Source organism: Pleurodeles waltl, chromosome 4_2, assembly GCF_031143425.1.
Source record: "Pleurodeles waltl isolate 20211129_DDA chromosome 4_2, aPleWal1.hap1.20221129, whole genome shotgun sequence".
Classification (NCBI taxonomy): Eukaryota; Metazoa; Chordata; class Amphibia; order Caudata; family Salamandridae; genus Pleurodeles; species Pleurodeles waltl.
In genome coordinates, this window is record NC_090443.1 from 976,612,805 (window position 1) to 976,901,162 (window position 288,358).

Sequence of the window (288,358 nt, forward strand, 5' to 3'; positions counted from 1 at the left end):
AAAAATGTGATGTGTGCACGCTGCGTTTTGGGGCACTTCCTTTCGCGGGCGCTAGGCCTACCCACACACGTGAGGTATCATTTTTATCGGGAGACTTGGGGGAACACTGGGTGGAAGGAATTTGTGGCTCTTCTCTGAGTCCAGAACTTTCTGTCACCAAAATGTGAGGAACATGTGTTTTTTTAGCCAAATTTTGAGGTTTTCAAAGGATTCTGGGTAACAGAACCTGGTCAGAGCCCCACAAGTCACCCCATCTTGGATTCCCCTAGGTCTCTAGTTTTAAAAAATGCATAGGTTTGGTAGGTTTCCCTAGGGGCCGGCTGAGCTAGAGGCCAAAATCTACAGGTAGGCACTTTGCAAAAAACACCTCTGTTTTCTTTAAAAAAATGTGATGTGTGCACGTTGCGTTTTGGGGCACTTCCTTTCGCGGGCACTAGGCCTACCCACACAAGTGAGGTATCATTTTTATTGGGAGACTTGGGGAACGCTGGGTGGAAGGAAATTTGTGGCTCCTCTCTGATTCCAGAACTTTCTGTCACCAAAATGTGAGGAAAATGTGTTTTTTTAGCCACATTTTGAGGTTTGCAAAGGATTCTGGGTAACAAAACCTGGTCAGAGCCCCACAAGTCATCCCATCTTGGATTCCCCTAGGTCTCTAGTTTTCAGAAATGCCCAGGTTTGGTAGGTTTCCCTAGGTGCCACTTGAGCTAGAGGCCAAAAGCTACAGGTAGGCATTTTGCAAAAAACACCTCTGTTTTCTTTCAAAAAATGTGATGTGTGCACATTGCGTTTTGGGGCATTTCCTGTCGCGGGCGCTAGGGCTACCCACACAAGTGAGATATCATTTTTATCGGGAAACTTGGGGGAACGCTGGGTGGAAGGAAATTTGTGGCTCCGCTCTGATTCCAGAACTTTCTGTCACCAAAATGTAAGGAAAATGTGTTTTTTTAGCCAAATTTTGAGGTTTGCAAAGGATTCCTGGTAACAAAACCTGGTCAGAGCCCCACAAGTCACCCCATCTTGGATTCCCCTAGGTCTCTAGTTTTAAAAAATGCATAGGTTTGGTAGGTTTCCCTAGGTGCCGGCTGAGCTAGAGGCCAGAATCTACTGGTAGGCACTTTGCAAAAAACACCTGTTTTCTTTAAAAAAATTTGATGTGTCCACGTTGCGTTTTGGGGCATATCCTGTTGCGGGCGCTAGGCCTACCCACACAAGTGAGGTATCATTTTTATCAGGAGACTTGGGGAACGCTAGGTGGAAGGAAATTTGTGGCTCCTCTCTGATTCCAGAACTTTCTGTCACCAAAATGTGAGGAAAATGTGTTTTTTTAGCCGCATTTTGAGGTTTGCAAAGGATTCTGGGCAACAGAACCTGGTCAGAGCCCCACAAGTCACCCCATCCTGGATTCCCCTAGGTCGCTAGTTTTCAAAAATGCATAGGTTTGGTAGGTTTCCCTAGGTGCCGGCTGAGATAGAGGCCAAAATCTACAGGTAGGCACTTTGCAAAAAACACCTCTGTTTTCTTTAAAAAAATGTGATGTGTGCACGCTGCGTTTTGGGGCACTTCCTTTCGCGGGCGCTAGGCCTACCCACACACGTGAGGTATCATTTTTATCGGGAGACTTGGGGGAACACTGGGTGGAAGGAATTTGTGGCTCTTCTCTGAGTCCAGAACTTTCTGTCACCAAAATGTGAGGAACATGTGTTTTTTTAGCCAAATTTTGAGGTTTTCAAAGGATTCTGGGTAACAGAACCTGGTCAGAGCCCCACAAGTCACCCCATCTTGGATTCCCCTAGGTCTCTAGTTTTAAAAAATGCATAGGTTTGGTAGGTTTCCCTAGGTGCCGGCTGAGCTAGAGGCCAGAATCTACTGGTAGGCACTTTGCAAAAAACACCTGTTTTCTTTAAAAAAATTTGATGTGTCCACGTTGCGTTTTGGGGCATATCCTGTTGCGGGCGCTAGGCCTACCCACACAAGTGAGGTATCATTTTTATCAGGAGACTTGGGGAACGCTAGGTGGAAGGAAATTTGTGGCTCCTCTCTGATTCCAGAACTTTCTGTCACCAAAATGTGAGGAAAATGTGTTTTTTTAGCCGCATTTTGAGGTTTGCAAAGGATTCTGGGCAACAGAACCTGGTCAGAGCCCCACAAGTCACCCCATCCTGGATTCCCCTAGGTCGCTAGTTTTCAAAAATGCATAGGTTTGGTAGGTTTCCCTAGGTGCCGGCTGAGATAGAGGCCAAAATCTACAGGTAGGCACTTTGCAAAAAACACCTCTGTTTTCTTTAAAAAAATGTGATGTGTGCACGCTGCGTTTTGGGGCACTTCCTTTCGCGGGCGCTAGGCCTACCCACACACGTGAGGTATCATTTTTATCGGGAGACTTGGGGGAACACTGGGTGGAAGGAATTTGTGGCTCTTCTCTGAGTCCAGAACTTTCTGTCACCAAAATGTGAGGAACATGTGTTTTTTTAGCCAAATTTTGAGGTTTTCAAAGGATTCTGGGTAACAGAACCTGGTCAGAGCCCCACAAGTCACCCCATCTTGGATTCCCCTAGGTCTCTAGTTTTCAAACATGCACAGGTTTGGTAGATTTTCCTAGGTGCCGGCTGAGCTAGAGGCCAAAATCCACAGGTAGGCACTTTGCAAAAAACACCTCTGTTTTCTTTCAAAAAAATGTGATGTATCCACGTTGCGTTTTGGGGCATTTCCTGTCGCGGGCGCTATGCCTACCCACACAAGTGAGGTATCATTTTTATCGGGAGACTTGGGGAGCATAGACTAGCAAAACAAGTGTTACTGCCCCTTGTCTTTCTCTACATTTTTTCCTTCCAAATATAGGAGAGTGTGTAAAAAAGACATCTATTTGAGAAATGCCCTGTAATTCACATGCTAGAATGGTCACCCCGGAATTCAGAGATGTGCAAATAACCACTGCTCCTCAACACCTTATCTTGTGCCCTTTTTGGAAATACAAAGGTTTTCTGGATAGCTATTTTTCACTCTTTATATTTCAGCAAATGAATTGCTGTATACCCGGTATAGAATGAAAACGCACTGGAGGGTGCAGCTCATGTATTGGCTCTGGGTACCTAGGGTTCTTGATGAACCTACAATCCCTATATATCCCCGCAACCAGAGGAGTCCAGCAGACGTAACGATATATTGCTTTAAAAAATCTGACATTGCAGGAAAAAGTTACAGAGTAAAACGTAGAGAAAAATTTATGTTTTTTTCACCTCAATTTCAATATTTTTCTTTTTCAGTTGTTATTTTCTGTCGGAAACCTTGTAGGATCTACACAAATGACCCCTTGCTAAATTCAGAATTTTGTCTACTTTTCAGAAATGTTTAGGTTTCTGGGATCCAGCATTGGTTTCATGCCCATTTCTGTCACTGACTGGAAGGAGGCTGAAAGCACAACAAATTGTAAAAATGGGGTATGTCCCAGTAAAAGGCCAATTTTGTGTTGAAAAATTGGGTTTTCTGATTCAAGTCTGCCTGTTCCAGAAAGCTGGGAAGCTGGTGAGTTTAGCACCTTTGTTGATGCCATTTTCAGGGGGAAAACCACAAGCCTTCTTCTGCAGCCACTTTTTCCCATTTTTTTGAAAAAACGAAATTTTCCCTGTATTTTGGCTAATTTCTTGGCCTCCTTCAGGGGAACCCACAAAGTCTGGGTACCTCTAGAATCCCTAGGATGTTGGAAAAAAAGGACGCAAATTTGGCTTGGCTAGCTTATGTGGATCAAAAGTTATGGGGGCCTAAGCGCAAACTGACCCAAATAGGCAAAAAAAGGCCTGGCACTGGAGGGGGAAAAGGCCTGGCAGCGAAGGGGTTAAACTGAAAGTGTCTATCTGGGGTAGAAAATGCTGACCTCTCCTTGGCCCCCTCAGTTAAGGCAATCTGCCAGTACCCAGATGTTAAATCAAACGTACTGAGGTACTTGGCAGCTCCTAACCGGTCATTGAGCTCATCAGCTCTGGGGATAGGGTGTGCGTAAGTCTTGTTGACCGCATTGAGTCCCCGGTAGTCCACACAGAACCTGAGTTCTGGAGTGGCACCAGGTGCAGCAGCCTTTGGGACTAATACCGCTGGGCTGGCCCAAGGACTGCTGGAGTGCTCAATAACCCCTAGGTTTAGCATCTTAGATACCGCATCCTTAATGCATGCCCTGACCCTGTAAGTCACCCTGTAAACTTTTTGTTTAATAGGTGTACTGTCCCCAGTGTCCACATCATGTGTGCACAAGTGTGTGACTCCTGGGATCAGGGAAAACAGTGAGGCAAACTGTCCCAACACATGGCGACAGTCACCCTGCTGCTCCTCAGTCAGGGAGGGAGAGAGGATCACTCCCTCCACAGACCCATCTTTTTCTCCTGCAGACAGAAGGTCAGGAAGAAGCTCATTCTCCTCCTCCCCCCCATTATCTGTCGGAAGAAGCATGGACAGTTCAGTTTGTTCAAAGTGAGGTTTGAGGCGGTTGACATGCAGGACCCTTAAAGGGTTCCTTGGAGACTGCAGGTCCACAGGTAGGTGACTTCACTCTTACGCTTCACCACCTCAAATGTCCCAATCCACTTATCCTGGAGCGCCCTGGGCTCCACTGGTGCCATCACCCACACTTTTTGTCCAGGATGAAACTCAACCAGAGTGGCATTCTGGTCATACCAGCATTTCATGTCCTCCTGGCTTGCTTCTAGGTTCTCCTGGGCGAGACTCCTGAAGCGTGCAGTCTGGTTTCTCAACGCCAGCATGTAGCTAAATACATCCTGGGGGGGTTTACTGGGACCTTTCTCCAAAGCCTCCTTCACCAGACTCAAAGGTCCCCTGTACTTCTTAGTGTTCTCAGGCACAAGGGTTCTCTGGGCCATCTCACTGTCCCCTTGTGAGACAAGGGTCATCTCAGCTGGCTCCCACCCACCTGGAATGAACTCCTCCTCAAGCGCTACACTGGCCAAACCATGGGACGGCGCACCAGTGGGTGCCAGTGTACTTTTGGGGCATTTGGGGTCCCCCCTCACATGACCCACCTGGTCACATGCATAGCACTTACGTGGGTGACCACCTGCCACTGGCTTCCCTTTGGAGAACCATGGCTTCTTCTCACTGGGAGGTTGGGAATCCTTATCCTGGGAATCAGTTTGGGTCCCTTTAGAGAACTCCCCCTGTTTACCCTTACCCCACCTTTCTTCTGAGAGGGACCCTGCCTACCCTTTACGTGGTCTCCCTCGTACCTCTTTTGGACCCTGGTGCTCTCGCAGTGGTCCGCTTCCTGTGCAAGCTTCCTGAGATCAGTCAACTTGCTGTCAATCAGGTGCTGGCGCAGCTTTGGAAAACATAAACTGTACAAGTGCTCCCAAGCAATCAGATTGTAAAGCCCCTCATATGTAGTTACCTTACTACCCTTCACCCAACCATCCAGTGACCTGCAATAAGAATCAACACATTCCAACCATGTTTGGGATTCCTTCTTCTTGTAGGACCTAAACTTATCCTTATACTCCTCAGGGGTGAGACCATATCTTGTGAGTAGGGCATCTTTCATGATAGTGTAGGAGAGATTCTGAGCATCCCCTAAGGCTGTCAGTGTGCCCTCCCCTCTACCTCATAGTGCTTCCACAGACCCGCCCCCCAATGAGCTTCAGGGACCAGATTCATATGGAGAGCAGACTCATACCCCTTGAACCACAAGTATATGTCATCTTCCCTCTTATAATCCTTCACTAGGTCTTTTGGGATGTGTACCCTTCTTTCAGGCTGCACTGTACTGTTGCTGCCACCATCTCTATTGGACTCGCTCCTATGATCTAACACCTTTAAGCTAAGCTCATGAGCCAGTAGTATCTTCCTTTCCTCAATGGCCTTTCTCCTCTCTTCCATCTCTAGACTGAGCTTCTTCAGCTCCAATTGGTACTCTCTTTCTGCCTGTCTGTCCTGCAACTCTTCAGGTGTCAGACACTTGTTTGGCTGTCACCCAGGGCCTCAGCGCCTTTTACAGCTCCTCTTTCTTAGATGAGCTTTTAATGGGACAGGCAAAATCCTTGCAGAATTGCTTCAACTGAGCTATTGTATAGCTCTCCACTTTCTCTATGTCAAAGGCAACTCCAGCTGATGCATCTCCAGATTGAGACATGATGAAGATTTAGACAAGTGCAAAGTTCCAAAGGCAGAAAAACAAGTTCCCAAATGAAGTTTCAAACAAAAAAGTAAATCCAGGGATCAGCAAGAAGTAGAACAAAAAAAAGTCCCAAAGAGAAAAGCAAAAATCACAAGACAAGTAATATGTGGTCACGTAGTGGTCTGAACTCAAAACAGTAGTGTACACTTAATCACTATATTTCAAGTACAAATACAAGTCAAATCCCAACCGCTGATCACCAGTGCTAGAAATGGGGTCTTTGGTTGGCAGTCAGGTTGCCCCTGTCCAAGCAAGGACCCTCATTCTAATCAGGGTAAAAGAGAATCAACCTCAGCTAACCCCTGTTTAACCCCTTGGTAGCTTGGCTCAAGCAGTAGGCTTAACTTCAGAGTGCTAGGTGTAAAGTATTTGTACCAACACACACAGTAACTTAATGAAAACACTACAAAATGACACAACACAGGTTTAGAAAAATAGGAAGTATTGCGTGCGTCAAAAAAAAAGTGTGCATGGGCGAGTGTGCATCAGAAAGGGCTTGCAATGCGTCGATGTCACCTACGAGCGAGACCTTGCGTTGTCTCTCCTTTCGTCGGATTAGGGCGCATCGTTTCTTCTCTCCACAGGAGGGCGATGCGTCGATCCAGTCAGCACTCTTGGGTCCGGGCAGGCCTTGCGTTGTTTTTACACGCCCAGCGGTACTTGCGTCGGAAATCCAGCCGCACGATGTTCCGAAAACCACACAGCGTGGGTTGCGATCTCACCAGCCTCCGTCAGCGATGCTGCATGTCGTTTCTCCAGCCCCGGGTGTCGATCTTCTGTTCGCGTTGCAGGTGAGCGTCGATTTTCAGCCAGGGAGCCGGCAGCGTGTCGATTTTTCAGCCGCAGATTGGAGTTGCGTCAATCTTTTTCCCGCACGGCGTACTGTGTGTGGATTTCTTCCTCTTAGGCTGCCAGCTTCTCCTTTCAGGGTCCCAGGAACTGGATGTGCACCAATTGGCAGACTAGGAGTCTCTCCAGAGACTACAGGTGCTGGCAGAGACAAATCTTTGCTGTCCCTCAGACTTCAAACAACAGGAGGCAAGCTCTAAATCGAGCCCTTAGAGATCTTCACAAGATTGAAGGCACACAAAGTCCAGTCTTTGCCCTCTTACTCTGGCGGAAGCAGCAACTACAGGATAGCTCCACAAAGCACAGGCAGGGCAGCACTTCTTCCTCAGCTCTTCAGCTCTTCTCCAGGCACAGGTTCCTCTTGGTTTCCAGAAGTGTTCTAAAGTCTGTGGTTTTGGGTGACCTTCTTATACCCACTTTTTCCTCTGCAGTAGGCCTACTTCAAAGTAAAGTTTCCTTTGAATGTGAAGTCCTGCCTTGCCCAGGCCAGGCCCCAGACACTCACCAGGGGTTTGGAGACTGCATTGTGTGAGGGCAGGCACAGCCCCTGCAGGTGTGGGCGACTACTCCTCCCCTCCCTCCTAGCACAGATGGCTCATCAGGGAATGCAGACTACACCCCAGCTCCCTTTGGGTCACTGTCTAGTGTGAGGTGCAACCAGCCCAACTGTCAAACTGACCCAGACAGGGAATCCACAAACAGGCAGAGTCACAGAAATGGTATAAGCAAGAAAATGCTCACTTTCTAAAATTGGCATTTTCAAACACACAATCTCAAAATTAACTTTACTAAAAGATGTATTTTTAAATTGTGAGCTCAGAAACCCCAAACTTCACATGTCCATCCGCTCCCAAAGGGAATCTACACTTCAATCAGATTTAAGTTAGCCCCCATGTTAATCCTATGAGAGGGAAGGGCCTTGCAACAGTGAAAAACAAATTTAGCAATATTTTCCTGTCAGGACATATAAAACACATTACTATATGTCCTTCCTTAACCATACACTACACCCTGCCCTTGGAGCTACCTAGGGCCTACCTTTGTCGCGTAGGCTCTCATTATCCTAATGAGACTACTGGATTTTTGGGCGGCAAGATCGTTCGCAGTGTGGGGGACTAAGTCTAACCCACCGCGGAGGACCCTTGTCACCCCAAATCCGGGTTTAGCTCCGGCTAACTAGCAGTGCCTCATCTCTCCCAAAGGGAAGAGACAATTGGGCAGCTGAGCGCATGACATCTTAGTGCTTCCCAGGGAAGTCGTGGTCACTCAGATCCCAACCAGTTCTCTCATACACAGTGTGGTCTCATATATAAATGACAAAGGCATTTTGAGTTTTAAAGATTGGTTTAGTAAAACGACTGCATTTTAGATAACAAGGCGAGAGCCGCAATAACCAGAACCGTACATCACAGTAGGATTGAAATAGTAACGAGGAGAGTGAAATATAAGAATAAGGCTATCATAATGCTACTAGATTACGTTCTGTCTCCTAAGTTCTACTTTGAGCACAGCATGTTAAGCTCTAAGCCTGCCTTTCAGGTTCCCCCAGGAGGACATCGACCCTCATACCTGAGCAAAGGCCTGTGATCGGGATCAGCATCTGCAACAGGGCAGTCAGCGCCTAGATGTGGGTTCCTGGTCGGAATCTCCCTCTTACGTGTACTGGGACTAGAAAGTGTTTTTATACTATTGATGTGAACTAACACCCCGATGTTCTTGCGTAAGGATGTGTACCGTCTACGAACCACAAAGACTAAACTTCTACCGCGTCTATCAGCAATGTACCAGACTGTATCCTTGACTGAAGCACAGAGTGAGCAAGAATGTATTGTTTGCGAACTCAGTGCTGAAGTAAGCTAAACAGTGTGATAGAAGGAAATAAAACAAGACTGTGAAACTGGTTATAGTAGAATAACAGTGCGAGGCTAAATAAAATGCATCTAGGGCAAAGTGCACAGAGGCCTAACACGTTAAGCAAACGCGCATAAAGCTACATTAAAAATGGCTACACTACACCTTAGGGGTGCCTAACATGTAACAAAAGGGAAGGCTTGGGCCTGGCAAGTGGGTAGGTTTTTCAAGTCGAATTTACAGTTAAAACTGCACACACAGACACTGCAGTGGCAGGTCTGAGACATGATGACAGAGCTACTTCTGTGGGTGGCACAACCAGTGCTGCAGGCCCACTAGTAGCATTTGATTTACAGGCCCTGGACACCTCCAGTGCACTGTACTAGGGACTTACTAGTATATCAAATATGCAAATCATGGATAAATCAATTACATACACATTTTGTAAAGGAGCACTTGCGCTTTAGCACTGGTTAGCAGTGGTAAAGTGCCCAGAGTAAAAAAAACAGCAAAAACAGAGTCCAGCACCCAGCAACAACCTGGGAAACAGAGGCAAAAAGTTAAGGGAGACCACGCCAAGGATGAAAAGTCTAGCAAGAGGGGATCCACGCAGCCGGTCGTCATTGCAGTTGGTGCCTGGAGATGCTGGGGAGTGACTCCTTCACCCCAAGAGAGATTCCTTCTTCTTTTCTGTGCAGACTGAAGACAGACTGCCAATCTTTGATACGGCCCACACATGGTGGCGTTAGGGGGAGCTAGGGTGCACGAGAAAAGTGGCACTGCCCTGGGTACCTAGGTACCATACTAGGGAATTATAAGGGTGTTCCAGTGTGCCAATCAGAATTGGTAAAAGTAGTCACTAGCCTGCAGCGACAATTTTAAAAGCAGAGAGAGCATACACATTGAGGTTCTGATTAGCAGAGCCTCGGTGATACAGTTAGGCACCACACAGGGAACACATACAGGGCATACTTTATGAACACTGGGGTCCTCTCTAGCAGGATCCCAGTGACACGGGCAAAAACAAACATACATACAGTAAAAAATGGGGGTAACATGCCAGGCAAGATGGTACTTTTTTGCAGGTGCCTTACATGTAAGAAAAGGGAAGGTTTAGGCCTGGCAAGTGGGTAAACTTGCCAAGTCGAATTTACAGTTAAATCTGCACACACAGACAGATAGTGGCAGGTATGAGACATGATTACAGAGCTACTTATGTGGGTGGCACAACCAGTGCTGCAGGCCCACTAGCAGCATTTGATTTGTAGTCCTTGGGCACCTCTAGTGCACTGTACTAGGGACTTACTAATAAATCAAATATGCCAATCATGGATAAGCCAATTACATACACATTTTGTAAAGGAGCACTTGCACTTTAGCACTGGTTAGCAGTGGTAAAGTGCCCAGAGAAACAAAAACAGTAAAATCAGAGTCCAGCACTCATCAACAACCTGAGGAACAGAGGCAAAAAGTTAAGGGAGACCACGCCAAGGATGAAAAGTCTAACAGGCGGCAAGTCCAGAGGAGATAATGAGAAAAACAAGGAGGAGTCACCTACCAGTCAGGCCGCCCCTAAGGTGCTGTGAGCTGAGGTGACCCCTGCCTTTAGAAATCCTCCATCTTAGTTTTGGAGGATTCCCCCAATAGGATTAGGGATGTGCCCCTCTCCCCACAGGGAGGAGGCACAAAGAGGGTGTAGCCACCCTCCAGGACAGTAGCCATTGGCTACTGCCCTCCCAGACCTAAACACACCCCTAAATTTAGTATTTGGGGGCAACCCAGAACCCAGGAAATCAGATTCCTGCAACCTGAACTAAAGAAAAAGGACTGCTGACCTACAAGCCTGCAGAGACGACGGACGACGACAACTTCTTTGGCCCCAGCTCTAACGGCCAGTGTCCTGAGTCGAAAACCTGCAACCAGCGACGCATGCAACAGGGACTAGCGACCTCTGAAGCCTCAGAGGACTGCCCTGAACCCCAGGACCAAGAAACTTCTGTGAGCAGCAGCTCTGCTCAACAACCTGCAACAAACTTGCAACTTTTCTTCAACTTCCAAGACTTCACTCTTCCCGCCGGAAGCGGTAGACTTCACCCTCTGCACCCGACGCCCCCCGCTCAAGATCGAGAGAACCAACACCACAGGGAGAACTCCCCGGTGACTGCGACCCTGTGAGTGGACTGAGACGACCCCCCTGAACCTCCACAGCGACGCATGCAGAGTGAATCCAGAGGCTCCCCCTGAATGCGACTACCTGTAACAAGGGACCCGATGCCTGGACCAATCACGTCACCCGCAGTCCCCAGGACCTGAAGGAACCGAACTTCAGTACAGGAGCAACCCCCAGGCGACCCTCTGCCTAGCCCAAATGGTGGCTGGCCGGAGAAGCCCCCCTGTGCCCTGCCTGCACCGCCAGAGCAACCCCCGGGTCGCTCCATTGAAACCAATACAAAACCCAACGCCTGCTTTGCACACTGCACCCGGCCGCCTCTGTACCGCTGAGGGTGTGTTTTGTGTGCCTGCTTGTGTCCCCACTAGTGCTCTACAAAATGCCCCTGGTCTGCCCTCTGAGGACACGGGTACTTACCTGCCGGCAGACTGGAACTGGAGCACCACTGTTCTCCATAGGCGCCTATGTGTTTTGGGACCCTCTTTGACCCCTGCACCTGACCGGCCCTGAGCTGCTGGTGTGGAAACTTTGGGGTTTCCTTGACCCCCCAACGTGGGCTAGCTATGCCCAGGAACTTGGACTTGTAAGTGTCTTACTTACCTGACAAACTAACCATTACTCACCTCCCTCAGGAACTGTTGATTGTTGCACTGTGTCTACTTTTAAAATAGCTTATTGCCATTTTAACAAAATCTGTATATGTTATTAATCTAATTCAAAGTTCCTAACTTACCTGTGTGGAGTACCTTGCATTTTATGTATTTACTTCAAATCTTGAACTTGTGGTTCTAAAAATAAATTAAGAAAATATATTTTTCTATATAAAAACTATTGGCCTTGAGTTAAGTCTTTGAGTGTGTGTTCCTCATTTATTGTCTGTTTGTGTACAACAAATGCTTAACACTACCCTCTGATAAGCCTACTGCTCAACCACACTACCACAAAATAGAGCGTGAGAATTATCTAGTTTTTCCACTATCTTACCTCTAGGGGGAACCCTTGGACTCTGTCTACACTATCTCTTACTTTGAGATAGTATATGCAGAGCCAACTTCCTACACTATGTCAAAGGCAACTCCAGCTGATGCATCTCCAGATTGAGACATGATGAAGATTTAGACAAGTGCAAAGTTCCAAAGGCAGAAAAACAAGTTCCCAAATGAAGTTTCAAACAAAAAAGTAAATCCAGGGATCAGCAAGAAGTAGAACAAAAAGAAGTCCCAAAGAGAAAAGCAAAAATCACAAGATAAGTAATATGTGGTCACATAGTGGTCTGAACTCAAAACGTTAGTGTGCACTTAATCACTGCATGTCAAGTACAAATACAAGTCTAATCCCAACTGCTGATCACCAATGTTAGAAATGGGGTCTTTGGTTGGCAGTCAGGTTGCCCCCTGTCCAAGCAAGGACCCTCACTTTAGTCAGGGTAAAAGAGAATCACCCTCAGCTAACCCCTGCTTACCCCCTTGGTAGCTTGGCACAAGCAGTAGGCTTAACTTCAGAGTGCTAGGTGTAAATTATTTGTACCAACACACACAGTAACTTAATGAAAACACTACAAAATGACACAACACAGGTTTAGAAAAATAGGAAGTCTTTATTTAAACAAAACAAGACCAAAACGACAAAAATCCACAATACACAAGCCAAGTTATCAATTAAAAAGCAAAAAGAGTCGTCATGTAGTTTTAAACACACACTAACACTGCTAGCGTAAAAATGTACCTTGGGTGCATCAAAAATAACCCCGCACGAGCGAGTGTGCGTCAAAAAGGACTTGCGATGCTTTGATTTCACCCACGAGCGAGACCTTGCGTCGTCTCTCCTTTCGTCGGGTCGGGTGTGTTGTTTCTTCTCTCTGCAGGAGGGCGATGCATCGATCCGGTCAGCACTCTCCGGTCCGGGAGGCCTTGCGTTGTTTTTACATGGCCAGCGGTACTTGTGTGGGAAATCCAACCGCACGATGACATGAAAACCACGCAGCGTGGGTTGCGATCTCACCAGCCTCCGTCAACGATGCTGCGCGTTGTTTCTCCAGCCCCGGGTGTCATTCTTGGGTTTGGGTTGCAGGCGCGCGTCGCTTTTCAGCCACAAAGCCGGCAGCGCGTCGATTTTTTAGCTGCAGGTCGGAGTTGCGTCGATCTTTTCCCCGCATGGTGTTCTGTGCGTGGATTTCTTCCTCTTAGGCTGCCAGCTTCTCCTTTCAGGGTCCCAGAAACTGGATAGGCACCACTTGGCAGAGTAGGAGTCTCTCCAGAGACTCCAGGTGCTGGCAGAGAGAAGTCTTTGCTGTCCCTGAGACTTCAAACAACAGGAGGCAAGCTCTAAATCAAGCCCTTGGAGATCTTCAGAAGATGGAAGTCCAGTCTTTGCCCTCTCACTCTGGCAGAAGCAGCAACTGCAGGATAGCTTCACAAAGCACAGTCACAGGCAGGGCAGCTCTTCTTCCTCAGCTCTTTAGCTCTTCTCCAGGCAGAGGTTCCTCTTGGTTTCCAGAAGTGTTCTAAAGTCTGTGGTCTTGGGTGACCTTCGTATACCCACTTTCTTCTTTGAAGTAGGCCTACTTCAAAGTAAAGTCTCTTTTGAATGTGAAATCCTACCTTGCACAGGCCAGGCTCCAGACACTCACCAGGGGGTTGGAGACTGCATTGTGTGAGGGCAGGCACAGCCCCTTCAGGTGTGGGTGACCACTCCCCCCTCCCTCCTAGCACAGATGGCTCATCAGGAAAAGCAGGCTACACCCCAGCTCCCTTTGTGTAACTGTCTAGTGTGAGGTGCAACCAACCCAACTGTCAAACTGGCCCAGACAGGGAATCCACAAACGGGCAGAGTCACAGAAATGGTACAAGCAAGAAAATGCTCACTTTCTAAAAGTGGCATTTTCAAACACACAATCTCAAAATCAACTTTACTAAAAGATGTATTTTTTAATTGTGAGCTCGGAGACCCCAAACTCCACATGTCCATCCGCTCCCAAAGGGAATCGACACTTTAATCAGATCTAAAGGTAGCCCCCATGTTAATTCTATGAGAGTGACGGGCCTTGCAACAGCGAAAAACAAATTTAGCAATATTTCACTGTCAGGACATATAAAACACATTACTATGGGCCTGATTCAGACCCTGGCGGCCGGTGACCGCCAGGGTCACCGGCCACGGGAGCACCGCCGACAGACCGGCGGTGCTCCAAAGGGCATTCTGACCGCGGCGGTTCTGCCGCGGCCAGAAAGGGTAAACCGGCGGTCTCCTGCCGGTTTACCGCTGCCCTTGGAATCCCCCATGGCGGCGCAGCTTGCTGCGCCGCCATGGGGGATTCTGACACCCCCTACCGCCATCCTGTTCCTGCCGGTTCGGCCGCCAGGAACAGGATGGCGGTAGGGGGTGCCGCGGGGCCCCTGGGGGCCCCTGCCGTGCCCATGCCAATGGCATGGGCACAGCAGGGGCCCCCGTAAGAGGGCCCTACTGTGTATTTCAGTGTCTGCCTAGCAGACACTGAAATACGCGACGGGTGCAAACTGCACCCATCGCACATGCCCACTCCGCCGGCTCCATTCGGAGCCGGCTTCCTCGTGGGGAGGGGTTTCCCGCTGGGCTGGCGGGCGGCCTTCTGGCGGTCGCCCGCCAGCCCAGCGGGAAAGCCAGAATGGCCTCCGCAGTCTTTCGACCGCGGAGCGGCCATATGGCGGTTCCCTCCAGGCGGGCGGCGACCGCCGCCCGCCGGGGTCAAAATGACCCCCTATATGTCCTACCTTAACTATACACTGCACCCTCCCTTGGAGCTACCTAGGGCCTACCTTAGGGGTGCCTAACATGTAAGAAAAGGGAAGGTTTAGGCCTGGCAAGTGGGTAGACTTGCCAAGTCAAATTTACAGTTAAAACTGCACACACAGACACTTCAGTGGCAGGTCTGAGACATGATGACAGAGCTACTTCTGTGGGTGGCACAACCAGTGCTGCAGGCCCACTAGTAGCATTTGATTTACAGGCCCTGGACACCTCCAGTGCACTGTACTAGGGACCTACTAGTATATCAAATATGCCAGTCATGGATAAACCAATTACATACACATTTTGTAAAGGAGCACTTGCACTTTAGCACTGGTTAGCAGTGGTACAGTGCCCAGAGTAACAAAAACAGCAAAAACAGAGTTCAGCACCCAGCAACAACCTGGGAAACAGAGGCAAAAAGTTAAGGGAGACCACTGATGAAAAGTCTAACAAGAGGGGATCCACGCAACCGGTCGTCATTGCAGTTGGTGCCTGGAGATGCTGGGGAGTGACTCCTTCACCCCAAGAGAGATTCCTTCTTCTTTTCTGTGCAGACTGAAGATGGACTGCCAATCTTCGATACAGCCCACACATGGTGGCGTTAGGGGGAGCTAGGGTGCACAAGAAAAGTGGCACTTCCCTGGGTGCAGCTCCACTTTTCTTAAATTAGGCCAGTGGTTTCTTGTTTCCTTTTCAGTTAGGTACTTACAACAGCAGATTTTTATAGTGAGTTATTTTAGTTAGATGCTTTTCCAATTTATTTTTGCCTATCCTTTGTTTTTGCTTTTGCCCGCATGTCGTAGCCTGTGTCCTCTCATGGAAGTCCAAATTCGTGTTAGTGAAAGGAATGCCCCGGCTCTGAAATCTGAAATTGAATGTTAAATTGTATTTTGATGATTTTCTGATGTCACAATCATCTGCTTTGAATTCTAACAATAATGTTTATATTGTGTTGTTGCTTATCGCCATCATTCTTTTGGAGTGCCTAAAGTGTTGATGTTTAGTAGGCTAAATCTTGGTAGACGTTTCGGTCAGCCTATGGTTCTTATGTATGTTTGTAACTTAGGGCCAGATGTAACAAAAAAGGCGTTTGCGATTCGGAAATAGTGATTTTTAAGAAATCGCTATTTCTGATTCGCAAAATGCAATGTATCATACTGTATTTGCGATTCGGTAATAGCGATTTCTTAAAACTCGCAAATGCTATTACCGAATCGCAAATTGTGTTACTGGCCCCATTTGCACCTATGGGCCTGTAGTCCCATATTTGCGAATATTTTGCATTTCCCAAATTGTGAATTCTTAACTGGAATTCGCAAATTTGGGAAATGCAAACCCCAGGGTGCTGGGGGCCTAAGGCCCCCTCTGCTGCACCCCAAGAAGTTTTGTAAGGACATGTAAAGCGCACACATGCCAAAGGGGCATGTGTGTGTTACATGTCAATTTTAAAAATGCATTTTTAATGCATTTTTTAAATTTGCACATGGTTACCACCAAGTTCAACATGGTGGTAATAGCGATTCCTTAATGGCCAATTCACAGTAAGGAATTGCTTGTTACATGTGGTTTAGAAATCACAAATAAGGATTCCTTTTTTGCGATTTCTTATTTAGAGAATCGCAATTTGCGATTCCCTAAACAGGCTCGTAAATTTAAGGAATCGCTATTTTAGCGATTCCTTAAATTTGAATTGCGAATGCCTTTCATTAATACTGAAAGGCATTTTTGCATACCTAACAGGCATTTGCACCGTTTGCGAATGCAAAAATGTTTGATACATCTGGCCCTTAGTTTTGTGCACCATATATGTGACATTGATTTTGGGATTGTAATAAAGCTTTGAAACTTTATTCGATTTGGACTCTTATTGAGTGTGAAATTGTTCATGGTGTCTAGCATTCCTTATGGAATAATGTCACTGATTTGTGATTGAATGATTCTGACTACTACATTCTCCGCCAAGTCCAAATATTCAGTCCACCTCCAACGGTGAGAGAAGTGATGGTGCCTCACCCACGCGCTGTTGGTTGTTGAACCAGGAACCGGAGAGAAGAGAAAGCTGGGACCCCAGGCGCGCTCCAGCAGAATGCAAATATTTTCTTTTCTTGAACTTTTTACCCCTGCAATCATGTGCTCCTAACGCCATTGTGGTGGTGTTAACGCGTCCTTTTATGTTAATTTATTACACATTAGGACTCGTTTTAGGCCAATGAATCTTTTGACCCAGTTGAGAGACACCGTAGGACGAGATAGCTGATCAATATGTCAATCAATATATCAATAATGTCATCAATATTTATCACAACAATACTTCTCACTTTGGTCAAAGACATTAATCAAATTGATGATGCAACCATGACCTTTCAGCCATGAATGACAACACCAATTAACAGAATTTTATGAATTTTATTCCCTATTAGTTACAATCTAAGATTAAGTGCGTCAATCTTAAAGGCCAAGAAATACAACAGCATAGTTACGATATGGCAACTTTGGTAAGATTTCAATAAGGCAAGAATCATAAACATTAGAATATAACACGACGTAAACATAGATCAGAATATAGCACAGTATTGATATCACATCAGTTCAACAAAGCATTGTCAGTCGTTTGTCTATTTGCGTCAATTTGATGATCACCTGTCATAACCACTAATAAGCATTGGCATGTTGGGCTTCATGCAAAACAATTTAGAACACCAATTTGGAAAACATCTATCTATGGTCTCTGTCAAAAGCAAGCAGTTGGTACCTATAAAGGAAAAGCAAACAGACAAATTACAAATTGCATTGTCATAATTACCCTCCAAAGATTAGTTCAGCGCACAGGTTCAGTCTTCGTCCTCAGGACATCAGTCGAACGGCATCAGTCAAGGCTCAACTAAAAGGCATAGGGGCACTTCCCTCGTAAAGAGGAAAAGTGTAAATAGGGCAGTCGATGGGCGAGGATGGTTTAATAAGTCTCAAAGTCACCAAACAGAGTGACAGAGTTTCTGGATAAAATCAATAGCATTCCCTACCTAATTCTAATGATCCTTCTGTGACATGGGTTTTTATCCCTTTTTCGTAGTACATTCCCCCAAAATTCTATTGGACACTTACTATACCCCACTATCTTTAACCTATCAAATTTAGCATTTGGTAATCCCAATTGTTACCCCACATTATTTCACGGTTCTTTGATTGGTCTTCATAATTTACGTCTTCGGAGGTGGCACATCCGGCGTTACTTCACTCCTTGGCACGTCTTTTGGGTCAGCAGATTCATTGTCCATCGGTCTAAGTGACCTTGCACATTTCATTAATCTACATTTGTTTCAATTTATTCATAAATTTTAAACCAGGCACCGAATATGCGCTTGGGAACGGATTTAGGCCCATATTTATACTTTTTGACGCAAAACTGCGCTAACGCAGTTTTGCGTCAAAAAAATTAGCGCCGGCTAACGCCATTCTGAAGCACCATGCGGGTGCCGTATTTATTGAATGACGTTAGCCGGCGTTAGCCGCTGGCGCCGTCTGGTGTGCGTTAAAAAAAACGACATACACCAGGCAGCGCCGGCGTAGGGGGAAAATGGAGTATGGGCGTCCAAAAATGGTGCAAGTCAGGCTGAGGCAAAAAAATCGCCTCAACCCGATTTGCGCCATTGTTTTTTCACTCCCAACCCCCATTGAAATGACTCCTGTCTTAGCACAGACAGGAGTCATGCCCCCTTGCCCAATGGCCATGCCCAGGGGACTTCTGTCCCCTGGGCATGGTCATTGGGCATAGTGGCATGTAGGGGGGCACAAATCAGGCCCCCCTATGCCACAATTTTTTTTAAAAAAAAATACTTACCTGAACTTACCTTAATGTCCCTGGGGTGGGTCCCTCCATCCTTGGGTGTCCTCCTGGGGTGGGCAAGGGTGGCAGGGGGTGTCCCTGGGGGCAGGGGATGGCACCTCTGGGCTCATCCTGAGCCCACAGGTCCCTTAACGCCTGCCCTGACCCAGGCGTTAAAATCCGGCGCTAATGCGGGTTTTTTAGACCCGCCCACTCCCGGGCGTCATTTTTGCCCGGGAGTATAAATACGACGCATATGCATCGGAGTAATTTTTTAAGACGGGAACGCCTACCTTGCATATCATTAACGCAAGGAAGGTGTTCACGCAAAAAAATGACGCTAACTCCATGAACTTTGGCGCTAGACGCGTCTAACGCCAAAGTATAAATATGGAGTTAGTTTTGCGTAGAATTTGCGTCAAAAAAACGACGCAAATTCGACGCAAACGGAGTATAAATATGCCCCTCAGTATGGTTACATTCGTCTTCCAAGTTGAAGAAAAAGAACATTTGCAGGGTCATGGCCCTTTGCGAGTCAGCACACTGGAAAAACAGAAAAATATGCATTTAATATGAGAGCTGGGCAGCTAAAACCTGTAGCTCACGCTTACTTAAGGCCTATAAAGATTTTCAATACAGATTCAGCAGTATAAATGTTAATATAAGCTTAATTGAACATAACATAAACACTTTATTCATTATTATTAGTTTGTTTATACATTGGTGGCCATTCACCGTGGTCAAAATTCACGTGCACGTTTAAGCAATTCACTAATATTATAGTTTTCTATGCAGCATCATCACACATTGATATAAGCATTTCATCTTAATATAAGTTATGTAAGCTACACTCTCTCAGTGGCATTGCATTGTTGAAGCAGAATCCTGGCAACAATGACATATAAATAAAAAAGCCGTTTTAAATGTGTTCTACACCTGCATTAATGATCCTTGACTAATAATTAAAATAAACAAAAGAAAAGTAATTTTACAAATGAATGAAGATGATTTTGTTTGCAGTCCTATTAAGCATCCAGGCCTTTGTAGACTCTTAAAACAAAAAAGGAATGGCTGGTATTTTCTTATTGGAAAGGTGGCAACCCTACTTGTCTCATTAGCAAATAAAAAGAAAAAACCTCCCGCACATTTCTAAAAGACATTTTGCCCTTAGATTACGACGTAAAGCATGCCAGACAGTATTCTGAAATAGACGCATTTACAGGGCGATGTGCAAGGCAAATACTGTATGGTTTTCCATAAAACGTTCACAAAATATAGGGGCATATTTATACTCTATTTGTGCCACATTTTCATCATTTTTTTTATGCAAATGTGGCGCAAACTTAACTCTGTATTAATATTTCGATGCTAGACCCACCTAGCGTTAAAATATTGGAGTTTGCACCATTTTGTGGATGCGTGAACCCACCTTGCATCCATGAGGTGCAAGGTATGCGTTCCCATCCAAAAACATGACGCTATCCCCATAGCACCATATTTATCCTCCCGTGCTAAAATGATGCACGGGTGGGAGGCGGACCCAAATAATGACGTTAAGCTTGCTTAGCGCCATGTTTTAATGCCTGGGTCAGACCAGGCGTTAGAGGACCCAGCAACACCCTCACCCACACCAGAGGGACACCATAGGATGGGGGACCCTATCCTTGGTAAGTATAGGTAAGTACATTATGTCCCTCATCATGACATTGGCAGTAAATCCCGCTTATTGCCACGCTGACGGCTGTCAACATACCGCTGCGGTGTCGGATAACCCTTCAGCATATTACGACACACACACACCAAACCGACAGAATACAGCCACATACACAAATCCGCCAGCCCAAAGGTCAGTGATAAAGTTACAGTCCAATTCAAACAACACACACGTGACAGCCATACACACAACACACCCACCCACTCACACCACTATAAAACACACACCCACATTACCCACAACCTTCTTACGAATACAAATCATTGCCACCAGACAGACATCAAGTTCACTGCGACAAATATTCACATACCAATACATCCCTCACGCACTCCACTACGCTAACCCAATCACACCACCCAACACCCACACACTCACACACATCACACAACACCCATGGCCCCACAAAGGCACCCCCGTTTCACAGATGAGGAGTTGCGGGTCATGGTGGAGGAAATAGTCAGGGTAGAGCCACAGCTGTTTGGAGCACAGGTACAGCAGATATCCATGGCAAGGAAGATGGAGCTATAGCGGAGAATCGTGGACAGGGTGAACGCCGTGGGACAGCATCCAAGAACAAGGGACGACATCAGGAAGAGGTGGAATGACCTACGAGGAAAGGTACGTTCCGTGGCAGCAACGCACCAGCTCACCATACAAGGACTGGCGGTGGACCCACACCTCCACCCCCACAGCTCACAGCATGGGAGGAGCAAGTCTTGGCATTACTGCATCCTGAGGGACTCATTGGAGTAGATGGAGGACTGGACACTGGTAAATCAACATTTAACACTTATTACCCCCATACCTGCATGCCATCTCACACCTTCACCCTCACTCCCATCACTCCACTCCATCCCACACACTGCACCAACGCAGATTACTAACCCCAATGCCAAGCCCTGCATGCCATACTAATGCATGAACAGCCCTCCCAGCCCTGCATGGACACATATCACCAAAGCATGCACAGCATAGGGGAACTAACAATCCCACAATACATCACCATACACAATCAAAGGTGGCAGGGCAAAAGCAACCATAGAGGGAATGATAGGGTTGTACAACATGTCACAGGCATGAAGCATAATACATCACTTACATCCCACAGGTGCCACAGCCAATTTCAGTGGGGAGGAAAGGCCATGACTATCCAGTCCCCCAATAGAAGATGCCCACAGTGATGATAGTAACTCTGGACTCCAGGATCTGGATCAACAACCTGGCCCATCAGGGACCACTGGACAGTTTGTCACCCCAGCCCACTCTCAGTCCACCACAGGGCCTCCCTCATCAGTTACCAACATCAGAGCACCCACCCAGCGTACCCACACCTCTGTCCCCAGGAAACATCAATCAGCAGTGTGCCCACCTGTACAGGGACCCCAGTCTACACCTCATACCCAAGACAATCAGGGACCTGTGGTCAGTGGTAGTGGGAACACCGTTCAGGGGACGGGGCGCAGGACAACAGGGACATTGGGAGGACCGCCGTGTGGCGGGGAGGCCAGGCCCAGGGAACCGACTCTCCAGGAGGCACTCACCAATATCCTGGGTGCCTACCAACAATCCCAGGACACAATGGGCCAGATCCTGAACAACATGCAGAAGAACAAGCGCCTGCAGGAGGAACACCATCAGGAGATCAGGGAGGATTGCAGGCCCTCAACACCACCAGGATCTCCACTGCAGCGCTGCTGGCAGACATAGCCAACATCATGATGGAATGGACAGCACAGCAGCGGGCCCCTACCACTAGCCAGTCTGTTGACCAGCCCTCCTCTTCTTCTGCAGCCAGTGGACAGGAGGCCCTGCCACAGGACCCACAGGCCACCAGCACCCTCCCCCTGCAGAAGTTGAACCACCCCGCAAACGTTCCCGGCGAACCAGACAGAAGCCAGAGACACTTGCCAAGACCACCGCCAGGAAATGAGACTCTCCTGATTGTCCCCCTTGTGTCCCACCCTGTCACCTTGTTGACTTTGAACTGACATTGCTCCCCTTCCTATGGCCCCTTGGACACTGGACCTGTGCTACAAACTGACTAGAACAATACCTTGGACTTTCCTCCACCATCACTCCATTCCATTGCACTTTACCCTCAATTATATAGCACTACAATAAACACCCTTGAACACAATTTGAGTAACACTGTTTTATGTGTCTTAAATGTGCTTTTGTGGGAACAGTCACATCGAGTGTAAATGATCTGAACACTGTAATAGCTAACAAAGAATGACCTGGAACAGTCTGTAGTGATCACATCAGGACAATGTTGTCATATCACCAACATCTGGAAAATGAGAAGCCATAGGTGACAGTAAGTTGAGATGCAAAGGAAATGAATGCCATCATGCCACAGCCACACAGATAAATCAATAGTCAGAGTAAGGGTCAGTTCCACTGTCTCACCTGTTTGTCATTGTAAGTATTGTCGTATAACTGATGTTATGTTGTACTCATCCTCATCCTCTGCCTCCTCATCGTCACTGTTCACAGGATCCACTGCTGCCACAGGGTCGTCTCCAGTCCCCTGCTCCTGCAGAAAAGGCACATGTCGTCTGAGGGCCAGGTTGTGCAACGTGCAGCATGCCACTACTATCTGGCAGACCTTTCCGGGTGAGTAGCACAGGGATCCACCTGTCAGATGGAGGCACCTGAACCTGGCCTTCAGGAGGCTGAAGGTCTGCTCGATTATTCTTCTGGTTCGCCCATGTACCTCATTATAACGGTCCTCAGCCCCTGTCCTGGCATTTCTCACAGGGGTCAGCAGCCACAATAGGTTTGGGTAGCCAGAGTCACCTGCAAGAATTGAGGGACAACATTTAGCTTTGCACAATCCTATGGGGAGAACACCTGAAGGCATACACTGACATACAGTGGGGGATCTGGCTCACATATTAGCCACACCCTGTGCCTCTGTAGTTGGGCCATCACATTTGGGATGCTGCTATTACTCAGGACGAAGGTGTCATGCACCGACCCAGGATACTTGGCAGTGATGTGGGAGATGTACTGGTCCACCAGGCAAACCATTTGCACATTCAGTGAGTGGAATCTCTTACAATTCCTGAACACCTGTTTATTCTGGTGGGGGGACTAACACAATATATGTACCATCAATCGCACTAGTTATACTGGGGATATGGCCCATTCCATAGAATCCTGCTTTTACTTTGGCCAAATTTTCCACCTGGGGGAAAGCAATATAGCTGCACATGTGTTTCACTAGGGTAGACAAGACCCTTGCCAGCCCAATAGAAAACATTGGCTTTGACATTCCAGCTGCCAAGCCCACTGTCACTTGGAAAGAACCAGTTGCCAGGAAATTGAGCACTAATAACACTTGCACAAGAGGGGAGATCCCAGTGGGATGACGGATAGCTGATATCAAGTCAGGCTCCAGTTGGGCACACAGCTCTGTGATTGTGGCCCTGTCCAGTCTATAAGTCAGTATAATGTGCCTGTCCTCCAGTGTAGCCAAGTCCACAAGGGGTCTGTACATGGGGGTTCGTCTTCTCCTCCCATTCATCCGCAAATGTAGGTATCTAAGGGTCACAAGAGTGAGTAGGCTGTCACAATTTGAACAATGGAACCACAACCTCAGTGTACATGTTGCATTTATGTGATGAGACAGTGGGAATGACAGATATGTGCAAATCTAGGCAGTGACGCAGTAAAGGTTAATCTGATGGTTGTCCATCACCATGACATGGTGACCGCCTGTCCTGTATTTAAGGACAAGAGGAAATGAGGTAACTCCGCCAACGTTGGGTGTCGTGGTGGAAGGCAGTCTTGCACCGCCATGCAGTTCCTCTTAGGATAATATGGGGCTCTATGGAGTACAGTGGCCAATGGGGATCTGCGCCAGTAGTGATGGTGTACACCGCCGTGGATGTGACCGCCATTTTCTATCTCAATCCTCACTTGTTTCCTGACCTTCAACAGGAGGACACCTACACTGCGTGTGCTGCTGTGGCCTGTGTCTGGAACCTACCATGGCCACCGGTGGGACCGGGGAAAGGGCCCCTGCCTTCACTGCGGAGGAGCTGGAGCAATTGGTGGATGGGGTCCTACCCCAGTATGGACTGCTGTATGGGCCTCCAGACCAACAGGTGAGTACACCTTGGGCACGATGCATGTGGGAAGGATGCATTGAGATGTATGTGCAAGCATTGTGTTATGGGGGTGATTTAATGTGGTGGTGTACATGGGGGCATAGTTATACTCTGTTTGCGCCGGATTTGCGTCATTTTTTTTACGCAAATCTGATGCAAAGCTAACTCCATATTTATACTTAAAATCATGGAGTTAGAGTCATTTTTTTGCGTGGACACATACCTTGCGTTAATGAGATGCAGGGTAGACATTCCCGCGCAAAAAAGGACTCTAAGGCATTTGCGCCTTATTTAAACTTCAGTGCAAAAATGGGGCACGGAGGGGACGGACCTTAAAAAATGGAGCTAAGCCGGATTAGCGTCATTTTTTAACACCTGGGTCAGGGCAGGCGTTAAGGGACCTGTGGACTCATTTCCATGGTCTCTGACCACAGAAGCAGTCCACAGGTGCCCTTCCCTGCCCTAGGGACACCCCCTGCCACCCTCGCCCACCCCTGGAGGACACTCATGGATGGGGGGACCCATCCCAGGTAAGTAGAGGTAAGTATTTTTTTATTTTATTTTTAAGTGGCATAGTGGGCCTAACTTGGGCCCCCCTACATGCCACTGTGCCCAGTGACCATGCCCAGGGGACAGAAGTCCCCTGGGTATGGCCATTGGGCAGGGGGGCATGACTCCTGTCTTTGCTAAGACAGGAGTCATTTCAATGGGGGTTGTGCGTCAAAAAATGGTGCAAGTCCGGTTAGAACCATGATTTTTGACTCTAACCTGACTTGCACTATTTTTTGATGCACAACCCCCATTCTTCCCTACTCCTGCACTGCCCAGTTCGCATCATTTACTTTAACGCTAACCAGGCCGCAGCTCTAGCCTCATTCCATAAATATGACGCCCGGCTGGTGCGTTGGAATGGCGTTAGCCGGCGGTAAATTTGTTGATGCAAACTAGCGCTGGCGCTGGTTTGCGTCAAAAAGTATAAATATAGCCCTAGGTGTGCACCGGACGAAGTGTGTGCCAATGGTGAAGAAACTGGAATTGGTGGGCCATATGTGTTACAGGCTGAATTGTATGTGTAATGGGGTCCTCCCGTCTGTATCGCCGCTTCAGGTCAGCGTCCATCGAAGGAAGGGATTATGGCGTGCCATCGCCAAGGACGTGCAGACCCTGGGGGTCTATGGCAGGCAGAGCACCCACGGTCGGAAATGATGGGAGGACCTGAGATGTTGGGCACGGAAGACCGCGAGGCCTAACTGGGGATGGCCTACCAATGAGGAAGGGGTGCCCGTCGGAACCTGACCCCCCTGATGGCCCGCATACTGGCGGTGGCCTACCCAGAGCTGGATGTGCGCTTGAGGGCATCACAGCAGCCACAAGGGGGTTAGTACAGTGGGCATTACTCCAATAATTGGTAGCTGGCATGGGATCCAAGTGGTGGGTGTAAGTTAGAGGGTGCCCATTAAAGTCAGGCCAGACATTGCAGTGTGATCCAGCTCCAGGGTAATGGTTGAAAGGGAAAAGAAGGTAACCTAGCTAGGTTGCATTCAATGTCAGACAGGGCTTAGTGGGTCCCAGGAGGCGTGCAGTTGGCAGAGTTTGGCCCTCATCTTGCTGTGGCATCTAGCCAAATCAATGGCAGTGCAATGCATAGTGCTCAATCCTGATCCATATGTGTGACAGTGCTATGTATGCCAACAGTGGTGTTGGTGCAGTAATTGACCCTTTGTTCTCTTTCTCTCTCTCCCCTTTATCTTCTGTCATCCGGTCCATGTGTGCATTAGCATCATCTGGTGGAGGAGCAGGGGTACCGGCGACAGAGGGAGCTGCATCCCACAGGAACCAGGAGGCAGAGTCCACTGACGCCGAGGGAACCAGTGGGACGGAGGGTGAGGGGAGCACCATGGCAGAGACAGGAGGTGACACACAGACTCAGATACCTCCTCCGATGGAAGCTCCCTGGTGGTGGTGGACACCTCTGTGACCTCCCCAGCTGCAGGTACAGCCACCACCCCTCGTACCAGCACCGCCCTCCCAGTAGCCCTTCAGCAAGTTGCCTGTGCCCAGAAGGTGGGCATCTCCTTCACCCCAGGCACCTCAGGCCCTGCCCCAGTGAGCTCTGTTGCCCTGAGTGAGGAGACTATTGACCTTCTGAGATCCATCTCTGTAGGACAGTCAACCATTGTGAATACCATCCAGGGGCCTAGCATCCCAGATGCATCCCAGATGCAGCAATGCAATGCATTCCTGGAGGGCATCCACGGAGGATTGGCAGCCCAAAAGAGATCGATTAAGGCTCTGGCCTCTTCTCTGAGGGGAGCCATTGTCTCTGTCCCTACTGTCCCCCCTCCAACTACCACTTCCCAGTCTTCTCAACCCCAACTCATCCCATGCACACATACAGACGAGCATGCACACAAGAGTAGCACAGTCAACCACAGGCACCACACTTCAACACACAAGCACTCAAGCAAACACCAGACAGTTGCAGACACAACCACATCCACTGCCTCCACTGTCTCCCCCTCCTCCTCCTCCACTTCCCTCACAGTCACGTCCACACTCACACCTGCATGCACTGCTTCAACAGCCACCACCAGCATCACCACATCAAGCACCACACACACCTCACTAGCAGACACCGCCATACCATCCATGCGCGTGTCCCCTGTGTCCTCTCCAACCCTCTCTGTCCCCCTGTCCTAAAGGTCACAAACGCAAGCACTCAGACACCCATCAGCCATCCACCTCACATCAGCACACTCCCTATGCACTTGCACCCAAGTCCAGCATACATACTCCTCCAACAACCACTCCCTCAACCTCCACTCCCATCCCTCCTCCCTCTTCCCGCCCCACAGTCTCTAAAAAGCTTTTCCTTGACCAACTTGACCTCTTCCCTCCCCCATCCTGCCCGTAGGAGCAGAGTCCAAACGACCCAGCCCAGCACCTCAGCCAAACAGTCCACGCGGACAGGAGGCATCTTCACCTGCTGACATAGTGCAGCCCTCACCTCCAGATGAGACAGTGCAGCCCTCACCTCCAGCAGAGGCTACCCAGGAGACACTTTTACCTGCTGACATAGTGCAGCCCTCACCTCCAGCTGAGACAGTGCAGCCCTCACCTCCATCAGAGGGTACGTAGGCTACCCTCCTGTGACTGCTGTACAATGAGCCCTCTACAGAACCAGTGTGAAAGTCACCCACCTGAGAGACTGTGGCCTTGCATTCCCCAGCACAGAGAAATGGGTATGGAACCCCCTCCAGAACCAGTAGGCAAGTCATCCACTTGATAGACTGTGGCCTTGCACTCCCCAGCACTGAGAAATGGGCATGGAGCCCCCTTCAGAACCAGTGGGCAAGTCACCCACTTGAGAGACTGTGGCCTTGCACTCCCCAGCACAGAGAAATGGGCATGGAGCCCCATCCAGAACCAGTGGGCAAGTCACCCACCTGAAAGACTGTGGCCTTGCACTCCCCAGCATAGAGAAATGGGCATGGAGCCCCATCCGGAACCAGTGGGAAAGTTCCTGATTGCGGCTGAGGTGCCCCCAACCCCCATCCCCCTGAGGTGCCTGCCAACTTACTAAATGATGCCCCTGAAGAGTTCTGTGCAGTTGACGTCAGGAGACAAGTTGGGCCCTGGACTGTGCCCTGTGGCCATGTGGGCCCTTTGTACTTTGGACTGGGCATTGGCCCTTTGTGGACAATTGTACGTATCATGTTCATGTGGTGGCTTTTCCCTTGCTAATACATTTTCAGTACTTCCGAAATCTGGTCCATGTTTTATAGTGCAGTGTGTTGTGTGGGATTGGTTTACATGTGCAGCTAGTTCTGTATATGGTGTGTGTGTGTCTGGTGTGTGTTGTGCGCGTGTGTGTCATTCTCGTTTTCCTACCTGCCTCCCTTGTGTGCTAGGCGGCTGTACTCACTGTTGTCATCTTCATCGGCGTTGGTGTTCCAGGTGGAGCATGGCGTAGAAGAGCATCAGGAAGACTTGCAGTTCCGGTTCCATGGTGGCGGCGGAGTCCTCTGTGTACCTGTTGGTGAGTCTTTTGTTTTCTGTGTTGTTTCCAAAAGGCTTTTGATGGCGTTGGCACTGCCCCGGAAATCCTGGTGGTTTTCTGTGTCATAATATGGTGGGTGGTACTTTGTCTTCTGCCTGGCTGTTGATGGCGACCGCCATGGTGCGTGGTGTTAACGCCCTGGTGGATGGTGTGGTACATTGGCTATCTACGGGAGTTCTCACCGCCATGGTCATAATTTGGCGGTAATTACCACCGGCCTGTTGGCAGTATTTCCGCCACTTTATCACTCACCGCCATTGTCATAATGAGTGCCTATTTCATTTAAATTTATTGTACATTGTTAGTTTTATTCATTATTTTTCTTTTTATGTGCCATTGGGGGCCCCTTACATGGGGCCCCCTGGCACTGGGTCTTATGGCCTTGCCCAGGGGACACTGGTCCCCCATGCTGGCCAGTGTGGTGGTGGGCATGACTCCTGTCTATACTTAGGCAAGAGTCATGTTTGTGGCTGCTTGCGCGTCAGAAAATGATGCAAGGCTGGTTAGCGGCAAATTTTTTGCCACTACCAGCCTAACGTCATTTCAGACCCACTAGCACTATAATCCCTAACACCATCCATGACCGGCTAGCATCTTTTTTTGGGCGCTAACCATTCCTTAGTGCCCTCTTGCGTCATTCTATAAATATGGCGTTAAGATGGCTCTAAGGAATGGCGTTAGACGTTGTTAATAATTTTGACGCAAAACTGTGTTAGTGCAGTTTTGCGGCAAAATCCATAAATATGGGCCCCAGTGTCTTGGAGCGCTTGCATTTACGTCATCTGTGGGACACTTGCTTGAAAATCACCGGGGCTTAGGTAGCCCTTCATTTTTATTAGGTCTGCATCAATTGTACGCCTGTCACAATTAACACTTCGGCCATCTTGAAATGGTAACTTCCAACTGCATACAGAGGAGCTACCTCCCAGATGGCCATGGTGTGCGCCCACGCGCACTGCATTTTAATTTAAGATCGAGCACTTCCCACTTAGCGTGGCACCTGATTCACGATTGCCGCGCTCCAATGTAAAGGAGTATTTAAAAGGAGCGCTCTCTTGGGAGCCATGCAATACGTGTGAGCACCCCTAACGTCTAGTAAGCAAGGAGCCTTTAAAAATTCAGTGTATTGGAGCGCTTTCATTTATGTCACCTGTGGGACACGGGCTTGAAAACCAGCAGGGCTTACGCTGCCTTTCCTTTTCATTAGGCCGGCAGCAATCATGTAGTTCTGTCACAGTTAACACTTCGGCCATCTTAAAATGGTAACTTCCCACTGCATATGCAGGTGCTACTTCCCAGCTGGATATGGCACTCGCCCACGTGCACTGTGTGGTGAATGGAGCTGTGCCTGTCCTAAGAGATGTGTTCCTTTTCAGGGCTTCCTGTAGCGCATTAGTCAATATATCACTCCTTCACAGCGCTGTACATTCTGTGCAGAACAGCGAGTGGCCCTGACCAGAACACATTAAGCAATGTCTGGTGTGGGCAGAGTGTATTCTGACCAATGCTCCCTACCCCATGCCTGTCTGTTCCGAAGCAAGTAGCGTCCCCTCGGGAAACTGGTTTGTGCAGCCTTTCAGTTTCTTAGGGTTGATTAAAGGGGTAGAAAGAGTTGAGTGCCTGAACAAGATAAAGTACACAAAGGGGCATATTTATGAGCCCCTAGTGCCACTGGAGCGTCACCTTACGTAACACTCCAGTGTCGCCAACCTCTGCTCCATATTTACAAGGAGATGTAAAATCCACTTTTGTGGCATTACACCTCCTTGTAAATATGGGCACCTCCGATGCAGTTATCTGTGTCAGAGAGGAGTGCAATGGGTGTTGCTGTGGGTGTTCCACAGGACCAACCATTACATTTTGACGCTGCCTCAGATTTACAAGATTTCGTAAACCTGAGGCAACGCCAAAATCTAACGCCATCCCCAGGGGTGGCGTTAGCAAGGCACAACGCGGAGGAATATTTGTATTCCTCCTCGTTTTTTGCTTTTTCTATGCGTGCGCATTCTGCAGCACGCATAGAAAGAGCAAAATGTCAGAAATTATTGTTTATGTGGGGGAAGGTGTCCCTTTCTGCACATAAACAATCATTCTGCAGCACACACAGAAGTGCCAAGGCACCATTAGTGATTGTTTATGTGTGGGAAGAGACACCTTCCCGCACATAAACAATCACACCCCTCAACGCAGAAATCCTTGCACGATGGTGCAAGAATGCCTGCGTTGGTGCTAGCAGCTAAATTTAGTACCAGCGCATGGGACAACATACGGGTGTGCAATATTCACTTAAATACAGTGCATCCCTGCATTGTGAAAATGATGGAGCGGGGCGCTGCCAATTTTGGCGCAGCATCTCGCTCTGTCATTTTCCCATAAATATAGGCCATAGTTCTTCTTTGAGAGGGAGGCGGTGGTGAACACTATGGTGCATATTTATACTTTTTGATGCAAAACTGTGCTAACGCAGTTTTGCATCAAAAAGTTTAGCACCCACTTGTGTCATTCTACAGCGCCAGCCGGGTGCCATATTTAAGGAATGGCGCAAGCCGGCGCTAAGCTTGGGCTAGCGTTAAAAAAAAGACGCTAGCCGGGTGGGGGTGTGGGTGGCAGTATGGTAAAGGTGGTTGTGCCACATGATGCTAGCCTGGTTAGCGGCAAAAAAAATGACGCTAACCAGACTTGCGTCACTTCCATGGTGGTTGGCCATGGAAATGGGTTCACAAGTACCCTAACTCCTGGTCTGACCCAGGCTTTAAATATTGTTGCTAAGCAGGCTTAGCGCCATTATTTGGGTCCGCCTACTCTGTGCGCGTCGTTTCTGCGCTGGAGGATGAATGAGGTGCTAGGGTGTTAGCGTCATGTTGGTGGACGGGAACGCCTACCTTGCATCTCATTAGCGCAAGGTACTTTGCTGCAGCCACAACATGGCACTAAGGGGCAGATTTATGGAAAATGGCACTGCACCGAGTGCAGTGCTACTTTCTCTGCACCCCTTAGCGCCCCCCCTACCACCACCATGTGTGCACTCTTGAGCAGGCGTTAAAAGTGCTGTAAAAAATGGCGCAAGGAAATCTCATAGATTTCCTTACGCCATTTTTCCGGCTCTCCTAACAGGCGAACGCCCCCTTTACATACATTATGCCTGGCACAGGCTGCCCCTGGATGTTTAAAGGCTCCTTGCTCACTAGAAGTTAGGGGTGCTCAGAGGTATTACATAGCTTCTGCGAGAGCGCCCCTTTCAAATGCTTCTTTACATTGAAGCGTGGCGGCTGTGAATCGGGTGTCACGCTAAGTGGGAAGTGCTCGGTCTGAATGAGCAGTGTGCCCACCAGTGTAAAAAATATTGCCTGAAACTAACATACATGACCAGCCATTAAATGAGCCATGTAACAGGGTCAGTAGTGGTGGGAGAAAACAACACATCAATAGGAGGGATAAATGACTCTCGCAGACCAAGCACAGAAAACACCAATGGGCAGAAAGAGAGCGCTGCACTCAGTCACTTTCCTTGCCCTCCTTAGCGCCCCCTTACTGCCACCATGTGTGTGTCGTATTTAAGATATGTGCACTATGGCGCAGGGTAGGGCTCAATAGCGTCAATTCTACATAATGGTATGCCCCCTTTTAACACCTGCTCTGAGCAGGCATTAAAAGTGCCTAAAACAATGGAGCAAGGAAATCTCATGGATTTCCTTGCGCCATTTTTTCAGTCCCCCTAATAGGGGAACGCCCCCATTGCTACATTATGCCTGGTGCAGGCATAATGTAGCGCAAGGGTTTACAAAGTGGCGCAATGCATGCATTACACCACTTTGTAAATAAGGGCCCTGATTTATACTTTTTGATGCAAAACTGCCCTAACGCAGTTTTGCACCAAAAAGTTTAGCATCGGCTTGTACCATTTCTGAGCACCAGCCGGGCACCATATTTATGGAATGGTGCAAGCCGGTGCAAAGGGTAGGCGAGCGTAAAAAAAAGTGACATTAGCCCGGTGGGGCTGGCGGTATGGAAGAAGGGGGTTTCGCACCAAACAATTACGTTAGGCAGGTTAGAGTGAAAACAATGACAATAAGCAGCCTAGCATCATTTTCTGACACTGAACCATCCATACCAAGTCATGCCCGCCACCCCAATGGCCAACTCAGAGGACCAGGGTCCCCTGGGAATGGACATTGCACCCAGTGCCATGTAGGAGGGCCCATTTCAGGGCCCCCAATGGCACTTAAAAAAAAATGATATACTTACCTGTACTTACCTATACCTACCTGGGATGGGGTCTCCCATCCTCCGCTGTCCCTCTGGTGTTGGTGGGGGTGTCCCTGGGGCCTGGGAAGGGCACATGTGGGCTTATTCCATGGTGTTCCATAATGGAAGTAGGCCTACAGGTCCCCTAACACCTGCCTTGACCCAGGCGCAAAGTGGTGCAAAACTTGCTTATTATTTGACCCCTCCTCCCCTCTGTGCATGATTTTTGCACAGGAGGATAAATAAGGTGCTAGGGCCTTAGAGTCATTTTTTGCCCGGGAATGCCTACCTTGCATCTCTTTGACGCAAGGTAGTTTTCTGCAGGCAAAAAATGACTTTAACTCCAATATTTTGGTGCTAGACATGTCTAGTGCCAAAATATGAATATGGAGTTAAGTTTGCACCGGATTTGCTTAAAGAAAATACACAAACCGAGTATAAATATGACCACCTAGTATAAATATTACCCCTAGTGCGTGGGAAATGCCATCTCAATGCCACATTCGCAAATGTGACGCCATGGCGTTAGGAACTTATAAATATGAAGAAAAAAATTGTGCCAAGTAGTAGAACGTGAAAATACACCTTAGAGTAACAGTTGCCATAAAAAAAAAACGTAACTACAAAAGCATTTCTGTCTTCATTTCGTAGATTTATGTTTGCACAATACTAATTGGATTTTCTTAGGTACAGAAATCCTTCAAAAATTGAACGCCAACCATCTCTTTCACCGTCACACAAAGTACGGTAATACAAGACACGTTGCTGCGTTTTCATTCCAGATATTATATGGAGAAAAGGCTACCGTACAATGGAATCTTTTGACACTTCAATATTAGGGGCCCAGAACATTACAGTACATCTCCACAAATAAAATAAAAGATCAAAGGCTGAAAACCGTAATATTGTCATTTATCCTGCTGAAGAATGTATTTCTTACTGTGAGAATGAAACCTAAATTTGGTATGTTGCAAAGGATTATGGGGATGCAGATATTCCACAAATGACTGCAAGCCTGCCACGTCATTTCCTGCGTAGCCTCCTAGTATGACCCGATCTCTTCCTTCATCCCCTGCAGCTTCTTCTAATGTAGCTGCTGTATTTCCGTTTAGCAGGGGACCGAGCGGAGCTGTAGTCGGATTGCGTTCACTGTAGAGTCAAATGAAGGCCCCTGTTTGTTCTGGGGTGCCAGCGCGTCTATCGCATCAGCTCTGTATTTGAGTCTTTTCAGATGGTGCGACCTTAACCACATTAGTCAGCATTTAGAGAACTGCCGGATACAGTCGGGGTCATGGGAGGCTCCACTGCTGCAGGTATAATTATTAACAAAAATTGGCCTCGCACGCGCTTCAGTGCACCCCGCTCCTTTGGGTCGACCGCGCAAGCACTATGGCCTGTTGTACGCTATCTGTGCGCTTCTAGGCCCATATTTATACTTTTTGACGCAAAACTGCGCTAACGCAGTTTTGCGTCAAAAAAATTAGCGCCGGCTAACGCCATTCTGAAGCGCCATGCGGGCGCCGTATTTATTGAATGACATTAGCCGGCGTTAGCCGCCGTCGCCGTCTGGTGTGCGTTAAAAAAAACGACGTACACCAGGCAGCGCCGGCGTAGGGGGAAAATGGAGTATGGGCGTCCAAAAAGGGTGCAAGTCAGGCTGAGGCAAAAAAAATCGCCTCAACCCGATTTGCGCCATTTTTTTTCTCACTCCCAACCCCCATTGAAATGACTCCTGTCTTAGCAAAGACAGGAGTCATGCCCCCTTGCCCAATGGCCATGCCCAGGGGCCTTCTGTCCCCTGGGCATGGTCATTGGGCATAGTGGCATGTAGGGGGCACAAATCAAGCCCCCCTATGCCACAAAAAAAAAAAAAAAATACTTACCTGAACTTACCTTAATGTCCCTGGGGTGGGTCCCTCCATCCTTGGGTGTCCTCCTGGGGTGGGCAAGGGTGGCAGGGGGTGTCCCTGGGGGCAGGGGAGGGCACCTCTGGGCTCATCCTGAGCCCACAGATCCCTTAACGCCTGCCCTGACCCAGGTGTTAAAATCCGGCGCTAATGCGGGTTTTTTAGACCCGCCCACTCCCGGGCATCATTTTTGCCCGGGAGTATAAATACGACGCATATCCATCGGAGTCATTTTTTAAGACGGGAACGCCTACCTTGCATATCATTAACGCAAGGAAGGTGTTCACGCAAAAAAATGACGCTAACTCCATGAACTTTGGCGCTAGACGCGTCTAACGCCAAAGTATAAATATGGAGTTAGTTTTGCGTCGAATTTGCGTCGAAAAAAACGACGCAAATTCGGTGCAAACGGAGTATAAATATGCCCCCTAATCTCGCCCACCCCATGCCCATCACTATCACTCGTCTGTGGGCTTGCCTTTCAAAAATCCTTTGTTATTGTTAACGCGCCCCTTTATGATATTTTATTACACATCAGGACTCGTTTTAGGCCAATGAATCTTTTGACCCAGTTGAGAGACACCTTAGGACGAGATAGCTAATCAATATAGCAAACAATACATCAATAATGTCATCAATATTTATCGCGACAATGCATTTCACTTTAGTCAAAGTCATTAATCAATTCAAAAGTCATTAATCAATTCAAAAGATAGAACTGATAACGCGTGGTAGGACGAGATAGCTAATCAGTCTTACCCCTAATCTCGCCCACCCCATGCCCATCACTATCACTCGTCTGTGGGCTTGCCTTTCAAAAATCCTTTGTTATTGTTAACGCGCCCCTTTATGATATTTTATTACACATCAGGACTCGTTTTAGGCCAATGAATCTTTTGACCCAGTTGAGAGACACCTTAGGACGAGATAGCTAATCAATATAGCAAACAATACATCAATAATGTCATCAATATTTATCACGACAATGCATTTCACTTTAGTCAAAGACATTAATCAATTCAAATGATGATACCATGACCTTGCAGCCATGAATAACCACACCAGCTTAGTAGAATTTCATGAATTTTATTCCCTATTAATGTAGATTTTCCTAGTAATTTATGAAGGAAAGTCTTAGGCCCATATTTATACTTTTTGACGCTAAACTGCGCTAACGCAGTTTAGCGTCAAAAAGTTTTGCGCCGTCTAACGCCATTCTGAAGCGCCAAGCGGGCGCCGTATTTATGGAATGGCGTTAGACGGCGCAATCAGACCGGCGCTGCCTGGTTTGCGTGGGAAAAAACCACGTAGACCAGACAGCGCCGGCGTAGGGGGAAAATGGCGCATGGGCGTCTTAAAATGGGGCAAGTCAGGTTACGTCGAAAAAATCGTCTTAACCCGACTTGCGCCATTTTTTAACGACGCCCATCCCCCATCAACATGACTCCTATCATTGTAAAGATAGGAGTCATGCCCCCTTGCCCAATGGCCATGCCCAGGGGACTTCTGTCCCCTGGGCATGGTCATTGGGCATAGTGGCATGTAGGGGGGCACAAATAAGGCCCCCCTATGCCACCAAAAAAAAATATAAAAAATAAAAAATTATACTTACCTGAACTTACCTGAATGTCCCTGGGGTGGGTCCCTCCATCCTTGGGGGTCCTCCTGGGGTGGGCAAGGGTGGCAGGGGGGGTCCCTGGGGGCATGGGAGGGCACCTGTGGGCTCATTTTGAGCCCACAGGCCCCTTAACGCCTGCCCTGAGCAGGCGTTAAAAAGTGGCGCAAATGCGCCGTTTTTAGCCACGCCAACTCCCGGGCGTCTCTTTTGCCCGGGAGTATAAATACCACGTAAAGGCCTGGGAGTCATTTTTTAGACGGGAACGCCTCCCTTGCATATCATTAACGCAAGGAAGGGGTTCACGCTAAAAAATGACGCACATTCCGGGAACTTTGGCGCTATTCGCCTCTAACGCCATAGTATAAATATGGCGTTAGTTGGCGTTAGTTTTGCGTCGAAATTGCGTCAAAAAAAACGACGCAATTTCGGCGCAAACGGAGTATAAATATGGCCCTTAATTTTATTAAAGACACGGAGGCGAGTATTATGCAGTAGTCTTTTCTTTATTTTTAATAGCAGCTCCAGTCAAGATCAACTACAAGTCCCATAAGGCAAACAACAAGTAGCCAATGGGAGAACAAAAGTAGTTCATAATAATGCACCAATCACCACCGTATCCATGGAATAATACCCATCTTGACTGAAAACAGCCCTCTTTTCTTGTGCGAAACTCAATGAGAAGTAAACAATGGTATAATAACACAACAAATACAAAACGCCAAGCAGAGCGAGAAAACTTCTTGTAAATAGAACAAAAGTCTCTGTAGGAAAACCGGCAGGTTTTGACGATCCGTCTCTTGATAATCCTTGAAAGGCAACAACGGAGCAGACACCGTACATAAAGAATCTCCACTAAGAGGTTTGCTGTGTTGAAGTAGAAGCTAAAAAGGGAGGGTAACAAAATCACATAGTTAGAGTTCGTAGCGGCGGGATAATACTCGCCTCCGTGTCTTTAAGAAAATTAAGACTTTCCTTCATAAATTACTAGGAAAATCTACATTTTATGACAAGACCGGAGGCTCCTATTATGCAATTTTAAAGCGATTCAATCACATTTAAAGAGGCATGTTGAATTGGTTTACAATAAAATACTTTGAATACATTATCATTAGACCAGTCAGCCGACCTGAGAATATCCTCTAGACGAGAACCGGCCCAAAAAGCTTTGGACGCCATGGCTCCTCTAGCTGAATGCGCTCCAAAAGCAGAGGTATCAATACCAGCTAAAGACATAATCCCCCGGACCCAGCGGGCCAAAGTAGGTGAGGACACAGGATTGTAAGGTTTCCTAAAGGAGATTAACAATTGGGTAGAAGAGGAGTTTCTCAGATCGGCTGTCCGTTGTTCATAAACTTTTAAACATTGACCCACGCAGAGTTTGGGATGATCGGGAAAAAAGGGATAAAAAACTGAAGAGAGGTTAGTTTTGGTACGTCTCGTCACATTAAACAGGACTCCGGAGGGAGTAAAATAGCGAGCAGTAACATCGAGAGCTCTAACATCAGATAACCGTTTAAAAGATACCAAACATAAAAGCATAGCCAGCTTAGCAGACAACTGCTTTAAAGATAACAAAGGATTGTCAGGCCAAGAGACAAACAATTTTAGCACTGCATTGACATCCCATAAAAAACTGTATTTAGGTTTTGGCGGATTAGAACATTTTACTCCCTTTAACAGACGACATACCAACGGGTGTTCACCAATAGGCTTCCCTTGAAAGTAATCGTGAGCCGAAGAAATTGCAGACCTATATAAATTAATAGTACAAAAGGACTTACCTTTACTGGCTTCCAACGCCAGAAAATTGACCATCAGAGACACATCCGCTGTAATGGGATCAACTTGTCTTCCCAAACACCAGCAACACCAGAGAGACCAAGCTGATCTATAAGCCTTCTTTGTCCCAGGAGCTGTAGCCCGGTCAATGAAGGCTGCAGCTTCTGCCGAAATTGAAACGCTAGATCGGGATTCCCCGAAATTTTCCAAGCCGATAAGATCAGGGACTCTTGAAGTATTAGACTGTGCCGGAGGCCTTGATGATTGGTCAGGAGGTCTGGAAAGGAGGGTATCAGAATCGGAGATTCGATTGACAGTTCCAGGAGGGAAGGGAACCACACCTGGGAGTGCCAATAAGAGTCTATGAGGACTAAAGAAGCTCGTTGACGTCTGACTTGTGCCAGAACTCTGGGAATCAAGATAAAAGGAGGAAAGGCGTAATTGAGGGAAGACGACCAATCCTGAGTAAACGCATCGAAGGCTAGAGTTAGAGGGTCTGGAAGCCAGCTGAAAAATTGAGGAAGTTGAGCGTTTAGCCGTGAAGCAAAGAGATCTATATGGAAGGGTCCCCACTTGAGTACCAGGACGTTGAACACCTGTAGGTTGAGCATCCAATCGCTGGAATCCCGAAAGAAACGGGAGTACTAGTCCGCTACCAGATTGAGATTGCCTGGAAGATATTCGGCTTGAACAGAGATTTTGTTTTGAAGACAGAACTCCCAAAACCCTTTCGCTAATTCCGCTAAAGGTTTGGATTTTGTGCCCCCTAGCCGATTGATGTAACGCACCGCTGAAATGTTGTCCATTCTGAGCAGAACCGAACAAGAAATCCTGTCTCTTGCGAGGCTCCTGATTGCAAAGGAGCCTGCAAGCATCTCTAAACAGTTTATGTGCAATTTTGACTCCTCTAGAGACCATGAACCTCCAGTTGAGATTGCACCACACCGGGCTCCCCAACCCGACAGACTTGCATCTGACTCTAATACAAGATCTGGGGCTGTTGCAAAGATAGTTCTGCCGTTCCAGGCATCTAAATGGTCTATCCACCACTGGAGTTCTGCACGTGAATATTGGTCTAGAGCTATAACATCTGAATAAGCAAGACCTTTTAGATATGACGAATCTTTAGTCTTTGTAATGCCTGATAATGCAGAGGACCCGGAAAAATCGCTTGAATTGAGGACGAAAGCTGACCCACAATCCTTGCTAGAGATCTGAGGGACATATAAGAACTGCAAAGAATCAGAAGAATTTCGGACTTTATGGATTTGATCTTTGATGACGGTAGAAGGAGAGTAGCTGATACAGAATCCACTAAAAAGCCTAGAAACTCGATTTGTTGAACCGGATCTAAGGAAGATTTTTCGTAATTTACATTAAAGCCCAGATCCTCCAACAGAGCGCAAGCAAGACGAACTTGAGACAGTAGCAAGGTGCGACTCTGACTCATGATTAAAATGTCGTCCAAGTAAATCACCAGGCGGATGCCTCGAGCTCTGAGAAAAGCCGCCACTGGCTTCATTAATTTTGTGAAGCACCATGGGGCGGAGGAAAGGCCGAAGGGAAGAGAGGTGAAACGAAAGTACTGACCTGCCCATTGGAGTTGGAGAAACTTCTGCGAAGCGGGATGAATGGGGACCGACAGATAAGCATCCTGAAGATCCAATCTTACCAACCAATCGCCTCGAAGAAGAGTATCTCTGAGATGAAGAATGGTCTCCATCTTGAAATGCCGATAAAGAACAAACTGATTGAACTGTTTCAGATTGATGACTGGACGCATTTTCTTGTTCTTTTTCTGTACTAGGAAAACAGAACTGAGGAAACCTGAAGAATCTAGAGAACAAGGAATAATAGCCTGTTTTTGCAAAAGAGACTGAACTTCTAACGAGATTAAATCTGTCATTTGATTAGAAAATTGAGGAGGGGGAGGAAAAACCTCTTGAAAAGGTTCTGAAAAGAGTTCTATAACATAACCTCGTACTGTGTTTGAAACCCAAGGATCTTTTGTAAGATCCTCCCATTTTGACAGACATTGCGCAATGCGACCCCCCACCACAGGAGTAAAGGAAGTCTGACTTACCGAGTTGTGCTGCGTTTCTGGTGTTACGGCCTCCCTTAGCCCTGAAGCCCCTGCTTCTTTGGGGATAGAATTGAGGCCTGTAATCTTGAGAGGTTTTTCAGATAGGGACCGCAGGAACCTTGGTTGGCATAGGCTCGGCCGGCAAAGCGGTTCCTACCTCTGCCGGCCCTGGTGAAAACCCGAGAAGCAAACATCTTTTTTAATGATTGCTGTGCCTTGTCCAACGACGAAAAAGTAGTCACATACTTGCTTAGCTCCTTGATGAACGAATCACCAAACAGCAAGCCTTCTGCTTTTACACCCGGATCCGAACCGGCTAAGTTAACCAACTTTGGGTCCAACTTGAGTAGGAGTCCTTTCCTCCGTTCGTGAGTAATGGAGGAATTAGCATTCCCTAACAGGCATACAGCACGCTGTGCCCATAAAGAGAGTTCTTCTGGGTCAATGGCCACTTGTTCCAGCCGAGCTGATTCCGCCATATCAAATATGCGGGTCAAGGGACCCACAATGTCCAAAAGTTTATCTTGGCACGTGGACCAAGCTTTTTCTACCCCTTTACGGGGGTCTTTGCCGTATCTGGTAAAGAACGTCAGGAGTGAAGCGTCAATAGCTGGAGTCGCTGTTATTTTAGAAGACAAAGCCGGGCGAGGACCCTCCGATTTTAATTTCGCCCGGACCTGTTTATCCAGGGGGGTTCGGAGTCTGGCAGTGACGTAGTCCGCCACATGCTCTGAGGAGAGCCACTCTGTGGAATTTGGGTGTTGAATATCTCCAGGGTCAAACATAGGTACCCCTTCTGAATCCAGAATGGAGGAGGGAAGAACAACTCCCCAACGTCCTCATCGGAGCTATCCGCATCCGAATCAGGACTGTTCACTTCATCATCTGTGTCCAAAATTTTTGTTATTTTAATAGGGGATGATATGTGTTTAGTTTTCACCATGCATTTTCTCACAGACTTAGCTATTAACCCCTCCTTGTTAGGAGGCCCATGAGGATCCACGTCCTCCGCCATGTGTGAAACACTGTCACTTACAGTCAGCGTCGCTTTTAAATTTTTTGAAGAGATTTGACGCTTTCTGCTTTCCCCCGCAGAATGGGCCAGCATGGTCTTGGACACAATATTAACCACAGAGTTTTCTAAATTTTTTGAAAGTTTTTGCCAAGAGGCAACCATAGCCTGATCCACAGAAGATTGAATAAAATCATTTAAATGCTCCTTTAAACCTTTAAAACATCTTCCTCCTCCTCATGAGATAACTGTGACTGAGTACTGTCCATGGTGGTGTCTGGAAACAACCCCTTTCAACCGAAAGACAGGCAAGGGTTAAACCTCTCTCAAAGAGAGGAAAAGGAGGTATCCGGCTCCGCCCACGGGCGGGGTTAACTGCCAAGAAACTGAGCCGGGAGTTGACCGAGCCAACGAGAAGAAGACCGGCTTACAAAGACGAGCGCTAACCGAAGCGCAGCTGGACAGCGCCGAGGTAAGCGTGAGATTCCTTCAACGCGCGAAGGCTGAAATATGCCAACGCACGCTGAAGAGCCCCAAACTGTCACGGAGACCGTTAACAGCTGCGCGCGACGCGAAGATAAAACGAAAGCATGCGGCTGACAAGCCGACCTTAATACAAACAAATGAAAAGAATTTCAACTCTTAACGCGTACCGATAACGCGCTAACACATGTAAAGAAGAGAAAAACAAATAATACTTATCTTGACTGAGGAGCAGCAAGAAAAGAGGGCTGTTTTCAGTCAAGATGGGTATTATTCCATGGATACGGTGGTGATTGGTGCATTATTATGAACTACTTTTGTTCTCCCATTGGCTACTTGTTGTTTGCCTTATGGGACTTGTAGTTGATCTTGACTGGAGCTGCTATTAAAAATAAAGAAAAGACTACTGCATAATAGGAGCCTCCGGTCTTGTCATAAAATTACAATCTAGCAGTAAATGCGTTAATCTCAACACCAAGAAACATAATAGCATAGTCACGATATGGCAACTTTGATAGGATTTCATTAACGCGAGAATCACAAACATCAAAACATAACATGGCGTGAACATAGATCAAGTTTAGCAGAGTGTCAATATTGCGTCAGTTCAACAAAGCATAGTCTCGGTCGTTTGTCTATTTGTGTCAGTTTTAATGAACACCTGTCCTAACCACTGAGTAGCATTGGCATGTTGGGCTTCATGCAAACAATTTAGAACACTAATTTTGAAAACATCTAGCTAAGGTCTCTGTCAAATGCAAGCAGTTGGTACCTAGAAAGGAAAAGCAAACAGACAAATTACAAATGCATTGTCATAATTACCCTCCAAAGATTAGGTCAACGCACAGGTTCAGTCTTCGTCTTCAGGACATCAGTCAATACGCCATCAGTCAGATCTCAGCTCGGGGACAAAAAGGGCACTTCCCTCATAAGGAGGAAAAGTGTAAATTGGCAATCTAAGGGAAAGGATGGTTTAATAAAGTCTTAAGTCACCGAACAGAGTGACAGAGTTTCTGGATAAAATCAATAGCATTCCCTACCTAATTCTAAATGACTTCCTGTGACCTGGGTTTGTATCCCTTTTTCGTAGTGCATTCCCCCAAAATTCTTTTGGACATTTACTGTACCCCACTATCTTTAACCTATCGTATAATACGTTAGGTAATCCTAATCTTCACCCCATATTGGTTTACAAGTCTTTGATTGGTCTTCGTAATTGACGTCTTTAGAGGTGGCACATCCGGTGTTACTTCATCCCTTGGTAATTCTTTGTACATCTTTTGGTCAGCAGTTCCATTGTCTTCCCCGGTTTGAATGACCTTGTACATTACATTAATCTACACTGTTTCAATTCATTTATAACATTTAGTTTTCAAGACGATGAGAAGCAGTGGGAAACGGATCTACATGGTTGCATTCATCTTCCAGGTTCGAAGAAAAAGAACAAACAGGGTCATGGACCCTTGTGAGTCAGCACACTGAAAAATAGAAAAATGCATTTAATATGAGAGCGAAACAGCTAAGCTGCAGCTCATGCTAACTTAAGGCCTATGAGGCTTTCAATACAGATTTAGTAACGCAAATGTTAGTATAAGCTCATTTGAACGTAACATGAACATTTTGGTCATTATTATTAGTTTGCGTATACATTGGTGGCCACTCTCCGTGGTCATGATTCAAGTACATATCTAAGCAAATTACTATTATTATAGTTTTCTATGCGGCAGTATCACACCTTAATTCATAAACATTTCATGTTAATATAGATTATATAAGCTACGCTCTCTCAGTCCCTCCTCTGATGAAGTTTGTCATCACACAAACTTTTCCCTTTCACTTTAATTTTTCACCTTACGCATAATGCGCATTTCAACATCTTGCCCCTTGTGTGAACTTTCCCAAATTTCGTTGAACATTTTCTCCCTTTCACTTTTTTCATTCTTCCTGGATCTCTTTGGCCAATTTCTTTAAATTTTCTCATTAATTTTGCATGCTCCCCATAATCCTAATAGACAGGCCATAACAATTAATAGACCCCCTAATATTTTTGCAAGTACCCCATTCCAAATATTGCTAAACCAGCTTCCTACTCTGGCTATTCCCTTTCCAAATTTCTCCCACAATCCAGGTTCCTTCAAGTCTGCACTATCTCTAGTTAGGTTAGTAAGCATACCTGTAATCTTTTTACTATTGTCCGGTATAAATGAGCAACAATGACGCTCGTTGAGCATCTTGCAGACTCCGCCGCTCTTTGCTAAAAGAATGTCTAAAGCAAGCCGATTTTGAAGAGTCATAGCTCTTTCCGCAGCAAGTTCAGTATCCATCAGGAGTATAGCCCCTGTAAAATCTGTCAGCATGTTATCCACAATAGTAGATAACCTTTGAATCTTTATGGAGTTCAAGATAGCCCCTACTGAAGAGATTATGGTTCCAAATATGTCACCAATGACAGCAGCTGTTGTCTCTTGTTTTTGGCTAGCATGTTGTAATTCAGACGTTTTAGGTATTTGCTTTAAGTCATCAATTTGGTAAATCTTTGGGAAAACTATTCCCAAATAACATGTCCCATACCATCCCTTAGGAAGACGGTAATAAGCATTAAGTCCACAGATGTAATAGATTCCAGGAATCGCTGGATCCTGTCCATTTAACATGAATGTCCATTTACTCTGAAACAAAAACACATGCCTGCATTCACTCATTCCCACAAATAAAGTGTCATACTCATATGTTGGCCTGTATATACAAAGTCTCCCTACATGTAATGCATCTATAGCTAGTTTGCCTTGCGTCTTTATTGCGGTGTAAGCATAATCATTTGCATATGTGCGTTTCTCTAGCCCCTTTTCTAATCTTTCCTTCAATGCTTTGCGTCTGTCATCAGTATGATCTAAGAAGCTTATCTCTACAGGTGTCAATAGGCAGGTCAGATTGTTGCGGTGTGCATAAGCTGTCCCAAATGTAAGCGTCGGTTCAAAGAAGCCTCTAACTATTTTTATACTATGCTCCTTAGCTAACTTGTTCAGAAACTCAATCACAGGCACAAAAGAAAACACAACATCCAGATTTGAATAAAAGTATTGCACATGCTCTTGATTATAGAATCTTGTTAATAGCAAGCAACAGCTTATCCCATAAGTCAATGGAAGACTATGATAGGTGACCCCTTCTTGCACTGACGAAGGAATCTTTGTACAGACATAACAGTTTTTCGCATCCATGGTCTCAACATACTCATTCAGCAAGCGATAGAAGCAATTAGTAGAAAGTTCCCCCTTTGAATTAGTTCCCTCATGCAAGTGTCTTGCATCCTGCTCAAACTTTTCCACGGTGTTAATGTTGTAGTCTCAGGTTTTGAAGCAGTGTTAGTTGCTTTCTTATCCAACCACGGCATTACCACAATCACTCCCACAATTATTATTGCACACACAATACCTATTAAAAGACTCAAGCAACCACACACCTTACTCTTTTTGCTACTACCTCTTTTATAAGCCATGTCTGTAAAGAATCAGATAGCAGAATAACAATCAACTTGAGGACAATATAAAACTCTTTTCTTTTCTCTCTCCTTTTTTTTTTTTTTTTCTTCTTTTCTTTGATGCAAAAAGTCTCTTTTTCTCTGCATATATTTACAGTGTTTCACTCACTCCAGGACCCCTTTGTCAAATTAGGTTAGCAGCTTGTCATAATCAGGTTTATCAAAGTCAAATCAGGTTATCAGTGTCTCATCCGGTAATTCATAAGTCTCTTTTCTTTAGTTTTTCAGTTTTCTTTGTAACAAAGTCTCTTTCTTTGAATCACTTCAGGTACCGTAGTATTGGCCTGGTACTTCGCGGTCAAAACAGAACGCTAAGAATTCTTGTTGCCATTCAGACGTTGTTGCATACGCCCATTCAGGACCTGCGTACCTTCTATTTGCGGGTTCTCTTTCTTTTCAGTCTGCGTTCACCTTGCAATTCTCCTTCACTTAAATCTTCTATTCGGGATGTATCAGTCTCTTCTGTTATTGTTTCACCTGGTACGCTTCTTGCTTTTGCAGCCTGTTTCTCTGGCCAGTTATCTCCCTTATGCGTCTTCTTACGGTTTGTCTTTTCAGGACGCTGATCAGCACCCTCCTCTTGTAATATTGTGTTTTCTCTTGATGGACCTGCAACTGGCTCAGGGGATGCCGGAGTACTTTGGTCTCTTTCTATTATTTCCCCTTCTTCTTCTTCTTCTGGATCTGTAACGGGTTCAAGTTCTAACCCGTATTCGTCTATTTCTGGGAGAACCTCCCCTTGATTTAGTTCTCCTTCTGCCTCTACTGAGATAGGCACACTGTCACCTCTCTCGAACTCGTTCACTGTTTGAGGGACTAGGCTGTTCTCAGTGGGCTCTCCTGCAGTCTCAGTTCCCACTTGGCTGTTTTCTGGCCCTGAGACTTCCCTCTCTGGAACTGTTATGCCGGAAACTTCAAGTTCCTCATCAGTTGGACACGTTACCTTCTTTGTGTGACTGGCATGTATCCAGTTTGGAACGCCTGCGCATTTCACAGCAGTGGTTGTTGTCAAAATTATTTGATATGGCCCCTTCCAGCGTGGCTCCAAACACGACTTTCTCACGTGCTTCTTGACAACCACCCAGTCACCGGCTTGTAGGGTGTGACCTGGATCACCGATCAGTGGCAATATGCTAGCTTCCACCTGGTGAGAGAAAGAGCGAATCACATCAGCCAAGCCTTTGCAGTAGTCCAACACCATATCATCCGTGATATTCACTAGAGAATTTGCAGGTATTGCGGGTAACCTCATAGCTCTACCCATTAAGATCTTGTGTGGTGATAGTCCTGTCTTCTTTTCAGGGGTGTTCCTCATTGACATTAGTACTAAGGGTAATGCATCTGGCCATTTCATATTGGTAGCTGCGCACATCTTTGCCATTCTTGATTTCAAGGTACCATTAATTTGCTCTACTAATCCTGATGCTTCAGGGCGGTAGCTACAGTGCAGCTTCTGTTCAATGTCTAATGCGGCACACAAGAGCTTAATCACCTCATTGTCGAAGTGTCTGCCCCTATCTGATTCTATAGAGACCGGAAACCCGAACCTGGGTATTAGTTCCCTAAGCAGCAGCTTTGCAACTGTAAGACTGTCATTTCTACATTTGGGGTAAGCTTCAATCCAGTGACTGAAAACACACACAATCACCAACACGTACTTCAATCCTCCGCAAGCAGGCATTTCAATGAAATCCATTTGCATCTTGCTAAATGGACCACCAGTCCCTTTCCCGGCATTCATCTGTTGACAGATGATGCACCTGTGACAGGTAACCTCTGCAGCATGTCTGAACTTTGGGTTAAACCAATCGATGTTGAATGACCTGATCATCGCATCTCTCCCGAGGTGAGCCTGTCCATGGTAGAGCCTAGCAAATTGTGACAGAAGACTGTTTGGCAAAACTAATTTCCCCTCCTCTGAGACCCACAAGTCGTCAGCCCTCTGTACACATTACATTCTTTGCCAAGAGCGTTTTTCCTCTTTTCTAGAACGACCCTGTAGTGTTTTTAGCTCATCTAATGTATCGACCACTCTTAATGCAAGGTTCAAGCATGTGTCATTTTCAGTTTGCGGTAACAATTCCCACTGATCCTTAAACAATATACATTCAATGCGCAAAACCTTGCGACTTGATCTGCATAACCGTTTCCCATGGACACAAAGTCTTGTGACTTAACGTGAGCATTGCATTTCACCACGGCAATTTTAAGAGGTAACTGAATCGCATGTAGCAAATCCTTAATTTGTTCACCATTTTTCACAGGAGAACCAGAAGAGGTCATGAAATCTCTCTGCGACCACAGTTGGCCAAAATCATGTACAATTCCAAATCCGTATCTGCTATCAGTATAGATAGTGACTCTTAGGGCCATATTTATACTTTTTGCCGCAAAGCTGCGCCGGCGCAGCTTTGCGTAATTTTTTTTAACGCCGGCTAACGCCATTTCGATGCGCTGTGCGGGCGTCAAATTTATACCTTGACGCACGGCGGCGCAACCAACAGGTGGGAGTCATTTTTTTTTACGCACACAGCGGCTTCAAGTCGTAAAGGAAAACAACTTTAACGCAACGTAAATCACTGTGGGTCGATTTACAACAGCGCAACCTGGAAAGCGCAGTTTTTTTTACGCAATAGCGTCAAATTTACCCGCGAACACTGCCCTTTCAGCAGAGGAGAGCAAATGGATCCCAGATGCCACTACAGACCCCAGGAAGATGACAGCAGACCAGGAACCAGCCAGGATGATCCATACAGGAACCAGGACATATATAGAAAAAAAAGAAAGTGTCGCTTCAGTGCAGAGGAGCAGGAAATCCTGGTTAAAGAGGTGACGGAACACCAGCACCAACTGTTCATCACCTCTAAGTTGCCAATCAGCAGGAGAGAGGCCATATGGCAACAAATTGTTGACAAGATCAACAGTGTGGCAGAAGTACGCATGACATTCACTGAGTGTAAGAAACGCTGGCATGACTGCAAACGTAGGACACAAGAAAAAATGGCCAGGAACAGTAAGGCAGCACTGCAGACTGGAGGTGGGAGTCCAGCACACCAGGAGGCCCTGGACCACATGGAGGAGATGGTCGCAGCCGTCATCCCTGAGGAGATCGTCACAGGGATTAGAGGACAGGACAGCGCAGACTACCATGAGACAACGCACATGCAGGGTAAGTCGCATGGGGAATTATAATGCAATAATGTGGACTGTAAGCAGGGGGGGAATACCTACTACACGATGCATGGAAGTCAGCATATATAATGAGTGGCATGGGTAAAGGGGCACGGCAGGGGGGCATGCCCAGCACAGACAGAAGCTGGGGCACGACATAACACAGCACCAACAACAGTCCCATGGGGGCATGCTGTCATGACAACAATGGAGCTAAGGGAAAGCTGCGACAGGTGGGAAGGCCACTACGTCAAACTTACATCCTGGCACTCGTCAGTCAAAATATATCCTACATCAACTAAGTCCCTATCAGTAATCCAGTAGCCAAAACAACAACTGCAATGTAACTGCAACAACAGTTGACACTAACACCTCTGATCTCTGTGCAGCTATAGTGGCCAATGGCAGTAACCTCCCCATGGAACATACATACCTAAATTAGGGGGTGAGGATTACATCAGCAACTATTTCCAGAAATAAGAAAAAGGCACCAGTACACTCAAATGTCAATGCCCATAGTTGACACATACATCAGCCAAAGTAAACAGCAATAGGAGCCACACAGCACTAAGGACACACACATGCTGCATACGTCAGGGTCCCTCACGTGCCTGGCTAACAAGGCAACATCACTAATGTCATACTGCTCAGACAACAACATTGAGGAGGGGACACATGCAACTGGTCACTGAAACACACCTGCACAGTCTGAGGACCAAATAGGACATTGATACGATAAACAGGGCAATCCAATTAAACACACATTACCCAACATCAGCTGGAAACATTAACAATGTCAACATCCACATCACATCGTAACATTGCCGTGCATAGGATATGCCACATAACAATTACAATTAGGTCAATGTGAAAAAAAAGATTTTGGGGCAGGTCCTGAGAGGCAAGTGTGCTGCCAGGGCAATCACAACACCCACAGTCAGTGAAAGGTCTCACCATAAGAATAGTTATACACGGAGGATCGAGTAGGACAAAAAGATGGCTATTCCCTAATTGGTACAAAGTAACACCTCGAGGCGATTAAGCAGACAAGTCTGATAACTCAGTATCATACATGTGACACACATGTGGGCCATAGGCCTATAACAATGCCCATATGAAGGATAGCAGATACCAATAACAAACCAGAGCACAAAGTAAAGTCATCAAAAGGCTTGCATGTTATGGCAAAATTGTCACAACACAGACACACTAATTGTACCCTGTTTCATTGCAGAGGAACATGGATCTCCTGCTGATATGCCTGTCCCTGATTTCCCTGATGACATGGATGACGAGCCCATAAACATTCCCCAGGAGACCATCCAAAAGGTCCTTGAAACCCTCCAGACCCCACCTTCAGTCACAAGGAGGAACACAGAACAAGCAGCCATCACAGAAGAACAACCCACCACCCCAATTTTAAGACCTGCTAGCTCCAATACAGCTGAGGACTCTGACGACACTGGCACCAGCTTTGAAAGAACTGTAGTTGGTGTACAGCGGGAGCTGGCCAAGGAGGTACGGGTGGGGATGCAAACAATGGCAGTCAGCCTTGAGGGGGTGCGCTCGTGCATGACGTCATTTGCAGATCAGGCAGCTGCTATGCAAGCCCTAACATCTATCTTGCAGGAACTGCAGAAAACACAGTTGACCCAACACCTACAACTGCAATCCAGTCAACGCGTGCACGAATGCAACATTGAACCCCTCAGGGCCGACCTGGCTGCATACCATCGTGATGTGGCTGCTATTCTCAAAAACCAGCAGGCCCTCCTTGCAGCAGTACTGCCCTTAAGAACTTCACAGGGAGCAGCCCCCGGGATGTCTGACTCCATGTCTTCTAACACTGAGGTGTGTGTTGCCTCTTCACAACCAACAACAACAAGGACAAACCAGGCAACACACACATCAGAAGAAGAAGACATGAAACAGATCACATTCACAAGGAAGACTGCCCGGAAGCACTAGTCCCTGCACCATGGCCTACTTTGACCAAGGTCCTACGTTTTGTCAAATGCCAGTCTCACTACAACTACACTCAATGACTGTTCTGCTAACCACTGTATGACTTGTCAGCATTGCCAGTGAATGTCTCTCTCCTACTAATTGGCAAATCCTGTCCCTCTGCACTGTCTGTGACATCACCCCAGCATGTCAGGAGCATCATCCACACCCCTTCTGTAGGATCACCATGTAAGAATGCACCAGAACGGACTCAGCAAACATGGACAATGTACATTTTGCACTACAGCACCTATCAATAAATAGCACTTGCACACCTAATATGTCTCTGTGTTATTTGACACATAAACTGTGCAGTAGATAACTCTAAAGTGCCTGTGTGACAACCATGTAGCTTGTCAATACAACTGTCCTGACATCATGTAGTCTGATACATATGTGCAGTGGCCAGGATTGCATCATAGCCTGACCATCCTGAGGAGAATAACTGATGAAGGGACAAACCACACACAATCATGCTGTGTTGGACAGAATAATGCTCCATCTATAGGAATTCAAGTCAACTAATGGTGGCTGATAAATGTAAGCACCATGCAATACTAAAACATGAAATTATGCAGCATTATCTAAGCAAACACAAATAAACACTGCATCAATCTCCCTTTCTGAGTATACTTCCATGAAGGGAAGTCAAGCTGAATTTTTACACACTTGATCTATGTCAGCAATGAAGGCAACAAGACAAGAGTGTTAACAACACATCATCTACAAAGATCTCCCTGAACATCACACTGCAGTCCCACCTAATAAATTACCCACAATACCAAGTCTGGAAGCACACTTTGTGATGTAGAATACCTACTCATCAACACAAATCCTTGGTGATTGATGTAAACGACCAATGGTGGGTCTCCCAAATGGTGGATACTTACCAAGTTAGCACAGGGGAAGCTGCCATGTTAAACCTCCATGTTCTGTGGTGTGTAGCATAGGACACAAATGTCATAGAAAAACATTCACCTACACTGATGTCAAGGCCATGATCAAGTAGCAGTTAACGCATAATGCAAAGGGTTAACTATATCTTTATTCCTATGTATTCACACCAGAGGCAACTAAGGGAAAAGTCATACGTACACTAATCTAACCTGACTACTCCTAACCCACAACTGTCCCTAACTAACCTAAGCTAAACTTACTCTACTCATATAACGAATCGATCTAACCATCAACCCCCCACCCACCATTATGAGACAGGACACATGCAGGACAACACATACTAACCTACACACATACTATACTATCCTAAACAATCATATATTTTTTTGTATTTTTTTTTTAATACATTTTTGTTTTTTTGTTTTTTTATAAACAAACAGGAATCCCAACATTGCCCCCCACCCACACAAAAAAGAAAAAGAGAAAGAATAAGGACCCCCCACCCTCCTCCCTAACACTAACTAAGCTAACAACCTACACTAACCTAACACTAATCCCCAAAACCCAACTATCAGTGCAAAAAGGAAAGAGGAGAGAGGGAAGGGGTAAATGTAAAACATGCAAAAAGTCCTAGAGGTTGGCCCTCCGTAGGGTCCGCCTGATGGACCGAACCCTTTTCTTAGTATATGCCACATCCTGGATTAGCTTGTCCACCTTTGAAATAACTTTGTCCATTTTACGGCTTAATGCCAGGAATGCTGCTGGGTCTACAGGAGGGGCTGCTGCAGTCTGTGTGCTGGCCGAGGTGGACGGTGTGGCAGTAGTTGTATGCCCACTGGACTGTCCTGCGTGTTGGAAATGGCTGGGTCCAGGTCGTGCTGACGAGGCAGGGTCAACTGTCCCCGCCGTTGCTGGGGCCACTTGGGGAGACCTGGTGGATGTGGTGGTGGTGGCTGTTGTGGGCAATGTAGGGCCACCCTGTGGTGAGGCCCACCATGCCCCGGAGGCCCGATCGGCTTGGTATTTGCGGGCCATCCTCCTGAACCCCGACTGCACCTGCAGGATGTGCCGGTATCGCATTGCACGCCGTTTAAACTGGTGTCTCTCTGCGACACTCGTGTTTGCAGCTGTGAAGAGATATGGCAACTATTTACCATAGGAAATGCATTGGGGGGAATAGCACAATGGGTCAATTGCACATTACTTATACTGTATTTGTTACAGCGATTGTCACAACATAGTTCATTGAAAGTCTCAGAGGAAGTACATGTGAAGCCTGCATACAAAAGGGCATCTCACACCTAGCATATCCATGTCTCTACATGATGGGTGACATCTGCCTAAACTTCTCATCCAAATAATGGCTAATGCAGCTGACATTATGGCTGAACCTCTTCCGCATACTGACTTCACTACATATGTCACTCTATGTGATAATTATCACAACCCTCACTCAATGCCACTTGTAAATTGTTGCTTGCAAATATTGAACTCATGTGCCATAACCGAATGTATACACTAGGTTCTAAACAAAGTTGCAAAAGGTCACAAGTATGTGTAACATACTGGTTGCTACAGTCCTAGGTACCCTATTCCCAATCACATGGCAGTCTTTGAGGGTGGGGTGGGAAGAACAACCAACAATCCCAGACTCAATGCACACCCAAGAGTGTGTAGAAAGGTCAACAAGTATTTGCCTCCACACACAACACCAATGAAGGGCTAGAAACAATTTGGAGTCAGCCAAAAATTGTCCTATCCAAGGTCCACACATGTCAAAATGCACTGACTTAGACCAACATCACATACTACCAGTGAGGCATATATGTTAACACACACACAGAGGAGCAAGAACACCCATGATCATGAGTAGAATGAACACCTAGGCCATTGCACTCTAGTCCCACACACTTCTAGTTCAACTTGTGGAAGTACATGCCCCCGGAAGATCCAACCTACAGTGTAGTCAGTCCATCCTCAACTAGGGAAGCTGCATATTTAAGGCAAGCCTTTAGCAGAAGCTATCTGGGAGAATGTCAGTCTGAAATGCAGACTCAGTCCAAGCCAAGTCCCAGAGCAACTCTTACATTAACCAGTGTATTCCACATGACTCATCCCACTCCCCATAGTGGGGCCAACTAGAATGACCTACAGCCCCTAAATCTGAGAGATGGATAAGCATTGGTCTACTGAAACTGAAGAGATATTTGAAATCCCACTATTGCAACAATACCAATGAACAGGCAGCGCATCAAACCTTGAATTCTGTTGAACATACAGTAGTCCATCATGCATCACTAGCAAACAATAAAAATAGCACTCATGCCACACTCACTGTAGGTGTCGGGGTCCTCAAAATGAGCCACCTCTCCCACGGTGTACGGTGCAGGTCCACCTGTAAAGCATGGAAGGAAGAATATACTCAGACTCCGTGCACTGACAAACAATTGCAGTTACAATGACAATGTGAGAATATGACATGCGTAATGAAACACTTTGACACATGCTCATACTGCATGGAAGATTTCTTAATCAACATTTACATTGGATGAGTCTCCTGCTACAGCTACACACCCTACTACACACATGCAGTGGCCAGGACAGTCATGTGGTGTCAAAGACACACCTCCATTAGTATGCCCAAACAATATCGGGGTGCATTCATCTCATCATGTGCATCCCAGAGAGACATCCAAAAGCTGGTTACTTGAGGACTGCATGACCCCTCAAACTCAAACAGGCTATGTGGTCATTTTCAACACACACCAACCAGACACACATGTGACATATGTGTGGACAACATAGCTAACTTCAATTGACGTGAAGGCAATACTCATTTATAGCATCATAATGGTTTTACAAATTTCTGTCTAGCTATGGCGTCTACATATGTAGGTATGATGTTTCAACATCCATTTTTCACTGGCAATTATGACCTGTAGAGTTCAAATAGAGGCATTAACATGTCGCTTGTCTGACTCTAAGGCAACACTACATTACATACAGCTTCAGGCATCCGGTATGTGTTGAAAGCATGAGCTATCTGACTGCTAGCATTTGTCTTCCTACACATTGTGCAACAATTACCCAGTAGGTTTCCATAGCATTACACACAGTCAGCTACTTATCTAGCAGATTAGGTAACAATCATCACATGTCCCCACACAGCTTTCAATTATTCACATGTAATTGATTTGTACTCACCAACATGGCCACCAATCCTGATTCCCAGGTGGTCCAGCAGATCCTGCTCCCTGGATATCAGATCAGCCCAGCGGTGCTTGAGTTGATGGTCATTCCTCAGGCTACCGTAGACCCAGACCAAGTGATGGCGCACCTTCCCCCACTGGACTTTACGCGCCTCCGTGTGATACCCCTGTATCACACGGCCCCCAGCCTCCAGCATGAGTGGGAGGAAATGGCAAACAAGCCAAATAAATACCCCCAATTCCTCCTCACCCATCCTGGCAAGCCGTGGCCTACCTGACATCTTTACAATAACAAAGATGAAAAATTTGGAACAAAAAGGAAAAGGGGGAAATGGGGAAAGGTAGAGTAGTGAAGAAAAAAGAAAACTTAAGAAAAATAGCCCAACTAACCCCTAATTTAAACTACCCAGAACAGACTCCCACAGACAAAAAAAGAAACACTGGATTTGACAAAAGTATACAAAACAGACTCAGACAATATTAGACAACAAGACAATGATCACAAAAGCACAATAGAGAAGGTACACTGGACACAAAAGCACTAAAACACAGGACAACACTTTCCACACAGCCACACAGTCTAGAATAATCTGAGACTGCAAAGTGAAAGTGAAAGTAAACTCACAGTACAGATTCTGTAAACAGGATATCCTATTACATCACTTCCTGCATAAAATGGCCGCCGTTTTTATTTTTCCGTTATGCGTCATATTTTCACGCATACAGATTGTGCGTCATATTTTTTGACACATAACAGTGCACATAAAGCAGAGTCAAAAATTATTTCTACATTGTTCCCTTACATTTGTGTGAGGCTGATTTTACAGTTCTACAGTTGAAATGTAATTCGCTGACAAATATGAGAACCAAATATGAAAATTATTTTTGACTCTGCAGTCTGTGCACTCCTGTACGTCAAAAAATTATGACGCCCATGCTGTATGCGTGGAAATATGACGCGTCATAGAAAATATGGTGGCCATGTAATGCAGCTTATTAATCTATTATTTTTAATATAATATTTTTTGACTCTGCATTCTGTGCACTCCTGTACGTCACAAAATTATGACGCACATGCTGTATGCGTAGAAATATGACGCATCATAGAAAATATGGTGGCCATGTAATGCAGCTTATTAATCTATTATTTTTAATATAATATTTTTTGACTCTGCATTCTGTGCACTCCTGTACGTCACAAAATTATGACGCCCATGCTGTATGCGTGGAAATATGACGCATCATAGAAAACATGGTGGCCATGTAATGCAGCTTATTCATCTATTATTTTTAATATAATATTTTTTGACTCTGCATTCTGTGCACTCCTGTACGTCAAAAAATTATGTCGCCCATGCTGTATGCGTGAAAATATGACGCATCATAGAAAATATGGTGGCCGTGTAATGCAGCTTATTCATCTATTATTTTTAATATAATATTTTTTGACTCTGCATTCTGTGCACTCCTGTACGTCAAAAAAGTATGACGCCCATGCTGTATGCGTGGAAATATGACGCATCATAGAAAATATAGTGGCCGTGCAATGCAGCTTATTCATCTATTATTTTTAATATAATATTTTTTGACTCTGCATTCTGTGCACTCCTGTACGTCAAAAAATTATGACGCCCATGCTGTATGCGTGGAAATATGACGCATCATAGAAAATATGGTGGCCGTGTAATGCAGCTTATTAATCTATTATTTTTAATATAATATTTTTTGACTCTGCATTCCGTGCACTCCTGTACATCAAAAAATTATGACGCCCATGCTGTAGGTGTGGAAATATGACGCATCATAGAAAATATGGTGGCCATGTAATGCAGCTTATTAGTCTATTATTTTTAATATAATATTTTTTGACTCTACATTCTGTGCACTCCTGTACGTCAAAAAATTATGATGCCCATGCTGTATGCGTGGAAATATGACGCATTTTGAAAAATATGTCTTAATTTTGTCAAATTGTGAAAGGAATTTTGTCATGACCAAACGGTGCTAAGAGATACACATTTGGGGTTAGCTATGACACATGTCCCTTATTGGATGTATAGAAGGCATTCACAGTGTAAGAGTAATGATTGCTCAAAATGGTTATTACCCATATTTGTACACATATTTTGGGTAATTGCTGATGGCTAATTTCAAATGATGAATGGGATACCAGGATGTATTCCTTAGCAACAATGTGTCCACATTTATCACGGTAATCCAATTATCTATAGTCCAAACAGGTAGTGCAATTGTCACTTACACTTTTTATGGGGCTAACCATGTCCTAATAATGATTTTGTGTATCTTATATGTGTTTTACATTTGACATGTAGGCCACACATGCGCCTTATGCATCTGTGTACTTCACATGTACATAATTCTTGTATATTTGGGGGGCGGTAGAGGTGGACTTAGGCCCCCAGCACCCTAGTGTTTGCCCTTCCAGATTTGCTAATTTATCCACAGCTTTAATTTATTCTGTAATGCTAAACCTGCAGCAGCAGGCTCATGGAAGGCCATAGGGTATGATTCACTGTTAGCCATTCAATAATCCCATTTGCCCATTTGACGTTTGCCCTATTGATTATTTGGAGCAATCTGACATACCATTTTGCACTGAAATGTTTTGCTAAATCTCGGCGTTCCTCATGTGCTGATGACAAATAGGTTGTTGATGTATGTGGCCCTTTATGCATTACCTGGTTTAGTGGCATGTTTCATTCTTCCTGTTAGGTTCGAACTGGGACACTACTGTGATCGGCTGCTTGCAAATATTTGGGTGATTGGATGGCATATGTTTATATGTGAGTGAGTGAGTGAGAGAATGTCTCAGGTGTCTGGATCAGGCATGTGTCATTGCCACATTTGTACTCCTGTTGGCCTCTGTGGATGGTAATGTATCATGAAACATCATAGCCTCTGTGCAGACATTTGTGGTGTATATTTTTTTGTGTGATGAGTGTTATGTCATTATTGCTCAATGAGACGACATTCTTCTTCAGCAATTTCAAACTAAAGGTGGGCAGAAATGAATAGGCCAAACCATGATGTGGTGTTTGTTATCTGTGTTTATTTACAATTGTGCAATAAGTGGTGATATAAGAAATTGATTATTTGGCATATGTTTATATGTGTTGTCCAATGTAGATCCACTATCAACTGTTTGGATGTATGTTGTCACTGTAACTTCAAGGTCTCCTCATGAGTTAGTGGCAGCTAATCTTGTTCCAATTGGGCATTGTTTGTAGCAAAAATTGAGAGAAGCCATTGAGGACATGGTCATGTACACATGGATGGTCCCACCCTGTCACTGAACACGTGTAATGAGACTTTCAAATGAGCTACATTTTTGTGCTGAGTTGTTCCCCCTCCTGTTGCAGGCCAGCATCCTCCTCTTCGTCGTCTTCAGGCATGTCTGGGTCTGGTTCGAGGAGGGGAATGTTCCTTTTTACACAAATATTGTTCAATATGGCACAAGTGAGTATGATCCTACAGACCATCCCTGGGGAATATAGTAGGCTACCGCTAGTGATGTCAAGGCAGCGGAACCTTGACTTTAGGATCCCAAAGGTCTGCTCAACAATGCTGCGTGTCCTCTTATGGGTGTCGTTGTATGCCCGCTCTGCAGCAGTAGTCGGGTTCCCAAATGGTGTCATTAGCCAAGGCTGGATGCCATACCCCTGATCAGCTGAAGGAAAAACACAGAATGGGATCATGTAGATGTAGGAGGCACTCTTGTACAGACCTTTGATGGCAGTAGTTGTCTTGTGTTGTCTGTGACCCTTTTGTGTACTAATGTGACAACCTATACTTGTAGGCTAATACTTTTGCATTGAGTTTTTTCCTTGGCTGAGCAAGTGTTTGTTAGCTAAACGTTTGTCAGCAGTATCTTTTGGGATTTGCAGTACAGTGTGCATTGTGACTTGTGATACAGGTGTCCGTGTGTCTTCACTGGGGGTGAGATGATAGTTCATGCAGAGTTAAAAATGAAAGTGTAGTTAACACGTTCATATGAAAGTACCCTGGACATCCCATACCTTAAGACTTATTCAATGTATTAATGTACAGGTTATTGTGACACTTACAATTTGCAAGGTGACATTTAGGCAACCACACTCATTAATGTCTTCACATTAAGCTGTACAGTACATTCCAATGTATGACAGGTTCAATGGTGACTTAACAAACATGGCTAGTGATGTGAGGACCTCAGTGTGTTCCTGGCTAAGTGTTGCTATTGTGGTGTATGTGTTGTGTGTCCTAGAGGGTTGCTGTGCAGTGTGTATATAAGTTGGATTTTTGTACTTACCAACAAGTAGTCCATTGCCATACCGTCCATCCTGGAAGTGTTGGTTGATGGTGCTGTGACGGAAGATGAATGCGTCATGTACACTCCCAGGATATTTAGCCACAATGTTGCTGATCAATCCTTGGTGATCGACTATGGCCTGCACGTTGATTGAATGTGTGTGCTTCCTGTTGCGGTAGAGGTGTTCTGTTGCAGCAGGTGGCACAAGGCGTACGTGTGTGCAGTTGATTGCACCAAGGACGTGTGGGAAGCCACTGATGGCGTAGAACCCCTGTTTTGTTTCCTGCTGCTTCTGCAGTGTGTTAGGGAAGCAGATGTGGAGGGGTGTCAGGCGAATGATGGCATCCAGTACTTTTGGCAGAAATGCGGAGAATGATGGTTGTGATATTCCACCAACCAGGGCACCAGTTGTCTGAAACGAGCCACTTGCCAGCAGGTGAAGTACGGCAAGCACCTTTGTTTCTGTTGGGATGGTGCGGGGTGTCACTAAAGTTGGGGCCAACTGCTGTTCAATATTTCTCAGCAGCTGCTGAATGGCCTTCCAGTTCAACCGGTTCCGCTGTATGATGTCGTGTTCCCTGAGGCCATGCAGGGTTGTTCTTGGGCGGAATATCCTCTCCTGCCTTCTGCACTGCCTTTGGGGTCCCTGCTGTTGTTGTTGTAGCTGCTGTTGTTGCTGCAGGGCTCTGCGTCTACGTGCACGCTGGATAAAAATCACCTCCATGTCTCCCTGTTGCTGCTCTGTTGTTTGTTCTGTGTGTTCTGATTAAATACAGGTGTGTTTGCCCCATTTTAACGCCTGCCCTGACCCAGGCGTTAAATTTTGAGGCACATCGGGCTTTGCGTAATTGTTTTGCTCCGCCTCCCGGCCGGGAGTCATTTTGGCCCGGAAGCATAAATACGACGCGCGGCCGTGTGCGTCGTTTTTTGGTCGGGAACGCCTACCCTGCATATCATTAACGCAGGGCGGGTTGCCGCTTCCAGAAAATGACGCACACTGCAGATTTTTATCGTCCGCGGGCTCGGGCGTCAGGGTTTAAATATGGGGCAACGTTTGCGCTGATTGTGCGTCAAAATTTTTGACGCACATTCGGCGCAAACGGAGTATAAATATGCCCCTTAGATTTTCAGCTGCGTGGCATGCCTTAGTAAGGGCAATCAGCTCTGCCACTTGTGCGGAATATACTCTCTCGAGCCAGGAAGCTTCGATGATACCAGCTATGGTACATACAGCGTAACCGGCTCTCAACATTCCGACTGAGTCTCTCAAACAGGATCCATCAACAAACATAATACAGTCATTTTCGTTTAACTGTGTATCTTGAATATCAGGTTGTGGCTTGGTGCATAGTTCTGTTACCTCAAAACAAACATGCTCGACTTCCTCTTCATTTTTAACCTCAGTATTCTCAGCAGGAAGTAGAGTTGCCAGGTTCAACACAGTACATCGTTTCAGCGAAACATTAGGTGACCCCAGTATAATTGTCTCATATTTTGTAAGACGAGCATTTGTCATGTGCTGAATTTTGGTTTGAGTCAACAAAATTTCAACTGAATGCGGAACCATTACTGTTAGGGGATATCCCATTACTATGCCTTCACATTGCGTAAGGCTCTGACAAACTGCTGCAACTGCGCGCAAACAACCCGGTAAGGCTGCTGCAACGGGGTCCAAGGTAGCTGAAAAATATGCTACAGGGCGGTTTGCACCTCCATGGACCTGTGTCAAGACAGACAAAGAACAAGCATCACGTTCATGACAAAACAGTAGAAAAGCTGGTGCCCTGCACATGCACTCTCTCCATTCCATGAATGACTCAAGCTCTTCCTTGGATAAGGCTATGGTATACAACTCATCCTTGATCTCTTTACCTGTCAGCTTTATCAAAGGTTTTGAGATAATCGAGAAGTTGGGTACCCACTGGCGACAGTAGCCCACCATTCCCAAAAACATCCTGACATCTCTCTTTGTTGTTGGGGGGTTCATTTGCAAAATGGCTGTTTTCCTTTCTTTCTATATTCTCCTGGTCCCTCTTTCAATCAAGTGTCCTAAGTATTTCACTTCTTTCTGGCAGTACTGCAACTTCTTTGGTGACACTTTGGGGGTTATTCTAACTTTGGAGGAGGTGTTAATCCATCCCAAAAGTGACGGAAAAGTGACAGATTTACCACCAGCCGTATTACGAGTCCATTATATCCTATGGAACTCGTAATACGGCTGGTGGTTTATCCGTCACTTTACCGTCACTTTTGGGACGGATTAACACTCCTCCAAAGTTAGAATAACCTCCTTTATGTCCATTCTTTCCTAAATGATTCAATAAAGCAATTGTGTCATACCTACAGTTATCCCTTGTCTTGGATGCAATCAGCAAGTCATCAATGTACTGCACTAGAGTCGAGTTAAAAGGCAGCTCTAAGGATTCTAAGTCCTTTTTCAATATCTGATTGAAGATGGACCGTGACTCACCAAACCCTTGAGGAATTCTGCACCAACTGTACACCTTATCCAGGAATTTGAAGCTGAATAAAACCTGGCTATCCTCATGAAGAGGTATTGAAAAGAAGGCTTGTGACAGGTCTACAACGGTGAACCACTCAGCATCACACGGAACCTGAAACATGATCACTGCTGGATTGGGCACTATGGGGCAACATTTTACCACAATCTCGTTTATTTTTCTTAAGTTCTGCACAATTCGAACCTTCCCACAAGGCTTTTTCAGACCCATTATCGGTGAATTACATGGGCTGCTCAACACTTCCTTCAGGACTCCCTGTTTCACAAAGTCAGCAATTATTTGTGACACTTGAATAAGAACATCTTGTGCCATATGAAACTGCGGAACCTGGGGAAACACTGCATTTGGCTTCACTTGTACTTTAACTGGTTCTACTCCTTTTATCAGTCCCACTTCTTTTCCTGTCAAATCCCACACTTTCTCTGTCACCGTTCCCTGTAAATCTGCAGGTAGGTCAATCACTGTAAGCATCGGGAACAATGTAATCAAGGGGTAATCTTCATTCGCAGTTCCTGTCTCTAACTCTGGGAACTGACCATCATCCCCTTCATCATCACTGTTTGTCTTCACTTCAATTCCATCATTGGAACATGTAATCGAACATTTTGTCTTACACAGTAAGTCTCTTCCCAGTAGGGATACCGGACTCGAATCGCAGACAACAAACTTATGCAGTCCCTGGAAGTTGGCGATCTCAACGTGCACTGGATCTGTAATCGGATTTGTTAAGTACTGGTTTGCTACTCCGACCACCCTTATGGTACGCCCTGAAAGTGGTAATTTCGGGACCTCTGCACTCCATGACTGTAGAGCTTGTAGCTCCAGTATCAACCAAGAATGAAACTTTGTGAAACATGACCTTACCCTCTACATAGGGTCCCCTCTGATCTACCTCTAGGGACGCTGCAAGCCTGCACTCTTCACTATCTGAGCTGTCATCCGACCACTCCTCATTCATTCCATCCTCACCACGCAATGGGAATTGCTGTACTGTATTATTTTGACTCATCACTTGACCTGTGATCTGCTGAGGAAGCATCACCTGTTGCTGTCCCATCGGAGCCATTGGTAATTGCATTTGCTGTCTAGGTACCATGGGAACCTGCTGTTGTACTTGCTGCATTTTTGCTGGTTGAACGCACGGCATTTGCATTTGCTGCATGGGTTGTAACCCCTACATCTGTACCATGTTATTTTGGAAGTTCGGGTTTTGATTTCTCAATTTTGGGCCTCTCATATTTTTCAATGTACCGACATTAGTGCTTTGTTGAACGACACCATCCTGCACCACATTCGGGCATTCCAGCTTCCAATGCCCCACGCCCCTGTACGCGTGACATGGGGACATCCTTTTAATCCCTTGTGCGTCATTTTGAACCACAACAGTATTCAGGTCTGGACCGCGATTCACAAAACCTCGACCTCGACCTCTCGGTTGTGCCTGAAACGAACTGCTAACGCGTCCCTTTATGTTAATTTATTACACATTAGGACTCGTTTTAGGCCAATGAATCTTTTGACCCAGTTGAGAGACACCGTAGGACGAGATAGCTTATCAATATGTCAACCAGTACATCAATAATGTCATCAATATTTATCACAACAATACATTTCACCTTAGTCAAAGTCATTAATTAATTCAAGACGCTACCATGACCTTTCAGTCATGAATAACCACACCGATTTAATAGAATTTTATGAATTTATTCCCTATTAATTACAATCTAAGATTAAGTGCGTTAATCTTAAAACCAAGAAACATAACAGCATAGTCACAATGTGGCAACTTTAAAAGGCTTTCATTAAGGCAAGAATCACAAACATTAAAATATAGCACGGCATAAACATAGATCAAAGTATAGCAGAGTATTGATATCACGTCAGTTCAACAAAGCATGGTCTCAGTCGTTTGTCTATTTGCTTCAATTTGGTGAACACCTGTCCTAACCATTGATTAGCATTCGCATGTTGGGCTTCATGCAAAACAATTTAGAACACCAATTTGGAAAGCATCTAGCTATGGTCTCTGTCAAAACAAGCAGTTGGTACCTAGAAAGGAAAAGCAAACAGACAAATTACAATTGCATTGTCATAATTACCCTCCAAAGATTAGGTCAGCGCACAGGTTCAGTCTTCGTCTTCAGGACATCAGTCCAATCTCCATCGGTCAGGACTTAACTAAAGGGCAAAATGCACTTCCCTCATAAGGAGGAAAAGTGTAAATAGGGCAGTCTAAGGACAAGGATGGTTTTAATAAAGTCTCAAGTCACCAAACAGAGTGGCAGAGTTTCTGGATAAAATCAATAGTATTCCTTACTTAATGTTTTGACCTTTCTGTGACATGGGTTTTTATCCCCTTTTCGTAGTACATTCCCCAAAAATTCTATTGGACATTTACTATACCCCATTATCTTTAACCTATCCGAGAATACATTCGGTAATCCCAATTGTCACCCCACGTTATTTTACTGATCGTCAATTGGTCTTCATAATTGACGTCTTCAGAGGTGGCACATCCGGCGTTACTTCATATTTTGGCATCTCTTGGCACATCCGTTGGGTCAGCAGTTTCGTTGTTCACCGGTCTAAGTGACCTTGTACATAACATTAATCTACACTTGTTTCAATATTTTATAACATTCATTTCAGGGCACCGAAGATGTGCCTGAGAACAGATTTAATATGGTTACATTAGTCCTCCAAGTTCGACGAAAAGAACATTTGCAGGGTCATGGCCCCTTGTGAGTCAGCACACTGAAGAAGAGGAAAATGCATTTAATATGAGAGCCGAGCAGCTAAACTGCAGCTCACGCTAACTTAAGGCCTATGAAGAATTTCAATACAGTTTCAACAATACGAACGTTAATATAAGCTTAATTGAACATAACATAAACATTTTATTCATCATTATTAGTTACGTCTACATTGGTGGCCACTCATCGTGGTCACAATTCCAGCACACGTTTAAGCAAAATCGCTATTATTATAGTTTTCTATGCAGTATCATCACACATTAATATATAGATTTTTCATTCTAATATAGTTATATAAACTACGCTCTCTCAGTCCCTCCTCTGATGACGCTCGTCATCACACAAACCTCTCTCTTTCAACCTTCCATTTTAATTTTTCACTTTACGCATAATGCGCATTTCAACATCTTGTCCCGTGTGTGAGCTTCCCCAAATTTCATTGAACATTTTCTCTCTTTCACTTTCTTCATTTCTCCTGGTTTCTCCAATTTCTTTTGATTTTATCATTAATTTTACATGCTCCCCATAATCCTAATAGACAGGCCAGAACAATTAATAGACCCCCTAGTATTTTTGCAAGAACCCCATTCCAAATATTGGTAAACCAGCTTCCCACTCTAGCAACTCCTTTTCCAAATTTCTCCCACACTCCAAGTTCCTTCAAATCCCGCAAAATCTACACTATCCCTAGTTAGGTTAGTAAGCATACCTCTAATCTTCTTACTATTATCTGGAATGAATGAACAGCAATGACGCTCATTGAGCAGCTTGCAAACCCCTCCGCTCTTTGCTAAAAGAATGTCTAAAGCAAGCCGATTTTGAAGAGTCATAGCTCGTTCTGCAGCAAGTTCAGTATCCATCAGGAGTATAGCCCCTGTAAAGTTTGTCAGCATGTTATCCACAATAGTAGACAACTTTTGAATTTTCATGGAATTCAAGATAACCCCTACTGAAGGGCTTATGGCTCCAAATATATCACCAATGACAGCAGCCACTGATTCTCATTTTTGTCTAGCATGTTGTAATTCAAAAGTTTTAGGTATTTGTTTCAAGTCGTCAATCTGGTAAATTTTTGGGAAAACTATCCCCAAATAACATGTCCCATACCATCCCTTAGGGAGACTGTAATAAGCATTAAGCCCACAGATGTAATAGATCCCAGGGATCGCTGGATCCTGTCCATTTAACATAAATGTCCACTTACTCTGAAACAAAAACAATTGTCTACATTCACTCGTTCCCTCAAACAAATTGTCCTGCTCAGATTTCGGCCTATATATACAAAGCCTTCCTACATGCAATGCATCTATAGCTAATTTGCCTTGCGTTTTGATTGCCGTGTAAGCATAATCATTTGCATATGGGTGTTTTTCTAACCCTTTTTCTAATCTTTCCTTAAATGCTTTGCGTCTATCATCAGTGTGATCTAAAAAGCTTTTCTCTACAGGAGACAGTAAGCAGGTCAGATTGTTGCGATGTGCATAAGCAGTCCCAAATGTAAGCGTCGGTTCAAAGAAACCTCTGACTATTTTTATATCATGCTCTTTAGCTAGCTTGTTCAAGAATTCAATCACAGGCACAAAGGAAAACACAACATCCAAATTTGAATAAAAGTATTGCACATGCTCTTGATTATAGAATCTGGTTAGTAACAAGCTACAGCTAATCCCGTAGGTTAAAGGAAGGCTATGATAGGTAACCCCTTCTTGCACAGATGAAGGAATCTTAGTACACACATAACAGTTATTCACATCCATGGTCTCGACATACTCATTCAGCAAGCGATAGAAGACATTAGTAGAAAGTTACCCTTTTGAATTAGTCCCCTCATGCAAGTGTCTTGCATCCTGCTAGAACCTCTCCCATGGTGTTAGTGTGGTAGCTTCAGGTTTTGAAGTAGTGTTAATAGCTTTCTTATCTAACCACAGCATTCCCACAATCACTCCCACAATTATTACTGCGCACACAATACATATTATAGGACTTAACCAACCACACACCTTACTCTTCGTGTTACTACTTCTATCATTAGCCATGTCTGTATATAATCAAATAGCAGAATAACAATCAACTCGAGGGTGATATAAACTTTTCTTCTTTCTCTCTCTTTTGGGTGTATTTACAGCGTTTTCATTTACTCCAGGATCCCTTTGTCAAATCAGGTTAGCAGCTTGTCATAATCAGGTTTCTCAAAGTCAAATCAGGTTATCAGTGTCTCATCTGGTAATTTATAAGTCTTTTCCTTCAGTTTTCAATTTTAGATTTTAACAAAGGTCTTATCTTTGGATTAGTTCAGGTGCTGTAGTATTGGCCTGGTACTTCTCGATCAAAACAGAATGCTAGGAATTCCTGTTGTCATTCAGATGTTGTAGCATACGCCCATTCAGGACCTGTAAACCTTCTAATTGCGACTCTCTTTCTTTTCAATCTACGTTCACCTTGTAGTTCTCCTTCACTTAAATCTTCCACTCGGGATGTATCAATTTCTTCTGTTATTGTTTCATCGGGTATGCTTCTTATCCTTAGAACTGGTTTCTCTCGCCAATTATCACCCTTATGCGTCTTCTTCCGATTTGTCTTTTCAGGACGTTGGACAGCACCCTCCTCTTGTAATATGGTGTTTTCACTTGATGGACCTGCAACTGGCTCAGGGGATGCCGGAGTACTTTGATCTCTTTCTATTATTTCCCCCTCTTCTTCTTCTTCCTCTTGATCTGTGACGGGTTCAAGTTCTAACCCGTATTCGTCTACTTTTGGGAGAACCTCTCCTTGACTTAGTTCTCCTGCTGCCTCTACTGAGATTGGCACTCCGTCACCTCTCTCGAACTCACTCACTGTTTGAGGGACAAGGCTGTTCTCAGTGGGTTCTCCTGCAGTCTCAGTTCCCTCTTGGCTGTTTTCTAGCCCGAGACTTCTCTTTCTGGAACTGTTGTGCCGGAAGCTTCAAATTTCTCATCAGTTGGACACGTTACTTTCTTTGTGTGACTGGCATGTATCCAATTTGGAACACTTGCACATTTCACAGCAGTAGTTGTTGTCAAGATTACTTGATACGGCCCCTTCCAGCGCGGCTCCAAACACGACTTTCTCACGTGCTTCTTGACAACCACCCAGTCACCGGCTTGTAGGGTGTGACCTGGATCTCCAATTGGTGGCAATGTGTTAGCTTCTACCTGGTGAGAGAAAGAGCGAATCACATCAGCCAAGCCTTTGCAGTAGTCCAACACCATAACATCCGTGATATTCACTAGAGCATTTGCAGGTACTGCGGGTAACCTCATAGCTCTACCCATCAAGATCTCATGCGGCGATAATCCTGTCTTCTTATCAGGGGTGTTCCTCATGGACATCAGCAGTAAGGGCAATGCATCTGGCCATTTCATATTGGTAGCTGTGCACATCTTTGCCATTCTTGATTTCAAGGTACCATTCATTTGCTCTACTAATCCTGATGCTTCAGGATGGTAGCTACAGTGCAGCTTTTGTTCGATGTCTAGTGCCGCACACAGAAGTTTAATCACCTCATTGTCGAAGTGTCTGCCCCTATCTGACTCTATAGAGACCGGAAACCCAAACCTGGGTATTAGCTCCCTAAGTAGCAGCTTAGCAACTGTGAGACTGTCATTTCTACATGTGGGGTAGGCTTCAATCCAGTGACTGAAAACACACACAATCACCAACACGTACTTCAGTCCTCCACAAACAGGCATCTCAATGAAGTCCATTTGCATTTTGCTAAATGGACCACCAACTCTCCCTATGTGGCTCAACGTTACCACAGTCCCTTTCCCTGCAGTCATCTGTTGACAGATGATGCACCTGCGACAGGTAACCTCTGCGGCATGTCTGAACTTTGGGTTAAACCAATCTATTTTGAATGACCTGATCATTGCATCTCTCCCGAGATGAGCCTGTCCATGATATAATGTTGCGAATTGAGACAGAAGACTGTTTGGCAAAACTAATTTCCCCTCCTCTGATACCCACAAGTCGTCAGCCCTCTGTACACATTGCATTCTTTGCCAGGAGCGTTTTTCCTCTTTTCTAGCACGACCTTGTAGTGTCTTAAGTTCATCTAGCGTATCGACTACGCTTAATGCAAGGTTCAAGCATGTGTCATTTTCAGTTGTGGTAACAATTCCCACTGATAATTGAACGATATACAGTTCAATGCGCAAAATCTTGCGACTTGATCTGCATAGCCGTTTCCCATGGACACAAAGGGGGTCATTCTGACCTCGGCGGTAAAAGGCCCTTACCGCCGGTCAGAAGACCGCCATCATACCGCCGCGGCCGCGGTAAACCGCCACGGTCATTCTGACCTCCAACTGCCAAACTGCCGAAAACCCGACATCCACGGAAGGCCGCCTCATCAGCGGGCAGAAAAAAACTGGAGATTACCAAACCTCCACCGCCACGCCAACACAAACACGCCCATGCCATTACGACCCACGAATCCACACGGCGGTCTTTCAACCGCAGTATTCCATTGGCGGTACACACCGCCGCGCTCAAAATACACACACCTTAACAAAACACAGCCACATTGGACAATTTGAAATACACACACCTGATACACATACAAACAACACTCCCACACATCCAAGCAACTATAAAACACACACCCACATCACCCACAAACCCCCACTACTAGAAAATCGGAGAGAAGGCGAGAGATAGAGAGAGAGCACAGCTATCGAAAACCCCAACACACACAGGAACACAACATCATCAACCACACCACATCTACGCACACATCACCACACACCACCACTCACATCACCACAAACACCACCCCACACCTCATCCACACCACCCCATGGCACCCCAAAGACACCCCAGGTTTTCGGAACAAGAACTCAGGGTCATGGTGGAGGAAATAATAAGGGTAGAGCCCCAGCTCTTCGGCACACAGGTGCAACACACCACAATAGCCAGGAAGGCGGAGCTATGGCAAAGGATCGTCGACAGGGTCAACTCTGTGGGACAGCATCCCAGAAACCGGGAAGACATCCGAAAGCGCTGGAACGACCTACGGGGGAAGGTACGGTCGATGGTCTCAAGACACAACATCGCTGTGCAGAAGACTGGCGGTGGACCCCCACCCACTCCACCCGAATTCACAGCATGGGAGCAAGAGGTCTTGAACATCCTGCATCCTGCGGGCCTCGCTGGAGTAGGCGGAGGAATGGACTCTGGTAAGTCTAATCTCAACTACTCCCCCCCCCAACCACCAGCATGCCAACCCACACCCCCACCCTCACCCCCAACCCCCCAGCACACATCCTCCCTGCCAATGTCTCACCAGCACAACCCACCCAACCCAAAACCAAACCCTGAATGCCAACACAAACCATGGACACCCATCACCTATGCATGACCACTGCACATACCCCCCCCCCCACAAACCACCCTCACAACTCCTCCCACAAGGGAATGCCAGCACTGGGGGACAAGGGCACCCACAAATCGAACGCCATGGAACACACAGAAGCGATAACCATACTCTTTTACCCCTGCAGGGCCCGAACACCAACACACCGGCCAGGAGGGTCCAGATTTGTCCATCCCACCCCCAGAACAGGCCCCCAGTGAGGACAGCAGCTCTGTCGACCTAGAACCTGATGACCAGCCCGGACCATCGGGGACCTCTGGACAGTCGGTTCCCCACACACAGACACAGGCCACAGCAGAACCAACCCCCTCTGGGAATACCAGCACAGCTCCCATCCAGCGGGCCCATGCCTCTGTCTCCAGGACAGGTCAATCATCGGTGTGTCCGCCACTACAGGGCACCCAGGCTAACCCAACACCCCAACAACAACAGGGACCTGGGGGCAGTGGTAGTGGGCACACCGTCCAGGGGACAGAGGCCCGGGGAAACAGGGCAACTGGGAGGGCTGCTGTGCGACAGGGGGGGGAGGACAGGCCCTGGGAACCCACTCTCCAAGAGGCCCTCACCACCATCATGGGAGCATACCACCGCTCCCAGGAGACGATGGCGACGGTACTGGCCAGGTTCCAGGAGATCCAGGCACAGCAGGAGGAACGCTACATGGGGTAATGAGAGGAGCTCAGGAACATCGTCCTGGCCCTCAACCTAATAGTCACCACATTGCGGGACCATGTGGCACCCCAAAGGGCCCCTGCCACTAGCCTGGACCAGGAACAGCCTACCACCTCCGCCGGCGCTAGTGGACAGGAGGCCCCACACAACGACAGGCCACCAGAACCCCACCTCCTGCTGAAGATCAACCACCCCGCAAGAGGAACCTGAGATCACAAAGGAAGACAGAGTAGGATGCCAAGACCCCCGCCAGCATAAGATACCCCCTGATGTCATTCCACTGTCCCACATTGTCACCCTGTCCAACCTTGAACTGCCCCTGCTCCATCCTTCCACAGGCATATGGACAATGCACCTGTGCGACTGAGAACTGGACTCTGCCATGGACATTACTCCACCCCCACCCATCACCGTTTTACTATCATGGACCTATATGTAGCACTAAAAATAAATCACTAATTGCACTTAAAACACTCAGTAGTCTGCTTGTATTCTTAACAAATGTATTACACATAACGGTTCAATAATGTTCAGTTACATTGTGATGACAACATACCAATGTCAATGTGCTTTAGTCCATGGGCAAACAAAGCAGAAGTCACGCAGTGGGTCATACAGCTCTGAAAAGGCAAGGGAAAGTCACAATTCAGTTGAAAGGAACTGGGGGGAAACACAGAAAGTAGAGATGCAGGAGGCCTGAAGTAAATGTAAAATGGCGTGGGTGATTCTTACCTGTGTGCTACTGAAAATACTGTAGTATGACTGTGTCCCTGTTGTCCGTGTCGTCCCCGTCGTCTTCCTCCTCTTCACTCTCCACAGACTCCACAGCTGCTACAACACCACCATCTGGACCATCCTCCTGCAGGAAAGGCACCTGGCGTCGCAATGCAAGATTGTGAAGCATACAGCAGGCCACGATGATCTGGCACACCTTCTTTGGTGAGTACATTAGGGATCCCCCTGTCATATGCAGGCACCTAAACCTGGCCTTCAGGAGGCCGAAGGTTCTTTCTATAACCCTCCTTGTTCGCCCATGGGCCTCATTGTACTGTTCCTCTGCCCTGGTCCGGGGATTCCTCACTGGGGTCAGTAGCCACGGCAGGTTGGGGTAACCAGAGTCACCTATTAGCCACACACGTTGTCTCTGTAGCTGTTCCATCACATAGGGGATGCTGCTATTTTGCATAACATACGCGTCATGCACTGACCCAGGGAACTTGCCATTTACATGGGAGATGTACTAGTCAGCCAAACAGACCACCTGGACATTCATAGAATGGTAATTTTTCCTGTTTCTGTACACCTGCTCATCGTCTTTTGGGGGTACTAAGGCCACATGGGTCCCATCAATGGCACCAATGATGTTGGGGATATGTCCAAGGGCATAGAAGTCACCCTTCACAGTGGCCAAATCACCCTCCTCAGGGAAAACAATGTAGCTCCGCATGTATTTCGTCAGGGCAGACAACACTCTGGACAAAATCTTACAAAACATAGGCTGAGACATCCCTGATGACATTGCCACTGTTGTCTGAAAAGACCCACTTGCCAAAAAATGGAGTACTGACAGAACCTGCACCAGAGGGGGAATTCCTGTGGGTTGGCGGATGGGGGACATCAGTGCTGGCTCCAGCTGGGCACACAGTTCATGTATAGTGGCTCGGTCAAGTCGGTATCAAAGTATAATATGACGTTCCTCCATTGTCGACAGGTCCACCAGCGGTCGGTACACGGGAGGATTTCTCCTTCTCCTCGCAAGTCCCAGCGGACGGTGCGTAGGAAGGACAACATGGAGCAGAGAGTCAAGCAACCCACAGGTACGTTCACCCAGCTTGCACAGTACACTAATCGTTATGCATGGAATGGCTTGTATGAGTGGCAATGCAAGGCCTAGGCCTGTGTGACGCAGTAGAAATTAAGCCATGTGGGCCCTTGAAATGGCGCCTGCCTGACCTGAGAAGTGTGACAGTGGGATGTGAGGTCAATACGCTGGCGTGGCACACCGTGGCGGGAGGCGGTCGAAGGCCGCGGCGGCAAGCCGCATTGGTTAACATTGAAGCCTATGGGTTTCAGGAGCCAATGACGAGGTGCGCCGGCGGTCGCGGTACGCACCGCCGCGGTACGCACCGCCACGGGCGTGACCGCCATTTCCTATCTGATTAATCACTCAAGACCTGATCATCCACAGGAGAGGACCTATACTGCAAGTGCTGCTGTGAACTCGGTCTGGAAGAGACAATGGCTGCTGCGACTGGGGAAAGGGCCCCTGCCTTCACTACAGAAGAGTTGGAGAAACTTGTGGATGGGGTCCTGCCCCAGTATGCGCTACTCTACGGTCCTCCAGACCAACAGGTAAGTATACTGGGTGCACGTTGAATGGGCTATGCCTGTGTCGAGTGGGGTGCAGATTAGATGGTGGGGTGGGGAGAGAATGAGTAGTGCAAGGCACGACAGATGAGAGCATGTGCCACATGGCAAGGTTGGGTAGGGGGGGCAATCACATCTCTCATGCGGAAAATTGATGATATTTCCTATTCCACCTTGTACATGTCAAATAGGTCAGCGCCCATCAGAAGATCGACATTTGGCATGCCATCGCCAAGGAAGTCCGGACCCTGGGGGTCCACAACAGACGGGGCACCCACTGCCGCAAGAGGTGGGAGGACATCGGCCGCGGGACCAGGAAGACCGCCGAGTCACTGCTGGGCATGGCCTCCCAACCTAGGAGGGGTGCCAGTCGTACCCTGACCCCCCTGATGTCCCGGATCCTGGCGGTGGCCTACCCCGATTTGGATGGGCGCGTGAGGACATCACAGCAGACACAAGGGGGTGAGTACCAGCACATTCAGCTATGTTTAAGCGCAGTGGAGGTGTCTGGGTGGGGGAGGAGGGCTGTGGGTGACATTAGGTCAGGGCGCTTTCTGTAGTGTAGTCCACTCCTTTAGCCATGTCCCTGTGCCCCCGCCCCCCACCTCTGTAGGGTGACAAGTACAGCTATCCATGGTCCTGCATCACCCATGTGCGCGTTTGTTGTCCCTAGACCTGTTGGCCTAGTCACAAGTACTGAGTAGTGTACCCCGATTGCGCGGCTTAGTGCATGAGGCTCCTGTGTCTGTCCTCTCCGCCAACGGTGTTGACAATGCATTCACTAAACCTGTCTTTATTTCTCCCCCCACCCTTTTTCTTTATCTTCTTGTGCATGTGTGCATTAGCATCATCAGGCGGAGGAGAATTGGCACCGGAGCATGAGGGAGCTGCAACTCACAAGGCCCCGGTGGGCCATGGCACAGACACCGAGGCCACCAGTGATACGGAGGGCGAGGGGAGCTTCACAACGGGGACCCGTGGTGACACCAGCGACACCGACATGTCCTCGGATGGGAGCTCCCTAGCGGTGGCGGCAACATCCGTGCCTCCCGCCTCTACAGGTACAGCCGCCACCCAGCGCACCAGATCCGCCCTCCCAGCAGCCCCTCAGCCTTCGCTCCGTGCCCGCTCGCCCAAGAAGGCGGGCATCTCCTTCGCCCCAGGCACCTCAGCCCCTGCCCCTGTTACCCCTGCTGCCCTCAGTGAGGAGGTCATTGACCTCCTGAGGATGCTCATTGTTGGTCAGTCTACCCTTTTGAATGCCATCCAGAGGGTAGAGAGGGAGGTGCATCGTAGCAATGCATACCTGGAGGGCATTCATTCGGGTCAGGCTGCCCATCAACGATCGTTCAATTCTCTGGCCTCAGCACTGACGGCAGCCATTGTCCCTGTCTCCAGCCTCCCTCTTCTAACTGCCTCCATCCTGTCTCTGTCTCCTGTTCCTCAGCCTATCCCATCCACACCATCAGACCAGCCTGCACACACCTCAGCACCCAAGGGCAGCTCATCCAGACATAAGCACCACAGATCACACAAACATTCACCCAAGCAACACCCAGATGCAGACATGCCAACAGCCACTACCACCTCTGTGTCCCCTTCCTCCTCGTCTCCCTCCTCCCTCCCTGTGACGTCTCCACTCACACCTGCATGCACACCACCAACAGCCAGTACTTCCATCACCAGCACACCCTCCAGTACAGTCCGCACACGTGCAGTCACCACCCCCACTGCCATGTACACGTCCCCTGTGTCCTCTCCCACTGTGTCTGTCACCCCCTCTTCCAAGACACACAAACGCAGCCACCCACCCACCCAACAGCCAACCACCTCACGACAGCCTCCAGCCCATGTACCTTCACCCAAGGACAGCACACCTGACTCTCCTACAACCACCTCCTCTTCCTCCACTCCCATAACCACTACACCTACCCTTTACCTTGGTCCTAAAAAAGTTTACCTCTCCACTCTTGACCTCTTTCCCTCACCTGACCCACCCCCTCCATCTGCTAAGAGTCCCAAGAGCGCCTCAGCCACCACCAGCCCGGCTTCAAGGGTCACCGTTGTGCAGGGATTTTGGAGTCCCCCCTTTGCCAGCAGTGATACATCGGTCAGCAGCAAGGGGACAGCCAGCCCCCCCCCTGGAAAGAGGACCCGTAAAGTAAGGGGCCGCCGCAAGAAGACTGACACGGCTGCCCCCAAGGACCAAAGTTCTGCCACTTCACCTGCCACAACATCCAGGGGAGGCAAGGCCCAGAGAGCCACATCGAAGGAAGGCAAGGGCAGCAGGGCGGAGAAGTCAGCCAGCGGGAGCGCGGACCAGGAGGGCCCCACAAGCCCCATCCCGGGTGTGAGGGAGGACACCCAAGGGCTCAGGACACCGTCCCCGAAGGGTCCAGCAACTGCACGGTCGGAGGGCGACTGTGCAGGGAGTCCTGGCCAGGTCTGGCTCCCTTTACATACCGAACAAGCACCGCTGAACAGGGCCCGCCGTGCAGGAAGGCACCGCTGAACAGGGTCCCGCCGTCCAGAAAGGCACCGCTGAACAGGGCCCCGCTGTCCAGAAAGGCACCGCTGAACAGGGCCCCGCCGTGCAGGAAGGCACCGCTGAACAGGGCCCGCCGTCCAGAAAGGCACCGCTGAACAGGGCCCCGCCGTGCAGGAAGGCACCGCTGAACAGGGCCCCGCCGTCCAGAAAGGCACCGCTGAACAGGGCCCCGCCGTCCAGAAAGGCACCGCTGAACAGGGCCCTGCCGTGCAGGAAGGCACCGCTGAGCAGGGCCCCGCCGTCCAGAAAGGCACCGCTGAACAGGGCCCCGGCGTCCAGAAAGGCACCGCTGAACAGGGCCCCGGCGTCCAGAAAGGCACCGCTGAACAGGGCCCCGCCGTCCAGAAAGGCACCGCTGAACAGGGCCCCGCCGTCTCAAGCACCACTCTGCTTGGCCCTTCCTGTCAATTACCGCTCCGCTGGGCCCCGCCGTCTCAAGCACCGCTCCGCTGGGCCCTGCCGTCTCAAGCACCGCTCCGCTGGGCCCTTCCTGTCAAGCACCGCTCCGCTGGGCCCCGCCGTCTCAAGCACCGCTCCGCTGGGCCCCGCCGTCTCAAGCAGCGCTCCGCTGGGCCCTTCCTGTCAAGCACCGCTCCGCTGGGCCCTTCCTGTCAAGCACCGCTCCGCTGGGCCCTTCCTGTCAAGCACCGCTCCGCTGGGCCCTTCCTGTCAAGCACCGCTCCGCTGGGCCCCGCCGTCTCAAGCACTGCTCCGCTGGGCCCCGCCGTCTCAAGCACCGCTCCGCTGGGCCCTTCCTGTCAAGCACCGCTCTGCTGGGCCCCGCCGTCTCAAGCACCGCTCCGCTGGGCCCCGCCGTCTCAAGCACCGCTCCGCTGGGCCCTTCCTGTCAAGCACCGCTCCGCTGGGCCCTTCCTGTCAAGCACCGCTCCGCTGGGCCTTCCTGTCAAGCACCGCTCCGCTGGGCCCTTCCTGTCAAGCACCGCTCCGCTGGGCCCCGCCGTCTCAAGCACCGCTCCGCTGGGCCCTTCCTGTCAAGCACCGCTCCGCTGGGCCCCGCCGTCTCAAGCACCGCTCCACTGGGCCCCGCCGTCTCAAGCACCGCTCCGCTGGGCCCCGCCGTCTCAAGCACCGCTCCGCTGGGCCCCGCCGTCTCAAGCACCGCTCCGCTGGGCCCTTCCTGTCAAGCACCGCTCCGCTGGGCCCCGCCGTCTCAAGCACTGCTCCGCTGGGCACTTCCTGTCAAGCATCGCTCCGCTGGGCCCCGCCGTCTCAAGCACCGCTCCGCTGGGCCCTTCCTGTCAAACACCGCTCCGCTGGGCCCCGCCGTCTCAAGCACCGCTCCGCTGGGCCCGCCGTCTCAAGCACCGCTCCGCTGGGCCCTTCCTGTCAAGCACCGCTCCGCTGGGCCCCGCCGTCTCAAGCACCGCTCCGCTGGGCCCCGCCGTCTCAAGCACCGCTGGCCCAATGACAGTGCCGGTTCCGTGTCGAGCTACTGTTCACGCTGCACTCGGCCCACCCTGCCTCCTTCATTGCCTGTGGAGACTGTTATCCACTTGAGAGACTGTGGCTTTGCACTCCCCAGGATTGAAGAGTGGGCAAGCCACCCACTGTAGAGACTTGAGAGACTGTGGCTTTGCACTCCCCAGGATTGAAGAGTGGGCAAACCACCCACTGTAGAGACTTGAGAGACTGTGGCTTTGCACTCCCCAGGATGGTACAGTGGGCAAACCACCCACTGTATGGACTTGAGAGACTGTGGCTTTGCACTCCCCAGGATTGAACAGCGGGCATGGTGGCCCCTTCGTGGATCTGGCGTCGTGGACTCATGTGGCTGAGGTGCCCCCCCTTCCTTTCCCCCTGAGGTGCCTGTAGTTTTATCATCTGATGCCCCTGCAGTGTTCTCTCCAACGGACTCAGGTCTCCTGTGTGGGCTTTGCCCATGTGTTGATACACTTTGGCCCACGGACTGTTGCAATTTCAGTGACTGTGCTGGACTTATTGCCTCTATTTATCGGTTACGGAATGTTTAAACTTAAATTTTTAATTTAATTTTCCTATTTTACCATGACTTCAATGAACCTATTTTCAACATAAATTTAGTTTCTCACTTTAATTATATCTTTGCATTATTTCGGGGGGTTTGGGTGGTGTCACTTTGACTTGGTGCTCTGCATTGGTGTGTAGATAGTTGGGGGGTGGGTGTATTGCGTATGTGTGTGCCCGTAACCTTTCCTCCTCCCCCCTCCCCTGTGTTGTAGGTGCAGTACTCACCGTTGTCGTCTGCGCCGGAGTTCGTACTCGTGGTAGATGAGCAGCTAGACGAGAGCAGGTAGGATGTTCAATTCGGGATCCATGCTGTCCTCCGTCCTCGTGGAGTGCGTAGAGGTGAGCGTTTTCCCGTTCGTAGTCTGTTTCCGCCGTGTTTTTAACGGCGGTGCTCCCGCCCCGGAAAAGGTGGCGGATTGGTGAGTTGTGATAGGGTGGGCGGTACGTTGTCTGCCGCTTGCCTGTTGGCGGTGACCGCCGCGCTGTTTGTTTGTCCCGCCGTGGCGGTCGGAGTGTTAAAGTGGCGTGCTGTGTTGGCGGTTCCCGCCAGGGTCAGAATTCCTTTTTTTGACCGCCTGCCTGTTGGCGGGTTGGCCGTCGCTTTATCACCGACCGCCAGGGTTGGAATGACCCCCAAAGTCTTGTGACTTGACGTGAGCATTGCATTTCACCACGGCAATTTCAAGAGGTAACTGAATCGCATGTAACAAATCTTTAATTTGTTCACCATTTTTCACCGGAGAACCAGAAGAGGTCATGAAACCTCTCTGTGACCATAGTTGGCCAAAATCATGTACAATTCAAAATCCATATCTGCTGTCAGTATAGATAGTGACTCTCAGATTCACGGCTGCGTGGCATGCCTTGGTAAGGGCGATTAGTTCTGCCACTTGTGCCGAAAACACTTTTTCAAGCCAGGAAGCTTTGATAATACCAGCTATGGTACATACAGCATAACCAGCTCTCAGTGTTCCGACTGAATCTCTCAAACAAGACCCATCAACAAACATGATGCAGTCATTTTCTTTTAATTGTGTATCTTGAATATCAGGACGTAGCTTGGTACACAATTCCGTTACCTTAAGACAATCATGCTCAACTTCCTTTTCATTATTAACTTCAGTATTTTCAGCAGGAAGTAGAGTTCCCGGGTTCAATACAGTACATCGTTTCAGAGAAACATTCATTGACCCTAGTATAATTGTCTCATATTTGGTGAGTCGAGCATTTGTCATGTGCTGAGTTTTGGTTCGAGTTAACAAAATTTAAACTGAATGCGGAACCATTACTGTTAGGGTGTATCCCATCACTATGCCTTCACATTCCGTAAGGCTCTGACCAACTGCTGCAACTGCGCGAAAACAACCTGGTAAGGCTGCTGCAACGGGGTCCAAGGTAGCTGAAAAATATGCTACAGGGCGATTTGCACCTCCATGGACCTGTGTTAAGACAGACAAAGAACAAGCATCACGTTCATGACAAAACAGTAGAAAAGGCTTTGTGTGATCAGGCATACCCAAAGCTGGTGCCCTGCACATGCATTCTCTCAACTCCATGAATGACTTAAGCTCTTCTTTGGACAAGGCTATGGTATACGGCTCATCCTTGATTTCTTTTCCTGTCAGCTTTAGCAAAGGTTTTGAGATAATCGAGAAGTTGGGTATCCACTGGCGACAGTAACCCACCATTCCCAAAAACATTCTGACATCTCTCTTTGTCGTTGGGGGGTTCATTTGCAAAATGGCTGTTATTCTTTCCTTCTATATTCTTCGGGACCCTCTTTCAATCAAATGCCCTAAGTATTTCACCTCTTTTTGACAGTATTGCAACTTCTTGGATGACACCTTATGTCCGTTCTTTCCCAAATGATTCAATAAGGCAATAGTGTCATATTTTCAGTTATCCCTTGTTTTGGATGCAATCAGCAAGTCATCAATGTACTGCACTAGAGTCGAGTTAAAAGGCAGTACTAAGGATTCCAAATCCTTTTTCAATTTCTGATTGAAGATGGAAGGTGACTCAGAAAACCCTTGGGGAATTCTGCACCAACTGTACACCTTATCCAGGAATATGAAACTGAACAAAAATTGTCTGTCCTCGTGAAGAGGTTTCGAAAAGAAAGCTTGTGACAAGTCTATAACAGTGAACCATTCAGCATCACACGGAACCTGAAACCAGATCACTGCTGGGTTGGGCACTATGGGGCAACATTTTACCACAATCTCGTTTATTTTCCTCAAATCTTGCACAATTCGAACTTTCCCACAAGGCTTTTTCAGACCCATTATCGGTGAATTGCATGGGCTACTCAACCCCTCTTTCAGAACTCCCTGTTTCACAAAGTCTACAATTATTTGTGACACTTCAAGAAGAACATCTTGTGCCATATGATATTGTGGCACCTGGGGAAACACTGCATTCGGCTTCACTTGTACTTTAACTGGTTCTACACCTTTTATCAGACCCACTTCCTTTCCTGTCAAATCCCACACTTTCTCTGTCACTGTTCCTTGTAATTCGGCAGGTAGGTCAATCACTGTAAGCACCGGTAATAGTGCAATCAAAGGGTAATCCTCATTTGTAAGTCTTGTCTCTAATTCTAAGAACTGACCTTCGTCCCCTTCATCATCGCTGTTTGTTTGCACTTCGATTCCATCATTGGTACATGTGATCGAACATTTTGTTTTGCACAGCAAGTCCCTTCCCAGTAAGGATACCGGACTTGAATCACAGACTACAAACCTATGTAGTACCTGGAAGTTGCTGATCTCAACTTGCACTGGATCTGTAATCGGGTTTGTCAGATACTGATTCGCTACTCCGACCACTCTTATGGTACGCCCCGAAAGTGGTAGTTTTGGAACTTCTGCACTTCTGACTGTAGAGCATGTAGCTCCGGTATCGACTAGGAATGAAACTTTGTAACCCATAACCTTCCCTTCCACATAGGGACCCCTCTGGTCTACCTCTAGGGATGCTGCAAGCCTGCACTCTTCACTGTCTGAGCTGTCATCCGACCACTCCTCATTCATTCCATCTTCACCTCGCAATGGGAATTGCTGTACTGTGTTATTTTGACTCATTACCTGACCTGTGACCTGTTGAGGAAGCATCACCTGTTGCTGTCCCATCGGAGCCATTGGTAATTGCATTTGCTGGCTAGGTACCATGGGAACCTGCTGTTGTACTTGTTGCATTTGTACTGGCTGAACATGCGGCATTTGCATCTGCTGCATGGGCTGTACCCCTTGCATCTGTACCAGGTTATTTTGAAAATTCGAATTCTGATTTCTCAGTTTTGGACCTCTTACATTTTGTAACGTACCGACATTAGTGCTTTGTTGAATGACACCATCCTGTACCACATTCGGGCACTCCCGTTTCCAGTGCCTCACGCCCCTGCACGTGTGACATGGTGACATCTTTTTCACCCCTTGTGCATCATTTTGAACCACAACAGTATTCAAATCTGGACCGCGATTCACAAAACCTCGACCTCTCGGTTGCGGCTGAAACACACCATTCATTTGCGGCTGCTGCTGTATCATTTGTTGAACTCCATTCCCCTCAATTCCTGCCTGTGCAGCCCTTATCTGCATCACCATCACCTTTTCTTTCAACTTTTTCTGCTTTAGTTCAATTTTGTCGCTAAAATATTTCGCATACTGTAATACCACATCAATCGGCTTCGCTTGCCAACAAATCAAATGATTCTTAATCATCTGGCTGACCTCTGGTCTCAGCCCTTCAACAAATCTGAACACAAGATGGTTCATGTCTTTCGGCTCAATAGTTTCAGTACCACTGTAATGTTTGAATGCCTTTAACAACCTCTCATAGTAAGCATGTATAGACTCCTTAACCTCTTGCGAGGTCCGGTCGATTTTCTGCCAATCAGTCATCTTTGGCAACACTTTCTGCTTCAAAAACTCAATCACCTTATGATAATATTTCATCACCTCCTCAGAAGGTGCTCCAGTCACCTTATCTCTTGCCGGCTCCTTCTTCGGCCAGTCTACTCCTCTTTTGCACTCAAGCCACAAATCAGGCGGAACAATGATCTCAAACAGAGTATTCAGGTGTTCCCAAAGACATTTTGCAAGTTTCACAAACCTATCTGTTTGTTGGTACCACTCAATCGGTTTCTCCCTCAACCTAGGGTAGTCATTAGTAAATGATAGGATGTCTCCTCTGGACCATGGCACATGAACTAAAACACCACCAGCCGTCTCTCTCATAGGTAATATTTTTACCGATTCTATGTCGGGTGAGGCTTTGGTCTGACTCAACCCTGAACTGTCACCTTTTCCCTTATCTTTTTTCTTTGCCCACCTGCCTTCCCATTTTTCTAGCGCGCCCCAAATTTGTGCACTTTGCAATAGTTCTTTTAAATGCGCCTTCATTCCGGCAGACCTCATGTGCTCAAAGTCTTTTGAATCAAAATCTAGTCTGTAACTTCTCTTCAAATGTTTGGTGTTCTCAATATCAATATTGTATTTGTCTGCTAGATTCGCTAATCTCTGATGTACCTTACCCACTTCTTTAGTAATCTTAGGACACAGGTATCTCAATTCTGCTTCGGTGTATGACTCCAGTCTATTTACCCCCCATGGTCCCGTCCACTAATTCAGCATCTTCCACTCCAAGTCTCACAAAATTCAGGTAGTCATCTTGACATGTCTTTTCCAGTTCTATAGAAGTCACTGTAGTCTTTTGTGAAGCATAGGTTTTCTCCAGGCACTCGTTTTAACTGTTGTACTGTAAAACCTTGCAGCAAAATGTTTCCTGCGTGCATCATTGGTGACTGTGAAGCATTCGTACTTATTGTTTGCAGAGTTAAAACCCCTAGCCCTGCCTGACGCATTGCTTCCAAGGGTGCTTCTACTGGGCTAAGGTCTATTAAGGACCTCGGCTTTTCAACTGCTTGTTCTCCTGGGGCCATTATCTGGGGAGTTCTTATGGACCCTCCTCTTGTTGGATCTTGGGTCATTACTCCCTGATCACATATGCCAGATTTACCTTGTGCATATAATGGCACCGGTGGACCGACAGCAATTGGTAACGATATTGCAGCAGATGTCTGACCCGGTCCCAAACTTCGTGGAGCAGTAACCCCATAGGTCTGTTCCAAAGTACCCGGGACAGGTACTAACGGAGGACCAGCTACTGGGTTGTACCCTGGAATCAGTTGTGGTTGTGGCTGAGACAGTAATTTCGGAGTTGACTCAATCTGCACTAACCTTGATTTTGTATATATCGGGTCTGGCGGCACAATCAGATTTGTAGTAGTCTCAAGTCCTGGGACGTCTGGATAGATTCTCTGTATCTGTGGTGGAGGTTGCAACTGTATCTGCATGTCTGGCGCAGTGGGTACACTGACACCATTCTGTATCGAAGCCGTATCACTAGTCTGTACCGTATCAGTAACTCCCTTTTCCTGCATCTGGTTCCCAGGACCCACGCTAGTGCTTGGGACACTGTGTCTCACCACATAAGGTGGCGGGCGATCATGTAATAATCGGTACATTAATTCTTCATCGTCTGAATCATCTTCCTCTTCCCAAGGTCTCTTATTTTCTTTAGGCTTGCTAGAATCCTTGTATGTTTTACAGGAGGCTTTCTTTCCCTGCGTCTCGTCTCCCTGTGTTATTGCTGGGAACAATTTCAGTCTGTCATCAATTCCCCGTCTCCACATTTTGTTCTCATTATCCCACCTAGCTTCTGCATAAGACTTTTCTGCCCTTTTTAGTCTTCTCTGGAATCTTTCTTGTCTATGTTTCAGAGCCATCAAGTCCCAAATTGCTAAAGCCTCGCACTGAGCTGGCCTCGGAGGTGGTTTTTGTGTACTTAACATCCATCTTAAGTTCTCTAGCACCTTTGGATTGAACGTCCCATGTTCTGGAAACGCTAAACATCCCTCTTTCTCTGTTAATTTACGCCACTGTTTCATCCATAAACATCCGTTCTCGAGGACGCGCCCCAGGGTAGGTGCCGAACGGATCAGGGAACATACAGAATGGTTCCGTCTCTGGTCAGAGGTTTGAGCGTCCTCATGATGCCTTATCTCGAAATGGGATGGGCGACCCAATAGATGACTGACTGAGACTATTTAGTCCATACACTGTAAGTGACCTTCCAGCACTTATTGTTATCTGTTTTCAAGGAGAAGTTGTCTTTTTAAGGTCCTGAAGAAACGCCGCTGGATCTTTTTCAGACCATTCAGGCGTGAAACATGTCTACCTCCTAGTGTTAGGATCGAGTATTTCTCCTTCTTTCCTCACTTTATGTTAAGGAGTATAGGGCACATTACTCCCCTTTAGACTCCTTGATTTATTTTTAATCTTGGCCTGACTCCTACATACAGTATTAAAGACATATGGTGTTCAGAGCCAATTTTAATACACCTCTTACTCTCCTTTTTTCACCTTACATTATCACATTCTACTGATTCTACTTGATCAGTCACACCATTTTCAGTCAAAGAGCCTACCACCTTTTGAGTGGTGGCCCGTCGGATATTGCAGTGCCGGTCCGGCGAGGAGTCAGCCCGATGATGATGCCTAGCGTCGGAATTGATGCTTGAGGGTACTCCTAATGACATCACTCGCCCGTGATAACTAGCATAGGCAGACACTTTTGGAACAGTATACTTTTGTTATATAGATCATCCATAAACAAGACACAACACCTTTTTCCTCCATAACTATGTAAGCTGGAGTACCCTCAGGCGGTGTAGGCTCTCTATCAGTGGCCACAATGTAGGCGTTTCCGTTCAGAGTGCTCTTGAATGCTTTGACAAAATTAATTTCTACGTTTTCTGTTATTTGTATTTAATCAGAAGGTGACTTAGGGCTAGATGTAGGAAGGCTTTTGCACCTCGCAAACGGCGAAAAACGCCATTTGCGAGGCGCAAAAGCCCTTACGCGATGCAGGATCACATTTTGCGAGTCGGTTCCGACTCGCAAAATGTGATTCCGACTCGCAGATAGGAAGGGGTGTTGCCTTCCTATTTGCGACCGCATCACGATGTAGAGTTGATTTGTGACTGCGAAAGCAGTCGCAAATCAACTCGCAGTTACCATCCACTTGAAGTGGATGGTAACTCATTCCCAAAAGGGGAAGGACCCCTTCCCCTTTGTGAATGCTCACAAAAATATTTTTTCAGAGCAGGCAGAATCCTATGGACCACTGCCTACTCTGAAAAGAAACGAAACAAAAAGGTTTCAGTATTTTTTCTATTTGCAGCTCGTTTTCCTTTAAGGAAAACGGGCTGCAAAGAGAAATAAAAAACCTGCTTTATTTAAAAGCAGTCACGGACATGGTGGTCTGCTGTCTACAGCAGGCCACCATCCCCGTGAGTGCCTAGACTCGCAATGGGGTCGCAAACTGCGACCCACCTCATAAATATTTATGAGGTGGGTCTTTGCGACCCCATAGCGAGTCGCTGAAGGTGTCTGAGACACCTTCCTGCATTTCCTTTTGCGAGTTGCAAATTGCGAGTCGCTGGGACTCGCAATTTGCAACTCGCAAAAGGGAACCTTCCTACATCTGGCCCTTAGTTCCCAGGACTCTCTTCGCCCACCTTTCTCAACCTATTGCCTTTCACGGATGGCAACCAATCCGTGCGCGACCCCTCTCGACAACTGATCTATCTCAGCGCAGCACCACTGACGTCACAATCACACACTGCAGCTGACAAAGTCTTGCGGCTCATCCGCCCCTCACTGGATTCACACAAAACTAATGCAAAATTTACCACGAGCACCTTTACCAATAACACAAATCTGCCGGTTTACTACAGGAAGAGTAACACATTCGCTTCAGAATTTTACAGAGTTTTCACTTGAAGCCTTGGCCGCTACTCTCTCCTTCTCAATTCCCGCATACGCAAGCAGAATTCGACCCGCAAATCCTACTGTTGACTTGTCAATGGTTCGTCCTAGTGCACTTTAGAACTTGCCATATCTCCATCGAAGGTTTCACACATACGTTTCGACTCAAACTCGACTTGTAAACCATGCCCGATTGACCTATTAAACTGCACAGATTACAACGTAAACCCAAGTTTCTCCTACACTTGTCAATATACTCTGGAATCTTAGACCACGACGGGTCTGTACATAAACAACCAACCACGTGGATCATTTTTTAGCACAAAGCGCCACACTCATATGAAGTACGCCGACTTCCCTACTCTTATACTGCGGAGTACGCCCACTCCTATTAAAACAACATTTACCTGACCTAGATACACACAAACCTCATCAATTATCTGCAAAAAGGCTTAAGCTGAGCAAGCGCAAACCCTCTACCACACACATTATGACGCCAAGAACATTCCCAACTCACTTAGGCATGTTCCGAGATCCCGGGAAAGTCATGGTGAATTTAGAAACACATCGGCCCGTATTTATACTTTTTGACGCTAACGCAGTTTAGCGTCAAAAAAATTAGCGCCGTCTAACGCCATTCTGAAGCGCCATGCGGGTGCCGTATTTATAGAATGGCGTTAGCCGGCGTTAGCCGACCGGCGCTGCCTGGTGTGCGTGAAAAAAAACCACGTACACCAGGCAGCGCCGGCGTAGGGTAAAATGGCGTATGGGCGTCTCAAAATGGGGCAAGTCAGGTTGAGTCAAAAAAATCGCCTCAACCCGATTTGCGCCATTTTTTTACTACGCCCATCCCCCATTAACATGACTCCTGTCTTAGCAAAGACAGGAGTCATGCCCCCTTGGCCAATGGCCATGCCCAGGGGACTTCTGTCCCCTGGGCATGGTCAGTGGGCATAGTGGCATGTAGGGGGGCACAAATCAGGCCCCCCATGCCACAAAAAAAAATATAAAAAAATACCGGAACTTACCTTAATGTCCCTGGGGTGGGTCCCTCCATCCTTGGGTGTCCTCCTGGGGTGGGCAAGGGTGGCAGGGGGTGTCCCTGGGGGCAGGGGAGGGCACCTCTGGGCTCATTCTGAGCCCACAGGTCCCTTAACGCCTGCCCTGACCCAGGCGTTAAATTCAGGCGCAAATGTGGGTTTTTTTGCCCCGCCCACTCCCGGGCGTCATTTTTGCCCGGGAGTATAAATACCACGCACATGCCTGGGAGTCATTTTTTTAGACGGGAACGCCTACCTTGCATCTCATTAACGCAAGGAAGGTGTTCACGCCAAGAAATTACGCTAACTCCATGAACTTTGGCGCTAGACGCGTCTAACGCCAAAGTATAAATATGGAGTTAGTTTTGCGTCGAAAAAAACGACGCAAATTCGGCGCAAACGGAGTATAAATATGCCCCATCATACCTCTAATTTGCATTATTGCAGAAAAACAATTTAAACAGTGATTCTCCGTCCTAGGGCCCCAAAGGGCCAAACCATCCAATGCATTACACTTTAGTCAAAGTCATTAATCAATTCAAATGATGCTACCATGACCTTGCAGCCATGAATAACCACACAAGTTTTGTAGAATTTCATGAATTTTATTCCCTATTGTTGGACTTTTTGCCTTACGCAGGGTCATCCCTAGTCTTTTTGCCTCCTTCCTCCTAGTTTTTCTGACCTCTCGTTGTTGGCTCTAGGACTCTGTGCACTTTGTCACTGCTGACCAGTGCTAAAGTGCAGGTGCTCTCCCATCTAAAGTTGGTATGATTGGCTTATACCTAATTGGCATATTTAATTTACCTATAAGTCCCTTGTACAGTGGTATCTCTATACCCAGGGCCTGTAAATTAAATACTACTAGTGGGCCTGCAGCGCTGCTTGCGCCACCCACTGAAGTAGACTTTCAAACCTGTCTCAGGCCTGCTAGCGCAGGGCCTGTGTGCACAGTTTTCTGCCACAGGGACCTGGCTTCTAAATTTACTTGCCAGGCCCACAACTCCCCTTTTACTAAATGTAAGTCACCCTTAAGGTACGCTGTAGCTAGCCCTATGGGCAGGGTGCCATGTATGTAGAAAGGCAGGACATGTGCCATATTGCATGGCCTGTCCTAGTAGTGACAAACAGTCTAACTTGGTGTCTCACTGCTGTGAGTGCTGCCTTCTCGTAGGATTGCATTAGAAATTAGAAATGCCCTGCCTTATGTGTAAGGGGTATTGTCTGATTTATGAGGGGTAGCGTAGGCGTGTTTGGTATGATTGTGATGGTGATAATAAATGCTGCTTACTGGTGTGGGTGTATTTTTTATTACTATCACAGAAATGCCACTTCTAGAAAGTGCACATTTATCTGTGCTTATGACTCTGGTGTTTTGCAGCTTGACTCCAATCCACGTCTGGGCAGAGTGACAGTTAGGGCTTTGTGCATACTTTTCAGACAGCCTGTACACAGGGCGGGTGGAGGTGTCACAGAGGTGCATCTGCATACTGAATAGTCTTCCTGGGCTGAGAGAAGGAAGAGGCAGGGCACACCTGCATTTGTAAAGACTGTGCCCTGGCCTCACACAATAGGGTTGTTAACCCCCCACTGATGTTTGGAGCCTGTGCTGAAAGAAGAGAGGGGGCACTCCCAGAACCAGTTGTAACTGGCTGGAACCTCCTCTCCCTACCATTGTAAAACACTGTAAGAACTGACTATAAGTACAGGGGAATTTCCCCCACAATTTGGAGACTCTTGGAATTATCTTGGAACTGGACACCAAAGGCTGAAAGGACTCACCAGGAACCGCCCTGGACTGCTGCTGCTGTGCTGACCTGTGACCTGCCTGGTCACTGTGAAGGACTTGCCACTTGCTGCCTTTCCCTTGTGCTGGCCTGTAGCTGGGCCCTCCACCTGAGGACCTTGTCTTAAGATTCTGCTCCCCAGGGGAGGGTGCTGTGGCCCCTGACCCCTGCATCCATTTCTTCACGAGGGGTGCGTCTCCATGGTTTGCAACGTGCTTATGGAGCCTTGGGAGCTGGTAGGCTCCTGGCTGCATTGTGCCCCTTTAAATAAGATCACCGCAGCGGCCTGGGAAGCTGGAAGAACACTCGCGCAACGCATCGGGTGCAGGCGAGTGTCTGCTCGGGCCCCAGGAGGGGTCTGATCTTCTTGTGGCTTCACGGCAGGACAAGGGGAAGGCGCGGGGAGTGCCCCATTCCCCCTGGCCTCTGCGTTAGGAGCAGGACGCTCCTTTTCTGCTGTTAGGTAAAACGGGCATTATTGTGCCCCCCCCTTAGTGGAAGGGCCAGTGGAGGCCCGGGGGGGCCCCCAGAGATCGCGGGTCCCAGGAGGGGCCTGTCATTAAACCGGAGGGGGTGCGTGGTGCCCCCCTCCTGCCCTAAGTTGTTTTTGATGGCTTTGGCCACCCTCGTGAGGGCCAGTTGAGGCCCTGGGGGGCCCCCAGTAGCAAGGTCCCCGGAGGGGCCTGTCTATAAAAGAGAGGAGGTGCATGTCACCCTCCTCTGACTCCAGAGTATAAGGGAGGCCCCTGTTTTGCGCATAGGAGCGCCCGGGGCCCCATTGTTCGCCTTCTAGGCACTGGAGGTGCCTTCATCCAACCAGGTACTGTTTAAAGGTCCAATATAGTTGCAATCCAAAGTTCTTTCTACAGACTTTTTTTTTATTCATATATTACCTACCTGCGTTTGATGTTTTTACGTATGTGTATGCAAATGTTCCTTTTATGGACGTGCTTGCTAATAAGTTTTTCTAACTTGCCATATGTTTTCTAATGTTCCTACTATGGGCATTTTATGATATTCTTATGACAAGTGCTGTAATAACGTGTTTTCCTGACTACTGCTTATGTTGCAAAATACTGAGTAACCTGTGTGTTATGTGTGACTACTGCTAGGTTTGCAGAGTAACTAATGTGTAACGTTCTGACAACTGCTAAGGTAGCAGGATAGTACTGATATGTGATGTTTGGTCTGATAATTGCCTTGTGTACAATACAGTATATTTTCATATAATCTGGTGTTGTGTTTCCTTTGTGGTGGGGATATTGCGTCACATGTGTTGTGTGTGTTGTGCAAACGCTTTACACATTGCCTCCAGGTTAAGCTTGACTGCTCGTGCCAAGCTACCAAGGGTGTGAGCAGGGGTTATCTTGGACGTGTAACTCCCTTGCCCTGACAAGAGTGGGCAAGTTCTGCCTGGCTGAGGTGCATACCCTAGCCAACCAGAAACCCCATTTCTAACACCTATTAATTACAATCTAGCAGTAAATGCGTTAATCTCAACACCAAGAAACATAATATCATAGTTACGATATGGCAACTTTGATAGGATTTCATTAACGCGAGAATCACAAACATCAAAACATAACGCGGCGTGAACATAGATCAAGTTTAGCAGAGTGTCAATATTGCGTCAGTTCAACAGAGCATAGTCTCGGTCGTTTGTCTATTTGCGTCAGTTTTAATGAACACCTGTCCTAACCACTGATTAGCATTGGCATGTTGGGCTTCATTCAAACAATTTAGAACAATATTTTGGAAAACATCTAGCTAAGGTCTCTGTCAAAAGCAAGCAGTTGGTCAAACAGACAAATTACAAATGCATTGTCATAATTACCCTCCAAAGATTAGGTCAGCGCACAGGTTCAGTCTTCGTCTTCAGGACATCAGTCAATACGCCATCAGTCAGATCTCAGCTTGGGGACAAAAAGGGCACTTCCCTCATAAGGAGGAAAAGTGTAAATGGGCAATCTAAGGGCAAGGGTGGTTTAATAAAGTCTCAAGTCACCGAACAGAGTGATAGAGTTTCTGGATAAAATCTATAGCATTCCCTACCTAATTCTAAATGACTTCCTGTGACCTGGGTTTTTATTCCTTTTTCGTAGTACATTCCCCCAAAATTCTATTGGACATTTGCTGTACCCCACTATCTTTAACTTATCATATAACACATTAGGTAATCCTAATCTTCACCCCATATTGGTTTACAAGTCTTTGATTGGTCTTCGTAATTGACGTCTTCAGAGGTGGCACATCCGGTGTTACTTCATCCCTTGGTAATTCTTTGTACATCTTTTGGTCAGCAGTTCCATTGTCTTCCCCAGTTTGAATGACCTTGTACATTACATTAATCTACACTGTTTCAATTCATTTATAACATTTAGGGGGTCATTCCAACCGTCGGCGGGAGCACCGCCAACAGGCTGGCGGTGCCCCGCAGGGCATTCTGACCGCAGCGGTTTGGCCGCGGTCAGAACAGGAAAACCGGCGGTCTCCCGCCGGTTTTCCGCTGCCCTCAGGAATCCTCCATGGCGGCGCGGCTTGCTGCGCCGCCATGGGGATTCCGACACCCCATACTGCCATCCTGTTCCTGGCGGTTCGCCCGCCAGGAACAGGATGGCGGTATGGGGTGTGGTGGGTCCCTGGGGGCCCCTGCAGTGCCCATGCCAATGGCATGGGCACTGCAGGGGCCCCCGTAAGAGGGCCCCACAAAGAATTTCAGTGTCTGCAAAGCAGACACTGAAATTCGCGACGGGTGCAACTGCACCCGTCGCACCTTCCCACTCCGCCGGCTCCATTCGGAGCCGGCTTCCTCGTGAGAAGGGGTTTCCCGCTGGGCTGGCGGGCGGCCTTCTGGCGGTCGCCCGCCAGCCCAGCAGGAAAGCCAGAATGGCCTCCGCGGTCTTTCGACCGCAGAGCGGCCATATGGCGGTTCCCGTCAGGCGGGCGGCGACCGCCGCCCGCCGGCCTCGGAATGAGGCCCTTAGTTTTCAAGACGATGAGAAGCAGTGGGAAACGGATCTACATGGTTACATTCATCTTCCAAGTTCGAAGAAAAAGAACAAACAGGGTCATGGACCCTTGTGAGTCAGCACACTGAAAAATAGAAAAATGCATTTAATATGAGAGCGAAACAGCTAAGCTGCAGCTCATGCTTACTTAAGGCCTATGAGGTTTTCAATACAGATTTAGTAACGCAAATGTTACTATAAGCTCATTTCACACTTAGGCCCGTATTTATACTTTTTGACGCTAAACTGCGCTAACACAGTTTAGCGTCAAAAATTTTTTCACCGGCTAACGCCATTCTGAAGCGCCATGCGGGCGCCGTATTTATTGAATGGCGTTAGCCGGCGCAAGCAGACCGGCGCTGCCTGGTGTGCGCGGAAAAAAACCACGTACACCAGGCAGCGCCGGCGTTGGGAAAAATGGCGCTAGGGCGTCTTAAAAATGGTGCAAGTCAGGTTGACGCAAAAAATCGCCTCCACCCGATTTGCGCCATTTTTAACGACGCCCAGACGCCATTTACATGACTCCTGTCTTAGTAAAGACAGGAGTCATGCCCCCTTGCCCAATGGCCATGCCCAGGGGACTTATGTCCCCTGGGCATGGTCATTGGGCATTGAGGCATGTAGGGGGGCACAAATCAGGCCCCCCTATGCCAAAAAAAAATATAAAAAGAAAAAAAATTATACTTACCTGAACTTACCTGAATGTCCCTGAGGTGGGTCCCTCCAGCCTTGGGTGTCCTCCTGGGGTGGGCAAGGGTGGCAGGGGGGGTCCCTGGGGGCATGGGAGGGCAGCTGTGGGCTCATTTTGAGCCCACAGGTCCCTTAACGCCTGCCCTGACCCAGGCGCTAAAATCCGGCGCAAATGCGGGGTTTTTTGCCCCGCCCACTCCCGGGCGTCATTTTTGCCCGGGAGTATAAATACGACGCATTTGCGGCGCAGTCATTTTTTTAGACGGGAACGCCTACCTTGCATCTCATTAACGCAAGGAAGGCGTTCACGCAAAAAAATGACGCTCTTTCCTCATACTTTGGCGCTAGACGCGTCTAACGCCAAAGTATAAATATGGCGTTAGTTTCGCGCCGAATTTGCGTCGAAAAAAACGACGCTAATTCGGCGCAAACGGAGTATAAATATGCCCCTTAATTCATAAACATTTCATGTTAATATAGATTATATAAAATATGCTCTCTCACTACCATGACCTTGCAGCCATGAATAACCACACCAGTTTAGTAGAATTTTGGGCCATATTTATACTCCGTTTGCGCCGAAATTGCGTCGTTTTTTTTGACGCAATTTCGACGCAAAACTAACGCCAACTAACGCCATATTTATACTATGGCGTTAGAGGCGAATAGCGCCAAAGTTCCCGGAATGTGCGTCATTTTTTAGCGTGAACCCCTTCCTTGCGTTAATGATATGCAAGGGAGGCGTTCCCGTCTAAAAAATGACTCCCAGGCCTTTACGTGGTATTTATACTCCCGGGCAAAAGAGACGCCCGGGAGTTGGCGTGGCTAAAAACGGCGCATTTGCGCCACTTTTTAACGCCTGCTCAGGGCAGGCGTTAAGGGGCCTGTGGGCTCAAAATGAGCCCACAGGTGCCCTCCCATGCCCCCAGGGACCCCCCCTGCCACCCTTGCCCACCCCAGGAGGACCCCCAAGGATGGAGGGACCCACCCCAGGGACATTCAGGTAAGTTCAGGTAAGTATAATTTTTTATTTTTTATATTTTTTTTTGGTGGCATAGGGGGGCCTTATTTGTGCCCCCCTACATGCCACTATGCCCAATGACCATGCCCAGGGGACAGAAGTCCCCTGGGCATGGCCATTGGGCAAGGGGGCATGACTCCTATCTTTACAATGATAGGAGTCATGTTGATGGGGGATGGGCGTCGAAAATAAATGGCGCAAGTCGGGTTAAGACGATTTTTTCGACGTAACCTGACTTGCCCCATTTTAAGACGCCCATGCGCCATTTTCCCCCTACGCCGGCGCTGTCTGGTCTACGTGGTTTTTTCCCACGCAAACCAGGCAGCGCCGGTCTGATTGCGCCGTCTAACGCCATTCCATAAATACGGCGCCCGCATGGCGCTTCAGAATGGCGTTAGACGGCGCAAAACTTTTTGACGCTAAACTGCGTTAGCGCAGTTTAGCGTCAAAAAGTATAAATATGGGCCTTTATCCTTTGTTATCATTGGTAAGTGCTTTACGTGTGTCCCTCCATGGGCCAGTTTTGTTACCGCCTTGGCCGTGGACCCTGTTGCGATACGTTTGACTGCGAACGAAGTTGTTTTTCCTTTTGTGTCTCTCCTTCGCTCTCATGCTCATGGTGACTGTGAGCAACCTTCTTTTTAGGGCGAGCCTAGGCAGCGCGCATGTGCTGTCTGGAAGACCTGTTGTTCTGGATAAAGGGCTTTTGCTCCTGCCTGCTACTTACCATAGTTTATCTCAAGCATCACTCTTCCTTGCTGCCTTTTAACCCCTTCGCTGCCAGGCCCTTTCGCCTCCTATGCCAAGCCTTTTTTTGGCTATTTGGGGCAGTTTGCGCTTAGGCGCTTAACTTTTTCTCCACGTAACCTACCCACCCCAAATTGGCGTCCATTTTTTCCAACATCCTAGGGATTCTAGCGGTACCCAGTCTATGTGGGTTCCCCTGAAGGAGACCAAGAAATTAACCAAAAGACAGCAAAAATTTCGTTTTTTTCAAACAAATTGGAAAAGAGGGCTGCAGAAGAAGGCTTGTGGTTTTTTCCCTGAAAATGGCATCAACAAAGGGTTGCGGTGCTAAAATCACCATCTTCCCAGCTTTCAGGAACAGGCAGACTTGAATCACAAAACTAACTTTTTCAACACAATTTTGGCATTTTACTGGGACATACCCCATTTTTACTATTTTTTTGCTTTCAGCCTCCTTCCAGTTAGTGACCGAAATGGGTGTGAAACCAATGCAGGATCCCAGAAAGCTAAACATTTCTGAAACGTAGACAAAATTCTGAGTTCAGCAAGGGGTTAGTTGTGTAGATCCTACAAGGGTTTCCTACAGAAAATAACAGCTGAAATAAAAAAACATTGAAATTGAGGTGAAAAAAACAGCAATTTTTCTCCACGTTTTACTCTGTAACTTTTTCCTGCAATGTCAGATTGGTTAAAGCAATATACCGTTACGTCAGCTGGATTCTTCTGGATGCGGGGATATATAGGGCTTGTAGGTTCATCAAGAAACCCTAGGTACCCAGGGCCAATAAATGTGCTGCACCTTGCAATGGGTTTTCATTCTATACCGGGTATACAGCAATTTATTTGCTTAAATATAAAAAGTGAAAAATAGGTATCAAGAAAACCTTTGTATTTCCAAAATGGCCAGAAGATAAGGTGTTGAGATGTGGTGGTTATTTGCACATTTCTGAATTCTGGGGTCTCCATACTAGCATGTGAATTACAGGACATTTCTCAAATAGACGTCTTTTTTACACACTGTCTTACATTTGGAAGGAAAAAATGTAGAGAAAGACAAGGGGCAATAACATTTGTTTTGCTACCCTGTTTTCCCCCCAGTCTTGCGATAAAAATGGTACCTCACTTGCGTGGATAGGCCTAGCGCCCGGGACAGGAAACACAAAATGGACACATCACATTTTCGGAAAGAAAACAGAGCTGTTTTTTACAAAGTGCCTAGCTGTGGTTTTTGGCCTCTAGCTCACCTCTAGCTCACCTGGGGAAACCTAGCAAACCTGCACATTTTTCTAAACTAGACACCGAGGGGAATCCAAGATGGGGCGACTTGTGGGGCTCTGACCAGGTTCTGTTACCCAGAATTCTTTGCAAACCTAACAATTTGACCAAAAAAACAATTTTTCCAGTAATTTCCGTGAAAGAAAGTTCTGGAATCTGAGAGGAGCCACAAATTTCCTTCCACCCAGCGTTCCCCTAAGTCTCCCGTCAAAAATGGTACATCACTTGTGTGGGTAGGCCTAGCGCCCGGAACAGGAAATTCCCCAAAACACACGGTGGACACATCACATTTTCAGAAAGAAAACAGAGCTGTTTTTTACAAAGTGCCTAGCTGTGGATTTTGGCCTCTAGCTCAGCTGGCACATAGGGAAACCTAGCAAACCTGCACATTTATGAAAACTAGACACCTAGGGTAATCCAAGATGGGGTGACTTGTGGGGCTCTGACCAGGTTCTGTTACCCAGAGTCCTTTGCAAAGCTCACAATTTGGCCCAAAACATTTTTTTCCCTGTTATTTTGGTGACAAAAAGTTCTGAAATCTGAGAGGAGCCACAAATTTCCTTCCATGCAGCGTTCCCCCAAGTCTTCCGATAAAAATGGTACCTCACTTGTGTGGGTAGGCCTAGCGCCCAGGAGAGGAAATGCCCCAAAACACAACATGGACACATCACATTTTCAGAATGAAAACAGAGCTGTTTTTTACAAAGTGCCTAGATGGGATTTTGGCTTCTAGCTCAGTCGGCACCTGGGGAAACCTAGCAAACCTGTGCATGTTTGAAAACTAGCCACCTAGGGGAATCCAAGATGGGGTGACTTGTGGGGCTCCGACCAGGTTCTGTTACCCAGAATCCTTGCAAACCTCAAAATTTGGCCCCCCAAAAAATTTTTCCTGTCATTTCGGTGAAAGAAAGTTCTGGAATCTGAGAGGAGCCACAAATTGCCTTCCACATAGCGTTCCCCCAAGTCTCCCGATAAAAATGGTACCTCACTTGTGTGTGTAGGCATAGCACCCAGGACAGGAAATGCCCCAAAACACAACATGGACACATCACATTTTCAGAAAGAAACAGCTGTTTTTTACAAAGTGCCTAGCAGTGGATTTTGGCCTCTAGCTCAGCCGGCACCTCGGGAAACCTAGCAAACCTGCGTATTTCTGAAAACTAGACACCTAGGGGAATCCAGGATGGGGTGACTTGTGGGGCTCCGACCAGGTTCTGTTACCCAGAATCCTTGTAAACCTCAAAATTTGGCCCCAAAAACAATTTTTGCTGTCATTTCGGTGAAAGAAAGTTCTGGAATCTGAGAGGAGACATAAATTTCCTTCCACCCAGCGTTCCCCCAAGTCTCCCGATAAAAATGGTACCTCACTTGTGTGTGTAGGCGTAGCGCCCAGGACAGGAAATGCCCCAAAACACAACATGGACACATCACATTTTCAGAAAGAAACAGAGCTGTTTCTTACAAAGTGCCTAGCTGTGGATTTTGGCCTCTAGCTCAGCCGGTAACGGTGGAAACCTAGCAAACCTGCGCATTTTTTAAAAGTAGACACCTAGGGGAATCCAAGATGGGGTGACTTGTGGGGCTCTGACCAGGTTCTGTTACCCAGAATCCTTTGCAAACCTCAAAGTGTGGCCAAAAAAACACTTTTTCCTGTCATTTCGGTGTCAAAAAGTTCTGGAATCTGAGAGGATCCACAAATTTCCTTCCACCCAACGCTCCCCGAAGTCTCCCGATAAAAATGGTACCTCACTTGTGTTCGTAGGCCTAACGCCCGGGACAGGAAATGCCCCAAAACACAACGTGGACACATCACATTTTCACAAAGAAAACAGAGCTGTTTTTTTACAAAGTGCCTAGCTGTGGATTTTGGCCTCTAGCTCAGCCGGCACACCTGCGAAACCTAGCAACCCTGTGCATTTTTTAAATCTAGACACCTAGAGGAATCCAAGATGGGGTGACTTGTGGGGCTCTGACCAGTTTCTGTTACCGAGAATCCTTTGCAAACCTCAAAATCTGGCCAAAAAATCACTTTTTCCTGTAGTTTCGGTGACAGAAAGTTCTGGAATCTGAGAGGAGCCACAAATTTCCTTCCACCCAGCGTTCCCCCAAGACTCCCGATAAAAATGGTACCTCACTTGTGTGGTTAGGCCTAGCGCCCAGGACAGGAAATGCCCCAAAACACAACATGGACACATCACATTTTCAGAAAGAAAACAGAGCTGTTTTTTACAAAGTGCCTAGCTGTGGATTTTGGCCTCTAGCTCAGCCGGTACCTGTGGAAACCTGGCAAACCTGTGCATTTTTTTAAACTAGACACCTAGGGGAATCCAAGATGGGGTGACTTGTGGGGCTCTGACCAGGTTCTGTTACCCAGAATCCTTTGCAAACCTCAAAATGTGGCCAAAAAAACACTTTTTCCTGTCATTTCGGTGACAAAAAGTTCTGGAATCTGAGAGGTGCCACAAATTTCCTTCCACCCAGCGTTCCCCCAAGACTCCCGATAACAATGATACCTCACTTGTGTGGGTAGGCCTAGCGCCCGCGACAGGATATGCCCCAAAACACAATGTGGACACATCACATCCTCACAATGAAAACAGAGCTGTTTTTTACAAACTGCCTAGCTGTGGATTTTGGCCTGTAGCACAGCCAGCACCTGGGGAAACCTAGCAAACCTGTGCATTTTTTAAAACTAGACACCTAGGGGAATCCAAGATGGGGTGACTTGTGGGGCTCTAACCAGGTTCTGCTACCCAGAATCCTTTGCAAACCTCAATATTTGGCCAAAAAAACACTTTTTCCTGTTATTCTGTGACAAAAAGTTCTGGAATCTGAGAGGAGCCACAAATTTCCTTCCACCCAGTGCTCCCCCAAGTCTCCCGATAGAAATGGTACCTCACTTGTGTGGGTAGGCCTAGCACTGGTCCCCTGTGCTGGCCAGTGTGGTGGTGGGCATGACTCCTGTCTATACTTAGGCAAGAGTCATGTTTGTGGCTGCTTACGTGTTAGAAAATGACGCAAGGCTGGTTAGCGGCATATTTTTTGCCACTAAAAGCCTAACGTCATTTCAGCCCTACTAGCACCTATAATCCCTAACACCATCCCTGACCGGGTAGCATCTTTTTTTGGGCGCTAACCATTCATTAGTGACCTCTTGCGTCATTCCATAAATATGGCGTTAAGATGGCTCTAAGGAATGACGTTAGACGTTGTTAATAATTTTGACGCAAAACTGCGTTAGTGCAGTTTTGCAGCAAAATCCATAAATATGGGTCCCAGTGTATTGGAGCGCTTGCATTTATGTCATCTGTGGGACACTCGCTTGAAAAACACCGGGGCTTAGGTAGCCCTTCATCTTTATTAGGTCTGCATCAATCGTACGCCTGTCACAATTAACACTTCAGCCATCTTGAAATGTTAACTTCCCACTGCATACAGAGGAGCTACCTCCCAGATGGCCATGGTGTGCGCCCATGCGCACTGCATTTTAAGATCGAGCACTTCCCACTTAGCGTGGCACCTGATTCACGGCTGCCGCGCTCCAATGTAAAGGAGTATTTAAAAGGAGCGCTCTCTTGGGAGCCATGCAATACGTGTGAGCACCCCTAACATCTAGTAAGCAATGAGCCTTTAAAAATCCAGTGCATTGGAGCGCTTTCATTTATGTGATCTGTGGGACACGGGCTTGAAAACCAGCAGGGCTTACGTAGCCTTTTATTTTTATTAGGTCGGCAGCAATCATGTAGTTCTGTCACAGTTAACACTTCGGCCATCTTAAAATGGTAACTTCCCACCGCATATGTAGGTGCTACTTCCCAGCTGGATATGGCACTCGCCCACGTGCACTGTGTGCTGAATGGATGTGTTCCTTTTTAGGGCTTCCTGTAGCGCATTAATCAATATATCACTCCTTCACAGCGCTGTGCATTCTGTGCAGAACAGCGAGTGGCCCTGACCAGAACATTAAGCAATGTCTGGTGTGGGCAGAGTGTATTCTGACCAATGCTCCCTACCCCATGCCTGCCTGTTCCGAAGCAAGTAGCATCCCCTCGGGAAACTGGTTTGTGCAGCCTTTCAGTTTCTCAGGGTTGAAAGAGTTGAGTGCCTGAACAAGAAAAAGTACACAAAGGGGCATATTTAAGAGCCCCTAGCGCCACTGGAGTGTCACCTTACGTAACACTCCAGTGTTGCCAACCTCTGCTCCATATTTACAAGGAGATGTAACGCCACTTTTGTGGCATTACACCTCTTTGTAAATATGGGCCCCTCCGACGCAGTTATCTGTCAGAGGGGAGTGCAATGGGTGTTGCTGTCGGTGTTCCACAGTACCACCATTGCATTTTGACGCTGCCTCAGATTTACAAGATTTCGTAAACCTGAGGCAACGCCAAAATCTAACGCCATCCCCAGGGGTGGTGTTAGCAAGGCACAACGAGGAGGAATATTTTTATTCCTCCTCGTTTTTTGCTTTTTCTATGTAGCAGCACGCATAGAAAGAGCAAAATGCCAGAAATTATTGTTTATGTGCGGGAAGGTGTCCCTTTCTGCACATAAACAATCATTCTTCAGCACACACAGAAGTGCCAAAGCACCATTAGTGATTGTTTATGTGTGGGAAGAGACACCTTCCTGCACATAAACAATCACACCCCTCAACGCAGACATCCTTGCACGATGGTGCAAGGATGCCTAGGTTGGTGCTAGCAGCTAAATTTAGTACCAGCGCAGGGGACAACACAGGGGTGCACCATATTCACTTAAATACAGTGCATCCCTGCATTGTGAAAATGACAGAGCGCGGCGCTGCCAATTTTGGTGCAGCATCGTGCTCCGTCATTTTCCCTTAAATATGGGTCATAGTTCTTCTTTGAGAGGGAGGCGGTGGTGAACACTATGGTGCATATTTATACTTTTTGATGCAAAACTGTGCCTAGGCAGTTTTCCATCAAAATGTTTAGCACCCACTTCCGCCATTCTACAGCGCCAGCCGGGCGCCATATTTAAGGAATGGCGCAAGCTGGCGCTAAGCTTGGACTAGCGTAAAAAAAAAGACACTAGCAGGGTAGGGGTGGGGGTGGCGGTATGGGTAAAGGTGGTTGTGCCACAGAAAATTATGCTAGCCTGGTTTGCGGCAAACAAAATGCCACTAACTAGACTTGCGTCATTTCCATGGTGGTTGGCCATGGAAATGGGTTCACAAGTACCCTAACGCCTGGTCTGACCCAGGCTTTAAATATTGTTGCTAAGCAGGCTTAGCGCCATTATTTGGGTCCGCCTACTCCGCGCGCGTCGTTTCTGCGCTGGAGTATAAATGAGGTGCTAGGGGGTTACCGTCATGTTGTGGACGGGAACGCCTACCTTGCATCTCATTAGCGCAAGGTACTTTGCCGCATCCACAACATGGCACTAAAGGGCCGATTTATGGAAAATGGCACTGCATCGAGTGCAGTGCTACTTTGCCTGCGCCCGTTAGCGCCCCACCTACCGCTGCCATGTGTGCTCTCTTGAGCAGGCGTTAAAAGTGCTGTAAAAAATGGCGCAAGGAAATCTCATAGATTTCCTTACGCCATTTTTCCGGCTCCCCTAACAGGGGAACGCCCCCTTTACATACATTATGCCTAGCACAGGCTGCCCCTGGATGTTTAAAGGCTCCTTGCTCACTAGAAGTTAGGGGTGCTCAGAGGTATTACATAGCTTTTGCGAGAGCGCCCCTTACAAATGCTCTCGCTAAGTGGGAAGTGCTCAGTCTGAATGAGCAGTGTGCCCACCAGTGCAAAAAATATTGCCTAAAACTAACATACATGACCAGCCATTAAATGAGCCATGTAACAGGGTCAGTAGTGGTGGGAGAAAACAACACATCAATAGGAGGGATAAATGACTCTCGCAGACCAAGCACAGAAAACACCAATGGGCAGACAGAGATCGCTGCACTCAGTCACTTTCCTTGCCCTCCTTAGCGCCCCCTTACTGCCACCATGTGTGTGCCGTATTTAAGATACGTGCACTATGGCGCAGGGTAGGGCTCAATAGCGTCAATTCTACATAATGGTATGCCCCCTTTTAACACCTGCTCTGAGCAGGCATTAAAAGTGCCTAAAAAAATGGAGCAAGGAAATCTCTTGGATTTCCTTGCGCCATTTTTTCAGTCCCCCTAATAGGGGAACGCTCCCCTTGCTACATTATGCCTGGTGCAGGCATAATGTGGCGCAAGGGTTTACAAAGTGGCGCAATGCATGCATTACACCACTTTGTAAATAAGGGCCCTGATTTATACTTTTTGGTGCAAAACTGCCCTAACGCAGTTTTGCACCAAAAAGTTTAGCATCGGCTTGTACCATTTCTGAGCACCATCCGGGCACCATATTTATGGAATGGTGCAAGCCGGTGCAAAGGGTAGGCGAGCGTTAAAAAAAGTGACATTAGCCCGGTGGGGCTGGCGGTATGGAAGAAGGGGGTTTTGCACCAAAAAATGACGTTAGGCAGGTTAGAGTGAAAAAAATGACAATAAGCAGCCTAGCATCATTTTCTGACACTGAACCATCCATACCAAGTCATGCCCACCACCCCAATGGCCAACACAGGGGACCATGGTCCCCTGGCAATGGCCATTGCACCTAGTGCCATGTAGTAGGGCCCATTTCAGGGCCCCCAATGGCACTTAAAAAGAAAATGAAATACTTACCTGTACTTACCTATACCTCCCTGGGATGGGGTCCCCCATCCTCCGCTGTCCCTCTGGTGTTGGTGGGGGTGTCCCTGGGGCCTGGGAAGGGCACATGTGGGCTTATTCCATGGTGTTCCATAATAGAAGTAGGCCCACAGTTCCCCTAACACCTACCCTGACCCAGGCGCAAAGTGGTGCAAAGCTTGCTTATTATTTGACCCCATCCTCCCCCCTGTGCATGATTTTTTCACGGGAGGATAGATACGGTGCTAGGGCCCTAGAGTCATTTTTTGCCCGGGAATGCCTACCTTGCATCTCATTGACGCAAGGTAGTTATCCGCAGGCAAAAAATGACTTTAACTTCAATATTTTGATGCTAGACATGTCTAGCGCTAAAATATGAATATGGAGTTAAGTTTGCACCGGATTTGCGTAAAACAAATACGCAAATCCTGTGCAAACCGAGTATAAATATGACCCCAAGTGCGTGGGAAATGCCACTGAGAGAGCGTAGTTTATATAACCTATATTAGAATGAAAAATCTATATATTAATGTGTGATATTACTGCATAGAAAACTATAATAATAGTGATTTTGTGTAAACGTGTGCTGGAACTGTGACCACGATGAGTGGCCACCAATGTAGACGCAACTAATAATGATGAATAAAATGTTTATGATATGTTCAATTAAGCTTATATTAACGTTCGTATTGTTGAAACTGTATTGAAATTCTTATTAGGCCTTAAGTTAGCGTGAGCTTCAGTTTAGCTGCTCGGCTCTCATATTAAATGCATTTTCCGGTTTTTCAGTGTGCTGACTCACAAGGGGCCATGACCCTGCAAATGTTCTTTTCGTCAAACTTGGAAGACTAATGTAACCATATTAAATCTGTTCTCTGGCACATCTTCGGTGCCCTGAAATTAATGTTATAAAATATTGAAACAAGTGCAGATTAATGTTATGTACATGGTCACTTAGACCGGTGAACAACGAAACTGCTGACTCAAAGGATGTGCCAAGAGATGCCAAAATATGAAGTAACGCCAGATGTGCCACCTCTGAAGACGTCAATTATGAAGACCAATCGATGATCAGTAAAATAACGTGGGGTGACAATTGAGATTACCGAATGTATTCTCTGATAGGTTAAAGATAGTGGGCTATAGTAAATGTCCAATAGAATTTTGGAGGAATGTACTACGAAAAGGGGATAAAAACCCATGTCACAGAAAGGTCGAAAACATTAGGTAGGGAATGCTATTGATTTTATCCAGAAACTCTGTCACTCTGTTTGGTGACTTGAAACTTTATTAAAACCATCCTTGTCCTTAGACTGCCCATTTACACTTTTCTCCTTATGAGGGAAGTGCCTTTTGCCCTTTAGTTAAGTCCTGACCGATGGCGATTTGAATGATGTCCTGAAGACGAAGACTGAACCAGTGCACTGACCTAATCTTTGGAGGGTAATTATGACAATGCAATTGTAATTTGTCTGTTTGCTTTTCCTTTCTAGGTACCAACTGCTTGTTTGACAGAGACCATAGCTAGATGTTTTCCAAATTGGTGTTCTAAATTGTTTTGCATGAAGCCCAACATGCGAATGCTAATCAGTGGTTAGGACAGGTGTTCACCAATTGACGCAAATAGACAAATGACTGAGACTATGCTTTGTTGAACTGACGTGATATCAATACTCTGCTATACCTTGATCTATGTTTACGCCGTGCTATGTTCTAATGTTTGTGATTCTTGCCTTAATGAAAGCTTATCAAAGTTGCCACATTGTGACTATGCTGTTATGTTTCTTGGTTTTGACATTAACACACTTAGGCCCTCATTCTGACCTTGGCGGTCTTTTCGCAAGACCGCCGAGTTACCGCCGCGGTAAAGACCGCCGACCGCGGCGGTATGCCGCTGCGCGTATTCCGACCGCTGGGAGCGTTCCGCCGGAATACCGCCAGCAGCCACACTGGCGGTCGGCGGGAAAGTGGAGACTGGTCAACCTCCACCGCCACGCCAGCAGAACACCGCCCCCAGAATTACGACCCACATTTCTGTGTGGCGGTCTTCTGTTGGCGGTCTTCTGTTGGCGGTCACGTCCCTATGGCTCCCGTCGCCTCCCGGAGGACCAACGCACAAGGTAAGTTGATCGTCCGTGAGGGGAGGGGGTGGGGGGGTGTTGTGTGATGTGTGCGTGCATGGGGGTGTGCGTGTGAGTGTGTAGAGGGGGTGTGTGAGTGCGTGCATGCGGGCGGGGAGTGCTGCTGTGCCTATGGGCAATGTGTGTAGTTCGGCGGGTGCGCATGTCGGCATGTATGTGTGCGGGTATGTGTCCCCGTTGTGTATGTGTGTGTGTAGGGGGTGTGTATATGTGCATGTTGGGGGTGTGTGCATGTCGGGGTGCGTGTATGTGCATGTCGGGGTGGGGGTGGGGAGGGGGTTCGTACCACCTCTGGGGGGTGGCAGGGGGGTGGAGGGTGTGGGGGGAGGACTCGGGGGGGCAGTGGGGGTGGGGGAGACCCCTATCAGTGCCAGGGAAGGAATTCCCTGGCCCCGATAGTGCCTACCGCCATGGTTCGCATGGCGGTTCCCGAACGCCAGAAACCGCGGCGGTAAGCAGGGTCATGATACCGTTGGCGGTCTTGGGTCGACCGCCGGACCGGAGTGCGCAGACTCCAGCCCGTCGGTCATGACCAACGTGGCTGTCGGAGTGGGGAAGTGGCGGTCGGTCACGGCGGTGACCGCCGCGGTCAGAATGCCATTTTTAATACCGCCGGTCTGTTCGCGGTCCGACCGCCGCCTCTCCGCCGACCGCCAAGGTCAGAATGAGGGCCTTAATCTTAGATTGTCATTTAGATAAATTAATAAAATTCTACTAAATCGGTGTGGTTATTCATGACTGAAAGGTCATGGTAGCGTCTTGAATTAATTAATGACTTTGACTAAAGTGAAATGTATTGTTGTGATAAATATTGAAGACATTATTGATGTATTGATTGACATATTGATTAACTATCTCGTCCTACTGTGTCTCTCAACTGGGTCAAAAGATTCATTGGCCTAAAACGAGTCCTAATTTGTAATAAATGAACATAAAAGGACGCGTTAGCAGTTCTGGTAGCAGAGCAACGGTTTGGCCCTTTGGGGCCCTAGGACAGAGAATCACTGTTTAAATTGTTTTTCTGTAATGATGGAAATTGGAGGTATGATGTGTTTCTAAATTCACCATGACTTTCCTGGGATCTCGGAACCTGCCTAAGTGAGGTGAGAATGTTCTCGGCGTCATAATGTGTGTGGTATAGGGTTTGCGCTTGCTCAGCTTAAGCCTTTTTGCAGATAATTGATGAGGTTTGTGTGTATCTAGGTCAGGTAAATGTTGTTTTAGTAGGAGTGGGCGTACTCTGCAGTATGAGAGTAGGAAAGTCGGCGTACTTCATATGAGTGTGGCGCTTTGTGCTAAACAATTATCCACGTGGTTGGTTGTTTATGTACGGACCCGTCGTGGTCTAAGACTCCGGAGTATATTGACAAGTGTAGGAGACACTTGGGTTTGTGTTGTAATCTGTGCGGTTTAATAGGTCAATCGGGTGTGGTTGACAAGTCGAGTTTGAGTCGAAACGTATGTGTGAAACCTTCGATGGAGATTTGGCAAGTTCTAAAGTGCACTAGGATGAACCATTGACAAGTTGAGAGTAGGATTTGCGGGTCGAATTCTGCTTGCGTATGCGGGAATTGAGATGGAGAGAGTAGCGGCCGAGGCTTCAAGTGAAATCTCTGTAAAATTCTGAAGCGAATGTGTTACCCTTCCTGTAGTAAACCGGCAGATTTGTGTTATTGGTAAAGGTGCTCGCAGTAAATTTTGCATTAGTTTTGTGTGAATCCAGTGTGGGGCGGATGAGCCGCAAGACTTTGTCAGCTGCAGTGTGTGAGTGTGACGTCAGTGGTGCCGCGCTGAGATAGGTCAGTTGTTGAGAGGGGTCGCGCATTGATTGGCTGCCATCCGTGAAAGGCAATAGGTTGAGAAAGGTGGGCGAAGAGTGTCCTGGGAAGTAAGTCACCTTCTGATTAAATACAAATAAGAGAAAATGTAGAATTGAATTTTGTCAAAGCATTCAAGAGCGCTCTGAAAGGAGACGCCTACATTGTGGCCACTGATGGAGAGCCTACACCGCCTGAGGGTACTCCAGCTTACATAGTTATGGAGGAAAAAGGTGTCGCGCCTTGTTTATGGATGAAACAGTGGCGTAAATTAACAGAGAAAGAGGGATGTTTAGCGTTTCCAGAACATGGGACGTTCAATCCAAAGGTGCTAGAGAAGTCAAGATGGATGTGTAAGTACACAAAAACCACCTCCGAGGCCAGCTCAGTATGAGGCTTTAGCAATTTGGGACTTGATGGCTCTTAAACATAGACAAGAAAGATTCCAGAGAAGACTAGAAAGGGCAGAAAAGTCTTATGCAGAAGCTAGGTGGGATAATGAGAACAAAATGTGGAGACGGGGAATTGTTGACGGACTGAAATTGTTCCCCGCAATAACACGGAGACGAGACGCAGGGCAAGAAAGCCCCCTGTAAAACATACAAGGATTATAGCAAGCCTAAAGAAAATAAGAGACCTTGGGAAGAGGAAGATGATTCATACGATGAAGAATTTATGGACCGATTATTACATGATCGCCCGCCACCTTATGCGATGAGCGACAGTTTACCAAGCACTAGCGTGGGCCCTGGGAACCAGACGCAGGAGAAGGGAGTCACTGATGCGGTACAGACTAGTGATACGACTTCGATACAGAATGGTGTCAGTGTACCCACTGCGCCAGACATGCAGATACAGTTGCAACCTCCACCACAGATACAGAGAATCTATCCAGACGTCCCAGTACTTGAGACTACTACAAATCTGATTGTGCCGCCAGACCCGATATATACAAAATCAAGGTTAGTGCAGATTGAGTCAACTCCGAAATTACTGTCTCAGCCACAACCACAACTGATACCAGGGTACAACCCAGTAGCTGGTCCTTCGTTAGTACCTGTCCCGGGTACTTTGGAACAGACCTATGGGGTTACTGCTCCACGAAGTTTGGGACTGGGTCACACACCTGCTGCAATATCGTTACCAATTACTGTCGGTCCACTGGTGCCATTATATGCACAAGGTAAATCTGGTGTATATGATCAGGGAGTAATGACCCAAGATCCAACAAGAGGAGGGTCCATAGGAACTCCCCAGATAATGGCCCCAGGAGAACAAGCAGTTGAAAAGCCGAGGTCCTTAATAGACCTTAGCCCAGTAGAAGCACCCTTGGAAGCAATGCGTCAGGCAGGGCTAGGGGTTTTAACTCCGCAAACAATAAGTATGAATGCTTCACAGTCACCAATGATGCACGCAGGAAACATTTTGCACCAAGGTTTTACAGTACAACAGTTAAACGATTGGCTGGAGAAAACCTATGCTTCACAAAAGACTACAGTGACTACTATAGAACCGGAAAAGACAGGGCAAGATGACTACCTGAATTTTGTGAGACTTGGAGTGGAAGATGCTGAATTAGTGGACGGGACCATGGGGGTAAATAGACTGGAGTCATACACCGAAGCAGAATTGAGATACCTGTGTCCTAAGATTACTAAAGAAGTGGGTAAGGTACATCAGAGATTAGCGAATCTAGCAGACAAATACAATATTGATATTGAGAACACCAAACATTTGAAGAGAAGTTACAGACTAGATTTTGATTCAAAAGACTTTGAACACATGAGGTTTGCCGGAATGAAGGCGCATTTAAAAAAACTATTGCAAAGTGCACAAATTTGGGGCGCGCTAGAAAAATGGGAAGGCAGGTGGGCAAAGAAAAAAGATAAGGGTAAAGGTGACAGTTCAGGGTTGAGTCAGACCAAAGCCTCACCTGACATAGAATCGGTAAAAATACTACCTATGAGAGAGACGGATGGTGGTGTTTTAGTTCATGTGCCATGGTCCAGAGGAGACATCCTATCATTTACTAATGACTACCCTAGGTTGAGGGAGAAACCGATCGAGTGGTACCAACAAACAGATAGGTTTGTGAAACTTGCAAAATGTCTTTGGGAAGACCTGAATACTCTGTTTGAGATCATTGTTCCGCCTGATTTGTGGCTTGAGTGCAAAAGAGGAGTAGAATGGCCGAAGAAGGAGCCGGCAAGAGATAGGGTGACTGGAGCACCTTCTGAGGAGGTGATGAAATATTATCATAAGGTGATTGAATTTTTGAAGCAGAAAGTGTCGCCGAAGGTGACTGATTGGCAGAAAATCGACCGGACCTCGCAAGAGGTTAAGGAGTCTATACATGCTTACTATGAGAGGTTCTTAAAGGCATTCAAACATTACAGTGGTACCAAAACTATTGAGCCGAAAGACATGAACCATCTTGTGTTCAGATTTGTTGAAGGGCTGAGACCAGAAGTCAGCCAGGTGATTAAGAATCATTTGATTTGTTGGCAAGCGAAGCCGATTGATGAGGTGTTACAGTATGCAAAATATTGTAGCGACGAAATTGAACTAAAGCAGAAAAAGTTGAAAGAAAAGGTGATGGTGATGCAGATAAGGGCTGCACAGGCAGAAATACAGGGGAATGGAGTTCAACAAATGATACAGCAGCAACCGCAAATGAATGGTGTGTTTCAGCCGCAACCGAGAGGTCGAGGTCGAGGTTTTGTGAATCGCGGTCCAGATTTGAATACTGTTTTGGTTCAAAATGATGCACAAGGGGTGAAAAAGATGTCACCATGTCACGCGTGCGGGGGCGTGAGGCACTGGAAACGGGAGTGCCCGAATGTGGTACAGGATGGTGTCATTCAACAAAGCACTAATGCCAGTATGTTACAAAATGTAAGAGGTCCAAAACTGAGAAATCAGAATTCAAATTTTCAAAATAACCTGGTACAAATGCAAGGGGTACAGCCCATGCAGCAGATGCAAATGCCGCGTGTTCAGCCAGTACAAATGCAACAAGTACAACAGCAGGTTCCCATGATACCTAGACAGCAAATGCAATTACCAATGGCTCCGATGGGACAGCAACAGGTGATGCTTCCTCAACAGGTCACAGGTCAGGTAATGAGTCAAAATAACACGGTACAGCAATTCCCATTGCGAGGTGAAGATGGAAGGAATGAGGAGTGGTCGGATGACAGCTCAGATAGTGAAGAGTGCAGGCTTGCAGCATCCCTAGAGGTAGACCAGAGGGGTCCCTATGTGGAAGGGAAGGTTATGGGTTACAAAGTTTCATTCCTAGTCGATACCGGAGCAACACGCTCTACAGTCAGAAGTGCAGAAGTTCAGAAACTACCACTTTCGGGGCGTACCATAAGAGTGGTCGGAGTAGCGAATCAGTATCTGACAAACCCAATTACAGATCCAGTGCAAGTTGAGATCGGCAACTTCCAGGGACTACATAGGTTTGTAGTCTGTGATTCAAGTCCGGTATCCTTACTGGGAAGGGACTTGCTGTGCAAAACAAAATGTTCGATCACATGTACCAATGATGGAATCGAAGTGCAAACAAACAGTGATGATGAAGGAGACGAAGGTCAGTTCTCAGAATTAGAGACAAAACTTACAAATGAGGATTACCCTTTGATTGCACTATTCCCGGTGCTTACAGTGATTGACCTACCTGCCGAATTACAAGGAACAGTGACAGAGAAAGTGGGGGATTTGACAGGAAAGGAAGTGGGACTCATAAAAGGTGTAGAACCAGTTAAAGTACAAGTGAGACGGAATGCAGTGTTTCCCCAGGTGCCACAATATCATATGGCACAAGATGTTCTTATTGAAGTGTCACAAATAATTACAGACTTTGTGAAACAGGAAGTTCTGAAAGAGGTGTTGAGTAGCCCATGCAATTCACCGATAATGGGTCTGAAAAAGCCTTGTGGGAAAGTTCGAATTGTGCAAGATTAGAGGAAAATAAACGAGATTGTGGTAAAATGTTGCCCCATAGTGCCCAATGCAGCAGTGATCATGTTTCAGGTTCCGTGTGATGCTGAATGGTTCACTGTTATAGACTTGTCACAAGCTTTCTTTTCGATACCTCTTCACGCGGACAGCCAATTTTTGTTCAGTTTCAAATTCCTGGATAAGGTGTACAGTTGGTGCAGAATTCCCCAAGGGTTTTCTGAGTCACCTTCCATCTTTAATCAGATATTGTAAAAGGATTTGGAATTCTTAGTACTGCCTTTTAACTCGACTCTAGTGCAGTACATCAATGACTTGCTGATTGCATCCAAAACAAGGGATACCTGTAAATATGGCACTATTGCCTTATTGAATCATTTGGGAAAGAACGGACATAAGGTGTCACCCAAGAAGTTGCAATACTGTCAAAAAGAGGTGAAGTACTTAGGGCATTTGAAAAGAAAGAGAGTCGCAAATAGAAGGTATACAGGTCCTGAATGGGCGTATGCTACAACATCTGAATGGCAACAGGAATTCCTAGCATTTTGTTTTGATCGAGAAGTACCAGGCCAATACTACAGCACCTGAACTAATCCAAAGATAAGACTTTTGTTAAATTCGAAAACTGAAAACTGAAGGAAAAGACTTATAAATTACCGGATGAGATACCTATAACCTGATTTGACTTTGAGAAACCTGATTGTGACAAGCTGCTAACCTGATTTGACAAAGGGATCCTGGAGTAAATGAAAACGCTGTAAATACACGCAAAAGAGAGAGAAAGAAGAAAAGTTTATATCACCCTCAAGTTGATTGTTATTCTGCTATTTGATTCTATACAGACCTGGCTTATGATAGAAGTAGTAACAAGAAGAGTAAGGTGTGTGGTTGGTTAAGTCTTATAATAGGTATTGTGTGCGTAGTAATAATTGTGGGAGTGATTGTGGGAATGCCGTGGTTAGATAAGAAAGCTATTAACGCTACTTCAAAACCTGAAACTACCACACTAACACCATGGGAGATGTTCGAGCAGGATGCAAGACACTTGCATGAGGGGACTAATTCAAAAGGGGAACTTTCTACTAATGTCTTCTATCGCTTGCTGAATGAGTATGTCGAGACCATGGATGCAAAAAACTGTTATGTGTGTACTAAGATTCCTTCATCTGTGCAAGAAGGGGTTACCTATCATAGCCTTCCTTTAACCTACGGGATTAGCTGTAGCTTGTTACTAACCAGATTCTATAATCAGGAGCATGTGCAATACTTTTATTCAATTTTGGATGTTGTGTTTTCCTTTGTGCCTGTGATTGAATTCTTGAACAAGCTAGCTAAAGAGCATGATATCAAAATAGTCAGAGGTTTCTTTGAACCGACACTTGCATTTGGGACTGCTTATGCACATCGCAACAATCTGACCTGCTTACTGTCTCCTGTATAGAAAAGCTTTTTGGATCACACTGATGATAGACGCAAAGCATTGAAGGAAAGATTAGGAAAAGGGGTTTCGAAAAACGCACCTATGCAAATGATTATGCTTACACGGCAATCAAAACGCAAGGCAAATTAGCTATAGATGCATTGCATGTAGGAAGGCTTAGTATATATAGGCCGAAATCTGAACAGGACAATTTGTTTGTGGGAACGAGTGAATGTAGACATGTGTTTTTGTTTCCAAGTAAGTGGACATTTATGTTAAATGGACAGGATCCAGCGATCCCTGCGATCTATTACATCGTTGGGCTTAATGCTTATTCCCTAAGGGATGGTATGGGACATGTTATTTGGGGATAGTTTTCCCAAAGATTTACCAGATTGACGACTTGAAACAAATATCTAAAACTTCTGAATTACAACATGCTAGACAAAAACGAGAATCCGTGGCTGCTGTCATTGGTGATATATTTGGAGCCATAATCCCTTCAGTAGGGGTTATCTTGAATTCCATGAAAATTCAAAAGTTGTCTACTATTGTGGATAACATGCTGACAAACTTTACGTGGGCTATTCTCCTGATGGATACTGATCTTGCTGCAGAAAGAGCTATGACTCTTCAAAATCGGCTTGCTTTAGACATTCTTTTAGCAAAGAGCGGAGGGGTCTGCAAGATGCTCAATGAGCATCATTGCTGTTCATTCATTCCAGATAATAGTAAGAAGATTAGAGGTATTGTTACTAACCTAACTAGGGATAGTGTAGATTTGAAGGATTTGAAGGAACGTGGAGTGTGGGAGAAATTTGGAAAAGGAGTTGCTAGAGTGGGAAGCTGGTTTACCAATATTTGGAATGGGGTTCTTGCAAAAATACTAGGGGGTCTATTAATTGTTCTGGCCAGTCTATTAGGATTATGGGGAGCTTGCAAAATGAATGATAAAATTAAAAGAAATTGGACAAAAAGAACCAGGAGAAATGAAGAAAGTGAAAGAGAGAAAATGTTCAATGAAATTTGGGAAAGATCACACAAGGGACAAGATGTTGAAATGCGCATTATGCGTAAAGTGAAAAATTAAAATGGAAGGTTGAAAGAGAGAGGTTTGTGTGATGACGAGCATCATCAGAGGAGGGACTGAGAGACCATAATTTATACAACCTATATTAGAATGAAATATCTATATATTAATGTGTGATGATACTGCATAGAAAACTATAATAATAGCGATTTTGCTTAAACGTGTGCTGGAACTGTGACCACGATGAGTGGCCACCAATGTAGACGCAACTAATAATGATGAATAAAATGTTTATGTTATGTTCAATTAAGCTTATAATAACGTTCGTATTTTTGAAACTGTATTGAAATTCTTCATAGGCCTTAAATTAGCGTGAGCTGCAGTTTAGCTGCTCGGCTCTCATATTAAATGCATTTACCTGTTTTTCAGTGTGCTGACTCACAAGGGGCCATGACCCTGCAATTGTTCTTTTCTTCAAACTTGGAAGACTAATGTAACCATATTAAATCCGTTCTCAGGCACATCTTCGGTGCCCTGAAATGAATGTTATAAAATATTGAAACAAGTGTATATTAATGTTATGTACAAGGTCACTTAGACCGGTGAACAATGAAACTGCTGACCCAAAGGATGTGCCAAGAGATGCCAAAATATGAAGTAACGCCGGATGTGCCAGCTCTGAAGACGTCAATTATGAAGACCAATCGACGATCAGTAAAATAACGTGGGGTGACAATTGGGATTACCGAATGTATTCTCTGATAGGTTAAAGATAGTGGGGTATAGTAAATGTCCAATAGAATTTTGGAGGAATGTACTACGAAAAGGGGATAAAAACCCATGTCACAGAAAGGTCGAAAACATTAGGTAGAGAAGGCTATTGATTTTATCCAGAAACTCTGTCACTCTGTTTGGTGACTTGAGACTTTATTAAAACTAACCTTGTCCTTAGACTGCCCATTTACACTTTTCCTCCTTATGAGGGAAGTGCCTTTCGCCCTTTAGTTAAGTCCTGACCGATGGCGATTTGACTGGTGTCCTGAAGACGAAGACTGAACCTGTGCGCTGACCTAATCTTTGGAGGGTAATTATGACAATGCAATTGCAATTTGTCTGTTTGCTTTTCCTTTCTAGGTACCAACTGCTTGTTTTAACAGAGACCATAGCTAGATGTTTTCCAAATTGCTGTTCTAAATTGTTTTGCATGAAGCCCAACATGCGAATGCTAATCAGTGGTTAGGACAGGTATTCACCAATTGACGCAAATAGACAAACGACTGAGACTATGCTTTGTTGAACTGCTGTGATATTAATACTCTGCTATACTTTGATCTATGTTTACGCCGTGCTATGTTCTAATGTTTGCGATTCTTGCCTTAATGAAAGCTTATCAAAGTTGCCACATTGTGACTATGCTGTTATGTTTCTTGGTTTTGAGATTAACGCACTTAAGGCCATATGTACGAACACATTTTCCCATTGATACAGAATGGGAAAAACCCTTTGCTACACCTGGCCCTTAATCTTAGATTGTAATTAATAGGGAATAAATTCATAAAATTCTACTAAATCAGTGTGGTTATTCATGACTGAAAGGTCATGGTAGCGTCTTGAATTAATTAATGACTTTGACTAAGGTGAAATGTTTTTTTGTGATAAATATTGATGACATTATTGATGTATTGATTGACATATTGATTAGCTATTTCGTCCTACGGTGTCTCTCAACTGGGTCAAAAGATTCATTGGCCTAAAACGAGTCCTAATGTGTAATAAATTAGCATAAAGGGACGCGTTAGCACCACCTCAATGCCACATTCGCAAATGTGACGCATATGGCGCTAGGAACTTATAAATATGCCCCACATTCCTAAAGCATGAGTGTGAAAAAAAGAAAAAAACTGTGCCAAGTGGTAGAGCAAGAAAATACACCTTAAAAGAACACTTGCCATGAAAAAAGAACGAAAATTACACAAAACAAATTTAACGCATTCCTGCCTAATTTATGTAATTTTATTCTTGCACAATACTGATTGGATTTTCTTACACACAGAAATCCTTCATAAATTGAACGCCAATCGTCCGTTTCACCGTCACACAAAGTACGGTGAAACAAGACAAGCTGTTGCATTTTTATTCCAGATAATATATTAAGAACAAGCATTTACAATGCAACGGGTCTCGCGTTTGCTCATGTTAGAGCTGATCGCGTTGTAAACTCCTAACCCGACTTTTCACCTATCGGGCAAAAGTGCATTTATGTACATAACCCGAAAAAGTGAAAGTAACTATGTAGAGCGCTCGAATTCTGCCAAGTGAGATCGCGCTCGCGCTCGCAAATAAGTCCACGAGCCCATAGCGAGCCTCGCATGTTTTTTGTACTTGGTCGCTGTGTTCGAGGAGGGCTAGCTTCCGGAAAAGGCATGATGTATGCGTGCCTTCGACTAATGAAAGCAAGCAGATTCTATTAGGCAAGCCCATGAACCAATAAAAAACACTGACGTGAAAAACTAAAGCGTCTCGCTGCGATACGCATGCACAAGCGCATGCAACGCAGGCTCGACCCTAAAAAGGCTATCGCACAATTTAATCTTTTGCCACTTCAATGTTAGGGGACCACAAAATTACAGTACATCTCCACAAATACAATAAAAGATCAAAGGCTGAAAAACATAATATTGTCATTTATCCTGCTGAAGAATGTATTTCTTACTGTGAGAATGAAACCTAAATTTGGTATGTTGCAAAGGATTATGGGGATGCAGATATTCCACAAAGTACTGCAAGCCTGCTACGCCATTTCCTGCATGGCCTCCTAGTATGACCCGATCTCTTCCTTCATCCCCTGCAGCTTCTCCTAATGTAGCTGCTGTATTACCGTTTAGCAGGGGACCGAGCGGAGCTGTAATCGGATTGCGTTCACTGTAAAGTCAAATGAAGGCCCCTGTTTGTGCTGGGGTGCCAGTGCGTTTTTCGCATCAGCTCTGTATTTGAGTCTTTGTAGATGGTGCAACCTTAACCACATTAGTCAGCATTTAGAGAACTGCCGGATACAGTCGGGATCATGGGAGGCTCCACTGCTGCACGTATAATTATTAACAAAAGTTGGCCTCGCACGCGCTTCAGTGCACCCCGCACCTGTTGTATGCCATCTGTGCGCTTCTAATCTCGCCCACCCCACGCCCATCACTATCACTCGTCTGTGGGCTTGCCTATCAAAAATCCTTTGTTATTGTTAATGCATCCCTTTATGATATTTTATTACACATCAGGACTCGTTTTAGGACAATGCATCTTTTGACCCAGTTGAGAGACACCGTATGACGAGATAGCTAATCAATATATCAAATAATACATCAATAATGTCATCAAGACTTATCGCAACAATGCATTTCACTTTAGTCTAAGTCATTAATCAATTCAAAAGATGGAACTGATAACGCGTCCCTTTATGATAATTTATTTCACATCAGGACTCGTCGTAGGACGAGATAGCTAATCAATATATCAATCAATACATCAATAATGTCATCAATATTTATCACGACAATGCATTTCACTTTAGTCAAACTCATTAATCAATTCAAATTACGCTACCATGACCCTGCAGCCATGAATAACCACACCAGTTTAGTAGAATTTCATGAATTTTATTCCCTATTAATTTCAATCTAGCAGTAAATGCGTTAATATCAACACCAAGAAACATAATAGCATAGTCACGATATGGCAACTTTGATAGGATTTCATTAACGCGAGAATCACAAACATCAAAACATAACACGGTGTGAACATAGATCAAGTTTAGGAGAGTGTCAATATTGCGTCAGTTCAACAAAGCATAGTCTCGGTCGTTTGTCTATTTGCGTCAGTTTTAATGAATGCCTGTCCTAACCACTGATTAGCATTGGCATGTTGGGCTTCATGCAAACAATTATGAACACTAATTTGAAAAACATCTAGCTTAGGTCTCTGTCAAAAGCAAGCAGTTGGTACCTAGAAAGGAAAAGCAAACAGACAAATTACAAATGCATTGTCATAATTACCCTCCAAAGATTAGATCAGCGCACAGGATCAGTCTTCGTCTTCAGGACATCAGTCAATACGCCATCAGTCAGATCTCAGCTCGGGGACAAAAAGGGCACTTCCCTCATATGGAGGAAAAGTGTAAATGGGCAATCTAAGGGCATGGATGGTTTAATAAAGTCTCAAGTCACCGAACAGAGTGACAGAGTTTCTGGATAAAATCAATAGCATTCCCTACCTAATTCTAAATGACTTCCTGTGACCTTGGTTTTTATCCCTTTTTCGTAGTCCATTCCCCCAAAATTCTATTGGACATTTGCTATACCCCACTATCTTTAACCTATCGTATAACACATTAGGTAATCCTAATCTTCACCCCATATTGGTTTACAAGTCTTTGATTGGTCTTCGTAATTGACGTCTTCAGAGGTGGCACATCCGGTGTTACTTCATCCCTTGGTAATTCTTTGTACATCTTTTGGTCAGCAGTTCCATTGTCTTCCCCGCTTTGAATGACCTTGTACATTACCTGAATCTACGCTGTTTCAATTCATTTATAACATTTAGTTTTCAAGACGATGAGAAGCAGTGGGAAACAGATCTACATGGTTACATTCATCTTCCAAGTTCGAAGAAAAAGAACAAACAGGGTCATGGACCCTTGTGAGTCAGCACACTGAAAAATAGAAAAATGCATTTAATATGAGAACGAAACAGCTATGCTGCAGCTCATGCTAACTTAAGGCCTTTGAGGTTTTCAATACAGATTTAGTAACGCAAATGTTAGTATAAGCTCATTTGAACGTAACATAAACATTTTGGTCATTATTATTAGTTTGCGTATACATTGGTGGCCACTCTCTGTGGTCATGATTCAAGTACATATCCATGCAAATTACTATTATTATAGTTTTCTATGCGGCAGTATCAGACCTTAGTTCATAAACATTTCATGTTAATATAGATTATATAAGCTACGCTCTGTCACTACCATGACCTTGCAGCCATGAGTAACCACACCAGTTTAGTAGAATTTTATGAGTTTTATTCCCTATTAGTTACAATCTAAGAGCAACGCCCATCACTTTCACTCATCTGTGGGCTTGCCTTTCAAAAATCCTTTGTTATCATTGGTAAGTCCTTTACGTGTGTTCCTCCTTAGGCCAGTTTTGTTACTGCCTTGGCCGTGGACCCTGTTGCGATACGTTTGACTGCGAGCAAAGTTGTTTTTCCTTTTGTGTCTCTCCTTCGCTCTCATGCTCATGGTGACTGTGAGCAAACTTCTTTTTAGGGCGAGCCTAGGTAGCGCACATGTGCTGTCTGGAAGACCTGTTGTTCTGGATAAAGGGCTTTTGCTCCTGCCTGCTACTTACCATAGTTTATCTCAAGCATCACTCTTCCTTGCTGGCTCTTAACCCCTTCGCTGCCAGGCCTTTTCGCCTCCTGTGCCAAGCCTTTTTTTTGGCTATTTGGGGCCTCATAACTTTTTCTCCACATAACCTACCCACCCCAAATTTGCGTCCATTTTTTCCAACATCCTAGGGATTCTAGCGTTACCCAGTCTTTGTGGGTTCCCCTGAAGGAGACCAAGAAATTAACCAAAATACAGCGAAAATTTCGTTTTTTTCAAACAAATTGGAAAAGAGGGCTGCAGAGGAAGGCTTGTGGTTTTTTCCCTGAAAATTGAATCAACAAAGGGTTTGCGGTGCTAAAATCACCATCTTCCCAGCTTTCACGAACAGGCAGACTTGAATCACAAAACCCCATTTTCCAACACAATTTTGGCATTTTACTGGGACATACCCCATTTTACTATTTTTTGTGCTTTCAGCCTTCTTCCAGTTAGTGACCGAAATGGGTGTGAAACCAATGCTGGATCCCAGAAAGCTAAACATGTCTGAAAAGTAGACAAAATTCTGAGTTCAGCAAGAGGTAATTTGTGTAGATCCTACAAGTGTTTCCTACAGAAAATAACAGCTGAAATAAAATAATATTGAAATTGAGATTAAAAAACAGCAATTTTTCTCCACGTTTTACTCTGTAACTTTTTCCTGCGATGTTAGATTTTTTAAAGCAATATACCGCTACGTCAGCTGGATTCTTCTGGATGCGGGGACATATAGGGCTTGTAGGTTCATCAAGAACCTTAGGTACCCAAAGCCAATAAATGAGCTGCACCTTGCAATGGGTTTTCATTCTATACCGGGTATACAGCAATTCATTTGCTGAAATATAAAAAGTGAAAAATAGGTATCAAGAAAACCTTTGTATTTCCAAAATAGCCACAAGATAAGGTGTTGAGAAGCGGTGGTTATGTGCACATCTCTGAATTCTGGGGTCCCCACACTAGCATGTGAATTCCAGGGCATTTCTCAAATAGACGTCTTTTTTACACACTGTCTTACATTTGGAAGGAAAAAATGTAGAGAAAGACAAGGGGCAATAACACTTGTTTTGCTATGCTGTTTTCCCCCCAGGCTCGCAATAAAAATGGTACCTCACTTGCGTGGATAGGCATAGCGCCCGCGACAGGAAACACAAAATGGACACATCACATTTTCAGAAAGAAAACAGAGCTGTTTTTTACAAAGTGCCTAGCTGTGGATTTTGGCCTCTAGCTCAGCCGGCACCTGGGGAAACCTAGAAAATCTGTGCATTTTTCAAAACTAGACACCTCGGGGAATCCAAGATGGGGCGACTTGAGGGGCTCTGACCAGGTTCTGTTGCCCAGAATCCATTGCAAACCTCACAATTTGGACCAAAAACTATTTTTCCAGACATATCCGTGAAAGAAAGTTCTGGAATCTGAGAGGAGCCATAAATTTCCTTCCACCCAGCGCTCCCCGAAGTTTCCCTATAAAAATGGTACCTCACTTGTGTGGGTAGGTGTAGCGCCCGCGACAGGATATGCCCAAAAACACAACATGGACACATCACATTTTCCCAAAGAAAACAGACCTGTTTTTTCAAAGTGCCTAGCTGTGGATTTTGGCCTCTAGCTCAGCCGGCACCTAGGAAATCCTACCAAACCTGTGCATTTTTTAAAACTAGACACCTCAGGGAATCCGAGATGGGGTGAGTTGAGGGACTCTGACCAGGCTCTGTTACCCAGAAACCTTTGCAAACCTCAAAATTTGGCCAAAAAAACACTTTTTCCTTTCATTTCGGTGACAAAAAGTTCTGGAATCTGAGAGGAGCCACAAATTTCCTTCCACCCAGCGTTGCCCCAAGTCTCCCGATAAAAATGATACCTCACTTGTGTGGGTAGGCCTAGCGCCCGGGACAGGAAATGCCCCAAAAATACAACGTGGACACATCACATTTTCAGAAAGAAAACAGAACTGTTATTTATAAAGTGCCTAGCTGTGGATTTTGGCCTCTAGCTCAGCCGGCACCTTGGGAGATGTTAGAAATGGGGTCTTTGGTTGACAGTCAGGTTACCCCCTGTTCAAGCAAGGACCCTCACTCTAGTCAGGGTAAAAGAGAATCACCCTCAGCTAACCCCTGCTTACCCCCTTGGTAGCTTGGCAGAGCAGTAGGCTTAACCTCAGAGTGCTAGGTGTAAAGTATTTGTACCAACACACACAGTAACTTAATGAAAACACTACAAAATTACACAACACCGGTTTAGAAAAATAGGAAATATTTATCTAAACAAAACAAGACCAAAACGACAAAAATCCGACATACACAAGTCAAGTTATGAATTTTTAAAGGTTAAATTCAAAAATAGCGCTTAGAAACAAAAATGCTTCGATGAGATGTTAACACAGCGTCGTGACGGAGTCGTTCCCAACAAGCCGACACCAGCGGCGCCGGACACGGAGTGGTGTAGACCCCCAAGTACAGTACCTTTGGTGAAGAGTGAAAACAAGCTGATGCGCAAAGTCGGGAATCGCGGCGTCTGTGCGAAACGTTGAATCCGCGCACTTCGAGCGGCGTCGGTCACGACGTGGTGCGGCGACTTCCACGGAGTCGCGGACTTCAGCGGGGCTGCTGCGGCGTCGGGCCTGCGAAGAGTGTCGCGTTCCAGCGAATGTCATGGGGTCAGGTGCAGGTGGCGTTACCGGATTCAGCAGCGGCGTCGGTCCGAAGTCGTCTGTGGTCGATTTCCTTTGATTCAACCAGCTTTCCTTTCAAGGGCCCAGGGACTGGATAGGGCACCACTTGTCGGGGCAGGAGTCTCTCCAGAGACTCCAGGTGCTGGCAGAGAGAAGTCTTTGCTGTCCCTGAGACTTCAAACAACAGGAGGCAAGCTCTAACTCAAGCCCTTGGAGATTTCTTCACAAGATGGAAGGCACACAAAGTCCAGTCTTTGCCCTCTTACTCTGGCAGAAGCAGCACTGCAGGAAAGCTCCACAAATCACAGTCACAGGCAGGCAGCACTTCTTCCTCAGCTATCAGCTCTTCTCCAGGCAGAGGTTCCTCTTGGTTCCAGAAGTGTTTCTGAAGTCTGTAGATTTGGGTGCCCTTCTTATACCCATTTTAGTCTTTGAAGTCACCTTTCTTCAAAGTGGACTCACACCTACTTGTGAAATCCTGCCTTGCCCAGGCAAGGAATCAGACACACAGCAGGGGGTTGGAGCCGGCATTGTCAGAGGCAGGCACAGTCCTTTCAGATGAGAGTCACCACTCCACCCCTCCCTCCTAGCAGAGATGGCTAATCAGGAAATGCAGGTTACACCCCAGCCCCCTTTGTGTCACTGTCTAGTGCGAGGTGAAAAACAACCCAACTGTCAAACTGACCCAGACAGGGAATCCACAAACAAGGCAGAGTCACAGAATGGTTTAAGCAAGAAAATGCTCACTTTCTAAAAGTGGCATTTTCAAACGCACAATCTTAAAATCAACTTTACTAAAAGATGTATTTTTTAATTGTGAGTTCAGGGACCCCAAACTCCACATGTCCATCTACTCTCTAGGGGAATCTACACTTTAATCATATTTAAAGGTAGCCCCCATATTATCCTATGAGAGAGACAGGCCTTGCAACAGTGAAAAACGAAATTGGCAGTATTTCACTGTCAGGACATATAAACCACATTACTATATGTCCTACCTTATCCATACCCTTCACCCTGCCCTTGGGGCTACCTAGGGCCTACCTTAGGGGTGCCTTACATGTAAGAAAAGGGAAGGTTTAGGCCTGGCAAGTGGGTACACTTGCCAAGTCGAATTTACAGTGTAAAAATACACTTACAGACGCTGCAGTGGCAGGTCTGAGACATGATTACAGGGTTACTTGTGTGGGTGGCACAACCAGTGCTGCAGGCCCACTAGTAACATTTGATTTACAGGCCCTGGGCACCTCTAGTGCACTTTACTAGGGACTTAACAGTAGAACAAATATGCCAATCATGGAGAACCAATTACGTACACATTTTACACGGAGAGCATAGGCACTTTAGCACTGGTTAGCAGTGGTAAAGTCCTCAGAGTTGAAAAGCCAACAGCAACAGGTCAGAAAAAAATAGGAGGCAGGAGGCAAAAAGACTGGGTATGACCCTGCATAAGTAAAAGTCCAACACGACCCCCTACCAGCCTAAAGCCAGGGGAGAACAATCAATACCTTGATGTACTTCCCTGATTGGGGCGATAGAACAAGGACCCAGGCCCACAACAGCAGGGGCATGTTCCAGTTCTACGCCTTCCTGACTCCAGTTGGATCGCTCTGTCCATACTCTCAGGGCCCACTAAGCTAACCCATGGGGAACCCTTCTCCACATCTACAGACACCATCTGTGCAGCACCTAACTTTACTTTGCTCACAGATGTATCCCACTGGGCAGATAGTACCACCAGGGCCAACACAGTGGTGTTGCCCACTCCACCCCTGGGGTGTGACTCTCGCCCCCCCCCCCCAGGGGCAACTCTGTCCACCAGGACAGCAAGTCACGGTGGCCCCGGAAAACTGTCAGGGATGAGAGCCCGGCCTCAGGCCTCTTCAACCACTGTGACTGCGGAGAGTGGGGGTTGGTAGCCCCAGGTGCCTGGCACCCTTTGACCCCTCTCTCTTCCACCAGGTCAGGGATGACAACCTGACCCTGGTCCTCCCCCTGCGGAAGCGGCACCCCCAGAGTCAAAAACTGTCAGGGTGCTTGTAGAAGCAGTCTTGCACAATTCTTCCACCACTGCAGGGCTGGTAATCTGCAAATGGTCCGCCATCCTGGGGTTTGTACCTTCAGGTTGGACCACGGCCAGGGGTGAGGCTTCCCTCCCCCTGCCCTCCCTTTTGGGGTCCTGCACCCCCCAACTAGGAGTGGCCCCCTCAGAAGACAACATGGGATGGGCACTGTTAGCAGTAGCTCCTTCCTCCAGGTCAGGGGGGACACCCGGAACCTGATCCTCCAGTCCAGGGTCTGTCCCACAGACTGGACCACCGTCTGGCAACCCAGGACTTCCTGGGGGGCATACCTACCCCCCACCAGGTCAGAGTTTACCCTCTGAACCTGGTCATCCAACCCAGAGTCACCACCCTGCGGTTGAACCACTGCCTGGCACACCAGGACTTCCTTGGGAGCACACTTACCCCCCATCAGGTCAGAGTTTACCCCCTGAACCTGATCATTCAACCCAGAGTCACCACCCTGCGGTTGAACCTTTGCCTGGCACACCAGGACTTCCAGGGGGGCACACTTACCCCCCTTAAGGGACACACTGTCCCCAAGGGCCACACAAGAGTCTGGCTGGCGCAGGTCCCCTGACCTCTGCCCATCTGACAGAGTCTGGATTCCCCCCAACCCAGAAATGGTCTCACCAAGGTCATTCCTTGGGGGCTCTGCTCTCAGAGCTGACCCCTGACCCTCCAGGTTCTCCACTGGGGTCCGCAACCCCCTCTCAACCTTCTGTCTGGACTTCTGCACCCCCTCACTAGGAGTGGTACTGCCAGACACCAGAACTGGTGGGACGCTGGCTACAGCCGCCCCCCCAAGTTCTCCTGACACTGTGGGGTCTCCCTCAACAGATGGCCCTATGGTACAGGCTAGGCTCCCCTCCTGGTGTTTCCTCATGGAACCCTCCAGGACCTGGGACTGGATCTCGGGCACCTTGGGCCTCAACCCATCCCCATTCCCTCTCCTCTGAGACTGGATATGGGGTCCCTCACCCATCCCACTACACTGGGACCTACCTGGGACACTACAATCCTTCCCTACCTCACCTGGTTGGGAACTACCTAGACCACTCCTCTCAGGAGCACCCCCAAATGCCTCTTCAGACTCTCTGGTACTCACCCAGAAGTCTGCCTCCATTGTAAGCTCCCTGGGGTCAGAGAACGCATACTCCACCTGGTGTTGGCGTAGCTCTGGAAAATAAGAACTAGACATATGCTCTCCAGCAATTACATCACTCAGCCCCTCACATAAATTAACCAAAGTACCCTTCACCCAACCATCCAGTGACTCTGCTTTGAAAAAGCACCCCACATCACCCTCCTGAGACTGGTGAGACAGTACCTGACTGTCCCTGACAATCAACCCACACTCTTCTGGGATGTCTTCACACTCCATAACCAGGACTTCTACCTGGGGGGAACCCCTCTCCCTGTCACTCTCACCTAGAGTCAGTAGAGTGTTCCGCCCACCAGTAGGAATATGACTCCCCATGCCAGTTCCCCAATCCACCTCAGGGACCCTGTGCATCACTGGAGCTACCTCATACCCCTGAACCTCCTGGCGTGTGCTAACTCCCTCCCTCAAGTAGGGCACCACATCTCTGGGCATGTGCACTTCTTCAGCAGCACTGGATATACAATTGTTGCTGCCACCATTCCAGCTGGACTCAGCCCTCATGACTTCCAGCTCTTTCAATTTAAGCTCGTAAGCATAAATCATCCTTTTTATCTCTAAGTCCCTTTCCCACTTGTCGTACTCCCTTTGCATCCTCAACTTTTCTGCCTCCAACCGGCGAGCCCTTTCTACCTGTCTGTCCTGCACATCTTTAGGAGTCAGACCCTTAGAGGACCTACCGCTACCACTCCTGGTGAACCTCCACCCAGATGTAACAGGTACCTCTAATACACCACGGTGTAGACTCTGCACTTTCCCATCCATGTCTTCTGTGTGCCCCCCAGCTTCCTTGGCTGTCATCCAGGCCCTCAATGCCTCGTGCAGCTCCCCCTTCCTGGCAGAGCTCTTAACGTGACAGGCAAGATCTTCACAGAACTGTTTCAATTGAGCAACTGAGTACTTCTTCAGTTTTCCTAATTCAAACACAGCTCCAGCTGTTGCATCTCCAGATTGAGACATGATGGCAACAAGTGCAAAGTTCCAACGGCAGAAAACAAGTTCCCAATGAATTAAAAAGAATCAGTCAAGGGATCAGCAAAATCATGGAAGTAGAACAAAAAGGAGTCCTTAAGAGAAAAATGAAAGATCACCAAACAAGTAGTATGTGGTCACGTAGTGGTCTGAGATCAAAACAGTAGTGCACACTTAATTACTGGATGTCAAGTACAAATACAAGTCCAAATCCCAACCGCTGATCACCAATGTTAGAAATCGGGTCTTTGGTTGACAGTCGGGTTACCCCCTGTTCAAGCAAGGATCCTCACTCTAGTCAGGGTAAAAGAGAATCACCCTCAGCTAACCCCTGCTTACCCCCTTGGTAGCTTGGCAGAGCAGTAGGCTTAACCTCAGAGTGCTAGGTGTAAAGTATTTGTACCAACACACACAGTAACTTAATGAAAACACTACAAAATGACACAACACCGGTTTAGAAAAATAGGAAATATTTATCTAAACAAAACAAAACCAATACGAGAAAAATCCGACATACACAAGTCAAGTTATGAATTTTTAAAGGTTAAATTCAAAAATAGCGCTTAGAAACAAAAATGCTTCGATAAGATGTTAACACGGCGTCGTGACGGAGTAGTTCCCAACAAGCCGACACCAGCGGCGCCGGACACGGAGTCGTGTAGACCCCCAAGTACAGTACCTTTGGTGAAGAGTGAAAACAAGCCGATGCGCAAAGTCGGGGATCGCGGCGCTTGTGCGAAACGTTGAATCCGCGCAATTCGAGCGGCGTCGGTCATGACGTGGTGCGGCGACTTCCACGGAGTCGCGGATTTCAGCGGGGCTGCTGCGGCGTCGGGCCTTCGAAGAGCGTCGCGTTCCAGCGAAGGTCACGGGGTCAGGTGCAGGCGACGTTACCGGATTCAGCAGCGGCGTCGGTTCGAAGTCGTCTGAGGCCGATTTCCTTGGATTCAACCAGCTTTCCTTTCAAGGGCCCAGGGACTGGCTAGGGCACAACTTGTCGGGGCAGGAGTCTCTCCAGAGACTCCAGGTGCTGGCAGAGAGAAGTCTTTGCTGTCCCTGAGACTTCAAACAACAGGAGGCAAGCTCTAACTCAAGCCCTTGGAGATTTCTTCACAAGATGGAAGGCACACAAAGTCCAGTCTTTGCCCTCTTACTCTGGCAGAAGCAGCACTGCAGGAAAGCTCCACAAATCACAGTCACAGGCAGGGCAGCACTTCTTCCTCAGCTATCAGCTCTTCTCCAGGCAGAGGTTTCTCTTGGTTTCAGAAGTGTTTCTGAAGTCTGTAGATTTGGGTGCCCTTCTTATACCCATTTTAGTCTTTGAAGTCACCTTTCTTCAAAGGGTACTCACACCTACAGGCTAGGCATCAGACACACAGCAGGGGGTTGGAGCTGGCATTGTCAGAAGGAAAAAACAGTCCTTTCAGATGAGAATGACCACTCCACCCCTCCCTCCTAGCAGAGATGGCTAATCAGGAAATGCAGGTTACACCCCAGCCCCCTTTGTGTCACTGTCTAGTGCGAGGTGAAAAACAACCCAACTGTCAAACTGACCCAGACAGGGAATCCACAAACAAGGCAGAGTCACAGAATGGTTTAAGCAAGAAAATGCTCACTTTCTAAAAGTGGCATTTTCAAATGCACAATCTTAAAATCAACTTTACTAAAAGATGTATTTTTTTATTTTGAGTTCAGGGACCCCAAACTCCACATGTCCATCTACTCTCTAGGGGAATCTACACTTTAATCATATTTAAAGGTAGCCCCCATATTATCCTATGAGAGAGACAGGCCTTGCAACAGTGAAAAACGAAATTGGCAGTATTTCACTGTCAGGACATATAAACCACATTACTATATGTCCTACCTTATCCATACACTGCACCCTGCCCTTGGGGCTACCTAGGGCCTACCTTAGGGGTGCCTTACATGTAAGAAAAGGGAAGGTTTAGGCCTGGCAAGTGGGTACACTTGCCAAGTCGAATTTACAGTGTAAAAATACACTTACAGACGCTGCAGCGGCAGGTCTGAGACATGATTACAGGGTTACTTGTGTGGGTGGCACAACCAGTGCTGCAGGCCCACTAGTAACATTTGATTTACAGGCCCTGGGCACCTCTAGTGCACTTTACTAGGGACTTAACAGTAGAACAAATATGCCAATCATGGAGAACCAATTACGTACACATTTTACACGAAGAGCATAGGCACTTTAGCACTGGTTAGCAGTGGTAAAGTGCTCAGAGTTGAAAAGCCAACAGCAACAGGTCAGAAAAAAATAGGAGGCAGGAGGCAAAAAGACTGGGTATGACCCTGCATAAGTAAAAGTCCAACACGACCCCCTACCAGCCTAAAGCCAGGGGAGAACAATCAATACCTTGATGTACTTCCCTGATTGGGGCGATAGAACAAGGACCCAGGCCCACAACAGCAGGGGCATGTTCCAGTTCTACGCCTTCCTGACTCCAGTTGGATCGCTCTGTCCATACTCTCAGGGCCCACTAAGCTAACCCATGGGGAACCCTTCTCCACATCTACAGACACCATCTGTGCAGCACCTAACTTTACTTTGCTCACAGATGTATCCCACTGGGCAGATAGTACCACCAGGGCCAACACAGTGGTGTTGCCCACTCCACCCCTGGGGTGTGATTCTCGCCCCCCCCCCAGGGGCAACTCTGTCCACCAGGACAGCAAGTCACGGTGGCCCCGGACAACTGTCAGGGATGAGAGCCCGACCTCAGGCCTCTCCAACCACTGTGACTGCGGAGAGTGGGGGGCGGTAGCCCCAGGTGCCTGGCACCCTTTGACCACTCTCTCTTCCACCAGGTCAGGGATGACAACCTGACCCTGGTCCTCCCACTGCGGAAGTGGCACCCCCAGAGTCAAAAACTGTCAGGGTGCTTGTAGAAGCAGTCCTGCACAATTCTTCCACCAGTGCATGGCTGGTAACCTGCAACTGGTCCGCCAACCTGGGGTTTGTACCTTCAGGTTGGACCAGGGCCAGGGGTGAGGCTTCCCTCCCCTGCCCTCCCTTCTGGGGTCCTGCACCCCCCAACTAGGAGTGGCCCCCTCAGAAGACAACATGGGATGGGCACTGTTAGCAGTAGCTCCTTCCTCCAGGTCAGGGGGGACACCCTGAACCTGATCCTCCAGTCCAGGGTCTGTACCCACAGACTGGACCACTGTCTGGCAACCCAGGACTTCCTGGGGGGCATACCTACCCCCCACCAGGTCAGAGTTTACCCTCTGAACCTGGTCATCCAACCCAGAGTCACCACCCTGCGGTTGAACCACTACCTGGCACACCAGGACTTCCTTGGGAGCACACTTACCCCCCATCAGGTCAGAGTTTACCCCCTGAACCTGATCATTCAACCCAGAGTCACCACCCTGCGGTTGAACCTTTGCCTGGCACACCAGGACTTCCAGGGGGGCACACTTACCCCCCTTAAGGGACACACTGTCCCCAAGGGCCACACAAGAGTCTGGCTGGCGCAGGTCCCCTGACCTCTGCCCATCTGACAGAGTCTGGATTCCCCCCAACCCAGAAATGGTCTCACCAAGGTCATTCCTTGGGGGCTCTGCTCTCAGAGCTGACCCCTGACCCTCCAGGTTCTCCACTGGGGTCCGCAACCCCCTCTCAACCCTCTGTCTGGACTTCTGCACCCCCTCACTAGGAGTGGTACTGCCAGACACCAGAACTGGTGGGACGCTGGCTACAGCCGCCCCCCCAAGTTCTCCTGACACTGTGGGGTCTCCCTCAACAGATGGCCCTATGGTACAGGCTAGGCTCCCCTCCTGGTGTTTCCTCATGGAGCCCTCCAGGACCTGGGACTGGATCTCGGGCACCTTGGGCCTCAACCCATCCCCATTCCCTCTCCTCTGAGACTGGATATGGGGTCCCTCACCCATCCCACTACACTGGGACCTACCTGGGACACTACAATCCTTCCCTACCTCACCTGGTTGGGAACTACCTAGTCCACTCCTCTCAGGAGCACCCCCAAATGCCTCTTCAGACTCTCTGGTACTCACCCAGAAGTCTGCCTCCATTGTAAGCTCCCTGGGGTCAGAGAACGCACACTCCACCTGGTGTTGGCGTAGCTCTGGAAAATAAGGACTAGACATATGCTCTCCAGCAATTACATCACTCAGCCCCTCACATGAATTAACCAAAGTACCCTTCACCCAACCATCCAGTGACTCTGCTTTGAAAAAGCACCCCACATCACCCTCCTGAGACTGGTGAGACAGTACCTGACTGTCCCTGACACTCAACCCACACTCTTCTGGGATGTCTTCACACTCCATAACCAGGACTTCTACCTGGGGGGAACCCCTCTCCCTGTCACTCTCACCTAGAGTCAGTAGAGTGTCCCTCCCACCAGTAGGAATATGACTCCCCGTGCCAGTTCCCCAATCCACCTCAGGGACCCTGTGCATCACTGGAGCTACCTCATACCCCTGAACCTCCTGGCGTGTGCTAACTCCCTCCCTCAAGTAGGGCACCACATCTCTGGGCATGTGCACTTCTTCAGCAGCACTGGATATACAATTGTTGCTGCCACCATTCCAGCTGGACTCAGCCGTCATGACTTCCAGCTCTTTCAATTTAAGCTCGTAAGCATAAATCATCCTTTTTATCTCTAAGTCCCTTTCCCACTTGTCGTACTCCCTTTGCATCCTCAACTTTTCTGCCTCCAACCGGCGAGCCCTTTCTACCTGTCTGTCCTGCACATCTTTAGGAGTCAGACCCTTAGAGGACCTACCGCTACTACTCCTGGTGAACCTCCCCCCAGATGTAACAGGTACCTCTAATACACCACGGTGTAGACTCTGCACTTTCCCATCCATATCTTCTGTGTGCCCCCCAGCTTCCTTGGCTGTCATCCAGGCCCTCAATGCCTCGTGCAGCTCCCCCTTCCTGGCAGAGCTCTTAACGTGACAGGCAAGATCTTCACAGAACTGTTTCAATTGAGCAACTGAGTACCACTTCAGTTTTCCTAATTCAAACACAGCTCCAGCTGTTGCATCTCCAGATTGAGACATGATGGCAACAAGTGCAAAGTTCCAACGGCAGAAAACACGTTCCCAATGAAGTAAAAAGAATCAGTCAAGGGATCAGCAAAATCATGGAAGTAGAACAAAAAGGAGTCAAAAATGAAAGATCACCAAACAAGTAGTATGTGGTCACGTAGTGGTCTGATATCAAAACAGTAGTGCACACTTAATTACTGTATGTCAAGTACAAATACAAGTACAAATCTCAACCGCTGATCACCAATGTTAGAAATTGGGTCTTTGGTTGACAGTCAGGTTACCCCCTGTTCAAGCAAGGACCCTCACTCTAGTCAGGGTAAAAGAGAATCACCCTCAGCTAACCCCTGCTTACCCCCTTGGTAGCTTGGCAGAGCAGTAGGCTTAACCTCAGAGTGCTAGGTGTAAAGTATTTGTACCAACACACACAGTAACTTAATGAAAACACGACAAAATGACACAACACCGGTTTAGAAAAATAGGAAATATTTATCTAAACAAAACAAGACCAATACGACAAAAATCCGACATACACAAGTCAAGTTATTAATTTTTAAAGGTTAAATTAAAAAATAGCGCTTAGAAACAAAAATGCTTCGATGAGATGTTAACACGGCGTCGTGACGGAGTCGTTCCCAACAAGCCGACACCAGCGGCGCCGGACACGGAGTCGTGTACAGTACAGTACCAGTACCAAGTACAGTACCTTTGGTGAAGAGTGAAAACAAGCTGATGCGCAAAGTCGGGGATCGCGGCGCCTGTGCGAAACGTTGAATCCGCGCACTTCAAGCGGCGTCGGTCACGACGTGGTGTGGCGACTTCCACGGAGTCGCGGACTTCAGCGGGGCTGCTGCGGCGTCGGGCCTTCGAAGAGCGTCGCGTTCCAGCGAAGGTCACGGGGTCAGGTGCAGGCGGCGTTACCGGATTCAGCAGCGGCGTCGGTTCAAAGTCGTCTGAGGCCGATTTCCTTGGATTCAACCAGCTTTCCTTTCAAGGGCCCAGGGACTGGATAAGGCAACACTTGTCGGGGCAGGAGTCTACCCAGAGACTCCAGGTGCTGGCAGAGAGAAGTCTTTGCTGTCCCTGAGACTTCAAACAACAGGAGGCAAGCTCTAACTCAAGCCCTTGGAGATTTCTTCACAAGATGGAAGGCACACAAAGTCCAGTCTTTGCCCTCTTACTCTGGCAGAAGCAGCACTGCAGGAAAGCTCCACAAATCACAGTCACAGGCAGGGCAGCACTTCTTCCTCAGCTATCAGCTCTTCTCCAGGCAGAGGTTCCTCTTGGTTTCAGAAGTGTTTCTGAAGTCTGTAGATTTGGGTGCCCTTCTTATACCCATTTTAGTCTTTGAAGTCACCTTTCTTCAAAGTGGACTCACACCTACTTGTGAAATCCTGCCTTGCCCAGGCAAGGCATCAGACACACAGCAGGGGGTTGGAGCCGGCATTGTCAGAGGCAGGCACAGTCCTTTCAGATGAGAATGACCACTCCACCCCTCCCTCCTAGCAGAGATGGCTAATCAGGAAATGCAGGTTACACCCCAGCTCCCTTTGTGTCACTGTCTAGTGCGAGGTGAAAAACAACCCAACTATCAAACTGACCCAGACAGGGAATCCACAAACAAGCCAGAGTCACAGAATGGTTTAAGCAAGAAAATGCTCACTTTCTAAAAGTGGCATTTTCAAAAGCACAATCTTAAAATCAACTTTACTAAAAGATGTATTATTTAATTGTGAGTTCGAGGTACCCCAACTCCACATGTCCATCTACTCTCTAGGGTGATCTACACTTTAATCATATTTAAAGGTAGCCCCCGTATTATCCTATGAGAGAGACAGGCCTTGCAACAGTGAAAAACGAAATTGGCAGTATTTCACTGTCAGGACATATAAACCACATTACTATATGTCCTACCTTATCCATACACTGCACCCTGCCCTTGAGGCTACCTAGGGCCTACCTTAGGGGTGCCTTACATGTAGGAAAAGGGAAGGTTTAGGCCTGGCAAGTGGGTACACTTGCCAAGTCGAATTTACAGTGTAAAAATACACTTACAGACACTGCAGCGGCGGGTCTGAGACATGATTACAGGGTTACTTGTGTGGGTGGCACAACCAGTGCTGCAGGCCCACTAGCAACATTTGATTTACCGGCCCTGGGCACCTCTAGTGCACTTTACTAGGGACTCAACAGTAGAACAAATATGCCAATCATGGAGAACCAATTACGTACACATTTTACACGGAGAGCATAGGCACTTTAGCACTGGTTAGCAGTGATAAAGTGCTCAGAGTTGAAAAGACAACAGCAACAGGTCAGAAAAAAATAGGAGGCAGTAGGCAAAAAGACTGGGTATGACCCTGCATAAGCAAAAGTCCAACAGGAAACCTAGCAAACCTGTGCATTTTTGAAAACTAGACAGCTAGTGGAATCCGAGATGGGGTGACTTGTGGGGCTCTGACCAGGTTCTGTTACCCAGAATCCTTTGCAAACCTCAAAATGTGGCCAAACAAAAACACCTTTACCTCACATTTCGGTGATAGAAAGTTCTGGAATCTGAGAGGAGCCATAAATTTCCTTCCACCCAGCATTCCCCCAAGTCTCCCGATAAAAATGGTACCTCACTTGTGTGGGTAGGCCTAGCGCCCGCGACAGCATATGCCCCAAAACACAACGTGGACACATCACATTTTCAGAAAGAAAACAGCTGTTTTTTACAAAGTGCCTAGCTGTGGATTTTGGCCTCTAGCTCAGCCGGCACCTGTGGAAACCTAGCAAACCTGTGCATTTTTTAAAACTAGACACCTAGGAGAATCCAAGATGGGGTAACTTGTGGGGCTCTGACCAGGTTCTGTTACCCAGAATCCTTTCACTCACTCCAGGACCCCTTTGTCAAATTAGGTTAGCAGCTTGTCATAATCAGGTTTATCAAAGTCAAATCAGGTTATCAGTGTCTCATCCGGTAATTTATAAGTCTCTTTTCTTTAGTTTTTCAGTTTTCTTTGTAACAAAGTCTCTTTCTTTGAATCACTTCAGGTACCGTAGTATTGGCCTGGTACTTCACGGTCAAAACAGAACGCTAAGAATTCTTGTTGCCATTCAGATGTTGTTGCATACGCCCATTCAGGACCTGCGTACCTTCTATTTGTGGTTCTCTTTCTTTTCAGTCTGCGTTCACCTTGCAATTCTCCTTCACTTAAATCTTCTATTCGGGATGTATCAGTCTCTTCTGTTATTGTTTCACCTGGTACGCTTCTTGCTTTTGCAGCCTGTTTCTCTGGCCAGTTATTTGCCTTATGCGTCTTCTTCCGGTTTGTTTTCTCAGGACGCTGATCAGCACTCTCCTCTTGTAATATGGTGTTTTCTTTTGATGGACCTGCAACTGGCTCAGGGGATGCCGGAGTACTTTGGTCTCTTTCTAATATTTCCCCTTCTTCTTCTTCTTCTTCTGGATCTGTAACGGGTTCAAGTTCTAACCCGTATCCGTCTATTTCTGGGAGAACCTACCCTTGATTTAGTTCTCCTGCTGCCTCTACTGAGATAGGCACACTGTCACTTCTCTCTAACTCGTTCACTGTTTGAGGGACTAGGCTGTTCTCAGTGGGCTCTCCTGCAGTCTCAGTTCCCTCTTGGCTGTTTTCTGGCCCTGAGACTTCCCTCTCTGGAACTGTTATGCCGGAAACTTCAAGTTCCTCGTCAGTTGGACACGTTACCTTCTTTGTGTGACTGGCATGTATCCAGTTTGGAACGCAGCAGTGGTTGTCGTCAAAATTACTTGATATGGCCCCTTCCAGCGTGGCTCCAAACACGACTTTCTCACGTGCTTCTTGATAACTACCCAGTCACCGGCTTATAGGGTGTGACCGGGATCACCGATCGGTGACAATGTATTAGCTTCTACCTGGTGAGAGAAAGAGCGAATCACATCACCCAAGCCTTTGCAGTAGTCCAACACCATATCATTCGTGATATTCACTAGAGCATTTGCAGGTACTGCGGGTAACCTCATAGCTCTACCCATTAAGATCTTGTGTGGTGATAGTCCTGTCTTCTTATCAGGGGTGTTCCTCATTGACATCAGTACTAAGGGTGATGCATCTGGCTATTTCATATTGGTAGCTGCGCACATCTTTGCCATTCTTGATTTCAAGGTACCATTCATTTGCTCTACTAATCCTGATGCTTCAGGGTGGTAGATACAGTGCAGCTTCTGTTCAATGTCTTATGCGGCACACAAGAGCTTAATCACCTCATTGTCGAAGTGTCTGCCCCTATCTGATTCTATAAAGACCGGAAACCCGAACCTGGGTATTAGTTCCCTAAGCAGCAGCTTTGCAACTGTAAGACTGTCATTTCTACGTGTGAGGTAAGCTTCAATCCAGTGACTGAAAACACATACAATCACCAACACATACTTCAATCCTCTGCAAGCAGGCATTTCAATGAAATCCATTTGCATCTTGCTAAATGGACCACCAGCTCTCCCTATGTGGCTCAAAGTTACCACAGTCCCTTTCCCGGCATTCATCTGTTGACAGATGATGCACCTGTGACAGGTAACCTCTGCGGCATGTCTGAACTTTGGGTTAAACCAATCCATTTTGAATGACCTGATCATCGCATCTCTCCTGAGGTGAGCCTGTCCATGGTAGAGCCTAGCGAATTGTGACAGAAGACTGTTTGGCAAAACTAATTTCCCCTCCTCTGAGACCCACAAGTAGTCAGCCCTCTGTACACATTACATTCTTTGCCAAGAGCGTTTTTCCTCTTTGCTAGCACGACCCTGTAGTGTTTTTAGCTCATCTAATGTATCGACCACTCTTCATGCAAGGTTCAAGCATGTGTCTTTTTCAGTTTGCGGTAACAATTCCCACTGATCCTTGAACGATATACAGTTCAATGCGCAAAACCTTGCGACTTGATCTGCATAACCGTTTCCCATGGACACAAAGTCTTGTGACTTAACGTGAGCATTTCATTTTACCACGGCCATTTCAAGATGTAACTGTTTCGCATTTAACAAATCCTTAATTTGTTCACCAGTTTTCACAGGAGAACCAGAAGAGGTCATGAAACCTCTCTACGACCACAGTTGGCCAAAATCATGTACAGTTCCAAATCCGTATCTGCTATCAGTATAGATAGTGACTCTTAGATTTTCAGCTGCGTGGCATGCCTTAGTAAGGGCAATTAGCTCTGCCACTTGTGCGGAATACACTCTAGGAAGCTTCGATGATACCAGCTATGGTACATACAGCGTAACCGGCTCTCAACATTCCGACTGAGTCTCTCAAACAGGATCCATCAACAAACATAATACAGTCATTTTCTTTTAACTGTGTATCTTGAATATCAGCTCGTGGCTTGGTACATAGTTCTGTTACCTCAAGACAATCATGTTCGACTTCCTCTTCATTATTAACCTCAGTATTCTCAGCAGGAAGTAGAGTTGCCGGGGTCAACACAGTACATCGTTTCAGCGAAACATTAGGTGACCCCAGTATAATTGTCTCATATTTGGTAAGACGAGCGTTTGTCATGTGCTGAGTTTTGGTTCGAGTCAACAAAATTTCAACTGAATGCGGAACCATTACTGTTAGGGGATATCCCATTACTATGCCTTCACATTGCATAAGGCTCTGACCAACTGCTGCAACTGCGCGCAAACAACCGGGTAAGGCTGCTGCGACGGGGTCCATGGTAGCTGAAAAATATGCTACTGGGCAGTTTGCGCCTCCAGGGGCTTGTGTCAAGACAGACAAAGAACAAGCATCACGTTCATGACAAAACAGTAGAAAAGGCTTCGTGTAATGAGGCATACCCAAAGCTGGTGCCCTGCACATGCACTCTCTCAATTCCATGAATGACTCAAGCTCTTCCTTGGATAAGGCTATGGTATACTGCTCATCCTTGATCTCTTTACCTGTCAGCTTTATCAAAGGTTTTGAGATAATCGAGAAGTTGGGTATCCACTGGCGACAGTAGCCCACCATTCCCAAAAACATCCTGACATCTCTCTTTGTTGTTGGGGGGTTCATTTGCAAAATGACTGTTATCCTTTCTTTCGATATTCTCCTGGACCCTCTTTCAATCAAGTGTCCTAAGTATTTCACTTCTTTCTGGCAGTACTACAACTTCTTTGGTGACACTTTATGTCCATTCTTTCCCAAATTATTCAATAAAGCAATTGTGTCATACCTACAGCTATCCCCTGTCTTGGATGCAATCAGCAAGTCATCAATGTACTGCACTAGAGTCGCGTTAAAAGGCAGCACTAAGGATTCTAAGTCCTTTTTCAATATCTGATTGAAGATGGACGGTGACTCAGAAAACCCTTGAGGAATTCTGCACCAACTGTACACCTTATCCAGTAATTTGAAGCTGAATAAAAACTGGCTATCCTCGTGAAGAAGTATTGAAAAGAAGGCTTGTGACAGGTCTACAACGGTGAACCACTCAGCCTCACACAGAACCTGAAACATAATCACTGCTGGATTGGGCACTATAGGGCAACATTTTACCACAATCTCGTTTATTTTTCTTAAGTCCTGCACAATTCGAACCTTCCCACAAGGCTTTTTCAGACCCATTATCGGTGAATTATATGGGCTGCTCAACACTTCCTTCAGGACTCCCTGTTTCACAAAGTCTGCAGTTATTTGTGACACTTGGATAAGAACATCTTGTGCCATATGATACTGTGGAACCTGGGGAAACACTGCATTTGGATTCACTTGTACTTTAACTGGTTCTACTCCTTTTATCAGTCCCACTTCTTTTCCTGTCAAATCCCACACTTTCTCTGTCACCGCTCCCTGTAACTCGGCAGGTAGGTCAATCACTGTAAGCATCCGGAACAATGTAATCAAGGGTTAATCTACTTTCACAGTTCCTGTCTCTAACTCTGGGAACTGACCATCATCCCCTTCATCATCACTGTTTGTCTGCTCTTCAATTCCATCATGCAACATGTAATCGAACATTTTGTCTTACACAGTGAGGGGGTCATTCTGACCGCGGCGGACGGCGGTCGCCGCCCGCCAAGCGGTTCCCGCCAAAAGACCGCTCCGCGGTCAAAATACCACGGCGGTCATTCTGGCTTTCCCACTGGGCCGGCGGGCGACCGCCGAAAGTCCGCCCGCCAGCCCAGCGGGAAACACCCTTCCCACGAGGACGCCGGCTCAGAATGGAGCCGGCGGAGTGGGAAGGTGCGACGGGTGCAGTTGCACCCGTCGCGAATTTCAGTGCCTGCAAAGCAGACACTGAAATTCTTCGTGGGGCCCTCTTACGGGGGCCCCTGCAGTGCCCATGCAGGGGCCCCCAGGGGCCCCGCGGCACCCCCTACCGCCATCCTGTTCCTGGCGGGAGAACCGCCAGGAACCGGATGGCGGTAGGGGGTGTCAGAATCCCCATGGCGGCGGAGCGCGCTCCGCCACCATGGAGGATTCTCAAGGGCAGCGGGAAGTCGGCGGTACACCGCCGACTTTCCGTTTCTGGCCGCGGCTGAACCGCCGCGGTCAGAATGCCCAGCGGTGCACCGCCAGCCTGTTGGCGGTGCTACCGCCGACCTCCGCCATGGCGGTAATTACCGCCAGGGTCAGAATTACCCCCTAAGTCTCTTCCCAGTAGGGATACCGGACTCGAATAGCAGACTACAAACTTATGCAGTCCCTGGAAGTTGCCGATCTCAACCTGCACTGGATGTGTAATCGGATTTAAGTACTGGTTTGCTACTCCGACCACCCTTATGGTACGCCCTGAAAGTGGTAATTTCGGGACCTCTGCACTCCTGACTGTAGAGTGTGTAGCTCCAGTATCAACCAAGAATGAAAATGTGTGACCCATTACCTTCTCCTCTACCTAGGGTCCCCTCTGATCTACCTCTAGGGACGCTGCAAACCTGCACTCTTCACTATCTGAGCTGTCATCCAACCACTCCTCATTCATTCCATCCTCACCATGCAATGGGAATTGCTGTAGACTCATCACTTGACCTATGACCTGCTGAGGAAGCATCACCTGTTGCCGTCCCATCGGAGCCATTGGTAATTGCATTTGCTGTCTAGGTACCATGGGAACCTGCTGTTGTACTTGCTGCATTTGCGCTGGTTGAACGCGCAGCATTTGCATTTGCTGCATGGGTTGTAACCCCTGCATCTGTACCATGTTATTTTGGAAGTTCGGGTTTTGATTTCTCAATTTTGGGCCTCTCATATTTTTCAATGTACCGATATTAGTGCTTTGTTGAACAACACCATCCTGTACCACATATGGGCATTCCCGCTTCCAATGCCCCACGCCCCCGCACGCGTGACATGGGGACATCCTTTTCATCCCTTGTGCGTCATTTTGAACCACAACAGTATTCAGGTCTGGACCGCGATTCACAAAACCTCGACCTCTCGGTTGTGCCTGAAACACACCATTCACTTGCGGTTGCTGCTGTATCATCTGTTGAACTCCATTTCCCTGGATACCAGCCTGCGCTGCCCTTATCTGCATCACCATCACTTTCTCCTTCAACTTTTTCTGCTTCAGCTCAATTTCGTCACTACAGTATTTCGCATACTGCAACACCTCATCAATCGGTTTTGCTTGCCAACAAATCAAATGATTCTTAATCATCTGGCTAACCTCTGGTCTCGGCCCTTCAACAAATCTGAACACGAGATGGTTCATGTCTTTCGGTTCAATGGTCTCAGTACCACTATAATGTTTGAATGCCTTTAACAACCTCTCATGGTAAGCATGTATTGATTCCTAAACCTCCTGTGAGGTCCGGTCAATTTTCTGTCAATCAGTCACCTTCGGTGACACTTTCTGCTTCAAAAACTCAATCACCTTATGATAGTATTTCATCACCTCCTCAGAGGGAGCTACGGTCACCTTATCCCTTGCCGGCTCCTTTGTCGGCTAGTCTACCCCTCTTTTGCACTCGAGCCACAAATCCGGCAGGACAATGATCTCAAACAGAGTATTCAAGTCTTCCCAGAGACACTTTGCAAGCTTCACAAACCTATCTGTTTGTTGATACCATTTGATCGGTTTCTTCCTCAATCTGGGATAATCATTTGTAAAAGATAGGATGTCTCCTCTGGACCACGGCACATGAATTAAAACTCCACCAGCTGTTTCTCTCATGGGTAGTATTTTTACCGATCCCCTATCGGGTGAAGCGTTAGCCTGACTCGACCCTGGACTGTCACCTTTCTCCTTATCTCTTTTCTTTGCCCATCTGCCTTCCCACTTTTCTAACGCTCCCCATATTTGTGCACTTTGCAGTATTTCTTTTAAATGCGCTTTCATTCCGGCAGACCTCATATGCTCAAAATCTTTTGAATCAAAGTCTAACCTATAACTTCTTTTCAATGTTGTACTTGTCTGCCAGGTTCGCTAATTTCTGATGTACCTTGCCAACCTCTTTAGTAATCTTAGGGCACAGATATTTCAGTTCTGCTTCTGTGTATGATTCTAATCTGTTTACCCCCATTGTTCCTTCCACTATTCGGCAGCTTCCACCCCCAGTCTCACAAAGTTCAGGTACTCATCTCTCCCTATCTTTTCCGGTTCTACGGCAGTCACTGTAGTTTTTTGTGAAGCATAAGTCTTCTCTAACCACTCATTCAACTGTTGTACTGTAAAACCTTGCAGTGAAATGTTCCCTGCATGCATCATTGGCGATTGTGAAGCATTTGTACTTATTGTCTATGGGGTTAACACCCCTAGCCCTGCCTGTCTCATTGCTTCCAATGGTGCTCCAACTGGGCTAAGGTCTATTAAAGACCTTGGTTTTTCAACCGCTTGTTCTCCTGGGGCCATTAACTGAGGGGTTCCTATGGACTCTCCCCTTATTGCATCTTGAGTCATTACTCCCTGATCACATACAACAGATTTACCTTGTGCATACAAAGGCACCGGTGGACCAACAGTAATTGGCAATGATATTGCAGCGGGTGTCTGACCTGGTCCCAAACCTCGTGGAGCAGCGACTCCAAAGGTCTGATTTTCTGAAGCCGGAGCAAGTATTAACGGAGGACCTGCTGCTGGATTATACCCTGGTATCAGTTGTGGCTGCGGCTGGGGCAGCAATTGCAGAGTTGACTCAAACTGCACTAACCTCGATTTTGTATATATCGGGTCTGGCGGCACTATCAGATTTGTAGTAGTCTCCAGTACCGGGACGTCTGGATAGATTCTCTGTATCTGCGGTGGAGGTTGCAACTGTATCTGTATATGTCTGGGGCAGTGGGTACACTGACACCATTCTGTATCAAAGCCGTATCACTAGTCTGTACCGTATCAGAAACTCCCTTCTCCTGCGTCTGGTTCTCAGGACCCGCATTAGTGCTCGGGACATTATTGCTTGCTGCATAAGATGGCGGGCGATCATGTAATATTCGATCCATAAACTCTTCATTGTCTGAGTCATCTTATTCTTCCCAAGGTCTCTTAGTTTCCTTAGGCTTACTAGAGTCTTTGGGGGTTATTCCAACTTTGGAGGAGGTGGTAATCCGTCCCAAATGTGACTGATTTACCACCAGCCGTATTACGAGTTCCATAGGATATAATGGACTCGTAATACGGCTGGTGGTATATCCGTCACTTTACCGTCACTTTTGGGACGGATTACCACTTCCTCCAAAGTTGGAATAACCCCCTTTGTCTGTTTTACAGGTGGCTTTCTTTCCCTGCGTCTCTTCTCCCTGTGTTATTGCTGGGAACAATCTCAATCAATCAACTATTCCCCGTCTCCACATTTTGCTCTCGTTATCCTACCTAGCTTCTGCACAAGTCTTTTCTGCCCTTTTTATTCTTCTTTGGAATTTTTCTTGTCTATGTTTAAGAGCCATTAGATCCCAAATCGCTAAATCCTCATACTGAGCTGGCCTCGGAGGTGGTTTCTGTACACTTAACATCCACCTTAGATTCTCTAATACCTTCGGATTGAACATCCCATGTTCTGGGAACGCTAAACTTCCTTCTTTCTCTGTTAATTTGCGCCATTGCGCATTGAACTACCATCTGGAAAATGCCAACGACGTCAACACCGCGTCACTGACCTCCAACCTCCTCAACCTCGGTCTCCGACAGCTAGTCAACACGCCTACCCACATCGCCGGTCACACCCTTGACCCCCTCTTCACCTCTAGCAACCACATTTCCTTCAACCACACCTCCGAACTCCACTGGACTGACCATCACTGTGTCCATTTCACCTATAAGAAAACCACAGAGCAACACCGCATCCAGCTACCTCCCCACCGCCGCTGGGGCAAAGTCACCCAAGAACAACTGACCAGCACCCTCAGCAACAACCCTCCACCCGACGCAATCGACCCGAGCACAGCCGCCATCAACCTCCATCAATGGATCCTCGACTGCGCCAACACCCTTGCCCCTCTCAAGAAACCCACCACCATCCAAGGAAAGAAAAAAACAGCCTGGTTCACAGACGATCTCACCACCTCCAAAAGCAACTGCCAGAAGCTCAAAAAGAAATGGATCCAAGAACGCACACCCGACAACCTCGCCGCCCTCAAAAACGCCAACCGCGAACACCACCAACGGATCCGCACCGCCAAGCGCGCCCACTTCACCGAACGCATCAACAACAACGCCCAAGACTGCAAAGAACTCTTCGGCATCGTGAAGGAACTCTCCAATCCGAAAGCCAACTCCAACGACATCCCGCCCTCCCAGAAACTCTGCGACGATCTCTCCACCTTCTTCCACCAGAAAATCACCACCATCCACGACAGCTTCATCACCGGTTCACCGCCAGACCTCACCCCTGACGTCTCCTCCCGCGACTGCCGCCTCACCGCCTGGACCCACGTGGACGAGGCAGAAACCATTGCAACCATGAACACCATCCACTCAGGCTCCCCCACGGACCCCTGCCCCCACCATGTTTTCAACTCAGCCAACGCCACCATCGCCCCCGAACTCCGCAAGATCATCAACCTATCCTTCACTTCTGCCACCTTCCCGGACAGCTGGAAACACGCAGAAATCCAACCCCTCTTCAAAAAACCCAAGGCTGACCCCAACGACCTCAAAAACTTCCGTCCGATCTCTCTCCTCCCTTTTCCAGCGAAAGTCATCGAGAAGATCGTCAACACTCAGCTCACCCACTTCCTCGAAGACAATTCCGTCCTGGACCCCTCACAATCCGGATTCAGATGAAACCACAGCACTGAGACTGCCCTCCTCGCCGCCACAGATGACATCAGACATCAAATGGACAACGGCGAAACCTCAGCCCTCATCCTCCTCGACCTATCAGCCGCTTTTGACACCGTCTGCCACCGCACCCTACTGACCCGCCTCCAAGATGCCGGCATCCAAGATAAAGCCCTCCACTGGATCTCATCCTTCCTCTCCGACAGAACGCAGAGAGTCCGTCTCTCCCCTTTCCGCTCCAAAGCCACCAACCTCATCTGCGGCGTCCCCCAAGGATCCTCCCTCAGTCCCACGTTGTTCAACGTCTACATGGCCCCCCTCGCTCAACTGGCCCGCCAACACCACCTCAGCATCATCTCCTACGCCGACGATACCCAGCTCGTCCTCTCCCTGACCAAAGACCCGCTCACCGCCAAAACAAACCTCCACGAGGGACTAAAATCCATCGCCGATTGGATGAACAACAGTCGCCTGAAACTCAACTCCGACAAGACGGAAGTCCTCATCCTCGGACGCACCCCCTCGGCCTGGAACGACTCATGGTGGCCCTCCGTCCTCGGACTCCCACCCACCCCTGCCAGCCACGCAAGAAACCTCGGCTTCATCCTGGACTCCGCCCTCACCATGTCCAAACAGGTCAGCGCCGTCTCCTCCTCCTGTTTCAACACCCTTCGAATGCTCCGCAGAATCTTCAAGTGGATTCCAACAGAAACCAGAAAGACGGTGACCCAGGCCCTCGTCAGCAGCAGACTTGACTACGGCAACGCACTCTACACAGGCATACCAACCAAAGACATCAAACGCCTCCAACGTATCCAAAATGCCTCCGCCCGACTGATCCTCAACATACCTCGCCGAAGTCACATCTCCCCTCACCTAAAGGAACTCCACTGGCTCCCGGTAGACAAGAGGATAACCTTCAAACTCCTGACCCACGCTCACAAGGCACTTCACAACACCGGACCCTCCTACCTCAACACCAGACTCAACTTCTACACTCCAACACGTCAACTCCGATCCGCCAACCTCGCCCTCGCCATCGTACCCCGAATCCAGCGCAAGACATCCGGCGGCAGATCCTTCTCCTTCCTCGCCGCCAAGACCTGGAACTCTCTCCCCACATCTCTTCGCCAGACCCAGGACCTCCTCACATTCAGAAGGCTCCTCAAGACCTGGCTCTTCGACCGCTAATCCAGCAGCGCTCCCCCCCCCTCAGCGCCTCGAAACCCTGACGGGTACATAGCGCGCTTTATAAATACCATGATTGATTGATTGATTGATCCATAAACAAGGCGTGACACCTTTTTTCTCCATAACTATGTAAGCTGGAGTACCCTCAGGCGGTGTAGGCTCCCCTTCACTCGCCATAATGTATACATCTTCTTTCACAGCACTCTTAAAAGCCTTGACAAAATTAATCTTTGACTTTAATTCCCAGGACACTCTTCACCCACCTTTCTCAACCTATTGCCCCTCATGGACGGCAGCCAATCCGTGCGCGACCCCCCTCGACAACTGACCTATCTCAGTGCGGCACCACTGACGTCACACTCACAAACTGCAGCTGACAAAGTCTTTGATTGGTCTTCGTAATTGACGTCTTCAGAGGTGGCACATCCGGTGTTACTTCATCCCTTGGTAATTCTTTGTACATCTTTTGGTCAGCAGTTCCATTGTCTTCCCCGGTTTGAATGACCTTGTACATTACCTTAATCTACACTGTTTCAATTCATTTATAACATTTAGTTTTCAAGACGATGAGAAGCAGTGGGAAACGGATCTACATGGTTACATTCATCTTCCAAGTTCGAAGAAAAAGAACAAACAGGGTCATGGACCCTTGTGAGTCAGCACGCTGAAAAATAGAAAAATGCATTTAATATGAGAGCGAAACAGCTAAGCTGCAGCTCATGCTAACTTAAGGCCTTTGAGGTTTTCAATACAGATTAAGTAATGCAAATGTTAGTATAAGCGCATTTAAATGTAACATAAACATTTTGGTCATTAATATTAGTTTGCGTATACATTGGTGGCCACTCTCCGTGGTCATGATTCAAGTACATATCAAAGCAAATTACTATTATTATAGTTTTCTATGCGGCAGTATCACACCTTAGTTCATAAACATTTCATGTTAATATAGATTATATAAGCTACGCTCTGTCACTACTATGACCTTGCAGCCATGAATAACCACACCAGTTTAGTAGAATTTTATGAGTTTTATTCCCTATTAGTTACAATCTAAGGGCAACGCCCATCACTTTCACTCATCTGTGGGCTTGCCTTTCAAAAATCCTTTGTTATGATTGGTAAGTCCTTTTCGTGTGTCCCTCCTTGGGCCAGTTTTGTTACTGCCATGGCCGTGGACCCTGTTGCGATACTTTTGACTGCGAGCAAAGTTGTTTTTCCTTTTGTGTCTCTCCTTCGCTCTCATGCTCATGGTGACTGTGAGCAAACTTCTTTTTAGGGGACGAGCCGAGGCAGCGCGCATGTGCTGTCTGGAAGACCTGTTGTTCTGGATAAAGGGCTTTTGCTCCTGCCTGCTACTTACCATAGTTTATCTCAAGCATCACTCTTCCTTGCTGCCTCTTAACCCCTTCGCTGCCAGGCCTTTTCGCCTCCTGTGCCAAGCCTTTTTTTTGGCTATTTGGGGCCTCATAACTTTTTCTCCACATAACCTACCCACCCCAAATTTGCGTCCATTTTTTCCAACATCCTATGGATTCTAGCGGTACCCAGTCTTTGTGGGTTCCCCTGAAGGAGACCAAGAAATTAACCAAAATACAGCGAAAATTCCATTTTTTTCAAACAAATTGGAAAAGAGGGCTGCAGAGGAAGGCTTGTGGTTGTTTCCCTAAAAATTGAATCAACAAAGGGTTTGCGGCGCTAAAATCACCATCTTCCCAGCTTTCACGAACAGGCAGACTTGAATCACAAAACCCCATTTTTCAACACAATTTTGGCATTTTACTGGGACATACCCCATTGTTACTATTTTTTGTGCTTTCAGCCTTCTTCCAGTTAGTGACCGAAATGGGTGTGAAACCAATGCTGGATCCCAGAAAGCTAAACATTTCTGAAAAGTAGACAAAATTCTGAGTTCAGCAAAGGGTAATTTGTGTAGATCCTACAAGTGTTTCCTACAGAAAATAACAGCTGAAATAAAAAAATATTGAAATTGAGATAAAAAAACAGCCATTTTTCTCCACGTTTTACTCTGTAACTTTTTCCTGCGATGTTAGATTTTTTAAAGCAATATACCGTTACGTCAGCTGGATTCTTCTGGATGCGGGGACATATAGGGCTTGTAGGTTCATCAAGAACCCTAGGTACCCAGAGCCAATAAATGAGCTGCACCTTGCAATCGTTTTTCATTCTATACTGGGTATACAGCAATTCATTTGCTGAAATATAAAAAGTGAAAAATAGGTATCAAGAAAACCTTTGTATTTCCAAAATGGCCACAAGATAAGGTGTTGAGAAGCGGTGGTTACTTGCACATCTCTGAATTCTGGGGTCCCCATACTAGCATGTGAATTCCAGGGCATTTCTCAAATAGACGTCTTTTTTACACACTGTCTTACATTTGGAAGGAAAAAATGTAGAGAAAGACAAGGGGCAATAACACTTGTTTTGCTATGCTGTTTTCCCCCCAGGCTCGCGATAAAAATGGTACCTCACTTGCGTGGATAGGCCTAGCGCCCGCGACAGGAAACACAAAATGGGCACATCACATTTTCAGAAAGAAAACAGAGCTGTTTTTGCAAAGTGCCTAGCTGTGGATTTTGTCCTCTAGCTCAGACGGCACCTGGGGAAACCTAGAAAACCTGTGCATTTTTCAAAATTAGACACCTAGGGGAATCCAAGATGGGGTGACTTGTGGGGCTCTGACCAGGTTCTGTTGCCCAGAATCCATTGCAAACCTCACAATTTGGCCCCAAAATTTTTTTCCAGACATATCTGTGAAAGAAAGTTCTGGAATCTGAGAGGAGCCATAAATTTCCTTCCACCCAGCGCTCCCCGAAGTCTCCCTATAAAAATGGTACCTCACTTGTGTGGGTAGGCGTAGCGCTCGTGACAGGATATGCCCAAAAACAAAATGTGGACACATCACATTTTCCCAAAGAAAACAGACCTGTTTTTTCAGAGTGTCTAGCTGTGGATTTTGACCTCTAGCTCAGCCGGTACCTTGGGAAACCTAGCAAACCTGTGCATTTTTGAAAACTAGACCGCTAGGGGAATCCAAGATGGGGTGACTTGTGGGGCTCTGACCAGGTTCTGTTACCCAGAATCCTTTGCAAATCTCAAAATTTGGCCAAAAAAAACACTTTTTCCTCACATTTCGGTGACAGAAAGTTCTGGAATCTGAGAGGAGCCATAAATTTCCTTCCACCCAGCGTTCCCCCAAGTCTCCCGATAAAAATGGTACCTCACTTGTGTGGGTAGGCCTAGCGCCCGCAACAACATATGCCCCAAAACACAACGTGGACACATCACATTTTCAGAAAGAAAACAGAGCTGTTTTTTACAAACTGCCTAGCTGTGGATTTTGGCCTCTAGCTCAGCCGGCACCTATGGATACCTAGCAAACATGCCCATTTTTGAAAACTAGACACCTAGGGGAATCTGAGATGGGGTGACTTGTGGGAATGTGACCAGGTTCTGTTACCCAAAATCCCTTGCAAACCTCAAAATTTGGCCAAAAAAACACTTTTTCCTTTTATTTCGGTGACAAAAAGTTCTGGAATCTGAGAGGAGCCACAAATTTCCTTCCAACCAGCGCTCCCCGAAGTCTCCCGATAAAAATGGTACCTCACTTGTGTGGGTAGGCCTAGCGCCCGGGACAGGAAATGCCCCAAAACACAACGTGGACACATCACATTTTCAGAAAGAAAACAGAGCTGTTTTTTACAAAGTGCCTAGCTGTGGATTTTGGTCTCTAGCTCAGCCGGCACCTGTGGAAACCTAGCAAACATGCGCAGTTTTTAAAACTAGACACCTAGGGGAATCCGATATGGGGTGACTTGTAGGGCTCTGACCAGGTTCTGTTACCCAGAATCCTTTGCAAACATCAAAATTTGGCCCAAAAAACACTTTTTTCCTGTCATTTCGGTGACAAAAAGTTCTGGAATCTTAGAGGAGCCACAAATTTCCTTCCACCCAGCGCTCCCCGAAGTCTCCCTATAAAAATGGTACCTCACTTGTGTGGGTAGGCCTAGCGCCCGGGACAGGAAATGCCCCCAAAACACAACGTGGACACATCACATTTTCAGAAAGAAAACAGAGCTGTTTTTTTACAAAGAGCCTAGCTGTGGATTTTGGCCTCTAGCTCAGCTGGCACCTGTGGAAACCTAGCAAACCTGTGCATTTTTTAAAACTAGACACCTAGGAGAATCCAAGATGGGGTGACTTGTGGGGCTCTGACCAGGTTCTGTTACCCAGAATCCTTTGCAAACCTAAAAATCTGGCGAAAAAAACACTTTTTCCTGTTATTTCGGTGACAGAAAGTTCTGCAATCTGAGAGGAGCCACAAATTTCTTTCCACCCAGCCTTCCCCAAAGTCTCCCGATAAAAATGGTACCTCACTTGTGTGGGTAGGCCTGGCGCCCGGGACAGGAAATGCCCCAAAACACAACCTGGACACATCACATTTTCAGAATGTAAACAGAGCTGTTTTTTTACAAAGAGCCTAGCTGTGGATTTTGGCCTCTAGCTCAGCTGGCACCTTGGGAAACCTAGCAAACCTGTGAAATTTTGAAAACTAGACCGCTAGGGGAATCCAAGATGGGGTGACTTGTGGGGCTCTGACCAGGTTCTGTTACCCAGAATCCTATGCAAACCTCAAAATCTGACCAAAAAAACACTTTTTCCTGTTATTTCGGCGACAGAAAGTTCTGGAATCTGAGAGGAGCCACAAATTTCCTTCCACCCAGTGTTGCCCCAAGTTTCCCAATAAAAATGGTACCCCACTTGACTGGGTAGGCCTAGCGCACGGGACAGGAAATGCCCCAAAACACAACGTGGACACATCACATTTTCAGAAAGAAAACAGAGCTGTTTTTTACAAAGTGTCTAGGTGTGGATTTTGGCCTCTAGCTCAGCCGTCACCTGTGGAAACCTAGCAAACATGCGCAGTTTTTAAAACTAGACACCTAGGGGAATCCGAGATGGGGTGACTTGTAGGGCTCTGGCCAGGTTCTGTTACCCAGAATCCTTTGCAAACCTCAAAATTTGGCCAAAAAAACACTTTTTCCTGTCATTTTGGTGACAAAAAGTTCTGGAATCTGAGAGGAGCCACAAATTTCCTTCCAGCCAGCGCTCCCCGAAGTCTCCCTATAAAAATGGTACCTCACTTGTGTGGGTAGGCCTAGCGCCCGGGACAGGAAATGCCCCAAAATACAACGTGGACACATCACATTTTCAGAAAGAAAACAGAGCTGTTATTTATAAAGTGCCTAGCTGTGGATTTTGGCCTCTAGCTCAGCCGTCACCTTGGGAAACCTAGCAAACCTGTGCATTTTTTTAAACTAGACCGCTAGGGGAATCCAAGATGGGGTGACTTGTGGGGCTCTGACCAGGTTCTCTTACCCAGAATCCTTTGCAAACCTCAAAAGCTGGCCAAAAAAACACTTTTTCCTGTTATTTCGGTGACAGAAAGTTCTAGAATCTGAGAGGAGCCACAAATTTCCTTCCACCCAGCGTTCCCCCAAGTCTCCCGATAAAAATGGTACCTCACTTGTGTGGGTAGGCCTAGTGCCCGGGACAGGAAATGCCCCCAAAACACAATGTGGACACATCACATTTTCAGAAAGAAAACAGAGCTGTTTTTCACAAAGTGCCTAGCTGTGGATTTTGGTCTCTAGCTCAGCCGGCACCTGTGGAAACCTAGCAAACATGCGCAGTTTTTAAAACTAGACACCTAGGGGAATCCGAGATGGGGTGACTTGCAGGGCTCTGACCAGGTTCTATTACCCAGAATCCTTTGCAAACCTCAAAATTTGGCCAAAAAAACCCTTTTTCCTGTCATTTCGATGACAAAAAGTTCTGGAATCTGAGAGGAGCCACAAATTTCCTTCCACCCATGCCTCCCCGAAGTCTCCCTATAAAAATGGTACCTCACTTGTGTGGGTAGGCCTAGCGCCCGGGACAGGAAATGCCCCAAAACACAACGTGGACACATCACATTTTCAGAAAGAAAACAGAGCTGTTTTTTACAAAGTGCATAGCTGTGGATTTTGGGCTCTAGTTCAGCCGGCACCTTGGGAAACTTAGCAAACCTGTGCATTTTCTAAAACTAGCCCCTTAGGGAATCCAAGATGGTGTGACTTGTGGGGCTCTGACCAGGTTCTGTTACCCAGAATCCTTTGCAAACCTCAAAATCTGGCCAAAAAAACACTTTTTCCTGTTATTTCGGTGACAGAAAGTTCTGGAATCTGAGAGGAGCCACAAATTTCCTTCTACCCAGTGCTCCCCGAAGTCTCCCTATAAAAATGGTACCTCACTTGTGTGGTTAGGCCTAGCGCCCAGAACAGGAAATGCCCCCAAAACACAGTGTGGACACATCACATTTTCAGAAAGAAAACAGAGCTGTTTTTTACAAAGTGCCTAGCTGTGGATTTTGGTCTCTAGCTCAGCCGGCACCTGTGGAAACCTAGCAAACATGCGCAGTTTTTAAAACTAGACACCTAGGGGAATCCGATATGGGGTGACTTGTAGGGCTCTGACCAGGTTCTGTTACCCAGAATCCTTTGCAAACATCAAAATTTGGCCCAAAAAACACTTTTTTCCTGTCATTTCGGTGACAAAAAGTTCTGGAATCTTAGAGGAGCCACAAATTTCCTTCCACCAGCGCTCCCCGAAGTCTCCCTATAAAAATGGTACCTCACTTGTGTGGGTAGGCCTAGCGCCCGGGACAGGAAATGCCCCCAAAACACAACGTGGACACATCACATTTTCAGAAAGAAAACAGAGCTGTTTTTTTTACAAAGAGCCTAGCTGTGGATTTTGGCCTCTAGCTCAGCTGGCACCTGTGGAAACCTAGCAAACCTGTGCATTTTTTAAAACTAGACACCTAGGAGAATCCAAGATGGGGTGACTTGTGGGGCTCTGACCAGGTTCTGTTACCCAGAATCCTTTGCAAACCTAAAAATCTGGCGAAAAAAACACTTTTTCCTGTTATTTCGGTGACAGAAAGTTCTGCAATCTGAGAGGAGCCACAAATTTCTTTCCACCCAGCCTTCCCCAAAGTCTCCCGATAAAAATGGTACCTCACTTGTGTGGGTAGGCCTGAGCCCGGGACAGGAAATGCCCCAAAACACAACCTGGACACATCACATTTTCAGAATGTAAACAGAGCTGTTTTTTTACAAAGAGCCTAGCTGTGGATTTTGGCCTCTAGCTCAGCTGGCACCTTGGGAAACCTAGCAAACCTGTGAAATTTTTAAAACTAGACCGCTAGGGGAATCCAAGATGGGGTGACTTGTGGGGCTCTGACCAGGTTCTGTTACCCAGAATCCTATGCAAACCTCAAAATCTGACCAAAAAAACACTTTTTCCTGTTATTTCGGCGACAGAAAGTTCTGGAATCTGAGAGGAGCCACAAATTTCCTTCCACCCAGTGTTGCCCCAAGTTTCCCAATAAAAATGGTACCCCACTTGACTGGGTAGGCCTAGCGCACGGGACAGGAAATGCCCCAAAACACAACGTGGACACATCACATTTTCAGAAAGAAAACAGAGCTGTTTTTTACAAAGTGTCTAGGTGTGGATTTTGGCCTCTAGCTCAGCCGTCACCTGTGGAAACCTAGCAAACATGCGCAGTTTTTAAAACTAGTCACCTAGGGGAATCCGAGATGGGGTGACTTGTAGGGCTCTGGCCAGGTTCTGTTACCCAGAATCCTTTGCAAACCTCAAAATTTGGCCAAAAAAACACTTTTTCCTGTCATTTTGGTGACAAAAAGTTCTGGAATCTGAGAGGAGCCACAAATTTCCTTCCAGCCAGCGCTCCCCGAAGTCTCCCTATAAAAATGGTACCTCACTTGTGTGGGTAGGCCTAGCGCCCAGGACAGGAAATGCCCCAAAATACAACGTGGACACATCACATTTTCAGAAAGAAAACAGAGCTGTTATTTATAAAGTGCCTAGCTGTGGATTTTGGCCTCTAGCTCAGCCGTCACCTTGGGAAACCTAGCAAACCTGTGCATTTTTTTAAACTAGACCGCTAGGGGAATCCAAGATGGGGTGACTTGTGGGGCTCTGACCAGGTTCTCTTACCCAGAATCCTTTGCAAACCTCAAAAGCTGGCCAAAAAAACACTTTTTCCTGTTATTTCGGTGACAGAAAGTTCTAGAATCTGAGAGGAGCCACAAATTTCCTTCCACCCAGCGTTCCCCCAAGTCTCCCGATAAAAATGGTACCTCACTTGTGTGGGTAGGCCTAGTGCCCGGGACAGGAAATGCCCCCAAAACACAATGTGGACACATCACATTTTCAGAAAGAAAACAGAGCTGTTTTTCACAAAGTGCCTAGCTGTGGATTTTGGTCTCTAGCTCAGCCGGCACCTGTGGAAACCTAGCAAACATGCGCAGTTTTTAAAACTAGACACCTAGGGGAATCCGAGATGGGGTGACTTGCAGGGCTCTGACCAGGTTCTATTACCCAGAATCCTTTGGAAACCTCAAAATTTGGCCAAAAAAACCCTTTTTCCTGTCATTTCGATGACAAAAAGTTCTGGAATCTGAGAGGAGCCACAAATTTCCTTCCACCCATGCCTCCCCGAAGTCTCCCTATAAAAATGGTACCTCACTTGTGTGGGTAGGCCTAGCGCCCGGGACAGGAAATGCCCCAAAACACAACGTGGACACATCACATTTTCAGAAAGAAAACAGAGCTGTTTTTTACAAAGTGCATAGCTGTGGATTTTGGGCTCTAGTTCAGCCGGCACCTAGGGAAACTTAGCAAACCTGTGCATTTTCTAAAACTAGCCCCTTAGGGAATCCAAGATGGTGTGACTTGTGGGGCTCTGACCAGGTTCTGTTACCCAGAATCCTTTGCAAACCTCAAAATCTGGCCAAAAAAACACTTTTTCCTGTTATTTCGGTGACAGAAAGTTCTGGAATCTGAGAGGAGCCACAAATTTCCTTCTACCCAGCGCTCCCCGAAGTCTCCCTATAAAAATGGTACCTCACTTGTGTGGTTAGGCCTAGCGCCCAGAACAGGAAATGCCCCCAAAACACAGTGTGGACACATCACATTTTCAGAAAGAAAACAGAGCTGTTTTTTACAAAGTGCCTAGCTGTGGATTTTGGCCTCTAGCTCAGCTGGCACCTGTGGAAACCTAGCAAACTTGTGCATTTTTTAAAATTAGACACCTAGGGGAATCCAAGATGGGGTGTCTTGTGGGGTTCTGACCAGGTTCTGTTACCCAGAATCCTTTGCAAACCTCAAAATCTGACAAAAAAAACACTTTTTCCTGTTATTTCTGCGACAGAAAGTTCTGGAATCTGAGAGGAGCCACAAATTTCCTTCCATCCAGCGTTGCCCCAAGTCTCCCGATAAAAATGGTACCTCACTTGACTGGATAGGCCTAGCGCCCGGGACAGGAAATGCCCCCAAAACACAACGTGGACACATCACATTTTCAGAAAGAAAACAGAGCTGCTTTTTACAAAGTGCCTAGCTGTGGATTTTGGCCTCTAGCTCAGCCGGCACCTGTGCAAACCTAGCAAACATGCGCAGTTTTTAAAACTAGACACCTAGGGGAATCCGAGATGGGGTGACTTGCAGGGCTCTGACCAGGTTCTATTACCCAGAATCCTTTGCAAACCTCAAAATTTGGCCAAAAAAACACTTTTTCCTGTCATTTCGGTGACAAAAAGTTCTGGAATCTGAGAGGAGCCACAAATTTCCTTCCACCCAGCGCTCCCTGAAGACTCCCTATATAAATGGTACCTCACTTGTGTGGGTAGGCCTAGCGCCCGGGACAGGAAATGCCCCAAAACACAACGTGAACACATCACATTTTCAGAAAGAAAACAGAGCTGTTTTTTACAAAGAGCCTAGCTGTGGATTTTGGCCTCTAGCTCAGCCGGCACCTGTGGAAACCTAGCAAACCTGTGCATTTTTTAAAACTAGACCGCTAGGGGAATCCAAGATGGGGTGACTTGTGGGGCTCTGACCAGGTTCTGTTACCCAGAATCCTTTGCAAACCCCACAATTTGGCCAAAAAAAACACTTTTTCCTCATATTTCGGTAACAGAAAGTTCTGGAATCTGAGAGGAGTCATAAATTTCCTTCCACCCAGCGTTCCCCCACGTCTCCCGATAAAAATGGTACCTCACTTGTGTGGGTAGGCCTAGCGCCCGCGACAGCATATGCCCCAAAACACAACGTGGACACATCACATTTTCAGAAAGAAAACAGAGCTGTTTTTTACAAAGTGCCTAGCTGTGGATTTTGGCCTCTAGCTCAGCCGGCATCTAGGGAAACCTAGCAAACCTGTGCATTTTTGAAAACTAGACACCTAGGGGAATCTGAGATGCTGTGACTTGTGGGACTGCGACCAGGTTCTGTTACTGAGAATCCCTTGCAAACCTCAAATTCCGACCAAAAAAATACTTTTTCCTGTTATTTCGGCGACAGAAAGTTTTGGAATCTGAGAGGAGCCACAAATTTCCTTCCACCCAGCGTTGCCCCAAGTTTCACGATAAAAATGGTACCTCACTTGTGTGGATAGGCCTAGCGCCCGGGACAGGAAAAGCCCCAAAACACAACGTGGACACATCACATTTTCAGAAAGAAAACAGAGCTGTTTTTTACAAAGTGCCTAGCTGTGGATTTTGGCCTCTAGCTCATCCGGCACCTTGGGAAACCTAGGAAACCTGTGCATTTTTTAAAACTAGACCGCTAGGGGAATCAAAGATGGGGTGACTTGTGGGGCTCTGACCAGCTTCTGTTACCCAGAATCCTTTGCAAACCTCAAAATCTGGCCAAAAAAACACTTTTTCCTGTTATTTCGGTGACAGAAAGTTCTAGAATCTGAGAGGAGCCACAAATTTCCTTCCACTCAGCGTTCCCCCAAGTCTCCTGAGAAAAATGGTACCTCACTTGTGTGGGTAGGCCTAGTGCCCGGGACAGGAAATGCCCCAAAACACAACGTGGACACATCACATTTTCGGAAAGAAAACAGAGCTGTTTTTTACAAAGTGCCTAGCTGTGGACTTTGGCCTCTAGCTCAGACGGCACCTGTGGAACCCTAGCAAACCTGTGCATTTTTTAAAACTAGACAATTAGGGGAATCCAAGATGGGGTGACTTGTGGGGCTCTGACCAGGTTCTGTTACCTAGAATCCTTTGCAAACCTCAAATTCGGACCAAAAAAATACTTTTTCCTGTTATTTCGGCGACAGAAAGTTCTGGAATCTGAGAGGAGCCACAAATTTCCTTCCACCCAGTGTTGCCCCAAGTTTCACGATAAAAATGGTACCTCACTTGACTGGGTAGGCCTAGCGCCCGGGACAGGAAATGCCCCAAAACACAACGTGGACACATCACATTTTCAGAAAGAAAACAGAGCTGTTTTTTACAAAGTGCCTAGCTGTGGATTTTGGCCTCTAGCTCAGCCGGCACCTGTGGAAACATAGCAAACATGCGCAGTTTTTAAAACTAGACACCTAGGGAAATCCAAGATGGGGTGACTGGTGAGGCTCTGACCAGGTTCTGTTACCCAGAATCCTTTGCAAACCTCAAAATCTGGCCAAAAAAACACTTTTTCCCGTTATTTCGGTGACAGAAAGTTCTGGAATGTGAGAGGAGCCACAAATTTTCTTCCACCCAGCGTTCCCCCAACTCTCCCGATAAAAATGGTACCTCACTTGTGTGGGTAGGCCTAGCGCCTGGGACAGGAAATGCCCCAAAATACAACGTGGACACATCACATTTTCAGAAAGTAAACAGAGCTGTTATTTATAAAATGCCTAGCTGTGGATTTTGGCCTCTAGCTCAGCCGGCACCTGTGGAAACCTAGCAAACATGCGCAGTTTTTAAAACTAGACACCTAGGGGAATCCAAGATGGGGTGACTTGTGGGGCTCTGACCAGGTTCTGTTACCCAAAATCCTTTGCAAAGCTCAAAATTTGGCCAAAAAAAACACTTTTTCCTGTTATTTCGGTGACAGAAAGTTCTGGAATCTGAGAGGAGCCACAAATGTCCTTCCACCCAGCGTTCCCCCAAGTCTCCCGATAAAAATGGTACCTCACTTGTTTGATTAGGCCTAGCACCCGGGACAGGAAAAGCCCCAAAACACAACGTGGACACATCACATTTTCAGAAAGAAAACAGAGCTGTTTTTTACAAAGTGCCTAGCTGTGGATTTTGGCCTCTAGCTCAGCCGGCACCTTGGGAAACCTAGGAAACCTGTGCATTTTTTAAAACTAGACCGCTAGGGGAATCAAAGATAGGGTGACTTGTGGGGCTCTGACCAGCTTCTGTTACCCAGAATCCTTTGCAAACCTCAAAATCTGGCCAAAAAAACACTTTTTCCTGTTATTTCGGTGACAGAAAGTTTTAGAATCTGAGAGGAGCCACAAATTTCCTTCCACTCAGCGTTCCCCCAAGTCTCCCGATAAAAATGGTACCTCACTTGTGTGGGTAGGCCTAGTGCCCGGGACAGGAAATGCCCCAAAACACAACGTGGACACATCACATTTTCGGAAAGAAAACAGAGCTGTTTTTTACAAAGTGCCTAGCTGTGGACTTTGGCCTCTAGCTCAGACGGCACCTGTGGAACCCTAGCAAACCTGTGCATTTTTTAAAACTAGACAATTAGGGGAATCCAAGATGGGGTGACTTGTGGGGCTCTGACCAGGTTCTGTTACCTAGAATCCTTTGCAAACTTCAAATTCCGACCAAAAAAATACTTTTTCCTGTTATTTCGGCGACAGAAAGTTCTGGAATCTGAGAGGAGCCATAAATTTCCTTCCACCCAGCGTTGCCCCAAGTTTCACGATAAAAATGGTACCTCACTTGTGTGGATAGGCCTAGCGCCCGGGACAGGAAAAGCCCCAAAACACAACGTGGACACATCACATTTTCAGAAAGAGAACAGAGCTGTTTTTTACAAAGTGCCTAGCTGTGGATTTTGGCCTCTAGCTCAGCCGGCACCTTGGGAAACCTAGGAAACCTGTGCATTTTTTAAAACTAGACCGCTAGGGGAATCAAAGATGGGGTGACTTGTGGGGCTCTGACCAGGTTCTGTTACCCAGAATCCTTTGCAAACCTTAAAATCTGGCCAAAAAAACACTTTTTCCTGTTATTTCGGTGACAGAAAGTTCTGGAATGTGAGAGGAGCCACAAATTTGCTTCCACCCAGCGTTCCCCCAAGTCTCTTGATAAAAATGGTACCTCACTTGACTGGGTAGGCCTAGCGCCCGGGACAGGAAATGCCCCAAAACACTACGTGGACACATCTAATTTTCAGAAAGAAAACAGAGCTGTTTTTTACAAAGTGCCTAGCTGTGGATTTTGGCCTCTAGCTCAGCCGGCACCTGTGGAAACCTAGCAAACCTGTGCATTTTTTAAAACTAGACACGTAGGGAAATCCAAGATGGGGTGACTGGTGAGGCTCTGACCAGGTTCTGTTACCCAGAATCCTTTGCAAACCTCAAAATCTGGCCAAAAAAACACTTTTTCCCGTTATTTCGGTGACAGAAAGTTCTGGAATCTGAGAGGAGCCACAAATTTTCTTCCACCCAGCGTTCCCCCAACTCTCCCGATAAAAATGGTACCTCACTTGTGTGGGTAGGCCTAGCGCCTGGGACAGGAAATGCCCCAAAATACAACGTGGACACATCACATTTTCAGAAAGTAAACAGAGCTGTTATTTATAAAATGCCTAGCTGTGGATTTTGGCCTCTAGCTCAGCCGGCACCTGTGGAAACCTAGCAAACATGCGCAGTTTTTAAAACTAGACACCTAGGGGAATCCAAGATGGGGTGACTTGTGGGGCTCTGACCAGGTTCTGTTACCCAAAATCCTTTGCAAAGCTCAAAATTTGGCCAAAAAAAACACTTTTTCCTGTTATTTCGGTGACAGAAAGTTCTGGAATCTGAGAGGAGCCACAAATGTCCTTCCACCCAGCGTTCCCCCAAGTCTCCCGATAAAAATGGTACCTCACTTGTTTGATTAGGCCTAGCGCCCGGGACAGGAAAAGCCCCAAAACACAACGTGGACACATCACATTTTCAGAAAGAAAACAGAGCTGTTTTTTACAAAGTGCCTAGCTGTGGATTTTGGCCTCTAGCTCAGCCGGCACCTTGGGAAACCTAGGAAACCTGTGCATTTTTTAAAACTAGACCGCTAGGGGAATCAAAGATAGGGTGACTTGTGGGGCTCTGACCAGCTTCTGTTACCCAGAATCCTTTGCAAACCTCAAAATCTGGCCAAAAAAACACTTTTTCCTGTTATTTCGGTGACAGAAAGTTTTAGAATCTGAGAGGAGCCACAAATTTCCTTCCACTCAGCGTTCCCCCAAGTCTCCCGATAAAAATGGTACCTCACTTGTGTGGGTAGGCCTAGTGCCCGGGACAGGAAATGCCCCAAAACACAACGTGGACACATCACATTTTCGGAAAGAAAACAGAGCTGTTTTTTACAAAGTGCCTAGCTGTGGACTTTGGCCTCTAGCTCAGACGGCACCTGTGGAACCCTAGCAAACCTGTGCATTTTTTAAAACTAGACAATTAGGGGAATCCAAGATGGGGTGACTTGTGGGGCTCTGACCAGGTTCTGTTACCTAGAATCCTTTGCAAACCTCAAATTCCGACCAAAAAAATACTTTTTCCTGTTATTTCGGCGACAGAAAGTTCTGGAATCTGAGAGGAGCCATAAATTTCCTTCCACCCAGCGTTGCCCCAAGTTTCACGATAAAAATGGTACCTCACTTGTGTGGATAGGTCTAGCGCCCGGGACAGGAAAAGCCCCAAAACACAACGTGGACACATCACATTTTCAGAAAGAGAACAGAGCTGTTTTTTACAAAGTGCCTAGCTGTGGATTTTGGCCTCTAACTCAGCCGGCACCTTGGGAAACCTAGGAAACCTGTGCATTTTTTAAAACTAGACCGCTAGGGGAATCAAATATGGGGTGACTTGTGGGGCTCTGACCAGGTTCTGTTACCCAGAATCCTTTGCAAACCTTAAAATCTGGCCAAAAAAACACTTTTTCCTGTTATTTCGGTGACAGAAAGTTCTGGAATCTGAGAGGAGCCACAAATTTGCTTCCACCCAGCGTTCCCCCAAGTCTCTTGATAAAAATGGTACCTCACTTGACTGGGTAGGCCTAGCGCCCGGGACAGGAAATGCCCCAAAACACAACGTGGACACATCTAATTTTCAGAAAGAAAACAGAGCTGTTTTTTACAAAGTGCCTAGCTGTGGATTTTGGCCTCTAGCTCAGCCGGCACCTGTGGAAACCTAGCAAACCTGTGCATTTTTTAAAACTAGACACGTAGGGAAATCCAAGATGGGGTGACTGGTGAGGCTCTGACCAGGTTCTGTTACCCAGAATCCTTTGCAAACCTCAAAATCTGGCCAAAAAAACACTTTTTCCCGTTATTTCGGTGACAGAAAGTTCTGGAATCTGAGAGGAGCCACAAATTTTCTTCCACCCAGCGTTCCCCCAACTCTCCCGATAAAAATGGTACCTCACTTGTGTGGGTAGGCCTAGCGCCTGGGACAGGAAATGCCCCAAAATACAACGTGGACACATCACATTTTCAGAAACTAAACAGAGCTGTTATTTATAAAGTGCCTAGCTGTGGATTTTGGCCTCTAGTTCAGCCGCCACCTTGGGAAACCTAGCAAAACTGTGCATTTTTTAAAACTATACCGCTAGGGGAATCCAAGAAGGGGTGACTTTTGGGGCTCTGACCAGGTTCTGTTACCCAGAATCCTTTGCAAACCTCAAAATTTGGCCAAAAAAAACACTTTTTCCTCATATTTCGGTGACAGAAAGTTCTGGAATCAGAGAGGAGCCATAAATTTCCTTCCACCCAGCGTTCCCTCAAGTCTCCCAATAAAAATGGTACCTCACTTGTGTGGGTAGGCCTAGCGCCTGCGACAGCATATGCCCCAAAACACAACGTGGACACATTACATTTTTAGAAAGAAAACAGAGCTGTTTTTTACAAAGTGCCTAGCTGTGGATTTTGGCCTCTAGCTCAGACGGCACCTGTGGAAAGCTAGCAAACCTGTGCATTTTTTAAAACTAGACACCTAGGGGAATCCGAGATCGGGTGACTGGTGGGCCTCTAACCAGGTTCTGTTACCCAGAATTCTTTGCAAACCTCACAATTTGGCCAAACAAACCACTTTCTCTTGTCATTTCAGTGAGAAAAAGTTCTGGAATCTGAGAGGACGCACAAATTCCCTTCCACCCAGCGCTCCCCCATGTCTCCCGCTAAAAACGGTACCTCACTTGTGTGAGTAGGACTAGCGCCCGGGATAGGAAATGCCCCAAAACACAACGTGGACACATCACATTTTCAGAAAGAAAACAGAGCTGTTTTTTACAAAGTGCCTAGCTGTGGATTTTGGCCTCTAGCTCAGCCGGCACCGAGGGAAACCTAGCAAACCTGTGCATTTTTTAAAACTAGACACCTAGGGGAATCCAAGATGGCATGACTTGTGGAGCTCTGACCAGGTTCTGTTAACCAGAATCCTTGGCAAACCTTAAAACTTGGCCAACAAAAACACTTTTTCCTGTTATTTCGGTGACAGAAAGTTCTGGAATCTGAGAGGAGCCATAAATTTCCTTCCATCCAACGTTCCCCCAAGCCTCCCGATAAAAATGGTACCTCACTTCTGTGGGTAGGCCTAGCGCCCGCGATAGGAAATGCCCCAAAACACAACGTGGGCACATCGCATTTTCAGAAAGAAAACAGAGCTGTTTTTTACAAAGTGCCTTGCTGTGGATTTTGGCCTCTTGCTCAGCCTGCACCTAGGAAAACCTACCAAACCTGTGCATTTTTGAAAACTAGACACCTAGGGAAATCCAAGATGGGGTGACTTGTGGGGCTCTGACCAGGTTCTGTTACCCGGAATCCTTTGGAAACCTCAAAATTTGGCCCAAAAACAATTTTTCCTGTCATTTCGGTGAAAGAAAGTTCTAGAGTCTGAGAGGAGCCACAAATTTCCTTCCATCCAACGTTCCCCCAAGCCTCCCGATAAAAATGGTACCTCACTTCTGTGGGTAGGCCTAGCGCCTGGGACAGGAAATGCCCCAAAATACAACGTGGACACATCACATTTTCAGAAAGTAAACAGAGCTGTTATTTATAAAATGCCTAGCTGTGGATTTTGGCCTCTAGCTCAGCCGGCACCTGTGGAAACCTAGCAAACATGCGCAGTTTTTAAAACTAGACACCTAGGGGAATCCAAGATGGGGTGACTTGTGGGGCTCTGACCAGGTTCTGTTACCCAGAATCCTTTGCAAAGCTCAAAATTTGGCCAAAAAAAACACTTTTTCCTGTTATTTCGGTGACAGAAAGTTCTGGAATCTGAGAGGAGCCACAAATGTCCTTCCACCCAGCGTTCCCCCAAGTCTCCCGATAAAAATGGTACCTCACTTGTGTGGATAGGCCTAGTGCCCGGGACAGGAAAAGCCCCAAAACACAACGTGGACACATCACATTTTCAGAAAGAAAACAGAGCTGTTTTTTACAAAGTGCCTAGCTGTGGATTTTGGCCTCTAGCTCAGCCGGCACCTTGGGAAACCTAGGAAACCTGTGCATTTTTTAAAACTAGACCGCTAGGGGAATCAAAGATAGGGTGACTTGTGGGGCTCTGACCAGCTTCTGTTACCCAGAATCGTTTGCGAACCTCAAAATCTGGCCAAAAAAACACTTTTTCCTGTTATTTCGGTGACAGAAAGTTTTAGAATCTGAGAGGAGCCACAAATTTCCTTCCACTCAGCGTTCCCCCAAGTCTCCCGATAAAAATGGTACCTCACTTCTGTGGGTAGGCCTAGTGCCCGGGACAGGAAATGCCCCAAAACACAACGTGGACACATCACATTTTCGGAAAGAAAACAGAGCTGTTTTTTACAAAGTGCCTAGCTGTGGACTTTGGCCTCTAGCTCAGACGGCACCTGTGGAACCCTAGCAAACCTGTGCATTTTTTAAAACTAGACAATTAGGGGAATCCAAGATGGGGTGACTTGTGGGGCTCTGACCAGGTTCTGTTACCTAGAATCCTTTGCAAACCTCAAATTCCGACCAAAAAAATACTTTTTCCTGTTATTTCGGCGACAGAAAGTTCTGGAATCTGAGAGGAGCCATAAATTTCCTTCCACCCAGCGTTCCCCCAAGTCTCTTGATAAAAATGGTACCTCACTTGACTGGGTAGGCCTAGCGCCCGGGACAGGAAATGCCCCAAAACACAACGTGGACACATCACATTTTCAGAAAGAAAACAGAGCTGTTTTTTACAAAGTGCCTAGCTGTGGATTTTGGCCTCTAGCTCAGCCGGCACCTGTGGAATCCTAGCAAACCTGTGCATTTTTTAAAACTAGACACGTAGGGAAATCCAAGATGGGGTGACTGGTGAGGCTCTGACCAGGTTCTGTTACCCAGAATCCTTTGCAAACCTCAAAATCTGGCCAAAAAAACACTTTTTCCCGTTATTTCGGTGACAGAAAGTTCTGGAATCTGAGAGGAGCCACAAATTTTCTTCCACCCAGCGTTCCCCCAACTCTCCCGATAAAAATGGTACCTCACTTGTGTGGGTAGGCCTAGCGCCTGGGACAGGAAATGCCCCAAAATACAACGTGGACACATCACATTTTCAGAAAGTAAACAGAGCTGTTATTTATAAAGTGCCTAGCTGTGGATTTTGGCCTCTAGCTCAGCCGCCACCTTGGGAAACCTAGCAAAACTGTGCATTTTTGAAAACTATACCGCTAGGGGAATCCAAGAAGGGGTGACTTTTGGGGCTCTGACCAGGTTCTGTTACCCAGAATCCTTTGCAAACCTCAAAATTTGGCCAAAAAAAACACTTTTTCCTCATATTTCGGTGACAGAAAGTTCTGGAATCAGAGAGGAGCCATAAAGTTCCTTCCACCCAGCGTTCCCTCAAGTCTCCCAATAAAAATGGTATCTCACTTGTGTGGGTAGGCCTAGCGCCTGCGACAGCATATGCCCCAAAACACAACGTGGACACATTACATTTTTAGAAAGAAAACAGAGCTGTTTTTTACAAAGTGCCTAGCTGTGGATTTTGGCCTCTAGCTCAGACGGCACCTGTGGAAAGCTAGCAAACCTGTGCATTTTTTAAAACTAGACACCTAGGGGAATCCGAGATCGGGTGACTGGTGGGGCTCTGACCAGGTTCTGTTACCCAGAATTCTTTGCAAACCTCACAATTTGGCCAAACAAACCACTTTCTCTTGTCATTTCAGTGAGAAAAAGTTCTGGAATCTGAGAGGACGCACAAATTCCCTTCCACCCAGCGCTCCCCCATGTCTCCCGCTAAAAATGGTACCTCACTTGTGTGAGTAGGTCTAGCGCCCGGGATAGGAAATGCCCCAAAACACAACGTTGACACATCACATTTTCAGAAAGAAAACAGAGCTGTTTTTTACAAAGTGCCTAGCTGTGGATTTTGGCCTCTAGCTCAGCCGGCACCGAGGGAAACCTAGCAAACCTGTGCATTTTTTAAAACTAGACACCTAGGGGAATCCAAGATGGCGTGACTTGTGGAGCTCTGACCAGGTTCTGTTAACCAGAATCCTTGGCAAACCTTAAAACTTGGCCAACAAAAACACTTTTTCCTGTTATTTCGGTGACAGAAAGTTCTGGAATCTGAGAGGAGCCATAAATTTCCTTCCATCCAACGTTCCCCCAAGCCTCCCGATAAAAATGGTACCTCACTTCTGTGGGTAGGCCTAGCGCCCGCGATAGGAAATGCCCCAAAACACAACGTGGGCACATCACATTTTCAGAAAGAAAACAGAGCTGTTTTTTACAAAGTGCCTAGCTGTGGATTTTGGCCTCTTGCTCAGCCGGCACCTAGGAAAACCTACCAAACCTGTGCATTTTTGAAGACTAGACACCTAGGGAAATCCAAGATGGGGTGACTTGTGGGGCTCTGACCAGGTTCTGTTACCCGGAATCCTTTGGAAACCTCAAAATTTGGCCAAAAAATAATTTTTCCTGTCATTTCGGTGAAAGAAAGTTCTAGAGTCTGAGAGGAGCCACAAATTTCCTTCCATCCAACGTTCCCCCAAGCCTCCCGATAAAAATGGTACCTCACTTCTGTGGGTAGGCCTAGCGCCCGCAATAGGAAATGCCCCAAAACACAACGTGGGCACATCACATTTTCAGAAAGAAAACAGAGCTGTTTTTTACAAAGTGCCTAGCTGTGGATTTTGGCCTCTTGCTCAGCCGGCACCTGTGGAAACCTACCAAACCTGTGCATTTTTGAAAACTAGACACCTTGGGAAATCCAAGATGGGATGACTTGTGGGGCTCTGACCAGGTTCTGTTACCCGGAATCCTTTGGAAACCTCAAAATGTGGCCAAAAAACATTTTTTCCTGTCATTTCGGTGAAAGAAAGTTCTAGAGTCTGAGAGGAGCCACAAATTTCCTTCCACCCAGCGTTCCCCCACGTCTCCCGATGAAAATGGTCTCTCACTTGTGTGGGTAGGCCTAGCGCCCGCCACAGGAAATGCCCCAAAACACAACGTGTACACATCACATTTTCCAAAAGAAAATAGAGCTGTTTTTTACAAAGTGCCTAGCTGTGGATTTTGGCCTCTAGCTCAGCCGGCACCTAGGGAAACCTACCAAACCGGTGTATTTTTTAAAACTAGACACCTAGGGGAATCCAAGATGGGGGTGACTTGTGGGGCTCTGACCAGGTTCTGTTACCCAGAATGCTTTGCAAACCTCACAATTTGGCCAAAAAACCCACTTTTTCTTGTCATTTCAGTGAGAAAAAGTTCTGGAATCTGAGAGGACGCACAAATTCCCTTCTACCCAGCGCTCCCCCATGTCACCCGATAAAAATGGTACCTCACTTGTGTGGGTAGGCCTAGCGCCCGGGACAGGAAATGCCGCAAAACACAACGTGGACACATCACATTTTCAGAAAGAAAACAGAGCTGATTTTTACAAAGTGCCTAGCTGTGGATTTTGGCCTCTAGCTCAGCCGGCACCTAGGGAAACCTAGCAAACCTGTGCATTTTTTAGAACTAGACACCTAGTGGAATCCAAGATGGGGTGACTTGTGGGGCTCTAACCAGGTTCTGTTACCCAGAATCCTTTGCAAACCTCAAGATTTGGCCAAAAAAACACATTTTCCTGATATTTCGGTGACAGAAAGTTCTGGAATCTGAGAGGAGCCACAAATTTCCTTCCACCCAGCGTTCCCCCAAGTCTCCCGATAAAAATGGTACCTCACTTGTGTGGGTAGGCCTAGCGCCCGGGACAGGAAATGCCCCAAAACACAACGTGGACACATCACATTTTCCCAAAGAAAACAAACCTGTTTTTTCAAAGTGCCTAGCTGTGGATTTTGGCCTCTAGCTCAGCCGGCACCTAGGAAATCCTACCAAACCTGTGCATTTTTTTAAACTAAATACCTAGGGGAATCCAAGATGGGGTGACTTGTGGAGTTCTCACCAGGTTCTGTTACCCAGAATCCTTTGCAAACCTTACCATCTGGCCAAAAAAGCACTTTCTCCTCACATTTCGGTGACAGAAAGCTCTGGAATCTGAGAGGAGCCATAAATTTCCTTCCACCCAGCGTTCCCCCAAGACTCCCGATAAAAATGGTACCTCACTTTTGTGGGTAGGCCTAGCGCCCGCAACCGGATATGCCCCAAAACACAACGTGGACACATCACATTTTCAGAAAGAAAACAGAGCTGGTATTTATAAAGTGCCTAGCTGTGGATTTTGGCCTCTAGCTCATCCGGCACCTGTGGAAACCTAGCAAACATGCGCAGTTTTTAAAACTAGACACCTAGGGGAATCCAAGATGGGGTGACTTGTGGGGCTCTGACCAGGTTCTGTTACCCAGAATCCTTTGCAAAGCTCAAAATTTGGCCAAAAAAAACACTTTTTCCTGTTATTTCGGTGACAGAAAGTTCTGGAATCTGAGAGGAGCCACAAATGTCCTTCCACCCAGCGTTCCCCCAAGTCTCCCGATAAAAATGGTACCTCACTTGTTTGATTAGGCCTAGCGCCCGGGACAGGAAAAGCCCCAAAACACAACGTGGACACATCACATTTTCAGAAAGAAAACAGAGCTGTTTTTTACAAAGTGCCTAGCTGTGGATTTTGGCCTCTAGCTCAGTCGGCACCTTGGGAAACCTAGGAAACCTGTGCATTTTTTAAAACTAGACCGCTAGGGGAATCAAAGATAGGGTGACTTGTGGGGCTCTGACCAGCTTCTGTTACCCAGAATCCTTTGCAAACCTCAAAATCTGGCCCAAAAAACACTTTTTCCTGTTATTTCGGTGACAGAAAGTTTTAGAATCTGAGAGGAGCCACAAATTTCCTTCCACTCAGCGTTCCCCCAAGTCTCCTGATAAAAATGGTACTTCACTTGTGTGGGTAGGCCTAGTGCCCAGGACAGGAAATGCCCCAAAACACAACGTGGACACATCACATTTTCGGAAAGAAAACAGAGCTGTTTTTTACAAAGTGCCTAGCTGTGGACTTTGGCCTCTAGCTCAGACGGCACCTGTGGAACCCTAGCAAACCTGTGCATTTTTTAAAACTAGACAATTAGGGGAATCCAAGATGGGGTGACTTGTGGGGCTCTGACCAGGTTCTGTTACCTAGAATCCTTTGCAAACCTCAAGTTCCGACCAAAAAAATACTTTTTCCTGTTATTTCGGCGACAGAAAGTTCTGGAATCTGGGAGGAGCCATAAATTTCCTTCCACCCAGCGTTGCCCCAAGTTTCACGATAAAAATGGTACCTCACTTGTGTGGATAGGCCTAGCGCCCGGGACAGGAAAAGCCCCAAAACACAATGTGGACACATCACATTTTCAGAAAGAAAAGAGAGCTGTTTTTTACAAAGTGCCTAGCTGTGGATTTTGGCCTCTAGCTCATCCGGCACCTTGGGAAACCTAGGAAACCTGTGCATTTTTTAAAACTAGACCGCTAGGGGAATCAAAGATGGGGTGACTTGTGGGGCTCTGACCAGCTTCTGTTACCCAGAATCCTTTGCAAACCTCAAAATCTGGCCAAAAAACACTTTTTCCTGTTATTTCGGTGACAGAAAGTTCTAGAATCTGAGAGGAGCCACAAATTTCCTTCCACTCAGCGTTCCCCCAAGTCTCCCGATAAAAATGGTACCTCACTTGTGTGGGTAGGCCTAGTGCCCGGGACAGGAAATGCCCCAAAACACAACGTGGACACATCACATTTTCGGAAAGAAAACAGAGCTGATATTTATAAAGTGCCTAGCTGTGGATTTTGGCCTCTAGCTCAGCCGCCACCTTGGGAAACCTACCAAACCGGTGCATTTTTTAACTAGACACCTAGGGGAATCCAAGATGGCGTGACTTGTGGAGCTCTGGCCAGGTTCTGTTAACCAGAATCCTTTGCAAACCTCAAAACTTGGCCAACAAAAACACTTTTTCCTGTTATTTCGGTGACAGAAAGTTCTGGAATCTGAGAGGAGCCATAAATTTCCTTCCATCCAACGTTCCCCCAAGCCTCCCGATAAAAATGGTACCTCACTTCTGTGGGTAGGCCTAGCGCCTGCGATAGAAAATGCCCCAAAACACAACGTGGGCACATCACATTTTCAGAAAGAAAACAGAGCTGTTTTTTACAAAGTGCCTAGCTGTGGATTTTGGCCTCTTGCTCAGCCGGCACCTAGGAAAACCTACCAAACCTGTGCATTTTTTAAAACTAGACACCTAGGGAAATCCAAGATGGGGTGACTTGTGGGGCTCTGACCAGGTTCTGTTACCCGGAATCCTTTGGAAACCTCAAAATTTGGCCCCAAAAATTTTTTTCCTGTCATTTCTGTGAAAGAAAGTTCTAGAGTCTGAGAGGAGCCACAAATTTCCTTCCACCCAGCGTTCCCCCAAGTCTCTTGATAAAAATGGTACCTCACTTGACTGGGTAGGCCTAGCGGCCAGGACAGGAAATGCCCCAAAACACAACGTGGACACATCACATTTTCAGAAAGAAAACAGAGCTGTTTTTTACAAAGTGCCTAGCTGTGGATTTTGGCCTCTAGCTCAGCCGGCACCTGTGGAAACCTAGCAAACCTGTGCATTTTTTAAAACTAGACACGTAGGGAAATCCAAGATGGGGTGACTGGTGAGGCTCTGTCCAGGTTCTGTTACCCAGAATCCTTTGCAAACCTCAAAATCTGGCCAAAAAAACACTTTTTTCCGTTATTTCGGTGACATAAAGTTCTGGAATCTGAGAGGAGCCACAAATTTTCTTCCACCCAGCGTTCCCCCAACTCTCCCGATAAAAATGGTAACTCACTTGTGTGGGTAGGCATAGCGCCTGGGACAGGAAATGCCCCAAAATACAACGTGGACACATCACATTTTCAGAAAGTAAACAGAGCTGTTATTTATAAAGTGCCTAGCTGTGGATTTTGGCCTCTAGCTCAGCCGCCACCTTGGGAAACCTACCAAACCGGTGTATTTTTTAAAACTAGACACCTAGGGGAATCCAAGATGGCGTGACTTGTGGAGCTCTGACCAGGTTCTGTTAACCAGAATCCTTTGCAAACCTCAAAACTTGGCCAACAAAAACACTTTTTCCTGTTATTTCGGTGACAGAAAGTTCTGGAATCTGAGATGAGCCATAAATTTCCTTCCATCCAACGTTCCCCCAAGCCTTCCGATAAAAATGGTACCTCACTTCTGTGGGTAGGCCTAGCGCCCGCGATAGGAAATGCCCCAAAACACAACGTGGGCACATCACATTTTCAGAAAGAAAACAGAGCTGTTTTTTACAAAGTGCCTAGCTGTGGATTTTGGCCTCTTGCTCAGCCGGCACCTAGGAAAACCTACCAAACCTGTGCATTTTTGAAAACTAGACACCTAGGGAAATCCAAGATGGGGTGACTTGTGGGGCTCTGACCAGGTTCTGTTACCCGGAATCCTTTGGAAACCTCAAAATGTGGCCAAAAAACAATTTTTCCTGTCATTTCGGTGAAAGAAAGTTCTAGAGTCTGAGAGGAGCCACAAATTTCCTTCCACCCAGCGTTCCCCCACATCTCCCGATGAAAATGGTCCCTCACTTGTGTGGGTAGGCCTAGCGCCTGCGTCAGGAAATGCCCCAAAACACAACGTGGACACATCACATTTTCAGAAAGAAACCAGAGCTGTTTTTTACAAAGTGCCTAGCTGTGGATTTTGGCCTCTAGCTCAGCCGGCACCTAGGGAAACCTAGCAAACCTGTGCATTTTTTAGAACTAGACACCTAGTGGAATCCAAGATGGGGTGACTTGTGGGGCTCTAACCAGGTTCTGTTATCCAGAATCCTTTGCAAACCTCAAAATTTGGCCAAAAAAACACATTTTCCTGCTATTTCGGTGACAGAAAGTTCTGGAATCTTAGAGGAGCCACAAATTTCCTTCCACCCAGCGTTCCCCCAAGTCTCCCGATAAAAATGGTACCTCACTTGTGTGGGTAGGCCTAGCGCCCGGGACAGGAAATGCCCCAAAACACAACGTGGACACATCACATTTTCCCAAAGAAAACAAACCTGTTTTTTCAAAGTGCCTAGCTGTGGATTTTGGCCTCTAGCTCAGCCGGCACCTAGGAAATCCTACCAAACCTGTGCATTTTTTTAAACTAAACACCTAGGGGAATCCAAGATGGGGTGACTTGTGGAGTTCCCACCAGGTTCTGTTACCCAGAATCCTTTGCAAACCTTACAATTTGGCCAAAAAAGCACTTTCTCCTCACATTTCGGTGACAGAAAGCTCTGGAATCTGAGAGGAGCCATAAATTTCCTTCCACCCAGCGTTCCACCAAGTCTCCCGATAAAAATGGTACCTCACTTTTTGGGGTAGGCCTAGCGCCCGCAACCGGATATGCCCCAAAACACAACGTGGACACATCACATTTTCAGAAAGAAAACAGAGCTGGTATTTATAAAGTGCCTAGCTGTGGATTTTGGCCTCTAGCTCAGCCGGCACCTGTGGAAACCTAGCAAACATGCGCAGTTTTTAAAACTAGACACCTAGGGGAATCCAAGATGGGGTGACTTGTGGGGCTCTGACCAGGTTCTGTTACCCAGAATCCTTTGCAAAGCTCAAAATTTGGCCAAAAAAAAACACTTTTTCCTGTTATTTCGGTGACAGAAAGTTCTGGAATCTGAGAGGAGCCACAAATGTCCTTCCACCCAGCGTTCCCCCAAGTCTCCCGATAAAAATGGTACCTCACTTGTTTGATTAGGCCTAGCGCCCGGGACAGGAAAAGCCCCAAAACACAACGTGGACACATCACATTTTCAGAAAGAAAACAGAGCTGTTTTTTACAAAGTGCCTAGCTGTAGATTTTGGCCTCTAGCTCAGCCGGCACCTTGGGAAACCTAGGAAACCTGTGCATTTTTTAAAACTAGACCGCTAGGGGAATCAAAGATAGGGTGACTTGTGGGGCTCTGACCAGCTTCTGTTACCCAGAATCCTTTGCAAACCTCAAAATCTGGCCAAAAAACCACTTTTTCCTGTTATTTCGGTGACAGAAAGTTTTAGAATCTGAGAGGAGCCACAAATTTACTTCCACTCAGCGTTCCCCCAAGTCTCCCGATAAAAATGGTAGCTCACTTGTGTGGGTAGGCCTAGTGCCCGGGACAGGAAATGCCCCAAAACACAACGTGGACACATCACATTTTCGGAAAGAAAACAGAGCTGTTTTTTTACAAAGTGCCTAGCTGTGGACTTTGGCCTCTAGCTCAGACGGCACCTGTGGAACCCTAGCAAACCTGTGCATTTTTTAAAACTAGACAATTAGGGGAATCCAAGATGGGGTGACTTGTGGGGCTCTGACCAGGTTCTGTTACCTAGAATCCTTTGCAAACCTCAAATTCCGACCAAAAAAATACTTTTTCCTGTTATTTCGGCGACAGAAAGTTCTGGAATCTAAGAGGAGCCATAAATTTCCTTCCACCCAGCGTTGCCCCAAGTTTCACGATAAAAATGGTACCTCACTTGTGTGGATAGGCCTAGCGCCCGGGACAGGAAAAGCCCCAAAACACAACGTGGACACATCACATTTTCAGAAAGAAAACAGAGCTGTTTTTTACAAAGTGCCTAGCTGTGGATTTTGGCCTCTAGCTCATCCAGCACCTTGGGAAACCTAGGAAACCTGTGCATTTTTTAAAACTAGACCGCTAGGGGAATCAAAGATGGGGTGACTTGTGGGGCTCTGACCAGCTTCTGTTACCCAGAATCCTTTGCAAACCTCAAAATCTGGCCAAAAAAACACTTTTTCCTGTTATTTTGGTGACAGAAAGTTCTAGAATCTGAGAGGAGCCACAAATTTCCTTCCACTCAGCGTTTCCCCAAGTCTCCCGATAAAAATGGTACCTCACTTGTGTGGGTAGGCCTAGTGCCCGGGACAGGAAATGCCCCAAAACACAACGTGGACACATCACATTTTCGGAAAGAAAACAGAGCTGTTATTTATAAAGTGCCTAGCTGTGGATTTTGGCCTCTAGCTCAGCCGCCACCTTGGGAAACCTACCAAACCGGTGCATTTTTTAACTAGACACCTAGGGGAATCCAAGATGGCGTGACTTGTGGAGCTCTGGCCAGGTTCTGTTAACCAGAATCCTTTGCAAACCTCAAAACTTGGCCAACAAAAACACTTTTTCCTGTTATTTCGGTGACAGAAAGTTCTGGAATCTGAGAGGAGCCATAAATTTCCTTCCATCCAACGTTCCCCCAAGCCTCCCGATAAAAATGGTACCTCACTTCTGTGGGTAGGCCTAGCGCCCGCGATAGGAAATGCCCCAAAACACAACGTGGGCACATCACATTTTCAGAAAGAAAACAGAGCTGTTTTTTACAAAGTGCCTAGCTGTGGATTTTGGCCTCTTGCTCAGCCGGCACCTAGGAAAACCTACCAAACCTGTGCATTTTTTAAAACTAGACACCTAGGGAAATCCAAGATGGGGTGACTTGTGGGGCTCTGACCAAGTTCTGTTACCCGGAATCCTTTGGAAACCTCAAAATTTGGCCCCAAAAAATTTTTTCCTGTCATTTCTGTGAAAGAAAGTTCTAGAGCCTGAGAGGAGCCACAAATTTCCTTCCACCCAGCGTTCCCCCAAGTCTCTTGATAAAAATGGTACCTCACTTGACTGGGTAGGCCTAGCGCCCGGGACAGGAAATGCCCCAAAACAGAACGTGGACACATCACATTTTCAGAAAGAAAACAGAGCTGTTTTTTACAAAGTGCCTAGCTGTGGATTTTGGCCTCTAGCTCAGCCGGCACCTGTGGAAACCTAACAAACCTGTGCATTTTTTAAAACTAGACACGTAGGGAAATCCAAGATGGGGTGACTGGTGAGGCTCTGTCCAGGTTCTGTTACCGAGAATCCTTTGCAAACCTCAAAATCTGGCCAAAAAAACACTTTTTTCCGTTATTTCGGTGACATAAAGTTCTGGAATCTGAGAGGAGCCACACATTTTCTTCCACCCAGTGTTCCCCCAACTCTCCCGATAAAAATGGTACCTCACTTGTGTGGGTAGGCCTAGCGCCTGGGACAGGAAATGCCCCAAAATACAACGTGGACACATCACATTTTCAGAAAGTAAACAGAGCTGTTATTTTTAAAGTGCCTAGCTGTGGATTTTGGCCTCTAGCTCAGCCGCCACCTTGGGAAACCTACCAAACCGGTGTATTTTTTAAAACTAGACACCTAGGGGAATCCAAGATGGCGTGACTTGTGGAGCTCTGACCAGGTTCTGTTAACCAGAATCCTTTGCAAACCTCAAAACTTGGCCAACAAAAACACTTTTTCCTGTTATTTCGGTGACAGAAAGTTCTGGAATCTGAGAGGAGCCATAAATTTCCTTCCATCCAACGTTCCCCCAAGCCTTCCGATAAAAATGGTACCTCACTTCTGTGGGTAGGCCTAGCGCCCGCGATAGGAAATGCCCCAAAACACAACGTGGGCACATCACATTTTCAGAAAGAAAACAGAGCTGTTTTTTACAAAGTGCCTAGCTGTGGATTTTGGCCTCTTGCTCAGCCGGCACCTAGGAAAACCTACCAAACCTGTGCATTTTTGAAAACTAGACACCTAGGGAAATCCAAGATGGGGTGACTTGTGGGGCTCTGACCAGGTTCTGTTACCCGGAATCCTTTGGAAACCTCAAAATGTGGCCAAAAAACAATTTTTCCTGTCATTTCGGTGAAAGAAAGTTCTAGAGTCTGAGAGGAGCCACAAATTTCCTTCCACCCAGCGTTCCCCCACGTCTCCCGATGAAAATGGTCCCTCACTTGTGTGGGTAGGCCTAGCGCCCGCGACAGGAAATGCCCCAAAACACAATGTGTACACATCACATTTTCCCAAAGAAAATAGAGCTGTTTTTTACAAAGTGCCTAGCTGTGGATTTTGGCCTCTAGCTCAGCCGGCACCTAGGGAAACCTACCAAACCGGTGTATTTTTTAAAACTAGACACCTAGGGGAATCCAAGATGGGGGTGACTTGTGGGGCTCTGACCAGGTTCTGTTACCCAGAATTCTTTGCAAACCTCACAATTTGGCCAAAAAAAACACTTTTTCTTGTCATTTCAGTGAGAAAAAGTTCTGGAATCTGAGAGGACGCACAAATTCCCTTCCACCCAGCGCTCCCCCATGTCACCCGATAAAAATGGTACCTCACTTGTGTGGGTAGGCCTAGCGCCCGGGACAGGAAATGCCCCAAAACACAACGTGGACACATCACATTTTCAGAAAGAAAACAGAGCTGTTTTTTACAAAGTGCCTAGCTGTGGATTTTGGCCTCTAGCTCAGCCGGCACCTAGGGAAACCTAGCAAACCTGTGCATTTTTTAGAACTAGACACCTAGTGGAATCCAAGATGGGGTGACTTGTGGGGCTCTAACCAGGTTCTGTTACCCAGAATCCTTTGCAAACCTCAAAATCTGGCCAAAAAAACACTTTTTCCTGTTATTTTGGTGACAGAAAGTTCTAGAATCTGAGAGGAGCCACAAATTTCCTTCCACTCAGCGTTCCCCCAAGTCTCCCGATAAAAATGGTACCTCACTTGTGTGGGTAGGCCTAGTGCCCGGGACAGGAAATGCCCCAAAACACAACGTGGACACATCACATTTTCGGAAAGAAAACAGAGCTGTTATTTATAAAGTGCCTAGCTGTGGATTTTGGCCTCTAGCTCAGCCGCCACCTTGGGAAACCTACCAAACCGGTGCATTTTTTAACTAGACACCTAGGGGAATCCAAGATGGCGTGACTTGTGGAGCTCTAACCAGGTTCTGTTACCCAGAATCCTTTGCAAACCTCAAAATCTGGCCAAAAAAACACTTTTTCCTGTTATTTTGGTGACAGAAAGTTCTGGAATCTGAGAGGAGCCATAAATTTCCTTCCATCCAACGTTCCCCCAAGCCTCCCGATAAAAATGGTACCTCACTTCTGTGGGTAGGCCTAGCGCCCGCGATAGGAAATGCCCCAAAACACAACGTGGGCACATCACATTTTCAGAAAGAAAACAGAGCTGTTTTTTACAAAGTGCCTAGCTGTGGATTTTGGCCTCTTGCTCAGCCGGCACCTAGGAAAACCTACCAAACCTGTGCATTTTTTAAAACTAGACACCTAGGGAAATCCAAGATGGGGTGACTTGTGGGGCTCTGACCAGGTTCTGTTACCCGGAATCCTTTGGAAACCTCAAAATTTGGCCAAAAAAACATTTTTCCTGTCATTTCTGTGAAAGAAAGTTCTGAGTCTGAGAGGAGCCACAAATTTCCTTCCATCCAACGTTCCCCCAAGCCTCCCGATAAAAATGGTACCTCACTTCTGTGGGTAGGCCTAGCGCCTGGGACAGGAAATGCCCCAAAATACAACGTGGACACATCACATTTTCAGAAAGTAAACAGAGCTGTTATTTATAAAATGCCTAGCTGTGGATTTTGGCCTCTAGCTCAGCCGGCACCTGTGGAAACCTAGCAAACATGCGCAGTTTTTAAAACTAGACACCTAGGGGAATCCAAGATGGGGTGACTTGTGGGGCTCTGACCAGGTTCTGTTACCCAGAATCCTTTGCAAAGCTCAAAATTTGGCCAAAAAAAACACTTTTTCCTGTTATTTCGGTGACAGAAAGTTCTGGAATCTGAGAGGAGCCACAAATGTCCTTCCACCCAGCGTTCCCCCAAGTCTCCCGATAAAAATGGTACCTCACTTGTTTGATTAGGCCTAGCGCCCGGGACAGGAAAAGCCCCAAAACACAACGTGGACACATCACATTTTCAGAAAGAAAACAGAGCTGTTTTTTACAAAGTGCCTAGCTGTGGATTTTGGCCTCTAGCTCAGCCGGCACCTGTGGAAACCTAACAAACCTGTGCATTTTTTAAAACTAGACACGTAGGGAAATCCAAGATGGGGTGACTGGTGAGGCTCTGTCCAGGTTCTGTTACCCAGAATCCTTTGCAAACCTCAAAATCTGGCCAAAAAAACACTTTTTTCCGTTATTTCGGTGACATAAAGTTCTGGAATCTGAGAGGAGCCACAAATTTTCTTCCACCCAGCGTTCCCCCAACTCTCCCGATAAAAATGGTACCTCACTTGTGTGGGTAGGCCTAGCGCCTGGGACAGGAAATGCCCCAAAATACAACGTGGACACATCACATTTTCAGAAAGTAAACAGAGCTGTTATTTTTAAAGTGCCTAGCTGTGGATTTTGGCCTCTAGCTCAGCCGCCACCTTGGGAAACCTACCAAACCGGTGTATTTTTTAAAACTAGACACCTAGGGGAATCCAAGATGGCGTGACTTGTGGAGCTCTGACCAGGTTCTGTTAACCAGAATCCTTTGCAAACCTCAAAACTTGGCCAACAAAAACACTTTTTCCTGTTATTTCGGTGACAGAAAGTTCTGGAATCTGAGAGGAGCCATAAATTTCCTTCCATCCAACGTTCCCCCAAGCCTTCCGATAAAAATGGTACCTCACTTCTGTGGGTAGGCCTAGCGCCCGCGATAGGAAATGCCCCAAAACACAACGTGGGCACATCACATTTTCAGAAAGAAAACAGAGCTGTTTTTTACAAAGTGCCTAGCTGTGGATTTTGGCCTCTTGCTCAGCCGGCACCTAGGAAAACCTACCAAACCTGTGCATTTTTGAAAACTAGACACCTAGGGAAATCCAAGATGGGGTGACTTGTGGGGCTCTGACCAGGTTCTGTTACCCGGAATCCTTTGGAAACCTCAAAATGTGGCCAAAAAACAATTTTTCCTGTCATTTCGGTGAAAGAAAGTTCTAGAGTCTGAGAGGAGCCACAAATTTCCTTCCACCCAGCGTTCCCCCACGTCTCCCGATGAAAATGGTCCCTCACTTGTGTGGGTAGGCCTAGCGCCCGCGACAGGAAATGCCCCAAAACACAATGTGTACACATCACATTTTCCCAAAGAAAATAGAGCTGTTTTTTACAAAGTGCCTAGCTGTGGATTTTGGCCTCTAGCTCAGCCGGCACCTAGGGAAACCTACCAAACCGGTGTATTTTTTAAAACTAGACACCTAGGGGAATCCAAGATGGGGGTGACTTGTGGGGCTCTGACCAGGTTCTGTTACCCAGAATTCTTTGCAAACCTCACAATTTGGCCAAAAAAAACACTTTTTCTTGTCATTTCAGTGAGAAAAAGTTCTGGAATCTGAGAGGACGCACAAATTCCCTTCCACCCAGCGCTCCCCCATGTCACCCGATAAAAATGGTACCTCACTTGTGTGGGTAGGCCTAGCGCCCGGGACAGGAAATGCCCCAAAACACAACGTGGACACATCACATTTTCAGAAAGAAAACAGAGCTGTTTTTTACAAAGTGCCTAGCTGTGGATTTTGGCCTCTAGCTCAGCCGGCACCTAGGGAAACCTAGCAAACCTGTGCATTTTTTAGAACTAGACACCTAGTGGAATCCAAGATGGGGTGACTTGTGGGGCTCTAACCAGGTTCTGTTACCCAGAATCCTTTGCAAACCTCAAAATCTGGCCAAAAAAACACTTTTTCCTGTTATTTTGGTGACAGAAAGTTCTAGAATCTGAGAGGAGCCACAAATTTCCTTCCACTCAGCGTTCCCCCAAGTCTCCCGATAAAAATGGTACCTCACTTGTGTGGGTAGGCCTAGTGCCCGGGACAGGAAATGCCCCAAAACACAACGTGGACACATCACATTTTCGGAAAGAAAACAGAGCTGTTATTTATAAAGTGCCTAGCTGTGGATTTTGGCCTCTAGCTCAGCCGCCACCTTGGGAAACCTACCAAACCGGTGCATTTTTTAACTAGACACCTAGGGGAATCCAAGATGGCGTGACTTGTGGAGCTCTGTCCAGGTTCTGTTAACCAGAATCCTTTGCAAACCTCAAAACTTGGCCAACAAAAACCCTTTTTCCTGTTATTTCGGTGACAGAAAGTTCTGGAATCTGAGAGGAGCCATAAATTTCCTTCCATCCAACGTTCCCCCAAGCCTCCCGATAAAAATGGTACCTCACTTCTGTGGGTAGGCCTAGCGCCCGCGATAGGAAATGCCCCAAAACACAACGTGGGCACATCACATTTTCAGAAAGAAAACAGAGCTGTTTTTTACAAAGTGCCTAGCTGTGGATTTTGGCCTCTTGCTCAGCCGGCACCTAGGAAAACCTACCAAACCTGTGCATTTTTTAAAACTAGACACCTAGGGAAATCCAAGATGGGGTGACTTGTGGGGCTCTGACCAGGTTCTGTTACCCGGAATCCTTTGGAAACCTCAAAATTTGGCCAAAAAAAAATTTTTCCTGTCATTTCTGTGAAAGAAAGTTCTGAGTCTGAGAGGAGCCACAAATTTCCTTCCATCCAACGTTCCCCCAAGCCTCCCGATAAAAATGGTACCTCACTTCTGTGGGTAGGCCTAGCGCCTGGGACAGGAAATGCCCCAAAATACAACGTGGACACATCACATTTTCAGAAAGTAAACAGAGCTGTTATTTATAAAATGCCTAGCTGTGGATTTTGGCCTCTAGCTCAGCCGGCACCTGTGGAAACCTAGCAAACATGCGCAGTTTTTAAAACTAGACACCTAGGGGAATCCAAGATGGGGTGACTTGTGGGGCTCTGACCAGGTTCTGTTACCCAGAATCCTTTGCAAAGCTCAAAATTTGGCCAAAAAAAACACTTTTTCCTGTTATTTCGGTGACAGAAAGTTCTGGAATCTGAGAGGAGCCACAAATGTCCTTCCACCCAGCGTTCCCCCAAGTCTCCCGATAAAAATGGTACCTCACTTGTTTGATTAGGCCTAGCGCCCGGGACAGGAAAAGCCCCAAAACACAACGTGGACACATCACATTTTCAGAAAGAAAACAGAGCTGTTTTTTACAAAGTGCCTAGCTGTGGATTTTGGCCTCTAGCTCAGCCGGCACCTGTGGAAACCTAACAAACCTGTGCATTTTTTAAAACTAGACACGTAGGGAAATCCAAGATGGGGTGACTGGTGAGGCTCTGTCCAGGTTCTGTTACCCAGAATCCTTTGCAAACCTCAAAATCTGGCCAAAAAAACACTTTTTTCCGTTATTTCGGTGACATAAAGTTCTGGAATCTGAGAGGAGCCACAAATTTTCTTCCACCCAGCGTTCCCCCAACTCTCCCGATAAAAATGGTACCTCACTTGTGTGGGTAGGCCTAGCGCCTGGGACAGGAAATGCCCCAAAATACAACGTGGACACATCACATTTTCAGAAAGTAAACAGAGCTGTTATTTATAAAGTGCCTAGCTGTGGATTTTGGCCTCTAGCTCAGCCGCCACCTTGGGAAACCTACCAAACCGGTGTATTTTTAAAAACTAGACACCTAGGGGAATCCAAGATGGCGTGACTTGTGGAGCTCTGACCAGGTTCTGTTAACCAGAATCCTTTGCAAACCTCAAAACTTGGCCAACAAAAACACTTTTTCCTGTTAATTCGGTGACAGAAAGTTCTGGAATCTGAGAGGAGCCATAAATTTCCTTCCATCAAACGTTCCCCCAAGCCTTCCGATAAAAATGGTACCTCACTTCTGTGGGTAGGCCTAGCGCCCGCGATAGGAAATGCCCCAAAACACAACGTGGGCACATCACATTTTCAGAAAGAAAACAGAGCTGTTTTTTACAAAGTGCCTAGCTGTGGATTTTGGCCTCTTGCTCAGCCGGCACCTAGGAAAACCTACCAAACCTGTGCATTTTTGAAAACTAGACACCTAGGCAAATCCAAGATGGGGTGACTTGTGGGGCTCTGACCAGGTTCTGTTACCCGGAATCCTTTGGAAACCTCAAAATGTGGCCAAAAAACAATTTTTCCTGTCATTTCGGTGAAAGAAAGTTCTAGAGTCTGAGAGGAGCCACAAATTTCCTTCCACCCAGCGTTCCCCCACGTCTCCCGATGAAAATGGTCCCTCACTTGTGTGGGTAGGCCTAGCGCCCGCGACAGGAAATGCCCCAAAACACAACGTGTACGCATCACATTTTCCCAAAGAAAATAGAGCTGTTTTTTACAAAGTGCTAGCTGTGGATTTTGGGCTCTAGCTCAGCCGGCACCTAGGGAAACCTACCAAACCGGTGTATTTTTTAAAACTAGACACCTAGGGGAATCCAAGATGGGGGTGACTTGTGGGGCTCTGACCAGGTTCTGTTACCCAGAATTCTTTGCAAACCTCACAATTTGGCCAAGAAAACCACTTTTTCTTGTCATTTCAGTGAGAAAAAGTTCTGGAATCTGAGAGGACGCACAAATTCCCTTCCACCCAGCGCTCCCCCATGTCACCCGATAAAAATGGTACCTCACTTGTGTGGGTAGGCCTAGCGCCCGGGACAGGAAATGCCCCAAAACACAACGTGGACACATCACATTTTCAGAAAGAAAACAGAGCTGTTTTTTACAAAGTGCCTAGCTGTGGATTTTGGCCTCTAGCTCAGCCAGCACCTAGGGAAACCTAGCAAACCTGTGCATTTTTTAGAACTAGACACCTAGTGGAATCCAAGATGGGGTGACTTGTGGGGCTCTAACCAGGTTCTGTTACCCAGAATCCTTTGCAAACCTCAAAATTTGGCCAAAAAAACACATTTTCCTGTTATTTCGGTGACAGAAAGTTCTGGAATCTGAGAGGAGCCATAAATTTCCTTCCATCCAACGTTCCCCCAAGTCTCCCGATAACAATGGTACCTCACTTGTGTGGGTAGGCCTAGCGCCCGGGACAGGAAATGCCCCAAAACACAACGTGGACACATCATATTTTCCCAAAGAAAACAAACCTGTTTTTTCAAAGTGCCTAGCTGTGGATTTTGGCCTCTAAGGTGCCTGAGAGAGAGGCCAACATCCACTGCTAGGCACTTTGCAAAAAAAGCTCTGTTTTCTTTGGAAAAATGTGATGTGTCCACGTTGTGTTTTGGGTCATTTCCCGTCGCGGGCACTAGGCCTACCCACACAAGTGAGGTATCATTTTTATCAGGAGGCTTGGTGCAACGCTGGGTGGAAGGAAATTTATGGCTACTCTCAGATACCAGAACGTTATGTCACCTAAATGTGAGGGAAAAGTGTTTTTTTGGCCACATTTCACAGTTTGCAAAGGGTTCTGGGTAACACAGCCTGGTGAGAGTCCCACAAGTCACCCCATATTGGATTCCCCTAGGTGTCTACTTTTAAAAAATGCGCAGGTTTGGTAGGTTTCCTTAGGTGCCGGCTGAGCTAGAGGCAAAAATCCACAGCTAGGCACTTTGCAAAAAACAGCTCTGTTTTCTTTGGAAAAATGTGATGTGTCCAGATTGTGTTTTGGGGCATTTCCTGTTGCGGGCGCTATACCTACCCAGTCAATTGATGTACCATTTTTATCGAGAGACTTGGGGAAACGCTGGAGTGAAGGAAATCTGTGGCTCCTCTCAGATTCCAGAACTTTCTGTCACCGAAATGAGAGGAAAAAGTGTTTTTTTGGCCAAATTGTGAGGTTTGCAAACGATTCTGGGTAACAGAACCTGGTGAGAGCCCAACAAGTCACCCCATCTTGGATTCCCCTAGGTGTCTAGTTTTCAAAAATATGCAGGTTTGATAGGTTTCCCTATGTGCCGGCTGAGCTAGAGGCAAAAATCCACAGCTAGGCACTTTGCAAAAAACAGCTCTGTTTTCTTTGGAAAAATGTGATGTGTCCAGGTTGTGTTTTGGGGCATTTCCTGCTGCTGGCACTAAGCCTACCCACAGAAGTGAGGTACTATTTTTATTGAGAGACTTGGGGGAATGCTGGCTGAAGGAAATCTGTGGCTCCTCTCAGATTCCGGAACTTTCTGTCACCGAAATGAGAGGAAAAAGTGTTTTTTTGGCCAAATGTTGAGGTTTGCAAAGGATTCTGGGTAACAGAACCTGGTGAGAGCCCCACAGGTCACCCCATCCTGGATTCCCCTAGGTGTCTAGTTTTCAAAAATGCTCAGGTTTGGTAGGTTTCCCCAGGTGCCGGCTGAGCTAGAGGGCAAAATCCACAGCGGGCACTTTGCAAAAAACAGCCGTTTTCTTTGGGAAAATTTGATGTGTCCACGTTGTGTTTTGGGGCATTTCCTGTTGCAGGGACTAGGCCTACCCAAACTAGCGAGGTACAATTTTTATCGGGTGACTTGGGAGAACGTTGGATGGAAGAAAATTTGTGGCTCCTCTCAGATTCCAGAACTTTCTATCACCAAAATGAGAGGAACAAGTGTTTTTTTAGCCACATTTTGAGGTTTGCAAAGGATTCTGGGTAACAGAAACTGGTGAGAGCCCCAAAAGTCACCCCATCTTGGATTCCCCTAGGTGTCTAGTTTTAAAAAATGCTCAGGTTTGGTAGGTTTCCCTAGGTGCCTGAGAGAGAGGCCAAAATCCACTGCTAGGCACTTTGCAAAAAAAGCTCTGTTTTCTTTGGAAAAATGTGATGTGTCCACGTTGTGTTTTGGGTCATTTCCCGTTGCGGGCACAAGGCCTACCCACACAAGTGAGGTATCATTTTTATCGGGAGGCTTGGCGCAACGCTGGGTGGAAGGAAATTTGTGGCTACTCTCAGATACCAGAAAGTTATGTCACCTAAATGTGAGGAAAAAGTGTTTTTTTGGCCACATTTTGCGGTTTCCAAAGTGTTCTGGGTAACACAACCTGGTGAGAGTCCCACAAGTCACCCCACATTTGATTCCCCTAGGTGTCTACTTTTCAGAAATGCACAGGTTTGGTAGGTTTCCTTGGGTGCCGGCTGAGCTAGTGGCAAAAATCCACAGCTAGGCACTTTGCAAAAAACAGCTCTGTTTTCTTTCAGAAAATGTGACGTATCCAGGTTGTGTTTTGGAGCATTTCCTGTTGCGGGTGCTAGAACTACCCAGTCAAGTGAGGTACCATTTTTATCAAGAGACTTGGGGGAACGCTGGGGTGAAGGAAATCTGTGGCTATTCTCAGATACCGGAACTTTCAGTCACCGAAATGAGAGGAAAAAGTGTTTTTTTGGCCAAATTGTGAGGTTTGCAAAGGATTCTGGGTAACAAAACCTGGTGAGAGCCCCACAGGTCACCCCATCTTGGATTCCCATAGGTGTCTAGTTTTAAAAAATGTGCAGGTTTGGTACGTTTCCCTATGAGCCGGCTGAGCTAGATGCCAAAATCCACAGCTGGGCACTTTGCAAAAAACAGCTCTGTTTTCTTTGGGAAAATCTGATGTGTCCACATTGTGTTTTGGGGCATTTCCTGTTGCTGGCACTAGGCCTACCCACACAAGTGAGGTACCTTTTTTATCAGGCGACTTGGGAGAAGACTGGGTGGAAGAAAATGTGTTGCTCCTCTCAGATTCCAGAACTTTCTGTCACCGAAATGTAAGGAAAAAGTGTATTTTTTGCCACATTTTGAGGTTTGCAAAGACTTCTGGGTAACAGAAACTGGTGAGACCCCCACAAGTCACCCCATTGTGGGTTCCCCTAGGTGTCTAGTTTTAAAAAATGCACAGGTTTGGTAGGTTTCCTTAGGTGCCGGCTGAGCTAGAGGCAAAAATCCACAGCTAGGCACTTTGCAAACAACAGCTCAGTTTTCTTTGGGAAAATGCGACGTGTCCAGGTTGTGTTTTGGGGCATTTCCTGTCGCGGGCGCTAGACCTACCCAGTCAAGTGAGGTACCATTTTTATCGAGAGACTTGTGGAAACGCTGGGGTGAAGGAAATCTGTGGCTCCTCTTAGATACCGGAACTTTCTGTCACCTAAATGAGAGGAAAAAGTGTTTTTTTGGCCAAATTTTGAGGTTTGCAAAGGATTCTGGGTAACAGAACCAGGTGAGACCCCCACAAGTCACCCCATTGTGGGTTCCCCTAGGTGTCTAGTTTTAAAAAATGTGCAGGTTTGGTAGGTTTCCCTATGTGCCGGCTGAGTTAGAGGTCAAAATCCACAGCTATGTAGTTTGTTAAAAAATAGCTCTGTTTTCTTTGGGAATATGTGGTGTGTGCAGGTTGTGTTTTGGGGCATTTCCTGTTGCGGACGCTAGGCCTACCCACACAAGTGAGGTACCATTTTTATCAGGCGACTTGGGAGAACGCTGGGTGGAAGAAAATTTTTGGCTCCTCTCAGATTTGAGAACTTTGCGTCACCGAAATGTGAGGAAAAAGTGTTTTTTTAGCCACATTTTGAGGTTTGCAAAGGATTCTGGGCAACAGAAACTGGTGAGACCCCCACAAGTCACCCCATTGTGGGTTCCCCTAGGTGTCTAGTTTTCAAAAATGCGCAGGTTTGGTAGGTTTCCTTATGTGCCGGCTGAGCTAGAGGCAAAAATCCGCAGCTAGGCACTTTGCAAAAAACAGCTCTGTTTTCTTTGGAAAAATGTGATGTGTCCAGGTTGTGTTTTGGGGCATTTCCTGTTGCTGGCACTAGGCCTACCCACACATGAGAGGTACCATTTTTATCGAGAGGCTTGGGGAAACGCTGGGGTGAAGGAAATCTGTGGCTCCTCTCAGATACCGGAACTTTCTCTCACCGAAATGAGAGGAAAAAGTGTTTTTTTGGCCAAATTTTGAGGTTTGCAAAGTATTCTGTGTAACAGAACTAGGTGAGAGCCCCAAAGGTATCCCCATCTTGGATTCCCCTAGGTGTCTAGTTTTTAAAAATGTGCAGGTTTGGTAGGTTTCCCTATGTGCCGGCTGAGTTAGAGGCCAAAATCCACAGCTAGGTAGTTTGTTAAAAAGTAGCTCTGTTTTCTTTGGGAATATGTGGTGTGAGCAGGTTGTGTTGTGGGGCATTTCCTGTTGCGGGCGCTAGGCCTACCCACACAAGTGAGGTACCATTTTTATCAAGAGACTTGGGGGAACGGTGGGTGGAAGGAAATTTGTGGCTCCTCTCAGATTCCAGAACTTTCTGTCACCGAAATGAGAGGAAAAAGTTTTTTTGGGCCAAATTTTGAGGTTTAGAAAGGATTCTGGGAAACAGAAACTGGTGAGAGCCCCACAAGTCACCCTATCTTGGATTCCCCTAGGTGTCTAGTTTTCAAAAATGTGCAGGTTTGGTAGGTTTCCCTATGTGCCGGCTGAGTTAGAGGTCAAAATCCACAGCTAGGTAGTTTGTTAAAAAATAGCTCTGTTTTCTTTGGGAATATGTGGTGTGTGCATGTTGTGTTTTGGGGCATTTCCTGTTGCGGACGCTAGGCCTACCCACACAAGTGAGGTACCATTTTTATCAAGAGACTTGGGGGAACGCTTGGTTGAAGGAAATTCGTGGCTCCTCTCAGATTCCAGAACTTTCTGTCACCGAAATGAGAGGAAAAGGTGTTTTTTGGCCAAATTTTGAGGTTTGCAAAGGATTCTGGGTAACAGAAACAGGTGAGAGCCCCACAAGTCACCCTATCGTGGATTCCCCTAGGTGCCTAGTTTAAAAAAATGCTCAGGTTTGGTAGGTTTCCATAGGTGCCGGCTGAGCTAGAGGCCAAAATCCACAGCTCAGCTCTTTGCAAAAACCAGCTCTGTTTTCTTTGGAAAAATGTGATGTGTCCACGTTGTGTTTTGGGGCATCTCCCTTTGCGGGCACTAGGCCTATCCACACAAGTGAGGTATCATTTTTATTGGGAAGCTTGGCGCAAAATTGGGTGGAAGGAAATTTGTGGCTACTCTCAGATTCCAGAACTTTATACACCAAAATGTGAGGAAAAAGTGTTTTTTTGGCCAAATTTTGCGGTTTGCAAAGGAGTCTGTGTAACAGAACCTTGTGAAAGCCCCACATGTCACCCCATATTGGATTCCCCTAGGTGTCTACTTTTCAAAAATGCACAGATTTTGTAGGTTTCCTCAGGTGCCGGCTGAGGTAGAGGCCAAAATCCACAGCTGGGCACTTTGCAAAAAAAACCTCTGTTTTCTTTGGGAAAATGTGACGTATCCAGGTTGTGTTTTGGGGCATTTCCTGTTGCGGGCGCTACACCTACCCAGTCAAGTGAGGTACCATTTGTATCGAGAGACTTGGGGGAACGCTGGGGTGAAGGAAATCTGTGGCTCCTCTCAGATACCGGAACTTTCTGTCACCGAAATGAGAGGAAAAAGTGTTTTTTGGCGAAATTTTGAGGTTTGCAAAGGATTCTGGGTAACAGAACCTGGTGAGATCCCCACAGGTCACCCCATCTTGGATTCCCATAGGTGTCTAGTTTAAAAAAATGTGCAGGTTTGGTAGGTTTCCCTATGTGCCAGCTGAGCTAGAAGCCAAAATCCACAGCTGGGCACTTTGCATAAAACAGCTTTGTTTTCTTTGGGAAAATGTGATGTGTCCACGTTGTGTTTTTTGGGCATTTCCTGTTGCAGCCACTAGGCCTACCCCACAAGCGAGTTGCCATTTTTATCAGGCGACTTGGTAGAACGCTGGGTCGAAGAACATTTGTGGCTCCTCTCAGATTCCAGAACTTTCTGTCACCAAAATGAGAGGAAAAAGTGTTTTTTGGCCAAATTTTGAGGTTTACAAAGGATTCTGGGTAACAGAAACTGGTGAGAGCCCCACAAGTCACCCTATCTTAGATTCCCCTAGGTGTCTAGTTTTAAAAAATGCTCAGGTTTGGTAGGTTTCAATAGGTGCCGGCTGAGCTAAAGGCCAAAACCCACAGCTCGGCTCTTTTCAAAAAGCAGCTCTGTTTTCTTTGGAAAAATGTGATGTGTCCACGTTGTGTTTTGGGGCATTTCCCTTTGCGGGCACTAGGCCTACCCACACAAGTGAGGTATCATTTTTATTGGGAGGCTTGGCGCAAAATTGGGTGGAAGGAAATTTGTGGCTACTCTCAGATTCCAGAACCTTATACACCGAAATGTGAGGAAAAAGTGTTTTTTTGGCCAAATTTTGCGGTTTGCAAAGGAGTCTGTGTAACAGAACCTGGTGGAAGCCCCACATGTCACTCCATATTGGATTCCCCTAGGTGTCTACTTTTCAAAAATGCGCAGGTTTGGTAGGTTTCCTTAGGTGCCGGCTGAGCTAGAGGTAAATATCCACAGGTAGACACCTTGCAAAAAACTGCTCTTTTTTTCTTTGGAAAAATGTGATGTGTCCAGGTTGTGTTTTGGGCATTTCCTGTCACGGGCGCTAGGCCTACCCAGTCAAGTGAGGTACCATTTCTATCGAGAGACTTGGGGGAACACTGGGGGGGAAGGAAATTTGTGGCTCCTCTCAGATTCCAGAACTTTCTGTCACCGAAATGAGAAGGAAAAGTGTTTTTTTGGCCAAATTGTGAGGTTTGCAAAGGATTCTTGGTAACAGAACCTGGTGAGAGCCCAACAAGTCACCCCATCATGGATTCCTCTTGGTGTCTAGTTTTCAAAAATACGCAGGTTTGATAGGTTTCCCTATGTGCCGGCTGAGTTAGAGGCCAAAATCCACAGCTAGGTACTTTGCAAAAAAACAGCTCTGTTTTCTTTGGAAAAATGTGATGTATCCATGTTGTGTTTTGGGGCATTTCCTGTCGCGGGCGCTATGCCTACCCAGTCAAGTGAGGTACCATTTTTATCGAGAGACTTGGGGAAACACTGATGCGAATGAAATGTCTGGCTCCCCTCAGATTCCAGAACTTTCTGTCACCGAAATGTGAGGAAAAAGTGTTTTTTTAGCCAAATTCGGAGGTTGGCAAATGATTCTGGGTAACAGAACCTGGTGAGAACGCCACAAGTCACCCCATCTTAGGTTCCCCTAGGTGTCTACTTTTCAAAAATGCGCAGGTTTGGTAGGTTTCCTTAGGTGCCGGCTGAACTAGAGACAAAAATCCACAGCTAGGCACTTTGCAAAAAACAGCTCTGTTTTCTTTGGGAAAATGCGACGTGTCCACGTTGTGTTTTGGGGCATTTCCTCTTCCGGGCGCTAGACCTACCCAGTCAAGTAAGGTACCATTTTTATCGAGAGACTTGGGGAAACGCTGGGGTGAAGGAAATCTGTGGCTCCTCTTAGATACCGAAACTTTCTGTCACCGAAATGAGAGGAAAAAGTGTTTTTTTGGCCAAATTTTGAGGTTTGGAAAGGATTCTGGGTAACAAAACCTGGTGAGAGCCCCACAGGTCACCCTATGTTGGATTCCCCTAGGTGTCTAGTTTAAAAAAATACTCAGGTTTGCTAGGTTTCTATAGGTGCCAGCTGAGCTAGAGGCCAAAATCCACAGCTCGGCTCTTTGCAAAAACCAGCTCTGTTTTCTTTGGAAAAATGTGATGTGTCCACGTTGTGTTTTGGGGCATTTCCCTTTGCGGGCACTAGGTCTACCCACACAAGTGAGGTATCAATTTTATTGGGAGGCTTGGAGCAAAATTGTGTGGAAGGAAATTTGTGGCTACTCTCAGATTCCAGAACTTTATACACCGAAATGTGAGGAAAAAGTGTTTTTTTGGCCAAATTTAGCGGTTTGCAAAGGAATCTGTGTCACAGAACCTGGTGAAAGTCCCACATGTCACCCCATATTGGATTCCCCTAGGTGTGTATTTTTAAAAAATGCGCAGATTTTGTAGGTTTCCTTAGGTGCCGGCTGAGCTAGAGGCCAAAATCCACAGCTGGGCACTTTGCAAAAAACAGCTCTGTTTTCTTTGGGAAAATGCGACGTATCCAGGTTGTGTTTTGGGGCACTTCCTGTTGCGGGCGCTACACCTACCCAGTCAAGTGAGGTACCATTTCTATCGAGAGACTTGGGGGAACGCTGTGGTGAAGGAAATCTGTGGCTCCTCTCAGATACCGGAACTTTCTGTCACCGAAATGAGAGGAAAAAGTGTTTTTTTTTGCCACATTTTGAGGTTTGCAAAGGATTCTGGGTAACAGAACCTGCTGGGAGCCCCACAGGTCACCCCATCTTGGATTCCCCTAGGTGTCTAGTTTTCAAAAATGTGCAGGTTTGGTAGGTTTCCCTATGTGCCAGCTGAGCTAGAGGCCAAAATCCACAGCTGGGCACTTTGCAAAAAACAGCTATGTTTTCTTTGGGAAAATTTGATGTGTCCATGTTGTGTTTTGGGGCATTTCCTGTTGCGGCCACTAGGCCTACCCCACAAGTGAGGTACCATTTTTATCAGGCGACTTGGGAGAACACTGGGTGGAAGAAAATGTGTGGCTCCTCTCAGATTCCAGAACTTTATGCACCGAAATGTGAGGAAAAACAGTTTTTTTAGCCACATTTTGAGGTTTGCAAAGGATGCTGGGTAACAGAAACTGGTGAGACCCCCAAAAGTCACCCCATTTTGGGTTTCCCTAGTTGTCTAGTTTTCAAAAATGCTCAAGTTTGGTAGGCTTCCCTAGGTGCCTGAGCTAGAGGCCAAAATCCACAGCTTGGCATTTTGCAAAAAGCAACTCTATTTTCTTTGGAAAAATGTGATGTGTCCACGTTGTGTTTTGGGCATTTCCCGTTGCGGCACTAGGCCTACCCACACAAGTGAGGTATCATTTTTATCGGGAAGCTTGGCGCAAAACTGGGTGGAAGGAAATTTGTACCTACTCTCAGATTCCAGAACTTTATGCACCGAAATGTGAGGAAAAAGTGTTTTTTTGGCCAAATTTTGCGGTTTGCAAAGGAGTCTGTGTAACAGAACCTGGTGGAAGCCCCACATGTCACTCCATATTGGATTCCCCTAGGTGTCTACTTTTCAAAAATGCGCAGGTTTGGTAGGTTTCCTTAGGTGCCGGCTGAGCTAGAGGTAAATATCCACAGGTAGACACCTTGCAAAAAACAGCTCTTTTTTTCTTTGGAAAAATGTGATGTGTCCAGGTTGTGTTTTGGGCATTTCCTGTCACGGGCGCTAGGCCTACCCAGTCAAGTGAGGTACCATTTCTATCGAGAGACTTGGGGGAACACTGGGGGGGAAGGAAATTTGTGGCTCCTCTCAGATTCCAGAACTTTCTGTCACCGAAATGAGAAGGAAAAGTGTTTTTTTGGCCAAATTGTGAGGTTTGCAAAGGATTCTTGGTAACAGAACCTGGTGAGAGCCCAACAAGTCACCCCATCATGGATTCCTCTTGGTGTCTAGTTTTCAAAAATACGCAGGTTTGATAGGTTTCCCTATGTGCCGGCTGAGTTAGAGGCCAAAATCCACAGCTAGGTACTTTGCAAAAAAACAGCTCTGTTTTCTTTGGAAAAACGTGATGTATCCACGTTGTGTTTTGGGGCATTTCCTGTCGCGGGCGCTATGCCTACCCAGTCAAGTGAGGTACCATTTTTATCGAGAGACTTGGGGAAACACTGATGCGAATGAAATGTCTGGCTCCCCTCAGATTCCAGAACTTTCTGTCACCGAAATGTGAGGAAAAAGTGTTTTTTTAGCCAAATTCGGAGGTTGGCAAATGATTCTGGGTAACAGAACCTGGTGAGAACGCCACAAGTCACCCCATCTTAGGTTCCCCTAGGTGTCTACTTTTCAAAAATGCGCAGGTTTGGTAGGTTTCCTTAGGTGCCGGCTGAACTAGAGACAAAAATCCACAGCTAGGCACTTTGCAAAAAACAGCTCTGTTTTCTTTGGGAAAATGCGACGTGTCCACGTTGTGTTTTGGGGCATTTCCTCTTCCGGGCGCTAGACCTACCCAGTCAAGTAAGGTACCATTTTTATCGAGAGACTTGGGGAAACGCTGGGGTGAAGGAAATCTGTGGCTCCTCTTAGATACCGAAACTTTCTGTCACCGAAATGAGAGGAAAAAGTGTTTTTTTGGCCAAATTTTGAGGTTTGGAAAGGATTCTGGGTAACAAAACCTGGTGAGAGCCCCACAGGTCACCCTATGTTGGATTCCCCTAGGTGTCTAGTTTAAAAAAATACTCAGGTTTGCTAGGTTTCTATAGGTGCCAGCTGAGCTAGAGGCCAAAATCCACAGCTCGGCTCTTTGCAAAAACCAGCTCTGTTTTCTTTGGAAAAATGTGATGTGTCCACGTTGTGTTTTGGGGCATTTCCCTTTGCGGACACTAGGTCTACCCACACAAGTGAGGTATCATTTTTATTGGGAGGCTTGGAGCAAAATTGTGTGGAAGGAAATTTGTGGCTACTCTCAGATTCCAGAACTTTATACACCGAAATGTGAGGAAAAAGTGTTTTTTTGGCCAAATTTAGCGGTTTGCAAAGGAATCTGTGTCACAGAACCTGGTGAAAGTCCCACATGTCACCCCATATTGGATTCCCCTAGGTGTGTATTTTTAAAAAATGCGCAGATTTTGTAGGTTTCCTTAGGTGCCGGCTGAGCTAGAGGCCAAAATCCACAGCTGGGCACTTTGCAAAAAACAGCTCTGTTTTCTTTGGGAAAATGCGACGTATCCAGGTTGTGTTTTGGGGCACTTCCTGTTGCGGGCGCTACACCTACCCAGTCAAGTGAGGTACCATTTCTATCGAGAGACTTGGGGGAACGCTGTGGTGAAGGAAATCTGTGGCTCCTCTCAGATACCGGAACTTTCTGTCACCGAAATGAGAGGAAAAAGTGTTTTTTTTTGCCACATTTTGAGGTTTGCAAAGGATTCTGGGTAACAGAACCTGCTGGGAGCCCCACAGGTCACCCCATCTTGGATTCCCCTAGGTGTCTAGTTTTCAAAAATGTGCAGGTTTGGTAGGTTTCCCTATGTGCCAGCTGAGCTAGAGGCCAAAATCCACAGCTGGGCACTTTGCAAAAAACAGCTATGTTTTCTTTGGGAAAATTTGATGTGTCCATGTTGTGTTTTGGGGCATTTCCTGTTGCGGCCACTAGGCCTACCCCACAAGTGAGGTACCATTTTTATCAGGTGACTTGGGAGAACACTGGGTGGAAGAAAATGTGTGGCTCCTCTCAGATTCCAGAACTTTATGCACCGAAATGTGAGGAAAAACAGTTTTTTTAGCCACATTTTGAGGTTTGCAAAGGATGCTGGGTAACAGAAACTGGTGAGACCCCCAAAAGTCACCCCATTTTGGGTTCCCCTAGTTGTCTAGTTTTCAAAAATGCTCAAGTTTGGTAGGCTTCCCTAGGTGCCTGAGCTAGAGGCCAAAATCCACAGCTTGGCATTTTGCAAAAAGCAACTCTATTTTCTTTGGAAAAATGTGATGTGTCCACGTTGTGTTTTGGGCATTTCCCGTTGCGGCACTAGGCCTACCCACACAAGTGAGGTATCATTTTTATCGGGAAGCTTGGCGCAAAACTGGGTGGAAGGAAATTTGTACCTACTCTCAGATTCCAGAACTTTATGCACCGAAATGTGAGGAAAAAGTGTTTTTTTGGCCAAATTTTGCGGTTTGCAAAGGAGTCTGTGTAACAGAACCTGGTGAAAGCCCCACATGTCACCCCATATTGGATTCCCCTAGGTGTCTACTTTTAAAAAAATGCACAGATTTTGTAGGTTTCCTTATGTGCCGGCTGAGCTAGAGGCAAAAATCCACAGCTAGACACTTTGCAAAAAACAGCTCTGTTTTCTTTGGGAAAATGCGACGTGTTCAGGTTGTGTTTTGGGGCATTTCCTGTTGCGGGTGCTAGACCTACCCAGTCAAGTGAGGTACCATTTTTATCGAGAGACTTGGGGAAATGCTGGGGTGAAGGAAATCTGTGGCTCCTCTCAGATACCGGAACTTTCTGTCACCGAAATGAGAGGAAAAAGTGTTTTTTTGGCCACATTTTGAGGTTTGCAAAGGATTCTGGGTAACAGAACCTGGTGAGAGCCCAACAAGTCACCCCATCTTGGATTCCCCTAGGTGTCTAGTTTTCAAAAATGTGCAGGTTTGGTAGGTTTCCCTATGTGCCGGCTGAGTTAGAAGCCAAAATCCACAGATAGGTAGTTTGTTAAAAAATAACTCTGTTTTCTTTGGGAATATGTGGTGTGTGCAGGTTGAGTTTTGGGGCATTTCCTGTTGCGGGCGCTAGGCCTACCCACACAAGTGAGGTACCATTTTTATCAAGAGACTTGGGGGAACGGTGGGTGGAAGGAAATTTGTGGCTCCTCTCAGATTCCAGAACTTTCTGTCACCGAAATGAGAGGAAAAAGTGTTTTTTGGCCAAATTTTGAGGTTTACAAAGGATTCTGGGTAACAGAAACTGGTGAGAGCCCCACAAGTCACCCTATCTTGGATTCCCCTAGGTGTCTAGTTTTAAAAAATGCTCAGGTTTGGTAGGTTTCAATAGGTGCCGGCTGAGCTAGAGGCCAAAATCCACAGCTCGGCTCTTTTAAAAAAGCAGCTCTGTTTTCTTTGGAAAAATGTGATGTGTCCACGTTGTGTTTTGGGCATTTCCCTTTGCGGGCACTAGGCCTACCCACACAAGTGAGGTATCATTTTTATTGGGAGGCTTGGCGCAAAATTGGGTGGAAGGAAATTTGTGGCTACTCTCAGATTCCAGAACCTTATGCACCGAAATGTGAGGAAAAGTGTTTTTTTGGCCAAATTTTGCAGTTTGCAAAGGAGTCAGTGTAACAGAACCTGGTGAAAGCCCCACATGTCACTCCATATTTGATTCCCCTAGGTGTCTACTTTTCAAAAATGCGCAGGTTTGGTAGGTTTCCTTAGGTGCCGGCTGAGCTAGAGGTAAAAATCCACAGCTAGACACCTTGCACAAAACAGCTCTTTTTTCTTTGGAAAAATGTGATGTGTCCAGGTTGTGTTTTGGACATTTCCTGTCACGGGCGCTAGACCTACCCAGTCAAGTGAGGTACCATTTTTATTGAGAGACTTGGGGGAACACTGGGGGGAAGGAAATTTGTGTCTCCTCTTAGATTCCAGAACTTTCTGTCACCGAAATGAGAAGGAAAAGTGTTTTTTTGGCCAAATTGTGAGGTTTGCAAAGGATTCTTGGTAACAGAACCTGGTGAGAGCCCAACAAGTCACCCCATCTTGGATTCCCGTAAGTGTCTAGTTTTAAAAAATACGCAGGTTTGATAGGTTTCCCTATGTGGCAGCTGAGTAAGAGGCCAAAATCCACAGCTAGGTACTTTGCAAAAAAACAGCTCTGTTTTCTTTGGAAAAATGTTATGTATCCACGTTGTGTTTTGGGGCATTTTCTGTTGCGTGCGCTATGCCTACCCAGTCAAGTGAGGTACCATTTTTATCAAGAGACTTGGGGAAACACTGAGGCGAAGGAAATGTCTGGCTCCTCTCAGATTCCAGAACTTTCTGTCACCGAAATGTGAGGAAAAAGTGTTTTTTTAGCCAAATTCGGAGGTTGACAAATGATTCTGGGTAACAGAACCTGGTGAGAGCGCCACAAGTCACCCCATCTTGGATTCCATTAGGTGTCTACTTTTAAAAAATGTGCAGGTTTGTTAGGTTTCCTTGGGTGCCGACTGAGCTAGAGGCCAAAATCCACAGCTAGGCACCTTGCAAAAAACAGCTCTTTTTTCTTTGGAAAAATGTGATGTGTCCAGGTTGTGTTTTGGGCATTTCCTGTCACGGGCGCTAGGCCTACCCAGTCAAGTAAGGTACCATTTTTATCGAGAGACTTGGGGGAACACTGGGGGGGAAGGAAATTTGTGGCTCCTCTCAGATTCCAGAACTTTCTGTCACCGAAATGAGAAGGAAAAGTGTTTTTTTGGCCAAATTGTGAGGTTTGAAAAGGATTCTGGGTAACAGAACCTGGTGAGAGCCCAACAAGTCACCCCATCTTGGATTCCCCTAGGTGTCTAGTTTTTAAAAATACGCAGGTTTGATAGGTTTCCCTATGTGCCGGCTGAGTTAGAGGCCAAAATCCACAGCTAGATACTTTGCAAAAAAACACCTCTGTTTTCTTTGGAAAAATGTGGATGTATCCACGTTGTATTTTGGGGCATTTCCTGTCGCGGGTGCTATGCCTACCCAGTCAAGTGAGGTACCATTTTTATCGAGAGACTTGGGGGAACGCTGGGATGAAGGAAATCTGTGGCTCCTCTGAGATACCGGAACTTTCTGTCACCGAAATGAGAGGAAAAAGTGTTTTTTTGGCCACATTTTGAGGTTTGCAAAGGATTCTGGGTAACAGAAACTGCTGAGAGCTCCACAGGTCACCCCAGCTTGGATTCCCCTAGGTGTCTAGTTTTAAAAAATTTGCAGGTTTGGTAGGTTTCCCTATGTGCCGGCTGAGCTAGAGGCCAAAATCTCCAGCTGGGCACTTTGCAAAAAACAGCTCTGTTTTCTTTGGGAAAATGTGATGTGTCCACGTTGTGTTTTGGGGCATTTCCTGTTGCGGGCACTAGGCCTACCCACACAAGTGAGGTACCATTTTTATCAGGCGACTTGGGAGAACGCTGAGTGGAAGAAAATTTGTGGCTCCTCTCAGATTCGAGAACTTTCCGTCACCGAAATGTGATGTATCCACGTTGTGTTTTGGGGCATTTCCTGTCGCGGGCGCTATGCCTACCCAGTCAAGTGAGGTACCATTTTTATCGAGAGACATGGGGGAACACTGGGGCGCAGGAAATGTCTGGCTCCTCTCAGATTCCAGAACTTTCTGTCACCGAAATGTTAGGAAAAAGTGTTTTTTTAGCCAAATTCGGAGGTTGGCAAATGATTTTGGGTAACAGAACCTGGTGAGAGCGCCACAAGTCACCCCATCTTGGATTCCTCTAGGTGTCTAGTTTAAAAAAATTTGCAGGTTTGGTAGGTTGCCCTAGGTGCCGACTGAGCTAAAGGCCAAAATCCACAGCTAGGCACTTTGCAAAAAACAGCTCTGTTTTCTTTGGGAAAATGCGACGTGTCCAGGTTGTGTTTTGGAGCATTTCCTGTTGCGGGCGCTAGACCTACCCAGTCAAGTGAGGTACCATTTTTATCGAGAGACTTGGGGGAACGCTGGGGTGAAGGAAATCTGTGGCTCCTCTCAGATACCAGAACTTTCTGTCACCGAAATGAGAGGAAAAAGTGTTTTTTTGGCCAAATGTTGAGGTTTGCAAAGGATTCTGGGTAACAGAACCTGGTGAGAGGCCAACAAGTCACCCCATCTTGGATTCCCCTAGTTGTCTAGTTTTTAAAAATGTGCAGGTTTGGTAGGTTTCCCTATGTGCCGGCTGAGTTAGAAGCCAAAATCCACAGCGAGGTAGTTTGTTAAAAAATAGCTCTGTTTTCTTTGGGAATATGTGGTGTGTGCAGGTTGTGTTTTGGGGCATTTCCTGTTGCGGGCGCTAGGCCTACCCACACAAGTGAGGTACCATTTTTATCAAGAGACTTGGGGGAACGGTGGGTGGAAGGAAATTTGTGGCTCCTTTCAGATTCCAGAACTTTCTGTCACCGAAATGAGAGGAAAAAGTGTTTTTTGGCCAAATTTTGCGGTTTACAACGGATTCTGGGTAACAGAAACTGGTGAGAGCCCCACAAGTCACCCTATCTTGGATTCCCCAGGTGTCTAGTTTTAATAAATGCTCAGGTTTCGTAGGTTTCCATAGGTGCCGGCTGAGCTTGAGGCCAAAATCCACAGCTCGGCTCTTTGCAAAAAGCAGCTCTGTTTCTTTGGAAAAATGTGATGTGTCCACGTTGTGTTTTGGGGCATTTCCCTTTGCGGGCACTAGGCCTACCCATCCAAGTGAGGTATCATTTTTATTGGGAGGCTTGGCGCAAAATTGGGTGGAAGGAAATTTGTGGCTACTCTCAGATTCCAGAACTTTATGCACCGAAATGTGAGGAAAAAGTGTTTTTTTGGCCACATTTTGCGGTTTGCAAAGGAGTCTGTATAACAGAACCTGGGGAAAGCCCCACATGTCACCCCATATTGGATTCCCCTAGGTGTCTACTTTTCAAAAATGCGCAAGTGTGGTAGGTTTCCTTATTTGCCGGCTGAGCTAGAGGTAAAAATCCACAGCTAGACATCTTGCAAAAACCAGCTCTTTTTTCTTTGGAAAAATGTGATGTGTCCACGTTGTGTTTTGGGCATTTCCTGTCATGGGCGCTTGGCCTACCCAGTCAAGTGAGGTACTATTTTTATCGAGAGACTTGGGGGAACACTGGGGGGAAGGAAATTTGTGGCTCCTCTCAGATTCCAGAACTTTCTGTCACCGAAATGAGAAGGAAAAGTGTTTTTTTTGGCCAAATTGTGAGGTTTGCAAAGGATTCTGGGTGTCAGAACCTGGTGAGAGCCCACAAGTCACCCCATCTTGGATTCCCCTAGGTGTCTAGTTTTCAAAAATACGCAGGTTTGATAGGTTTCCCTATGTGCCGGCTGAGTTAGAGGCCAAAATCCACAGCTAGGTACTTCGCAAAAAAAACAGGTCTGTTTTCTTTGGAAAAATGTGATGTATCCACGTTGTGTTTTGAGGCATTTCCAGTCGCGGGTGCTATGCCTACCCAGTCAAGTGAGGTACCATTTTTATCGAGAGACTTGGGGGAACGCTGGGATGAAGGAAATCTGTGGCTCCTCTGAGATACCGGAACTTTCTGTCACCGAAATGAGAGGAAAAAGTGTTTTTTTGGCCACATTTTGAGGTTTGCAAAGGATTCTGGGTAACAGAAACTGCTGAGAGCTCCACAGGTCACCCCAGCTTGGATTCCCCTAGGTGTCTAGTTTTAAAAAATTTGCAGGTTTGGTAGGTTTCCCTATGTGCCGGCTGAGCTAGAGGCCAAAATCTCCAGCTGGGCACTTTGCAAAAAACAGCTCTGTTTTCTTTGGGAAAATGTGATGTGTCCACGTTGTGTTTTGGGGCATTTCCTGTTGCGGGCACTAGGCCTACCCACACAAGTGAGGTACCATTTTTATCAGGCGACTTGGGAGAACGCTGAGTGGAAGAAAATTTGTGGCTCCTCTCAGATTCGAGAACTTTCCGTCACCGAAATGTGATGTATCCACGTTGTGTTTTGGGGCATTTCCTGTCGCGGGCGCTATGCCTACCCAGTCAAGTGAGGTACCATTTTTATCGAGAGACATGGGGGAACACTGGGGCGCAGGAAATGTCTGGCTCCTCTCAGATTCCAGAACTTTCTGTCACCGAAATGTGAGGAAAAAGTGTTTTTTTAGCGAAATTCGGAGGTTGGCAAATGATTTTGGGTAACAGAACCTGGTGAGAGCGCCACAAGTCACCCCATCTTGGATTCCCCTAGGTGTCTAGTTTAAAAAAATGTGCAGGTTTGGTAGGTTGCCCTAGGTGCCGACTGAGCTAAAGGCCAAAATCCACAGCAAGGCACTTTGTAAAAAACAGCTCTGTTTTCTTTGGGAAAATGCGACGTGTCCAGGTTGTGTTTTGGGGCATTTCCTGTTGCAGGCGCTAGACCTACCCAGTCAAGTGAGGTACCATTTTTATCGAGAGACTTGGGGAGAACGCTGGGGCGAAGGAAATCTGTGGCTCCTCTCAGATACCAGAACTTTTTGTCACCGAAATGAGAGGAAAAAGTGTTTTTTTGGCCAAATGTTGAGGTTTGCAAAGGATTCTGGGTAACAGAACCTGGTGAGAGGCCAACAAGTCACCCCATCTTGGATTCCCCTAGTTGTCTAGTTTTAAAAAATGTGCACGTTTGGTAGGTTTCCCTATGTGCCGGCTGAGTTAGAAGCCAAAATCCACAGCGAGGTAGTTTGTTAAAAAATAGCTCTGTTTTCTTTGGGAATATGTGGTGTGTGCAGGTTGTGTTTTGGGGCATTTCCTGTTGCGGGCGCTAGGCCTACCCACACAAGTGAGGTACCATTTTTATCAAGAGACTTGGGGGAACGGTGGGTGGAAGGAAATTTGTGGCTCCTTTCAGATTCCAGAACTTTCTGTCACCGAAATGAGAGGAAAAAGTGTTTTTTGGCCAAATTTTGCGGTTTACAACGGATTCTGTTTAACAGAAACTGGTGAGAGCCCCACAAGTCACCCTATCTTGGATTCCCCAGGTGTCTAGTTTTAACAAATGCTCAGGTTTCGTAGGTTTCCATAGGTGCCGGCTGAGCTTGAGGCCAAAATCCACAGCTCGGCTCTTTGCAAAAAGCAGCTCTGTTTCTTTGGAAAAATGTGATGTGTCCACGTTGTGTTTTGGGGCATTTCCCTTTGCGGGCACTAGGCCTACCCATCCAAGTAAGGTATCATTTTTATTGGGAGGCTTGGCGCAAAATTGGGTGGAAGGAAATTTGTGGCTACTCTCAGATTCCAGAACTTTATGCACCGAAATGTGAGGAAAAAGTGTTTTTTTGGCCACATTTTGCGGTTTGCAAAGGAGTCTGTATAACAGAACCTGGGGAAAGCCCCACATGTCACCCCATATTGGATTCCCCTAGGTGTCTACTTTTCAAAAATGCGCAAGTGTGGTAGGTTTCCTTATTTGCCGGCTGAGCTAGAGGTAAAAATCCACAGCTAGACACCTGGCAAAAAACAGCTCTTTTTTCTTTGGAAAAATGTGATGTGTCCACGTTGTGTTTTGGGCATTTCCTGTCATGGGCGCTTGGCCTACCCAGTCAAGTGAGGTACTCTTTTTATCGAGAGACTTGGGGGAACACTGGGGGGAAGGAAATTTGTGGCTCCTCTCAGATTCCAGAACTTTCTGTCACCGAAATGAGAAGGAAAAGTGTTTTTTTTGGCCAAATTGTGAGGTTTGCAAAGGATTCTGGGTGTCAGAACCTGGTGAGAGCCCACAAGTCACCCCATCTTGGATTCCCCTAGGTGTCTAGTTTTCAAAAATACGCAGGTTTGATAGGTTTCCCTATGTGCCGGCTGAGTTAGAGGTTAAAATCCACAGCTAGGTACTTCGCAAAAAAAACAGGTCTGTTTTCTTTGGAAAAATGTGATGTATCCACGTTGTGTTTTGAGGCATTTCCAGTCGCGGGCGCTATGCCTATCCAGTCAAGTGAGGTACCATTTTTATCGAGAGACTTGGGGAAACACTGAGGCGAAGGAAATGTCTGGCTCCTCTCAGATTCCAGAACTTTCTGTCACCGAAATGTGAGGAAAAAGAGTTTTTTTAGCCTAATTCGGAGGTTGGCAAATGATTCTGGGTAACAGAACTTGGTGAGAGCGCCACAAGTCACCCCATATTGGATTCCCCTAGGAAGTAGTTTTCAAAAATGTGCAGGTTTGGTAGGTTGCCCTAGGTGCCGACTGAGCTAAAGGCCAAAATCCACAGCAAGGCACTTTGTAAAAAACAGCTCTGTTTTCTTTGGGAAAATGCGACGTGTCCAGGTTGTGTTATGGGGCATTCCTGTTGCAGGCGCTAGACCTACCCAGTCAAGTGAGGTACCATTTTTATCGAGAGACTTGGGGGAACGCTGGGGTGAAGGAAATCTGTGGCTCCTCTCAGATACCAGAACTTTCTGTCACCGAAATGAGAGGAAAAAGTGTTTTTTGGGCGAAATTGTGAGGTTTGCAAAGGATTCTGGGTAACAGAACCTGGTGAGAGGCCAACAAGTCACCCCATCTTGGATTCCCCTAGTTGTCTAGTTTTAAAAAATGTGCAGGTTTGGTAGGTTTCCCTATGTACCGGCTGAGTTAGAAGCCAAAATCCACAGCGAGGTAGTTTGTTAAAGAATAGCTCTGTTTTCTTTGGGAATATGTGGTGTGTGCAGGTTGTGTTTTGGGGCATTTCCTGTTGCGGGCGCTAGGCCTACCCACTCAAGTGAGGTACCATTTTTATCAAGAGACTTGGGGGAACGGTGGGTGGAAGGAAATTTGTGGCTCCTTTCAGATTCCAGATTTTTCTGTCACCGAAATGAGAGGAAAAGGTGTTTTTTGGCCAAATTTTGCGGTTTACAACGGATTCTGGGTAACAGAAACTGGTGAGAGCCCCACAAGTCACCCTATCTTGGATTCCCCAGGTGTCTAGTTTTAAAAAATGCTCAGGTTTCGTAGGTTTCCATAGGTGCCGGCTGAGCTAGAGGCCAAAATCCACAGCTCGGCCCTTTGCGAAAAGCAGCTCTGTTTCTTTGGAAAAATGTGATGTGTCCACGTTGTGTTTTGGGGCATTTCCCTTTGCGGGCACTAGGCCTACCCAACCAAGTGAGGTATCATTTTTATTGGGAGGCTTGGCGCAAAATTGGGTGGAAGGAAATTTGTGGATACTCTCAGATTCCAGAACTTTATGCACCGAAATGTGAGGAAAAAGTGTTTTTTTGGCCAAATTTTGCGGTTTGCAAAGGAGTCTGTGTAACAGAACCTGGTGAAAGCCCCACATGTCACCCCATATTGGATTCCCCTAGGTGTCTACTTTTCAAAAATGCGCAGGTTTGGTAGGTTTCCTTATTTGCCGGCTGAGCTAGAGGTAAAAATCCACAGCTAGACACCTTGCAAAAAACAGCTGTTTTTTCTTTGGAAAAATGTGATGTGTCCACGTTGTGTTTTGGGCATTTCCTGTCACGGGCTCTAGGCCTACCCAGTCAAGCGAGGTACCATTTTTATCGAGAGACTTGGGGGAACACTGGGGGGAAGGAAATTTGTGGCTCCTCTCAGATTCCAGAACTTTCTGTCACCGAAATGAGAAGGAAAAGTGTTTTTTTTGGCCAAATTGTGAGGTTTGCAAAGGATTCTGGGTGTCAGAACCTGTTGAGAGCCCAACAAGTCACCCCATCTTGGATTCCCCTAGGTGTCTAGTTTTCAAAAATACGCAGGTTTGATAGGTTTCCCTATGTGCTGGCTGAGTTAGAGGCCAAAATCCACAGCTAGGTACTTTGCAAAAAAAACAGGTCTGTTTTCTTTGGAAAAATGTGATGTATCCACGTTGTGTTTTGGGGCATTTCCTGTCGCGGGCGCTATGCCTATCCAGTCAAGTGAGGTACCATTTTTATCGAGAGACTTGGGGAAACACTGAGGCGAAGGAAATGTCTGGCTCCTCTCAGATTCCAGAACTTTCTGTCACCGAAATGTGAGGAAAAAGTGTTTTTTTAGCCAAATTTGGAGGTTGGCAAATGATTCTGGGTAACAGAACCTGGTGAGAGCGCCACAAGTCACCCCATATTGGATTCCCCTAGGAAGTAGTTTTAAAAAATGTGCAGGTTTGGTAGGTTGCCCTAGGTGCCGACTGAGCTAAAGGCCAAAATCCACAGCAAGGCACTTTGTAAAAAACAGCTCTGTTTTCTTTGGGAAAATGCGACGTGTCCAGGTTGTGTTTTGGGGCATTTCCTGTTGCAGGCGCTAGACCTACCCAGTCAAGTGAGGTACCATTTTTATCGAGAGACTTGGGGAGAACGCTGGGGCGAAGGAAATCTGTGGCTCCTCTCAGATACCAGAACTTTCTGTCACCGAAATGAGAGGAAAAAGTGTTTTTTTGGCCAAATGTTGAGGTTTGCAAAGGATTCTGGGTAACAGAACCTGGTGAGAGGCCAACAAGTCACCCCATCTTGGATTCCCCTAGTTGTCTAGTTTTAAAAAATGTGCAGGTTTGGTAGGTTTCCCTATGTGCCGGCTGAGTTAGAAGCCAAAATCCACAGCGAGGTAGTTTGTTAAAAAATAGCTCTGTTTTCTTTGGGAATATGTGGTGTGTGCAGGTTGTGTTTTGGGGCATTTCCTGTTGCGGGCGCTAGGCCTACCCACACAAGTGAGGTACCATTTTTATCAAGAGACTTGGGGGAACGGTGGGTGGAAGGAAATTTGTGGCTCCTTTCAGATTCCAGAACTTTCTGTCACCGAAATGAGAGGAAAAAGTGTTTTTTGGCCAAATTTTGCGGTTTACAACGGATTCTGGGTAACAGAAACTGGTCAGAGCCCCACAAGTCACCCTATCTTGGATTCCCCAGGTGTCTAGTTTTAAAAAATGCTCAGGTTTCGTAGGTTTCCATAGGTGCCGGCTGAGCTAGAGGCCAAAATCCACAGCTCGGCCCTTTGCGAAAAGCAGCTCTGTTTCTTTGGAAAAATGTGATGTGTCCACGTTGTGTTTTGGGGCATTTCCCTTTGCGGGCACTAGGCCTACCCAACCAAGTGAGGTATCATTTTTATTGGGAGGCTTGGCGCAAAATTGGGTGGAAGGAAATTTGTGGATACTCTCAGATTCCAGAACTTTATGCACCGAAATGTGAGGAAAAAGTGTTTTTTTGGCCAAATTTTGCGGTTTGCAAAGGAGTCTGTGTAACAGAACCTGGTGAAAGCCCCACATGTCACCCCATATTGGATTCCCCTAGGTGTCTACTTTTCAAAAATGCGCAGGTTTGGTAGGTTTCCTTATTTGCCGGCTGAGCTAGAGGTAAAAATCCACAGCTAGACACCTTGCAAAAAACAGCTGTTTTTTCTTTGGAAAAATGTGATGTGTCCACGTTGTGTTTTGGGCATTTCCTGTCACGGGCGCTAGGCCTACCCAGTCAAGCGAGGTACCATTTTTATCGAGAGACTTGGGGGAATACTGGGGGGAAGGAAATTTGTGGCTCCTCTCAGATTCCAGAACTTTCTGTCACCGAAATGAGAAGGAAAAGTGTTTTTTTTGGCCAAATTGTGAGGTTTGCAAAGGATTCTGGGTGTCAGAACCTGTTGAGAGCCCAACAAGTCACCCCATCTTGGATTCCCCTAGGTGTCTAGTTTTCAAAAATACGCAGGTTTGATAGGTTTCCCTATGTGCTGGCTGAGTTAGAGGCCAAAATCCACAGCTAGGTACTTTGCAAAAAAAACAGGTCTGTTTTCTTTGGAAAAATGTGATGTATCCACGTTGTGTTTTGGGGCATTTCCTGTCGCGGGCGCTATGCCTATCCAGTCAAGTGAGGTACCATTTTTATCGAGAGACTTGGGGAAACACTGAGGCGAAGGAAAAGTCTGGCTCCTCTCAGATTCCAGAACTTTCTGTCACCGAAATGTGAGGAAAAAGTGTTTTTTTAGCCAAATTTGGAGGTTGGCAAATGATTCTGGGTAACAGAACCTAGTGAGAGCCCCACAGGTCACCCTATCTTGGATTCCCCTAGGTGTCTAGTTTTAAAAAATGTGCAGGTTTGGTAGGTTTCCCTATGTGCCAGCTGAGCTAGAGGCCAAAATCCACACCTGGGCACTTTGCAAAAAACAGCTCTGTTTTCTTTGGGAAAGTGTGATGTGTCCACGTTGTGTTTTGGGGCATTTCCTGTTGGGGCCACTAGGCCTACCCACACAAGCGAGGTACCATTTTTATCAGGCGACTTGGGGGGAACGCTGGGTGGAAGAAAATTTGTGGCTCCTCTCAGATTCCAGAACTTTCTGCCACCGAAATATGAGGAAAAAGTGTTTTTTTAGCCACATTTTGAGGTTTGCAAAGGATTCTGGGTAACAGAAACTGGTGAGACCCCCAAAAGTCACCCCATTTTGGGTTCCCCTAGGTGTCTAGTTTTCAAAAATGCTCAAGTTTGGTAGGCTTCCCTAGGTGCCTGAGCTAGAGGCCAAAATCCACAGCTTGGCATTTTGCAAAAAGCAACTCTATTTTCTTTGGAAAAATGTGATGTGTCCACGTTGTGTTTTGGGCATTTCCCGTTGCGGGCACTAGGCCTACCCTCACGAGTGAGGTATCATTTTTATCGGGAAGCTTGGCGCAAAACTGGGTGGAAGGAAATTTGTATCTACTCTCAGATTCCAGAACTTTATGCACCGAAATGTGAGGAAAAAGTGTTTTTTTGGCCAAATTTTGCGGTTTGCAAAGGAGTCTGTGTAACAGAACCTGGTGAAAGCCCAACATGTCACCCCATATTGGATTCCCCTAGGTGTCTACTTTTCAAAAATGCGCAGGTTTGGTAGGTTTCCTTAGGTGCCGGCTGAGTTAGAGACAAAAATCCACAGCCAGGCACTTTGCAAAAAACAGCTCTGTTTTCTTTGGGAAAATGCGACGTGTCCACGTTGTGTTTTGGGGCATTTCCTGTTGCAGGCGCTAGACCTACCCAGTCAAGTAAGGTACCATTTTTATTGAGAGACTTGGGGTAATGCTGGGTTGAAGGAAACCTGTGGCTCCTCTAAGATACCGGAACTTTCTGTCACCGAAATGAGAGGAAAAAGTGTTTTTTTTGGCCAAATTCTGAGGGTTGCAAAGGATTCTGGGTAACAAAACCTGGTGAGAGCGCCACAAGTCACCCCATCATGGATTCCCCTAGGTGTCTACTTTTCAAAAATGTGCAGGTTTGGTAGGTTTCCTTAGGTGCCGACTGAGCTAAAGGCCAAAATCCACAGCTAAGCACTTTGCAAAAAAAAGCTCTGTTTTCTTTGGGAAAATGCGACCTGTCCAGGTTGTGTTTTGGGGCATTTCCTGTTGCGGGCGCTACACCTACCCAGTCAAGTGAGGTACCATTTTTATCGAGAGACTTGGGGGAATGCTGGGGTGAAGGAAATCTGTGGCTCCTCTCAGATACCAGAACTTTCTGTCACCGAAATGAGAGGAAAAAGTGTTTTTTTGGCCAAATATTGAGGTTTGCAAAGGATTCTGGGTAACAGAACCTGGTGAGAGCCCCACAGGTCACCTTATCTTGGATTCCCCTAGGTGTCTAGTTTTCAAAAATGTGCAGGTTTGGTAGGTTTCCCTATGTGCCAGCTGAGCTAGAGGCCAAAATCCACAACTGGGCACTTTGCAAAAAACAGCTCTGTTTTCTTTGGGAAAATGTGATGTGTCCACGTTGTGTTTTGGGGCATTTCCTGTTGGGACCACTAGGCCTACCCACACAAGCGAGGTACCATTTTTATCAGGCGACTTGGGAGAACGCTGGGTGGAAGGAAATTTGTGGCTCCTCTCAGATTCCAGAACTTTCTGCCACCGAAATGTGAGGAAAAAGTGTTTTTTTAGCCACATTTTGAGGTTTGCAAAGGATTCTGGGTAACAGAAACTGGTGAGACCCCCAAAAGTCACCCCATTTTGGGTTCCCCTAGGTGTCTAGTTTTCAAAAATGCTCAGGTTTGGTAGGCTTCCCTAGGTGCCTGAGCTAGAGGCCAAAATCCACAGCTTGGCATTTTGCAAAAAGCAACTCTATTTTCTTTGGAAAAATGTGATGTGTCCACGTTGTGTTTTGGGCATTTCCCGTTGCGGGCACTAGGCCTACCCACACAAGTGAGGTATAATTTTTATCAGGAAGCTTGGCGTAAAACTGGGTGGAAGGAAATTTGTATCTACTCTCAGATTCCAGAACTTTATGCACCGAAATGTGAGGAAAAAGTGTTTTTTTGGCCAAAATTTGCGGTTTGCAAAGGAGTCTGTGTAACAGAACCTGGTGAAAGCCCCACATGTCACCCCATATTGGATTCCCCTAGGTGTCTACTTTTCAAAAATGCGCAGGTTTGGTAGGTTTCCTTAGGTGCCGGCTGAGCTAGAGACAAAAATCCACAGCTAGGCACTTTGCAAAAAACAGCTCTGTTTTCTTTGGGAAAATGCGACGTGTCCACGTTGTGTTTTGGGGCATTTCCTGTTGCAGGCGCTAGACCTACCCAGTCAAGTAAGGTACCATTTTTATCGAGATACTTGGGGTAATGCTGGGTTGAAGGAAACCTGTTGCTCCTCTAAGATACCGGAACTTTCTGTCACCGAAATGAGAGGAAAAAGTGTTTTTTATGGCCAAATTCTGAGGTTTGCAAAGGATTCTGGGTAACAGAACCTGGTGAGAGCCCCATAGGTCACCCCATCTTGGATTCCCCTAGGTGTCTAGTTTTCAAAAATACGCAGGTTTGATAGGTTTCCCTATGTGCCGGCTGAGCTAGAGGCAAAAATACACAGCTGGGCACCTTGCAAAAAACAGCTCTTTTTTCTTTGGAAAAATGTGATGTGTCCAGGTTGTGTTTTGGTCATTTCCTGTCAGGGGCGCTAGGCCTACCCAGTCAAGTGAGGTACCATGTTTATCGAGAGACATGGGGGAACACTGGGGCGAAAGAAATGTCTGGCTCTCAGATTCCAGAACTTTCTGTCACCAAAATGTGAGGAAAAAGTGTTTTTTTAGCCAAATTCGGAGGTTGGCAAATGATTCTGGGTAACAGAACCTGGTGAGAGCGCCACAAGTCACCCCATCATGGATTCCCCTAGGTGTCTACTTTTCAAAAATGTGCAAGTTTGGTAGGTTTCCTTAGGTGCCGACTGAGCTAAAGGCCAAAATCCACAGCTAAGCACTTTGCAAACAAAAGCTCTGTTTTCTTTGGGAAAATGCGACCTGTCCAGGTTGTGTTTTGGGGCATTTCCCGTTGCGGGCGCTACACCTACCCAGTCAAGTGAGGTACCATTTTTATCGAGAGACGTGGGGGAACGCTGGGGTGAAAGAAATCTGTGGCTCCTCTCAGATACCAGAACTTTCTCTCACCGAAATGAGAGGAAAAAGTGTTTTTTTGGCCAGATTTTGAGGTTTGCAAAGGATTCTGGGTAACAGAAACTGGTGAGAGCCCCACAAGTCACCCTATCTTGGATTCCCCTAGGTGTCTAGTTTTAAAAAATGCTCAGGTTTGGTAGGTTTCAATAGGTGCCGGCTGAGCTAGAGGCCAAAATCCACAGCTCGGCACTCTGCAAAAAACAGCTCTGTTTTCTTTGGAAAAATGGGATGTGTCCACGTTGTGTTTTGGGGCATTTCCCGTTGCGGGCACTAGGCCTACCCACACAAGTGAGGTATCATTTTTATCGGGAGGCTTGGCGCAAAACTGGGTGGTAGGAAATTTGTGGCTACTCTCAGATTCGAGAAATTTATGCACCTAAATGTGAGGAAAAAGTGTTTTTTTGGCCAAATTTTGCGGTTTGCAAAGGTGTCTGTCTAACAGAACCTGGTGAAAGCCCCACATGTCACCCCATATTTGGATTCCCCTAGGTGTCTGGTTTTGAAAAATGCGCAGGTTTGGTAGGTTTCCTTAGGTGCCGGCTGAGCTAGACGCTAAAATCCACAGCTTGGCACCTTGCAAAAAATAGCTCTTTTTTCTTTGGAAAAATATGATGTGTCGAGGTTGTGTTTTGGGCACTTCCTGTTGCGGGCGCTAAGCCTACCCAGTCAAGTGAGGAACCATTTCTATCGAGAGACTTGAGGGAACACTGGGGGGAAGGACATTTGTGGCTCCTCTCAGATTCCAGAACTTTCGGTCACCGAAATGAGAAGGAAAAGTGTTTTTTTGCCAAATTGTGAGGTTTGCAAAGGATTCTGGGTAACAGAAACTGGTGAGACCCCGACAAGTCACCCCATTTTGGGTTCCCCTAGGTGTCTAGTTTTCAAAAATGCACAGGTTTGGTAGGTTTCCTTAGGTGCCGGCTGAGCTAGAGGCAAAAATCCAAGGCTAGGCACTTTGCAAAAAACAGCTCTGTTTTCTTTGGGAAAATGCGATGTATCCAGGTTATGTTTTCGGGCATTTCCTGTTGCGGGCGCTAGAACTACCCAGTCAAATGAGGTACCATTTTTATCGAGAGACTTGGGGGAACGCTGGGGTGAAGGAAATCTGTGGCTCCTCTCAGATACCGGAACTTTCTGTCACCGAAATAGAAGGAAAAAGTGTTTTTTTGGCCAAATTTTGAGGTTTCCAAAGGATTCTGGGAAACAGAACCTGATGAGAGCCCCACAGGTCACCCCATCTTGGATTCCCCTAGGTGTCTAGTTTTCAAAAATGTGCAGGTTTGGTAGGTTTCCCTATGAGCTGGCTGAGCTAGAGGCCAAAATCCACAGCTGGGCACTTTGCAATAAACAGCTCTGTTTTCTTTGGCAAAATGTGATGTGTCCACGTTGTGTTTTGGGTTATTTCCTGTTGCTGGCACTAGGCCTACCCACACAACTGAGGTACCATTTTTATCAGGCGACTTGGGAGAACGGTGGGTGGAAGAACATTTGTGGCTCCTCTCAGATTCCAGAACTTTCTGTCACCGAAATGAGAAGGAAAAGTGTTTTTTGGGCCAAATTATGAGGTATACAAAGGATTCTGGGTAACAGAACCTGGTGAGAGCCCAACAAGTCACCCCATCTTGGATTCCCCTAGGTGTCTAGTTTTCGAAAATACGCAGGATTGATAGGTTTCTCTATGTGCCGGCTGAGTTAGAGGCCAAAATCCACAGCTAGGTACTTTAAAAAAAAACAGCTGTTTTTTTTGGAAAAATGTGGTGTATCCACGTTGTGTTTTGGGTCATTTCCTGTCGCGGGCGCTATGCCTACCCAGTGAAGTGAGGTACCATTTTTATCGAGAGACATGGGGGAACACTGGGGCGAAAGAAATGTCTGGCTCCTCTCAGATTCCAGAACTTTCTGTCACCAAAATGTGAGGAAAAAGTGTTTTTTTAGCCAAATTCGGAGGTTGGCAAATTATTCTGGGTAACAGAACCTGGTGAGAGCGCCACAAGTCACCCCATCATGGATTCCCCTAGGTGTCTACTTTTCAAAAATGTGTAGGTTTGGTAGGTTTCCTTAGGTGCCGACTGAGCTAAAGGCCAAAATCCACAGCTAAGCACTTTGCAACAAAACAGCTCTGTTTTCTTTGGGAAAATGCGACCTGTCCATGTTGTGTTTTGGGGCATTTCCTCTTGCGGGCGCTACACCTACCCAGTGAAGTGAGGTATCATTTTTATCGAGAGATTTGTGGGAACGCTGGGGTGACGGAAATATGTGGCTCCTCTCAGATACCGGAACTTTCTGTCACTGAAATGAGAGGAAAAAGTGTTTTTTTGGCCAAATTTTGAGGTTTGCAAAGGATTCTTGGTAACAGGAACTGGTGAGAGCCCCACAAGTCACCCTGTCTTGGAGTCCCCTAGGTGTCTAGTTTTCGAAAATGCTCAGGTTTGGTAGGGTTCCATAGGCTCCGGCTGAGCTAGAGGCCAAAATCCACAGCTAGGCACCTTGCAAAAAACAGCTCTGTTTTCTTTGGACAAAAGTGATGTGTCCAGGTTGTGTTTTGGGGCATTTACTGTTGCGGGTATTAGGCCTACCCAGTCAAGTGAGGAACCATTTTTATCGAGAGACTTGGGGGAACACTGGGGGGGAAGGAAATTTGTGGCTCCTCTCAGATTCCAGAGCTTTTTGTCACTGAAATGAGAGGGGAAAAGTGTTTTGTTGGCCAAATTGTGAGGTTTGCAAAGGATTCTGAGTAACAGAACCTGGTGAGAGCCCCACAAGTCACCCCATCTTGGATTCCCTTAGGTATCTAGTTGTAAAAAATGTGCAGGTTTGGTAGGTTTCCCTAGGTGCCGACTGAGCTAGAGGCAAAAATCCACAGCTAGGCACTTTGCAAAAAACAGCTCTGTTTTCTTCAGAAAAAAGTGATGTGTCCAGGTTGTGTTTTGGGGCATTTACTGTTGCGGGCATTAGGCCTACCCAGTCAAGTGAGGTACCATTTTTATCGAGAGACTTGGGGGAACACTGGGTGGGAAGGAAATATGTGGCTCCTCTCACATTCCAGAGCTTTCTGTCACTGAAATGAGAGGGGAAAAGTGTTTTGTTGGCCAAATTGTGAGGTTTGCAAAGGATTCTGAGTAACAGAACCTGGTGAGAGCCCCACAAGTCACCCCATCTTGGATTACCTTAGGTGTCTAGTTTTAAAAAATGTGCAGGTTTGGTAGGTTTCCCTAGGTGCCGACTGAGCTAAAGGCCAAAATCCACAGCTAGGCACTTTGCAAAAACCAGCTCTGTTTTCTTTGGAAAAATGTGATGTGTCTACGTTGTGTTTTGGAGCATTTTCTGTTGCGGGCACTAGGCCTACCCACACAAGTGAGGTATCATTTTCATTGGGAGGCTTGGCACAAAATTGGGTGGAAGGAAATTTGTGGCTACTCTCAGATTCCAGAACTTTATGCACTGAAATGTGAGGAAAAATTGTTTTTTTGGCCAAATTTTGCAGTTTGCAAAGGAGTCTGTGTAACAGAACCTTGTGAATGCCCCACATGTCACCCCATATTTGGATTCCCCTAGGAGTCTACTTTTCAAAAATTTGAACGTTTGGTAGGTTTCCTTAGGTGCCGGCTGAGCTAGGGGCCAAAATCCACAGCTAGGCACCTTGCAAAAAACAGCTCTTTTTTCTTTGGAAAAATGTGATGTGTCCAGGTTGTGTTTTGGGCATTTCCTGTCACGGGCGCTAGGCCTACCCAGTCAAGTGAGGTACCATTTTTATTGAGAGACTTGGGGGAATGCTGGGGTGAAGGACATTTGTGGCTCCTCTCATATTCCAGAACTTTCTGTCACCGAAATGAGAAGGAAAACTGTTTTTTTGGCCAAATTGTGAGGTTTGCAAAGGATTCTGGGTAACAGAAACTGGTGAGAGCCCCACAAGTCACCCTATCTTGGATTCCCCTAGGTGTCTAGTTTTAAAAAATGCTCAGGTCTGGTAGGTTTCCATAGGTGCTGGCTGAGCTAGAGGCCAAATTCCACAGCTCGGCTCTTTGCAAAAACCAGCAATGTTTTCTTTGAAAAAATGTGATGTGTCCACGTTGTGTTTTGGGGCATTTCCCTTTGCAAGCACTAGGCCTACCCACACAAGTGAGGTATCATTTTTATTGGTAGGCTTGGCGCAAAATTGGGTGGAAGGAAATTTGTGGCTACTCTCAGATTCCAGAACTTTATGCACCGAAATGTGAGGAAAAAGTGTTTTTTTGGCCAAATTTTGCGGTTTGCAAAGGATTCTGGGTAACAGAAACTGGTGAGAGCCCCACAAGTCAACCCATATTGGATTCCCCTAGGTGTCTACTTTTCAAAAATGCGCAGGTTTGGTAGGTTTCCTTAGGTGCCGGCTGATCTAGAGGCAAAAATCCACAGCTAGGCACTTTGCAAAAAACAGCTCTGTTTTCTTTGGAAAAAAGTGATGTGTCCAGGTTGTGTTTTGGGGCATTTACTGTTGCGGGCATTAGGCCTACCCAGTCAAGTGAGGTACCATTTTTATCGCGAGACTTGGGGGAACACTGGGTGGGAAGGAAATTTGTGGCTCCTCTCAGATTCCAGAGCTTTCTGTCACTGAAATGAGAGGGGAAAAGTGTATTGTTGGCCAAATTGTGAGGTTTGCAAAGGATTCTGAGTAACAGAACCTGGTGAGAGCCCCACAAGTCACCCCATCTTGGATTCCCTTAGGTGTCTAGTTTTAAAAAATGTGCAGGTTTGGTAGGTTTCCCTAGGTGCCGACTGAGCTAAAGGCCAAAATCCACAGCTAGGCACTTTGCAAAAACCAGCTCTGTTTTCTTTGGAAAAATGTGATGTGTCCACGTTGTGTTTTGGGGAATTTCCCGTTGCGGGCACTAGGCCTACCCACACAAGTGAGGTATCATTTTCATCGGGAGGCTTGGCACAAAATTGGGTGGAAGGAAATTTGTGGCTACTCTCAGATTCCAGAACTTTATGCACTGAAAAGTGAGGAAAAATTGTTTTTTTGGCCAAATTTTGCAGTTTGCAAAGGAGTCTGTGTAACAGAACCTTGTGAAAGCCCCACATGTCACCCCATATTTCGATTCCCCTAGGAGTCTACTTTTCAAAAATTTGAACGTTTGGTAGGTTTCCTTAGGTGCCGGCTGAGCTAGGGGCCAAAATCCACAGCTAGGCACCTGGCAAAAAACAGCTCTTTTTTCTTTGGAAAAATGTGATGTGTCCAGGTTGTGTTTTGGGCATTTCCTGTCACGGGCGCTAGGCCTACCCAGTCAAGTGAGGTACTATTTTTATCGAGAGACTTGGGGGAACGCTGGGGTGAAGGAAATTTGTAGCTCCTCTCAGATTCCAGAACTTTCTGTCACCGAAATGAGAAGGAAAACTGTTTTTTTGGCCAAATTGTGAGGTTTGCAAAGGATTCTGGGTAACAGAAACTGGTGAGAGCCCCACAAGTCACCCTATCTTGGATTCCCCTAGGTGTCTAGTTTAAAAAAATGCTCAGGTTTGGTAGGTTTCCATAGGTGATGGCTGAGCTAGAGGCCAAAATCCACAGCTCGGCTCTTTGAAAAAACCAGCTCTGTTTTCTTTGGAAAAATGTGATGTGTCCACGTTGTGTTTTGGGGCATTTCCCCTTGCAAGTACTAGGCCTACCCACACAAGTGAGGTATCATTTTTATTGGTAGGCTTGGTGCAAAATTGGGTGGAAGGAAATTTGTGGCTACTCTCAGATTCCAGAACTTTATGCACCGAAATGTGAGGAAAAAGTGTTTTTTTGGCCAAATTTTGCGGTTTGCAAAGGATTCTGGGTAACAGAAACTGGTGAGAGCCCCACAAGTCACTCCATATTGGATTCCCCTAGGTCTCTACTTTTCAAAAATGCGCAGGTTTGGTAGGTTTCCTTAGGTGCCGGCTGAGCTAGAGGCAAAAATCCACAGCTAGGCACTTTGCAAAAAACAGCTCTGTTTTCTTTGGAAAAAAGTGATGTGTCCAGGTTCTGTTTTGAGACATTTACTGTTGCGGGCATTAGGCCTACCCAGTCAAGTGAGGTACCATTTTTATCGATAGACTTGGGGGAACACTGGGGGGGGGAGGAAATTTGTGGCTCCTCTCAGATTCCAGAGCTTTCTGTCACTGAAATGAGAGGGGAAAAGTGTTTTGTTGGCTAAATTGTGAGGTTTGCAAAGGATTCTGAGTAAGAGAACCTGGTGAGAGCCCCATAAGTCACCCCATCTTGGATTCCCTTAGGTGTCTAGTTTTAAAAAATGTGCAGGTTTGGTAGGTTTCCCTAGGTGCCGACTGAGCTAGAGGCCAAAATCCATAGCTAGGCACTTTGCAAAAACCAGCTCTGTTTTCATTGGGAAAATGTGATGTGTCCACGTTGTGTTTTGGGGTATTTCCTGTTGCTGGCACTAGGCCTACCCACACAAGTGAGGTATCATTTTCATCGGGAGGCTTGGCACAAAATTGGGTGGAAGGAAATTTGTGGCTACTCTCAGATTCCAGAACTTTATGCACTGAAATGTGAGGAAATTATTTTTTTTTGGCCAAATTTTGCAGTTTGCAAAGGAGTCTGTGTAACAGAACCTTGTGAAAGCCCCACATGTCACCCCATATTTCGATTCCCCTAGGAGTCTACTTTTCAAAAATTTGAACGTTTGGTAGGTTTCCTTAGGTGCCGGCTGAGCTAGGGGCCAAAATCCACAGCTAGGCACCTGGCAAAAAACAGCTCTTTTTTCTTTGGAAAAATGTGATGTGTCCAGGTTGTGTTTTGGGCATTTCCTGTCACCGGCGCTAGGCCTACCCAGTCAAGTGAGGTACTATTTTTATCGAGAGACTTGGGGGAACGCTGGGGTGAAGGAAATTTGTGGCTCCTCTCAGATTCCAGAACTTCACCGAAATGAGAAGGAAAACTGTTTTTTTGGCCAAATTGTGAGGTTTGCAAAGGATTCTGGGTAACAGAAACTGGTGAGAGCCCCACACGTCACCCTATCTTGTATTCCCCTAGGTGTCTAGTTTAAAAAAATGCTCAGGTTTGGTAGGTTTCCATAGGTGCTGGCTGAGCTAGAGCCCAAAATCCACAGCTCGGCACTTTGAAAAAAACAGCTCTGTTTTCTTTGGAAAAATGTGATGTGTCCACGTTGTGTTTTGGGGCATTTCCCCTTGCAAGCACTAGGCCTACCCACACAAGTGAGGTATCATTTTTATTGGTAGGCTTGGTGCAAAATTGGGTGGAAGGAAATTTGTGGCTACTCTCAGATTCCAGAACTTTATGCACCGAAATGTGAGGAAAAAGTGTTTTTTTGGCCAAATTTTGCGGTTTGCAAAGGATTCTGGGTAACAGAAACTGGTGAGAGCCCCACAAGTCACTCCATATTGGATTCCCCTAGGTGTCTACTTTTCAAAAATGCGCAGGTTTGGTAGGTTTCCTTAGGTGCCGGCTGAGCTAGAGGCAAAAATCCACAGCTAGGCACTTTGCAAAAAACAACTCTGTTTTCTTTGGAAAAAAGTGATGTGTCCAGGTTGTGTTTTGGGACATTTACTGTTGCGGGCATTAGGCCTACCCAGTCAAGTGAGGTACCATTTTTATCGATAGACTTGTGGGAACACTGGGGGGGGGAGGAAATTTGTGGCTCCTCTCAGATTCCATAGCTTTCTGTCACTGAAATGAGAGGGGAAAAGTGTTTTGTTGGCCAAATTGTGAGGTTTGCAAAGGATTCCGAATAAGAGAACCTGGTGAGAGCCCCATAAGTCATCCCATCTTGGATTCCCTTAGGTGTCTAGTTTTAAAAAATGTGCAGGTTTGGTAGGTTTCCCTAGGTGCCGACTGAGCTAAAGGCCAAAATCCATAGCTAGGCACTTTGCAAAAACCAGCTCTGTTTTCTTTGGAAAAATGTGATGTGTCCACGTTGTGTTTTGGGGCATTTTCCGTTGCGGGCACTAGGTCTACCCACACAAGTGAGGTATCATTTTTATGGGGAGGCTTGGCACAAAATTGGGTGGAAGGAAATTTGTGGCTACTCTCAGATTCCAGAACTCTATGCACCGAAATGTGAGGAAAAAGTGTTTTTTTGGCCAAATTTTGCAGTTTGCAAAGGAGTCTGTGTAACAGAACCTGGTGAAAGCCCCACATGTCACCCCATATTTGGATTCCCCTAGGAGTCTACTTTTCAAAAATTTGCAGGTTTGGTAGGTTTCGTTAGGTGCCGGCTGAGCTAGAGGTAAAAATCCACAGCTAGGCACCTTGCAAAAAACAGCTCTATTTTCTTTGGAAAAATGTGATGTGTCCAGGTTGCGTTTTGGGCATTTCCTGTCACGGGCGCTAGGCCTACCCAGTCACATGAGGTACCATTTTTATCGAGAGACTTGGGGGAACACTGGGGGGAAGGAAATTTGTGGCGCCTCTCAGATTCCAGAACTTTCTGTCACCGAAATGAGAAGGGAAAGTGTTTTTTGGGCCAAATTATGAGGTTTGCAAAAGATTCTGGGTAACAGAACCTGGTGAGAGCCCAACAAGTCACCCCATCTTGGATTCCCCTAGGTGTCTAGTTTTTAAAAATACGCAGGTTTGATAGGTTTCCCTGTGTGCCGGCTGCGTTAGAGGCCAAAATCCACAGCTAGGTACTTTGCAAAAAACAGCTTTGTTTTCTTTGGAAAAATGTGATGTATCCACGTTGTGTTTTGGGGCATTTCCTGTCGCGGGCGCTATGCCTACCCAGTCAAGTGAGGTACCATTTTTATCGAGAGACATGGGGGAACACTGGGGCGAAGGAAATGTCTGGCTCCTCTCAGATTCCAGAACTTTCTGTCACCGAAATGTGAGGAAAAAGTGTTTTTTAAGCCAAATTTCGGAGGTTGGCAAATGATTCTGGGTAACAGAACCTGGTGAGAGCGCCACAAGTCACCCCATCTTGGATTCCCCTAGGTGTCTAGTTTTTAAAAATGTGCAGGTTTGGTAGGTTGCCCTAGGTGCCGACTGAGCTAAAGGCCAAAATCCACAGCTAGGCACTTTGCAAAAAACAGCTCTGTTTTCTTTGGGAAAATGCGACGTGTCCAGGTTGTGTTTTGGGGCATTTCCTGTTGCGGGCGCTAGACCTACCCAGTCAAGTGAGGTACCATTTTTATTGAGACTTGGGGGAACGCTGGGGTGAAGGAAATCTGTGGCTCCTCTCAGATACCGGAACTTTCTGTCACCGAAATGAGAGGAAAAAGTGTTTTTTTGGCCAAATTTTGAGGTTTGCAAAGGATTCTGGGTAATAGAACCTGGTGAGAGCCCCACAGGTCACCCCATCTTGGGTTCCCCTAGGTGTCTACTTTTCACAAATGTGCATATTTGGCAGGTTTCCCTAGGTGCCGACTGAGCTAGAGGCCAAAATCCACAGCTGGGCACTTTGCCAAAAGCAGCTCTGTTTTCTTTGGGAAAATGTGATGTGTCCACGTTGAGTTTTGGGGCATTTCCTGTTGCGGCCACCAGGCCTACCCACACAAGTGAGGTACCATTTTTATCAGGCGACTTGGGAGAACGCTGGGTGGAAGAAAATTTGTGGCTCCTCTCAGATTCCAGAACTTTCGGTCACCGAAATGTGAGGAAAAAGTAGTTTTTTAGCCACATTTTGAGGTTTGCAAAGGATTCTGGATAACAGAAACTGGTGAGACCCCCAAAAGTCACCCCATTTTGGGTTCCCCTAGGTGTCTAGTTTTCAAAAATGCTCAGGTTTGGTAGGCTTCCCTAGGTGCCTGAGCTAGAGGCCAAAATCCACAGCTTGGCATTTCCCAAAAAGCAACTCTGTTTTCTTTGGAAAAATGTGATGTGTCCACGTTGTGTTTTGGGCATTTCCCGTTGCGGGCACTAGGCCTACCCACACAAGTGAGGTATCATTTTTATCGGGACGCTTGGCGCAAAACTAGGTGGAAGGAAATTTGAATCTACTCTCAGATTCCAGAACTTTATACACCGAAATGTGAGGAAAAAGTGTTTTTTTGGCCAAATTTTGCGGTTTGCAAAGGAGTCTGTGTTACAGAACCTGGTGAAAGCCCCACATGTCACCCCATATTGGATTCCCCTAGGTGTCTTCTTTTAAAAAATGCGCAGGTTTGGTAGGTTTCCTTAGGTGCCGGCTGGGCTAGAGGTAAAAATCCACAGCTAGGCACTTTGCAAAAAACAGCTCTGTTTTCTTTGGGAAAATGCGACGTATCCAGGTTGTGTTTTGGGGCATTTCCTGTTGCAGGTGCTAGAACTACAAAGTCAAGTGAGGTACCATTTTTATCGAGAGACTTGGGGGAACGCTGGGGTGAAGGAAATCTGTGGCTCCTCTCAGATACCGGAACTTTCTGTCACCGAAATGAGAAGAAAAAGTGTTTTTTGGGCCAAATTTTGAGCTTTGCAAAAGATTCTGGGTAACAGAACCTGGTGAGAGCCCCACAGGTCACCTCATCTTGGATTCCCCTAGGTGTCTAGTTTTAAAAAATGTGCAAGTTTTGTAGGTTTCCCTATGTGCCGGCTGAGCTAGAGGCCAAGATCCACAGCTGGTCACTTTGCAAAAAACAGCTCTGTTTTCTTTGGGAAAATGTGATGTGTCTTAGTTGTGTTTTGGGGCATTTCCTGTTGCGGGCACTAGGCCTACCCACACAAGTGAGGTACCATTTTTATCAGGCGACTTCGGAGAACGCTGGGTGGAAGAACATTTGTGGCTCCTCTCAGATTCCAGAACTTTCTGTCACCGAAATACATTTTGAGGTTTGCAAAGGATTCTGGGTAACAGAAACTGGTGAGAACCCCACAAGTCACCCCATTTTGGGTTCCCCTAGGTGTCTACTTTTCAAAAATGCGCAGGTTTGGTAGGTTTCCTTAGGTGCCGGCTGAGCTAGAGGCAAAAATCCACAGCTAGGCACTTTGCAAAAAACAGCTCTGTTTTCTTTGGAAAAAAGTGATGTGTCCAGGTTGTGTTTTGGGACATTTACTGTTGCGGGCATTAGGCCTACCCAGTCAAGTGAGGTACCATTTTTATCGATAGACTTGTGGGAACACTGGGGGGGGGAGGAAATTTGTGGCTCCTCTCAGATTCCATAGCTTTCTGTCACTGAAATGAGAGGGGAAAAGTGTTTTGTTGGCCAAATTGTGAGGTTTGCAAAGGATTCCGAATAAGAGAACCTGGTGAGAGCCCCATAAGTCATCCCATCTTGGATTCCCTTAGGTGTCTAGTTTTAAAAAATGTGCAGGTTTGGTAGGTTTCCCTAGGTGCCGACTGAGCTAAAGGCCAAAATCCATAGCTAGGCACTTTGCAAAAACCAGCTCTGTTTTCTTTGGAAAAATGTGATGTGTCCACGTTGTGTTTTGGGGCATTTTCCGTTGCGGGCACTAGGTCTACCCACACAAGTGAGGTATCATTTTTATCGGGAGGCTTGGCACAAAATTGGGTGGAAGGAAATTTGTGGCTACTCTCAGATTCCAGAACTCTATGCACCGAAATGTGAGGAAAAAGTGTTTTTTTGGCCAAATTTTGCAGTTTGCAAAGGAGTCTGTGTAACAGAACCTGGTGAAAGCCCCACATGTCACCCCATATTTGGATTCCCCTAGGAGTCTACTTTTCAAAAATTTGCAGGTTTGGTAGGTTTCGTTAGGTGCCGGCTGAGCTAGAGGCCAAAATCCACAGCTAGGCACCTTGCAAAAAACAGCTCTATTTTCTTTGGAAAAATGTGATGTGTCCAGGTTGTGTTTTGGGCATTTCCTGTCACGGGCGCTAGGCCTACCCAGTCACATGAGGTACCATTTTTATCGAGAGACTTGGGGGAACACTGGGGGGAAGGAAATTTGTGGCGCCTCTCAGATTCCAGAACTTTCTGTCACCGAAATGAGAAGGGAAAGTGTTTTTTGGGCCAAATTATGAGGTTTGCAAAAGATTCTGGGTAACAGAACCTGGTGAGAGCCCAACAAGTCACCCCATCTTGGATTCCCCTAGGTGTCTAGTTTTTAAAAATACGCAGGTTTGATAGGTTTCCCTGTGTGCCGGCTGCGTTAGAGGCCAAAATCCACAGCTAGGTACTTTGCAAAAAACAACTTTGTTTTCTTTGGAAAAATGTGATGTATCCACGTTGTGTTTTGGGGCATTTCCTGTCGCGGGCGCTATGCCTACCCAGTCAAGTGAGGTACCATTTTTATCGAGAGACATGGGGGAACACTGGGGCGAAGGAAATGTCTGGCTCCTCTCAGATTCCAGAACTTTCTGTCACCGAAATGTGAGGAAAAAGTGTTTTTTAAGCCAAATTTCGGAGGTTGGCAAATGATTCTGGGTAACAGAACCTGGTGAGAGCGCCACAAGTCACCCCATCTTGGATTCCCCTAGGTGTCTAGTTTTTAAAAATGTGCAGGTTTGGTAGGTTGCCCTAGGTGCCGACTGAGCTAAAGGCCAAAATCCACAGCTAGGCACTTTGCAAAAAACAGCTCTGTTTTCTTTGGGAAAATGCGACGTGTCCAGGTTGTGTTTTGGGGCATTTCCTGTTGCGGGCGCTAGACCTACCCAGTCAAGTGAGGTACCATTTTTATTGAGACTTGGGGGAACGCTGGGGTGAAGGAAATCTGTGGCTCCTCTCAGATACCGGAACTTTCTGTCACCGAAATGAGAGGAAAAAGTGTTTTTTTGGCCAAATTTTGAGGTTTGCAAAGGATTCTGGGTAATAGAACCTGGTGAGAGCCCCACAGGTCACCCCATCTTGGGTTCCCCTAGGTGTCTACTTTTCACAAATGTGCATATTTGGCAGGTTTCCCTAGGTGCCGACTGAGCTAGAGGCCAAAATCCACAGCTGGGCACTTTGCCAAAAGCAGCTCTGTTTTCTTTGGGAAAATGTGATGTGTCCACGTTGAGTTTTGGGGCATTTCCTGTTGCGGCCACCAGGCCTACCCACACAAGTGAGGTACCATTTTTATCAGGCGACTTGGGAGAACGCTGGGTGGAAGAAAATTTGTGGCTCCTCTCAGATTCCAGAACTTTCGGTCACCGAAATGTGAGGAAAAAGTAGTTTTTTAGCCACATTTTGAGGTTTGCAAAGGATTCTGGATAACAGAAACTGGTGAGACCCCCAAAAGTCACCCCATTTTGGGTTCCCCTAGGTGTCTAGTTTTCAAAAATGCTCAGGTTTGGTAGGCTTCCCTAGGTGCCTGAGCTAGAGGCCAAAATCCACAGCTTGGCATTTCCCAAAAAGCAACTCTGTTTTCTTTGGAAAAATGTGATGTGTCCACGTTGTGTTTTGGGCATTTCCCGTTGCGGGCACTAGGCCTACCCACACAAGTGAGGTATCATTTTTATCGGGACGCTTGGCGCAAAACTAGGTGGAAGGAAATTTGAATCTACTCTCAGATTCCAGAACTTTATACACCGAAATGTGAGGAAAAAGTGTTTTTTTGGCCAAATTTTGCGGTTTGCAAAGGAGTCTGTGTTACAGAACCTGGTGAAAGCCCCACATGTCACCCCATATTGGATTCCCCTAGGTGTCTTCTTTTAAAAAATGCGCAGGTTTGGTAGGTTTCCTTAGGTGCCGGCTGGGCTAGAGGTAAAAATCCACAGCTAGGCACTTTGCAAAAAACAGCTCTGTTTTCTTTGGGAAAATGCGACGTATCCAGGTTGTGTTTTGGGGCATTTCCTGTTGCAGGTGCTAGAACTACAAAGTCAAGTGAGGTACCATTTTTATCGAGAGACTTGGGGGAACGCTGGGGTGAAGGAAATCTGTGGCTCCTCTCAGATACCGGAACTTTCTGTCACCGAAATGAGAAGAAAAAGTGTTTTTTGGGCCAAATTTTGAGCTTTGCAAAAGATTCTGGGTAACAGAACCTGGTGAGAGCCCCACAGGTCACCTCATCTTGGATTCCCCTAGGTGTCTAGTTTTAAAAAATGTGCAAGTTTTGTAGGTTTCCCTATGTGCCGGCTGAGCTAGAGGCCAAGATCCACAGCTGGTCACTTTGCAAAAAACAGCTCTGTTTTCTTTGGGAAAATGTGATGTGTCTTAGTTGTGTTTTGGGGCATTTCCTGTTGCGGGCACTAGGCCTACCCACACAAGTGAGGTACCATTTTTATCAGGCGACTTCGGAGAACGCTGGGTGGAAGAACATTTGTGGCTCCTCTCAGATTCCAGAACTTTCTGTCACCGAAATACATTTTGAGGTTTGCAAAGGATTCTGGGTAACAGAAACTGGTGAGAACCCCACAAGTCACCCCATTTTGGGTTCCCCTAGGTGTCTACTTTTCAAAAATGCGCAGGTTTGGTAGGTTTCCTTAGGTGCCGGCTGAGCTAGAGGCAAAAATCCACAGCTAGGCACTTTGCAAAAAACAGCTCTGTTTTCTTTGGAAAAAAGTGATGTGTCCAGGTTGTGTTTTGGGACATTTACTGTTGCGGACATTAGGCCTACCCAGTCAAGTGAGGTACCATTTTTATCGATAGACTTGTGGGAACACTGGGGGGGGAGGAAATTTGTGGCTCCTCTCAGATTCCATAGCTTTCTGTCACTGAAATGAGAGGGGAAAAGTGTTTTGTTGGCCAAATTGTGAGGTTTGCAAAGGATTCCGAATAAGAGAACCTGGTGAGAGCCCCATAAGTCATCCTATCTTGGATTCCCTTAGGTGTCTAGTTTTAAAAAATGTGCAGGTTTGGTAGGTTTCCCTAGGTGCCGACTGAGCTAAAGGCCAAAATCCATAGCTAGGCACTTTGCAAAAACCAGCTCTGTTTTCTTTGGAAAAATGTGATGTGTCCACGTTGTGTTTTGGGGCATTTTCCGTTGCGGGCACTAGGTCTACCCACACAAGTGAGGTATCATTTTTATCGGGAGGCTTGGCACAAAATTGGGTGGAAGGAAATTTGTGGCTACTCTCAGATTCCAGAACTCTATGCACCGAAATGTGAGGAAAAAGTGTTTTTTTGGCCAAATTTTGCAGTTTGCAAAGGAGTCTGTGTAACAGAACCTGGTGAAAGCCCCACATGTCACCCCATATTTGGATTCCCCTAGGAGTCTACTTTTCAAAAATTTGCAGGTTTGGTAGGTTTCGTTAGGTGCCGGCTGAGCTAGAGGCCAAAATCCACAGCTAGGCACCTTGCAAAAAACAGCTCTATTTTCTTTGGAAAAATGTGATGTGTCCAGGTTGTGTTTTGGGGCATTTTCCGTTGCGGGCACTAGGTCTACCCACACAAGTGAGGTATCATTTTTATCGGGAGGCTTGGCACAAAATTGGGTGGAAGGAAATTTGTGGCTACTCTCAGATTCCAGAACTCTATGCACCGAAATGTGAGGAAAAAGTGTTTTTTTGGCCAAATTTTGCAGTTTGCAAAGGAGTCTGTGTAACAGAACCTGGTGAAAGCCCCACATGTCACCCCATATTTGGATTCCCCTAGGAGTCTACTTTTCAAAAATTTGCAGGTTTGGTAGGTTTCGTTAGGTGCCGGCTGAGCTAGATGCCAAAATCCACAGCTAGGCACCTTGCAAAAAACAGCTCTATTTTCTTTGGAAAAATGTGATGTGTCCAGGTTGTGTTTTGGGCATTTCCTGTCACGGGCGCTAGGCCTACCCAGTCACATGAGGTACCATTTTTATCGAGAGACTTGGGGGAACACTGGGGGGAAGGAAATTTGTGGCGCCTCTCAGATTCCAGAACTTTCTGTCACCGAAATGAGAAGGGAAAGTGTTTTTTGGGCCAAATTATGAGGTTTGCAAAAGATTCTGGGTAACAGAACCTGGTGAGAGCCCAACAAGTCACCCCATCTTGGATTCCCCTAGGTGTCTAGTTTTTAAAAATACGCAGGTTTGATAGGTTTCCCTGTGTGCCGGCTGCGTTAGAGGCCAAAATCCACAGCTAGGTACTTTGCAAAAAACAACTTTGTTTTCTTTGGAAAAATGTGATGTATCCACGTTGTGTTTTGGGGCATTTCCTGTCGCGGGCGCTATGCCTACCCAGTCAAGTGAGGTACCATTTTTATCGAGAGACATGGGGGAACACTGGGGCGAAGGAAATGTCTGGCTCCTCTCAGATTCCAGAACTTTCTGTCACCGAAATGTGAGGAAAAAGTGTTTTTTAAGCCAAATTTCGGAGGTTGGCAAATGATTCTGGGTAACAGAACCTGGTGAGAGCGCCACAAGTCACCCCATCTTGGATTCCCCTAGGTGTCTAGTTTTTAAAAATGTGCAGGTTTGGTAGGTTGCCCTAGGTGCCGACTGAGCTAAAGGCCAAAATCCACAGCTAGGCACTTTGCAAAAAACAGCTCTGTTTTCTTTGGGAAAATGCGACGTGTCCAGGTTGTGTTTTGGGGCATTTCCTGTTGCGGGCGCTAGACCTACCCAGTCAAGTGAGGTACCATTTTTATTGAGACTTTGGGGAACGCTGGGGTGAAGGAAATCTGTGGCTCCTCTCAGATACCGGAACTTTCTGTCACCGAAATGAGAGGAAAAAGTGTTTTTTTGGCCAAATTTTGAGGTTTGCAAAGGATTCTGGGTAATAGAACCTGGTGAGAGCCCCACAGGTCACCCCATCTTGGGTTCCCCTAGGTGTCTACTTTTCACAAATGTGCATATTTGGCAGGTTTCCCTAGGTGCCGACTGAGCTAGAGGCCAAAATCCACAGCTGGGCACTTTGCCAAAAGCAGCTCTGTTTTCTTTGGGAAAATGTGATGTGTCCACGTTGTGTTTTGGGGCATTTCCTGTTGCGGCCACCAGGCCTACCCACACAAGTGAGGTACCATTTTTATCAGGCGACTTGGGAGAACGCTGGGTGGAAGAAAATTTGTGGCTCCTCTCAGATTCCAGAACTTTCGGTCACCGAAATGTGAGGAAAAAGTAGTTTTTTAGCCACATTTTGAGGTTTGCAAAGGATTCTGGGTAACAGAAACTGGTGAGACCCCCAAAAGTCACCCCATTTTGGGTTCCCCTAGGTGTCTAGTTTTCAAAAATGCTCAGGTTTGGTAGGCTTCCCTAGGTGCCTGAGCTAGAGGCCAAAATCCACAGCTTGGCATTTCCCAAAAAGCAACTCTGTTTTCTTTGGAAAAATGTGATGTGTCCACGTTGTGTTTTGGGCATTTCCCGTTGCGGGCACTAGGCCTACCCACACAAGTGAGGTATCATTTTTATCGGGACGCTTGGCGCAAAACTGGGTGGAAGGAAATTTGAATCTACTCTCAGATTCCAGAACTTTATACACCGAAATGTGAGGAAAAAGTGTTTTTTTGGCCAAATTTTGCGGTTTGCAAAGGAGTCTGTGTTACAGAACCTGGTGAAAGCCCCACATGTCACCCCATATTGGATTCCCCTAGGTGTCTTCTTTTAAAAAATGCGCAGGTTTGGTAGGTTTCCTTAGGTGCCGGCTGGGCTAGAGGTAAAAATCCACAGCTAGGCACTTTGCAAAAAACAGCTCTGTTTTCTTTGGGAAAATGCGACGTATCCAGGTTGTGTTTTGGGGCATTTCCTGTTGCAGGTGCTAGAACTACAAAGTCAAGTGAGGTACCATTTTTATCGAGAGACTTGGGGGAACGCTGGGGTGAAGGAAATCTGTGGCTCCTCTCAGATACCGGAACTTTCTGTCACCGAAATGAGAAGAAAAAGTGTTTTTTTGGCCAAATTTTGAGCTTTGCAAAAGATTCTGGGTAACAGAACCTGGTGAGAGCCCCACAGGTCACCCCATCTTGGATTCCCCTAGGTGTCTAGTTTTAAAAAATGTGCAAGTTTTGTAGGTTTCCCTATGTGCCGGCTGAGCTAGAGGCCAAGATCCACAGCTGGTCACTTTGCAAAAAACAGCTCTGTTTTCTTTGGGAAAATGTGATGTGTCTTAGTTGTGTTTTGGGGCATTTCCTGTTGCGGGCACTAGGCCTACCCACACAAGTGAGGTACCATTTTTATCAGGTGACTTCGGAGAACGCTGGGTGGAAGAACATTTGTGGCTCCTCTCAGATTCCAGAACTTTCTGTCACCGAAATACATTTTGAGGTTTGCAAAGGATTCTGGGTAACAGAAACTGGTGAGAACCCCACAAGTCACCCCATTTTGGGTTCCCCTAGGTGTCTAGTTTAAAAAAATGCTAAGGTTTGGTTGGTTTCCTTAGGTGCGGGCTGAGCTAGAGGCAAAAATCCACAGCTAGGCACTTTGCAAAAAACAGCTCTGTTTTCTTTGGGTAAATGCGACGTGTCCAGGTTGTGTTTTGGGGCATTTCCTGTTGCGGGCGCTACACCTACCCACACAAGTGAGGTATCATTTTCATCGGGAGGCTTGGCACAAAATTGGGTGGAAGGAAATTTGTGGCTACTCTCAGATTCCAGAACTTTATGCACTGAAATGTGAGGAAAAATTGTTTTTTTGGCCAAATTTTGCAGTTTGCAAAGGAGTCTGTGTAACAGAACCTTGTGAAAGCCCCACATGTCACCCCATATTTTGATTCCCCTAGGAGTCTACTTTTCAAAAATGTGAACGTTTGGTAGGTTTCCTTAGGTGCCGGCTGAGCTAGGGGCCAAAATCCACAGCTAGGCACCTGGCAAAAAACAGCTCTTTTTTCTTTGGAAAAATGTGATGTGTCCAGGTTGTGTTTTGGGCATTTCCTGTCACCGGCGCTAGGCCTACCCAGTCAAGTGAGGTACTATTTTTATCGAGAGACTTGGGGGAACGCTGGGGTGAAGGAAATTTGTGGCTCCTCTCAGATTCCAGAACTTCACCGAAATGAGAAGGAAAACTGTTTTTTTGGCCAAATTGTGAGGTTTGCAAAGGATTCTGGGTAACAGAAACTGGTGAGAGCCCACACGTCACCCTATCTTGGATTCCCCTAGGTGTCTAGTTTAAAAAAATGCTCAGGTTTGGTAGGTTTCCATAGGTGCTGGCTGAGCTAGAGCCCAAAATCCACAGCTCGGCACTTTGAAAAAAACAGCTCTGTTTTCTTTGGAAAAATGTGATGTGTCCACGTTGTGTTTTGAGGCATTTCCCCTTGCAAGCACTAGGCCTACCCACACAAGTGAGGTATCATTTTTATTGGTAGGCTTGGTGCAAAATTGGGTGGAAGGAAATTTGTGGCTACTCTCAGATTCCAGAACTTTATGCACCGAAATGTGAGGAAAAAGTGTTTTTTTGGCCAAATTTTGCGGTTTGCAAAGGATTCTGGGTAACAGAAACTGTTGAGAGCCCCACAAGTCACTCCATATTGGATTCCCCTAGGTGTCTACTTTTCAAAAATGCGCAGGTTTGGTAGGTTTCCTTAGGTGCCGGCTGAGCTAGAGGCAAAAATCCACAGCTAGGCACTTTGCAAAAAACAGCTCTGTTTTCTTTGGAAAAAAGTGATGTGTCCAGGTTGTGTTTTGGGACATTTACTGTTGTGGGCATTAGGCCTACCCAGTCAAGTGAGGTACCATTTTTATCGATAGACTTGTGGGAACACTGGGGGGGGGGGTGGAAATTTGTGGCTCCTCTCAGATTCCAGAGCTTTTTGTCACTGAAATGAGAGGGGAAAAGTGTTTTGTTGGCCAAATTGTGAGGTTTGCAAAGGATTCCGAATAAGAGAACCCGGTGAGAGCCCCATAAGTCACCCCATCTTGGATTCCCTTAGGTGTCTAGTTTTAAAAAATGTGCAGGTTTGGTAGGTTTCCCTAGGTGCCGACTGAGCTAAAGGCCAAAATCCATAGCTAGGCACTTTGCAAAAACCAGCTCTGTTTTCTTTGGAAAAATGTGATGTGTCCACGTTGTGTTTTGGGGCATTTTCCGTTGCGGGCACTAGGTCTACCCACACAAGTGAGGTATCATTTTTATCGGGAGGCTTGGCACAAAATTGGGTGGAAGGAAATTTGTGGCTACTCTCAGATTCCAGAACTCTATGCACCGAAATGTGAGGAAAAAGTGTTTTTTTGGCCAAATTTTGCAGTTTGCAAAGGAGTCTGTGTAACAGAACCTGGTGAAAGCCCCACATGTCACCCCATATTTGGATTCCCCTAGGAGTCTACTTTTCAAAAATTTGCAGGTTTGGTAGGTTTCGTTAGGTGCCAGCTGAGCTAGAGGCCAAAATCCACAGCTAGGCACCTTGCAAAAAACAGCTCTATTTTCTTTGGAAAAATGTGATGTGTCCAGGTTGTGTTTTGGGCATTTCCTGTCACGGGCGCTAGGCCTACCCAGTCACATGAGGTACCATTTTTATTGAGAGACTTGGGGGAACACTGGGGGGAAGGAAATTTGTGGCACCTCTCAGATTCCAGAAATTTCTGTCACCGAAATGAGAAGGGAAAGTGTTTTTTGGGCCAAATTATGAGGTTTGCAAAAGATTCTGGGTAACAGAACCTGGTGAGAGCCCAACAAGTCACCCCATCTTGGATTCCCCTAGGTGTCTAGTTTTTAAAAATACGCAGGTTTGATAGGTTTCCCTGTGTGCCGGCTGCGTTAGAGGCCAAAATCCACAGCTAGGTACTTTGCAAAAAACAGCTTTGTTTTCTTTGGAAAAATGTGATGTATCCACGTTGTGTTGTGGGGCATTTCCTGTTGCGGGCGCTATGCCTACCCAGTCAAGTGAGGTACCATTTTTATCGAGAGACATGGGGGAACACTGGGGCGAAGGAAATGTCTGGCTCCTCTCAGATTCCAGAACTTTCTGTCACCGAAATGTGAGGAAAAAGTGTTTTTTAAGCCAAATTTCGGAGGTTGGCAAATGATTCTGGGTAACAGAACCTGGTGAGAGCGCCACAAGTCACCCCATCTTGGATTCCCCTAGGTGTCTAGGTTTTAAAAATGTGCAGGTTTGGTAGGTTGCCCTAGGTGCCGACTGAGCTAAAGGCCAAAATCCACAGCTAGGCACTTTGCAAAAAACAGCTCTGTTTTCTTTGGGAAAATGCGACGTGTCCAGGTTGTGTTTTGGGGCATTTCCTGTTGCGGGCGCTAGACCTACCCAGTCAAGTGAGGTACCATTTTTATTGAGACTTGGGGGAACGCTGGGGTGAAGGAAATCTGTGGCTCCTCTCAGATACCGGAACTTTCTGTCACCGAAATGAGAGGAAAAAGTGTTTTTTTGGCCAAATTTTGAGGTTTGCAAAGGATTCTGGGTAATAGAACCTGGTGAGAGCCCCACAGGTCACCCCATCTTGGGTTCCCCTAGGTGTCTACTTTTCACAAATGTGCAGATTTGGCAGGTTTAACTAGGTGCCGACTGAGCTAGAGGCCAAAATCCACAGCTGGGCACTTTGCCAAAAGCAGCTCTGTTTTCTTTGGGAAAATGTGATGTGTCTACGTTGTGTTTTGGGGCATTTCCTGTTGCGGCCACCAGGCCTACCCACACAAGTGAGGTACCATTTTTATCAGGCGACTTGGGAGAACGCTGGGTGGAAGAAAATTTGTGGCTCTTCTCAGATTCCAGAACTTTCGGTCACCGAAATGTGAGGAAAAAGTAGTTTTTTAGCCACATTTTGAGGTTTGCAAAGGATTCTGGGTAACAGAAACTGGTGAGACCCCCAAAAGTCACCCCATTTTGGGTTCCCCTAGGTGTCTAGTTTTCAAAAATGCTCAGGTTTGGTAGGCTTCCCTAGGTGCCTGAGCTAGAGGCCAAAATCCACAGCTTGGCATTTCCCAAAAAGCAACTCTGTTTTCTTTGGAAAAATGTGATGTGTCCACGTTGTGTTTTGGGCATTTCCCGTTGCGGGCACTAGGCCTAGCCACACAAGTGAGGTATCATTTTTATCGGGACGCTTGGCGCAAAACTGGGTGGAAGGAAATTTGTATCTACTCTCAGATTCCAGAACTTTATACACCGAAATGTGAGGAAAAAGTGTTTTTTTGGCCAAATTTTGCGGTTTGCAAAGGAGTCTGTGTTACAGAACCTGGTGAAAGCCCCACATGTCACCCCATATTGGATTCCCCAGTTTGTCTTCTTTTAAAAAATGCGCAGGTTTGGTAGGTTTCCTTAGGTGCCGGCTGGGCTAGAGGTAAAAATCCACAGCTAGGCACTTTGCAAAAAACAGCTCTGTTTTCTTTGTGAAAATGCGACGTCTCCAGGTTGTGTTTTGGGGCATTTCCTGTTGCAGGTGCTAGAACTACAAAGTCAAGTGAGGTACCATTTTTATCGAGAGACTTGGGGGAACGCTGGGGTGAAGGAAATCTGTGGCTCCTCTCAGATACCGGAACTTTCTGTCACCGAAATGAGAAGAAAAAGTGTTTTTTTGGCCAAATTTTGAGCTTTGCAAAAGATTCTGGGTAACAGAACCTGGTGAGAGCCCCACAGGTCACCCCATCTTGGATTCCCCTAGGTGTCTAGTTTTAAAAAATGTGCAAGTTTTGTAGGTTTCCCTATGTGCCGGCTGAGCTAGAGGCCAAGATCCACAGCTGGTCACTTTGCAAAAAACAGCTCTGTTTTCTTTGGGAAAATGTGATGTGTCTTAGTTGTGTTTTGGGGCATTTCCTGTTGCGGGCACTAGGCCTACCCACACAAGTGAGGTACCATTTTTATCAGGCGACTTCGGAGAACGCTGGGTGGAAGAACATTTGTGGCTCCTCTCAGATTCCAGAACTTTCTGTCACCGAAATACATTTTGAGGTTTGCAAAGGATTCTGGGTAACAGAAACTGGTGAGACCCCCACAAGTCACCCCATGTTTGGATTTCCCTAGGAGTCTACTTTAAAAAAAATCTCAGGTGTGGTAGGTTTCCTTAGGTGCCGGCTGAGCTAGAGGCCAAAATCCACAGCTAGGCATCTTGCAAAAAACAGCTCTTTTTTCTTTGGAAAAATGTGATGTGTCCTGGTTGTGTTTTGGGCATTTCCTGTCACGGGCACTAGGCCTACCCTGTCAAGTGAGGTACCATTTTTATCGAGAGACTTGGAGGAACACTGGGGGGAAGGAAATCTGTGGCTCCTCTCAGATTCCAGAGCTTTCTGTCACTTAAATGAGAGGGAAAAGTGTTTTTTGGGCCAAATTGTGAGGTTTGCAAAGGATTCTGAGTAACAGAACCTGGTGAGAGCCCCACAAGTCACCCCATCTTGGATTCCCTTAGGTGTCTAGTTTTAAAAAATATGCAGGTTTTATGGGTTTCCCTTTGTGCCAGCTGAGTTAGAGGCCAAAATCCACAGCTTGGTAGTTTGTTAAAAAACAGCTCTGTTTTCTTTGGGAAAATGTGGTGTGTGCAGGCTGTGTTTTGGGGCATTTCCTGTTGCGGGTGCTGGGCCTACCCACACAAGTGAGGTACCATTTTGATCAACAGACTTGGGGGAACGCTGGGTGGAAGGAAATTCGTGACTCCTCTCAGATTCCAGAACTTTCTGTCACCGAAATGTGAGGAAAAAGTGTTTTTTTAGCCAAATTTTGAGGTTTGCCAATGATTTTGTGTAACAGAAACTGGTGAGAGCCCCACAAGTCACCCCATTTTGGGTTCCCCTAGGTGTCTGGTTTTCAAAAATGCTCAGGTTTGGTAGGTTTCCCTAGGTGCCTGAGCTAGAGGCCAAGATCCATAGCTTGGCATTTTGCAAAAAGCAACTGTGTTTTCTTTGGAAAAATGTGATGTGTCCACGTTGTGTTTTGGGCATTTCCCGTTGCGGGCACTAGTCCTACCCACACAATTGAGGTATCATTTTTATCGGGAGGCTTGGCCCAAAACTGGGTGGAAGGAAATTTGTGGCTACTCTCAGATTCCAGAACTTTATGCACCGAAATGTGAGGATTTATTTTTTTTTGGGCCAAATTTTGGGGTTTGCAAAAGAGTCTGTGTAACAGAACCTGGTGAAAGCCCCACATGTCACCCCATATTGGATTCCCATAGGTGTCTACTTTTCAAAAATGTGCAGGTTTGGTAGGTTTCCTTAGATGCCGGCTGAGCTAGAGGCAAAAATCCACAGCTAGGCACTTTGCAAAAAACAGCTCTGTTTTCTTTGGAAAAATGTGATGTGTCCAGGTTGTGTTTTGGGGCATTTCCTGTTGCGGGCGCTAGGCTTACCCAGTCAAGTGAGGTACCGTTTTTATCGAGAGACTTAGGGGAGCACGGGGGGACAGAAATTTGTGTCTCCTCTCAGATTCCAGAGCTTTCTGTCACTGAAATGAGAGGGGAAAAGTAATTTTTGGGCCAAATTGTGAGGTTTGCAAAGGATTCTGAGTAACAGAACCTGGTGAGAGCCCCACAAGTCACCCCATCTTGGATTACCTTAGGAGTCTACTTTTCAAAAATGTGCAGGATTCGTAGATTTCCCTAGGTGCCGACTGAGCTAAAGGCCAAAATCCACAACTAGGCACTTTACAAAAACCAGCTCTGTTTTCTTTGGGAAAATGTGATGTGTCCACATTGTGTTTTGGGGCATTTCCCGTTGGGGGCACTATTCCTACCCACACAAGTGAGGTATCATTTTTATCGGGAGACTTGGCGCAAAATTGGGTGGTAGGAAATTTGTGGCTACTCTCAGATTCTAGAACTTTATGCACCGAAATGTGAGGAAAAAGTGTTTTTTTGGCCAAATTTTGCGGTTTGCAAAGGAGTCTGTGTAACAGAACCTGGTGAAAGCCCCACATGTCACCCCATGTTTGGATTTCCCTAGGAGTCTACTTTTAAAAAATTCACAGGTTTGGTAGGATTCCTTAGGTGCCGGCTGAGCTAGAGGCCAAAATCCACAGCTAGGCACCTTGCAAAAAACAGCTCTTTTTTCTTTGGAAAAATGTGATGTGTCCAGGTTGTGTTTTGGGCATTTCCTGTCGCGGGCGCTAGGCCTACCCAGTCAAGTGAGGTACCATTCTTATCGAGAGACTTGGGGGAACACTGCAGGGAAGGAAATGTGTGGCTCCTCATAGATTCCAGAGCTTTCTGTCACTTAAATGAGAGGGAAAAGTGTTTTTTGGCCTAATTGTGAGGTTTGCAAAGGATTCTGAGTAACAGAACCTGGTGAGAGCCCCACAAGTCACCCCATCTTGGATTCCCTTTAGTGTCTAGTTTTCAAAAATACGCAGGTTTGATGGGTATCCCTTTGTGCCGGCTGAGTTAGAGGCCAAAATCCACAGCTAGGTAGTTTGTTAAAAACAGCTCTGTTTTCTTTGGGAAAATGTGGTGTGTGCAGGTTGTGTTTTGGGGAATTTCCTGTTGCGGGCGCTAGGCCTACCCACACAAGTGAAGTACCATTTTTATCAAGAGACTCGGGGGAACGCTGGGTGGAAGGAAATTCATGGCTCCTCTCAGATTACAGAACTTTCTGTCCCTGAAATGTGAGGAAAAAGTGTTTTTTTAGCCAAATTTTGAGGTTTGCAAATGATTTTGTGTAACAGAAGCTGGTGAGAGCCCCACAAGTCACCCTATCTTGGATTCCCCTAGGTGTCTAGTTTTCAAAAATGCTCAGGTTTGGTAGGTTTCCATAGGTGCCGGCTGAGCTAGAGGCCAAAATCCACAGCTCAGCACTTTGCAAAAACCAGCTCTGTTTTCTTTGGAAAAATGTGATGTGTCCACGTTGTGTTTTGGGGCATTTCCAATTGCGGGCACTAGGCCTACTCACACAAGTGAGGAATAATTTTTATCGGGAGGCTTGGCGCAAAACTGGGTGGAAGGAAATTTGTGGCTACTCTCAGATTCCAGAACTTTATGCACCGAAATGTGAGGAAAAAGTGTTTTTTGGGCCAAATTTTTTCGGTTTGCAAAGGAGTCTGTGTAACAGAACCTGGTGAAAGCCCCACATGTCACCCCATATTTGGATTCCCCTAGGTGTCTACTTTTAAAAAATGCGCAGGTTTGGTAGGTTTCCTTAGGTGCCGGCTGAGCTAGAGGCCAAAATCCAGAGCTAGGCACCTTGCAAAAAACTGCTCTTTTTTCTTTGGAAAAAAATGATGTGTCCAGGTTGTGTTTTGGGCATTTCCTGTTGCGGGCGCTAGGCCTACCCAGCCAAGTGAGGTACCATTTTTATCGAGAGACTTGGGGGAATACTGGGGGGAAGGAAATTTGTGGCTCCTCTCAGATTCCAGAACTCTCCGTCTCCGAAATGAGAAGGAAAAGTGTTTTTTTGGCCAAATTGTGAGGTTTGCAAAGGATTCTGGGTAACAGAACCTGGTGAGAGCCCAACAAGTCACCCCATCTTGGATTCCCCTAGGTGTCTAGTTTTCAAAAATACGCAGGTTTGATAGGTTTCCCTATGTGCCAGCTGAGTTAGAGGCCACAATCCACAGCTAGGTACTTTGCAAAAAAACCAGGTCTGTTTTCTTTGGAAAAATGTGATGTATCCACGTTGTGTTTTGGGGCATTTCCTGTCGCGGGCGCTATGCCTATCCAGTCAAGTGAGGTACCATTTTTATCGAGAGACTTGGGGAAACACTGAGGCGAAGGAAATGTCTGGCTCCTCTCAGATTCCAGAACTTTCTGTCACCGAAATGTGAGGAAAAAGTGTTTTTTTAGCCAAATTCGGAGGTTGGCAAATGATTCTGGGTAACAGAACCTGGTGAGAGCGCCACAAGTCACCCCATCATGGATTCCCCTAGGTGTCTACTTTTAAAAAATGTGCAGGTTTGGTAGGTTTCCTTAGGTGCCGACTGAGCTAAAGGCCAAAATCCACAGCTAAGCACTTTGCAAAAAAAAGCTCTGTTTTCTTTGGGAAAATGCGACCTGTCAAGGTTGTGTTTTGGGGCATTTCCTGTTGCGGGCGCTACACCTACCCAGTCAAGTGAGGTACCATTTTTATCGAGAGACTTGGGGGAATGCTGGGGTGAAGGAAATCTTTGGCTCCTCTCAGATACCAGAACTTTCTGTCACCGAAATGAGAGGAAAAAGTGTTTTTTTGGCCAAATTTTGAGGTTTGCAAAGGATTCTGGGTAACAGAACCTGGTGAGAGCCCCACAAGTCACCCCATCTTGGATTCCCTTAGGTGTCTAGTTTTCAAAAATACGCAGGTTTTTTGGGTTTCCCTTTGTGCCGGCTGAGTTAGAGGCCAAAATCCACAGCTTGGTAGTTTGTTAAAAAACAGCTCTGTTTTCTTTGGGAAAATGTGGTGTGTGCAGGCTGTGTTTTGGGGCATTTCCTGTTCCGGGTGCTGGGCCTACCCACACAAGTGAGGTACCATTTTTATCAACAGACTTGGGGGAACGCTGGGTGGAAGGAAATTCGTGACTCCTCTCAGATTCCAGAACTTTCTGTCACCGAAATGTGAGGAAAAAGTGTTTTTTTAGCCAAATTTTGAGGTTTGCCAATGATTTTGTGTAACAGAAACTGGTGAGAGCCCCACAGGTCACCCCATTTTGGGTTCCCCTAGGTGTCTGGTTTTCAAAAATGCTCAGGTTTGGTAGGTTTCCCTAGGTGCCTGAGCTAGAGGCCAAGATCCATAGCTTGGCATTTTGCAAAAAGCAACTGTGTTTTCTTTGGAAAAATGTGATGTGTCCACGTTGTGTTTTGGGCATTTCCCGTTGCGGGCACTAGTCCTACCCACACAAGTGAGGTATCATTTTTATCGGGAGGCTTGGCCCAAAACTGGGCGGAAGGAAATTTGTGGCTACTCTCAGATTCCAGAACTTTATGCACCGAAATGTGAGGATTTTTTTTTTTTTGGGCCAAATTTTGGGGTTTGCAAAAGAGTCTGTGTAACAGAACCTGGTGAAAGCCCCACATGTCACCCCATATTGGATTCCCATAGGTGTCTACTTTTCAAAAATGTGCAGGTTTGGTAGGTTTCCTTAGATGCCGGCTGAGCTAGAGGCAAAAAACCACAGCTAGGCACTCTGCAAAAAACAGCTCTGTTTTCTTTGGAAAAATGTGATGTGTCCAGGTTGTGTTTTGGGGCATTTCCTGTTGCGGGCGCTAGGCTTACCCAGTCAAGTGAGGTACTGTTTTTATCGAGAGACTTAGGGGAGCAAGGGGGGACGGAAATTTGTGTCTCCTCTCAGATTCCAGAGCTTTCTGTCACTGAAATGAGAGGGGAAAAGTGTTTTTTGGGCCAAATTGTGAGGTTTGCAAAGGATTCTGAGTAACAGAACCTGGTGAGAGCCCCACAAGTCACCCCATCTTGGATTACCTTAGGAGTCTACTTTTCAAAAATGTGCAGGATTCGTAGATTTCCCTAGGTGCCGACTGAGCTAAAGGCCAAAATCCACAACTAGGCACTTTTCAAAAACCAGCTCTGTTTTCTTTGGGAAATTGTGATGTGTCCACATTGTGTTTTGGGGCATTTCCCGTTGGGGGCACTATTCCTCCCCACACAAGTGAGGTATCATTTTTATCGGGAGGCTTGGCGCAAAATTGGGTGGTAGGAAATTTGTGGCTACTCTCAGATTCTAGAACTTTATGCACCGAAATGTGAGGAAAAAGTGTTTTTTGGGCCAAATTTTGCGGTTTGCAAAGGAGTCTGTGTAACAGAACCTGGTGAAAGCCCCACATGTCACCCCATGTTAGGATTTCCCTAGGAGTCTACTTTTAAAAAATTCACAGGTTTGGTAGGATTCCTTAGGTGCCGGCTGAGCTAGAGGCCAAAATCCACAGCTAGGCACCTTGCAAAAAACAGCTCTTTTTTCTTTGGAAAAATGTGATGTGTCCAGGTTGTGTTTTGGGCATTTCCTGTCGCGGGCGCTAGGCCTACCCAGTCAAGTGAAGTACCATTCTTATCGAGAGACTTGGGGGAACACTGCAGGGACGGAAATGTGTGGCTCCTCATAGATTCCAGAGCTTTCTGTCACTTAAATGAGAGGGAAAAGTGTTTTTTGGCCTAATTGTGAGGTTTGCAAAGGATTCTGAGTAACAGAACCTGGTGAGAGCCCCACAAGTCACCCCATCTTGGATTCCCTTTAGTGTCTAGTTTTCAAAAATACGCAGGTTTGATGGGTATCCCTTTGTGCCGGCTGAGTTAGAGGCCAAAATCCACAGCTAGGTAGTTTGTTAAAAACAGCTCTGTTTTCTTTTGGAAAATGTGGTGTGTGCAGGTTGTGTTTTGGGGCATTTCCTGTTGCGGGCGCTAGGCCTACCCACACAAGTGAAGTACCATTTTTATCAAGAGACTCGGGGGAACGCTGGGTGGAAGGAAATTCATGGCTCCTCTCAGATTACAGAACTTTCTGTCCCTGAAATGTGAGGAAAAAGTGTTTTTTTAGCCAAATTTTGAGGTTTGCAAATGATTTTGTGTAACAGAAGCTGGTGAGAGCCCCACAAGTCACCCTATCTTGGATTCCCCTAGGTGTCTAGTTTTCAAAAATGCTCAGGTTTGGTAGGTTTCCATAGGTGCCGGCTGAGCTAGAGGCCAAAATCCACAGCTCAGCACTTTGCAAAAACCAGCTCTGTTTTCTTTGGAAAAATGTGATGTGTCCACGTTGTGTTTTGGGGCATTTCCAATTGCGGGCACTAGGCCTACTCACACAAGTGAGGAATAATTTTTATCGGGAGGCTTGGCGCAAAACTGGGTGGAAGGAAATTTGTGGCTACTCTCAGATTCCAGAACTTTATGCACCGAAATGTGAGGAAAAAGTGTTTTTTGGGCCAAATTTTTTCGGTTTGCAAAGGAGTCTGTGTAACAGAACCTGGTGAAAGCCCCACATGTCACCCCATATTTGGATTCCCCTAGGTGTCTACTTTTAAAAAATGCGCAGGTTTGGTAGGTTTCCTTAGGTGCCGGCTGAGCTAGAGGCCAAAATCCAGAGCTAGGCACCTTGCAAAAAACTGCTCTTTTTTCTTTGGAAAAAAATGATGTGTCCAGGTTGTGTTTTGGGCATTTCCTGTTGCGGGCGCTAGGCCTACCCAGCCAAGTGAGGTACCATTTTTATCGAGAGACTTGGGGGAATACTGGGGGGAAGGAAATTTGTGGCTCCTCTCAGATTCCAGAACTTTCCGTCACCGAAATGAGAAGGGAAAATGTTTTTTTGGCCAAATTGTGAGGTTTGCAAAGGATTCTGGGTAACAGAACCTGGTGAGAGCCCAACAAGTCACCCCATCTTGGATTCCCCTAGGTGTCTAGTTTTCAAAAATACGCAGGTTTGATAGGTTTCCCTATGTGCCAGCTGAGCTAGAGGCCACAATCCACAGCTAGGTACTTTGCAAAAAAAACAGGTCTGTTTTCTTTGGAAAAATGTGATGTATCCACGTTGTGTTTTGGGGCATTTCCTGTCGCGGGCGCTATGCCTATCCAGTCAAGTGAGGTACCATTTTTATCGAGAGACTTGGGGAAACACTGAGGCGAAGGAAATGTCTGGCTCCTCTCAGATTCCAGAACTTTCTGTCACCGAAATGTGAGGAAAAAGTGTTTTTTTAGCCAAATTCGGAGGTTGGCAAATGATTCTGGGTAACAGAACCTGGTGAGAGCGCCACAAGTCACCCCATCATGGATTCCCCTAGGTGTCTACTTTTAAAAAATGTGCAGGTTTGGTAGGTTTCCTTAGGTGCCGACTGAGCTAAAGGCCAAAATCCACAGCTAAGCACTTTGCAAAAAAAAGCTCTGTTTTCTTTGGGAAAATGCGACCTGTCCAGGTTGTGTTTTGGGGCATTTCCTGTTGCGGGCGCTACACCTTCCCAGTCAAGTGAGGTACCATTTTTATCGAGAGACTTGGGGGAATGCTGGGGTGAAGGAAATCTGTGGCTCCTCTCAGATACCAGAACTTTCTGTCACCGAAATGAGAGGAAAAAGTGTTTTTTTGGCCAAATTGTGAGGTTTGCAAAGGATTCTGGGTAACAGAACCTGGTGAGAGCCCCACAGGTCACCCTATCTTGGATTCCCCTAGGTGTCTAGTTTTCAAAAATGTGCAGGTTTGGTAGGTTTCCCTATGTGCCAGCTGAGCTAGAGGCCAAAATCCACAACTGGGCACTTTGCAAAAAACAGCTCTGTTTTCTTTGGGAAAATGTGATGTGTCCACGTTGTGTTTTGGGGCATTTCCTGTTGGGACCACTAGGCCTACCCACACAAGCGAGGTACCATTTTTATCAGGCGACTTGGGAGAACGCTGGGTGGAAGAAAATGTGTGGCTCCTCTCAGATTCCAGAACTTTCTGCCACCGAAATGTGAGGAAAAAGTGTTTTTTTAGCCACATTTTGAGGTTTGCAAAGGATTCTGGGTAACAGAAACTGGTGAGACCCCCAAAAGTCACCCCATTTTGGGATCCCCTAGGTGTCTAAATTTCAAAAATGCTCAGGTTTGGTAGGCTTCCCTAGGTGCCTGAGCTAGAGGCCACAATCCACAGCTTGGCATTTTGCAAAAAGCAACTCTATTTTCTTTGGAAAAATGTGATGTGTCCACGTTGTGTTTTGGGCATTTCCCGTTGCGGGCACTAGGCCTACCCACACAAGTGAGGTATCATTTTTATCAGGAAGCTTGGCGCAAAACTGGGTGGAAGGAAATTTGTATCTACTCTCAGATTCCAGAACTTTATGCACCGAAATGTGAGGAAAAAGTGTTTTTTTGGCCAAATTTTGCGATTTGCAAAGGAGTCTGTGTAACAGAATCTGGTGAAAGCCCCACATGTCACCCCATATTGGATTCCCCTAGGTGTCTACTTTTCAAAAATGCGCAGGTTTGGTAGGTTTTCTTAGGTGCCGGCTGAGCTAGAGACAAAAATCCACAGCTAGGCACTTTGCAAAAAACAGCTCTGTTTTCTTTGGGAAAATGCGACGTGTCCACGTTGTGTTTTGGGGCATTTCCTGTTGCAGGCGCTAGACCTACCCAGTAAAGTAAGGTACCATTTTTATCGAGAGACTTGGGGTAATGCTGGGTTGAAGGAAACTTGTTGCTCCTCTAAGATATCGGAACTTTCTGTCACCGAAATGAGAGGAAAAAGTGTTTTTTTTGGCCAAATTCTTAGGTTTGCAAAGGATTCTGGGTAACAGAACCTGGTGAGAGCCCCATAGGTCACCCCATCTTGGATTCCCCTAGGTGTCTAGTTTTCAAAAATACGCAGGTTTGATAGGTTTCCCTATGTGTCGGCTGAGCTAGAGGCAAAAATACACAGCTGGGCACCTTGCAAAAAACAGCTCTTTTTTCTTTGGAAAAATGTGATGTGTGCAGGTTGTGTTTTGGTCATTTCCTGTCAGGGGCGCTAGGCCTACCCAGTCAAGTGAGGTACCATTTTTATCGAGAGACATGAGGGAACACTGGGGCGAAAGAAATGTCTGGCTCTTAGATTCCAGAACTTTCTGTCACCAAAATGTGAGGAAAAAGTGTTTTTTTAGCCAAATTCGGAGGTTGGCAAATGATTCTGGGTAACAGAACCTGGTGAGAGTGCCACAAGTCACCCCATCATGGATTCCCCTAGGTGTCTACTTTTCAAAAATGTGCAAGTTTGGTAGGTTTCCTTAGGTGCCGACTGAGCTAAAGGCCAAAATCCACAGCTAAGCACTTTGCAAAAAAAAGCTCTGTTTTCTTTGGGAAAAGGCGACCTGTCCAGGTTGTGTTTTGGGGCATTTCCTGTTGCGGGCGCTACACCTACCCAGTCAAGTGAGGTACCATTTTTATCGAGAGACTTGGGGGAATGCTGGGGTGAAGGAAATCTGTGGCTCCTCTCAGATAACAGAACTTTCTGTCACCGAAATGAGAGGAAAAAGTTTTTTTTTGGCCAAATTGTGAGGTTTGCAAAGGATTCTGGGTAACAGAACCTGGTGAGAGCCCCACAGGTCACCCTATCTTGGATTCCCCTAGGTGTCTAGTTTTAAAAAATGTGCAGGTTTGGTAGGTTTCCCTATGTGCCAGCTGAGCTAGAGGCCAAAATCCACAACTGGGCACTTTGCAAAAAACAGCTCTGTTTTCTTTGGGAAAATGTGATGTGTCCACGTTGTGTTTTGGGGCATTTCCTGTTGGGACCACTAGGCCTACCCACACAAGCGAGGTACCATTTTTATCAGGCGACTTGGGAGAACTCTGGGTGGAAGAAAATTTGTGGCTCCTCTCAGATTCCAGAACTTTCTGCCACCGAAATGTGAGGAAAAAGTGTTTTTTTAGCCACATTTTGAGGTTTGCAAAGGATTCTGGGTAACAGAAACTGGTGAGACCCCCAAAAGTCACCCCATTTTGGGATCCCCTAGGTGTCTAAATTTCAAAAATGCTCAGGTTTGGTAGGCTTCCCTAGGTGCCTGAGCTAGAGGCCACAATCCACAGCTTGGCATTTTGCAAAAAGCAACTCTATTTTCTTTGGAAAAATGTGATGTGTCCACGTTGTGTTTTGGGCATTTCCCGTTGCGGGCACTAGGCCTACCCACACAAGTGAGGTATCATTTTTATCAGGAAGCTTGGCGCAAAACTGGGCGGAAGGAAATTTGTATCTACTCTCAGATTCCAGAACTTTATGCACCGAAATGTGAGGAAAAAGTGTTTTTTTGGCCAAATTTTGCGATTTGCAAAGGAGTCTGTGTAACAGAATCTGGTGAAAGCCCCACATGTCACCCCATATTGGATTCCCCTAGGTGTCTACTTTTCAAAAATGCGCAGGTTTGGTAGGTTTTCTTAGGTGCCGGCTGAGCTAGAGACAAAAATCCACAGCTAGGCACTTTGCAAAAAACAGCTGTTTTCTTTGGGAAAATGCGACGTGTCCACGTTGTGTTTTGGGGCATTTCCTGTTGCAGGCGCTAGACCTACCCAGTAAAGTAAGGTACCATTTTTATCGAGAGACTTGGGGTAATGCTGGGTTGAAGGAAACTTGTTGCTCCTCTAAGATATCGGAACTTTCTGTCACCGAAATGAGAGGAAAAAGTGTTTTTTTTGGCCAAACTCTTAGGTTTGCAAAGGATTCTGGGTAACAGAACCTGGTGAGAGCCCCATAGGTCACCCCATATTGGATTCCCCTAGGTGTCTAGTTTTCAAAAATACGCAGGTTTGATAGGTTTCCCTATGTGCCGGCTGAGCTAGAGGCAAAAATACACAGCTGGGCACCTTGCAAAAAACAGCTCTTTTTTCTTTGGAAAAATGTGATGTGTGCAGGTTGTGTTTTGGTCATTTCCTGTCAGGGGCGCTAGGCCTACCCAGTCAAGTGAGGTACCATTTTTATCGAGAGACATGAGGGAACACTGGGGCGAAAGAAATGTCTGGCTCTCAGATTCCAGAACTTTCTGTCACCAAAATGTGAGGAAAAAGTGTTTTTTTAGCCAAATTCGGAGGTTGGCAAATGATTCTGGGTAACAGAACCTGGTGAGAGCGCCACAAGTCACCCCATCATGGATTCCCCTAGGTGTCTACTTTTAAAAAATGTGCAGGTTTGGTAGGTTTCCTTAGGTGCCGACTGAGCTAAAGGCCAAAATCCACAGCTAAGCACTTTGCAAAAAAAAGCTCTGTTTTCTTTGGGAAAATGCGACCTGTCCAGGTTGTGTTTTGGGGCATTTCCTGTTGCGGGCGCTACACCTACCCAGTCAAGTGAGGTACCATTTTTATCGAGAGACTTGGGGGAATGCTGGGGTGAAGGAAATCTGTGGCTCCTCTCAGATACCAGAACTTTCTGTCACCGAAATGAGAGGAAAAAGTGTTTTTTTGGCCAAATTGTGAGGTTTGCAAAGGATTCTGGGTAACAGAACCTGGTGAGAGCCCCACAGGTCACCCTATCTTGGATTCCCCTAGGTGTCTAGTTTTCAAAAATGTGCAGGTTTGGTAGGTTTCCCTATGTGCCAGCTGAGCTAGAGGCCAAAATCCACAACTGGGCACTTTGCAAAAAACAGCTCTGTTTTCTTTGGGAAAATGTGATGTGTCCACGTTGTGTTTTGGGGCATTTCCTGTTGGGACCACTAGGCCTACCCACACAAGCGAGGTACCATTTTTATCAGGCGACTTGGGAGAACGCTGGGTGGAAGAAAATGTGTGGCTCCTCTCAGATTCCAGAACTTTCTGCCACCGAAATGTGAGGAAAAAGTGTTTTTTTAGCCACATTTTGAGGTTTGCAAAGGATTCTGGGTAACAGAAACTGGTGAGACCCCCAAAAGTCACCCCATTTTGGGATCCCCTAGGTGTCTAAATTTCAAAAATGCTCAGGTTTGGTAGGCTTCCCTAGGTGCCTGAGCTAGAGGCCACAATCCACAGCTTGGCATTTTGCAAAAAGCAACTCTATTTTCTTTGGAAAAATGTGATGTGTCCACGTTGTGTTTTGGGCATTTCCCGTTGCGGGCACTAGGCCTACCCACACAAGTGAGGTATCATTTTTATCAGGAAGCTTGGCGCAAAACTGGGTGGAAGGAAATTTGTATCTACTCTCAGATTCCAGAACTTTATGCACCGAAATGTGAGGAAAAAGTGTTTTTTTGGCCAAATTTTGCGATTTGCAAAGGAGTCTGTGTAACAGAATCTGGTGAAAGCCCCACATGTCACCCCATATTGGATTCCCCTAGGTGTCTACTTTTCAAAAATGCGCAGGTTTGGTAGGTTTTCTTAGGTGCCGGCTGAGCTAGAGACAAAAATCCACAGCTAGGCACTTTGCAAAAAACAGCTCTGTTTTCTTTGGGAAAATGCGACGTGTCCACGTTGTGTTTTGGGGCATTTCCTGTTGCAGGCGCTAGACCTACCCAGTAAAGTAAGGTACCATTTTTATCGAGAGACTTGGGGTAATGCTGGGTTGAAGGAAACTTGTTGCTCCTCTAAGATATCGGAACTTTCTGTCACCGAAATGAGAGGAAAAAGTGTTTTTTTGGCCAAATTCTTAGGTTTGCAAAGGATTCTGGGTAACAGAACCTGGTGAGAGCCCCATAGGTCACCCCATCTTGGATTCCCCTAGGTGTCTAGTTTTCAAAAATACGCAGGTTTGATAGGTTTCCCTATGTGTCGGCTGAGCTAGAGGCAAAAATACACAGCTGGGCACCTTGCAAAAAACAGCTCTTTTTTCTTTGGAAAAATGTGATGTGTGCAGGTTGTGTTTTGGTCATTTCCTGTCAGGGGCGCTAGGCCTACCCAGTCAAGTGAGGTACCATTTTTATCGAGAGACATGAGGGAACACTGGGGCGAAAGAAATGTCTGGCTCTCAGATTCCAGAACTTTCTGTCACCAAAATGTGAGGAAAAAGTGTTTTTTTAGCCAAATTCGGAGGTTGGCAAATGATTCTGGGTAACAGAACCTGGTGAGAGTGCCACAAGTCACCCCATCATGGATTCCCCTAGGTGTCTACTTTTCAAAAATGTGCAAGTTTGGTAGGTTTCCTTAGGTGCCGACTGAGCTAAAGGCCAAAATCCACAGCTAAGCACTTTGCAAAAAAAAGCTCTGTTTTCTTTGGGAAAATGCGACCTGTCCAGGTTGTGTTTTGGGGCATTTCCTGTTGCGGGCGCTACACCTACCCAGTCAAGTGAGGTACCATTTTTATCGAGAGACTTGGGGGAATGCTGGGGTGAAGGAAATCTGTGGCTCCTCTCAGATACCAGAACTTTCTGTCACCGAAATGAGAGGAAAAAGTGTTTTTTTGGCCAAATTGTGAGGTTTGCAAAGGATTCTGGGTAACAGAACCTGGTGAGAGCCCCACAGGTCACCCTATCTTGGATTCCCCTAGGTGTCTAGTTTTCAAAAATGTGCAGGTTTGGTAGGTTTCCCTATGTGCCAGCTGAGCTAGAGGCCAAAATCCACAACTGGGCACTTTGCAAAAAACAGCTCTGTTTTCTTTGGGAAAATGTGATGTGTCCACGTTGTGTTTTGGGGCATTTCCTGTTGGGACCACTAGGCCTACCCACACAAGCGAGGTACCATTTTTATCAGGCGACTTGGGAGAACTCTGGGTGGAAGAAAATTTGTGGCTCCTCTCAGATTCCAGAATTTTCTGCCACCGAAATGTGAGGAAAAAGTGTTTTTTTAGCCACATTTTGAGGTTTGCAAAGGATTCTGGGTAACAGAAACTGGTGAGACCCCCAAAAGTCACCCCATTTTGGGATCCCCTAGGTGTCTAAATTTCAAAAATGCTCAGGTTTGGTAGGCTTCCCTAGGTGCCTGAGCTAGAGGCCACAATCCACAGCTTGGCATTTTGCAAAAAGCAACTCTATTTTCTTTGGAAAAATGTGATGTGTCCACGTTGTGTTTTGGGCATTTCCCGTTGCGGGCACTAGGCCTACCCACACAAGTGAGGTATCATTTTTATCAGGAAGCTTGGCGCAAAACTGGGCGGAAGGAAATTTGTATCTACTCTCAGATTCCAGAACTTTATGCACCGAAATGTGAGGAAAAAGTGTTTTTTTGGCCAAATTTTGCGATTTGCAAAGGAGTCTGTGTAACAGAATCTGGTGAAAGCCCCACATGTCACCCCATATTGGATTCCCCTAGGTGTCTACTTTTCAAAAATGCGCAGGTTTGGTAGGTTTTCTTAGGTGCCGGCTGAGCTAGAGACAAAAATCCACAGCTAGGCACTTTGCAAAAAACAGCTCTGTTTTCTTTGGGAAAATGCGACGTGTCCACGTTGTGTTTTGGGGCATTTCCTGTTGCAGGCGCTAGACCTACCCAGTAAAGTAAGGTACCATTTTTATCGAGAGACTTGGGGTAATGCTGGGTTGAAGGAAACTTGTTGCTCCTCTAAGATATCGGAACTTTCTGTCACCGAAATGAGAGGAAAAAGTGTTTTTTTTGGCCAAATTCTTAGGTTTGCAAAGGATTCTGGGTAACAGAACCTGGTGAGAGCCCCATAGGTCACCCCATCTTGGATTCCCCTAGGTGTCTAGTTTTCAAAAATACGCAGGTTTGATAGGTTTCCCTATGTGCCGGCTGAGCTAGAGGCAAAAATACACAGCTGGGCACCTTGCAAAAAACAGCTCTTTTTTCTTTGGAAAAATGTGATGTGTGCAGGTTGTGTTTTGGTCATTTCCTGTCAGGGGCGCTAGGCCTACCCAGTCAAGTGAGGTACCATTTTTATCGAGAGACATGAGGGAACACTGGGGCGAAAGAAATGTCTGGCTCTCAGATTCCAGAACTTTCTGTCACCAAAATGTGAGGAAAAAGTGTTTTTTTAGCCAAATTCGGAGGTTGGCAAATGATTCTGGGTAACAGAACCTGGTGAGAGCGCCACAAGTCACCCCATCGTGGATTCCCCTAGGTGTCTACTTTTAAAAAATGTGCAAGTTTGGTAGGTTTCCTTAGGTGCCGAATGAGCTAAAGGCCAAAATCCACAGCTAAGCACTTTGCAAAAAAAAGCTCTGTTTTCTTTGGGAAAATGCAACCTGTCCAGGTTGTGTTTTGGGGCATTTCCTGTTGCGGGCGCTACACCTACCCAGTCAAGTGAGGTACCATTTTTATCGAGAGACGTGGGGGAACGCTGGGGTGAACGAAATCTGTGGCTCCTCTCAGATACCAGAACTTTCTCTCACCGAAATGAGAGGATAAAGTGTTTTTTTGGCCAGATTTTGAGGTTTGCAAAGGATTCTGGGTAACAGAAACTGGTGAGAGCCCCACAAGTCACCCTATCTTGGATTCCCCTAGGTGTCTAGTTTTAAAAAATGCTCAGGTTTGGTAGGTTTCAATAGGTGCCGGCTGAGCTAGAGGCCAAAATCCACAGCTCGGCACTCAGCAAAAACCAGCTCTGTTTTCTTTGGAAAAATGGGATGTGTCCACGTTGTGTTTTGGGGCATTTCCCGTTGCGGGCACTAGGCCTACCCACACAAGTGAGGTATCATTTTTATCGGGAGGCTTGGCGCAAAACTGGGTGGTAGGAAATTTTTGGCTACTCTCAGATTCGAGAAATTTATGCACCGAAATGTGAGGAAAAAGTGTTTTTTGGGCCAAATTTTGCGGTTTGCAAAGGTGTCTGTCTAACAGAACCTGGTGAAAGCCCCACATGTCACCCCATATTTGGATTCCCCTAGGTGTCTACTTTTGAAAAATGCGCAGGTTTGCTAGGTTTCCTTAGGTGCCGGCTGAGCTAGACGCTAAAATCCACAGCTAGGCACCTTGCAAAAAATAGCTCTTTTTTCTTTGGAAAAATATGATGTGTCGAGGTTGTGTTTTGGGCATTTCCTGTTGCGGGCGCTAAGCCTACCCAGTCAAGTGAGGAACCATTTCTATCGAGAGACTTGAGGGAACACTGGGGGGAAGGACATTTGTGGCTCCTCTCAGATTCCAGAACTTTCGGTCACCGAAATGAGAAGGAAAAGTGTTTTTTTGCCAAATTGTGAGGTTTGCAAAGGATTCTGGGTAACAGAAACTGGTGAGACCCCGACAAGTCACCCCATTTTGGGTTCCCTAGGTGTCTAGTTTTCAAAAATGCGCAGGTTTGGTAGGTTTCCTTAGGTGCCGGCTGAGCTAGAGGCAAAAATCCAAGGGTAGGCACTTTGCAAAAAACAGCTCTGTTTTCTTTGGGAAAATGCGATGTATCCAGGTTATGTTTTCGGGCATTTCCTGTTGCGGGCGCTAGAACTACCCAGTCAAATGAGGTACCATTTTTATCGAGAGACTTGGGGGAACGCTGGGGTGAAGGAAATCTGTGGCTCCTCTCAGACACCGGAACTTTCTGTCACCGAAATAGAAGGAAAAAGTGTTTTTTTGGCCAAATTTTGAGGTTTGCAAAGGATTCTGGGAAACAGAACCTGGTGAGAGCCCCACAGGTCACCCCATCTTGGATTCCCCTAGGTGTCTAGTTTTCAAAAATGTGCAGGTTTGGTAGGTTTCCCTATGAGCTGGCTGAGCTAGAGGCCAAAATCCACAGCTGGGCACTTTGCAATAAACAGCTCTGTTTTCTTTGGCAAAATGTGATGTGTCCACGTTGTGTTTTGGGTTATTTCCTGTTGCTGGCACTAGGCCTACCCACACAACTGAGGTACCATTTTTATCAGGCGACTTAGGAGAACGGTGGGTGGAAGAACATTTGTGGCTCCTCTCAGATTCCAGAACTTTCTGTCACCGAAATGAGAAGGAAAAGTGTTTTTTGGGCCAAATTATGAGGTATACAAAGGATTCTGGGTGACAGAACCTGGTGAGAGCCCAACAAGTCACCCCATCTTGGATTCCCCTAGGTGTCTAGTTTTCGAAAATACGCAGGTTTGATAGGTTTCCCTATGTGCCGGCTGAGTTAGAGGCCAACATCCACAGCTAGGTACTTTTGAAAAAAACAGCTGGTTTTTTTGGAAAAATGTGGTGTATCCACGTTGTGTTTTGGGTCATTTCCTGTCGCGGGCGCTATGCCTACCCAGAGAAGTGAGGTACCATTTTTATCGAGAGACATGGGGGAACACTGGGGCGAAAGAAATGTCTGGCTCCTCTCAGATTCCAGAACTTTCTGTCACCAAAATGTGAGAAAAAAGTGTTTTTTTAGCCAAATTCGGAGGTTGGCAAATGATTCTGGGTAACAGAACCTGGTGAGAGCGCCACAAGTCACCCCATCATGGATTCCCCTAGGTGTCTACTTTTCAAAAATGTGTAGGTTTGGTAGGTTTCCTTAGGTGCCGACTGAGCTAAAGGCCAAAATCCACAGCTAAGCACTTTGCAACAAAACAGCTCTGTTTTCTTTGGGAAAATGCGACCTGTCCATGTTGTGTTTTGGGGCATTTCCTCTTGCGGGCGCTACACCTACCCAGTGAAGTGAGGTACCATTTTTATCGAGAGATTTGGGGGAACGCTGGGGTGAAGGAAATCTGTGGCTCCTCTCAGATACCGGAACTTTCTGTCACTGAAATGAGAGGAAAAAGTGTTTTTTTGGCCAAATTTTGAGGTTTGCAAAGGATTCTTGGTAACAGGAACTGGTGAGAGCCCCACAAGTCACCCTGTCTTGGAGTCCCCTAGGTGTCTAGTTTTCGAAAATGCTCAGGTTTGGTAGGTTTCCCTAGGTGCCGACTGAGCTAAAGGCCAAAATCCACAGCTAGGCACTTTGCAAAAACCAGCTCTGTTTTCTTTGGAAAAATGTGATGTGTCCACGTTGTGTTTTGGAGCATTTTCAATTGCGGGCACTAGGCCTACCCACACAAGTGAGGTATCATTTTCATTGGGAGGATTGGCACAAAATTGGGTGGAAGGAAATTTGTGGCTACTCTTAGATTCCAGAACTTTATGCACTGAAATGTGAGGAAAAATTGTTTTTTTGGCCAAATTTTGCAGTTTGCAAAGGAGTCTGTGTAACAGAACCTTGTGAAAGCCCCACATGTCACCCCATATTTGGATTCCCCTAGGAGTCTACTTTTCAAAAATTTGAACGTTTGGTAGGTTTCCTTAGGTGCCGGCTGAGCTAGGGGCCAAAATCCACAGCTAGGCACCTTGCAAAAAACAGCTCTTTTTTCTTTGGAAAAATGTGATGTGTCCAGGTTGTGTTTTGGGCATTTCCTGTCACGGGCGCTAGGCCTACCCAGTCAAGTGAGGTACCATTTTTATCGAGAGACTTGGGGGAACGCTGGGGTGAACGAAATCTGTGGCTCCTCTCAGATACCAGAACTTTCTGTCACCGAAATGAGAGGAAAAAGTGTTTTTTTGGCCAGATTTTGAGGTTTGCAAAGGATTCTGGGTAACAGAAACTGGTGAGAGCCCCACAAGTCACCCTATCTTGGATTCCCCTAGGTGTCTAGTTTTAAAAAATGCTCAGGTTTGGTAGGTTTCAATAGGTGCCGGCTGAGCTAGAGGCCAAAATCCACAGCTCGGCACTCTGCAAAAACCAGCTCTGTTTTCTTTGGAAAAATGGGATGTGTCCACGTTGTGTTTTGGGGCATTTCCCGTTGCGGGCACTAGGCCTACCCACACAAGTGAGGTATCATTTTTATCGGGAGGCTTGGCGCAAAACTGGGTGGTAGGAAATTTGTGGCTACTCTCAGATTCGAGAAATTTATGCACCGAAATGTGAGGAAAAAGTGTTTTTTGGGCCAAATTTTGCGGTTTGCAAAGGTGTCTGTCTAACAGAACCTGGTGAAAGCCCCACATGTCACCCCATATTTGGATTCCCCTAGGTGTCTACTTTTGAAAAATGTGCAGGTTTGCTAGGTTTCCTTAGGTGCCGGCTGAGCTAGACGCTAAAATCCACAGCTAGGCACCTTGCAAAAAATAGCTCTTTTTCCTTTGGAAAAATATGATGTGTCGAGGTTGTGTTTTGGGCATTTCCTGTTGCGGGCGCTAAGCCTACCCAGTCAAGTGAGGAACCATTTCTATCGAGAGACTTGAGGGAACACTGGGGGGGAGGACATTTGTGGCTCCTCTCAGATTCCAGAACTTTCGGTCACCGAAATGAGAAGGAAAAGTGTTTTTTGGCCAAATTGTGAGGTTTGCAAAGGATTCTGGGTAACAGAAACTGGTGAGACCCCGACAAGTCACCCCATTTTGGGTTCCCCTAGGTGTCTAGTTTTCAAAAATGCGCAGGTTTGGTAGGTTTCCTTAGGTGCCGGCTGAGCTAGAGGCAAAAATCCAAGGCTAGGCACTTTGCAAAAAACAGCTCTGTTTTCTTTGGGAAAATGTGATGTATCCAGGTTATGTTTTCGGGCATTTCCTGTTGCGGGCGCTAGAACTACCCAGTCAAATGAGGTACCATTTTTATCGAGAGACTTGGGGGAACGCTGGGGTGAAGGAAATCTGTGGCTCCTCTCAGATACCGGAACTTTCTGTCACCGAAATAGAAGGAAAAAGTGTTTTTTTGGCCAAATTTTGAGGTTTGCAAAGGATTCTGGGAAACAGAACCTGGTCAGAGCCCCACAGGTCACCCCATCTTGGATTCCCCTAGGTGTCTAGTTTTCAAAAATGTGCAGGTTTGGTAGGTTTCCCTATGAGCTGGCTGAGCTAGAGGCCAAAATCCACAGCTGGGCACTTTGCAATAAACAGCTCTGTTTTCTTTGGCAAAATGTGATGTGTCCACGTTGTGTTTTGGGTTATTTCCTGTTGCTGGCACTAGGCCTACCCACACAACTGAGGTACCATTTTTATCAGGCGACTTAGGAGAACGGTGGGTGGAAGAACATTTGTGGCTCCTCTCAGATTCCAGAACTTTCTGTCACCGAAATGAGAAGGAAAAGTGTTTTTTGGGCCAAATTATGAGGTATACAAAGGATTCTGGGTAACAGAACCTGGTGAGAGCCCAACAAGTCACCCCATCTTGGATTCCCCTAGGTGTCTAGTTTTCGAAAATACACAGGTTTGATAGGTTTCCCTATGTGCCGGCTGAGTTAGAGGCCAACATCCACAGCTAGGTACTTTTGAAAAAAACAGCTGTTTTTTTTGGAAAAATGTGGTGTATCCACGTTGTGTTTTGGGTCATTTCCTGTCGCGGGCGCTATGCCTACCCAGTGAAGTGAGGTACCATTTTTATCGAGAGACATGGGGGAACACTGGGGCGAAAGAAATGTCTGGCTCCTCTCAGATTCCAGAACTTTCTGTCACCAAAATGTGAGAAAAAAGTGTTTTTTTAGCCAAATTCGGAGGTTGGCAAATGATTCTGGGTAACAGAACCTGGTGAGAGCGCCACAAGTCACCCCATCATGGATTCCCCTAGGTGTCTACTTTTCAAAAATGTGTAGGTTTGGTAGGTTTCCTTAGGTGCCGACTGAGCTAAAGGCCAAAATCCACAGCTAAGCACTTTGCAACAAAACAGCTCTGTTTTCTTTGGGAAAATGCGACCTGTCCATGTTGTGTTTTGGGGCATTTCCTCTTGCGGGCGCTACACCTACCCAGTGAAGTGAGGTACCATTTTTATCGAGAGATTTGGGGGAACGCTGGGGTGAAGGAAATCTGTGGCTCCTCTCAGATACCGGAACTTTCTGTCACTGAAATGAGAGGAAAAAGTGTTTTTTTGGCCAAATGTTGAGGTTTGCAAAGGATTCTTGGTAACAGGAACTGGTGAGAGCCCCACAAGTCACCCTGTCTTGGAGTCCCCTAGGTGTCTAGTTTTCGAAAATGCTCAGGTTTGGTAGGTTTCCATAGGCTCCGGCTGAGCTAGAGGCAAAAATCCACAGCTAGGCACTTTGCAAAAAACAGCTCTGTTTTCTTCAGAAAAAAGTGATGTGTCCAGGTTGTGTTTTGTGGCATTTACTGTTGCGGGCATTAGGCCTACCCAGTCAAGTGAGGTACCATTTTTATCGAGAGACTTGGGGGAACACTGGGTGGGAAGGAAATTTGTGGCTCCTCTCAGATTCCAGAGCTTTCTGTCACTGAAATGAGAGGGGAAAAGTGTTTTGTTGGCCAAATTGTGAGGTTTGCAAAGGATTCCGAGTAAGAGAACCTGGTGAGAGCCCCATAAGTCACCCCATCTTGGATTCCCTTAGGTGTCTAGTTTTAAAAAATGTGCAGGTTTGGTAGGTTTCCCTAGGTGCCGACTGAGCTAAAGGCCAAAATCCATAGCTAGGCACTTTGCAAAAACCAGCTCTGTTTTCTTTGGAAAAATGTGATGTGTCCACGTTGTGTTTTGGGGCATTTCCCGTTGCGGGCACTAGGTCTACCCACACAAGTGAGGTATCATTTTTATCGGGTGGCTTGGCACAAAATTAGGTGGAAGGAAATTTGTGGCTACTCTCAGATTCCAGAACTCTATGCACCGAAATGTGAGGAAAAAGTGTTTTTTTGGCCAAATTTTGCAGTTTGCAAAGGAGTCTGTGTTACAGAACCTGGTGAAAGCCCCACATGTCACCCCATATTTGGATTCCCCTAGGAGTCTACTTTTCAAAAATTTGCAGGTTTGATAGGTTTCCCTGTGTGCCGGCTGCGTTAGAGGCCAAAATCCACAGCTAGGTACTTTGCAAAAAACAGCTCTGTTTTCTTTGGAAAAATGTGATGTATCCACGTTGTGTTTTGGGGCATTTCCTGTCGCGGGCGCTATGCCTACCCAGTCAAGTGAGGTACCATTTTTATCGAGAGACATGGGGGAACACTGGGGCGAAGGAAATGTCTGGCTCCTCTCAGATTCCAGAACTTTCTGTCACCGAAATGTGAGGAAAAAGTGTTTTTTAAGCCAAATTTCGGAGGTTGGCAAATGATTCTGGGTAACAGAACCTGGTGAGAGCGCCACAAGTCACCCCATATTGGATTCCCCTAGGTGTCTAGTTTTCAAAAATGTGCAGGTTTGGTAGGTTGCCCTAGGTGCCGACTGAGCTAAAGGCCAAAATCCACAGCTAGGCACTTTGCAAAAAACAGCTCTGTTTTCTTTGGGAAAATGCGACGTGTCCAGGTTGTGTTTTGGGGCATTTCCTGTTGCGGGCGCTAGACCTACCCAGTCAAGTGAGGTACCATTTTTATTGAGACTTGGGGGAACGCTGGGGTGAAGGAAATCTGTGGCTCCTCTCAGATACCGGAACTTTCTGTCACCGAAATGAGAGGAAAAAGTGTTTTTTTGGCCAAATTTTGAGGTTTGCAAAGGATTCTGGGTAATAGAACCTGGTGAGAGCCCCACAGGTCACCCCATCTTGGGTTCCCCTAGGTGTCTACTTTTCACAAATGTGCAGGTTTGGCAGGTTTCCCTAGGTGCCGACTGAGCTAGAGGCCAAAATCCACAGCTGGGCACTTTGCCAAAAGCAGCTCTGTTTTCTTTGGGAAAATGTGATGTGTCCACGTTGTGTTTTGGGGCATTTTTCGTTGTGGGCACTAGGCCTACCCACACAAGTGAGGGATCATTTTTATCGGGTGGCTTGGCGCAAAACTGGGTGGAAGGAAATTTGTGGCTACTCTCAGATTCCAGAACTTTATGCACCGAAATGTGAGGAAAAAGCGTTTTTTTGGCAAATTCGGAGGCTGGCAAATTATTCTGGGTAACAGAACCTGGTGAGAGCGCCACAAGTCACCCCATCTTGGATTCCCATAGGTGTCTACTTTTCAAAAATGTGCAGGTTTGGTAGGTTTCCCTAGGTGCCGACTGAGCTAAAGGCCAAAATCCACAGCTAGGCACTTTGCAAAAAACAGCTCTGTTTTCTTTGGGAAAATGTGACGTCTCCAGGTTGTGTTTTGGGGCATATCCTGTTGTGGGCGCTAGACCTACCCAGTCAAGTGAGGTACCATTTTTATCGAGAGACTTGGGGGAACGCTGGGGTGAAGGAAATCTGTGGCTCCTCTCAGATACCGGAACTTTCTGTCACCGAAATGAGAGGAAAATGTGTTTTTTGGCCAAATTTTGAGGTTTGCAAAGGATTCTGGGTAACAGAAACTGGTGAGAGCCCCACAAGTCACCCTATCTTGGATTCCCCTAGGTGTCTAGTTTTCAAAAATGCTCAGGTTTGGTAGGTTTCCATAGGTGCCAGCTGAGCTAGAGGCCAAAATCCACAGCTCGGCACTTTGCAAAAACCAGCTCTGTTTTCTTTGGAAAAATGTGATGTGTCCACGTTGTGTTTTGGGGAATTTCTCGTTGTGGGCACTAGGCCTACCCACACAAGTGAGGTATAATTTTTATCGGGAGGCTTGGTGCAAAACTGGGTGGAAGGAAATTTGTGGCTACTCTCAGATTCCAGAACTTTATGCACCGAAATGTGTGGAAAAGGGTTTTTTTGGCCAAATTTTGCGGTTTGCAAAGGAGTTTGTGTACAAAACCTGGTGAAAGCCCCACATATCACCCCATATTTTCATTCCCCTAGGTGTCTAGTTTTCAAAAATACACAGGTTTGATAGGTTTCCCTATGTGCCGGCTGAGTTAGAGGCCAAAATCCACAGCTAGGTACTTTGCAAAAAAACAGCTCTGTTTTGTTTGGAAAAATGTGATGTATCCACGTTGTGTTTTGGGGTATTTCCTGTCGCGGGCGCTATGCCTACCCAGTCAAGTGAGGTACCATTTTTATCGAGAGACATGGGGGAGCACTGGGGCGAAGGAAATGTCTGGCTCCTCTCAGATTCCAGAACTTTCTATCATCGAAATGTGAGGAAAAAGTATTTTTTTAGCCAAATTCGGAGGTGGGCAAATTATTCTGGGTAACAGAACCTGGTGAGAGCGCCACAAGTCACACCATCTTGGATTCCCCTAGGTGTCTACTTTTAAAAAATGTGCAGGTTTGGTATTTTTCCCTAGGTGCCGACTGAGCTAAAGGCCAAAATCCACAGCTAGGCACTTTGCAAAAAACAGCTCTGTTTTCTTTGGGAAAATGCGACGTGTCCAGGTTGTGTTTTGGAGCATTTCCTGTTGCGGGCGCTAGACCTAACCAGTCAAGTGAGGTACCATTTTTATCGAGAGACTTGGGGGAACACTGGGGGGAAGGAAATTTGTGGCTCCTCTCAGATTCCAGAACTTTCTGTCACCGAAATGAGAAGGAAAAGTGTTTTTTTTGGCCAAATTGTGAGGTTTGCAAAGGATTCTGGGTAACAGAACGTAGTGACAACACAACAAGTCACCCCATCTTGGATTCCCCTAGGTGTCTAGTTTTCGAAAATTCGCAGGTTTGATAGGTTTCTCTATGAGCCGGTTGAGTTAGAGGCCAAAATCCACAGCTAGGTACTTTGCAAAAAAACAGCTCTGTTTTCTTTGGGAAAATGCGACGTGTCCAGGTTGTGTTTTGGAGCATTTCCCGTTGCGGGCGCTAGACCTAACCAGTCAAGTGAGGTACCATTTTTATCGAGAGACTTGGGGGAACACTGGGGGGGAAGGAAATTTGTGGCTCCTCTCAGATTCCAGAGCTTTCTGTCAATGAAATGAGAGGGGAAAAGTGTTTTTGGGCCAAAAATGTGAGGTTTGCAAAGGATTCTGAGTAAGAGAACCTGGTGAGAGCCCCACAAGTCACCCCATCTTGGATTCCCATAGGTGTCTAGTTTTCAAAAATGTGCAGGTTTGGTAAGTTTCCCTAGGTGCCGACTGAGCTAAAGGCCAAAATCCACAGCTAGGCACTTTGCGAAAACCAGCTCTGTTTTCTTTAGAAAAATGAGATGTGTCCATGTTGTGTTTTGGGGCATTTCCTGTTGCGGGCACTAGGCCTCCCCACACAAGTAAGGTACCATTTTTATCAGGCGACTTGGGAGAACGCTGGGTGGAAGAAAATTTGTGGCTCCTCTCAGATTCCAGAACTTTCTGTCACCGAAATGTGAGGAAAAAGTTTTTTTTTAGCCAAATTCAGAGGTTGGCAAATGATTCTGGGTAACAGAACCTGGTGAGAGCGCCACAAGTCAACCCATCTTTGATTCCCCTAGGTGTCTACTTTTCAAAAATGTGCAGGTTTGGTGGGTTTACCTAGGTGCCGACTGAGCTAAAGGGCAAAATCCACAGCTAGGCACTTTGCAAAAAACAGCTCTGTTTTCTTTGGGAAAATGCGACGTGTCCAGGTTGTGTTTTGGGTCATTTCCTGTTGCCGGCGCTAGACCTACCCAGTCAAGTGAGGTACCATTTTTATCGAGAGACTTGGGGGAATGCTGGGGTGAAGGAAATCTGTGGCTCCTCTCAGATACCGGAGCTTTCTGTCACTGAAATCAGAGGGGAAAAGTGTTTTTTTGGACAAATTGTGAGGTTTGCAAAGGATTCTGAGTAACAGAACCTGGTGAGAGCCCCACAAGTCACCCCGTCTTGGATTCCCTTAGGTGTCTAGTTTTCAAAAATACGCCCGTTTGATGGGCTCCCCTTAGTGCCGACTGAGCTAAAGACCAAAATCCACAGCTAGGCACTTTGCGAAAACCAGCACTGTTTTCTTTGGGAAAATGTGGTGTGTGCAGGCTGTGTTTTGGGGTATTTCCCGTTGCGGGCACTAGGCCTACCCACTCAAGTGAGGTATCATTTTTATCAGGAGGCTTGGCGCACCATGGTGGAAGGAAATTTCTGGCTCCTCTCAGATTCCAGAACTATCTGTGACCGAAATGTGTGGAAAAAGTGTTTTTTTGGCCAAATTTTGCGGTTTGCAAAGGATTCTGGGTAACAGAACCTGGTGAGAGCCCTTCAAGTCACCCCATCTTGGATTCCCGTAGGTGTCTAGTTTTCAAAAATACGCAGGTTTGATGGGTTCCCCTTTGTGCCGGCTGAGTTAGAGGCCGAAATCCACAGCTAGGTACTTTGTTAAAAAACAGCACTGTTTTCTTTGGGAAACTATGGTGTGTGCAGATTGTGTTTTGGGGCATTTCCTGTTGCGGGCACTAGGCCTACCCACACAAGTGAGGTACCACTTTTAACGAGAGACTTGGGGGAACTCTGGGTGGAAGGAAACTTGTGTCTCCTCTCAGATTCCACAACTTCATGCACCAAAATGTGAGGAAAAAGTGTTTTTTTGGCCAAATTTTGCGGTTTGCAAAGGAGTCTGTGTAACAGAACCTGGTGAAAGCCCCACATGTCACCCCATATTGGATTCCTCTAGGTGTCTACTTTTAAAAAATGCGCAGGTTTGGTAGGTTTCCTTAGGTGCCGCCTGAGCTAGAGGCCAAAATCCAGAGCTCGGCACTTTGCAAAAAACAGCTCTGTTTTCTTTGGAAAAATGTGATGTGTCCAGGTTGTTTTTTGGGGCATTTCCTGTTGCGGGCGCTAGGCCTACCTAGTCAAGTGAGGTACCATTTTTATCGAGAGACTTGGGGGAACGCTGGGGTGAAGGAAATCTGTGGTTCCTCTCAGATTCCGGAACTTTCTGTCACTGAAATGAGAGGAAAAAGTGTTTTTTTTGGCCACATGTTGAGCTTTGCAAAGGATTCTTGGTAACAGAACCTGGTGAGAGCCTAACAAGTCACCCCAGCCTGGATTCCCCTAGGTGTCTAGTTTTACAAAATGCTCAGGTTTGGTAGGTTTTCCTAGGTGCCGGCTGAGCTAGAGGCCAAAATCCACAGCTGGGCACTTTGCAAAAAAACAGCTGTTTTCTTTGGGAAAATGTGATGTGTCCACGTTGTGTTTTGGGGCATTTCCTGTTGTGGGCACTACGCCTACCCACAAAAGCGAGGTACCATTTTTATTGGGTGACTTGGGAGAACGCTGGGTTGAAGAAAATTTGTGGCTCCTCTCAGATTCCAGAACATTCTGTCACCGAAATGAGAGGAACAAGTGTTTTTTTAGCCACATTTTGAGGTTTGCAAAGGATTCTGAGTAACAGAAACTGGTGAGAGCCCAACAAGTCACCCCATCTTGGATTCCCCTAGGTGTCTAGTTTTAAAAAATGCGCAGGTTTGGTAGGTTTCCCTATGTGTCGGCTGAGCTAGAGGCAAAAATCCACAGCTAGGCATGTTGCAAAAAACAGCTCTGTTTTCGTTGGGAAAATGTGACGTTTCCAGGTTGTATTTTGGGGCATTTCCTGTTGTGGGCGCTAGACCTACCCAGTCAAGTGAGGTACCATTTTTATCGAGAGACTTGGGTAAACGCTGGGGTGAAGGAAATCTGTGGCTCCTCTCAGATACTGTAACTTTCTGTCACCGAAATGAGAGGAAAAAGTGTTTTTTTGGCCACATTTTGAGGTTTGCAAAGGATTCTGGGTAACAGAACCTAGTGAGAGCCCCACAGGTCATCCCATCTTGGATTCCCCTAGGTGTCTAGTTTTAAAAAATTTGCAGGTTTGGTAGGTTTCCCTATGTGCAGGCTGAGCTAGAGCCCAAAATCCACAGCTGGGCACTTTGCAAAAAACAGCTCTGTTTTCTTTGGGAAAATGTGATGTGTCCACGTTGTGTTTTTGGGCATTTCCTGTTGCGAGCACTAGGCCTACCCACACAAGTGAGGTAACATTTTTATCAGGCGACTTGGGAGACCGCTGGGTGGAAGAAGATTTGTGGCTCCTCTCAAATTCCAGAACTTTCTATCACCGAAATGTGAGGAAAAAGTGTTTTTTTAGCCACATTTTTAGTTTTGCAAAGGATTCTGGGTAACAGAACCTGGTGAGAGTCCCACAAGTCACCCCATCCTGGATTTCCCCAGGTGTCTAGTTTTAAAAAATCCGCAGGTTTGGAAGGTTTTCCTATGTGCCGGCTGAGCTAGAGGTTAAAATCCACAGCTAGGCACTTTGCAAAAAACAGCTCTGTTTTCTTTGGGAAAATGTGATGTGTCCACATTGTGTTTTTGGGGCATTGTCTGTCGCGGGCGCAAGGCCTACCCACACAAGTGAGTTACCATTGTTATCGGGAGAGTTGGGGGAACGCTGGGTGGAAGGAAATATGTGGCTCCTCTCAGATTCCAGAGCTTTCTGTCACTGAAATGAGAGGGAAAAGTGTTTTTTTGGCCAAATTGTGAGGTTTGCAAAGGATTCTGAGTAACAGAACCTGGTGAGAGCCCCACAAGTCACCCCATCTTGGATTCCCTAGGTGTCTAGTTTTTAAAAATATGCAGGTTTGATGGGTTTCCCTTTGTGCCGGCTGAGTTAGAGGCCAAAATCCACAGCTAGGTAGTTTGTTAAAAAACAGCTCTGTTTTCTTTGAAAAAATGTGATGTGTGCAGGTTGTGTTTTGGGGTATTTCCTGTTGCGGGCGCTAGGCCTACCCACACAAGTGAGGTATCATTTTTATCGGGAGGCTTGGCGCAAAACTGGGTGGAAGGAAATTTGTGGCTACTCACAGATTCCAGAACTTTATGCACCGAAATGTGAGGAAAATGTGTTTTGGCCAAATTTTGCGGTTTGCAAAGGAGTCTGTGTCACAGAACCTGGTGAAAACCCCACATGTCACCCCATATTGGATTCCCCTAGGTGTCTAGTTTCAAAAATACGCAGGTTTGATAGGTTTCCCTATGTGCCGGCTGAGTTAGAGGCCAAAATCCACAGCTAGGTACTTTGCAAAAAAACAGCTGTTTTCTTTGGAAAAATTTGATGTATCCACATTGTGTTTTGGGGCATTTCCCTTTGCGGGCGCTATGCCTACCCAGTCAAGTGAGGTACGATTTTTATCGAGAGACATGGGGGAACACTGGGGCGAAGGAAATGTCTGGCTCCTCTCAGATTCCAGAACTTTCTGTCAACGAACAGTGAGGAAAAATTTTTTTTTTAGCCAAATTCGGAGGTTGGCAAATGATTCTGGGTAACAGAACCTGGTGAGAGCGCCACAAGTCACCCCATCTTGGATTCCCCTAGGTGTCTACTTTTAAAAAATGTGCAGGTTTGGTAGGTTTCCCTAGGTGCCGGCTGAGCTACAGGCCAAAATCCACAGCTAGGCACTTTGCAAAAAACAGCTCTGTTTTCTTTGGGAAAATGTGACGTGTCCAGGTTGTGTTTTGGGGCATTTTCTGTTGCGGCGCTAGACCTACCCAGTCAAGTGAGGTACCATTTTTATCGAGAGACTTGTGGGAACGCTGGGGTGAAGGAAATCTGTGGCTCCTCTCAGATTCCGGAACTTCCTGTCACTGAAATAAGAGGAAAAAGTGTTTTTTGGGCCACATTTTGAGGTTTGCAAAGGATTCTGGGTAACAGAACCTGGTGAGAGCCCCACAGGTCACCCATCTTGGATTCCTCTAGGTGTCTACTTTTAAAAAATGTGCAGGTTTGGTAGGTTTCCCTATGTGCCGGCTGAGCTAGAGCCCAAAATCCACAGCTGGGCACTTTGCAAAAAACAGCTCTGTTTTCTTTGGGAAAATGTGATGTGTCCACGTTGTGTTTTTGGGCATTTCCTTTTGCGGGCACCAGGCCTACCCACACAAGTGAGGTACCATTTTTATCAGGCGACTTGGGAGACCGCTGGGTGGAAGAAGATTTGTGGCTCCTCACAGATTCTAGAACTTTCTATCACCGAAATGTGAGGGAAAAGTGTTTTTTTGGCCAAATTGTGAGGTTTGCAAAGGATTCTGAGTAACAGAACCTGGTGAGAGCCCCACAAGTCACCCCATCTTGGATTCCCTTAGGTGTCTAGCTTTCAAAAATACGCAGGTTTGATGGGTTTCCCTTTGTGCCGGCTGAGTTAGAGGCCAAAATCCACAGCTAGGTAGTTTGTTAAAAAACAGCTCTGTTTTCTTTGGGAAAATGTGGTGTGTGAAGGTTGTGTTTTGGGGCATTTCCTGTTGCGGGCGCTAGGCCTACCCACAAAAGTAAGGTACCATTTTTATCATGAGACTTGGGGGAACGCTGGGTGGAAGGAAATTTGTGGCTCCTCTCAGATTCCAGAACTTTCTGTCACCGAAATGTGAGGAAAAAGTGTTTTATTAGCCAAATTTTGAGGTTTGCAAAGGATTTTGTGTAACAGAAACTGGTGAGAGCCCCACAAGTCACCCTATCTTGGATTCCCCTAGGTGTCTAGTTTTCAAAAATGCACAGGTTTGGTAGGTTTCCATAGGTGCCGGCTGAGCTAGAGGCCAAAATCCACAGCTCGGCACTTTGCAAAAACCAGCTCTGTTTTCTTTGAAAAAATGTGATGTGTCCACGTTGTGTTTTGGAGCATTTCCCGTTGCGGGCACTAGGCCCACCCACACAAGTGAGGTATCATTTTTATCGGGAGGCTTGGCGCAAAACTAGGTGGAAGGAAATTTGTGGCTACTCACAGATTCCAGAACTTTATGCACCGAAATGTGAGGAAAAATTGTTTTTTTGGCCAAATTTTGCGGTTTGCAAAGGAGTCTGTGTCACAGAACCTGGTGAAAGCCCCACATGTCACCCCATATTGGATTTCCCTAGGTGTCTACTTTTAAAAAATGCGCAGGTTTGGAAGGTTTCCTTAGGTGCCGGCTGAGCTAGAGGCCAAAATCCACAGCTAGGCACCTTGCAAAAAACAGCTCTTTTTTCTTTGGAAAAATGTGATGTGTCCAGGTTGTGTTTTGGGCATTTCCTGTTGCGGGCACTAGGCCTACCCAGTCAAGTGAGGTACAATTTTTATCGAGAGACTTGGGGGAACACGGGGGGAACGAAATTTGTGGCTCGTCTCAGATTCCAGAACTTTCTGTCATCGAAATGAGAAGGAAAAGTGTTTTTTTGGCCAAATTTTGAGGTTTGCAAAGGATTCTGGGTAACAGAACCTGGTGAGAGCCCCACAGGTCACCCATCTTGGATTCCCCTAGGTGTCTACTTTTAAAAAATGTGCAGGTTTGGTAGGTTTCCCTAGGTGCCGGCTGAGCTACAGGCCAAAATCCACAGCTAGGCACGTTGCAAAAAACAGCTCTGTTTTCTTTAGGAAAATGTGACGTGTCCAGGTTGTGTTTTGGGGCATTTTCTGTTGCGGGCGCTAGACCTACCCAGTCAAGTGAGCTACCATTTTTATCGAGAGACTTGTGGGAACGCTGGGATGAAGGAAATCTGTGGCTCCTCTCAGATTCCAGAACTTTCTGTCATTGAAATGAGAGGAAAAAGTGTTTTTTGGGCCAAATTTTGAGGTTTGCAAAGGATTCTGGGTAACAGAACCTGGTGAGAGCCCCACAGGTCACCCATCTTGGATTTCCCTAGGTGTTTAGTTTTCAAAAATGTGCAGGTTTGGTAGGTTTCCCTATGTGCCGGATGAGTCAGAGGCCAAAATCCACAGCTGGGCACTTTGCAAAAAACAGCTCTGTTTTCTTTGGGAAAATGTGATGTGTCCACGTTGTGTTTTGGGGCATTTCCTGTTGCGGGCACTAGGTCTACCCACACAAGTGAGGTACCATTTTTATCGGGAGACTTGGGGGAACGCTGGGTGGAAGGAAATTTCTGGCTACTCACAGATTCCAGAACTTTCTATCACCGAAATGTGAGGAAAAAGTGTTTTTTTAGCCACATTTTTAGTTTTGCAAAGGATTCTGGGTAACAGAACCTGGTGAGAGTCCCACAAGTCACCCCATCCTCGATTTCCCCAGGTGTCTAGTTTTCAAAAATCCGCAGGTTTGGAAGGTTTTCCTATGTGCCGGCTGAGCTAGAGGTTAAAATCCACAGCTAGGCACTTTGCAAAAAACAGCTCTGTTTTCTTTGGGAAAATGTGATGTGTCCACATTGTGTTTTTGGGGCATTGTCTGTCGCGGGCGCAAGGCCTACCCACACAAGTGAGTTACCATTGTTATCGGGAGAGTTGGGGGAACGCTGGGTGGAAGGAAATATGTGGCTCCTCTCAGATTCCAGAGCTTTCTGTCACTGAAATGAGAGGGAAAAGTGTTTTTTTGGCCAAATTGTGAGGTTTGCAAAGGATTCTGAGTAACAGAACCTGGTGAGAGCCCCACAAGTCACCCCATCTTGGATTCCCTAGGTGTCTAGTTTTTAAAAATATGCAGGTTTGATGGGTTTCCCTTTGTGCCGGCTGAGTTAGAGGCCAAAATCCACAGCTAGGTAGTTTGTTAAAAAACAGCTCTGTTTTCTTTGAAAAAATGTGATGTGTGCAGGTTGTGTTTTGGGGTATTTCCTGTTGCGGGCGCTAGGCCTACCCACACAAGTGAGGTATCATTTTTATCGGGAGGCTTGGCGCAAAACTGGGTGGAAGGAAATTTGTGGCTACTCACAGATTCCAGAACTTTATGCACCAAAATGTGAGGAAAATGTGTTTTTTTGGCCAAATTTTGCGGTTTGCAAAGGAGTCTGTGTCACAGAACCTGGTGAAAACCCCACATGTCACCCCATATTGGATTCCCCTAGGTGTCTACTTTTAAAAAATGCGCAGGTTTGGTAGGTTTCCTTAGGTGCCGGCTGAGCTAGAGGCCAAAATCCACAGCTAGGCACCTTGCAAAAAACAGCTCTTTTTTCTTTGGAAAAATGTGATGTGTCCAGGTTGTGTTTTGGGCATTTCCTGTTGTGGGCGCTAGGCCTACCCAGTCAAGTGAGGTACAATTTTTATCGAGAGACTTGGGGGAACACTGGGGGGAACGAAATTTGTGGCTCCTCTCAGATTCCAGAACTTTCTTTTATCGAAATGAGAAGGAAAAGTGTTTTTTTGGCCAAATTGTGAGGTTTGCAAAGGATTCTGGGTAACAGAACCTGGTGAGAGCCCAACAAGTCACCCCTTCTTGGATTCCCCTAGGTGTCTAGTTTCAAAAATACGCAGGTTTGATAGGTTTCCCTATGTGCCGGCTGAGTTAGAGGCCAAAATCCACAGCTAGGTACTTTGCAAAAAAACAGCTGTTTTCTTTGGAAAAATTTGATGTATCCACATTGTGTTTTGGGGCATTTCCCTTTGCGGGCGCTATGCCTACCCAGTCAAGTGAGGTACGATTTTTATCGAGAGACATGGGGGAACACTGGGGCGAAGGAAATGTCTGGCTCCTCTCAGATTCCAGAACTTTCTGTCAACGAACAGTGAGGAAATTTTTTTTTTTTTAGCCAAATTCGGAGGTTGGCAAATGATTCTGGGTAACAGAACCTGGGGAGAGCGCCACAAGTCACCCCATCTTGGATTCCCCTAGGTGTCTACCTTTAAAAAATCTGCAGGTTTGGTAGGTTTCCCTAGGTGCCGGCTGAGCTACAGGCCAAAATCCACAGCTAGGCACTTTGCAAAAAACAGCTCTGTTTTCTTTGGGAAAATGTGACGTGTCCAGGTTGTGTTTTGGGGCATTTTCTGTTGCGGCGCTAGACCTACCCAGTCAAGTGAGGTACCATTTTTATCGAGAGACTTGTGGGAATGCTGGGGTGAAGGAAATCTGTGGCTTCTCTCAGATTCTGGAACTTTCTGTCACTGAAATAAGAGGAAAAGGTGTTTTTTGGGCCACATTTTGAGGTTTGCAAAGGATTCTGGGTAACAGAACTTGGTGAGAGCCCCACAGGTCACCCATCTTGGATTCCTCTAGGTGTATACTTTTAAAAAATGTGCAGGTTTGGTAGGTTTCCCTATGTGCCGGCTGAGCTAGAGCCCAAAATCCACAGCTGGGCACTTTGCAAAAAACAGCTCTGTTTTCTTTGGGAAAATGTGATGTGTCCACGTTGTGTTTTTGGGCATTTCCTGTTGCGGGCACCAGGCCTACCCACACAAGTGAGGTACCATTTTTATCAGGCGACTTGGGAGACCGCTGGGTGGAAGAAGATTTGTGGCTCCTCACAGATTCCAGAACTTTCTATCACCGAAATGTGAGGGAAAAGTGTTTTTTTGGCCAAATTGTGAGGTTTGCAAAGGATTCTGAGTAACAGAACCTGGTGAGAGCCCCACAAGTCACCCCATCTTGGATTCCCTTAGGTGTCTAGTTTTCAAAAATACGCAGGTTTGATGGGTTTCCCTTTGTGCCGGCTGAGTTAGAGGCCAAAATCCACAGCTAGGAAGTTTGTTAAAAAACAGCTCGGTTTTCTTTGGGAAAATGTGGTGTGTGCAGGTTGTGTTTTGGGGCATTTCCTGTTGCGGGCGCTAGGCCTACCCACACAAGTGAGGTACCATTTTTATCATGAGACTTGGGGGAACGCTGGTTGGAAGGAAATTTCTGGCTCCTCTCAGATTCCAGAACTTTCTGTCACCGAAATGTGAGGAAAAAGTGTTTTATTAGCCAAATTTTGAGGTTTGCAAAGGATTTTGTGTAACAGAAACTGGTGAGAGCCCCACAAGTCACCCTATCTTGGATTCCCCTAGGTGTCTAGTTTTCAAAAATGCACAGGTTTGGTAGGTTTCCATAGGTGCCGGCTGAGCTAGAGGCCAAAATCCACAGCTCGGCACTTTGCAAAAACCAGCTCTGTTTTCTTTGAAAAAATGTGATGTGTCCACGTTGTGTTTTGGAGCATTTCCCGTTGCGGGCACTAGGCCCACCCACACAAGTGAGGTATCATTTTTATCGGGAGGCTTGGCGCAAAACTAGGTGGAAGGAAATTTGTGGCTACTCACAGATTTCAGAACTTTATGCACCGAAATGTGAGGAAAAATTGTTTTTTTGGCCAAATTTTGCGGTTTGCAAAGGAGTCTGTGTCACAGAACCTGGTGAAAGCCCCACATGTCACCCCATATTGGATTCCCCTAGGTGTCTACTTTTAAAAAATGCGCAGGTTTGGTAGGTTTCCTTAGGTGCCGGCTGAGCTAGAGGCCAAAATCCACAGCTAGGCCCCTTGCAAAAAACAGCTCTTTTTTCTTTGGAAAAATGTGATGTGTCCAGGTTGTGTTTTGGGCATTTCCTGTTGCGGGCACTAGGCCTACCCAGTCAAGTGAGGTACAATTTTTATCGAGAGACTTGGGGGAACACAGGGGGGAACGAAATTTGTGGCTCGTCTCAGATTCCAGAACTTTCTGTCATCGAAATGAGAAGGAAAAGTGTTTTTTTGGCCAAATTTTGAGGTTTGCAAAGGATTCTGGGTAACAGAACCTGGTGAGAGCCCCACAGGTCACCCATCTTGGATTCCCCTAGGTGTCTACTTTAAAAAAATGTGCAGGTTTGGTAGGTTTCCCTAGGTGCCGGCTGAGCTTCAGGCCAAAATCCACAGCTAGGCACTTTGCAAAAAACAGCTCTGTTTTCTTTAGGAAAATGCGACGTGTCCAGGTTGTGTTTTGGGGCATTTTCTGTTGCGGGCGCTAGACCTACCCATTCAAGTGAGGTACCATTTTTATCGAGAGACTTGTGGAAACGCTGGGGTGAAGGCAATCTGTGGCTCCTCTCAGATTCCGGAACTTTCTGTCACTGAAATGAGAGGAAAAAGTGTTTTTTGGGCCAAATTTTGAGGTTTGCAAAGGATTCTGGGTAACAGAACCTGGTGAGAGCCCCACAGGTCACCCATCTTGGATTCCCCTAGGTGTCTAGTTTTCAAAAATGTGCAGGTTTGGTAGGTTTCCCTATGTGCCGGCAGAGCTAGAGCCCAAAATCCACAGCTGGGCACTTTGCAAAAAACAGCTCTGTTTTCTTTGGGAAAATGTGAAGTTTCCACGTTGTGTTTTTGGGCATTTCCTGTTGCGGGCACTAGGCCTACCCACACAAGTGAGGTACCATTTTTATAAGGCGACTTGGGAGACCGCTGGGTGGAAGAAGATTTGTGGCTCCTCTCAGATTCCAGAACTTTCTATCACCGAAATGTGAGGAAAAAGTGTTTTTTTAACCACATTTTTAGTTTTGCAAAGGATTCTGGGTACCAGAACCTGGTGAGAGTCCCACAAATCACCCCATCTTGGATTTCCCCAGGTGTCTAGTTTTCAAGAATCCGCGGGTTTGGAAGGTTTTCCTATGTGTCGGCTGAGCTAGAGGCCAAAATCCACAGCTAGGCACTTTGCAAAAAACAGCTCTGTTTTCTTTGGGAAAATGTGATGTGTCCACAATGTGTTTTTGGGGCATTTTCTGTCGCGGGCGCAAGGCCTACCCACACAAGTGAGTTACCATTGTTATCGGGAGAGTTGGGGGAACGCTGGGTGGAAGGAAATATGTGGCTCCTCTCAGATTCTAGAGCTTTCTGTCACTAAAATGAGAGGGAAAAGTGTTTTTTTGGCCAAATTGTGAGGTTTGCAAAGGATTCTGAGTAACAGAACCTGGTGAGAGCCCCACAAGTCACCCCATCTTGGATTCCCTTAGGTGTCTAGTTTGCAAAAATACGCAGGTTTGATGGGTTTCCCTTTGTGCCGGCTGAGTTAGAGGCCAAAATCCACAACTAGGTAGTTTGTTAAAAAACAGCTCTGTTTTCTTTGGGAAAATGTGGTGTGTGCAGGTTGTGTTTTGGGGCATTTCCTGTTGCGGGCGCTAGGCCTACCCACACAAGTGAGGTACCATTTTTATCATGAGACTTGGGGGAACGCTGGGTGGAAGGAAATTTGTGGCTCCTCTCAGATTCCAGAACTTTCTGTCACCGAAATGTGAGGAAAAAGTGTTTTATTAGCCACATTTTGAGGTTTGCAAAGGATGTTGTGTAACAGAAACCGGTGAGAGCCCCACAAGTCACCCTATCTTGGATTCCCCTATGTGTCTAGTTTTAAAAAATGCTCAGGTTTGGTAGGTTTCCATAGGTGCCGGCTGAGCTAGAGGCCAAAATCCACAGCTAGGCACTTTGCAAAAACCAGCTCTGTTTTCTTTGAAAAAATGTGATGTGTCCACGTTGTGTTTTGGAGCATTTCCCGTTGCGGGCACTAGGCCCACCCACACAAGTGAGGTATCATTGTTATCGGGAGGCTTGGCGCAAAACTGGGTGGAAGGAAATTTGTGGCTACTCACAGATTCCAGAACTTTATGCACCAAAATGTGAGGAAAAAGTGTTTTTTTGGCCAAATTTTGCGGTTTGCAAAGGAGTCTGTGTCACAGAACCTGGTGAAAGCCCCACATGTCACTCCATATTGGATTCCCCTAGGTGTCTACTTTTAAAAAATGCGCAGGTTTGGTAGGTTTCCTTAGGTGCCGGCTGAGCTAGAGGCCAAAATCCACAGCTAGGCACCTTGCAAAAAACAGCTCTTTTTTCTTTGGAAAAATGTGATGTGTCCAGGTTGTGTTTTGGGCATTTCCTGTTGCGGGCGCTAGGCCTACCCAGTCAAGTGAGGTACAATTTTTATCGAGAGACTTGGGGGAACACTGGGGGGAACGAACTTTGTGGCTCCTCTCAGATTCCAGAACTTTCTGTCATCGAAATGAGAAGGAAAAGTGTTTTTTTGGCCAAATTGTGAGGTTTGCAAAGGATTCTGGGTAACAGAACCTGGTGAGAGCCCAACAAGTCACCCCATCTTGGATTCCCCTAGGTGTCTAGTTTCAAAAATACGCAGGTTTGATAGGTTTCCCTATGTGCCGGCTGATTTAGAGGCCAAAATCCACAGCTAGTTACTTTGCAAAAAAACAGCTCTGTTTTCTTTGGAAAAATTCGATGTATCCACGTTGTGTTTTGGGGCATTTCCCTTTGCGGGCGCTATGCCTACCCAGTCAAGTGAGGTACGATTTTTATCGAGAGACATGGGGGAACTCTGGGGCGAAGGAAATGTCTGGCTCCTCTCAGATTCCAGAACTTTCTGTCACCGAACAGTGAGGAAACAGTGTTTTTTTAGCCAAATTCGGAGGTTGGCAAATTATTCTGGGTAACAGAACCTGGTGAGAGAATCCACAAGTCACCCCATCTTGGATTCTCCTAGGTGTCTACTTTTCAAAAATGTGCAGGTTTGGTAGATTTCCCTAGGTGCCAGCTGAGCTACAGGCCAAAATCCACAGCTGGGCACTTTGCAAAAAACAGCTCTGTTTTCTTTGGGAAAATGCGACGTCTCCAGGTTGTGTTTTGGAGCATTTTCTGGTGCGGGCGCTAGACCTACCCAGTCAAGTGAGGTACCATTTTTATCGAGAGACTTGTGGGAACGCTGGGGTGAAGGAAATCTGTGGCTCCTCTCAGATTCCAGAACTTTCTGTCACTGAAATGAGAGGAAAAAGTGTTTTTTGGGCCAAATTTTGAGGTTTGCAAAGGATTCTGGGTAACAGAACCTGGTGAGAGCACCCATCTTGGATTCCCCTAGGTGTCTACTTTTCAAAAATGTGCAGGTTTGGTAGGTTTCCCTATGTGCCGGCTGAGTCAGAAGCCAAAATCCACAGCTGGGCACTTTGCAAAAAACAGCTCTGTTTTCTTTGGGAAAATGTGATGTGTCCACGTTGTGTTTTGGGGCATTTCCTGTTGCGGGCACTAGGTCTACCCACACAAGTGAGGTACCATTTTTATTGGGAGGCTTGGGGGAACGCTGGGTGGAAGGAAATTTCTGGCTCCTCTCAGATTCCAGAACGTTACATCACCGAAATGTGAGAAAAAAGTATTTTTGGGGGCAAATTTTGAGGTTTGCAAAGAATTCTGGGTAACAGAACCTGGAGAGAGCCCCCCATGTCACCCCATCTTGGATTCCCCTAGGTGTCTAGTTTTCAAAAATGCACAGGTTTGGTAGCTTTCCCTATGTGCCGGCGGAGCTAGAGGACAAAATCTACAGCTAGGTACTTTGTAAAAAGTTTTCTTCGGGAAAATGTGATGTGTCCATGTTGTGTTTTGGGGCATTTCCTGTGGCGGGTGCTTGGGGGAACACAGAATAGCAAAACAAGTGTTATTGCCCCTTGTTTTTCTCTTCATTGTATCCTTCCAAATGTAAGACAGTGTGTAAAAAAGATGTCTATTTGAGAAATGCCCTGTAATTCACATGGTAGTATGGGCACCCCAGAATTCAGGGATGTGGAAATAACCACTGCCTCTCAACACCTTATCTTGTGCCCATTTTGGAAATAGAAAGGTTTTCTTGATACCTATATTTCACTCTTTATATTTCAGCAAATTAATTGCTGTATATCGGGTATAGAATGAAAACCCATTGCAAGGTGCAGCTCATTTATTGGCTCTGGGTACCTAGGGTTCTTGATGAACCTACAAGCCCTATATATCCCTGCAACCAGAAAAGGCCAGCCGACTTAACGGTATATTGTTTGCAAAAATCTGATATTGCAGGAAAAAGGTATAGAGTAAAACGTGGATTGCAGTTTTTTTTTAACCTCAATTTCAATATTTTTTCATTTCAGCTGTTTTTTTCTGTAGGAAACCCTTGTAGGATCTATACAAATTACCCCTTGCTGAATTCAGAATTTTATCTACTTTTCAGAAATGTTCAGCTTTCCGGAATCCAGCATTGGTTTCACACCAATTTCAGTCACTAACTGGAAGGAGGCTGAAAGCACAAAAAATATTAGAAATGGGGTATGTCCCAGTAAAATGCCACACTTGTGTTGTAAAATTGAGTTTTCTGATTCAAGTCTGCCTGTTCCTGAAAGCTAGGAAGATGGTGATTTTAGTACCACAAACCCTTTTTAGATGTCATTTTCAGGGAAAAAACCACAAGCCTTCTTCTGCAGCCCTTTTTTCCCATTTGTTTGAAAAAAACAATATTTTCACTGTATTGTGGCTAATTTCTTGGTCTCCTTCAGGGGAACCCACAAAGTATGGGTACCTCTAGAATCTCTAGGATGTTGGAAGAAAAGGATGCCTGGGTAGCTTATGTGGACAAAACGTTATGAGGGCCTAGGCGCGAACTGCCCCAAACAGCCCAAAAAAGGCTTGGCACCTAAGGGGGAAAAGGCCTGGCAGCAAAGGGGTTAATCTGGTAGAGCTCCAATATACATTCAACTCTGGTGCCCAAGGTAGTCTATCGAGGATGGATTATGTACTTACCTTGCCCCTCCTTGGAATCTGAACTCTCAGGTCCAGACTAAGAGAATGTACGACACTGCCTAGCCTTGAAACAGGAGTACAGAGATCTAGATATAGCTACAGAGGCCGTGAAAGTCTACTACCTCGCTACCCAACTTCATCTTTATGAGGATGGCGGGTAGGGGAGGGAAGCTCTTGGCATGGCTAGATGGGAAGGAGAAAGTGAAGAGATGGGTAGTTGAAATGTTAAGGGCCACAAGAGAGCGGACACGAGATAGGCAGGGCACAGCAATTGCCTTTGCAACCTATTTCAAGCAGATATACTCCCCAACACTCACGACCTCAGCTGATGAGTCCTGAAAGCTGTTGACTGATATTCAACTCCCTAGGTTTACCCACTCCAACAGAATTCAACTGGAGCAGCAATTTACAGAGGACCAGCTAGTGCAAGCAATCCGGGACGTTAATTCTGGAAAGGCAGTCCATCCCAATGTCCTCCCAATTGAGCCATACAAGATCCCAGTGCCCACGATCAATCCATATCTCCATGAAATGTTTCTTGAAAGTCGTGAAGTGGGCTCATTGCCCAGAGATCAGAGAGTGGCCAACATTGTTTCTATACACAAGGAAGGCAAACTGCTGGAGGATTGTGCCTCCTACATGTCTAGTTCCTTACTCAAGGTAGAGGTTAAAATTCTGATATTTTACTCTGTGTCACGGATCCAGGTCACACCCTAGATAGAATCATGCATATGTTCATGCTTTTCCGTCAATACTCTGGGTATACCATCAATTTCAATAAAACCCTGATCTATCTTTTACAAGGATGGGCACTGTGTCTGCCAAGCCACTGTGCGACTCACATTTTCACAGAGGGGTTCTGCTATTTGGGAATCTACATCAGCGTGGAACCACACATTGTTTACACCCATAACCTAGAACCCCCAATAATTTGTTTGCGGAGAGATGTTTAACACTTGAGGGTCTTATCTCTGTCGCCCTTGGGCAAAGTTTTATTTAAAATGATGGCGGTTAGAAATGGGGTCTTTCGTTGGCAGTCTTTTTGCACTCTGTCCAAGCAGGACCCTCATTCTAGTCAGGGCAATGTAGGTACACACTCAAGATTGCTCGAGTTTGAGCTATTAGTGTTGTAAATTCCTCACTGGAACTTTCTTGCCACATAAAATGAAAATAAAAAGTAAAATAGTTGACATAAACGAGCCGATTCAAAGTACGCTGTGAGTGCGAAAAGAGAGACAAAAGGAAAAAGAGTTTGCTCACAGTCAAAGTTATCGGCAATAATGCAATTATCCATGTAACTGGGTCGTTGGCCAAGGCGGTAACAAAACCGCCCTAAGAAGGGACAAACGTAAAGCAGTTGCCAACAAAAATAGAGGATTTTCAAACAGCAAGGCCATGAACGAGTGATGGGTGTGTGATGGGTGTGGTTAAAGTCCAGATACATACCAACACGTTGGAAATCAGCACTTGCGCGCTGTTATGCTCAACCTAAAAATAGGTAATATTTATCTAAATCAAACAAGACCAAAACAACAAAAATCCAACATACACAAGTCAAGATATGAATTTTCAAAAGAATAAGAGTCTTAGAAAACAATGGAAACATTGATTTTACACAAAGTACCTAGTTTGCGTCAAAAATAAAGGCGCACAGGCGAGCATGCATCGGAAAAGTCAGTGTTGCGTTGATTCCTTACCCGCAAGTGAGGCCGGTTGGGTTGGAGATTCGTTGTTTTTCTCCCCCGCAAGAGAGCAATGCTTTGATTTCCAGATGGGGCACCTCGGATCCACGCAGATTCACGATGACTTTGACACCCAGTGACAATGCATGAGAAATCCTGTCACATGGTGTTAGAAAACCATGCTGCGTGGGGTTTGCGTCATTACCAGCAGCTGCAAGCGGGTGTTGCATTGTTCCTCCAGCCACAATGCGTCAATCTCCCAGCTGCGATGCAGGTGGAGCATTGATTTTTGCTGTGAAGCCAGTTGCGCGTAGTTTTTTTAGCTGCGTTGCAGGCCGTGCGTTGAAAATTTACCCGAACGGTGTTCTGTGCCTACCACCTCTAAGACATCAGACTCTAGTGCCCCTAGCAGTAGTGGTATTAGTGGTGGGACTACTGGCAATAGTCAAACTAAAGGTGTAGTTGGGTTCACTTTTGGGACCATAATAGAAACTGGGGTAGACAGTCCCAAGACAGTTTCTGTCACACCTGGTGGCATTGGCCTTGCCACCTTGGCTGCTCGTCCCCTTAACATCGGTAAGTACAGGCAGTCAATCTTAATAAATGGTGTTGAGGCCCAGGCCTACTGGGACAAAGGTGCCAGTATCACCTTGCTGACTGAAAACCTGGTGTCACCTGCACAACACCTACTTAGACAGAAGTACCAGGTTACTGATGTCAATAACTTCACTCAGTCTCTCCTCTTAGCTATAGTTCAACTTAGTTGGGGTTGTTACTGGCCCAAGGCAGGTGGTGGTATCACCTAGCTTACCTGTAGATTGTCTTCTAGGGAATGACCTAGAGGACTCAGGTTGGGCTGAGGTAGAGTTTAGTACCCAATCATCCATGCTCGGTATCCCTGAGGAATTGCTTTCTCTCATTTCTGGTGAAATGAAAAAGCAAAGGAGAGAAAAAGGCCTGAAATCTCAGGATCCCTCTCCACCAACAGGTAAAAAGGGTATCAAAGTATCCCTTCCCCACCCTGCCACACATACCATTCCTGTGGTGGGAGAAACCTCTCCTGGGGTGGAACCTGTACCAAAGGAGCCCTCAGCTACCACAGCTGGCCTCCCAGAGGTAAAAGTACCTCTCTGTGGAACTACTAAACCAGATATGCAAATTTGCACCATTTTAGTAAATATGGAGCATCCCTCCAGCCCTCCCAGAGAAACTTTAATGCAGCAGCCCTGCACTGCCTCTAAACACTTAGGACAGCAGCCCTGTAATAGTGTGGAGCTTATAGGACAGCAGCCCTGCCTTGCTCCAACTCAAGAGAAACAGCAACCCTGTTCTCTCTTACAGCCATATGGACAAAGTTTTTGCCCAGCTATGGCTTTATTGAGACAGCATCCCTGTCTAGCATTTCCTGCAGCGGACATAGGCCCAGTGGACCAATCCCACTGCCCAACTTTGAAACATACTCATAGGGACTCAGAGAAATTACACTCACACTGTTGGTTAGGTAAACATCTCCAAATAGGATGGTTTACATCTCCACAGGGAAGTAACCATATAGTGGATAACAAAGGGAGTAACCACTCTATTGCAGATCTACTCTCCACTTATCACCACTTAGACAATAAAGTCTCAACTGGCCAAGGTTAGCCTTATTGTCCTTCGTTTGGGGGCTGGGGGCTGTGTAGGAAAGTAGCCTCTTTTTAGCATGGTTATCCCCACTTTTGGCCTGTTTGTGAGTGTGTTTCAGTGTGTTTTTACTGTGTCACTGGGATCCTGCTAGCCAGGACCCCAGTGCTCATAGATAAAAACCTATTAGCCAGGACCCCAGTGCTCATAGTTTGTGGCCTAATGTGTATGCCTGTGTAGTGCCTAACTGTGTCACTGCGTCTCTGCTAACCAGAACCTCAGTGCTTATGCTCTCTCTGCTTTTAAATTTATCACTGTAGGCCAGTGACTTAATTTACCAATTTCAATTGGCATAGTGGACCTCCCTTATAAGTCCCTAGTATATGGTACCTAGGTAGCCAGGGCATTGGGGTTCCAGGAGATCCATATGGGCTGCAGCATTTCTTTTGCCACCCATAGGGAGTTCAGACAAACCCTTACACAGGACTGCCACTGCAGCCTGCATGAAATAATGCACACGTTATTTCACAGCCATTTTCACTGCACTTAAGTAATTTATAAGTCACCTATATGTCTAACCTTCACTTCCTGAAGGTTAGGTGCAAATTTACTAAGTGTGAGGGCAACCTTGCACTAGCAAAGGTGCCCCCACATAGTTCAGGGCATTTCCCCAGACTTTGTGAGTGCTGGGATGCCATTACATGTGTGCACTACATGTAGGTCAATACCTATATGTAGCTTCACAATGATAACTATGAATAAGGCCATGTAACATGTCTAAGATCATGGAATTGCCCCCCATTCCAAATCTGGTATTGGGGAGCCAATTCCATGCATCCTGGGGCCTCCACCATGGACCCCCAGTACTGCCAAACCAGCTCTCTGAGGCTTGCACTGCAGCCACAGCTGCTGCCACCTCAAAGACAGGGTTCTGCCCTCCTGGGGTCTGGCAGCCCAGTCCCGGGAAGGCAGAACAAAACATTTCTTCTGAGAGCAGGGTGTTAGACCCTCTCCCTTTGGAAATAGGGTGATAGGCGTTGGTGTTACAGGCTGGGGAGGGGACGCCTCCCCCAGCCCCTGGAAATGCTTTCAAGGGCAGAGATGGTGCCCTCCTTGCACAAATCAGTCTACACTGGTTCAGGGACCCCTTCTCCCCTGCTCTGGCAGGAAACTGGACAAAGGAAAGGGGAGTGACCACTCCCCTGTCCATCACCACCCCAGGGGTGGTGCCCAGAGCTCCTCCAGTGTGTCCCAGACTTCAGCTATCTTGCTTTGCAAGGTGTGGGGGCACTCTGGAGGGCTCTGAGTGGCCAGTGCCAGCAGGTGACGTCAGATACCCCTCCTGATAAGGTAGCCAATCCCTCTCTCAGGGCTATTTAGAGTCTCTCCTGTGGGCTCTCTTCTGATTCTGCTTGCAAGTTTCCTTCAGGAATCCTCTGCAACAACTTCAGACTCCTCTGACCTCGGATCAACTGCAGCCTGCTCCAAGAAACGCTGTAACTGCAACAGAGTGTCTACAAGAGACACTTTTCTTCAGTAACCTCAGCTCCAAGTCAGCAACTGCAACAGTTTCCACGGTGTGCACACTCTGGGGACTCCCTGTCTTCATCCTGCACCAGAAGGGCCGAAGAAATCTCCTGTGGAGGCACCTTCTAAGACAACTACTGGTACCCTTGGACTCCTCTCAAGGCGATGAGCGTGCTCCTAAATACACAGAGGGTGGAAATCATCGACATAGACTATCCTGAGGTCCTGCTGAATCAATTTGATGGAGGTAAGACTTTGCCTTCCCTGAGAGCGACGGTACCCCTGTGTACTGCGTCTTCTTCACCTCCTGAGGCCTCTGTGCACTATTTGCAAAATTCCTTCATGCACAGCCTGGCCCAGGTCCCTAACACTCCATCCTGCGACGCTCAACTAGCTGAGTTGTTCTCCGGTGGCGTGGGACCTTCTTTTGTTGTGCTTCATCAACTGTGTTTTGCATCTCCTTTGTCCCTGGATCCTGTGATTTCCGGGGGTGCTGTCTGGCATCCTGAGTGCTCTCTAAAGTGCTGAGAGCCCCATTTTCCTCCTCACACAGAGTTGAGGCCCCCAGGTCCCTCCTGGGTCCATGCAGCGCCATTTTGTTGCAAAACTTACTTTTGTCGTAGCCAAGGCTTGTTGGTGCCTTCCAACACGAAATCTCATCTACAACGATCTTCACACTGTGGGACATCTTTTGCATCATGCAGGAACCTGCTGGCATCTTCCTAGGGTGCATTTCTGAGGTCTTCGACTAACTGGGGAGTCTTCTTTTGCACCCTCTTCTGGGTTGGCAGGGGCTCCTGTCCTTCCTGGAACTTCTTTCGACTTCTGGACTTGGTCCCCTTCCTTTGCAGGTCTTCAGGTCCAATAATCCAGCAGTTGTTCTTTGCAGACTTGGTTGGCTGCTGCAAAATCCCAAAAACGAGGTGTAGGGTGTCCTAAGGAAACTTGCAGTACTTTACTCCTGCTTTTCTGGGCTCTGGGGTGGGGTAATTTACTTACCTTTCCTGTATTCTTACTCTCCCAGCGCTTCTGCACACACTAGACTTGTCTAGGGGGGAATTCATGATTCACATTCCATTTCTTTAGTATATGGTTTGTGTTGCCCCTAGACCTATTTTCTCCCATTGCATTCTATAGGATTTCCTACTGTTTGCATTGTTCTATGACTATTTACTTGTCTAATTTTGGTGTCTAGTGTATATATTGTGTATAATGCTTACCTCCAGAAGGAGTATTGTCTCTAAGATATTTTGGGTACTGTGTCACCCAAATACATACCTTTATTTTTTGTAACACTGAGGGGCATATTTATACTCCGTTTGCGCCGATTGTGCGTCAAAAAATTTGACGCACAATCAGCGCAAACGTTGCCCCATATTTAAACCCTGACGCCCGAGCCCGCGGATGACAAAAATTCGCCGTGTGCGTCATTTTCTTGATGCAGCAACCCGCCCTGCGTTAATGATATGCAGGGTAGGCGTTCCCGTCCCAAAAACGACGCACACGGCCGTGCGTCGTATTTCTGCTTCTGGGCAAAAATGACTCTATGCCGGGAGGCGGAGCAAAAAAATGACGCAAAGCCCGATGTGCGGCAAAATTTAACACCTGGGTCAGGGCAGGCATTAAAATGGGGCAAACACACCTGTATTTAATCAGAACACACAGAACAAACAACAGAGCAGCAGAGCAGCAACAGGGAGACATGGAGGTGATTTTTATCCAGCGTGCACGTAGACGCAGAGCCCTGCAGCAACAACAGCAGCTACAACAACAACAGCAGGGACCCCAAAGGCAGCGCAGAAGGCAGGAGAGGATATTCCGCCCAAGAACAACCCTGCATGGCCTCAGGGAACACAACATCATCCAGAGGTACCGGTTGAACTGGCAGGCCATTCAGCAGCTGCTGCGAAACATTGAACAGCAGTTGGCCCCCACTTTGGTGACACCCGGCACTATCCCAACAGAAACAAAGCTGCTTGCCGTACTTCACCTGCTGGCAAGTGGCTCTTTTCAAACAACTGGTGCCCTGGTTGGCGGAATATCACAACCATCATTCTCCGCATTTCTGCCAAAAGTACTGGATGCCATCATTCGCCTGACACCCCTCCACATCTGCTTACCTAACACACTGCAGAAGCAGCAGGAAACTAAACAGGGGTTCTACGCCATCAGTGGCTTCCCACACGTCCTTGGTGCAATCGACTGCACACACGTACGCCTTGTGCCACCTGCTGCAACAGAACACCTCTACCGAAACAGGAAGCACACACATTCAATCAACGTGCAGGCCATAGTCGATCACCAGGGATTGATCACCAACATCGTGGCTAAATATCCTGGGAGTGTACATGACTCATTCATCTTCCGTCACAGCACCATCAACCAACACTTCCAGGATGGACGGTATGGCAATGGACTACTTGTTGGTAAGTACAGAAACCTACTCATATTCACACTGCACAGCAACCCTCTAGGACACACAACACATACACCACAACAGCAACACCTAGACAGGAACACACTGAGGTCCCCACATCACTAGCCATGTTTCTTAACTCACCATTGAACCTGTCACACATTGTAATTTACTGTACAGCTTAATGTGAAGACATTAATGAGTGTGGTTGCCTAAATGTCACCTTGCAAATTGTAAGTGTCACAATAACCTTTACATTAATACATTGCATAGGTTTCAAGGGATAGGATGTCCAGGGTACTTTGATATGAACGTGTTAAAAACACTTTCAATTTTAACTCTGCATGGAACTATCATCTCACCCCCAGTGAAGACACACGGACACCTGTATCACAAGTCACAATGCTAGGGAGGACACACTCTATTGCAAGTCCCAAAACATACTGCTGACAAACGGTTAGCAGACAAACACTTGCTCAGCCAAGGAAAAACACAATGCAGAAGGTATAGCCTACAAGTATAGGTTGTTACATTAGTACACAAAAGAGTCACAGACAACACAAGACAACTACTGCCATTAAAGGTCTTTTCAATAGTGCCAGCTACATCTACATGATCCCATTCTGTGTTTTTCTTTCAGCTGATCAGGGGTATGGCATCCAGCCGTGGCTAATGACACCATTTGGGAACCCGACTACTGCTGCAGAGCGGGCATACAATGACGCCCATAAGAGGACACGCAGCATTGTCGAGCGCACCTTTGGGATCCTAAAGCCAAGGTTCCGCTGCCTTGACATCACTGGCGGTAGCCTACTATATTCCCCAGAGATGGTCTGTAGGATCATACTCACTTGTGCCATATTGCACAACATTTGTGTAAAAAGGAACATTCCCCTCCTGGAACCAGACCCATACATGCCTGAAGACGACGAAGAGGAGGATGCTGGCCTGCAACAGGAGGGGGAACAACCAAACACGGCTGCTGGAGTGCGTAGGCGCCAACACAATGTAAATAATTTATTTTCTTAACTTTTACTATCACCACTTAATGCACAATTGTAAATAAACACAGATAACAAACACCACATCATGGTTTGGCCTATTCATTTCTGCCCACCTTTAGTTTGAAATTGCTGAAGAAGAATGTCGTCTCATTGAGCAATAATGATATAACAATCATGACATTAAAAAATACACCACAAATGTAATGGCCACCATACAATGGTCAAATACACACACCATGTAAATGACAGACATCCTGTACAGTTCACCTTTGAAGGGCAATAGCTGAGGACCACACATATGACTCACATACATGTAGTAAACATGGATCATCGTAGCAGATGGCACACAACTAAAACACCATCACTCAACTAGGGGAAAACAGGCCTCATACATCAGGCAGTTCACATGCTAATGCTTCAGGAACAGGAATGTAGTACTAGACTCTTGCCAACAGTAATTCCAACTACTTACTATCATTGCAATGACTATCTGTCACTAGAGTTACACATAAGCAGAACATACACAGCACAAGTGCTACACCTATGACAAGCATCCAGCACATCACATCCCATCTACATGTCAGCCCTTTTCTAAAAACATTACACACACTTGCAGCTGCTCACACCCCACCTGTCTGAAGAGGTCCCTGGAATGCCGATTTGTGTACACTGAGATTCCCTCATCTACACACACACACTCACAAGAGTCATCCAGTGTGCCACACCCTTTACTATGCCTACCATTGTCATACTACCATCTCACTGCATGGAACTCAGCTCATATAATACACGGCCTTGGAGTTTATAAGGCCTGGTATCACCTGTAGATTGATTCTTCTGTGAAAGGTACTGTAGGCTATTTATCAGCAAATCCCATCTGACAGGACTAGTGAGACACAGATGGAGGCCACACCTGTGATCCCCTCCATGCACACCACCCAAATGTACATGCCCGTCCCTGCAGATGCCTCCTACTGCATACATGTTTGAATGTGAGCTATTACATCATTAAGCTTTGACACAAATGTTGCAGTTGAAAACTTTATTAGGGTTCATGTGTCACCTTCAAAGCAACACAGGACATACACAGTGTGACATCTCAACTGTCTAATGCTCCCTCTGACCAGTCCTAGTCAGAACACGTGATCATGTAATTACTGAAAGAGCTTGCTCCTGATTGACCCAGCATCCTGTCAGCCTGACTGGCACCTGTCCGTGGGTCACTCTACAGATACCTGGGGTCCACCTATGGACCACACGTGCTGTCCAAAACCTTTTGTACCTCAGACACTAATTTGTCATTAGCCTCATCAATGTATACTCAAATACATAGTAGTGCATCATCTGACTGTCATTTGCATCCGATTTGTGACAGTGCCCATGAATAGCCAAATCTTGGCCCTTCCGTTGTCTGACCTTCATTAATGCCTAAACTACAAAGTGTGACAGTGGACCAGGACCATAGTGTATGATGGTGTAAATGGCCTCCATCAAAGCCAGCAACCTCAGATAATGTCCATGAAAAGGTTACACATATACGGACCCTGACTGTTCAAAATGCTGAGTAACACTTTTTCAAATGATAAAGATGAGTCGTGTGTTGAATACCAGTCATTTACTTCTGCACAGAGGCTATGATGTTTCATGATACATTACCATCCACAGAGGCCAACTGGAGTAGAAATGTTGCAATGACACATGCCAGATCCAGATACCTGAGACATTCTCACACTCAGCACACCAAGGTTGCCCATTCGAAAGTCTCATTACACGTGTTCAGTGACAGGGTGGGACCATCCATGTGTAGGTGACCATGTCCTCAATGGCTTCTCTCCATTTGTGCTACAAACAATGCCCAATTGAAACAAGATTAGCTGCCACTAACTCATGAGGAGACCTGGAAGTTACAGTGACAACATACACCCTGACAGTTGATAGTGGATCAATATTGGACCACACACATAAACATGTACCATCCAATCAACAAAATATTTGCAAGCAGCCGATCACAGTAGTGTCCCAGTTGTAACATAGCAGGAAGAATGAAACATTCCACTAAACCAGGTAATGCCTAAAGGGCCACATACATCAACAACCTATTTGTCATCAGCACATGAGGAACGTTGAGATTTAGCTACAAATATCAATGCAAAATGGTATGTCAGATTTCTCCAAAGAATCAATAGGGCAAACGTCAAATGGGCAAATGGTATTACAGAATGGCAAACAGTGAATCATAACCTATTTGCTTCCATGAGCCTGCTGCTGCAGGTTTAGCATTACTGAATTTGGGAAACCCTTGGATAAATTAGCAAGTCTGGAAGAGCAAACCCTAGGGTGCTGGGGGCCTAAGTCCACCTCTACCGCCCCCCAAATATACATTATATATGCACATGTGAAGCACACACATGCATAAGGCGCATGTGTGGCCTACATGTCAAAAGTAAAACACATATAAGATACATAAACTCGTAATTAGGACATGGTTACCCCCTTAAAAAGTGTGGGCGACAATTGCACTACCTATTTGGCCTATATATAAATTTGATTACGGTGATAAATGTGGACACATTTTTGCTAAGGAATACATCCTGGTATCCCATTCATATTTTGAAATTAGCCATCAGCAATTACCCACATATGTGTACAATTATGAGTAATAACCATTCTGAGCAATCATTACTATTGCACTGTGAATACCTTCTATACATCCTATAAGGGACATTTGCCATAGCTAACCCCAGATGTGTATCACTTAGCACCGTTTGGTCATGACAAAATTCTTTTCACAATTTGACAAATTAAAGACATATTTGTCATAATGCGTCATATTTCCACGCATACAGCTTGTGCGTCATAATTTTTGACGCATAGAAGTGCACATAATGCTGAGTAAAAAAAAAATGAAAAATAGATATACCATCCAGCATTACATGGCCACCATTTTTTTCTATAATGCGTCATATTTCCACGCATACAGCTTGTGCGTCATAGTTTTTGACACACAGGAGTGCAGATAATGCAGAGTCAAAATAAATTTTCATATTTGGATATCATATTTGCCAGCGGCTTAATTTTCAACTCTAGAACTGTAAAATAAGCCTCAAACAAGTATAAGGGAACAATGATGAAAAACATTTTGACTCTGCATTATGTGCACTCCTATGCGTCAAAAAATATGACGCACAACCTGTATGCGTGAAAAAATGATGCATAGCAGAGAGAAAAAACGGCGGCCATTTTATGCAGGATGTGATGTAATAGGATATCCTGTTTACAGAATCTGTACTGTGGGTGTACTTTCACTTTCACTTTGCAGTCTCAGATTATTCTAGACTGTGTGGCTGTGTGGAAAGTGTTGTCCTGTGTTTTAGTGCTTTTGTGTCCAGTGTACCTTCTCAATTGTGCTTTTGTCATCATTGTCTTGTTGTTGAATACTGTCTGAGTCTGTATTGTTTTATTTTGTCAAGTCCAGTGTTTCTTTTATTGTCTGTGGGAGTCTGTTGTGGGTAGCGTAATTTAGGGGTTAGTTGGGCTCTTCTTCTTAAGTTTTCTTTGTTTTTCACTACTCTACCTTTCCCCATTTCCCCCTTTTCCTTTTTCTGCAACTTTTTCCACTTTGTCAGTGCTAATATGTCTGGTAGGCCACGGCTTTCCAGGATGGGTGAGGAGGAATTGGGGGGATTTATATGGCTTGTTTGCCATTTCCTCCCACTCCTGCTGGAGGCTGGGGGTCGTGTGATACAGGGGTATCACACGGAGGCCCGTAAAGTCCGGTGGAGGAAGGTGCGCCATCACTTGGTCTGTTTCTATGGTAGCCTGAGGAATGAACATCAACTTAAGCACCGCTGGGCTGATCTGATATCCATTGAGCAAGATCTGCTGGACCACCTGGGAATCAGGATTGGTGGCCATGTTGGTGGGTACACATCAATTACATGTGCACAATTGAAAGCTGTGTGGCGACATGTGATGATTGTTACCCAATCTGCCAGATAAGTAGCTGACTGTGTGTAATGCTAGGGAAACCTACTGGGTAATTGTTGCACAATGTGAAGGAAGACAAATGCTAGCAGTCAGGTAGCTCATGTTTTCTACACATACCGGTTGCCTGTAGCAGTATGTAATGTAGTGCTGCCTTTGTGTCAGACAAGCAACACGTTAATGACTCAATTTGAACTCTACAGGTCACAATAGCCAGTGAAAAATGGATGTTGAAACATCATACCTACATATGTAGACGCCATAGCTAGACTGACATTTGTAAACCCAATATGATGCTATAAATGAGTGCTGCCTTCACGTCAATTGAAGTTAGCTATGTTGTCCACACATATGTCACATGTGTGTCTGGTTGGTGTGTGGAGAAAATGACCGCATAGGCTGTTTGAGTTTGAGGGGTCATGTAGTCCTCAAGTAACCAGCTTTTGGATGTCTCTCTTGGATGCACATGATGAGATGAATGCACCCCTATATTGTTGGGGCATACTAATGGAGGTGCATCTTTGACACCACATGACTGTCCAGGCCACTGCATGTGTGTATTAGGGTGTGTATCTGTAGCAGGAGACTCATCCAGTGTAAATGTTGCTTCAGAATTATTCCATGCAGTATGAGCATGTGTGAAAGTGTTTCATTACGCATGTCATATTCTCACATTGTCTTTGTAATTGCAATTGTTTGTCAGTGCACGGATCCTGAGTATATTCTTCCTTCCATGCTTTGCAGGTGGACCTGCACCGTACACAGTGGGAGAGGTGGCTCCTTTTGCGGACCCCGACACCTACAGTGAGTGTTGCATGTGTGCTATTTTTATTGTTTGCTGGTGATGCATGATGGACTACTGTGTGTTCAACAGAATTCAATGTTTGATGCGCTGCCCATTCATTAGTATTGTTCCATTAGTGGGATTTCAAATATAACTTCAGTTTGAGTAGACCTATGCTTATCCATTTCTCAGATTTTGGGTCTGTAGGCCATTCCAGTAGGGCCCGCTATGGGGAATGGGGTGAGTCATGTGGAATACACTGGTTAATGTAAGAGTTGCTCTGGGACTTGTCTCGGACTGAGTCTGCATTTCAGACTGACATTCTCCCAGATAGCTTCTGCAAAAGGCTTGTCTGAAATATGCTGCTTCCCTAGTTAACGATGGACTGAGTACACTGTAGGTTGGATCTTCCGGGGGCATGTACTTCCACAAGTTGAACTAGAAGTGTGTGGCACTAGAGTGCAATGGCCTAGGTGTACATTCTTCTCATGATCATGGGTGTTCTTGCTCCTCTGTGTGTGTGGTAAAATATGCCTCACTGGTAGTATGTGATGTTGGCCTAAGTCAGTACATTTTGACATGTGTGGAACTTGGATAGGACAAGGTTTAGCTGACTCCAATTTGTTGCTAGGCCTTCACTGGTGTTGTGTGTGGAGGCAAATACTTGTTGATCTTTCTAGACACTCCTGGGTGTGCATTGAATATGGGATTGTTGGTTGTTCGTCCCACCCCACCCTCAAAGACTGCCATGTGTTTGGGAATAGGGTACCTAGGACTGTAGCAACCAGTATGTTACACATACTTGTGACCATTTGCAACTTTGTTTTGAACCTAGTGAACACACTCGGTTATGGCACATGAGTTCTATACTAGCATAAAACAATTACAAATGGCAGATATTGAGGGTGGTGATTGTTATCACATAGACTGACATATGTAGTGAAGGCAGTAGGCGGAGGAGGTGCAGCCATAATGTCAGCTGCATTACCAATTATTTGGATGAGACGTTTAGGCTGATGTCACCCATCATGTAGAGACATGGATATGCTAGGTGTGAGATGCCCTTTTGTATGCAGGCTTCCCATGTACTTCCTCTGAGACTTTCAATGATCTATGTGGTGAAAATAGCTGTTACAACTACAGTAAAAGTAATGTCCAATTGACCCATTGTGCTATTCCACCCAATGCATTTCCTATGGTAAATAGTTGCCCTTTCGCTTCACAGCTGCAAACATGAGTGCCGCACAGAGGCATGATTTTGAAAGGCGGGCAATGAGATACCGGCACATCCTGCAGGTGCAGTCGGGGTTCCGACAGATGGCCCGAAAATACCAAGCGGATCGGGCCTCCGGAGCATGGTGGGCCTCACCACAGGGTGGCCCAACATTGCCCACTACAGCCACCACCACCACATCCACCAGTTCTCCCCAAGTGGCCCCAGCAACGGCGGGGACAGTTGACCCTGCCTCTGCAGCACGACCTGGACCCAGCAATTTCAGAGCTGCAGGACAGTCCAGTGGGCTACCAACAACTCCCACACCGGGCACCTCTGCCAGCACACAGACAGCAGCAGCCCCTCCTATTGACCCTGCAGCATTCCAGGCTTTAGACAAGAAAATGGACAAGTTCATTCGTACGGTGGACAAGCTGAGCCAGGATGTGGCGTACATTAAGAAGCAGGTTAGGTCCATCAGGCGGACCCTATGGAGGGCCAACCTCTAGGACTTAATTGATTCTTTTAAATTTATCCCTCCCCTCTCTCCTCTTTCCTTTTTGTCATGATAGTTGGGTTTTGGGGATTAGTGTTAGGTTAGTATAGGTTGTTAGCTTATTTAGTGTTAGGGAGGAGGGTGGGGGGTCCTTATTCTTTCTATTTGTAATTTTTGTGTGGGTGGGTGGGGGTCAATGTTGGGATTCCTGTCTGTTTAGAAAAAAAAGAAAAAAAAAGAAAACAATAAAAAAAAATATATATATATATATATATGATTGTTTAGGATAGTATAGTATGTGTGTAGGTTAGTATGTGTTGTCCTGCATGTGTCCTGTCTCATAATGGTGGGTGGGGGGTTGATGTTTAGATCGATTCGTTTTATGTGTAGAGTAAGTTTAGCTTAGGTTAGTTAGGGACAGTTGTGGGTTAGGAGTAGTCAGGTTAGATTAGTGTAGGTATTACTTTTCCCTTAGTTGCCTCTGGTGTGAATACATATGAATAAACATATAGTTAACCCTTTGCATTATGTGTTAACTGCTACTTGATCATGGCCTTGACATCAGTGTAGGTGATTGTTTTTTTATGACATTTGGGTCCTATGCTACACACCAGAGAAAATAGAGGATTTAAAATGGCAGCTACCCCTGTGCTAACTTGGTAGGTATCCACCATTTGATAGACCCACCATTAGTAGTTTACATGGATCACCAAGGATTTGTGTTGATGAGTAGGTATTCTACATCACAAAGTGTGCTTCCAGACTTGGTATTGTGGGTCATTTATTAGGTCGGACTGCAGTGTGATGTTCAGGGACATCTTTGTAGATGAGGTGTTGTTAACACTCTTATCTTGTTGTCTTCATTGCTGACATAGATCATGTGTGCAAAAATTCAGCATGACTTCCCTTCATGGAAGTATACTCAGAAAGGGTGATTGATGCTGTGTTTAGTTGTGTTTGCTTAGATTATACTGCATAATTTCATGTTTTAGTATTGCATGGTGCCTACATTTATCAGCCACCATTAGTTGACTTGGATTGCTATAGTAGGAGCATTATTCTGTCCAACACAGCATAATTGTGTGTGGTTTGTCCCTTCATCAGTTATTCTCCTCAGGATAGTCAGTCTATGATGCAATCCTGGCCACTGCACAGATGTATCAGACTACATCATGTCAGGACAGTTGTATTGACAAGCTACATGGTTGTCACACAGGCACTTTAGAGTTATCTACTGCACAGTCGATGTGTCAAATAACACAGAGACATATTAGGTGTGCAAGTGCTATTTATTGATAGGTGCTGTAGTGCAAAATGTACATTGTCCATGTTTGCTGAGTCCGTTCTGGTGCATTCTTACATGGTGATCCTACAGAAGGGGTGTGGATGATGCTCCTGACATGCTGGGGTGATGTAACAGACAGTGCAGAGGGACAGGATTTGCCGATTAGTTGGAGAGAGACATTCACTGGCAATGCTGACAAGTCATACAGTGGTTAGCAGAACAGTCATTCAGTATAGTTGTAGTGAGACTGGCAATTGCCAAAACGTAGGACCTTGGTCAAAGTAGGCCATGGTGCAGGGACTAGTGCTTCCGGGTACTCTTCCGTGTGAATGTCTTCTTCTTCTGATGTGTGTGTTGCCTGCTTTGTCCTTGTTGTTGTTGGTTGTGAAGGGGCAACACACACCTCAGTGTTAGAAGATGTGGAGTCAGACATCCCGGTGGCTGCTTCCTGTGAAGTTCTTAAGGGCAGTACTGCAGCAAGGAGGGCCTGCTGGTTTTTGAGAATAGCAGCTACATCACGTTGGTAGGCAGCCAGGTGAGCCCTGAGGGAGTCATGATTGCATTTGTGCATGCAGTGGAAAGTTTGGGGTGCGAGGTGTTGTGGCAACTCCCTTACTGCAGTGGTGAATTCCTTGATAGTTTCTTGTAGTCCTTGCAGTATGGATGTTAGGGCTTGCATAGCTGCTGCCTGATCTGCAGATGACATCATGCACGAGCGCACCCCCTCAAGGCTGGCTGCCATAGTTTGCATCCCCACCCACACCTCCTTGGCCAGCTCCCGCTGTACTCCAGCTACAGTTCTTTCAAAGCTGGTGCCAGTGTCGTCAGAGTCCTCAGCTGTGTAGGAGCTGGCAGGTCTTGCAATTGGTGGTTCTTCTGTGATGGCAGCTTGTTCTGTGCTCATCCTTGTGACTGAAGGTGGGGTCTGGAGGGTTTCAAGGACCTTTTGGATGGTCTCCTGGGGAATGTTTATGGGCTCGTCATCCATGTCATCAGGGAAATCAGGGACAGGCATATCAGCAGGAGATCCATGTTCCTCTGCAATGAAACAGGGTACAATTAGTGTGTCTGTGTTGTGACAATTTTGCCGTAACATGCAAGCCTTTGGATGAATTTACTTTGTGATCTTGTTTGGTATTGCCATCTGCTGTCCTTCATATGGGCATTGTTATAGGCCTATTGCCCACCTGTGTGTCACATGTATGATATAGAGTTAACAGACTTGTCTGCCTAATCGCCTCTAGGTGTTGCTTTGTACCAATTAGGGAATGGCCATCTTTTTGTCCTACTCGACCCTCCGTGCATATCTATTCTTATGGTGAGACCTTTCACTGGCTGTGGGTGTTGTGATTGCCCTGGCAGCACACTTGCCTCTCAGGACCTGCCCCAATCCCTGATTGTTCACATTGATTTAATTGTAATTGACATGTGGCATATCCTATGCATGGCAATGTTACGATGTGATATGGATGTAGACATTGTTAATGTTTCCAGCTGATGTTGGGTAATGTGTGTTTAATTAGATTGCCCTGTTTATAGTATCAATGTCCTATTTGGTCCTCTGACTGTGCAGGTGTATTTCAGTGTAATCACTAAAGGTGTGGGGTAGTAGGGAACCGAAGGTAAGACTGGGTCAGTCTTAAATCGGTGTTGGTTAGGTGGCTTTGGATCCTAACGCGGGGGAATCATTGTTGGAGAATATCCAGACAGGGGGGTGTGTGTAGTCCCACAGGGGAAGGGGGAGTCTCCCTTACGGACTAGGTGGTCTCACACACATAATAGTGTCATGCTTCATCATATGACCACCTAGCCCCACCCAAGCAAGATGATACTGCTTGGGCGGACTCAACCTCTTGGTTAAAAGAACCGGAGGGAGTACTGAAATTAAACTTACTGGATAGTTACTTAGATCCAGCTGAGGTGAGTAATAAAATTACCAAGCATGTCACTGATAGTTGCTGCTAGTTTTAATATAGGTGCATGCTGGTAAGACTAAAAGCAAGGGGAAAAGGCTCGTTGGAGAGTAATGTCTCCTGGAGTCTAAAATAAAAAATGGATGACCAACATGTTTCTGCCCTCACTAGGTGCTGGTAGGTCAGGGGCATTCGTCAGGGTCGGAGCACACGCAATAAGTGGGGTGCTCAAAGTGGATAATGAATGGCCTACCTGAACGGGTAGTTCACGGTGGGGTAGGTCAAGGGGTAGGGGGCGATTTGCCTCTGGTCTGGCTAATGCCGGGGAGGGGTTTTCCCTTTTAGTCACACTCACTCCAAAGGGAATACCATGGGGGGTACCTACATGCCGGAGCCAGGCCGCTCTGGTCTGGTGTATTTCAGTGACCAGTTGCATGTGTCCCCTCCTCAATGTTGTTGTCTGAGCAGTATCACATTTGTGATGTTGCCTTGTTAGCCAGGCACGTGAAGGACCCTGACATATGCAGCATGTGTGTGTCCTTAGTGCTGTGTGGCTCCTATTGCAGTTTACTTTGGCTGATGTATGTGACAACTATGGGCATTGACATTTGAGTGTACTGGTGCCTTTGTTTCTGGAGACTGTTGCAGATGTCATCCTCACCCCCTAATTTAGGTATGTATGTTCCATGGGGAGGTTACTGCCATTGGCTACTATAGCTGCACAGAGATCAGAGGTGTTAGTGTCAACTGTTGTTGCAGTTACATTGCAGTTGTTGTTTTGGCTACTGGATTACTGATAGGGACCTAGTTGATGTAGGAGATATTTTGGCTGACGAGTGCCAGGATGTAAGTTTGACGTAGTGGCCTTCCCACCTGTCGAGGCTTTCCCTTAGCTCCATTGTTGTCATGACAGGATTCCCCCATGGGACTGTTGTTGGTGTTGTGTAATGTCGTGCCCCAGCTTCTGTCTGTGCAGGGCATGCCCCCCTGCCGTGCCCCTTTACCCATGCCACTCCATATATATGCTGACTTACATGCAATGTGTAGTGGTATTTCCCCCCTACTTACAGTCCACATTATTGCATTATAATTCCCCATGCGACTTACCCTGCATGTGCGTTGGTAGTCTGTGCTGTCCTGTCCTTGAATCCCTGTGACGATCTCCTCAGGGATGACCGCTGCGACCATCTCCTCCATGTGGTCCAGGGCCTCCTGGTGTGCTGGACTCCCCCCTCCAGTCTGCAGTGCTGCCTTCCTGTTCCTGGCCATTTTTTCCTTTGTCCTACGTTTGCAGTCATGCCAGCGTTTCTTACACTCGGTGACTGTTCTGCGTACTTCAGCCACACTGTTGATCTTGTCAACAATTTGTTGCCATATGGCCTCTCTCCTGCTGATTGGCAACTTAGAGGTGATGAACAGTTGGTGCTGGTGTTCCGTCACATCTTTAACCAGGATTTCCTGCTCCTCTGCACTGAAGCGACACTTTGTTTTTTTTCTATATATGTCCTGGTTCCTGTATAGATCATCCTGGCTGGTTCCTGGTCTGCTGTCATCTTCCTGGGGTCTGTAGTGGCATCTGGGATCCATTTTGGCTCTCCTCTGCTGAAAGGGCAGTGTTCGCGGGTATTTTTGACGCTATTGCGTCAAAAAAAACGGCGCTTTCCGGGTTGCGCTGTCGTAAATTGACCCACAGTCATTTACGGCGCGTTAACGTCGTTTTCCTTTATGGCTTGACGCTGCAATGCGCGTAAAGAAAAAATGACTCCCACCTGTTGGTTGCGCCGCCGTGCGCCAAAGTGTAAATTTGACGCCCGCACGGTGCATCGAAATGGCGTTAGCCGGTGGTAAAATTTTGCCGCAAAACTGCACCGGCGCAGCTTTACGTCAAAAAGTATAAATATGGGCCTTAGTGTGCAGTAACTTGTCTATGTGGTAGGTGGTGGGAGTGGGGTTGTAGGAAAGGTTGAGGGAAGTGATTTAAATTGGTTAGGACTTGTAGCTGCACTGTATTATGTCTTTTATTTGATTTTATTAGCAATAAAAAGACTCATAAACAAAATTGTGTGTGGGTGAGATAAAACTGCTTTTACTGGTGGCTGATGTCTCCCTATCACAAGATTAAGAAGACGAGAGTTGAATAAAGGAAATTACTTCTCTTTTTTGTCAACATGTTTCAGTGTTCCTGTACTCTATGGGGTCTGGTGCCTTTCTCAGGACAATAGTTATCTCACATCAAATGACGCAGTTCATAGTTCCAAAGGCATGTCATGAAAGTGCATTAAAAATTAATTATTGCTTCTTAAGTTGGACCACAGCAGTGAAAACACCACTTCTTCATAGAACAGAAATAACATTGCCAGATACAGGGCACGTTTCCCTCCTTCAGAGGACAGGCAGAGATAGAGCAACAGCAGTGCACGCTTTCCCCCTCACAAGACAATTACAAATCAAGTAGCAGCAGTGCAAGCTTTACATCCTCAAAAACTGGTACAAATAGCAGTAGCAAAGCAAGCTTCCCTCTCTCACAGAAGGCAGCGTGTGCATTTTTCCACAGGTGCCAGGTGCTGCAGGGCAGAGTAGTATATGCTTTCATCGCTCCCAGAAAATGTACAGTTAAGCCATAAGTGATATGTACATTACTGTCAGATCTCTAGAGACGGTGCTTCAGTCACTGAGAGGAATGTATTGGTGGGTGATGAGTGGATATATGAGTTCTGACACCATCACCACTCCAGCATCCTGAAAGTCCTGCTGACCTCACTGGAAATCCTATTGGTTGTTTTGAGTATTTGGTTTTCCATGTATTGAGAAGTAGCCATTACCTACTGACTCATTGTTATTTGGGGCAGTCACTATGCCTTAGAGCGAGGTAATGAGGTGCCAACTTATTTGAAAAGGTTTGAATGCGCATGAGCCAAGCATTGTGCAATTCCAGTCTTGGTGCTGCACCTGTTCAAAATGTTGAGGTCTGCCACTAATTACCACACTGTAATATGACATGCTTTATTTACTCATTTTAATGCTAATTTATTTATGTATTAATCTTATCTGAACTACGGGAAAGATTCTGCTACTGACCTGAATAGACCATCTAGCAAATCTTATATTGTTTAAAATACCCATCATACTTAGGGACTCAAACAAAGCTCTGCCTTGTTAGCTCCCACTCTTTGAGAACAGTCAAGGTGTTAGTCTGACTTTGTACATTCTTGTGCAAAATAGGTATGATGCTAATTCTGAAGGAGTCTG